The sequence below is a fragment of the Chenopodium quinoa genome, unplaced genomic scaffold (assembly GCF_001683475.1).
Source record: "Chenopodium quinoa cultivar QQ74 unplaced genomic scaffold, ASM168347v1, whole genome shotgun sequence".
NCBI classification, from domain to species: Eukaryota; Viridiplantae; Streptophyta; class Magnoliopsida; order Caryophyllales; family Amaranthaceae; genus Chenopodium; species Chenopodium quinoa.
In genome coordinates, this window is record NW_018744137.1 from 1197676 (window position 1) to 1466611 (window position 268936).

At 35.1% G+C, this 268936-nt stretch overlaps 32 protein-coding genes and 2 pseudogenes across 47 annotated transcripts; 18 read left to right on the top strand and 16 right to left on the bottom strand.

The window, feature by feature from the left end:
* Window positions 1-9821: 9821 nt before the first annotated feature.
* On the bottom strand, window positions 9822-16972 carry LOC110693017 (cellulose synthase-like protein D3). 5 transcript variants are annotated; one of them, XM_021870127.1, is made up of 5 exons: window positions 16401-16972; window positions 14939-15817; window positions 14029-14836; window positions 11407-13158; window positions 9822-10598 (listed from the first exon to the last, which is right to left on the bottom strand). In XM_021870127.1, the coding sequence occupies exons 2-4, from the start codon at window positions 15805-15807 to the stop codon at window positions 11410-11412; spliced, it is 3426 nt and encodes a 1141-aa protein (XP_021725819.1). In that variant the 5' UTR covers window positions 15808-15817; window positions 16401-16972; the 3' UTR covers window positions 9822-10598; window positions 11407-11409. The 5 variants fall into 5 exon arrangements, with proteins under 5 accessions (XP_021725819.1, XP_021725821.1, XP_021725818.1 ...); XM_021870129.1 differs by having other exon boundaries at window positions 9823-10448; XM_021870126.1 differs by having other exon boundaries at window positions 9823-10501.
* Window positions 16973-19999: 3027 nt separating this feature from the next.
* LOC110693018 (probable arabinosyltransferase ARAD1) lies at window positions 20000-26432 on the bottom strand. Of its 2 annotated transcripts, XM_021870131.1 has the most exons (9): window positions 25758-26430; window positions 24856-25029; window positions 23560-23717; window positions 23334-23481; window positions 22591-22706; window positions 22305-22443; window positions 20906-21016; window positions 20576-20644; window positions 20000-20406 (listed from the first exon to the last, which is right to left on the bottom strand). In XM_021870131.1, exons 1-9 carry the CDS (start codon window positions 26253-26255, stop codon window positions 20278-20280), a joined length of 1542 nt encoding a protein of 513 aa, XP_021725823.1. In that variant the 5' UTR covers window positions 26256-26430; the 3' UTR covers window positions 20000-20277. The 2 variants fall into 2 exon arrangements, 1 of the variants encoding a protein (XP_021725823.1); XR_002505547.1 differs by lacking the exon at window positions 20000-20406 and having other exon boundaries at window positions 22310-22443; window positions 25758-26432.
* A 927-nt stretch (window positions 26433-27359) lies between these two features.
* LOC110693019 (TOM1-like protein 1) lies at window positions 27360-32548 on the bottom strand. Its single transcript, XM_021870132.1, has 4 exons — window positions 32389-32548; window positions 31242-31866; window positions 30043-30279; window positions 27360-28120 (listed from the first exon to the last, which is right to left on the bottom strand). The coding sequence occupies exons 2-4, from the start codon at window positions 31761-31763 to the stop codon at window positions 27698-27700; spliced, it is 1182 nt and encodes a 393-aa protein (XP_021725824.1). The 5' UTR covers window positions 31764-31866; window positions 32389-32548; the 3' UTR covers window positions 27360-27697.
* Window positions 32549-35921: 3373 nt separating this feature from the next.
* LOC110693024 (peptidyl-tRNA hydrolase 2, mitochondrial-like) lies at window positions 35922-40528 on the top strand. Its single transcript, XM_021870136.1, has 8 exons — window positions 35922-36120; window positions 36908-37178; window positions 37301-37359; window positions 37880-37939; window positions 38027-38096; window positions 39241-39310; window positions 39878-39904; window positions 40010-40528. The coding sequence occupies exons 2-8, from the start codon at window positions 36966-36968 to the stop codon at window positions 40057-40059; spliced, it is 549 nt and encodes a 182-aa protein (XP_021725828.1). The 5' UTR covers window positions 35922-36120; window positions 36908-36965; the 3' UTR covers window positions 40060-40528.
* Window positions 40529-41269: 741 nt separating this feature from the next.
* On the top strand, window positions 41270-43656 carry LOC110693103 (bark storage protein A-like). Its single transcript, XM_021870228.1, has 6 exons — window positions 41270-41471; window positions 42254-42321; window positions 42412-42567; window positions 42659-42850; window positions 43042-43221; window positions 43489-43656. Exons 1-6 carry the CDS (start codon window positions 41270-41272, stop codon window positions 43654-43656), a joined length of 966 nt encoding a protein of 321 aa, XP_021725920.1.
* A 3795-nt stretch (window positions 43657-47451) lies between these two features.
* On the top strand, window positions 47452-49594 carry LOC110693021 (probable pectate lyase 5). The gene is made up of 4 exons (XM_021870134.1): window positions 47452-47685; window positions 47846-48586; window positions 48671-48809; window positions 49128-49594. The coding sequence occupies exons 1-4, from the start codon at window positions 47546-47548 to the stop codon at window positions 49347-49349; spliced, it is 1242 nt and encodes a 413-aa protein (XP_021725826.1). The 5' UTR covers window positions 47452-47545; the 3' UTR covers window positions 49350-49594.
* A 352-nt stretch (window positions 49595-49946) lies between these two features.
* On the bottom strand, window positions 49947-62967 carry LOC110693025 (probable calcium-binding protein CML18). 2 transcript variants are annotated; one of them, XM_021870138.1, is made up of 2 exons: window positions 62190-62967; window positions 49947-50565 (listed from the first exon to the last, which is right to left on the bottom strand). In XM_021870138.1, the coding sequence occupies exons 1-2, from the start codon at window positions 62324-62326 to the stop codon at window positions 50208-50210; spliced, it is 495 nt and encodes a 164-aa protein (XP_021725830.1). In that variant the 5' UTR covers window positions 62327-62967; the 3' UTR covers window positions 49947-50207. The 2 variants fall into 2 exon arrangements, with proteins under 2 accessions (XP_021725830.1, XP_021725829.1); XM_021870137.1 differs by lacking the exon at window positions 62190-62967 and having other exon boundaries at window positions 49947-51315.
* LOC110693020 (probable pectinesterase/pectinesterase inhibitor 61) lies at window positions 53220-56956 on the top strand. Its single transcript, XM_021870133.1, has 4 exons — window positions 53220-54253; window positions 55363-55799; window positions 55907-56046; window positions 56136-56956. The coding sequence occupies exons 1-4, from the start codon at window positions 53588-53590 to the stop codon at window positions 56831-56833; spliced, it is 1941 nt and encodes a 646-aa protein (XP_021725825.1). The 5' UTR covers window positions 53220-53587; the 3' UTR covers window positions 56834-56956.
* Window positions 57103-60567, bottom strand: LOC110693022 (binding partner of ACD11 1-like). Its single transcript, XM_021870135.1, has 5 exons — window positions 60420-60567; window positions 59052-59155; window positions 58805-58880; window positions 57943-58026; window positions 57103-57859 (listed from the first exon to the last, which is right to left on the bottom strand). Exons 1-5 carry the CDS (start codon window positions 60423-60425, stop codon window positions 57341-57343), a joined length of 789 nt encoding a protein of 262 aa, XP_021725827.1. The 5' UTR covers window positions 60426-60567; the 3' UTR covers window positions 57103-57340.
* Window positions 62968-64817: 1850 nt separating the features above from the next.
* Window positions 64818-68481, top strand: LOC110693127 (annotated as a pseudogene).
* Window positions 68482-68719: 238 nt separating this feature from the next.
* On the bottom strand, window positions 68720-71525 carry LOC110693104 (annotated as a pseudogene).
* A 4916-nt stretch (window positions 71526-76441) lies between these two features.
* Window positions 76442-80202, top strand: LOC110693026 (probable pectinesterase/pectinesterase inhibitor 61). The gene is made up of 4 exons (XM_021870139.1): window positions 76442-77501; window positions 78609-79045; window positions 79153-79292; window positions 79382-80202. Exons 1-4 carry the CDS (start codon window positions 76836-76838, stop codon window positions 80077-80079), a joined length of 1941 nt encoding a protein of 646 aa, XP_021725831.1. The 5' UTR covers window positions 76442-76835; the 3' UTR covers window positions 80080-80202.
* A 146-nt stretch (window positions 80203-80348) lies between these two features.
* On the bottom strand, window positions 80349-83841 carry LOC110693027 (binding partner of ACD11 1-like). The gene is made up of 5 exons (XM_021870141.1): window positions 83666-83841; window positions 82298-82401; window positions 82051-82126; window positions 81189-81272; window positions 80349-81105 (listed from the first exon to the last, which is right to left on the bottom strand). The coding sequence occupies exons 1-5, from the start codon at window positions 83669-83671 to the stop codon at window positions 80587-80589; spliced, it is 789 nt and encodes a 262-aa protein (XP_021725833.1). The 5' UTR covers window positions 83672-83841; the 3' UTR covers window positions 80349-80586.
* A 1417-nt stretch (window positions 83842-85258) lies between these two features.
* Window positions 85259-91198, top strand: LOC110693032 (syntaxin-22-like). The gene is made up of 7 exons (XM_021870150.1): window positions 85259-85667; window positions 86829-86922; window positions 87123-87262; window positions 89089-89163; window positions 89940-90097; window positions 90225-90325; window positions 90858-91198. The coding sequence occupies exons 1-7, from the start codon at window positions 85477-85479 to the stop codon at window positions 90921-90923; spliced, it is 825 nt and encodes a 274-aa protein (XP_021725842.1). The 5' UTR covers window positions 85259-85476; the 3' UTR covers window positions 90924-91198.
* Window positions 91199-91813: 615 nt separating this feature from the next.
* On the top strand, window positions 91814-96135 carry LOC110693028 (heat stress transcription factor A-1e-like). 2 transcript variants are annotated; one of them, XM_021870142.1, is made up of 3 exons: window positions 91817-92691; window positions 94412-95701; window positions 95963-96135. In XM_021870142.1, exons 1-2 carry the CDS (start codon window positions 92440-92442, stop codon window positions 95660-95662), a joined length of 1503 nt encoding a protein of 500 aa, XP_021725834.1. In that variant the 5' UTR covers window positions 91817-92439; the 3' UTR covers window positions 95663-95701; window positions 95963-96135. The 2 variants fall into 2 exon arrangements, with proteins under 2 accessions (XP_021725835.1, XP_021725834.1); XM_021870143.1 differs by having other exon boundaries at window positions 91814-92691; window positions 94412-96059.
* Window positions 96136-96237: 102 nt separating this feature from the next.
* Window positions 96238-99417, bottom strand: LOC110693030 (DAR GTPase 2, mitochondrial-like). 2 transcript variants are annotated; one of them, XM_021870149.1, is made up of 8 exons: window positions 99227-99417; window positions 98684-98794; window positions 98516-98593; window positions 98229-98379; window positions 98066-98136; window positions 97888-97984; window positions 97500-97672; window positions 96238-97385 (listed from the first exon to the last, which is right to left on the bottom strand). In XM_021870149.1, the coding sequence occupies exons 1-8, from the start codon at window positions 99395-99397 to the stop codon at window positions 97131-97133; spliced, it is 1107 nt and encodes a 368-aa protein (XP_021725841.1). In that variant the 5' UTR covers window positions 99398-99417; the 3' UTR covers window positions 96238-97130. The 2 variants fall into 2 exon arrangements, with proteins under 2 accessions (XP_021725841.1, XP_021725840.1); XM_021870148.1 differs by having other exon boundaries at window positions 97888-98136; window positions 99227-99375.
* On the top strand, window positions 99280-105322 carry LOC110693029. 4 transcript variants are annotated; one of them, XM_021870146.1, is made up of 14 exons: window positions 99280-99375; window positions 99540-99771; window positions 100356-100454; window positions 100595-100652; window positions 101277-101357; window positions 101458-101529; window positions 101607-101854; window positions 101970-102041; window positions 103224-103340; window positions 103466-103547; window positions 103656-103702; window positions 104321-104402; window positions 105003-105099; window positions 105243-105322. In XM_021870146.1, exons 2-13 carry the CDS (start codon window positions 99551-99553, stop codon window positions 105084-105086), a joined length of 1263 nt encoding a protein of 420 aa, XP_021725838.1. In that variant the 5' UTR covers window positions 99280-99375; window positions 99540-99550; the 3' UTR covers window positions 105087-105099; window positions 105243-105322. The 4 variants fall into 4 exon arrangements, with proteins under 4 accessions (XP_021725838.1, XP_021725836.1, XP_021725837.1 ...); XM_021870144.1 differs by having other exon boundaries at window positions 105003-105322; XM_021870145.1 differs by lacking the exon at window positions 99280-99375 and having other exon boundaries at window positions 99535-99771; window positions 105003-105322.
* Window positions 105323-119126: 13804 nt separating this feature from the next.
* LOC110693033 (histone acetyltransferase MCC1-like) lies at window positions 119127-123636 on the top strand. The gene is made up of 6 exons (XM_021870151.1): window positions 119127-119404; window positions 120352-120622; window positions 120767-120911; window positions 121797-121896; window positions 121978-122206; window positions 123141-123636. The coding sequence occupies exons 2-6, from the start codon at window positions 120516-120518 to the stop codon at window positions 123328-123330; spliced, it is 771 nt and encodes a 256-aa protein (XP_021725843.1). The 5' UTR covers window positions 119127-119404; window positions 120352-120515; the 3' UTR covers window positions 123331-123636.
* Window positions 123637-130400: 6764 nt separating this feature from the next.
* On the top strand, window positions 130401-132779 carry LOC110693034 (transcription factor MYB39-like). The gene is made up of 4 exons (XM_021870153.1): window positions 130401-130773; window positions 130889-131180; window positions 131298-132110; window positions 132252-132779. The coding sequence occupies exons 2-4, from the start codon at window positions 130915-130917 to the stop codon at window positions 132286-132288; spliced, it is 1116 nt and encodes a 371-aa protein (XP_021725845.1). The 5' UTR covers window positions 130401-130773; window positions 130889-130914; the 3' UTR covers window positions 132289-132779.
* Window positions 132780-134767: 1988 nt separating this feature from the next.
* LOC110693036 (inositol-tetrakisphosphate 1-kinase 1-like) lies at window positions 134768-136019 on the bottom strand. Its single transcript, XM_021870155.1, has one exon. It carries the CDS (start codon window positions 135873-135875, stop codon window positions 134886-134888), a length of 990 nt encoding a protein of 329 aa, XP_021725847.1. The 5' UTR covers window positions 135876-136019; the 3' UTR covers window positions 134768-134885.
* A 142-nt stretch (window positions 136020-136161) lies between these two features.
* Window positions 136162-140541, top strand: LOC110693035 (protein MAINTENANCE OF MERISTEMS-like). Its single transcript, XM_021870154.1, has 4 exons — window positions 136162-136437; window positions 138351-139658; window positions 139738-140158; window positions 140246-140541. Exons 2-3 carry the CDS (start codon window positions 138864-138866, stop codon window positions 140110-140112), a joined length of 1170 nt encoding a protein of 389 aa, XP_021725846.1. The 5' UTR covers window positions 136162-136437; window positions 138351-138863; the 3' UTR covers window positions 140113-140158; window positions 140246-140541.
* Window positions 140542-140718: 177 nt separating this feature from the next.
* LOC110693105 lies at window positions 140719-142929 on the bottom strand. Its single transcript, XM_021870229.1, has 3 exons — window positions 142253-142929; window positions 141465-142151; window positions 140719-141310 (listed from the first exon to the last, which is right to left on the bottom strand). The coding sequence occupies exons 1-3, from the start codon at window positions 142927-142929 to the stop codon at window positions 140719-140721; spliced, it is 1956 nt and encodes a 651-aa protein (XP_021725921.1).
* Window positions 142930-152304: 9375 nt separating this feature from the next.
* Window positions 152305-157200, top strand: LOC110693037. Of its 2 annotated transcripts, none has more exons than XM_021870157.1 (11): window positions 152305-152470; window positions 152570-152627; window positions 153458-153581; window positions 153678-153760; window positions 153928-154133; window positions 154380-154571; window positions 154651-154857; window positions 155336-155489; window positions 155604-155667; window positions 155747-155812; window positions 155912-157200. In XM_021870157.1, the coding sequence occupies exons 1-11, from the start codon at window positions 152430-152432 to the stop codon at window positions 155986-155988; spliced, it is 1272 nt and encodes a 423-aa protein (XP_021725849.1). In that variant the 5' UTR covers window positions 152305-152429; the 3' UTR covers window positions 155989-157200. The 2 variants fall into 2 exon arrangements, with proteins under 2 accessions (XP_021725849.1, XP_021725848.1); XM_021870156.1 differs by having other exon boundaries at window positions 152306-152470; window positions 153666-153760.
* An 809-nt stretch (window positions 157201-158009) lies between these two features.
* On the top strand, window positions 158010-161246 carry LOC110693039 (cinnamoyl-CoA reductase 2-like). Its single transcript, XM_021870159.1, has 5 exons — window positions 158010-158426; window positions 159808-159971; window positions 160063-160258; window positions 160391-160760; window positions 160932-161246. Exons 1-5 carry the CDS (start codon window positions 158219-158221, stop codon window positions 161023-161025), a joined length of 1032 nt encoding a protein of 343 aa, XP_021725851.1. The 5' UTR covers window positions 158010-158218; the 3' UTR covers window positions 161026-161246.
* A 648-nt stretch (window positions 161247-161894) lies between these two features.
* LOC110693038 lies at window positions 161895-166966 on the bottom strand. The gene is made up of 7 exons (XM_021870158.1): window positions 166660-166966; window positions 166397-166498; window positions 165963-166077; window positions 164990-165105; window positions 164325-164513; window positions 163298-163440; window positions 161895-162363 (listed from the first exon to the last, which is right to left on the bottom strand). The coding sequence occupies exons 1-7, from the start codon at window positions 166779-166781 to the stop codon at window positions 162182-162184; spliced, it is 969 nt and encodes a 322-aa protein (XP_021725850.1). The 5' UTR covers window positions 166782-166966; the 3' UTR covers window positions 161895-162181.
* Window positions 166967-167473: 507 nt separating this feature from the next.
* LOC110693040 lies at window positions 167474-170399 on the bottom strand. Its single transcript, XM_021870161.1, has 2 exons — window positions 170132-170399; window positions 167474-167817 (listed from the first exon to the last, which is right to left on the bottom strand). The coding sequence occupies exons 1-2, from the start codon at window positions 170281-170283 to the stop codon at window positions 167694-167696; spliced, it is 276 nt and encodes a 91-aa protein (XP_021725853.1). The 5' UTR covers window positions 170284-170399; the 3' UTR covers window positions 167474-167693.
* Window positions 170400-175804: 5405 nt separating this feature from the next.
* On the top strand, window positions 175805-180783 carry LOC110693041 (uncharacterized sugar kinase slr0537-like). Its single transcript, XM_021870162.1, has 5 exons — window positions 175805-176512; window positions 177038-177300; window positions 177830-177947; window positions 179144-179352; window positions 180046-180783. Exons 1-5 carry the CDS (start codon window positions 176084-176086, stop codon window positions 180461-180463), a joined length of 1437 nt encoding a protein of 478 aa, XP_021725854.1. The 5' UTR covers window positions 175805-176083; the 3' UTR covers window positions 180464-180783.
* Window positions 180784-181735: 952 nt separating this feature from the next.
* LOC110693042 (zinc finger CCCH domain-containing protein 56-like) lies at window positions 181736-186721 on the top strand. Its single transcript, XM_021870163.1, has 2 exons — window positions 181736-183332; window positions 186084-186721. The coding sequence occupies exons 1-2, from the start codon at window positions 182585-182587 to the stop codon at window positions 186347-186349; spliced, it is 1014 nt and encodes a 337-aa protein (XP_021725855.1). The 5' UTR covers window positions 181736-182584; the 3' UTR covers window positions 186350-186721.
* A 4499-nt stretch (window positions 186722-191220) lies between these two features.
* Window positions 191221-194346, bottom strand: LOC110693043. Its single transcript, XM_021870164.1, has 3 exons — window positions 193714-194346; window positions 193376-193591; window positions 191221-192030 (listed from the first exon to the last, which is right to left on the bottom strand). Exons 1-3 carry the CDS (start codon window positions 193939-193941, stop codon window positions 191734-191736), a joined length of 741 nt encoding a protein of 246 aa, XP_021725856.1. The 5' UTR covers window positions 193942-194346; the 3' UTR covers window positions 191221-191733.
* Window positions 194347-204470: 10124 nt separating this feature from the next.
* LOC110693044 (putative gamma-glutamylcyclotransferase At3g02910) lies at window positions 204471-205604 on the top strand. Its single transcript, XM_021870165.1, has one exon. The coding sequence runs from the start codon at window positions 204666-204668 to the stop codon at window positions 205224-205226; it is 561 nt and encodes a 186-aa protein (XP_021725857.1). The 5' UTR covers window positions 204471-204665; the 3' UTR covers window positions 205227-205604.
* A 4795-nt stretch (window positions 205605-210399) lies between these two features.
* LOC110693045 (chaperone protein DnaJ-like) lies at window positions 210400-215318 on the bottom strand. 3 transcript variants are annotated; one of them, XM_021870166.1, is made up of 6 exons: window positions 214694-215318; window positions 214142-214219; window positions 213908-213983; window positions 212118-212191; window positions 211912-211982; window positions 210400-210797 (listed from the first exon to the last, which is right to left on the bottom strand). In XM_021870166.1, exons 1-6 carry the CDS (start codon window positions 214736-214738, stop codon window positions 210743-210745), a joined length of 399 nt encoding a protein of 132 aa, XP_021725858.1. In that variant the 5' UTR covers window positions 214739-215318; the 3' UTR covers window positions 210400-210742. The 3 variants fall into 3 exon arrangements, with proteins under 3 accessions (XP_021725858.1, XP_021725860.1, XP_021725859.1); XM_021870168.1 differs by having other exon boundaries at window positions 214142-214274; window positions 214694-215317; XM_021870167.1 differs by having other exon boundaries at window positions 214142-214269; window positions 214694-215316.
* Window positions 215319-244584: 29266 nt separating this feature from the next.
* LOC110693106 lies at window positions 244585-245478 on the top strand. Its single transcript, XM_021870230.1, has one exon. It carries the CDS (start codon window positions 244585-244587, stop codon window positions 245476-245478), a length of 894 nt encoding a protein of 297 aa, XP_021725922.1.
* Window positions 245479-252752: 7274 nt separating this feature from the next.
* Window positions 252753-256447, bottom strand: LOC110693047. The gene is made up of 5 exons (XM_021870169.1): window positions 256294-256447; window positions 255118-255253; window positions 254387-254483; window positions 253329-253412; window positions 252753-253233 (listed from the first exon to the last, which is right to left on the bottom strand). The coding sequence occupies exons 1-5, from the start codon at window positions 256433-256435 to the stop codon at window positions 253093-253095; spliced, it is 600 nt and encodes a 199-aa protein (XP_021725861.1). The 5' UTR covers window positions 256436-256447; the 3' UTR covers window positions 252753-253092.
* A 1603-nt stretch (window positions 256448-258050) lies between these two features.
* Window positions 258051-267285, bottom strand: LOC110693048. 2 transcript variants are annotated; one of them, XM_021870170.1, is made up of 10 exons: window positions 266715-267278; window positions 264636-265273; window positions 263282-263367; window positions 262701-263191; window positions 262126-262590; window positions 261402-262047; window positions 261067-261297; window positions 260825-260949; window positions 259752-260182; window positions 258051-259581 (listed from the first exon to the last, which is right to left on the bottom strand). In XM_021870170.1, exons 2-10 carry the CDS (start codon window positions 265146-265148, stop codon window positions 258421-258423), a joined length of 4149 nt encoding a protein of 1382 aa, XP_021725862.1. In that variant the 5' UTR covers window positions 265149-265273; window positions 266715-267278; the 3' UTR covers window positions 258051-258420. The 2 variants fall into 2 exon arrangements, with proteins under 2 accessions (XP_021725862.1, XP_021725863.1); XM_021870171.1 differs by having other exon boundaries at window positions 259291-259577; window positions 266715-267285.
* Window positions 267286-268936: the final 1651 nt, after the last annotated feature.

Here is a 268936-nt window from a genome sequence, read left to right on the forward strand (position 1 = left end):
TTTTTAGATAAAATCTTCAATCCCAACTCAATTACTATACTTGATTATCATTTATAAGTAAGCACATTAATAAATACATTCGGGTGCATTTGGATTTTGCATATATCTAGAAGTGTCTAGCACTCTAGCATAGTAGCATACGCATTTATACGTGTTAGGAGCACTATTAGGCATAATGCTCCATAGCTCGTACAACATTTGGCTTGAATTTAACTCTGAATACACTACTACAAAATATGGATAAAGAACCATATCTTAGTCACCATATAAGTCACCTGTAAGGTTTCTTAGATTAAAAAAAACATATATCTGAGATATGTGGTTTCTTAGAAAATTAATAAGATACCACAACATAGAGATATATGGTTTCTTAGATAAAATAATGAATATGTAGATTCGTAATCAACCTAAGACACCACAAATTAAGGACGTTTTCAATTAAGTGAAAAGCAAAACCCCAAACCCTAACATTTTTATTTTCTGTTCATATCATCACTCCAGCCGTTTTTAGTCTCATTTCATTCTCATCTCTTTCTCCTCATCAATAGTATCAAAGTATGAGTAAGATCGAATTACATTGCAGGCCAAAACCAATCCAACTAATCTTTCGATATTTCACCGCCTCACCATTATTGTTGTAACTGTCAGTGTCTCGCCGGAGCATCAACATTTCCATTGCGCCACATCTCCAGCAGTCGTTAATGTTTGTCGTTTTCCTCCATTGAAGCAGCAATGAGTTTATCTCCATTGATCAACTACGGGTTCTAGATTGAGTGATTTTACCTCGATCCAATCCATTGATGCAAATTCTTTGTGCTTCTTCTCCATTAAATCATCTTTGATAGGAAGAACAAGAGGAGGAAAAATTAACTCCATAGTTATTTTAGTTAATTTGATTATTTTGTTATTTATTTTTTCAGTTTTAGATCTATTAGTTTTATTAATTACTCCTATCACCTCATAATTTGTTGTAATTTTTGTAAAAAAAATTTAATTTTTTTGTTTGATTAGATCTTTTTTATTATTATTATTATTAAAGAATTTAATAGTATAATGTTTTGTGGGATGATTGTAATATTGAACTTGCAAATTTATTTTTTGTGATATAAATTTTCGATTGATGTTCCTATATGGTGTTTGTAATATAATTTGTTCATGTATGGTAATTTTGTTTGGTGGGTGGTTGAAGGTGTTGAATGGGTCACTTTGGTGGAGGTGGAGGGGCAGCATGGGTGGGTGGTAGGAAGGGCAGCTAGCATGGTGGGTATGATGCGCGATGCCGCGATGGCCCTTTTTTTATAAAAAAAAATAAAAATAATAAAGTTCAAAGACACCAGACTTCTTACAAATGTGGTCTCTTATCTCCATACAAAGAAACCATTTTTTGTTGAAAAATGGTGTATTTGCCTTCTTGAATAGACAAATTAAAAGGTATCTAAGAAACCATACATCTTGTAACCACGGTCTTTTTGTTCAATCTAACAAACCATACTAAAAGTATGGTTTCTTATGCTAAGAGACCATTGAGATAGAAACCATACAATTGTTGGTTTTTTACGCCTATTTTGAATGGTTTCTTAGCCATTTTTTGTAGTAGTGATAGAACAGTTAGGGCCTCTTCATATTTACTGATTGAGCTGAGGTGAACTGAACTGAACTGAAATGAATATTTTATGAGAAAAGTAAATTAAGAGTTGACCTGAACTGAACTGATTGGAGCTTAATTGAACTGAAATTAAGTAAATGTGAACAGGAATTACCATGTATTTTTTTTTCCATTTCTTTATATTTTTTTCACATATTAATTTTTATGATTAATTTTGTTATATTTAGTACACAAATTTACTGTTATAAACATTAAACTCATGCGTGATCTTATTAGATTTAGGTTGAGATAAATTTTCAAAATATCAATTTGTAAGAATATTTATGAGATAAGTTGCTAATATAAAAAGATCATCAATTTATCTATGTCAAAAAGTAGACAACTAACTGCTTCATATTTTTCAAAAGACATGGTCAAGCTAGAGGCGGAGCCATCGACAGGGCAGCAGGAGAATCGTTATCGTGGAACATTGACAGTCATGCCTCTTATATAAGCAAATTGCAATAATATTTTCTATTTTTTCAATATTTTTTTTACAAATGATTCTAATATATTTATTCACTGTTATAAAAAAAACATAATTATATGAAATATCATATTATCCATTTCATTGTGTATTATAATACGTGTAATTATTAGAAAGTGGAAATATATACTCCGTAGAAAACTGTTGCGCTTAAAAATGTGCAAAAAATAACGGAATTACAAGTAATATGTTAGATTTTGCGGTTTATGGGTCAATATGGTCAAGAACATTATAGGCATGAGCATGACATTCAAAAAGTTCTACCCAACTAGAATATTTGACCTTTTCACGATCAAGAATAAGAGGAATGACAGTTTTAATAGTATTCACCCCAAAAGCAGGAGGAAATTCAGTAGATGATTCACCATCCTTGACCATGGTGACTGATGGCTAAAGAAAAAATAACAGAGAAGAAAAGAAGTCGGCAAGTGCTAAGGCTAGGAAGGAAAAAAAATAATGCGAAAGCTATGGTTAGATCGTTAACCTGTGCTCTGATACCATGTTAGATTTTGTGAAACTCCTCAGATTGGAGTCAATTCCATTGATCTCAATATATAGGGTTACACATATGAGTTCTAAGCTTGTTAGAAAATCTCAAAAGATAATTACAAAATATGTACAAAATATATCCAATAATAACAGAATATCTAGAATATTAATCCTATATTCTATCATAATATTTAGAGGCTTAGAGAGTTAACTTTTATTTAGATTTTTTGTTGGAACTTTACCTTAGGTAATGTCTTTTACAAAGAATACGTTTGATAAATTAAGTCATTATATTACAAGTAAAGGTTACCCTGCTAGTGTTTGTTTTTAATATGTTTTTGACCTACTAATAGTGTTAATTAATTGTATACATACAAAGAACTATGGAAAAGAGAGGACTTGACTTTGTTATTATTATTATTTTATTTATTTTTTGGAATAAGAGAGTACTTGACTTATTACTTCAAAATTGGCGGAATATGTATTTCTTCTCAGGCACTTTTGACTTGACTCATACTAGTATACTACTCCATTAAAGCATATGTAATTTGACGGCTTAGCTTATAATTAGTGCATCAGTAAATAAAATTCTGGCCAATAAGGACCATGGCATTTTTAAATTAAGAAATTAAGACTGAATTAATATTTTTATTTTAATTTAATTTTAGTTCATGTTGATTTAAACAAAATTTACCCATAGTTTGTTTTATAATAAGTCTGCTTATTCATACAAAGTACTTCGTAAATAATACTCAACTTACTCGTATTTAATAACAATATTATTATGCGTAGTAAGAGATGTATCAACATAGATATTTCTATTCGACATGTCACAAACGTTTTCCTAATAGTTTGTTATCAGCTCTAACGCTGATAAGCCTCGAACAGTTTGATTGAACTCCTTCCAACTTGTCATGATTGGTCGGTAGTGCAACAAAACTTGGCAAATATTTTTTTTTTTTTTGGTGGGTGTTTAGAGAGCCACACGGGCGGATGATGAGGATTGATCCCGGGATCACTTGAAACCGAAAAGGGAGCTATAACCACTTGAACTATCGCTCATTTTCGTATTTTGCATACATATTGGTAGTTATTGACAAATGAAAATAAGCGAAGTTATTGGAAAAAAAAAAGGCTATTAATTCAAAGGAATTGCTCACAATTTTGACAAAACACAAATTCAAAATAAATGTGTAGGGTTGCCTATGATAGATTACCAATTCTTTCTAAATGAGAATACTATTAATGATGTATAAATGATGGGGTTACATATTAACTGTAAAGGAGAAAAACAAATTATGATTAGTTGAGATTATTAATTATGGGCTTGTTTTGGTTTACTGAATTGAGTTGAACTGAACTGAATTTATTGGAGGTGAATTAATCTAAACTGCACTTAACTGAATATTTTGTTAGAGAAGGAAATTTAAAATTGAACTAAACTACATTGAACTGAATAGAATTGATCTTATTAAAGCTAACTGAACTGAACTGAAAATAAGTTGAAAAGAACAAGTCATAGAATTACCAACTAATTGCGTCACACAAAAAATCAGCTACAGATACTTATCAATTTTGGACCCCGCAATACTTAGTCTAATACAAGTACTTTTAATTTTGTAAAATCATGTACTCCGTAGTACACGGAGTATAATTTATTAGAGGCTTCCAATTTACGGAGTACTTTGTAGTTTGTAAGACTGAACATCAAGGGAGTACAAATGTACAATACGGAGTACTCCATTGATCCCTTAATTATATGTCTATTTATTTTATTTATTACTCACATAATGGAGAGAGTATATTCTTAGACCATCCTTTGGAAAGTGTACCCAAACAAAGCTTGATAGAGTATTAAAAGGACCATCTAAACCGAAAATGTAAGCTAATGTGGAAGCCCATGATTAATTTATTATATAATTGAACCATGACCTTTGTGTCATGTTGGCTCTTGATACTGTAGTAAAAGGATCATCTCAACTAAAAGTTTAATGTGACAGTTGAAGCCCAGGATTTTATATACACTATCTAGAATTGGTGGAAAACTCACCTTGTAACTTTGAGATTTTAAGGTCACAAGTTTGAGCTTGTAGGAGTTTTTTTTTTACCTTCCTCCTTTACTCTCTAATATGACCTTCGAAGCGCCAGAGCTGAGCTAGCTTAACTTGTGAGATGTGTCATCTTACCTGACAAAAAAAAAAAAAAAAAAAAAAAAAGAAAAAGAAAAGTGTGGCGAATAAATCATACTAGTACGAAATTACCAAGTAGCTAGTCTTAGCTCTTCATTCTAACTTATAAAAGAAGAAAAATAATTGTATTTTATTGACTTATAATCAATTAATAATATATTTATGATGTGCAATTCATGACCACTTTTATATGCGAACGTCATCATCAATCTATAGAAGAAAACAAATTTTTGCTCAATGATTAAGCTGTTACGGCGTGACATAATATTGAAATTAAGAAATTGGGGTAGGAGAAATTGTACTCCCACTGTATTTTTTTGAATTAAACTTGCTTGAATGAATAAGAAAATCTAACTAATTTCTGATCAAATGTATTCTAAGACAAAAAATCTTTGGTAGGCATCTTTAGAAATGGAAATAAATTGAAAAATGTGAGTTGATGAGCTTTACTTGCAATTTCTATACAAAATCGATAAAAATGTATACATAATATTTCTGTAAAAAAAAAAATACATGTATTATTAATTAATACTAATCAATCAAATATTTATCTTTAATTAATTAATACTAATCAATCAAAAAAAATACATGTATCATTAATAAAAATGTGAGTTGATGAATTAATATTTCTAGATAATCAATCGTAAGGATTCATCTGTAATTCTTTTTTTGTTTTTTGAATTTTTTTCTTATTCGTAATATTTATCTTTAATTTTTTTTTTAATGTAAAAAAAAAAAACTATGTAGTTCAAAATTTGTACACATTTCAATTGAACACATTCTATCCTTCATTTTTTTTTATTTAATTAACAATTAGACTAATTGAACAATATTTTTTATATTTAAAAAAATAATAATGTCAAAGTAAGTATATAAATAGTATAGAAATTAATTTATGTCGGTTTTTACCAGACTTGTAATTTATATGATTCATAGTCAATTTAGAGGGCTAAAAAGGAGAAGACAACGTAGTAGTCAAAGTAAATATATTATGATCCTCCTCTACAGTCCACACTCCAGTTCTCCACTCGTAAAATATAAACGACTGGACTTGTTCAGTTTTTCAAAAATTAACTGCTATTTATTAATTTATTGTTGACATTAGCTTCGATTACTTTCTTTTTTGCTACGTACGTCCGCCTACTTCGTATATATTATGTATCCATTGTATAAAGTAATATACACTATTGTAGAATTTTGTATTATTATATATTTATAAAAGTACTTTTATTTTTTCGTCAAAAATAAAAGTACTTTTTTGTTATTAGAAGACAACTCAACCAAAAGTTTAAGCTGATGGTTGAAATTCAGGATCGGTTTATATTATCAAAAACTTTTGCATGCCCCCGGTTTACAATAATTTTATTGTACATCGAGCATTTTTACGAAAAGTGACCCTTTTTTCTTACAAAAGTGACCTTTTTTTTCTTACAAAAGTGACCCTTTTTTGTACAAAAGTGACCTATATTTTTACAAAAGTAACCCTTTTTTTTCATAAAAGTGATCCTGTATTTTCACAAGAGTGACCCTTTTTTCACAAAAGTGGCCTTTTTTTTCTTCACAAAGTGACCTTTTTTCATAAAAGTAATTAAGCTACATATGCAAAACAGAGTATCAAAATCAACAAAAATAAACACAAAATTAACAATAGTCATGAAAAAAAGTACAATCACTAAAACAAATCAAACTAATAAAGATCGACATTACATAACAACAACAAAAATAAAATAATAAAAAAAATTAATCAAGAGTTCTGACATTGTCATTGATATAGTGAACTTAATTCATCTTGTAGGTCGTAACCCCAAATCAACCCAGAAAAGTAGTGAAGAAACAAAATCTAGTTATTGTAGTATCTATCATTTCTCACAATTGATATAGAATTAAAGGGAAAAACAATTGAATTGATTTTGAGTTATATAGATTGATGTATATTGGGAATCGATTGGGATGAGAGAGAAAGTGGAAAGAATTATGAAATTTTCAGTAAAATTTGAGAAAGAGAAGATTTTAGAGTAGTGCAAAGGAATGATTTTTTTTAGTAGAGGAAGATGGTCGATGTCGTCAAGTATCAGTTTTTCTGTTGGCTGCTATATAATTGAAGAGGAAGATGGATCTTAAAAGAGGAAGGAAAAAGAAGTACAAGTAGTAAGTTTCTGGCCATTCAATAATTTAATGTAAACCAGACTTTTTGTAAAGTTTGTGTTATATTATATATTGTCACTCCCCCTTACATGAGATTTGAACCGGTATTTGATGAGGTAGTGGTTTATATCAAAACCGTTACCAATAGTAGTTTTGCTTAAAACTACTACCTCGTGATAAACAAACTTTGTTTATCAAGGAGATAAACCGGGCTGCCTCAAAGTCTATGATACGAGGAATACAACAAACTGATTATGATCTGAAATGTTTTTATTTTTGACCAATGTACAACAATTCTACATATGATACGAGGAATACATTAAATTTATATTTCGTATAAGATATTGATCGATGGTTAATTAATTTATGACCACCAAATAATAGACGAGTAGCAAGAACTTGAAGGAACGTTGTTTAGGGGATTTGTGTTCTTGCGTAAAATAGCAAGAAATAATTATTAAATTAATTAATTGACGAGGAACACCACCTCCCAAAGTCTCCTGTTGTACATCAAATCATCAATAACATGAATGCATGCACCTATCAATTAAACAAATTCTGTTCTTTTTTCTTGACTATTTTTCTTTAATTTTCCAGTCATTTTCGGATTGGATTAAAATATTAAAATAAAAGTATCTCGTATAAGAAATGAACAAATTAATTCGTTGATTAATATTATAATAAATTAATTGCTCTATACAATTATTTTAAATTATGTCAATTTTTTTTTTTTTCTAATTTTTTTAAGACGTTAGGTCAATTTCTTTTCTTCCTATGAATTCTTATATAAAACAGACAAATTTAAAGAAAGTTAATTTATATAATACGCAGTTCTTTTCCTAATTGATTGAAATCTTATTATTAAGAGGAAAAACAAAATACACGAATAACTTAATTATGGAGTATATACGGAGTATATAATAACATAATGTCATAAACTCATAATACTATAATAGTACTCCATAGAACAATAAAATTGAGGATTTGTAAATTTTAAGACCCTAAAATTATCAACAAGAAGAGAAATGGCAGTTCTTTTTTTTTTTTTTTGGGGTAATATTTTCGAATTTTATTGTGATGGTTGCTTGGATTTTACTTCGTTGTATTGTGGAATCTGGATCTATGGATACTACTATCTAGGTCATTTTAGTATTTATTGATTAAAAGTGCGTGCATGAAGTTTACCATTTTAGGTCTTAATAATAAATATTGTAGGTCTTTATAATTATTAAAACTTTAGCATTTTGCTGTACATATATAGTCCAAAATAAGATGATTATTGTGATGGCTTTAAATCCTAATATTTATGTTTGGTGATTAGTTGATTGAAAGAGAGGTTCGAACTTGATCTTTTATTTTTATTTTGAATATAAATCACAAGTATGTAACCTTTTCAATTTCGATATTTAAAGACAAATATAACTTGGTCAAATACATGTGCATTCAATAATGAATTATGCCAATGTACCTATATGCTTACCTATATTATACTCCGTAATTTGAATCACATTAATTATAGAAATGGCTTAATAACCCACAACTCAACACAAAACGGATAGTACCACGAGCCTAATGGCTCAATGTATGTAACGTGGAGATATGCAATCGATGGATATCATATAATCATATTTGCTTATTTCGTACGTGTTACAAAAATAATAGTAGCAACTCCGAATTGCTATGGAAAATGTGTGAGGTTGTACGGAACATACGAGTGTAATGTGGATTGTGTTATGAAACATTTCAAAGGAGGAAGATGCCAACTTGTTGCTCCTGGTAGAACTAGTGTCTTCTGCTGCTGTCAAATTTAATGAGGCTTTAAGCTACTAGTTGATAGTTTGATACAGTACTTGATAAGATTGTTCAAGAGATCTCGCAATATCATACATGAATATTTCAAAATCTATTGTTACTATCATTGTTATTAATTTTTTTTGTCATTATTCCAATTATTAAGGTAAATGATATATGTGTCATTAGGATTTAGGATTACAAATAAGCATTTAATTAACTGAAGGATTCATCACACATTATGCAAGGCAAAATTATGCATAATCGGTTTAACAAAAAAAATTATTTTATTTTTTACTTTCAATTTTAGCTACTAATTTATGGCCCTTAGAGCTTTATACAAAGTATATCAGTGTTATTGTTATGTTTCATTTTCACAATCTAGTTGGTTTATAGACATATTAAATGAACCACTTGGTTGGGTTAGTCTCATGTCACTTTCAAGTTTTTCTTTCAATAACTACAATACTTCATGACGATTTTCAATCACTATAAATTTTAATGTCAGAGATTCAATTTTGATAAAAATGGTCTTTCATGGTCTTTTTTTGGTATAGAATATAGGTGAAGTTAATTCATTTAGGTACATAAATATACACAACAAACTGAACCACAAATGTATGGTGAGCTACCGTGGTAGCCACCCTAGCCGGTAGCTCGGTAGGGCGTATTTTTGCCATCGAATATCATTCTTGACAGCAAACGCTTAGGCAGAATAAATATTTCCAACATAAATTTTCATATAATTGCTTGCACTGATATATTTTGATAATTACCAATTGGTTACTGGTGCAGTGGAAATTGGAGCTGCACTTGGTAAGGAGGGCCACATATTTGATCTCCTACAACAACAATTGGGAGGGGACTAGTATCTAACCATTCAGAACTAAGCCCCAAATCCGGATTAGCTCAAAGGGTGAACCGGGCCAAAAAAGAAAATATATACTTCAGTATATTTCAATAATTTCATTGCTTAGTTTACTTTCAAACATGCAATTATTTTTTTGCACGTTTCATTACCCAAAATTGCAAGCCATCAAATTCAAGCATTATTGAACCTTGAATTATAAGATTGAATAGCATATGCAATGGTATGATTAGAAATGGGTAAATGACAAATGGTACACATCATATTGATTATATCTTGCTATAAATATAATGCAATTAATAAATCCCAAAAATATTGGGAAATTATAGAAAGATAATAGCTTCTCAACAGCAACATAATGTGGACAAGTGAATCATCATATGAAATAATCCTACAATAGCTAAACTTAAACCACCTAAATAGTTTATAAAAGATTCCACCATACTATTGACATCAGAACCCAGCTTGACAAATACCCGATTAGACGCGGGCCGGAGTCCAAACGAGAAGATCCGGATTTGTGTGGGATGGAATTTGAACCAGCGGGTTGCGGGGTGGCTGCAGGAGCCATATCAAAACCACTGAAACCTGTCGTCGGAGGTGAAAGGGACGGAGGGGGAGCCACCACTAGCGAGGGTGGAGAGGAAGAATTAGGCAGTGAAGGTGTTTTGTTGATATCCTGCAACACCCCATCTATACCATGACACCTGATTGAAGATCCAGCAACACAGAGGTCAGGGCTTATTATCTTAACATTGTTAAGGAAGAAGCTCTTACGCCCATTATTCGAGACTTTAAGCATAAACTCGAGCTCTGATGAAGGAAGCATCGACCCTGTTGGGAAGCGGATTAAGTAGTCAAACCTCAATGTGGCTGGTATCGAGTGCCTGAGCAAGAAGTTAAGCACATCATTTTCAGGTATCACAGCTTTTGCTAATAACCGGGTGTTGGGCATCAAGAAGGTTACGTTGCTTGGTATCTTGTCTGTCGAAACCATATTTAAAAGCATGACAAATGCAAAGTAGTTAGCTCTTTGCATTTCTTCAATAGCAGTGTTAAGGGTTTGATTTGTTAAAGGGGCATCTTTAGCAATGGCCGAAGGCATCAGCGCCATTACAAAGAGTGAAAGAGCAGTGTATATGGCCATAGTTAGCAGGGATCTGTGTTTGTTAAGAAAAGAAGAGGTTTCATATGCAGGAAGAAAGTGCTTAAAATAAGATACTAGATCTTAACAGAAAATGAAAATCAAATTATATAGCTTAAGACATGCAACAATGCTGGTTCAACAACTGAAAGTTCACAGTTTCTGCGTTTTCGATATTTAGCAATCATAAACTTATCATTCATGAGTTTTACATCTCAAATTCAGATGAGAACATTTTAGTTGTAGTTACTGGAGGGTTGGACAACATGTCACCTACTCATATTTCATTTCTTTATTTTTGTAACCTAGTTAAAAATTACCATGCTTTTGGGATTGTTGTTTAGACAAGATCCTACATCAATTCGCCTGATTACGCAATAAACTCATTGCAAACAATGGCACAATCTGAAAGACTGAAGACGTTACTTCACAATAATATCTTTCTGAAAAAAATGTTTTTACTGAATCATACAAAAATGAACGAATATTGGGGAGGGGGGGTAGCATATTCTCCCACTTTAGCTCCTGGAGTCATTGGTGAGCCTTAGTAACATTGCTGAATGATATGACTCGCATGAGCGATTAACTCATAGAGCAGTCAATAAAGAATATGCAAGAAAGTAATTTTATCTAACCAAATTTTTTTACCTTCTAAGGGAACTGAAATGAGCCTCCGATTTGGTCAGTATCTGATGGAGGTTTGATAGCAACCCAGAGGAGAGAAATCGTAATAGCAAGTAGTCCCGACCATACGAAAACAATAGTAGGTGTCCTCCCTCTTCTTCCCATCAGACCTTTAGCAAAAGGGTACAGATGTGCCAACACCCAGACACTGAAGAAAACCCCACCTATCAGCTTACTCCACTGGGGTATAGTACTGTAGATTGTACGGCTAAACCCAACTGCTATTGCTATCAAATTAAGCATCATGATCAGAATAGGTGGAATCATCAAAGATGTCCATTTCACGATGTAAAGATCAGCAAATTCATCATCGTTCTCATCACCGGAAGATTTAGAAGTCAAGGTAAAAGAGATTTCAATTCCCGCTACCACTTTCAGCAAGCCTTGGAGCACTGCTGCAAGATGAGCACTTGTCCCTCCAATCAACCAAAACTGTTCATTTCGCCACCATTCCTCCAACTGAATGCCTGACCATTTGATCTCAAGGATAGCAAGCAGACAGAGAGTTAAAGTAATGATTAGTAGATAGGTGAGGAAAGTGACATTCAGGGTTTGTACGATAAACTGGCCGGAGAAGAGAGAGAGTGCAGGTAGGAAGCAGTATACAATTAGGAAAATAGAGGTGAAAGGATAGATACCCACATTAAGGTATGCAATCCTTTGCAATATTTTCATCTTTGGGCTGGCAAGAAGGGCGTTATTGCGGGAGAAGAAGATTTCAACCGAGCCAGTAGCCCACCGAAGAACCTGATGGAGACGATCAGTTAGATTGATTGGAGCAGTCCCTCGGAAAGCATCTCGTTTGGTGACACAGTACACAGACTTCCAACCTCTGTTGTGCATCCTATAACCAGTGACCACATCCTCTGTAACAGAACCATAGATCCAACCCACACGCTGCCCCCATTCTGTCTTGTCCTCATACCAGCAAGAAATGGAATTGATTGCCTCGGCAACAGTGTTTGCATCAAGCAACTCACGGCCGATTGTGAGAGCGCCAGGTGGCCTTCCATTCTTGACTGCAGGGTGATCAGCCAGCGGACGGCCTTGGTACTCTGCCACAGGGATTGAATCAATAAGGAACCTAGAGTTGCCGAATTTCTTAGGAAATGTGGCAAGAGGCATTTCTTCATCGTCAGAGTCGTCACCCATTCTCAGAGCTCGGTTCTCTTCAGCTGCAGCGCGTTTTTTGCTACGTCGAAAGCAGCAATCCCAGACACTAGGAGCACGGTCTTTTGCACGAGGTGGATCAAAGCCATAAAGGGCCATTCTTCTGAATAGACAACCAGTTCCGACATAGACTGGGCCTTGAAGCCCATCAAGGGCTCGCATATTGACGTCAAAGAAAACTGTGTTATTGTTGGCATACCGATCAGAGGGGTCAATACCCTCAAACCTTTGAGGGAACTGTACATAACATATGCGATCCCCACCACGGTCCATCATGAAACACATGCCTTCTCTCATTGCTTGGGCATAGTAAATATAATGGTCACAATCCAGGTTGAGAATGAAGGGACCATTAGACATGATTGCAGATGCTCTCACCAATGCATTCATGGCTCCAGCCTTTTTGTTGTGATCATAACCAGGGCGCTTCTCACGTGACACATAAACCAGCAGGGGAAGGCGGATGTCAACTTCTGTAAGGTCAAGAAGCTTGGAATCATCAGGAACACCTAAAAGTGGTTCTTCACTCGGAGGCTTGAGCATAACCTGCATCACATACAAAAGGCCAAATCAGCACATCTGATCGTAAAAGCATTAATCTATTTAAGGATTTAACAATCACTAATTTACAATCAAATAGACGACCTACTCCACAAAATAAGTGCTCGGTTTGAACTATGTATACTTCGGCCTTTTAACACAGCACAACCATCACAATCCTTAGGCTATGTTTGGATAACAAAAGATGGAAGAAGGAAGGGAAGGGAAAGGGAGGGAGACAAAGTTCCTTGTTTGGATAATATGTTGGGGGAGGGGGAGGGAGGGATCCATTTTCCCTCCTCCTTTAATAAAGACCATCCCTTCAAAATTGGAGAGATTTGGAGGGAAAATGGAGCTCATCATTTCCTCAACTTTCCCTTCCTTCCCCTTCCTCCTATTTCCCTCCCTTCCATTTCCCTTTTAATTTCTTATCCAAACATAGCATTAGAGACCCAAACATAGTATGTCCCTAAGATGATATACCAAAGAATGGAGTCCCTCAATTTAGCAAGGGAAGATACTCGTGGTCAGCAATTACACTAATCAATGCATGATTTCCAAATCCATTTGACAAATTTTCCGAATGTACAAAATGCCACATGTATAGTTTGAAAACATTGTAGCTCACATTGTACCCCCTAATAACTCTTTTATAATCATCTCATCAAATAAATTATGTCCTCATGATCCTCCACCAAAATACATAGAAAATTATATGTAGAACCAGGGGTGGATCCAGAGACATGATAATTATAGTGACGATTCTAAAAGGTTTACTATAATTTATGTCACTAAATCTTTCAGTAGATGTATTGGTTTAGCGTTCAATGACATATATCATCATCGGTCATGAAATGAAGAGTTATCAAATGTTACCTGTATGATTCCTGCATGATCTCCCTTTGAGTGTTCAGGAGAAGGATGATTCCAAGTACCAGGCCAGTGAGTTCCATCAGCCATCCAAGTAGCTTTCGGAATTTTAACAACCTCAAAAGGTTCATCGGTTGGATTTTGTCTCTGAAGTTTAAGGGCTTTGATTTCTTCCCTGGCATGGTAAGCATCAGATCGCCGTCGAATAGACTCGGGCAAACCATTGATCCGAACCTTGAATTCATCATATTCTCTTTTTACACGCCTACGGTCTTTAACAAAGTCTTGGCGAACTTTATTCTTGTATGGATCCTTCTTCAGACTAAAGTAAGAATCAGGATTCCTTGGCTCAATATTATGCTTACGGCAAAAAGGGACCCACATATGGGCAAAGCTTGCAGCTTCAGCCATGGCCTCAAAGGTAAGAAGGGCACCACCATCATCAGAAACATAGCAAGACAGCTTTTCGACAGGATAATCAGCAGCTAGGATAGACAAAATAGTGTTGGCAGTGACAAGAGGAGGCTCTTTTTCTGGATCTGCAGTAGACACAAAAATATCTATTCCAGGGAGATCTGATCTTCCAGTTGGATTGTTAGAACTAGGTGTCTCAAACTTCTCTTTCAGAACATTAAGATCTGTAGCACGATTTATGGGGCAGAGTTTTGGCATCTGATCAAGAAGCCAAGAGAAGGCAAACCAAATCTCACAGACCACAGACATGCCCCACAGCCATAATGCATCTTCATTTTTATGTTTGACTCTCCATGCAAGGAAGAAACCGAGAACAACCATTCGCACAAAAATGAGCAACCTATAATAGTGAACAAGCAGAAAATTAATACTGCTTAATAAACAGTGTAAAAACGATTATAGAAGAAAAATCAATCAGACATAACCATAACAGAAACATTACCGATAAGGACTGAGAACAGCAGCAGGAATCTTCACTTTCCGAGTAAGTGGCCTCCAAGGTTTGTTCATCAATTCCTGAGGATCTTGCACTTCTCCATCCTCTCCATTACCATCACTAGGAGCTCCCTCTTTTGGCCAAATAGCATTTCCATAACCATATGTCCCCTTTGTTTCAAATAACCACCGACTGTGATCAAATTCTGCAGTCTGACTTCTCATCAACACCGACTTTGTCGATTTCATTAACGACAATCTCCGCTCCATCTTGTTCATTCCGCCTGCAGGTGGAAGTGGGAGCGGTCTTTCACCAGTTGCCGCATCCAATTCAGTATTCTTGTAAGGTTCCTTACAACCAGGACACAATGAGTTCCCAGACTTGACTGCATCAATGTAGCAGTCACGACATATCTTGAAATCACATTCACAAGGAAGAATATCCTCACCCCTCTCATCACTCATCACATTCCCATCGCATCCAGGGATCGCACAAGAGGATCCCTTGGCACCAGCCATCTGTGGGTGGCTAGCTTCAGAATCAAAAACCTTGTCCATGAGATGAGCTCTTGTAACACTATTAAACCCTCCAGTAAAAAGAGAGTTGGAAACATATTGCTCCTCAACCCTTTGTGAAATGGTGTGGTCCATTGGCTGGTTATCAGGCGTTTGAGGTATCTGCACAGTATACTGTGCATATTCTGAACTCGAAAGTTCACTATCAAGATCATCCCTCGAACGGTTAGTATAGCGACCAGAGGAGCGTCGACCAAAGCTTACAGTTGGAGGAAGGGGAGGTCTGAGTTGCTGCAACTCAGATGCATCAGTGCTCGCTGATAGATTCGAGCGACTTTGCTTAAAAGATTTAGATGCCATTTGTATATACCTGTCCAGAATCCCACATATTCGACAATCAGATACTTCAACATTTTACTTATTCATTGACATTCATAATTCATTTTCTGCTAAATTTCAGCAGAACCAATGGTAATAAAATAAACAGCATAATTTCACCTAGATTCAAACACAAATTATCAATACTGCTGACTAAGAATAAGCAAGAAATCTGAAATAACACAAGCTTCACTACTATTACTACTATAAATTAATCATATTCAATTATTCATACTAAACTCAGATCTTTAAATCAAATTAGCCAACCCAAAATACTAATAAGCTCTTTAATTACTAACTTGCATCATTACAGTAAAAGAAATCAAATCAAAACCAAACAAAATTCAGATCTTAAAACCCTAAATTCAACTGAAGAATCAATACAAAAATCAACCCAAAAAAAACCCTTTACTCATAATATAGTTTAATTCATCATTAACACAAAAAAAGGGAATAAAATAAAAGCTAAACTAGAGCAATAGCAGCAACACAAAAACAAAAAACAGGGGATTAAAAAATTATACAAAATAAAAACATGGATTTAAAAATCAATTAAAAAAAAAATTAAAGCTTACCACTTTGAGCATAAAGGAAGAGATCTTTAATGGGATCTTAGTAAAGAAGCTTCAAATTCAAATCAATGGCGAAAAATAGCAGTAACATGCTGTTCTTGCTCAACCAAAAAGAGAAGAGATAACAGATTGTAAGAAAAATGCAATAAGAGTTGTAATAATTATTGCAAATAGCAAAGCTAATATGGAAAATTTAGATTTATGCAAAAGTTTCTAAAAAACCCAGATTATATTAAACCAAAAAAAATAGAGAAAAAATGAAAATAATTTTCTCTTCCCAATAAATTAAATTAAAAAGGGAGTATAAAAAATGTGAATTAGCAAAGTTTGAAAAAAAAATAAAAAAAAAATTGGTATTTGTGAGAGTAAGGTTCACACGGAAGTGTGAACTGGGAAGTTGCTGCTTCCAGTGGGTTTTATTACATTGTTCATGTGAGAGATTAAGCAAGCTACTCTACTATTACACGACACCGTTTTACGCGTTTCTTTGGATTACATTTTTTTTGAATATAAAGTGCGGTTTTTCCGTTAAAGTGTACTTTTTTTTTACTAAGTCCAATAGGAGTACAAGCGTTTTATGCTTTTGTTTTGTTTATTTATACCTTGTCATGTAAAAAGTGTTTGGAAATGTGGGGTGTAACAAGATAGTAATGAGTAGATATGATAAACATATTTAATACTAAGATCTTGTTCTAATAGACTGAAATCAGTTGAACTCAATTGAATTGAACTGAACTGAATTGAATATTTTTTATAAGAGAAGGAAATTAGAAGTTCAGCTGAACTGAACTGAACTGAACTGAACTGAAAATAAACGTATGAGAACAGGCCCTAATAGGGTATGAATGGCATTTTTTTCATTAAGTGATGGGTATGTTGTATAATTACTAGGCATGATCGCATGCGTGGGAGTAATGTTATGTCTGACTACTTTATCGACAAACGTTAACGAAGTAGTATTTTGCTTCATCAAAGCTTGAGTGATACATCTCTATCTTGCATCCTCCACCGAAGCTTCCCCTCTTCCCTTCCTCGATTTCCACCATCTTCGAAAATCAAGGTAAATGGTAGCTTCAATAGTAGACATGGAGGGCTTAATTTCACCCTTTCTTCATAGGATATTAGTTTAATAGGCAACAAAGCTGCCAAAGATGGTGTTGTCGTCGGTGGAAGCTGGGTGGAGATCGGGGAAAGGAGGAAGCTTTTTTTTTTGGTGTTTAGAGAGCCACAAGGGCGGGGGTGAGAATCGATCCCAGGATCTCCTGAAATCGGGAGAGAAGCTCTAACCACTTGAGCTATCCCTCACTCTCTCGGAAAGGAGGAAGCTTTAATGATGGTGTCTGAGCCCTTTTGTGTTATATGCGTTGCTCCACGGTAACATAACATTAAGGGCATGTTCCCATAGACTGAGCTGAGCTGAGCTGAAATGAATATTTTATAAGAGAAGGAAATTAGAAGCTGAACTGAATTAAACTAAACTGAAAATAAATGTATGAGAACAAGCCCTAACAATGACTGGACATCATTCTCTACCTAGCATATGACATGCTAAAAAATAACAATAGAACCACTAGATAAACGTTACCCGTTTGTCTATAAGATTAATGGGGTCGCCTCCTACAATAACAACAAATAATGTTAATCTTAAAACTAAAACATTAAGTTCATCAAGCCACCCTTCATCTTATCTATCAATTTTTTTTAAAAAAAACATTAATAAAAAATAAACATTTAAAATGAAGTAAGTAAGTATCCACATCTCACTGCATAATTAAATGAATACATATAAGATCACATTAAACAGAATAGAAGCTCCCAGCTCCCTTAACTTGCCATTTCGCCAAGTAATTGGCTAATCCAAAAATTTTAAAAAGTAAAGTACTTGATAATAATGTTAATATGTTATAGATTAGAGTTTCATTTAAAAAAAAAAAAAAAATTGAATTTTTATTAAAGACAAAATAGAAAGGAAAAAAATGTCAAAGCACATCACAATATGCATGGGCCAGTCATTGTAACATGCACTTTTGATTTTGAGCTGACCTTATAAAAGAAATTTGCTCTAACATCTTTTTGTTGCAACAAGTATTTAATCAACTATTCCGTAACATATTTGTCAGTAATACTTTGTTGTAAGTTAATAATAACCATATATATGAAAATAAATCATCTAAATATGTCAACTAGTATGGAAAGAAGACATTTTAGGAGGCACAGGTGCAACCACTTTGCCACCTAAATTGAATCCTTCCTAATTTTTTTTTATAGTACATATAGGTTTCAATTCTTAAAAGCTTGATGCCCTGTTTGATTCACCTTAATTTTGCTGAACTTAAATTATTTTTACTGAACTGAATTTATTTTTACTGAACTGAACTTATTTTTACTGAACTTAAATTATTTTTACTGAACTTAAATTATTTTTACTGATTTTCTATTATAATTCTTCTTTAAGAAAACTAAATTTTACTAAACTGAACTTATTTTTACTGAACTGAAATTATTTTTACTTAATATTATTTTTTTTAAGGTGAAGAGAACAGGGCCTAACTTGTTTGACATTGGTAATCATGGGATCTAATCTGGTTATATGAGTATTCCTTACACGGTAAAAGTTACTCCGTACTTTCTTAATATTTCCTCGGCAAATTATGAAGTAGGATATGTATATTGTATAAGATGTACTAAAACTCTAAAAGTCAATTGTAGATTTAAGAAAATCATACCATATCTATCGTAAGAAAATTACATCTTATTGTATACACTCGAAAATTTCCGGAAATTCCCGTATCTCATTTCTCAACTTACTTTTAATAGATACAGAGTACTAAATGGCATAAACGAAGCACTAATAATGGTCTTACTTTTAATAGATACAGAGTACTAAATGGCATAAACGAAGCACTAATAATGGTCTGAGCTCGATCGAGATCAAGAGGAATATACATGCTGGCGTTCCATGAATTTGCAAATCAAAAGAAAATTAAAGTCGAAGGTACAATATTCATGTGCACCGCCTTTAGAGTCTATGCTACCTTAATCATTTCATATACTTCACTAATTTATAATTTATTATTAAGGGCCTAATAAGGTCATTGTCAAGTTACATATAGTCAAAATTCAATAATGAACTTGTGAAAAAAAAAAAATGATATACGATGGAAAAAGAATATAATATTCTTGCAAGATCTAAGCCGAGAAGTATGGGAATAATGGATGCTGTCTTTTTCATGCGAGGACCATTATTATCCTCATTGTCTTGATTGTCATTTTTATAGGACTGTACCCAGTATTGAAATAAGCTGCCCAACAAAATGTGATTACACAACACGTGATTTTGTCGTGCATTTTTAAGTTAATATCAATTCAAAATACTCCGTAGTTGGGACTGTTTTAGTAAATGTTCGAGTTAACCCAACGTTGGAAATTTTCAAGTATGAATGCTGGACTATCCATACTTTACTACGTAGTAATTCAACATCCTTGATGCACTGAAAGACCTGCGGTGGTTTGTGATCAATCATCATCCTTGGCCCTAGCCTTGAAGACTGCAAGACCTGAGGACTTGGCAAAACTCGCAAGTTCTCATCACAAACCAAAAGTAACCGCAGAAGATAAATTAAGGATTGATAAATTAGATGATAGGTTTAAATTACATTACCCATAAGGAAGAAATGTATTCTTTGCCAAAACAAACATAAGAATGACATATTACAATTTGAGATTTTTGAGCAATCTATTCCTTGATCCAGAAAGTGAACACAGTGAGACGTATAACTGAACTATTATGAACATGTGAGTCCAAAAAGGCAATGCTACACCAGCAATAAGGAATTACAAAAAAAAATTGAGGAAGGGGTTATCTATAGTTAAATTTCAGTCATAACAAGGGACCTGGGATACTGGAATTCGACTGCCTGCATTCACATATGCATGTGCTTCTGGATCCCTGAACCACACGTTGTGATCTCCTGATATGAAGTTTGATGTTAACCAGCTTACCAGCAATCTGCAGCATCTTTCTTAAGTTAGCAGAAATTCAATAGGGCAAAGGACATGAAGAGGAGGGGGGGGGGGGAGGTAGTTGTATGTACAAATTTAACAAGCAAGCCAAAGTTTGCAGGACAAAGGGAAGGTTTTGTAAGAAATAGACAAAGTTATGAATCGTAAAAGCAAACCATTCTCCATGTCAAGTCTTCAGGGCCCAAAGGCTGAGCTGGATTTGAATAAACAAAATGCCTCGAGTACTGAAAATAAAAACAATTTCAGTCATAAATTATCATAAGCAAAAGACAATTAAGATAATTATGCTAGTTCAAAATGGAAATCCAAAACAAACCCAAACACAGTTTAGATACCAGGGTGAAACACTCTTGTTTCTTTTACATTACATTAAAAAGGGAAGATGATAGGCAACAATCAAATGAGGAGATGGTTCAATCATATTTAAAGATGCTTTTAACATTTTTGGGCTATTAGGCGGCAAAAAAATACAAATTTAAAATTACCTTGGCCAAGAATTTTTGTTTCTCTTTGATCTCTGAAGGACTAAAACCTTTAAGGTGTGTTAATAGCCAGCCCGGTCTTAATGCATCATTTGATGAGACAAATACAGCCATCTGCATACATAATGACAAAAAGAATCTTGAGTATAAAATTCAGTTCAAAGTACTTATAACATGAACTGATTATTTGACAATTTAGTGAAAAAAGGCAGAAATTTGAAGCAAAAAAGCGAGCAGCATAGCTTAATAATATGCTAATTCACTTGAATATTTGTGGGTTTCTGTCCTTTCTGATAATAGTAACAAATCGTTATTAGAACCAATTGCATCCAAACTAAGATATCCAAATGTCTCCCTTTTGGAATAATGAAAGATACCCAGAAATTAGTTAAATATTTAGAAAACTTATGCAAATGGCAAGAAGCAGCATAGGCTGACAAAACGCAAGATGCTAATGTACGTCACAATATCATGGGCACTATATACAAGTAGCAAGATAATAGATGATACTATTCTATGCATGTGGGCAGGTTCAGATTTGGCTTGTCAAAGGACTGGGAATGCCCAACACTTAGGGCCCGGCTGGACAAACCACTTGACTCGGATAGGAGGCGCAAGCTGGGCAGGAAGCTAAATTGGGGGCCCCAGGGATACTAATTGCATCCAAACCAAGCTTTGCAAATTCCATCCCTCAGAGAGTATGGAGGAGCCAAGAAGGTTATGCAGCCAGACAGCATACAGTAACAGCAGCTCTTGAGCTATCAGTTTAAAAATTAAAAAGGCAAGAATGTACGACAACAATCAAGCTTGAAATTCACATCCACCTCCATTTAGTCTTCCAACAAAAAAGAAAAGAGACCTAAGTCTAATAATTACACTGCCATCAGAGAGACAAAAGAGAATCATAGTCGAAGAGCTTTGCAAAAATGAACATGTAATATCTTTACATTCACTGCAATCAGTTCAGTTGACTACTGATTGGTCTGTCAGTGTGCAATTAGTGGCTAGCAGCTCAGTGCTAACAGTCAGCAAAATGCTAAACTACAGTACAATATATAACACAATAGCAGTAATTGATAGATGACAATAACACCGAATATTGTGAACGGAAGGAAAAAAAGAAAGAAAAGGGGAAGTTACAAAAAAAAAAAGATATTATGTTTGATAGACTAATGTTAGTCCGTAGCAGTTTAACATGTCAAAACATATGATGACACAAATTATGCTAGATTCTATTCACTTGAGAGGTGTGCATAAAATTTTCTTTCTAGGGTCTTATATAGTGAAAACACTATGCGAAACCTAAAAATCACAATTTTCATTTGAAAGTTTCCTAATTTTAACATTGATATGTGAAACGCTAAAACAGTCCAATTGGCATTGCCATAGTCTATAGCCATACCTTACCATAGTCGATTATCCCTTCAAATGGAAGCTCCAGCTCGTCACTGACTATAACAGGGATGCAGCCACTAAATATAGCATCAAACAGTCTTGCAGATGATGGAGTGTCACCGGCTGGGCTCAGGCAAAAGATGGACCTGACAAGCATGAAAAACTACTCAGCTGCATCCACAATTTGTAGGTGTAATATACAATTCAGCTAAAATCTCAACACAATTGAATGTATTGATAGTTAAGAAAGAAAAATTAAGGTAGGTTGTCCAAGTAAAGTTCATAATTCTCACTTGCGCATTCCATTTTGGGCTGCAGCTTTGCCAGCCTCTCCAGATGTCCCTTCTTCAATGACTACACCATCAGCACCAGACAGCTCTATCACAAGTTTTGATCGGATCTTTCCTCCCTAAAAAGCAGAACAACAATATAAGTAAAGACATTTAACATCTTGTACATGGTACTTCCAACAGATGTCTTTCTTCTTTCACAAGCATTATCAGACAAAAACTTTATTTTCAGCAATCAAAAGCACCATTGCTTTTAAATAACTAGAAAGAAAATCATTAGAAGTGTACACAAAACATTTGCCTTAAGCTCAAATTTAACAAGGCAGAAAGAATGATAATGATTAGTAACAATATCCAAGTCTAACCTCTATCCAGTATCCACTACCTCCAACTCATAACATATTCCCACTTTCACACTCCACAGAGACTTAGAAAGTTCATTAGACGGCATTGCAAAGGTAATTTGCCCAAATATATTAAAGAACATTAAAGTTTATAAGGAACACTATGCAATATCATAAAGTTATAGCAGCAAAAGAATTAGAAAAATATGTCGATAGACTTAGTCTTTAATACAAACCCATTTTGGAAATCTCCAACTGCAGCATGCACGACTTACTATGCATAAAAAGAGTAGGAAGTATTTCAGTTCAAGTTACTCCCAATAGTCCTAAAACAACACAAATCATCTATGACAATTCCAAATAAAATACTAAATAGCTAGCAATCATGAGAAGGTTCCTTACAGCATTTCTTTTAAGTCTCCCACGAAAAAATAGCAGTGTACTTCTCTTGGATTCATATTCACGTAAACAATAAGAGTCGCAAAAGTCCACATTAGAAACATATGGCAGAATCAGGTCTTTCTCGAGGTAAACCTGGCCAGGCTTGTACCTAAATCCAACACATAGTATCCAAATCAGCCACATTAACTTCTTAGGTGGTAATTAAATTACAAAAACAATCACAAACCAGTTTCCTGTTGAGTCCATGTCAGGTAATAGCCAAATTGCGGTTTTCATAAGTCTACGAACTGATTTAAATGACCAGGGATGATGAACTGGAAGTATGTGGTCTCTTCCCCCAGAACGCTTCCATGCTGGCTGATCAGTCACCCATTTTAAAGCTTCCTACATCAAAGCATAACATACAATTACTTAGCAAGAACATTCAGCTACAGAAGAAATCATCATCTCACAAATAAAAAGATTGAAGGAGGAACTTGGCCACCTTCAGGGTATTGACCAAGGCCCCATAAAGACAAAATGTTGATTAAATATTAGGCAAACTACTACTGCTTCACATGACCAAAAGGTAAATTTAGTGTTTTCTTTCCAACATTTAGGAATTTTTATCAGTCATATGCTTTGTTCAAGACCATATATCAACAATAATATATTTGGTATCTAAACTTAATGTTTTGGTGCATAAGTTTACTAATATTTAATGTACAGATTTTTTTTTCCCCCACCCAAACTTCTCCATAGTGTTAATTAATAGTCAGACATTCTATCTACTAGTGCATTAACACAACAACATAAACATTATTTACATAACTATATTTAGTAATTTATAATACATTATATAATAGGATTAAAATCTTACAGCATAAGTCAATCTTCCCTAAGATTTGCTTATATAGATGTGGTGCTAGGTTTCTAGCTTTTACTCCCATAAACTTCAGGAAGCAAATTTGTCAAGCATTTTGTTAAATAGCAAAAAAACCTTGAGGTTGAAATTATGTGCACAGAAAACCTCATGCAAGTGAACTCCATGCATTTGTGAGTAAAGTTAAGCATGGAAAAGAGGAAAAAGAGTGTAAGACAAACAGACTAGATAAACAAACAGAATTTAAACTTCGGACCTGAAACTAAAGCCGCATTTTTACAGTAAAACAATAAATGATACATTTCAATCTCAAATTCAAAACTGTTTTGCCTGATGAGCTGAAATCATAAAAAGACTTGGAGGTGATTTAAAATTTTGGATACAATTCTGAAGAATCAAATTTCATCAGCAAAAACTTCATTGACATACACACAACAATTTTCTCACACCTCTAATCATAAAAAGACTTGGAGGTGATTTAGAATTTGGATACAATTCTGAAGACTCAAACATCACCAGCAAAAACTTCAATGACATACTCATTACAATCCAATGCAAAATTGCACATATCACAAACCAGACATCAATGCAAGGTTTAACTAAAGCAGGAAAAACAAAACAAAGAACAAAGAAAACCGAATATCAGAGAAGCACTCACACCCTGTAAAGTGCTTTGCACTGCTGTTTCTCCATCAAGAAGTAGCTGATAGTGGTGAAGAATGGGATATAGAACAAATCAGCTTCCTCTTGCTTGTGAACGCGTATGACGTTTTTTAACAGCCTTTTTGACTCCGGAGCAATCAGATCAGCCCAAAGCCAGTAGTCAACAGAATGCTGCAAAAGAGTAAACGAAAGTATTCAACGATCATTCTTATCCTTAAACAAATTATCACAGACAACAGCACTCTAAAGAAAACTAAACCGATAAGTAATCTACACCAATGCACTTACAAGTCATAAGTAATAACCTCGTCCCCATATATCATGAAACCATATAGAGTACCTAGCAACCAATTAAATTTACCAAGGGTCGAAACCTAAATCTTAATAGAACTTTCTTACTACCCCTCGCCACTTTCCCACTTAAAAACTAAGTAGCTCTTCATATCTAGTAAGTTAAATAACACATTCTCAAATTACACTAACTATTTCAGGAATTGATTCGTAGTTTCATGACACGATGCTTGTTATCGACAACTGTATGATTAAACAAGCGTAATTATGGTATTTTAAGCCAAATCGTTAACCATAGTTTCTAACCAATGCAGCAATGCTGCCTAATAACTTGAGGACGATGGAGTTCAACCAAAAAGGCAAGTAATTTAAGTTTTGTGAAGCTCTAAGTAGAGAGTTGCCTCAAATTTCTATCTGCCTTCTTCATTTTCGAGTTTAATTGTCTAAAAGCATACACTAAAATTCCAGTTTCAAAATTTCTCAGAAGATAAACAAATTGATGCTTCAACACACAGCAATAACTAATCAAATCAACACAACAATTTCATAAGCAAAATCAAAGTTAACAAAATATGCAAGAATCTCAATAGAATAGAGCAGAAATTCACCTGTTCGATAAGACGATGAACAGGACTACCATTAGAGGTCAAATTGGAGGTCTCTTTATAAGTATTCCGAAACAACCACAACAAATCATAAGTAAATTTCGAAGGCATTTCATACACATAAACCCTAATCGGCATCGAACCAGCAGGATAATACGATTCATCACCAATTCGCTCATTCTCTCTCTTCCAAATCAAATCATCCAGCTTCTTCACACTCTCATCGTCGGTGGAACTCGCTGTATCATCATTCAAATGCTTGGGGAGCTTGTTCGTGAGGAAATTCTCGAGCGATGCGACGAAAGAGTACTCGAAATTAGGGTTAGGGTTTGGGATTGAGAAAGAGGATTTAGAGGAGAGAGAAGGAGTAGCAGAGGAGAAGAAGAAGACGATGAAGAAGAAAGTGAGGAGAGAGAGAATGATGATGATGATTGGAGAAGTGTAGATTGGTCTTTCTCTTGAGGAAGATGAAGAAGAAGAGTGGAGGTGTTTTCCTGCCATTGTTGGAAGGTAGGAGAGAGAAAGTGAGCAGGAGAAGAGGGAATGCAGTGAAGTGGGAAAGTTTTGAGATCTCTGTTTTTGAGTGTTTGTGTTTCAGTTTTCACATCATGATCAATGGTAAATCGATGGAGTGACGGTAGAGGAAAGAACGACACTAGAGTAGCCCGTCGGTCGAGCCGTCCTTGCTCACGTTTTGAACCCGCTAATAAATAGTCATGTCGTGTTGGACTTTTGTTGAAATTAACTCAAGACAACAATAAAGTAAATGAAGCAAAATGAGAAAAATTAGATATCATGTTCAAACAAGTTTTTAAATAAGATCGCCTTACCATTAAGATTACCTTGACTCACAAAAGTGCTCTTATGGTAACAAACTTACAAAAGTAGTCTTACAATGTAGTCTTGTACAAATTCTTCTGATAAAGCTATAAGGGTTTAGATTAATTGGTACGACTTATAAACTTCTTAGTGTTTGGTGAACAATTGTGGTAGAGGAAATAATGACACTAGACCCGTCGGTTGAACCGTGCTAGTCCACATTTTGGACCCACTAATAAAAAGTCGTGTTGTGTTGGGCTTCTAGTGAACTTAAGACGAGATAACAAGTGAGTGAATGAAACTCAAGGAGCAAATTAGTTATCATATTTAAATAATTTTTTACGCGTAAATAAAATTGTCTTACCATTATAAGATCACCTTGACTCACAAAAATGTTCTTACGATCGTAATAAAAGCAGACTTACCATTGTAAGTCAGTAATGCATTTGTCTAATTAAGCTATAAGGGTTTGGATTAATTGGTACGAGTCGTACGACTTACGAAACTTCGTAGTGTTTGATAACAATTCGGGATGGGGGAGGTTGGTTAGGCTTCAAGCTTCAATCTTAGACTCCTAATCATTTGTTCGACCTTAACCATACTTGCGGTTTACCTCTAGAAAGAACTACTTTTTTGCCCCAATTTCGGGCTTCAACATTTATGACGGATTCATGGGAACTTATTATTAATAGCTAGTATATTATTAATGGTTCATATACTCTTACAGAAGTCATTGTGAAAGAAGATGATGGCTTTAATTCAAAGTAGATCAATGGAAGAAAATGGTAGGCTAAAGCAAAATACTCGTAATAGGTTTAACCTTTAGGATCAGAGGCCAAAATGACAACATGCTTTTAACTATTCTCCGTGTTTAAACAACGAACAGACCAATGGAACAATAATCAGGTAAACCACAAGCACAGCTCCTAGATAATTCAAGATTACTGGAACTAAAAATCCAAGAATCTGAGAAGAATCTACTTACAAAGGAGCGGCCAGACACAATGAAAATGTTAGCAATCCTTATAAAATTCACATGCATTTCCTTTAGCCTCAAACACATATCCAGGCATCAAACACATACATAGAACACCAGACAGCCACTCATATATGTATACGTAAAGTCAGAAGGAAATGAGATCATCTTTTGCTGAATCCGGTTTCTTTGGCTCAATTCCAGAATTTGTTGGTGTGTCAGATTTCGAGCCAAAGATCATCTCGTCAAGATCGTCCATCATGTCATCATGCTGCCCTCCATGAGAATTGCCTCGGGATCCTGATGGTTTCCTTACAAGTGACTCTTCTTTCCCAGACCGTGGAGACTCCTCAGGCTCAACAGCAACAGGAATCATGGCTGGTTCCGGTGCTGATGGGATCGTAGAGGGCTTTTTCATATCATCATATTTGGAGATGACTTTCTGGATCTCATCGTTTACATTTAGAGCCTCAAAAAGAAGAGCCTCATCATCACCAGCAGTCTCAATGATTCTCTGAATAGTGAATTGGGACTGGCGACACTGTTGTACCAACGTTGTAGTCAAGTCATCCTGCCAAAGGTAAGAAACGTCTTATTATTCAGTTAAGCATATCAGAGCAAGTGCATCATCGATTAAAAAATTAGAAAAATCCACCAGGGAATACCAAGTAACAGAAACAGTGAACATAAATTCAACTGCATAACATGAAGAAGTTACAAAATCGTTAAGTTGAAAAAATACTCGCTAGCACGTATCATAAGCAATACTGAGAGCAGTGAGAAGTGATAAAAATTAGTCTTTATACCAATAAATATAGCAGCTCATTTTTGCTCAACTTCCATACTACACAAAACTGAATAGAAACTCAATTTGAATTCCGAAGCCTGAAGGTCCATGCAATGGACATAGGTTCAATAATTTGTCTCAGCCTTAGAAGTCAAATGCAGACTCCCATGAATTTCACCTACTGAGCCATGCAGCAGACCAGGCATTCTGTTTCAGAAGGGCATGAGGAATTGCTAAATATTGAGTGTAGTCAAGAGATACAACAAACCTTTAGAGCAACTCAACCTAATTATAGAATGCAATAGCATTGTCAATTGTCATATGGCATCCGGAAAGGTAATTATAAGCCATACATATATTAGTGTTGCTGAGTGAAGAACAGTGGAGGAACATGTCAGGGCAGAGCGATTGTAATTTGGAAGAGGCGCTAGCTGGATCTAGTTCTACCGAAAACATCTCACCGCTTGCAGTTCTATCATTACGGAGCCAACAAAAGCAATCTTCAATTCTTCATACTCACAGCAAAGGAGTCTAAACTCTAAACTCTAAAACAGTCAATCTGAACGAATGGTACAGGGAACCCTTAAAAGCTAATTTTCGTCAAAAGCATCACTATGAACATAAATTGACCTTTGACACCTCCTGATCTGCACAGAGCATAATCTCAAACACTGGACAGAAAAATAAGGAAGAAGTGGGTGGCTGGTTCAAATGTAGGTCAGCTAGACTGATTGCTGGATTCCTCAACAAATTCTAATTATTCAATCACTTGGCATAGTCTTGCAACAATTCCATATTCAACTATATGGTCTAAGCAAGATCATATCACATGCAAAGGGCTTGATGCAAAAGTTCTACAAACCCTGTTCAATTGTGTAATAAGCCAGTCCTGAACCTCCTTAACCACTTTGTTCTCTTTACTCTTGCCTAGATTCTTCCTCTATGAACCTCCACAATGCCTCTATGACCAATGCCACCTTATCTCAGATCAACCACAAGGCCCACAATGCTAGACTGGAAGCCTAAAAACACTGGTTTGGAAACACAAGTGGATCGCAACTTCACTAAATATTTCACAAATTTAGGTCTTTCAATCAAACATCTATATTCTTCTGCCATAAAAATCTGAAGTGGCCAAAATGCAAAATGAATTTCAAAGAAGATTCTTCAATCCTAACATCTAGTCATCACAGCCATTAACTGCCCAAGCTATATAATATTGCATATCAAAATGTAATCATCTTCAAGAAGGGGAAAGAAAAAGAAACAGGCACAACGTAAATAGAGTATTAAAACAGCATATACTCAATCTCTAGCAACAGAGCAGTGTAGATGAATCATAGACTAGTAAAGAATCTTGGGTGGCTCAGCTGATAGCCTGTTAGAGCTATCTCACCTTTTCTGCTGACTACAGAATAAGCATGGCAGGATATCCAGCAACCAAATATCAGGAATTATAAATCCATCAAATCAATTGACTGGAATGAATAAAAAAAAAATTAAATATAAAAATCATGCAAAGTTGGTGAGGCAGTATATATTGAGTATGCGTAGGATCCCCAAGCATATTATGCTTCTAATGAAATCTAACACATATAATGCTTCTAAAGAAATCTAACACAAGCTCATCTCTAAAGGTACATCGAATGATCCTAAAAAAGTTGATATTCTATGATTTTAGAGGGAGCAACAGTAACAGAAATTACCTGCAGCACATCTTGTTGAGGAGAAGATGATAAAACAGTAGAAAGAAGTTCAATACAGTTCCGTGCTACATCAAAAGCTTCTTTTGTGTCTTCAGCAGAGAAGGTTTGTACAGGAACATCACGTTGTGCAAGAGTTGCATTCAATTCTGCTTCAGAGACGGAGCGTGGAGGGGTAAATACGGGTGCCAAACTCTCATCATCACGCCCTGGGAACCGGATTCCTCTCGACTTCAAGCTCTTTTAAGCAAAGGATACAACGTTAAAATGAAAGGGTAGGGTAATATATTACTCTATGCTCATTAAAATATTCCAATCTTAAGCAATACATGTTAAGTCTGCATTCCAAAGGTAGCATGCCAAATCTTATGTTTCTCCAATATAAACTTCCATAACAAGTAAGAAAAAGAGTCAAGCAAAAATTAGTACTTCGTATAAGAAAAAGGAGAAAACCTTAAATCATTCAATTCAGGAGCATTCCTAAAACAAATTGGATCATTTGAATGATATACTTTTGATGTGCATAAAGGAAAGTACAAAGTAAAGAGGCTATAAAAGTTATTGCATTCCAGGAAGTTTAAAAAGACTGTGATATATAGCCCTTTATAAAAGCTGAAAATTGCATATGACTTTCAATTAAAAAAAATAGTTACACATGAACTTCAAACCTAAATTATATACTGTCGACTTAGCATAAGTGAAACACATTATTAAACTACATGTTTTGATGCAGACATGCAGTCTTAAGAATTCACCATATGCTTCCCCCTTCCCCCACCCTACAGGAAATGCCTGATTATAAGGCTTATCAACTTATATAGTGAGTGTCAAAAAAAAAAAATAGTGAGTGTCTAATACGAGATGACCATGGCATGTGTAACACCAGAATTTTAATCTGAGTCTGAACAAATAAATACTCCATATTTGGATAAGATCACATAAAGGGGAGTGTCCAATCTTTCCCCCATCATCCTACATCTTGAATTTGTGAATCTACTAAGTTATCGAGTTGTATTTGCAAAAAAAGAAAAAAATAAAATAACAAATAATAAAATCCACATTCACTCCGAATACTCCGTAATAATTTGATAATTCTTTAATTTTTGACAAGCAGAAGATTGAAACATGATAAAATATATTTTCGTTCCAGTCAAAAGCAAAAACAAGAGAAGGCGGATATCCAAATAAAAATATGGACATACCTTGTATGTTTCTTCAAATACAGGCAAGTATCTCAGCTCATTTGTGGACTCCCCCCAGGATTCGATTAGCATAAGTGCCTTGTTCCTGTTCTTAACAACAGTTTGGGGGTCATCAATCAACTTTACCATCTCATCAAGAATTCTTTCTGACGCCACCTCAGAGAATGCCTTTTCACAGTTCTTAACAATAGTTTCGAGCAACACCATAGCCAAATACTGAATCCTAGGGGTCTTTAACATAATCCGCTTCTTTATCCCTCGAATCAAATCAACACTATTAACTCTCTCTTGATTAACCATGTCACATATCTCAAGATTCGTAGCCCAATCTGGCTCCTCAAGAGTCTCAGCAGTTGCTTCCTCGACGATTTTATCAGCCTGATTTGTTCCCCCTTGGAATAGTTCCTTCATCTTGAAGCTCATCGAGCTCACACCCTCACTCATCTTCTTACCAACCTCAGTCCCACCGATCCTTAGACGCTCACCCAATGAAGTCACTTTGTCCATCAAATTATCACTCATCTTTACAACCCCAAATTCAACAATCAACTTCAAGATACAACCTAACAACACCACTGGTTATCAGAACAGCAGCACTCGCGTCGACAACAACGACAAATTACCCCTAGATTATGCAAAACCAGCAAAAACAGCAATCAATAGAAAATTCCAAGTCAATTTAAAAGTCGTCAAGCACGTTATAATCTGGAAAAAATGCTACAAAAATAGGGTTTTTCCTAAAAAGTCAGAAATTAACCTAAATTATTAAAATTCCACCAAACATTATCAAAAATTCAACACGGAAACTATGTAACAAAGAAGATCCGAAGTTCAAAGACCTAGAAAAAGTCCAAACACAAAAAAAACAAGAATTGATCAAAATTTATTAAAAAGACAGTTACGAAAAAATCATCAAATTAGGTACAAAAATCCAACACAAAACTCAACTAAAACACAGCACTAATTCGAACAAATACAACAAATAATTAGCTAAAACACAGTCTAAAATTAGTAAAAAACAACGCAATTGAAGTAACAATACGGTCAAATTGAAGTTGACTAAGCAGATCGAACAAATTACAGAGAAAATGCATCTTTAAATTGCAGAAATATAGCAAGAAATTAAAGAAAAAATGGATAATCTTACCTTGGAAATGAAGGTAGATGATGAAGAACGAGAAATTCGGAGGAGAGAGAAAAAGGGGAGAAAATGTTGCGATAATTAGAAGAATACGACGATGATGGATGACTTGAGATAGAAGGTTCTTCCGATGATATTTTTAATTTTCAGTACTTGGGAAAGTACTTGCTTCTTTTCTATTCTAGTGTGTCGTCATTCGTTCGCTTTTTATGCGTTACCTAATTTACCCTTTCTCTAACAACCACTTTCACATACATTCTTGACTTTTTTTTGCAATTTTTATTGTACAATCGGTTGTACGAGTATGTGAATTATGTACTCGTATATGCTTCGGGCCTGTTCTCTATATATTATTTTTAGTTCGGTTCAGTTTATTTTTTAATTTTTTTCTCTCATAAAATGTTCAGTTTATTTCTTAATTTCTTTCTCTTATAAAATATTTAGTTCAGTTTAGTTCAGCTCCAATAAGTTTAGGGCATGTTCTCAATGACTGAACTCAGCTGAAGTGAACTGAATATTTTATAAGAGAAGGAAATTAGGAGCTGAACTGAACTGAAAAGGATATTTTATAAGAGAAGGAAATTAGGAGCTGAACTGAACTGAATTTCAACGTAAGAGAACAGACCCTTAGTTCAGTTCAGCTCAATTCAGTCAATCAGAACAGGTCTTTGCAGATTATAGAGTTTTTTAATTACTCTATAATATATATTTTTTTTCTTTTGCGGAATAAGTTGTATTTCGTTCATTTTATATAGTTATATCATAATTTATTATTGTGGTAAGTAAATACAAAATGCTTGTAAGTTTTGCAAATGCAAAAAGCATTCATGTAAAATGAGATGTAATTTTTTTTTGTTTTTTTGTTTTTTGTACTTGACTCTATTGTTGAATGTATATTACAATGATATATGTAGTGAAAATTAATTACTAATGTGTATATAAACCCATCATATTTTATTGCTCATTGATTTAGATATGTTAAAGGAGCATCTCAACCAAAAGCTTAAGCTGATTGTTGAGGCTCAAGAATATTATGTTTTTTTAATGTGATTATATTGCATTGTAGGATGTCAAATTATAAGTATGCTTTTAAATTGCTTCAAAAACAAAAATAGTATGCTTTTAAAAAGTTTTACACAGATATTATTAAATATAACAAACTAATAAGAAGGAAAGGCTAATCAAGTAATAAGTGAAAATAACAATGCGAATAACTCATGCATTAAATAATTTTAAAAAGGAAAATTATGCACTAAGAAACTAGTAACATACTTCGTATTAATTACTCTCTTTCATTCCTTTTGTTTTGGACGTTTGGAATTATGAACGACTAATAAAGAATTGTGTAAAGTACAAGTATATTTTCCTTAATTCAATTATTGAAAGTAAACTTTTATTTAGATTAAGAATAGTACATATGGGGTGACAAAAAGTATAAGAGATGGGATAGAAAAAGCTAATGAGTATTGAAACCCATTAAAGTGTTATAAATAAATAGTACAAATGCACATAGAAAATTGAAGACAATTGAATATTCAAATTGTAATGCAAGGATAATTTTGTCCAAAATACATGTCTTTGAAAAAATCCTAAATATTAAGAATTCTCGTAAAAGGGAACACCTTAATGATAACGTACATATAAAAAAAAATTTAAAAAAAGGAACGGGGAAGTAACATATACTTCCTTCGTTTTCTTTTACTTGCAACACTTCCTTGAAAAGAAAATGTTACAATACTTGCAATACACTATAAAAGGAAAGTTATTTTAGGGAAAAAACTATATTATTTCCCTTATTTAAAGCACATGACCTACTAAATTACACTCCTAACAACCACTCATCCCATTTTAAAGTGTATTATATCATGTAAACGCCACATTTCTTAAATACCGTGAAAAAAGTGTGTGTTGCATCTAAAAGAAAACGGAGGAAGTACATAATAGAAATTCTTAAAATAGCAATTCTTAAATACTTTAACTCTTTAAGATAAGACACATTAACACATGGTTAATCTTAGGATAATTATTGCTTATACTTTGTATTAATTAGAGGACAAAATGTCCATGAGTACCTAGGAGTAATATCACTTGAAGAATGATTTTCTTAAACTTTTTTCATCCTGTCTTAATATACGACTGACCAACCAAATTAGATCAGACCATATCATATGAATTGAATATGCGCTTAAGGAGAAAGTCTTTGCAACCGAAGTGAGCCAAGGAGCCAAGTGACATGCCGACGCTCATAATTTTTTGCCAGCACGTAGTTGTGCTGTCAGTAAGAAGGGAGTCGGCGCAGCCTATACTTAGGGCCTGTTCTCTTATGCTGAAATTCAGTTCAGTTCAGTTCAGTTCAGCTAAGCTAAGTTCAGCTCAATTCAGTTCATTTCAGTTTAGTTCAGTTCAGTTAAGCTCCTAATTTCCTTCTCTTATAAAATATTAATTTCTCTTCAGCTCAGTTCAGTTCAGTTCAGTTTAGTTCAGTCAATGAGAACACGCCCTTAGGTTATGTTCGACAAAACGCAGCATTATTTGTTAATAAGCTGTTAGGTGTTAAGATATATAATAAGAATATGATTGTTCGGTTAATAATTATTGACTAATTACTTTATCCGTTTTGAAATATTTACTCAATTCCTCCATGCACATAGTTTTAGAAGAAATAAAAAAAAAAGTAATAAAATATGGAGGTAGTGGGGTTGGTGGAAATCAATTAAATATTACAAATTTTTGTATGTGGCCGGCCACATGGTGCGGCAGGGGTTACTTGTAGGGTGTTACTGGTTTTGTCAGGGGTTACTTGTAGGGTGTTACTGGTTTTGTCAGGGGTTACTTGTAGGTGTTACTTGTATGGGTGTTACTGGTTTTATCAGGGGTTACTTGTAGGTGTTACTTGTATTCTGGAGTTACTTGTATGGGTGTTACTGGTTTTGATTAGGGGTTACTTGTAAAGTGTTACTGGTTTTGTCATGGGTTAGTTGTAGGTGTTACTTGTATTATGGGGTTACTTTTATGGGTGTTACTGGTTTTGGTCTTGTAGGGTGTTACTGGTTTGATAGGGGTTTTGTTCTAGAGTTACTTGTAGGAGTTACTCAGAATACAAGTAACCCCACGATACAGGTAACCCATACAAGTAACCTCATAATACAGGTAACACCTTACAAGTAACCCATACAAACCCCAAAATACAAGTAAGCCTAAGATATAAGTAACCCTTGCCGCACCATGTGGCCTGCCATACTGAAAAACCTCTGATTAAATATTGTAAAAGCTTTGCAAATAAGGAAATAAGGCAAATAAAACTAAAACGACCGAAAATAAAAAGTAGAGCAAGGTGTAACATTTTTTTTTTGGTGTTTAGAGAGCCACAAGGGCAGGGTGAGAATTGATCTCATAATTTCCTGAAACCGGGAGAGAATTTCTAACCATTTGATATATCCCTCACTCGCATTTGAAGAAAAAAAACCGAGTGAACCTGAATTAGGATCCAAGCCAATACGGATACGGGTAAACGGGCAACTCAAAAGTCCAGAAATGGTTTTCGAGTTTGCAGTCTCTTCAAAACCACCATTATTCTCTGCAGCAGTAAAACCCCTTTCTCTCTCCTTAAACCACCATTTTCTCTCTCCTCATCTTCAGCTGCCCCCAAACATTCAGGGCGGCATGCTGATCATCATTTGATCTTGCTATTCTTCTTCATTCTTTCGATTGAATTTGATGATGACGATTATTTTTTAGGTACTAATTCTTTTTCGAATCATATTTTACTGTTGCTAAATTTTAATTATTCGTATTCATGCGTAATTTTTCAATTGATTTTGCGATTTTTGCTATGTTAGTAGCTTTTTAGTTCTTATTTATCCCTGAAATTTATGAGATTCCAATGATTATAATTGATTTTTGCCAATATTTGGATTGCGATAGTTTAAATAAATTCAATAATTAGCTTTTGGGTGAATTGAATTGTTACATATTAATTGTTTGCTAATATTTTTGGGTGAATGATGGTCAAATGTGCTTTCTTTAGCTATATATGTGGTTTTTAGCATATTGAGTTCCTTATTCAGCAGTATATAAATGTGTCAAATTAAAGACGGCAGTAGAATATAAACGTATCAAATTAAACACGGGAGTCCCTTTTCGATGTCGGTTATTCGTGGGCAGAGTGATTGAATAACCAAATGTTGTTGATGTATTGTTAGTAGTGAAGTGTTTGGAGTATCTAGGTTAGCTGAACCATGTCATAAAAGAATTATTGTAGATATCACTATAGTTATATATCGAACTCTTAATTCTTGTCACGCAGCTGTATCTTGTCTCGTTTGTTTGATTGTATCGATTGTGAAGGCTGTAGGGAGCTAGTGACATTGTAGGTGTTTCTTGTTATTAAAATTTAAGTGGACCTCATCATCTGGTGATGAGATGTCTTTTATTGCATTCTATTTGATATCTTAATTCAAGCGTATTTGCTGATTATGAATGTTGGAATGATTGTTGTATATAATTAACTTATCTGATTTTCTAGGTTGCTATTGACTGGTTATACGATTTAAGGTGTTGCCTGGAGTAATTGTTTCGGCCTCATGATGATGGCTCTGACATGGCTAAGTGCAATTCTAGTTGGAGCAGGGTGTCTTGCATTGGGATACTACTTTGGTGCGCGTCATCCTGCTCGTTTCTTTGTTTCTGCTACTGCACCTAAAGATAGCGTGACCAAAAGTGGAGGCAAGAAAAATCGTTCTCAAGAGTCCCTTGAGATCGAGAAGCTTGCTGACGTTCTTGAAGATTTCAAAATGGTGCATTGCCTTTCCTACTCTTTCCTTTCTTAAGAGATAGTTGCAGCATAAGTTGTTTGAGTATGAAGTCGATATGAAGTCCATGAAGAATTGATGGTGTTTTTGTTTGTTTTTTCCAAAAGGTATTGGTTGTGAGGAATGACTTGAAGATGGGTAAAGGAAAGATTGCTGCCCAGTGCAGGTAGTGGACCACTGGCCCCAAATCTCTTCTTGTCATCTGTTTTTTTTTTTTTTTTTTTTTTTTATTTATTTATTTATTGCTTAATTATTCTTTATATGTTTGTGGGAACATTTCTTCATTAAGAACTGTAAAGGTGTGACCGTGTGATAGATTGTCGACTTGGTCCTGTCAGGCTCTGATTTGTGCCACAATCTTACTTTGTTAATTGTTGTGCCCCCTTAGATTTATTTTAATTCATCTTTTGTATTATACCATTCTTGTGTTTGTTTGAATTTTCTGCCATCACATGACTATCTGGTTCTTTTTATTAAAGCTGATGTCTGTTCATGCCTCTCTGTGCCTCTGCGGCATATTATCCTGTCCAGTCCCTTAGAACTGTCACATTGTGTCATTTTGATGTGTATGTTTTATTTTATTTTCCTTCTATATGTGTTAAGTTCATGCATTTGAGTTACAGGATTGCTCCTTTATTAGCTTAGTTTTCCAGTGGTTTAATATTGTGTTTTGATCTTCTGAGCAGTCATGCAACCTTGGGTCTCTACAAAAAGCTTCTTAATCGAGCCCCAAAAGCATTAAACAGGTGAGTTCAACTGTGAAGTTTCTTTGTTGATATAATTCCTATTTTACGTTCATGTACTATACTTAGCATTATCATATCTTTGTGCAGGTGGGAGATGTGTGGACAGGTTAAAGTAGTTGTCAAGATTGAAAGCGAGGAAGACTTGCTTGTCTTACAGGTGAGAATGCTTCAATAACTTTCGTAGGCTAAGAAGTTTTTGAATATTTTGGATCTGTTATTGCCATTTATCTTATTATCTGCTAGAAGTCTCAGGAACCTTTCCTTCCTCCCCCTTTTTATGTCCTATATACGTAGAAGCATCGAATCGCTTCTTTTACTAGGAAAGGAAAAGTCTCAATCTGAAGAGTAAAAGCTATATCTTTTGCGTTATTCCTTTTTCCGTATGAAATATGTATTACCCTTCTTTGGTAGTTTCCCCTTTGTTTTATTGCTCCTATTTCCTCCTCCCAGTAATAATATTAATAAAGCTAAGCCTTGCTTGATTTCTTAAAGTTACTGTTGTTTTTTCCTGCAGTTTTGTATTGGACTGGTAATCTGATTTGTATACTTTAATGATTAAGTGAAACTTTAAAGGAGAAAGCTTGGAAATTTGATTAAACAGATTAATGGTTTCTTACAAAAGGTAGTAGGTTTAGCCTACTAAGCTCATTTTAGTGACTTGAGGTCACAACTCAAAGGATTCACTCCAAAATTCTGCCTATCCCCCTGTTCCTTCCCTCTACCTATTTATTTACAATTTCTAAGATGATTCTAGATGGTTTGTCTTCTTTTGAGCCCATGTGGCATCTCTTGATTCCTTGCGTAATTTCCCTTATGTACTATATTTGATGACTACCAACATACTAAGCTACCAATAATAACCCTTAGCTAAGTCGGTTTCATTACAAGTTTTTAGTACTTGTCACTTTCTTTTGTCTTAAGACTATGTTCATTCCATGTTGCTTTCTCACTGTACTTCCCTGCTGATTAGAAGTCATCCTATCTTGTGTGGTAATAACGCTGAATTAGTACTGGAATCACTACCATTGACCATTATAGTATCCTTATATAAATGCCCATGTGTTGACATGATGTTTTCTGTGGTAGCACTGAACTTGTTGCATTTGTTCTGATAATTTATGTTATCATAGTTTCATTAGTGCTATGCTCTTAAGCTTTTTGTTATGAAACCTTTTTTTTTTTTTTTTTTTTTTTCCCGGGTGTTGGTGGGGGTGGTGGTGGCGGCTTAATGAATGATGTTTTTCTGAACTATTTCTAACCTTTTTGATTTTCTGATCACGGTATCTATCTTCCAATTGCAGGGAAGGGCAAAGTCAATTCACATACCTACACATATTGTAATAGATGCTGGAAGAACTCAAATAGCTCCAAGTAAGATGCTGAATCAATTTCTGTTAATATTTCTACTTTTCTAGCATGTTTATACTGTGCGTAAGTTCTTTTTTTTGATGAAATGTCCCAAGTTTCTTATTCCTCATGGGCTTGTTTTGTTTAATGAGCTTATTTTCTTCCAAGCCATCTCTTGGATTGATTTAGCTTGTAACCGTGGTCAAACAATGATTTACCTACAGTACCCACCTAGTGCAGCGTAGCAGTACTTGCATGTACTTGCATTAGAGAAGCTGCTAAGATGAATTTAAACCTGAAAGGCTGAAACTACAAGAATTTTTGGAAACCTCATTATTCTTAATTAGTGTGCATGTAGGCACATTTGTGTGTGTGTTAAGTTTGTGTCTTAACAATTACCACTTAGGGGAATATAAATGAATCTCCTGGAAGAATAATTATAAATACTTAAGTGGTTTTACTCTCCATCTTTGATGCTGCTCAGGCATACAATTTTCATATCTTATCAAATAAAACTGCAGATGCCTTTTTTTTTTTTCTTGGCCACTTCTCTAATGTTTTTCAATAATGTATTTCTTTCTTATCCTGCAGATTCGCGAACAGTCATGGCTGTTCTTGGTATGTATCCACTTTTGTATAGTCCTTGGATTTTACCTACTCCCTGTCTTAATATTATATTATCACCTCCAAGACCACATGTCTAAATAATATTTGCTATTGCAGGACCAGCCGACATGGTTGATGATGTAACTGGAGGATTGAAGCTTCTGTAATTGGTTGCTTTACTGAAGTTGGTTGCAATTTAGGCCCGGCGACAAGGACATGCCTTATATTATGATATCTGAAAACAGAGATCTCAAAACCTCAAATAGCAGGAGCGGCAATTGAACCATGCTGAAAGTACTGCCACTGAGTCGTTACTAATTGGGGGCCGATTTCTTTTCATTTCAATCAATTTAATGGATGAATACTACTAGGTTGATCCTTCTGTTGGCTACTTAATATGGTAATACTGATTTTATTTGGATAAAGTTGGTCCTTCTACCTTCGCATTTTTTTTAATACTAGTAATAGATTGCTGATGTTGTGGAGAACAATCATGTGAAGGGATTAGACAATGAATTTTATCATTCCATGTATTGCTTTGATTATTGTCGTCGTATCGTTTTACATGGGAAGGTTATCCTTTATAATGAGGATTGTGAATACTAATAAATAGGGGAAGAATGGCCATATTTGAGAGTTTTCCTTTGAACTTTTTCTTATTAAGGTTATCCCATCTTCTCTTCACCACCCTTGCCTAAATCTTATACTCCGTCGTGACTCAAATTGTGTCCCAAACGAGTATGGTTATTATTTTTATCTAATACTCGTTCATTTCAAAATTAACTTTTTAGGCTCAAACCTCTCTTTTAATCCTCTCTCAACCAAATACGCCCATTTAAATATTGACCGGCTAAATTTCCCTTCAAGCCGCGAACCCCTCTTCTAGGCTTTTAGCCAAAATCTCTGTATCTTTGTCCAATAAAATATTCTTTGTATTTCAAGCAAATGGTTGTGGACAAATGATTGAAAGGATAATCTATAAAATGATTGAAAAGATAGTTTATAAAATGAATGAAAAGATAGTTTATGAAATCAAATAAACATGCAATGATGCAAATTGCTTACTTACTACCTCCGTTCCATATTATTTGCAACGATTTGACATAAAGTAGAGAGAAAAAATGTCTAATCGTTGCAAATAATATGTAACGGAGGTAGTATATATTTTGTACTAGAAACCACGTTATTCATGAGGAGGACCCACAAAAACTGAATTAACCAATCACAAAATGTACAGTTGACTTTACCTATATTTATACATCATCAATTTTCATGGTTAAATCTTGTCCAATACAAAGACAAACCAACATTGTAGGAGCAATAACAACTGTAAGATCAGAGAGCAGCAAATCATGGCCGTTGGATATGAAAAAAATAATGGTGATGATGATCTTGATGTTGTTAGTGAAGCAAAGTGTACAACTGAGGTCCACTCATCCATTACATGAGGTTGTAGATAGGATAAACCACCACTCTTCTTACATTGGCTTAGTTTTAGCCTTTCCTGCTGAAGAAATTCCTCTTCAAAACTCTGGTCTTTTTGTGCCCAACTCTAGGAATCCATACATCCAACTCGCCGGTAATTTTCTAACTCTCGTCTTCTCTATATTTATCTTGATATAGTCGATGTCTGTTTAAATGGAATCATGTTTATATTACACTCGGATGTACCTGCATGATTAAGTATCCTATAAGTTGTACAATCAAAGCAAAGTTTTTATTGATGTCGTATTACTCGTGTACAACTTTTAGAATATTGTTATTGAAGTCGTTAGTCTACCTTCTTATGGGTACTTAAAGAGTTTAAGATTTTTTTTTTGAAGGGAAAGAGTTTAAGATTTTAGATCTGAGTTAACGTTATTCTTTACTAAATATGGCAACATGTTGAAGGGGCATTGAAACTATCAAATTATAAATTACAGTATAATTTGAAGTGACTTTTCATTTTTCTTAATATTTTTAATTGACATTTGAATATGTACTGGACCAATGAAAACATAAGAAAAATAATGACTCGGATAGCTTTGTTTTGGCTTTTACAGTACTAACTAAATTTAAATACAGTAAATTTTTTCAGCCAAAAATGCAAAAGTCAGGCCAATTTCACATAATCAGCAAACATAGTACAATTTATTTAACCAAATATTATACTGTATTATTTGTGTCAATAAAAATATTTAACCAAATATTATCATAAATAAGTTTTTAAATTTAACAAATTATTAAGTAAACCTGTCAATTATTGTCATTATTTTACTTGTCTATATTGCTTGTCATTAAATAATTACAAGTTGGTTAATATAATATACAAAGTATCTTAAAAATATTTGTCTTAATCTTGTACTTGTATATTTTTATCAGGCAGGAAATTCAACATTGGGAAAATTAAAGGTGTAGATGTAATCTATGTCTTAACAGGAGAGCAAACAGTTAAGTTCCTTCTATAACACATCCACAATTTCATACTAATTACAAGTTTAAAAAATCTAATTTACTGCTTAATGCTGTATTATACTCAGGTAAATGCTGCACTTACAGTACAGGCTCTGGTTCAGACTTTTAATATCAGGGGAATTGTTCATTATGGCATTGCTGGTTGTACTAATACTTCTATGTCTGTCGGAGATGTCGGCGTGCCACATTCTTTTGCCTTCACCAGCTCCTGGAAATGGCTGGTAAGATGAAAGTATATCCTGTACATTATGTAATTCAGAAGTATGTCCTGTAATTTAATTATGCTGTTTTCGTGTCGTTGGTGGTATGAAGGATTTTGGGTCTGATGAAACGAGTGAAAATGAGCTGAAATTCGGGGCGTACAATCTTCCAAATTCAGGAGAGAATTTACTGGAAAGAATTCAGTTTACTCCTGTACAACTTTTCTCTAATAAGAAGGCAATGCAAGAGCTTTTTTGGTTTCCAGTTGATGCTCATTGGTATAATCTTGCTACCCAACTTCAGGTATAAATAAATATTAGACCGTCTGCACGAATTTTTAATGTGTCATTGTGTCGAGAACTTATTTTAGTTGTGAATTGAACGTGTCATTAATTATTTGAACTTATATTTGTCGAAATATATATTTGTAAGGTGAAAAGAACAAAGTCGTGTAGTGACTAAGGATATATAACACGGGTTTTAAATGATGACAGGGATTGAAGTTGCAGCAGTGTTTAAATGAGACTGCTTGCTTACCTAGAGAGCCAAAACTAATATTTGGACTAAGAGGCTCAACCGCGAATGTGTTCATGTCTAATTTGGCATTTGCAAAGTTCCTCTACCAAGAATTCAGTATATCTACAGCAGATGAAGAGAGTGCTGCAATTGTACATGTTAGTATTTTACAAATCAAATCTAAATTCTCGCTTATTATTACTTAGGGCCTATTCTCGTTGACTGAACTCAGCTAAACTGAACTGAACTGAACTGAACTGAAATGAATATTTTATAAGAGAAGGAAATTAGGAGATGAACTGATCATGAACTGAACTGAATTTCAACGTATGATAACAGGCCCTTAGTCCTGTTTTCTATACGGACAACACTTAAAATTGCTAATGATCAAGATGAGATGTTGAATTGCTTTGTGTTTGGTGCAGGCATCACTTTCGAATGGAGTACCATGTGTTGTGTTTCGTGGTGTATCGGATGTGGCTGGTGGAGAGAAACTAGCATTAGCTGGTCTAAGTTCTCTGGCTGCTATCAACTCCTTTAAAGTTGCAGCAAAATTTGTAGAACTTATTGGCAAGAAGAAAGCTATATTTTAAATAAGCTTAGATAGTACTTGTACCTTAATCTGGCTTTGTTTCTCCACTCTTAGGCAAGTCAGAATTAAAGTTGTAGAGGCTATCATTGAATAAAATTGTTACTTCTTTCATCATCTGTTTCCATGTAATTGATTGTGTATGCTTGTTCATTCCTAGCTTCTATGTAAAGTATTAGGCAATATTTCTGACATTATTATACGAATTAAAGAACCTAAAGAATAAAAAGCGATAAAAAGACACACGAAATTTAATTTACGTGGTTCTGCCAATGTGGCCTAAAGAATAATTAATTGTGTATGTATGCTTGTTAATTCCTAGCTTCTATGTTGTATTAGGCGATCTTTACGACATTATGAGTTCCATAAACTAAAGAATAATAAAAAGCGAAATAAAGAGACACGAAATTTACGTGGTTCGGCCAATGTGGCCTACTCCACGGGCGGGGACGATCATCAAATCACTTCCACTATGGTGATGTGAACAAGAGTACAATCATATCATATCTCCAAACATACGTAAATCCATTCTACCATAATATACTCCACTACTACTGTACTACGTCTGAAGTTGTTAACCCCATTCAAGATTCTACCATCTTGGTCGTCAATGTATCATCTTCTCGGGTGGCAGTACGAAGGCAGCATGTTGTGGCCTCCTTTTAAGAGTATCGAAACCAGTACGACAGATCGGGTGTGGAGGTAGGGCGCGGATGTCGATCAAACAAGTCTTCTTTCTTGCTTGGTTGTACTTTTGATAACCGTCCTTCAATTTTCTCTTAGTGTTCTCCAATTTTGCTGTCAGACCATTATTGCTTTCTTCGACATTAACCTTTAGAGATGGCGGCGAAGATATCTTTGATGATTTGAGGAGTTCTCTACGAAGTACCTTCAACTCCTTCCCTTTGCCGTGACGCTGCAAAGTCGAAACCGAGGGCAAGGACAACGGTTTTTCTTGAAAATCGAACTTTTGTTGGACAACTTTTAACTCCTTGGCTTTTTTTTGACAACGTTGTTGTGTTGTTGGCTTCAATATTATTGGTAACTCTTTATTCTTGAGATTTTGAAGGAGACGCTTCAAATCTTTGCCTTTTCCTTGACGACGTTGTATTGGCAGCGGTGATGATATCGGCAACGACGATGGTTGCGAAAACTCTTGAAGAATTGTATCCATCATTTTGTCATCCGAATTAGTGGCTTGTTGTTGCTCCATTGAAACAGAAGTATTCACAACTTCCAAAGTTGTATCTAAATCATCTAACTCCCAAGAAACCTTCTCCCACATTGCGGCAACATCATCTATACTACTGTCTTCCATCTTAACTCACTTTCTCTCTCTCTCTCTCTTTTTTTTTGTTTTTTTGAAGGAATAATTGAATGTTGCAATAATGATTTCACTTCCTAAATATATATAAATCTGTAAGACTTACTTGGTGAAAAAGGAATTAGTTTAAATTTTTGGAAAGTGGCAAGCAATAGATAATTTATTTTTTTGAAAGGAACGAATATAGATAATCATTAAGACATTAATATCTAACTAATGAGATTATGTATTTATAACTTACTTTTTAACTGAAAAAATAAATAAGTGTGGTAAAAATAATAAAAACCTATAAGATCAAAGGTTAGAAACCTTTTTTTTTTTTTTTTTTTTTTTTAAAAAAAAACCTACCCGAAGCTACTTCCTTGTAATAAGATAAGGTCAAACTTATAAAATTTTAACCCTATGTTGTAATTACTATGTATGATAGTAAATTATCAGATCATGTAAATTATTGTTAGGTGCTCTTTAAATAAAATTATTGTTAGATTTATTGCAATTTGATTGTATCATATGTCACATTTTATAAATTTTATCAATACAAAACTAAAGATATTAATGGTAAAAAACAAACGGAGAAAATGTATGTTTGGGACCCAACTTTTGAATTTTATGTTGTGTATAACAATAATCAAGAAATGCAATTAGTTGAGAAAATGGAAAAATAGTCATGTTTATAATATTTTTTTGGAAATTTTGTCAAAAACTACCAATTAAAGTGCGTGTTTTGAAAACAACTACCTATTAAAAAAAAAATTTAAAAGAACTACCACAAAGTTGTAAAAAGTTTAAGTAGCACTACCACTTTAATAATTTCAACTAGAATATTCGGCATGTAGGTTCTACTTTTTACCTTTACCTCATAAAATCATAATCTAAATTAACTAAATTACCCTTCATAAAGTTAAAAAGTGAGACCCAAATACCGGAGATTTTAGCCAAAATTGTTAAAGTGGTAGTGCTAGCTAAACTTTTTATATCTTTGTGGTAGTTCTTTTTTAAAAAAATGTAATAGGTAGTTGTTTTCAAAACACGTGCTTTAATTGGTAGTTATTGACAAAATTTCCTATTTTTTTTTCATAAACTCCGTGCGTAGATTGTCCTATGAACATAGAAGTTGAAAAATAGAAATAAACATAGTAGTTATTCGATTATTTACTAATAATATACTTTTTTTTTGAAGGCTTACTAATAATATACTTCATTCATTCTAAATTAATTAAAAGATATATTTTGACTTGACACTATTGACAAACTTTACTCTAATTAACTTTTAATAATTTATAAATAAGAAATTCACGTTAGATGTGGGATCTTGTTAAATTCAAGTTAATTTTTTATGAAGTAAATTATACTTATTGATAATTAGAAATATTGACAAATTAATTCTTGCATCGACATAGTTGAAAAAAGAAACATGTCATAATTGTCGTCTAATTTTGTATGGATGAAGTACTCAAATTCCCGAATAATGCATACCATTTTTTACAAGATCATACACACAATTAATATTAGGGGTGTTAAAATCCTTCACGATCCAAAAATTGGCACACTAAAGAAACCTAAGCTTATACACACAATACTCGATTGAAATGTTGTGGCAGAATCAGTAATTTTAGTTAAAAAAAAATTAATCAAAGTAATATATGCTTTGGTTTTAAAGAAGTGAAGGTTTAATTTCAAAAGCAATGTATGCTTCAACTTTAACTGTTTGATAACTTTTAATTTGCCCAAGTTTAAATTTTATTTTAATATGTAATTTCTTACGTATTCATTATTATTATATACTATAAAGGCTAAATTGATTGATTATGTAAGTTTTTTGTAAGATAAAATTTATTATTAGAAAAATAATAACTTTTTTAATACAAAGAATAATTTAAACTACTTTTAAAATACAAAGAATAATTATTTTGAATTTAAGGGTGTTGATGCTAATTGGTAAACTTTCACTAATAAGAATAAAGTGATGATTGTTACAATTTATTATTTATAGCTAACTTAAACGGAAAAAAAGAGAGAACCTCATAACCTTAAATTGTTACAATTCTTAATAGGGCACTTTGAGTGAGCCAATCTCTTTATCCTATCGTGTTAAATTTTCTTTGTTTTTGTCCCATCTTCTCTCAACCACTCTATTTAAGTGTGACATATGTTTAAAAATTAAATAAACATGAATACATAATATCTATTGTTATTTTAAAAAATGCGACAAATTCTTCCAGACAATATTCTGTGTATGTGTATTATTATATAGCCATATAGAGTGAATACATAACTATAACTTGATAGAATGTCCCATAAGCCGAGAGCTTAGCCAAAAATTTTAGGTGATGTGCACAAACAAATGAAACAAGCAATTTATAAAGATATACGTCTAAAGTTAATGATCAAATGAACAGAAATTTTCTCTAAGTTACTAAATATGTCACATAATTTGTAATTAGATGATGAGGATGATTTATTTCCCAACCGAAATAATTTCAACTATCTTTTTAACACCTTTATAAACTCCTCTAAATTCGTTTAATTTCCCTCATAACAACTTTGCTTCTCCTAATTAATTCAATATATGAATATGCTACTCATAATCCTAGCAAAAAAGGCAATGTATTTCTTGTTTCTTTTCTTGTTGACTGTCTTTTCTTTTCCCATGTTTATTCACTCTTCCCCTGTTTCAGATCCTGAACTAATAGTTCAACAAGTACAAGGGTATGTTACATTAATCACGTTTCGTCTCCCTAATCAATGATACAAATTAGTACTAGTAGTTTTAAGTGATCAAAAATCACAAATTATTCTAACTAGACGCGTTTCTTGTAGTAACATCATGTATATGTAGCTTACAACATAGTTGTTTTCCTTATTGCAGGACGATTAATGCTTCTAGGAGTAGTTTAGCGGCCTCCTCATGTCGTCGGTCAGGAAATCCAATCGATGATTGCTGGCGGTGTAACAAGAGCTGGGATAAAAACCGGCAGCTATTGGCTGATTGTGCTATTGGCTTTGGTAAGAATGCTGAAGGAGGCAAAAAGGGCAAAGTTTATGTCGTTAAAGATGCTAGTGATGATGCTGTCAACCCAAAGAAAGGCACATTGAGATATGGGGTTATACAAGATGAACCATTATGGATAATTTTCGTTATGGATATGGTGATCAAGCTCAAACAGGAGTTGATGATCAATTCCTTCAAGACCATAGATGGAAGAGGTGCTAATGTGCATATAGCCGGGGGACCGTGCATCGTCTTACAAGAGGTTAACAACATCATCATACACGGCATTCATATACATGATTGCAAGCGAGGAGGGAATGCATATGTAAGGAGAACTCCAACACAATATGGTTGGAGAAGTAAGTCAGATGGTGATGGGATTTCCATCATCTCATCAAAGCATATTTGGGTGGATCATTGCTCTCTGTCTAGATGCACTGATGGCTTGATCGATGCCATTCATGGCTCCACCGCGATAACCATATCTAACAACTACATGACAGATCATAACAAGGTGATGCTCTTGGGGCATAACGATAATCATAAACAGGACAAGAACATGCAAGTAACAATAGCCTTCAACCATTTTGGAGAGGGCTTGGTTCAAAGAATGCCAAGGTATATACGATTTAATATAAAGTTGAAACAATCTTTATATGTCATTTTTATGCACTAAATTTGATATTTTGATCCATTTTTCAGGTGCAGACATGGCTATTTTCATGTCGTAAATAATGACTACACTCAATGGCAAATGTACGCCATTGGAGGCAGTGCAGGACCAACTATCAACAGCCAAGGCAACAGATTCCTAGCTCCTGATAATCGGTCTAATAAAGAGGTGATTTTCACAAAATCGCTAACTATTTACTGTTAACTTTTCCGGCCATATCTAAACCTGACAAAACTAAACCAAGGACCCAAGGTTTTAGTGTTGTACCGTTCCCCATTACCTAATTTAGCTTATGCCATACTTAAATCCGAATTGTACCTGAAATGACAAGACCAGTTGATGAAACAAAATCCAAAAATGACTCGAACCAAAAAACCTAAACGCTAATCAGCAATAGCCAATAGACAGTAGCCTTGGCCTAAGATGACTTGAACCGAAGCAAATGACTGATTTCCTTAATGACTTGATCCAAATGATTTGTAACAGGTCACTAAACGGGAGAATGCAGCAGAAAAGGAATGGAAGAAATGGAATTGGACATCAGAAGGGGATTTGTTTCTAAACGGAGCACGATTTGTAAAATCCGGAAGTGGATCATCCTCACCTTATGCCAAGGCCATGAGCTTAAGCGCTCAGCCAGCTTCACATGTGGCTTCAATGACAAAGGAAGCAGGTGTGCTCAAATGCCAGAAAAACAGAAGCTGCTGATCTATTTCTGAGCTCATATAGGCCAATTAACCCATAGTTTTATTGTTTCATTTGTTTTTTGTTCTTTATTTTTCAATATATATATTATAAATACAAGAAAATAGACTCAGCTTTCTTCAATGAAACCTTTCATAAAGGGATAAAAACAGGGATAAAAGTAATCACAGATTCACAAATGTGTTATTGCTTCATTACATATGTTCAAATGATTATTCTAAAGTGTTATTAAACATGAATTTAAGAAACATGTTTTATCCATAGAACTTTGACCCAAATTGTTGTTTTTTGTATGAGAATGCTTGAGGTAAATTCAGGCTGCTGGTGATTTTAAACCAAAAAAAGGAGTCAGGCACTTCATGTACTTTACAAAACTCCATTAGGAATGTTCAATGATATACCATCAACTTTAAAATTATTATTAACACGTTTCACTTCCTCTTAAGCAACCCAGTACTATATTCTTATACTGTTCTGATTTTAGATGCCTGACAATTAATCATTACAAGAGTACAACACAAATATCACTACTGAAGCATACTATCAGGTAAATTTGATCTGAATTATTGCTCAATATTGTGGAAAACAACCAAGGGAGCATAAAATGAACCAAGAACACTGAAACTTTATATAAAATGCCGATATATATACAAACAAATAGAGCAGGAACTACAAAACAAACAAACATTCAATGTCATCCGAAAAACATGAACAGCAAACCATAGAAACCTTAATCAAAGACTTGAACTGATAGTATATATGGTTATTAAAGGTCAACAACAAATTGCAGAACAAAACCATGTATCCTTTGAATGTAAAAGAAGGGACTAAATACTCACAGACCAGCATAACCACTTCAATTCAAGTCCATGAATTATCAAAGGCGGCCGAGGTGATCGCCTGAGAAAACTCCTGATAATTGATACAACCATCACCATCAGTATCAGCCTCCTTGATCATACCAGTGAGCTCCTCAGCAGTCAAAGCATGGCCGAGCTTCGCCATCGAATGGGCGAGCTCGGCTGCTGTGATCAATCCATTGCCATCTCTATCAAACATCGTGAATAACTGCTTAAGCTGTTCTTCACTGTAAGGGCATTTTGTTGGAATAAGATCAGGGGATACCAGAGAAATAAATTCTGAAAATTCAATCATTCCATTGTTATTCTTATCAGCTGCTTGAATTAGGGTTTCTAGCTGATCTTCGCTGGGTTTCAACCCTAATGATCGCAACAATGATCCTAACTCTAATTGAGTCAATTTTCCATCGTTGTTTCGATCAAATGTTCGAAAAATTTCCCTCAATTCTGCAATTTGTTCGTCGTCTAGCTTCACTCCTTCCTTATCACTGCTCATTTTCTCTCTCCTTCCCTAAGAAAATTACTCAAAATTGATCTATTTTTTTTCAAGAATTCTTGAAATTTCCAATGCGATTGATGAAACCCAGATAATAAAATTCAATACTTTGACCTGGAATTGAGTGAATTCCAAAAAAGCCGGTGATTTGGGGAATTTTCGGATCACAAAAACAGAGCCAGAGAGAGAAAATTAGGGAATTACGGATCTAGAGGCAAAATTTGGGGAAAAAAGAGAAGGTGGCGGATGTTTTTCAGAAATCAAAAATTGGAATTGATTGCAATTCGGTGGTAAGTCAACGACAATTGCTACACTATTAATTGAATTTGATTCTGATGAACCCTAATTTTTCAACTAACAAAATTCCGATTGAATAATGTTAATAATTCTTCTCAATCATTAAGTAGTGTAGTAGATAATGTAAATGGACAAATTTAATTGAATAATTTTGAATATTTGGTTTATTGTTGTGAAAGTATGACAGAGTCAAAAGAGGGATGAATTTTCAAATTAAAAATAAGAGGTTGGTGATTGGTTAATGGAGTGTTTATGTGTCCCGTTAATTACGTTTGAAAAGATCATTTAGATGGGGTTTATTTTTCCAAGCATTAATTGAAAAATAAAAAAAAAAAATGTGAATGCCAACCATTATTGACATTTTAATAGCTTCAACCATTAATAAGTAAGGCTCATTAAGGGTCCCCTAAAAAAAAAACAACTTTAATAAGGGTAGGCTTCACCGGCTCACCGCGTGAGCACTCGATTGGGTTGGATTGTGCTTGTTCGATGTTGGGTCAGATTGTGCTCTTTCCTATTGTAATTGATGACTTGAAGTACGACACAAAAATTAATGGTGTTGTACTGTTATTGTGTGTCGGTCGTAATCCAAAATTCGAAATCACAAACATGCTTCAATTTTAAATGCTACACTTTTCCATGCAATTTTATTATTTTCTTGTGCATTTTACGAGTTGTGTGCTTGTATCGTACTTACGCCTTAAAAAAAAACATGCTTGCCCCACGATAATCAAACTACATTTGGCTATGCTTTTCTTATGCGGTCGATCATCCTAATGCCAAGCCAAGCTTAATAAGGTTGAGATTTTCACTTTTTGTAGCTTTTACGGACAAGTTTGAAAATTGTGGATGTTGTCATTTGGTATTCGGATAATATTCCAAGTTATGTGGTTGGAATCTCTATTTTATTTTCCCCAAACATTAAATTACAAGCTTAAAGATGAAGCGAGTATCAACTTAAATTGTGAGATAACTCAGATAAGTTAAGATAAGAAGGTAAATAAGGCTATTGATTTATCCATTAATGCATATATATATATTTACGAAAAATAGATTAAAGTTAAGTGCACTGATACAAAAAAAAAATACACATCAAAACATGAAGCGAGTAGACCAAAATAAGAAGTTTAGAGTGCTACTTTAAACATATTTGTAGAACTTGAGTTTTAGGACATGAATTCCTATTGTCATTTAGATATGTATAATCTCACTCCTTTTCAAGAGAAATCATAAGCAATGATACGGAGTATAAACTTAATTTGTCTTATATATTGTGTTTGTGTACATTTCACCCTAAATATTTTAACCAATTAAGTAAGATGAAGGGCGGAAAGCCGGGTTCACATGAGTATGATAGATGTTTCATGAGCAATAAATACTATGTAAAAATCAATTAATCAATCACTTTTTTCTCAAAATGGATGTTCCAAAAATTGAGATTAAAACTGTTATTTCAAGCATGAACTATTCAATTGATATGTCCCTCTTTCTCAAAATGGTTGTTTCCAAACACGTTCTTCAAACTTTTTTAGAACCAAAGTCATTGTTTATGCTACCAACAATGTACGCACATTATGAACTTAAATTATTTTTAAAGCCATAATCAAAGTTTAGTGAGACTACCTATAACTCTATTCATATCCATTTACTATAATAGTTTTTTCCTTTGTTTTCATTTTTTCGTAAAAGTTAAAGATGTGTTTTGTTTACCTGATTTTTACTTATCTGAACTTAATTTAATTTATTTTGATTGTAATTTGAAATTAGATAACCCCTTAATTATCATAACTTATTTTTTCTAAACTGAACTTGTTAAATCTGAAATAAGTACAAATAAGGTGAACAAAACAGGCCTTAAGTATGAATCAAAACTCAATCCATGCCATATAATTTAGGAAAAAAATATTATCATCATGTGTCATATTTCCAATTTATGTCAAAATTACAATAACACCAAAAAAAACAGCTTCACACATCAAGTAATATCCTATCATCCTCGTCATAAACCATCCATCAATTGAGACATGATACTCTCCATTTAATTTTTATTTAGAAATTAGAAATTTTAGTAACGAAGTAATGTTTTGAAAATTACATAAAAAATTGTATCTGTAGCCTTTACCAGGAATGTTCATAATGAAAAGGTTGAAATTTTTGGGAATTACGGAATAATTTCATTGTTTTTATTTCTAGTTTGTGTGGTTGTATAACTCAAAAAAATGACTGAAAATAAAGTTTGTGCAATTAAGCAATAAAATTCACCATCATACACCATAAGTCCATAACATATCATATCCTATTATCCTACCATACATTTAAGGTAATAATAATAATTACATTTTACACATTATTCACGTCCACCTATATAACTATTGTACCCAGCTAATGTGATTACGTATTTTTAGCCTAATTATCTAAGATATTAGATATGTAGGTGATTTGAGTATATAATTATGCATATTATACACATATATAAATATATGTTCATGAACTTAATTTTTTGAAGTTCATCAAAAAAACAAAAAACAAAAAAAAATAACATTCATCTCTAATCTTAAACTATATTAGCCAAGAAAAGTATTTAATCAATGGAGTATGGTGAGCTCCAACCCACAAATTCAGCTAGATTATCAAAAAACATACCGCGAATACAAACCCAAACCCGAAAAGACATCCTGGTAAAGTATGCCCTTGTTACACTCCTTGTTTTATTTTTCCTAGTAGTGTTACTAGCATCATTAACAATTATTACAATTGTTGTGATGAAACACAAACACTACTACAAAACCACCCTTATTATTCCATCATTATCAAATAATGATTCTAGTTACTCCCCCGGGTTAAGCCTAGCACCATCGTCGTCCTCATCATCAATGTCGCTCATACGGATATGTGCCATGACACGGTATCCGGACATATGTGTTAACTCTCTAGGAGAGTACATGATAAACACACAATTGGTGGAGGAAAGTAACAACCAAGACGGTGTTGAGGCCGCGATTAGGCATGGTGAGGTGAAGGCTAATGTGGTGGTGCAAGTGTCATTAAATGTTACAATGGAGAGATTAAGAAAAGGATTAGATTACTTAATGATGGAAATTAAGGGTTTAGATGAAATTAAGGAGTCATTTCAATGGTCAGCTCATGATGATTGTGTAGGGTTCATACAAGATACGGTGGACTTGCTCACACGTACTCGTCCCCTCCTAATGAAGACGTTATCATCAACATCTAATTATCAAGATAATAATAAGGTAATTAAATTGAATTATTGTTATAATTAATTGAGTAAGTAATTACGTATTAATGTTTGTATAGTTTTGGTGAAACTGAATTCTCATTTGTGTTGTTTGATTATATAGTTTTAGACTTCTAGTATTACAATTTTTATGGTTAGTAGTTTGTCTTTGTATGATATTAGGGCAATGGTGTAGCTTGGTAAGGGTGCTAGCTAGCATGCTATTGAGATTGATAGTTAATGTCTTTTGTGTACTTGTGTGGAGTTCCGGAGTTAAGTGTTACATCCTGTTAAAGTCTAGAGTGTCAAAATCTTGGCGATAAGTATATATAGTCTAGCCTCTATTAATACTCATCATTATGACTATTATTAAGATTTTCTTTATAATTTCAATTAGAGTAATAGAGTATTATTTCTTCGTGAGGGAATAACAAGGTTTTTTTATTTTTATTTTATTTTTTTATAAATAAAAAAAAAATTAAATTGCTGGCATTGCTACTTTACAAGAATAAATTAAACTATTAACATAAAATCTTCTTCATTCCTTCCAAAAAAAATTATGGCACGTACTGATGAAAATTTTAAAAAAGCCGGTACGGTAAAAAGACTCTTTATGCATGTCCATGGTAACGTTTAAAAAAAAAGTGTACATTAGAGTACATTCATACGGACCACTATGAAGTAGTTTTAAAATTCCAAAAATAAATCTTTTAAATATTGTACTCGTTATATTTTTAAATGGGTGGCCTTCTTTTATTTTTACATTTGTATTTCTAATAGTTCCTTTTGTGACTCTTTTATTTTAGATTCTTAGGGAATATAATCATTCGTGGTTTTTATTAATGTTGAAAAAAAGTTGATCAACAAGTTTAAAGAATAACTATGAGTAACATGTTCATCCATTATTGATGATGAAAAAAACCATATGACAACTCTTAATTTTTGGAACAATGCACATATAACTATATAAGTAAGGAAATAATCGAATCCAATGCTAATTTTTTCTTCACTTTTTTTTTTCATAAATATGAAGTTTTTTCTAATTAGGTATGCCAATAATAGAGTATATTGAATAATTGAGTTATAATTAGCTTGTGATATTTTCTTTTTGGAAATATAAAATAGAGTCAAAGCCATATGGTTGACTTGATGACGTGGATGGCAACTGTATGCTCAAACCAAGACACGTGTACGGAGGGATTTGAGGAAGCAGGTGGAGCAACAAAACATCAGACGGCCCAGATCATTCAAGAGTTGTGGCAAATAATAAGCAACCACTTGGATCTTTCAAGCATGGTAGTAAATTGCGACGTCGTTTCAGGTAGAAAGTTAATGGGCCTTGAGCCCAATAATATGGATCACAAAAATCTTGGTGACCCAAAATGGATATCAAAGAAGCACAAAAAGTTGTTGGGCTCACCACTATCAATCATTCAGCCCAATGTAACAGTTTCTCATCATGGTATTGGGCCTAATGTTACTGTTAGGTCCATTAAAGAGGCCATTGAAATGGCTCCCAAGAACAGTAGTGTTCCATTCATCATACATATCAAGGCAGGAAGGTAATAGGGTACATTTATTTGATTTATTATAAGATGAAATTTGTCAATTTGGTCTGTTGGTCGAGGTAATCTTTTTATATTGTGTTATATTGTGTTTTTCGATGTAGGTATCAAGAGATGAACTTAACCGTGGGAAAATCTAAAACCAATCTATGGTTTATAGGGGCTGGTAAAGGCAAGACGATCATTACGGGTAATAAAAGCGTTAAAATGAGTAATATAACAACTATTAAGACCGCTACTTTTGGTAAATACACTTTATACCCTTATTTTCTTAACATGTAAAATATTTTGTATTGTTTATCTGGATTATAAACTTGAACTTACCCTATGTAGGAGTCACGGGTGCGGGTTTTGTGGCTCGTGGTATAACCTTTGAGAGCACGGCAGGACCACAAAATCACCAAGCTGTAGCACTCTTGGTAAAATCCGAGCACTCGGTGTTTTACGAGTGTGAGATGAAAGGTTATCAAGACACCTTGTACGTACATTCAAATCGCCAATTTTACCGAAACTGTGACATATATGGCACAATAGACTTCATATTTGGTAAGGCACAAGCAGTGTTTCAAAATTGCACCATATACACTCGTAAGCCTATGGAACAGCAAACGAACACGATCATTGCCCATAAACGACCGTGCTCTAACATATGTGCCGGTATATCCATCCACGAATGTCAAATTCGTGCTGCCCCGGACTTGGAACCTGTGAAATCAAACTTCACTACTTACTTGGGACGTCCTTGGAACCAAGGGGCTACTACGGTATATATGCTATCGTACATAGGTGATCATATTGATCCACGAGGGTGGATACCTTGGAATTCAACAACTACACTAGATGATGTATTTTATGGTGAGTTTCAGAACTATGGTCCAGGAGCTAATACTAGTCAGAGGGTGGTATCACCTGGAGTACATGTTAATATGTCAGTTGTTGAGGCAGCGCGATTTACTGTTGATCGATTTGTGGACGGATCATCATGGATTGGGCATACAAGAGTGCCATTTCAAGCAGGATTAGGGTATTAGGAAAGATGGAGCAATCACCAGATTAGTTTAGAATGTGTTTTGGATGTTTTAACTAAGGCAGAATTATTAGTCTATATAAGAAAATATTAATAGTACAATTAATTTTGTACCATCCAATTGTAAATTATTTGGATCCGGATAGCTTCTGAATCATAGCTGCAGAGTTTATGAATACCAATTTGATTCCATATTTACAAACTTTTTCCAAATCTCCTAGCAGAAAAGTGCAGCATTTCTGGAAATGCAAGAAAAAAAAAATAGGATGCAAATAACTGGTAAATATATGCAGACCTTAGTAGCTGAATTAACATATGACAGTACAAATGATACAAAACCTCGCTTTAAAACTGGAGTAGAATAAACATCACAAACTTCACTTGACAATCTATACATCTAAAACTGCCACTAAACCAACCAAAAACATCAAATTACAGTGGGGCATGATGAAACTTCACCAGCTACAAATTTCAGATGAAACGGCGCATTACAAGATCAAACCCTAGTCACTCACTGGTGACCACTGGCTCTTGGGGAACCAGACTCGGATACCTGAGAATAGCCAGCTGCAGTGTTTCTTCCTTTCTCCTCCTCGGCCATCTTCTCCCTTGTTTTCTGACCAACATCCTCGGCAGCCTTGGCAACCCTGCTAAAAGCACCAGTAACCCAAGAAGTCCCTGTCAAAATGTAGCGATTCTTCATAATGGCAGATCCAGCATTACTGACAGTCTGCTCTGCAGCTGTGAATGCAGATTTTGTTTTTTCTGAGACTTGGAATTTCTGGTCAACTTCCTTCATCTTGTCGTTTACCAAGGTTGTGCCCATGGTAAACTTCTCACTCAAGCCAATCTTTTGGTCCAGAGATGCAACTGTAGCGGAAGCAGTAGATGTAAAGCGATGCTTTTCATCGAACCCCCTTGCCTGGTTCAGTGCATCTTTCCCCAAGACAAAGCCCTTGGCAAGCATAGTAGTGACAACATCCTCAGCCTTCTGCACTGGGGACCCAACAGCGCCAGTGTTCTCAGTGGCCTAACAGATTAAAATATTGTCATATCCTCATATTCTACAGCATCGTATAGCACCTGGTTTAAAGCACAATAGATAAATCATACCGTTGGTGGTACTGATGCAGTAGCTGGCGACTTGTAATCTGGCGCAAGAGCTATTGTTACTGATTGGTCAACTATGGTTGCACCCTGAAAAATAAAGTAAAATTTAATCATGAAGACTCCACGAACTATAAGAAAATATACCTCCCCACCCCTCTCCTGTCAACCAAAACAGCAGAAGAAAAGAAGGCAGCAAGAAGGATGGCATAGTAGCACGTATATTCGTATAACCACTTCAATTGTAAGATATCTAGCATAACAGATCTATATTCTCCTCCTCTATCCCAACAGCCCACAAATCACCCCCTCCAAAAAAAAAAAAAAAAAAAAAAAAAAAAAAAAACACTATTAATAGACAGCTCGGGCTTCCCACATAAGTTGTAAGGGAATCAGGGTAGCATTTAGGGTTATAAAGAGCAATCAGTGAGGTTCAAGACCCTACATCTTGTACCAAGGTCAAGACAGGTTTAGAAAATCCCTTACACAATACAAAAACAGCTCAATAAAGAGATTCAAAAGTTAGCTTCTGTATCAGTGAGATCCCAGTGTAGTTCTATTGTATCTCAGTAATTTTTTTTGCTGATTATAAAAGGAAAATTCAGAAACAAAGATAATCCCTTTGTAAACATTAAATTAGGCCCCCACAAATTCAAGCCAAAACCAGGATTTCAACTATACCGACATAAAACTTCATTACCAACTTTCAGATCATAAATCAGCTATATTAAAAAAAATAAAAAATAAAAAATAAAAATAAAAATAAAAATAAAAAAAACCCCATACAGATTACATGGGAGAAGAAAGAACATACCAAATAAAAGATCACAATATAACAAAAGGTCTTTACTCTTAGAAGTGTACTTACAGAAAGAAGAACAGCAGTTTCTGCACCTTGAGCATCCTTAAAAGTGACATATGCAGTTTGAGATCGCTCATTCTCACTGGAGATAAGATAACAGCAAATTTGGAAAGATTAAAATCACATAACTAACAAGTAAAGATACAGTACTACAATACCATACCAAGTAAATGGTCTACTTAATTGATTATTACAGGAAACTTCTAAAATCCTCTTTCTACATTAACAAGATAAGCCACACATAATAACCAACCTTTGCAACTCAATATGTTCAATTTCACCAGAAAATGAGAAAAACTCTTTTATGTCTTGTTCGGATGCTCCGAGGGAGACATTGCACACTTTCACACTTTTTATCTGCAAAAATACAATTTGTTCAGCAGAATGTAATGTCAAATGGGTCACATGATCAGTGTCTCCTATGCCTCTTTGTGTAGAGGACTAGAGGCAAGGGTACAAAAGACTCAGAATATAGCATAATATTATACTCCGTAATAATTATTAAGCATGTAAATTAAGAATTAACTTATTAAATGTGTGAAGAAAAATAGAAGGAAATACACAGCTATCTACATAAGAGCACTATCTTCTGTTAACAAACTAGTCCACCTGGCTCATGCATGTGAGAATAGACAGCTTAGAGGAAATACACAGATATGTACATAGAATGCTCAGAAGTGGTCTGAAAATTAAATGACAAAAGGCAAAAAATAATAGACCCAAGGAAAATTGGCCACATAATTAGTTAAAATGATACAGAGAAGAAAAATGGTACCGAATTAAAGCAACATCATTTACATCCTTATTAGAACATCAAAGTGACACTTTTAATCCTTAACATTGATGAAATTACAAGATGCATGATTCAAGTTCATATGACAAGCAATGCCACACGGGCTTTTAATGACATGCTCGCTAAGCTTAATCTAAAGATGTCAATTTCCTTTTTCGAAATCATATAATCGAGCAACAGCATAACACTAAAGCGGCCAATTCTATACCTCTTAGACTCACCTAGAAACAGCTATTACACCATAACGACATTTAGATTCTTGACATAGAAAATACCAAAACTGAAAGAAATAGACATCAAGTTGCCTCATTTCTATGCCCTTGATGTGATCTGAACTTTACAAGCTAGGCCATCTATTCCCACAACAAGTTAATCTTTTTTTTTTTGGCTATTTTTTTTTTTTTTGGTTATTCTTTTTCCTTATTGCTAAAAAAATACAAAGTAAATCATCACTTAATTCTATACATATATTTTTAACATTACTGCATAATTTTTACAGATTGATGGATTAATTACGAAATGAAATATCTAACAAATCAATACTAGCACTAATTTCTCTAATTACCATTACAAACCCTAAACACCGGAATCAAATCCAACCAAAATAAAATTAATTAAACTCGAACACACAAATCGATATCAATAGGGGAAACACATAAAAATTAATTCAAACGCATAAATTAAGACAAAAATGATAATTAATTATCAGTGAAACAAGAAGAAAACAATGATATAATCAACTAATATCACAACTGAAATTAAATTGAAACGCATAAATTACATAGAAATGCGATCAATCAAAAAGAGAAATAGAGAGAGAAAACGCACCGACATGGAGAGATCGATCGAAGAGAGGAGAGAGAAAATGAAGAAGAAATTGATTGACTTTGATTGAATTAGGTTTTTGGTTGAATAAGAAGGGATGAGAAATATGAGACAAGATTATTTGGAGGGAGAGTTTTTTTTTGGCGACGGTGGTGACTGGTGAGGAGGTTAAGTTAACGTTGTTGTCACGTATATTTATCACTTTCACGCTTTTCGTCCCTTTTTAATTAAAAACTGCTTATATTAAGCATTTGTATTAGGGGAGTTGCTAATTGAGGCTCGTCTATATTATTGTCCTTTACGACTTTTTTACACAAACCCAAATTTGGTGTTTCTTCCCTAAAGAAAATAAAATAAAGGTATTTCTGTAATTCATTTATTTTGTTGCATACACTCAAAAAATATTTTAAACAATAAAAATCAAATAGGAATTCCTACAAAAAGGAGTAAAATTTTAAGCAAATATAGGATATGTTATCTAGAATATTCAATGCAATCGAAATAGGAAATACTATAGCTCCAATCAGTTCAGTTCAATTCGGCTCCAATCAGTTCAATTTAGTTTAATTCAGCTCAGTTTAGTAAATGTGAACAAACCCTATTTTCATAATTTTGTATTTATATTGCCCTTTTCTATAACTTGAAAGTGGTAGACTACGTGAAAGGTTGGAAAATGGAGAATGTATTTGTCACACCAAGCAACATTTTCAAATTGTTCAGTTGAGATAACAAACTACGCTAGACTAATTCAATTCTTTTGGTAAAAATAGATTAAGCAGTTCCTCTCTGTTTAAGTGATCAATCCATTTTCTTTTAAATTACCTATATACCAACCATATTGATTGGGAAAACTTAATGGAAAAAATAGATTAAAAATATCATAAAATCAATTTTAATCGGAAAATAGATCTCTAAGTGGATCCCTATTCAAGTGATAAACCACGGATAAGGCGTAACACAATCCACCATTTCGGTCATGTCTATTCATTTTCTGTTCATAGTTGACCCACAATTTTTTTTTGCACGTTCAAGCTGAGTTGCAGTCGTGTGTTTTTTTAATCACGAATCTATATCTATATCTATCTATACTTAGTATTTAAAAACACAAACCATTATCCTTATCAATATCCGACTGCCGACTCCGATCCCACCCTACTCCGATATTTATTTATTTATTTTTTGTTATTCAATATACTTTGAGAAATTGGACTATTTGGGCCTTTACAACCCACACCCAATGCCACCATGACCCACACCAAAATCCACGACCTGTCAGAGACGGAGTCGGATAATCTGTCAAAGTCGGACATTTGCCGGAGTCGGTTTTTTTTAGGATCCGACTCCGACCCTCCTTCGACTCGGAGTCGGATTCTTTTAGAAGAGTCAAACTCGGATTACTTTTTTTTTCGGACTCGGAGCGGAATTTTTTTTACCTCAGATCGGGGCGAAATAGGGTCGGATCTGAACTGGATTGCCATCCCTATCGATAAGTAGTTTAGATCCGTAATTTGGCGGGTGGATGGGGGTTTCGTTGACAAAATAACACAAGGCCACAAAGGGGTCAAGGGTGCAAGTGTAACATGGTCCCCGTCCCCTTGATACAAACCAGCCACAAATTTGAGTATTTGACAGAAAGAAAAACACAATCAAACCTGATTCATTTCTTGGTACGACCAACAGCGAAGTTGCGGCAACTTCCTAATTTGTCTCCACCCTATTCGCAAACAAACACACTTCTCCATCACTTCATCGTCAACCCCTAATCATTCCAACCCTAATGATCGCAACAATGATCCTAACTCTAATTGAGTCAATTTTCCATCGTTGTTTCGATCAAATGTTCGAAAAATTTCCCTCAATTCTGCAATTTGTTCGTCGTCTAGCTTCACTCCTTCCTTATCACTGCTCATTTTCTCTCTCCTTCCCTAAGAAAATTACTCAAAATTGATCTATTTTTTTTCAAGAATTCTTGAAATTTCCAATGCGATTGATGAAACCCAGATAATAAAATTCAATACTTTGACCTGGAATTGAGTGAATTCCAAAAAAGCCGGTGATTTGGGGAATTTTCGGATCACAAAAACAGAGCCAGAGAGAGAAAATTAGGGAATTACGGATCTAGAGGCAAAATTTGGGGAAAAAAGAGAAGGTGGCGGATGTTTTTCAGAAATCAAAAATTGGAATTGATTGCAATTCGGTGGTAAGTCAACGACAATTGCTACACTATTAATTGAATTTGATTCTGATGAACCCTAATTTTTCAACTAACAAAATTCCGATTGAATAATGTTAATAATTCTTCTCAATCATTAAGTAGTGTAGTAGATAATGTAAATGGACAAATTTAATTGAATAATTTTGAATATTTGGTTTATTGTTGTGAAAGTATGACAGAGTCAAAAGAGGGATGAATTTTCAAATTAAAAATAAGAGGTTGGTGATTGGTTAATGGAGTGTTTATGTGTCCCGTTAATTACGTTTGAAAAGATCATTTAGATGGGGTTTATTTTTCCAAGCATTAATTGAAAAATAAAAAAAAAATATGTGAATGCCAACCATTATTGACATTTTAATAGCTTCAACCATTAATAAGTAAGGCTCATTAAGGGTCCCTAAAAAAAAAACAACTTTAATAAGGGTAGGCTTCACCGGCTCACCGCGTGAGCACTCGATTGGGTTGGATTGTGCTTGTTCGATGTTGGGTCAGATTGTGCTCTTTCCTATTGTAATTGATGACTTGAAGTACGACACAAAAATTAATGGTGTTGTACTGTTATTGTGTGTCGGTCGTAATCCAAAATTCGAAATCACAAACATGCTTCAATTTTAAATGCTACACTTTTCCATGCAATTTTATTATTTTCTTGTGCATTTTACGAGTTGTGTGCTTGTATCGTACTTACGCCTTAAAAAAAAACATGCTTGCCCCACGATAATCAAACTACATTTGGCTATGCTTTTCTTATGCGGTCGATCATCCTAATGCCAAGCCAAGCTTAATAAGGTTGAGATTTTCACTTTTTGTAGCTTTTACGGACAAGTTTGAAAATTGTGGATGTTGTCATTTGGTATTCGGATAATATTCCAAGTTATGTGGTTGGAATCTCTATTTTATTTTCCCCAAACATTAAATTACAAGCTTAAAGATGAAGCGAGTATCAACTTAAATTGTGAGATAACTCAGATAAGTTAAGATAAGAAGGTAAATAAGGCTATTGATTTATCCATTAATGCATATATATATATTTACGAAAAATAGATTAAAGTTAAGTGCACTGATACAAAAAAAAAATACACATCAAAACATGAAGCGAGTAGACCAAAATAAGAAGTTTAGAGTGCTACTTTAAACATATTTGTAGAACTTGAGTTTTAGGACATGAATTCCTATTGTCATTTAGATATGTATAATCTCACTCCTTTTCAAGAGAAATCATAAGCAATGATACGGAGTATAAACTTAATTTGTCTTATATATTGTGTTTGTGTACATTTCACCCTAAATATTTTAACCAATTAAGTAAGATGAAGGGCGGAAAGCCGGGTTCACATGAGTATGATAGATGTTTCATGAGCAATAAATACTATGTAAAAATCAATTAATCAATCACTTTTTTCTCAAAATGGATGTTCCAAAAATTGAGATTAAAACTGTTATTTCAAGCATGAACTATTCAATTGATATGTCCCTCTTTCTCAAAATGGTTGTTTCCAAACACGTTCTTCAAACTTTTTTAGAACCAAAGTCATTGTTTATGCTACCAACAATGTACGCACATTATGAACTTAAATTATTTTTAAAGCCATAATCAAAGTTTAGTGAGACTACCTATAACTCTATTCATATCCATTTACTATAATAGTTTTTTCCTTTGTTTTCATTTTTTCGTAAAAGTTAAAGATGTGTTTTGTTTACCTGATTTTTACTTATCTGAACTTAATTTAATTTATTTTGATTGTAATTTGAAATTAGATAACCCCTTAATTATCATAACTTATTTTTTCTAAACTGAACTTGTTAAATCTGAAATAAGTACAAATAAGGTGAACAAAACAGGCCTTAAGTATGAATCAAAACTCAATCCATGCCATATAATTTAGGAAAAAAATATTATCATCATGTGTCATATTTCCAATTTATGTCAAAATTACAATAACACCAAAAAAACAGCTTCACACATCAAGTAATATCCTATCATCCTCGTCATAAACCATCCATCAATTGAGACATGATACTCTCCATTTAATTTTTATTTAGAAATTAGAAATTTTAGTAACGAAGTAATGTTTTGAAAATTACATAAAAAAATTGTATCTGTAGCCTTTACCAGGAATGTTCATAATGAAAAGGTTGAAATTTTTGGGAATTACGGAATAATTTCATTGTTTTTATTTCTAGTTTGTGTGGTTGTATAACTCAAAAAAATGACTGAAAATAAAGTTTGTGCAATTAAGCAATAAAATTCACCATCATACACCATAAGTCCATAACATATCATATCCTATTATCCTACCATACATTTAAGGTAATAATAATAATTACATTTTACACATTATTCACGTCCACCTATATAACTATTGTACCCAGCTAATGTGATTACGTATTTTTAGCCTAATTATCTAAGATATTAGATATGTAGGTGATTTGAGTATATAATTATGCATATTATACACATATATAAATATATGTTCATGAACTTAATTTTTTGAAGTTCATCAAAAAAACAAAAAACAAAAAAAAATAACATTCATCTCTAATCTTAAACTATATTAGCCAAGAAAAGTATTTAATCAATGGAGTATGGTGAGCTCCAACCCACAAATTCAGCTAGATTATCAAAAAACATACCGCGAATACAAACCCAAACCCGAAAAGACATCCTGGTAAAGTATGCCCTTGTTACACTCCTTGTTTTATTTTTCCTAGTAGTGTTACTAGCATCATTAACAATTATTACAATTGTTGTGATGAAACACAAACACTACTACAAAACCACCCTTATTATTCCATCATTATCAAATAATGATTCTAGTTACTCCCCCGGGTTAAGCCTAGCACCATCGTCGTCCTCATCATCAATGTCGCTCATACGGATATGTGCCATGACACGGTATCCGGACATATGTGTTAACTCTCTAGGAGAGTACATGATAAACACACAATTGGTGGAGGAAAGTAACAACCAAGACGGTGTTGAGGCCGCGATTAGGCATGGTGAGGTGAAGGCTAATGTGGTGGTGCAAGTGTCATTAAATGTTACAATGGAGAGATTAAGAAAAGGATTAGATTACTTAATGATGGAAATTAAGGGTTTAGATGAAATTAAGGAGTCATTTCAATGGTCAGCTCATGATGATTGTGTAGGGTTCATACAAGATACGGTGGACTTGCTCACACGTACTCGTCCCCTCCTAATGAAGACGTTATCATCAACATCTAATTATCAAGATAATAATAAGGTAATTAAATTGAATTATTGTTATAATTAATTGAGTAAGTAATTACGTATTAATGTTTGTATAGTTTTGGTGAAACTGAATTCTCATTTGTGTTGTTTGATTATATAGTTTTAGACTTCTAGTATTACAATTTTTATGGTTAGTAGTTTGTCTTTGTATGATATTAGGGCAATGGTGTAGCTTGGTAAGGGTGCTAGCTAGCATGCTATTGAGATTGATAGTTAATGTCTTTTGTGTACTTGTGTGGAGTTCCGGAGTTAAGTGTTACATCCTGTTAAAGTCTAGAGTGTCAAAATCTTGGCGATAAGTATATATAGTCTAGCCTCTATTAATACTCATCATTATGACTATTATTAAGATTTTCTTTATAATTTCAATTAGAGTAATAGAGTATTATTTCTTCGTGAGGGAATAACAAGGTTTTTTTATTTTTATTTTATTTTTTTATAAATAAAAAAAAAAATTAAATTGCTGGCATTGCTACTTTACAAGAATAAATTAAACTATTAACATAAAAATCTTCTTCATTCCTTCCAAAAAAAATTATGGCACGTACTGATGAAAATTTTAAAAAAGCCGGTACGGTAAAAAGACTCTTTATGCATGTCCATGGTAACGTTTAAAAAAAAAGTGTACATTAGAGTACATTCATACGGACCACTATGAAGTAGTTTTAAAATTCCAAAAATAAATCTTTTAAATATTGTACTCGTTATATTTTTAAATGGGTGGCCTTCTTTTATTTTTACATTTGTATTTCTAATAGTTCCTTTTGTGACTCTTTTATTTTAGATTCTTAGGGAATATAATCATTCGTGGTTTTATTAATGTTGAAAAAAAGTTGATCAACAAGTTTAAAGAATAACTATGAGTAACATGTTCATCCATTATTGATGATGAAAAAAACCATATGACAACTCTTAATTTTTGGAACAATGCACATATAACTATATAAGTAAGGAAATAATCGAATCCAATGCTAATTTTTTCTTCACTTTTTTTTTCATAAATATGAAGTTTTTCTAATTAGGTATGCCAATAATAGAGTATATTGAATAATTGAGTTATAATTAGCTTGTGATATTTTCTTTTTGGAAATATAAAATAGAGTCAAAGCCATATGGTTGACTTGATGACGTGGATGGCAACTGTATGCTCAAACCAAGACACGTGTACGGAGGGATTTGAGGAAGCAGGTGGAGCAACAAAACATCAGACGGCCCAGATCATTCAAGAGTTGTGGCAAATAATAAGCAACCACTTGGATCTTTCAAGCATGGTAGTAAATTGCGACGTCGTTTCAGGTAGAAAGTTAATGGGCCTTGAGCCCAATAATATGGATCACAAAAATCTTGGTGACCCAAAATGGATATCAAAGAAGCACAAAAAGTTGTTGGGCTCACCACTATCAATCATTCAGCCCAATGTAACAGTTTCTCATCATGGTATTGGGCCTAATGTTACTGTTAGGTCCATTAAAGAGGCCATTGAAATGGCTCCCAAGAACAGTAGTGTTCCATTCATCATACATATCAAGGCAGGAAGGTAATAGGGTACATTTATTTGATTTATTATAAGATGAAATTTGTCAATTTGGTCTGTTGGTCGAGGTAATCTTTTTATATTGTGTTATATTGTGTTTTTCGATGTAGGTATCAAGAGATGAACTTAACCGTGGGAAAATCTAAAACCAATCTATGGTTTATAGGGGCTGGTAAAGGCAAGACGATCATTACGGGTAATAAAAGCGTTAAAATGAGTAATATAACAACTATTAAGACCGCTACTTTTGGTAAATACACTTTATACCCTTATTTTCTTAACATGTAAAATATTTTGTATTGTTTATCTGGATTATAAACTTGAACTTACCCTATGTAGGAGTCACGGGTGCGGGTTTTGTGGCTCGTGGTATAACCTTTGAGAGCACGCAGGACCACAAAATCACCAAGCTGTAGCACTCTTGGTAAAATCCGAGCACTCGGTGTTTTACGAGTGTGAGATGAAAGGTTATCAAGACACCTTGTACGTACATTCAAATCGCCAATTTTACCGAAACTGTGACATATATGGCACAATAGACTTCATATTTGGTAAGGCACAAGCAGTGTTTCAAAATTGCACCATATACACTCGTAAGCCTATGGAACAGCAAACGAACACGATCATTGCCCATAAACGACCGTGCTCTAACATATGTGCCGGTATATCCATCCACGAATGTCAAATTCGTGCTGCCCCGGACTTGGAACCTGTGAAATCAAACTTCACTACTTACTTGGGACGTCCTTGGAACCAAGGGGCTACTACGGTATATATGCTATCGTACATAGGTGATCATATTGATCCACGAGGGTGGATACCTTGGAATTCAACAACTACACTAGATGATGTATTTTATGGTGAGTTTCAGAACTATGGTCCAGGAGCTAATACTAGTCAGAGGGTGGTATCACCTGGAGTACATGTTAATATGTCAGTTGTTGAGGCAGCGCGATTTACTGTTGATCGATTTGTGGACGGATCATCATGGATTGGGCATACAAGAGTGCCATTTCAAGCAGGATTAGGGTATTAGGAAAGATGGAGCAATCACCAGATTAGTTTAGAATGTGTTTTGGATGTTTTTAACTAAGGCAGAATTATTAGTCTATATAAGAAAATATTAATAGTACAATTAATTTTGTACCATCCAATTGTAAATTATTTGGATCCGGATAGCTTCTGAATCATAGCTGCAGAGTTTATGAATACCAATTTGATTCCATATTTACAAACTTTTTCCAAATCTCCTAGCAGAAAAGTGCAGCATTTCTGGAAATGCAAGAAAAAAAAAAATAGGATGCAAATAACTGGTAAATATATGCAGACCTTAGTAGCTGAATTAACATATGACAGTACAAATGATACAAAACCTCGCTTTAAAACTGGAGTAGAATAAACATCACAAACTTCACTTGACAATCTATACATCTAAAACTGCCACTAAACCAACCAAAAACATCAAATTACAGTGGGGCATGATGAAACTTCACCAGCTACAAATTTCAGATGAAACGGCGCATTACAAGATCAAACCCTAGTCACTCACTGGTGACCACTGGCTCTTGGGGAACCAGACTCGGATACCTGAGAATAGCCAGCTGCAGTGTTTCTTCCTTTCTCCTCCTCGGCCATCTTCTCCCTTGTTTTCTGACCAACATCCTCGGCAGCCTTGGCAACCCTGCTAAAAGCACCAGTAACCCAAGAAGTCCCTGTCAAAATGTAGCGATTCTTCATAATGGCAGATCCAGCATTACTGACAGTCTGCTCTGCAGCTGTGAATGCAGATTTTGTTTTTTTCTGAGACTTGGAATTTCTGGTCAACTTCCTTCATCTTGTCGTTTACCAAGGTTGTGCCCATGGTAAACTTCTCACTCAAGCCAATCTTTTGGTCCAGAGATGCAACTGTAGCGGAAGCAGTAGATGTAAAGCGATGCTTTTCATCGAACCCCCTTGCCTGGTTCAGTGCATCTTTCCCCAAGACAAAGCCCTTGGCAAGCATAGTAGTGACAACATCCTCAGCCTTCTGCACTGGGACCCAACAGCGCCAGTGTTCTCAGTGGCCTAACAGATTAAAATATTGTCATATCCTCATATTCTACAGCATCGTATAGCACCTGGTTTAAAGCACAATAGATAAATCATACCGTTGGTGGTACTGATGCAGTAGCTGGCGACTTGTAATCTGGCGCAAGAGCTATTGTTACTGATTGGTCAACTATGGTTGCACCCTGAAAAATAAAGTAAAATTTAATCATGAAGACTCCACGAACTATAAGAAAATATACCTCCCCACCCCTCTCCTGTCAACCAAAACAGCAGAAGAAAAGAAGGCAGCAAGAAGGATGGCATAGTAGCACGTATATTCGTATAACCACTTCAATTGTAAGATATCTAGCATAACAGATCTATATTCTCCTCCTCTATCCCAACAGCCCACAAATCACCCCCTCCAAAAAAAAAAAAAAAAAAAAAAAAAAAAAAACACTATTAATAGACAGCTCGGGCTTCCCACATAAGTTGTAAGGGAATCAGGGTAGCATTTAGGGTTATAAAGAGCAATCAGTGAGGTTCAAGACCCTACATCTTGTACCAAGGTCAAGACAGGTTTAGAAAATCCCTTACACAATACAAAAACAGCTCAATAAAGAGATTCAAAAGTTAGCTTCTGTATCAGTGAGATCCCAGTGTAGTTCTATTGTATCTCAGTAATTTTTTTTGCTGATTATAAAAGGAAAATTCAGAAACAAAGATAATCCCTTTGTAAACATTAAATTAGGCCCCCACAAATTCAAGCCAAAAACCAGGATTTCAACTATACCGACATAAAACTTCATTACCAACTTTCAGATCATAAATCAGCTATATTAAAAAAAATAAAAAATAAAAAAATAAAAATAAAAATAAAAATAAAAAAAACCCCATACAGATTACATGGGAGAAGAAAGAACATACCAAATAAAAGATCACAATATAACAAAAGGTCTTTACTCTTAGAAGTGTACTTACAGAAAGAAGAACAGCAGTTTCTGCACCTTGAGCATCCTTAAAAGTGACATATGCAGTTTGAGATCGCTCATTCTCACTGGAGATAAGATAACAGCAAATTTGGAAAGATTAAAATCACATAACTAACAAGTAAAGATACAGTACTACAATACCATACCAAGTAAATGGTCTACTTAATTGATTATTACAGGAAACTTCTAAAATCCTCTTTCTACATTAACAAGATAAGCCACACATAATAACCAACCTTTGCAACTCAATATGTTCAATTTCACCAGAAAATGAGAAAAAACTCTTTTATGTCTTGTTCGGATGCTCCGAGGGAGACATTGCACACTTTCACACTTTTTATCTGCAAAAATACAATTTGTTCAGCAGAATGTAATGTCAAATGGGTCACATGATCAGTGTCTCCTATGCCTCTTTGTGTAGAGGACTAGAGGCAAGGGTACAAAAGACTCAGAATATAGCATAATATTATACTCCGTAATAATTATTAAGCATGTAAATTAAGAATTAACTTATTAAATGTGTGAAGAAAAATAGAAGGAAATACACAGCTATCTACATAAGAGCACTATCTTCTGTTAACAAACTAGTCCACCTGGCTCATGCATGTGAGAATAGACAGCTTAGAGGAAATACACAGATATGTACATAGAATGCTCAGAAGTGGTCTGAAAATTAAATGACAAAAGGCAAAAAATAATAGACCCAAGGAAAATTGGCCACATAATTAGTTAAAATGATACAGAGAAGAAAAATGGTACCGAATTAAAGCAACATCATTTACATCCTTATTAGAACATCAAAGTGACACTTTTAATCCTTAACATTGATGAAATTACAAGATGCATGATTCAAGTTCATATGACAAGCAATGCCACACGGGCTTTTAATGACATGCTCGCTAAGCTTAATCTAAAGATGTCAATTTCCTTTTTCGAAATCATATAATCGAGCAACAGCATAACACTAAAGCGGCCAATTCTATACCTCTTAGACTCACCTAGAAACAGCTATTACACCATAACGACATTTAGATTCTTGACATAGAAAATACCAAAACTGAAAGAAATAGACATCAAGTTGCCTCATTTCTATGCCCTTGATGTGATCTGAACTTTACAAGCTAGGCCATCTATTCCCACAACAAGTTAATCTTTTTTTTTTTGGCTATTTTTTTTTTTTTGGTTATTCTTTTTCCTTATTGCTAAAAAAATACAAAGTAAATCATCACTTAATTCTATACATATATTTTTAACATTACTGCATAATTTTTACAGATTGATGGATTAATTACGAAATGAAATATCTAACAAATCAATACTAGCACTAATTTCTCTAATTACCATTACAAACCCTAAACACCGGAATCAAATCCAACCAAAATAAAATTAATTAAACTCGAACACACAAATCGATATCAATAGGGGAAACACATAAAAATTAATTCAAACGCATAAATTAAGACAAAAATGATAATTAATTATCAGTGAAACAAGAAGAAAACAATGATATAATCAACTAATATCACAACTGAAATTAAATTGAAACGCATAAATTACATAGAAATGCGATCAATCAAAAAGAGAAATAGAGAGAGAAAACGCACCGACATGGAGAGATCGATCGAAGAGAGGAGAGAGAAAATGAAGAAGAAATTGATTGACTTTGATTGAATTAGGTTTTTGGTTGAATAAGAAGGGATGAGAAATATGAGACAAGATTATTTGGAGGGAGAGTTTTTTTTGGCGACGGTGGTGACTGGTGAGGAGGTTAAGTTAACGTTGTTGTCACGTATATTTATCACTTTCACGCTTTTCGTCCCTTTTTAATTAAAAACTGCTTATATTAAGCATTTGTATTAGGGGAGTTGCTAATTGAGGCTCGTCTATATTATTGTCCTTTACGACTTTTTTACACAAACCCAAATTTGGTGTTTCTTCCCTAAAGAAAATAAAATAAAGGTATTTCTGTAATTCATTTATTTTGTTGCATACACTCAAAAAATATTTTAAACAATAAAAATCAAATAGGAATTCCTACAAAAAGGAGTAAAATTTTAAGCAAATATAGGATATGTTATCTAGAATATTCAATGCAATCGAAATAGGAAATACTATAGCTCCAATCAGTTCAGTTCAATTCGGCTCCAATCAGTTCAATTTAGTTTAATTCAGCTCAGTTTAGTAAATGTGAACAAACCCTATTTTCATAATTTTGTATTTATATTGCCCTTTTCTATAACTTGAAAGTGGTAGACTACGTGAAAGGTTGGAAAATGGAGAATGTATTTGTCACACCAAGCAACATTTTCAAATTGTTCAGTTGAGATAACAAACTACGCTAGACTAATTCAATTCTTTTGGTAAAAATAGATTAAGCAGTTCCTCTCTGTTTAAGTGATCAATCCATTTTCTTTTAAATTACCTATATACCAACCATATTGATTGGGAAAACTTAATGGAAAAAATAGATTAAAAATATCATAAAATCAATTTTAATCGGAAAATAGATCTCTAAGTGGATCCCTATTCAAGTGATAAACCACGGATAAGGCGTAACACAATCCACCATTTCGGTCATGTCTATTCATTTTCTGTTCATAGTTGACCCACAATTTTTTTTTGCACGTTCAAGCTGAGTTGCAGTCGTGTGTTTTTTTAATCACGAATCTATATCTATATCTATCTATACTTAGTATTTAAAAACACAAACCATTATCCTTATCAATATCCGACTGCCGACTCCGATCCCACCCTACTCCGATATTTATTTATTTATTTTTTGTTATTCAATATACTTTGAGAAATTGGACTATTTGGGCCTTTACAACCCACACCCAATGCCACCATGACCCACACCAAAATCCACGACCTGTCAGAGACGGAGTCGGATAATCTGTCAAAGTCGGACATTTGCCGGAGTCGGTTTTTTTTTAGGATCCGACTCCGACCCTCCTTCGACTCGGAGTCGGATTCTTTTAGAAGAGTCAAACTCGGATTACTTTTTTTTTCGGACTCGGAGCGGAATTTTTTTTACCTCAGATCGGGGCGAAATAGGGTCGGATCTGAACTGGATTGCCATCCCTATCGATAAGTAGTTTAGATCCGTAATTTGGCGGGTGGATGGGGGTTTCGTTGACAAAATAACACAAGGCCACAAAGGGGTCAAGGGTGCAAGTGTAACATGGTCCCCGTCCCCTTGATACAAACCAGCCACAAATTTGAGTATTTGACAGAAAGAAAAACACAATCAAACCTGATTCATTTCTTGGTACGACCAACAGCGAAGTTGCGGCAACTTCCTAATTTGTCTCCACCCTATTCGCAAACAAACACACTTCTCCATCACTTCATCGTCAACCCCTAATCATTCCAACCCTAATGATCGCAACAATGATCCTAACTCTAATTGAGTCAATTTTCCATCGTTGTTTCGATCAAATGTTCGAAAAATTTCCCTCAATTCTGCAATTTGTTCGTCGTCTAGCTTCACTCCTTCCTTATCACTGCTCATTTTCTCTCTCCTTCCCTAAGAAAATTACTCAAAATTGATCTATTTTTTTTCAAGAATTCTTGAAATTTCCAATGCGATTGATGAAACCCAGATAATAAAATTCAATACTTTGACCTGGAATTGAGTGAATTCCAAAAAAGCCGGTGATTTGGGGAATTTTCGGATCACAAAAACAGAGCCAGAGAGAGAAAATTAGGGAATTACGGATCTAGAGGCAAAATTTGGGGAAAAAAGAGAAGGTGGCGGATGTTTTTCAGAAATCAAAAATTGGAATTGATTGCAATTCGGTGGTAAGTCAACGACAATTGCTACACTATTAATTGAATTTGATTCTGATGAACCCTAATTTTTCAACTAACAAAATTCCGATTGAATAATGTTAATAATTCTTCTCAATCATTAAGTAGTGTAGTAGATAATGTAAATGGACAAATTTAATTGAATAATTTTGAATATTTGGTTTATTGTTGTGAAAGTATGACAGAGTCAAAAGAGGGATGAATTTTCAAATTAAAAATAAGAGGTTGGTGATTGGTTAATGGAGTGTTTATGTGTCCCGTTAATTACGTTTGAAAAGATCATTTAGATGGGGTTTATTTTTCCAAGCATTAATTGAAAAATAAAAAAAAAAAATGTGAATGCCAACCATTATTGACATTTTAATAGCTTCAACCATTAATAAGTAAGGCTCATTAAGGGTCCCCTAAAAAAAAAACAACTTTAATAAGGGTAGGCTTCACCGGCTCACCGCGTGAGCACTCGATTGGGTTGGATTGTGCTTGTTCGATGTTGGGTCAGATTGTGCTCTTTCCTATTGTAATTGATGACTTGAAGTACGACACAAAAATTAATGGTGTTGTACTGTTATTGTGTGTCGGTCGTAATCCAAAATTCGAAATCACAAACATGCTTCAATTTTAAATGCTACACTTTTCCATGCAATTTTATTATTTTCTTGTGCATTTTACGAGTTGTGTGCTTGTATCGTACTTACGCCTTAAAAAAAAACATGCTTGCCCCACGATAATCAAACTACATTTGGCTATGCTTTTCTTATGCGGTCGATCATCCTAATGCCAAGCCAAGCTTAATAAGGTTGAGATTTTCACTTTTTGTAGCTTTTACGGACAAGTTTGAAAATTGTGGATGTTGTCATTTGGTATTCGGATAATATTCCAAGTTATGTGGTTGGAATCTCTATTTTATTTTCCCCAAACATTAAATTACAAGCTTAAAGATGAAGCGAGTATCAACTTAAATTGTGAGATAACTCAGATAAGTTAAGATAAGAAGGTAAATAAGGCTATTGATTTATCCATTAATGCATATATATATATTTACGAAAAATAGATTAAAGTTAAGTGCACTGATACAAAAAAAAAATACACATCAAAACATGAAGCGAGTAGACCAAAATAAGAAGTTTAGAGTGCTACTTTAAACATATTTGTAGAACTTGAGTTTTAGGACATGAATTCCTATTGTCATTTAGATATGTATAATCTCACTCCTTTTCAAGAGAAATCATAAGCAATGATACGGAGTATAAACTTAATTTGTCTTATATATTGTGTTTGTGTACATTTCACCCTAAATATTTTAACCAATTAAGTAAGATGAAGGGCGGAAAGCCGGGTTCACATGAGTATGATAGATGTTTCATGAGCAATAAATACTATGTAAAAAATCAATTAATCAATCACTTTTTTCTCAAAATGGATGTTCCAAAAATTGAGATTAAAACTGTTATTTCAAGCATGAACTATTCAATTGATATGTCCCTCTTTCTCAAAATGGTTGTTTCCAAACACGTTCTTCAAACTTTTTTAGAACCAAAGTCATTGTTTATGCTACCAACAATGTACGCACATTATGAACTTAAATTATTTTTAAAGCCATAATCAAAGTTTAGTGAGACTACCTATAACTCTATTCATATCCATTTACTATAATAGTTTTTTCCTTTGTTTTCATTTTTTCGTAAAAGTTAAAGATGTGTTTTGTTTACCTGATTTTTACTTATCTGAACTTAATTTAATTTATTTTGATTGTAATTTGAAATTAGATAACCCCTTAATTATCATAACTTATTTTTTCTAAACTGAACTTGTTAAATCTGAAATAAGTACAAATAAGGTGAACAAAACAGGCCTTAAGTATGAATCAAAACTCAATCCATGCCATATAATTTAGGAAAAAAATATTATCATCATGTGTCATATTTCCAATTTATGTCAAAATTACAATAACACCAAAAAAACAGCTTCACACATCAAGTAATATCCTATCATCCTCGTCATAAACCATCCATCAATTGAGACATGATACTCTCCATTTAATTTTTATTTAGAAATTAGAAATTTTAGTAACGAAGTAATGTTTTGAAAATTACATAAAAAATTGTATCTGTAGCCTTTACCAGGAATGTTCATAATGAAAAGGTTGAAATTTTTGGGAATTACGGAATAATTTCATTGTTTTTATTTCTAGTTTGTGTGGTTGTATAACTCAAAAAAATGACTGAAAATAAAGTTTGTGCAATTAAGCAATAAAATTCACCATCATACACCATAAGTCCATAACATATCATATCCTATTATCCTACCATACATTTAAGGTAATAATAATAATTACATTTTACACATTATTCACGTCCACCTATATAACTATTGTACCCAGCTAATGTGATTACGTATTTTTAGCCTAATTATCTAAGATATTAGATATGTAGGTGATTTGAGTATATAATTATGCATATTATACACATATATAAATATATGTTCATGAACTTAATTTTTTGAAGTTCATCAAAAAAACAAAAAACAAAAAAAAAATAACATTCATCTCTAATCTTAAACTATATTAGCCAAGAAAAGTATTTAATCAATGGAGTATGGTGAGCTCCAACCCACAAATTCAGCTAGATTATCAAAAAACATACCGCGAATACAAACCCAAACCCGAAAAGACATCCTGGTAAAGTATGCCCTTGTTACACTCCTTGTTTTATTTTTCCTAGTAGTGTTACTAGCATCATTAACAATTATTACAATTGTTGTGATGAAACACAAACACTACTACAAAACCACCCTTATTATTCCATCATTATCAAATAATGATTCTAGTTACTCCCCCGGGTTAAGCCTAGCACCATCGTCGTCCTCATCATCAATGTCGCTCATACGGATATGTGCCATGACACGGTATCCGGACATATGTGTTAACTCTCTAGGAGAGTACATGATAAACACACAATTGGTGGAGGAAAGTAACAACCAAGACGGTGTTGAGGCCGCGATTAGGCATGGTGAGGTGAAGGCTAATGTGGTGGTGCAAGTGTCATTAAATGTTACAATGGAGAGATTAAGAAAAGGATTAGATTACTTAATGATGGAAATTAAGGGTTTAGATGAAATTAAGGAGTCATTTCAATGGTCAGCTCATGATGATTGTGTAGGGTTCATACAAGATACGGTGGACTTGCTCACACGTACTCGTCCCCTCCTAATGAAGACGTTATCATCAACATCTAATTATCAAGATAATAATAAGGTAATTAAATTGAATTATTGTTATAATTAATTGAGTAAGTAATTACGTATTAATGTTTGTATAGTTTTGGTGAAACTGAATTCTCATTTGTGTTGTTTGATTATATAGTTTTAGACTTCTAGTATTACAATTTTTATGGTTAGTAGTTTGTCTTTGTATGATATTAGGGCAATGGTGTAGCTTGGTAAGGGTGCTAGCTAGCATGCTATTGAGATTGATAGTTAATGTCTTTTGTGTACTTGTGTGGAGTTCCGGAGTTAAGTGTTACATCCTGTTAAAGTCTAGAGTGTCAAAATCTTGGCGATAAGTATATATAGTCTAGCCTCTATTAATACTCATCATTATGACTATTATTAAGATTTTCTTTATAATTTCAATTAGAGTAATAGAGTATTATTTCTTCGTGAGGGAATAACAAGGTTTTTTTATTTTTATTTTATTTTTTTATAAATAAAAAAAAAATTAAATTGCTGGCATTGCTACTTTACAAGAATAAATTAAACTATTAACATAAAATCTTCTTCATTCCTTCCAAAAAAAATTATGGCACGTACTGATGAAAATTTTAAAAAAGCCGGTACGGTAAAAAGACTCTTTATGCATGTCCATGGTAACGTTTAAAAAAAAAGTGTACATTAGAGTACATTCATACGGACCACTATGAAGTAGTTTTAAAATTCCAAAAATAAATCTTTTAAATATTGTACTCGTTATATTTTTAAATGGGTGGCCTTCTTTTATTTTTACATTTGTATTTCTAATAGTTCCTTTTGTGACTCTTTTATTTTAGATTCTTAGGGAATATAATCATTCGTGGTTTTTATTAATGTTGAAAAAAAGTTGATCAACAAGTTTAAAGAATAACTATGAGTAACATGTTCATCCATTATTGATGATGAAAAAAACCATATGACAACTCTTAATTTTTGGAACAATGCACATATAACTATATAAGTAAGGAAATAATCGAATCCAATGCTAATTTTTTCTTCACTTTTTTTTTCATAAATATGAAGTTTTTCTAATTAGGTATGCCAATAATAGAGTATATTGAATAATTGAGTTATAATTAGCTTGTGATATTTTCTTTTTGGAAATATAAAATAGAGTCAAAGCCATATGGTTGACTTGATGACGTGGATGGCAACTGTATGCTCAAACCAAGACACGTGTACGGAGGGATTTGAGGAAGCAGGTGGAGCAACAAAACATCAGACGGCCCAGATCATTCAAGAGTTGTGGCAAATAATAAGCAACCACTTGGATCTTTCAAGCATGGTAGTAAATTGCGACGTCGTTTCAGGTAGAAAGTTAATGGGCCTTGAGCCCAATAATATGGATCACAAAAATCTTGGTGACCCAAAATGGATATCAAAGAAGCACAAAAAGTTGTTGGGCTCACCACTATCAATCATTCAGCCCAATGTAACAGTTTCTCATCATGGTATTGGGCCTAATGTTACTGTTAGGTCCATTAAAGAGGCCATTGAAATGGCTCCCAAGAACAGTAGTGTTCCATTCATCATACATATCAAGGCAGGAAGGTAATAGGGTACATTTATTTGATTTATTATAAGATGAAATTTGTCAATTTGGTCTGTTGGTCGAGGTAATCTTTTTATATTGTGTTATATTGTGTTTTTCGATGTAGGTATCAAGAGATGAACTTAACCGTGGGAAAATCTAAAACCAATCTATGGTTTATAGGGGCTGGTAAAGGCAAGACGATCATTACGGGTAATAAAAGCGTTAAAATGAGTAATATAACAACTATTAAGACCGCTACTTTTGGTAAATATACTTTATACCCTTATTTTCTTAACATGTAAAATATTTTGTATTGTTTATCTGGATTATAAACTTGAACTTACCCTATGTAGGAGTCACGGGTGCGGGTTTTGTGGCTCGTGGTATAACCTTTGAGAGCACGGCAGGACCACAAAATCACCAAGCTGTAGCACTCTTGGTAAAATCCGAGCACTCGGTGTTTTACGAGTGTGAGATGAAAGGTTATCAAGACACCTTGTACGTACATTCAAATCGCCAATTTTACCGAAACTGTGACATATATGGCACAATAGACTTCATATTTGGTAAGGCACAAGCAGTGTTTCAAAATTGCACCATATACACTCGTAAGCCTATGGAACAGCAAACGAACACGATCATTGCCCATAAACGACCGTGCTCTAACATATGTGCCGGTATATCCATCCACGAATGTCAAATTCGTGCTGCCCCGGACTTGGAACCTGTGAAATCAAACTTCACTACTTACTTGGGACGTCCTTGGAACCAAGGGGCTACTACGGTATATATGCTATCGTACATAGGTGATCATATTGATCCACGAGGGTGGATACCTTGGAATTCAACAACTACACTAGATGATGTATTTTATGGTGAGTTTCAGAACTATGGTCCAGGAGCTAATACTAGTCAGAGGGTGGTATCACCTGGAGTACATGTTAATATGTCAGTTGTTGAGGCAGCGCGATTTACTGTTGATCGATTTGTGGACGGATCATCATGGATTGGGCATACAAGAGTGCCATTTCAAGCAGGATTAGGGTATTAGGAAAGATGGAGCAATCACCAGATTAGTTTAGAATGTGTTTTGGATGTTTTAACTAAGGCAGAATTATTAGTCTATATAAGAAAATATTAATAGTACAATTAATTTTGTACCATCCAATTGTAAATTATTTGGATCCGGATAGCTTCTGAATCATAGCTGCAGAGTTTATGAATACCAATTTGATTCCATATTTACAAACTTTTTCCAAATCTCCTAGCAGAAAAGTGCAGCATTTCTGGAAATGCAAGAAAAAAAAAATAGGATGCAAATAACTGGTAAATATATGCAGACCTTAGTAGCTGAATTAACATATGACAGTACAAATGATACAAAACCTCGCTTTAAAACTGGAGTAGAATAAACATCACAAACTTCACTTGACAATCTATACATCTAAAACTGCCACTAAACCAACCAAAAACATCAAATTACAGTGGGGCATGATGAAACTTCACCAGCTACAAATTTCAGATGAAACGGCGCATTACAAGATCAAACCCTAGTCACTCACTGGTGACCACTGGCTCTTGGGGAACCAGACTCGGATACCTGAGAATAGCCAGCTGCAGTGTTTCTTCCTTTCTCCTCCTCGGCCATCTTCTCCCTTGTTTTCTGACCAACATCCTCGGCAGCCTTGGCAACCCTGCTAAAAGCACCAGTAACCCAAGAAGTCCCTGTCAAAATGTAGCGATTCTTCATAATGGCAGATCCAGCATTACTGACAGTCTGCTCTGCAGCTGTGAATGCAGATTTTGTTTTTTCTGAGACTTGGAATTTCTGGTCAACTTCCTTCATCTTGTCGTTTACCAAGGTTGTGCCCATGGTAAACTTCTCACTCAAGCCAATCTTTTGGTCCAGAGATGCAACTGTAGCGGAAGCAGTAGATGTAAAGCGATGCTTTTCATCGAACCCCCTTGCCTGGTTCAGTGCATCTTTCCCCAAGACAAAGCCCTTGGCAAGCATAGTAGTGACAACATCCTCAGCCTTCTGCACTGGGGACCCAACAGCGCCAGTGTTCTCAGTGGCCTAACAGATTAAAATATTGTCATATCCTCATATTCTACAGCATCGTATAGCACCTGGTTTAAAGCACAATAGATAAATCATACCGTTGGTGGTACTGATGCAGTAGCTGGCGACTTGTAATCTGGCGCAAGAGCTATTGTTACTGATTGGTCAACTATGGTTGCACCCTGAAAAATAAAGTAAAATTTAATCATGAAGACTCCACGAACTATAAGAAAATATACCTCCCCACCCCTCTCCTGTCAACCAAAACAGCAGAAGAAAAGAAGGCAGCAAGAAGGATGGCATAGTAGCACGTATATTCGTATAACCACTTCAATTGTAAGATATCTAGCATAACAGATCTATATTCTCCTCCTCTATCCCAACAGCCCACAAATCACCCCCTCCAAAAAAAAAAAAAAAAAAAAAAAAAAAAAAAAACACTATTAATAGACAGCTCGGGCTTCCCACATAAGTTGTAAGGGAATCAGGGTAGCATTTAGGGTTATAAAGAGCAATCAGTGAGGTTCAAGACCCTACATCTTGTACCAAGGTCAAGACAGGTTTAGAAAATCCCTTACACAATACAAAAACAGCTCAATAAAGAGATTCAAAAGTTAGCTTCTGTATCAGTGAGATCCCAGTGTAGTTCTATTGTATCTCAGTAATTTTTTTTGCTGATTATAAAAGGAAAATTCAGAAACAAAGATAATCCCTTTGTAAACATTAAATTAGGCCCCCACAAATTCAAGCCAAAACCAGGATTTCAACTATACCGACATAAAACTTCATTACCAACTTTCAGATCATAAATCAGCTATATTAAAAAAAATAAAAAATAAAAAATAAAAATAAAAATAAAAATAAAAAAAACCCCATACAGATTACATGGGAGAAGAAAGAACATACCAAATAAAAGATCACAATATAACAAAAGGTCTTTACTCTTAGAAGTGTACTTACAGAAAGAAGAACAGCAGTTTCTGCACCTTGAGCATCCTTAAAAGTGACATATGCAGTTTGAGATCGCTCATTCTCACTGGAGATAAGATAACAGCAAATTTGGAAAGATTAAAATCACATAACTAACAAGTAAAGATACAGTACTACAATACCATACCAAGTAAATGGTCTACTTAATTGATTATTACAGGAAACTTCTAAAATCCTCTTTCTACATTAACAAGATAAGCCACACATAATAACCAACCTTTGCAACTCAATATGTTCAATTTCACCAGAAAATGAGAAAAACTCTTTTATGTCTTGTTCGGATGCTCCGAGGGAGACATTGCACACTTTCACACTTTTTATCTGCAAAAATACAATTTGTTCAGCAGAATGTAATGTCAAATGGGTCACATGATCAGTGTCTCCTATGCCTCTTTGTGTAGAGGACTAGAGGCAAGGGTACAAAAGACTCAGAATATAGCATAATATTATACTCCGTAATAATTATTAAGCATGTAAATTAAGAATTAACTTATTAAATGTGTGAAGAAAAATAGAAGGAAATACACAGCTATCTACATAAGAGCACTATCTTCTGTTAACAAACTAGTCCACCTGGCTCATGCATGTGAGAATAGACAGCTTAGAGGAAATACACAGATATGTACATAGAATGCTCAGAAGTGGTCTGAAAATTAAATGACAAAAGGCAAAAAATAATAGACCCAAGGAAAATTGGCCACATAATTAGTTAAAATGATACAGAGAAGAAAAATGGTACCGAATTAAAGCAACATCATTTACATCCTTATTAGAACATCAAAGTGACACTTTTAATCCTTAACATTGATGAAATTACAAGATGCATGATTCAAGTTCATATGACAAGCAATGCCACACGGGCTTTTAATGACATGCTCGCTAAGCTTAATCTAAAGATGTCAATTTCCTTTTTCGAAATCATATAATCGAGCAACAGCATAACACTAAAGCGGCCAATTCTATACCTCTTAGACTCACCTAGAAACAGCTATTACACCATAACGACATTTAGATTCTTGACATAGAAAATACCAAAACTGAAAGAAATAGACATCAAGTTGCCTCATTTCTATGCCCTTGATGTGATCTGAACTTTACAAGCTAGGCCATCTATTCCCACAACAAGTTAATCTTTTTTTTTTTGGCTATTTTTTTTTTTTTTGGTTATTCTTTTTCCTTATTGCTAAAAAAATACAAAGTAAATCATCACTTAATTCTATACATATATTTTTAACATTACTGCATAATTTTTACAGATTGATGGATTAATTACGAAATGAAATATCTAACAAATCAATACTAGCACTAATTTCTCTAATTACCATTACAAACCCTAAACACCGGAATCAAATCCAACCAAAATAAAATTAATTAAACTCGAACACACAAATCGATATCAATAGGGGAAACACATAAAAATTAATTCAAACGCATAAATTAAGACAAAAATGATAATTAATTATCAGTGAAACAAGAAGAAAACAATGATATAATCAACTAATATCACAACTGAAATTAAATTGAAACGCATAAATTACATAGAAATGCGATCAATCAAAAAGAGAAATAGAGAGAGAAAACGCACCGACATGGAGAGATCGATCGAAGAGAGGAGAGAGAAAATGAAGAAGAAATTGATTGACTTTGATTGAATTAGGTTTTTGGTTGAATAAGAAGGGATGAGAAATATGAGACAAGATTATTTGGAGGGAGAGTTTTTTTTGGCGACGGTGGTGACTGGTGAGGAGGTTAAGTTAACGTTGTTGTCACGTATATTTATCACTTTCACGCTTTTCGTCCCTTTTTAATTAAAAACTGCTTATATTAAGCATTTGTATTAGGGGAGTTGCTAATTGAGGCTCGTCTATATTATTGTCCTTTACGACTTTTTTACACAAACCCAAATTTGGTGTTTCTTCCCTAAAGAAAATAAAATAAAGGTATTTCTGTAATTCATTTATTTTGTTGCATACACTCAAAAAATATTTTAAACAATAAAAATCAAATAGGAATTCCTACAAAAAGGAGTAAAATTTTAAGCAAATATAGGATATGTTATCTAGAATATTCAATGCAATCGAAATAGGAAATACTATAGCTCCAATCAGTTCAGTTCAATTCGGCTCCAATCAGTTCAATTTAGTTTAATTCAGCTCAGTTTAGTAAATGTGAACAAACCCTATTTTCATAATTTTGTATTTATATTGCCCTTTTCTATAACTTGAAAGTGGTAGACTACGTGAAAGGTTGGAAAATGGAGAATGTATTTGTCACACCAAGCAACATTTTCAAATTGTTCAGTTGAGATAACAAACTACGCTAGACTAATTCAATTCTTTTGGTAAAAATAGATTAAGCAGTTCCTCTCTGTTTAAGTGATCAATCCATTTTCTTTTAAATTACCTATATACCAACCATATTGATTGGGAAAACTTAATGGAAAAAATAGATTAAAAATATCATAAAATCAATTTTAATCGGAAAATAGATCTCTAAGTGGATCCCTATTCAAGTGATAAACCACGGATAAGGCGTAACACAATCCACCATTTCGGTCATGTCTATTCATTTTCTGTTCATAGTTGACCCACAATTTTTTTTTGCACGTTCAAGCTGAGTTGCAGTCGTGTGTTTTTTTAATCACGAATCTATATCTATATCTATCTATACTTAGTATTTAAAAACACAAACCATTATCCTTATCAATATCCGACTGCCGACTCCGATCCCACCCTACTCCGATATTTATTTATTTATTTTTTGTTATTCAATATACTTTGAGAAATTGGACTATTTGGGCCTTTACAACCCACACCCAATGCCACCATGACCCACACCAAAATCCACGACCTGTCAGAGGCGGAGTCGGATAATCTGTCAAAGTCGGACATTTGCCGGAGTCGGTTTTTTTTAGGATCCGACTCCGACCCTCCTTCGACTCGGAGTCGGATTCTTTTAGAAGAGTCAAACTCGGATTACTTTTTTTTTCGGACTCGGAGCGGAATTTTTTTTACCTCAGATCGGGGCGAAATAGGGTCGGATCTGAACTGGATTGCCATCCCTATCGATAAGTAGTTTAGATCCGTAATTTGGCGGGTGGATGGGGGTTTCGTTGACAAAATAACACAAGGCCACAAAGGGGTCAAGGGTGCAAGTGTAACATGGTCCCCGTCCCCTTGATACAAACCAGCCACAAATTTGAGTATTTGACAGAAAGAAAAACACAATCAAACCTGATTCATTTCTTGGTACGACCAACAGCGAAGTTGCGGCAACTTCCTAATTTGTCTCCACCCTATTCGCAAACAAACACACTTCTCCATCACTTCATCGTCAACCCCTAATCATTCCAACCCTTTAATTTCTTCAATCAATTTTGCAGAATTCGACAACAAGATGAGTTTTGCCGATTTAGAGGCAGGTAGACCGTTGCCTTCTATACGAAGGCAGCAGCAGCAGCAGCAACAAGACCCTTCTCAGGCTGTTGCGGCTGGGATTTTTAAGATTAACACGGCCGTGTCTTCGTTTCAACGTCTTGTTAATACACTTGGTACTCCTAAAGATACCCTTGATCTTCGCGATCGATTGTGAGTTTTCCCAATTGTTTGATTATTTGATTGTATTGTGATTAGGGTTTTTTGTTTGATTTTGTGGGGTTAGGGTTTTTGGGTGATTGGGGATGTTATTTGAATTGCTTTTATTGGTTTAGGGTTTGAATTATTTTGATTTATCTATTTGGGTTGTTTGATGGGATGAATTAAGTTGAATTATCACAATTTGTAGTTGTTGATTGAATATAATTGAAATTGTTGAAGTGGGTTATAATTGGGATACATTGTGGCATTGAATTATGATTTTGAATTTCTATGAAAGGAACTGTTTTTGATGGTTTATGAAAATAATAACAATAACAAATTGTGGAGGATAGGGGGATTTGGCAGTAACACTGCTCCCCATCCCCATTTCCTACCTAAAAAGAGAATAGGAATTGCTAGGTATTGTATTCGATTGGGTTTGACACATTTCTAGTTTGTCGAGCTAGACCGAACGGGTAATTCCCTGAACTTGATTCATTCATAGCATATGAATACTGGATCCTAATTCTAAATCTGGGCAGCTTGTTGTAAATGACGTTTATGAGCTGATTTGTAGTCTATTAGAGTACTATTTTATGGATCAGCTTATTGCAATTTGGGTATTATAATAATTATTGTCACAACCAAAGATTAATGAAGTATACATTTGGGAGTATAGGGACTCTCAGAGTCGAAGGATTTTCATTATCTGGTGGATTGTGTTGTTAATGAAGCGAATCACCAAGTGTTACGAAGTATAATGTTTCAGTTTACTATCATAGTGCTAAATTGTAGTGGTTTCATACAGTTGATTAGTCTCCAGATAACACATAACTGAAATGTTAGTTGCTTGGATAAAATTGTTTACTTGATGCTTTTCATGCCACTCTAACCTAAATCAGTTGAAATTCGTTTACTTACAAAAATTTGCAACCAGTTTGAGATGGAAAGAAGTGTTGCTAATGAGTAAAGTGAATTGCATATATGCTGTTAATTCATTTTATTTATTCTGTTATTATATTTATTTGTCTAGGCTTCTTTTACCTTATTTTTTCTCCATTGATCCCAATATAATTCCATTTTCATTAATTTTGACATGGCAATACAATATTCCTATACACAGTAGTTTATTTATCTCTTGTGACCTCTCATTAAGAGTTACATTATATGCAGGCATAAGACGAGGTTACATATTGGGCAGTTGGTAAAAGAAACCTCAGCAAAGCTTAAGGAAGCCAGTGAAACTGATCAGCGTTTTGAAGTCGGTGTAAGTGCACATTTATGTTTTCATATAGCAATATTTACTTCCCTGAAATCCGTTGCCTGTTTGCACCATCCTGTATATATGTTTTTTCCCCCTCTATTCTCTACTGTTGTTTTCAACATCTTTAGCTTTCAATGAATTTAGTCCTTCGTATGCTAGCTTCTGCCTCTCTTATACTTGGAATTTTCTTCACTTAACTGCAGGCTAGCAAAAAAATTGCTGATGCTAAACTTGCTAGAGATTTCCAAGCAGTTCTCAAGGAATTCCAGAAGGCACAACGACTTGCAGCACAGAGGGAAACTGCATATTCTCCCTTTGTTCCAAAAGAAGTTTCAGCTTCTGGGTAATTCATATCTGCTCACTTATATCTCTGTTGTTGTTTTATCTGCTTAAGATTCAAGTATTAGTTGTGGAAGCTAATCATGGAAATTGAGAGGAAGCCATTATTCCTTTAATATGTCTTTGATCGCAGATATGGATGACTGGACATTGAGTGATTTGAGTCTACTTTTTTTGTCGTGTTTGATTTTGTTTCAAGTTTTTTAGTGATATGATAATGCATGTTGAAGGAAATAGTCATGAGATGTGTACTTAATATGTTGATCCACTATTTTCGAAATTGGGGTTAGAGAATTAGTGGGTAACTTTATTACTGGAAGTAGCCTGTGTGTTCCCTTGACACGTCAGATAGTTTAATTGTACAAGAAAAGGTTTATGGGCCTTTTAGGAATAACTAACACAGATTAAACATTGATTCCCTCTCCCATTCTGTCTCTCTCTTATGACCTTGGAAGATTTTAAATCCCTCAAGCTCTATCAATATCCCCAAGTCCTCAACTTTTTTACTTTGGTTTTTCACTCTCCTTGTAAAATTAAAGTTTGCAGGGTAATGATACAAAACTTTTCAAGTTGAATTAATCCACATATACCATATTTGGGATGGTGCAATGGATTGGAAAATCATGCAGGGGTGGCTGGATTGGGAATAGAGTTTGGGTCTTTGAATTTGAGCAACAGGACATCTATGTCTAGTGGTTCTGGTTGGTGTCACAGAGATTTCCTTAGAATGGAGTGAGGTGAATGCAGGTCTTATATGAGGAATAAAGGAATGTCAAGGCATATTTGTCATTCAATCTCAGGAGGAGGTGTTCACTTGTGTCTTAAACTCAATTAATCAAATCAATAAAGCGTATCAAGGTTGGTCCCCTGTATATGGTTCCTCCGAATTCTCTTTGGACTTTTTGGCTGAATAAGGGTTCTTGAGATCCAATCTTGATTCTGTCCTTTATATTCTACTTGTATTATTTGAAAAGTGAAGCTTGGGGACTTGATTTGAGATGGAGTGGAATATTTTTCTTATGTATGATGGGAACGAATTGAAACTAAATGTTTGTGCGTAACTTGAACAAGGTTTGGAGTTCTACTCAACTAACTTGATAGCCCATGATAAATTCTCATGATTTCTTCTTAATTATGGATAACTAGTTTGGCCCTCTTGTTGAAATGTTATGTAGTTATGTACAAGTTCTTACCATTATGCTGGCTCTAGGAATGAGTAATTGAGTATGGAAGTCTTGGTCCATGTACAAAGTTCTCAGTAGTCACTTGATGTAACATTCAAAGTTATGAGACAATTTAACCTAGAACTTCAAAACTTAGTATTGTGTTTACATTTTTAGGTTTGGGCCAATATTAGTATTGTGTTTTTGATCCGGGATAATGAGTAAGGCATTTATCTGCAACCAGGCCTGGCTTGAAAGTGTCAGGGTGTTTTGTGGTGGGGGTGCGAGCCAGTGAAGAGGTAGAGAAATAATGGAGTACTTGTATTAGACACAAGGAATGGAATGAAATAGCCTTTCTCCTCTCTAAAGTCTAACGAAACAAAATGGGAATGGAGGATGTTAAATTAATAATTTTCTTTCCTTTGCCTTTCTTGAAACAAAAGATTACTTTAACAGTGCAATATTACTTATAATTTTTTATTACAATTTCAAGAGTCAAGTGGTATATTTTTATTATAGTAATTTTTACTCTTTCAAATTAGGTTGATATCATCGTAATAAGTTCTCTAAGCTAATGTTTTGTAGTTAAAATGATACATCTGTTGTGTAAGTTGGTGCAGTGCTATGTCTTTTGAATGTGTATTTGATTATCTTGTATTGGGTGCAGGTCTAGTAGAAATGATGAAGAGATAAGCTCATTTGAAAGGCAAGAGCAGCAATCCCTTTTATTGGAGTCTAGAAGGTGAGTGATGGTTCTCTAGAATGACTGTGGGTTTAACCTCTATTAGGTTTTCTATTTCTATATTTGAAGAATATCAAAGAAAAGTTAATACCTAATTATGACCTGATGGAAGTTGGTGTCAGATTTAGGGTCTTAAGATTTTAACAAACACATCCCTCCCTCGTCCATGAAGAATAATGGGGAAAAGAGACTGTACACCTTATTTTTGTCCTGCCTGGAGGCCCAGGACTAGTGCTGCAAACACATACAGCGTAAGGAGTGAGGTGGAGGAGATTATTGTCAATGGTAGCTTAGTTAACATAGTTGACCCTTGTGCAAGGTTCACTCCCAGTCTTCCCTAGATGTGACCAGAAAATAAAGACATCTCATATATATTGTAACTATTTTCTTTGATTTTTCCCTTTTTTTGAAACAATTTTTTCCTTTTGAAACTGTACTTAAATGGTTTTTATTTGAAAGGTTGTGGATCTTCAGAAAATAGTGTTTAATCTGTAGAGGAATATTGCTCTCATGACTGGAGCCATCTTAAAGAATTTATATTTTGAAGTATGATGCTTTATCCAATTGTTATATCATTACTGTTTTTTTTTTTTTTTTTTTTTTTTTTTTTTTTTTTTTAAGTTTGCATAGATATTCTTTACCCATTACGGAGTATGTTTTAAGTTTCATAAGACAGATGCTTTAAGTTATAGCTGGTTTGAATGCTGTGTGGTTAGAAATGTGTTCTCGTATCTATCCATCACCAATACTTTTGACTTCCTTGATTTTTTTTACAGACAGGAGGTAGTGCATCTGGATAATGAGCTGGTTTTTAACGAGGCTATTATAGAAGAGAGAGAGCATGGGATTCAGGAAATCCAGCAGCAGATCGGTGAAGTGAATGAAATTTTTAAAGATTTGGCAGTGCTAGTTCATGATCAGGGTGTTATGATTGGTGAGAATTTAAATTTAAAAAAAAGTAGTTACATTTTCTTTTTAATATTATTACTTTTTCAAGTGAAATATCTCCTGCATCACTTATTCACTTGTGAACCATTATTAACAATTTTTTAATCTTTCAGATGATATTAGTTCAAACATCGAAGGTTCGCATGCTGCAACTACGCAAGGAACTACCCAACTTCTCAAAGCTTCAAAGTACCAAAAATCTAGTTCTTCTTTGGTAAGCTGCAACTTGAGCTAACTAATTTTTATTTAAAATGTAATCCATTCTTAGGCTACCATTTGTTTTTCATTATGTGTGAGTGGCAAGGATTAGCATTATGATCAATAGGGAGATTGGAACAAGTCGATTGGTAGATTGATGCTCTTGTGTTTGTATTATGTTATTCACTAAATAAAAATGTAGGAAATTAGGATGTTGATCTCTTAACTCTTTAGGTTACGTCAATATTGTCACATGGAATCCATAGGGGTCTGCTATTGAAATGATTGTCCCTTGATTGTGTTATCATCTACTTTGGTAAACTGGGTTTTAAAAATTAACCTTCTTGATGTGTATCATGCATTCTCATAACTTTGCTATATTCTTGGCTCCAAATAGACTTTTGTTGCTGAGTCCTTGATTGCTGTCTTTTGTGGAATGAACATCATTCTTGATAAAATTTTGGACGCTTAGCACTATATTCTTTTTAATTCTCGACTGTTCTTATCTTTCTAGCTAATTTGACGACGAAGTTCTTCTGAATCTGCAGGTTTGTTTGCTCTTGGTGATATTTGGAATCATCCTTCTCATTGTGGTCATAATAGTTGTGTTTTGAAGAAGAAAATGCCTTCAAATCTAGTGTTGAATTTCGAGCAACCAAATTTATGCCCGCACCATGTCTTTCAAACAACGGTGCTGTAAGAGTGTTCAGGAGTGTTAAGGTTGCTCTGTGCTGGTAAATAAAAGATTGATCTAATACTTGTACAGTCTCCTAAAATATTATCTAGTCCGTTTCTGACCTGTGTCAATGGATGCTGTGACTTAATAATATGTACAAATGAAAAGTATATTCTTATATGTATGCGCATCTTTTTCTTCTTGGTTTGAAAAGTATGCTGAAAATGGGTTTTGAACTTTTGGTATCATGGCTCTCTATGCTGCTACATGTCGAACGGCTTATTCTCGGTTCTAAAGATGACTACAGAGGGAAACGAAGAGATTAAAATTATGTGTCTTGTTTCTTTTCTATACATGTCCGAGTAATTTTTAGCTCATAATATTGTGTACATGTCCGAGTTGTAGAAAAAAAAAGGAAGGACATCGATCAAGTTTTAGCCCTCACGATTTATTTGGTCTAGTTTGCACGCGAGACACTTTGGAGTAGATGGTAGTTGTAGTTACAAAACAGATATTTTGGGCGAGATATTTTGGTAAATTCTACAATTTCCATAAAAATAGTTTTTCGTTAATTGGATTTTGTGAGGGGCTTTCACGGTTCCACATCAGTCTTGTCCAATAGGAATATTGGTCGGACTCTTGCTAAAAATACACATGTGGTATATTACGTATCAAATCTTTTAGCCCTCTAAACCAGATTTTTGTCTAATTTACTCAATTATCCATAAAATCAAAGGCATGTTGTCCTTTGTTAGTCACTTTGAACTTGTTTAGTACACTTCTCGTTGCACGAACTCATTCTTATTTACTCCATGCATAAGATCAATCAGAATTAGATAATATTAAATCGTTAAATCACTAAAAAAAATTGAGTTCAAATTAAATCAAATAAAAAATTATGCTAAAATTTGAAAAGTCATATCATATGATAAGACACATATAAGACTATAAACTCAAGACGTCGGTATTAGATCCCGTACTTAGCATAAATCTTAATTAAGGATAAGAAATTAAAAAGCAAACAGTGTCGTTAAAGGATAGACATTACATTAGAGAGGTAATGATTATGAAATTAAAAAAAGCATTGAAAAAAAAAAATATATATATATCCAAAAAAAAAAAAAAAAATTAAAAAAAAAGAAAAAAAAAGGGAAAAAAAAGAAGAAAAAAGAAGAAAATGAAAACCCAAAAAGCAGTGTAATTGCATTCCAATTCCCCCATTGGTGACTCTTTCGATACCGCCTGCTGCCAGTCTCTTCAAATACTCACTTTCTCTCTCATCTTTATCACAACTATTTCAATTCAATCTTCAACCCCCTTCAATTTCCCAATTTCAATTACTAGGTATTTTTTTCGAACCTTAAACCCTAATTATCCCCTACAAAAATCTCATCCATTTTGATTTGTTTAGAATTTTGGGAATTGTGTATAGAAATCAGTGAATTGTTCATCTAATGGGAGAATCGTCGTTGACGGTGGCTATGGCGGCGAGTAACGGAAATAGTAACGGCGGTAGTACGCCGGCGCCGTTTCTGAGCAAGACGTATGATATGGTCGATGATCCTTCAACTGATTCTGTGGTTTCATGGAGTTGTAATGGTAACAGTTTTGTTGTTTGGAATGTTCCTGAGTTTGCTAAAGATCTTTTGCCTAAGTTTTTCAAGCATAACAATTTCTCCAGCTTCGTTCGTCAGCTTAATACTTATGTTAGTTCTCTTTTTCTCTTGTTTAATTCTTACTTTTTCATTATTGTTGGTATTGATTATGATTGAAATTGCTCAATTTCAATTTGAATTTGATTATGTTTTTGGGATTGAATTTTGAATCTGTGACTAGGTTTTTGAATTTGTGTAGAGTTCTTCGATCATGTTTGGTTCTGTTTATGAAGTGATTTTTATAAGTTGTGATATGGTTTAATAAGTTCGGATAAGGGTTACCCGATGTTAAATTTACCGGGTGAAATACGATTTAGTAAGTTCGGATAAGTTTAGGTAAGTGAATTACAGGTGAAAAGAACATACATGGAATAACTTTATGTGAATTGGGAGGTTTCTGGGTTTAAGGTTAAGGAATAAAGTTATGATCAAGGATATTTTGGGATTTCTGGGTTAAGGACTGTCTCTTCAATGGTGGGTTACTACCGGCTTTATTGTGTGTAATAAGCCCCCGAGGTAGGGATGAGGACCGTCCGTGGCTTTTGGATGGGTACTGTGGGTCTGTGGCATTGCTTACCAGTCTTAATCGAGTGTCTCCGATGATGCACACTTACTGTGTGGTTAATTTCTTGATTCGTTTGCATACTTTTTTGTTCATTTTATATCGGGTCTAAATTTAATTTGAACCCATTGTCCTCTATAGTTTTACAAGCATCTACCTAATTAATATTTAATGAAACAAGTTTCTTGTATGATTATATTGTCTACTGTAATAAACACTACCTTCTAACTGTTATCACGAGTTCAACATTTTAAACATTACGTACGTGTATACGACGGTATGACCTATAATTCAGCCATACTAGTGTAGAATTAAGTGAGGAAAGTGGGAGCTGCTTTGTGGATGTATTGGATCATTCATTCGCTGCTTCTTAATGTCTCAATATTGTGTGTTTTAAGTGTTGCAACAGTTGTTAGAATTTGGATATTTTTCGGCTTTAAGTAATAGTGGCTGCATGCTTCCATGGCTAATGAGGGACTGGTGCTCGTCTTTTCAAACATTCTATACTGGGTGATTTATGATAACTCCTTGTAGAAGCTAGACACCTAGTAGAATTTATGAATTCTAGGTCTTTTCTCGTGGAAAAAGATAAGTGAGTTGGTCTGGGGTTAATTTAGCTGTATAAAAAAAACTATGAGTAATATGGGGACATCTTTTTTTTTTCAAAAAGAATAATGCAGTTGGAACAGGGGACTATTATGCATTAGACTTGAGACAGTATAGAGTTGTTTATTTGCATACAGAACTGTCTATGTGCTCAGGGTACGTACTTGTCAATTCCAGTATTCCTGGCAGGATAAGACAAAGGTTATTGAATTACTGGAGGAAAAGCTTATTATTGCATTTGATATTAGGAGCTTAGAATTTCTTTCAAGCCCTTCTATTTTGCTTGTTATGTCAGAGGGCTATTTTTGCTGAAGTCTTACAGACCATATAGCAATTAAATGGAGAAACTGCTGTAACTACATGGAGTATGTATGCGTGCATTGTGTATTTTTGTGTCTTTTTTGGTTTGCAATTCATAAGAATTTGCAAAGGTCTTATACGAGTATATGCTTTTTTGAAGCACTGAATGACGTAGTCAATCTCTTTCCTAACATATGTGCCATTAACCTTGTATATTACTTAAATATTGAATGCATAGTGCGTCAAATTATCATCTGTCCGTATTGAATGCATCCTTTCATTTTTTTTTCCTGCTCTAACCAGGGTTTTCGGAAAGTTGATCCAGACCGCTGGAAATTTGCTAATGAGGGGTTTTTAAGAGGTCAGAAACACTTGTTGAAGAGTATCACCAGGCGCAAACCGGTTAATGCTCATCCTCATCCACAGCAGTCTTCAATTCAAAACACTTCTGCTAAATCATGTGTTGAGGTAGGTAAGTTTGGCCTTGAAGAAGAAGTTGAAAGGCTTAAAAGGGACAAGAATGTTCTTATGCAAGAACTTGTTAGGTTGAGGCAACAACAGCAAACAACAGATAACCAGTTACAGAGTGTTGGGCAGCGCGTTCAGGGCATGGAGGAGAGGCAGCAGCAGATGATGTCATTTCTCGCCAAAGCTATGCAGAGGCCAGGCTTCTTGGCCCAAATAGTGCAGCAGCAAAATGAAAGCAACAGACATGTCACAGGAGGCAATAAAAAGAGGAGACTTCCTAATCATGATGAAGAAGGTGCTGGAACAGAAAGTATGCATACTGACTACTCTGATGGTCAGGTTGTTAAATATCAGCCTTTGATAAACGAAGCTGCTAAGTCAATGCTTAGAGAGATCTTGAAATTAAATGGACCCCTGCTTGACCAGTCGCCCAAGGACCCTAATAATTTTTTGCTTGATCATGTGCCTGCTGCATCCAGTGTAGTAGACTGTGGCAGCTCCTCTACTCGAACTTCAGGAGTGATTCTTTCTGAAGTAGCACAGTGTTCTAAGCAGTCATTCATTCCTGAAGAAACAGGGTTTTCCAGCAATAATGCTTTAAATTCAGAAATTCATTCTTCTTGCCCTGTGGGAAGTGACCCAGCTAAAGAAATTCAAATCCCAGAAATCGATTTGTCAAGTTCTCAAGAAGATGCATTGATGTCAGAGTTAAACCAAGTGCTTCATCCCGAGAGCAGTCTTAAACTTCCTGATATGACTTTCTCTGTGACCCAGAATCCTGATGTTGGTTTTACAGATTCATTGTCAACGGTTCAAAATGGGACATTACCAAAAGGTTCAGAGGAATACTCTCCCAGTCCTGATCTGGATGTTTGTCTTCCTGGAAGTAATGATGTATTCTGGGAGCAATTTTTCCCCATGAGCCCATTGGGTGAAAATACAGAAGAGGTTGATTCTAGTACACCAGAGACCGGCATTACTAGAGAGCTTGAAATAGGCGAAGATAAGGGATGGGAGAAACTGCACCATATGAATCATCTAACTGATCAAATGGGTCTTCTTACAGCAGAGATGGGAAGGATTTGACCTCAGCAACCAACTTTGTATATCTCAAGTCATTTTGAGGTAAATGTACAGCTCACAAATTTTGCTTGTCATTTTGTTTCTTCTAGACTTGTAGATTTAGTCAGGCAATGTTCTAAAGCTTCTGCCCCAGTGTCAATAGTATGAGTATTACAAAGATGTGAATCATATTTTAGCTTTGTAAAACCTTAGCTGTATGATGTGACTTCTGCAGTATGTAGTCTATTTCCTGGTAGGAGGCTAGGCTAAGTTTTTGTTACTGAATATCAAAGAATCTATTTGCTTACAACAAGTCCTTTTCAGGTTTGTGGTTCATGCTGTTGGCTGAGAAAGATATCATATACCCAAAGCTCTGGTGATGGGAAGCATGAAAGGGTTTTTAGTTATTTTTGAAGTTGTATTAATAAGTTTCTTTTTTTTGTTGTCAAATTACCCTTTCAAATCCACATGCATCCTTTCATCTTTTTATGAGATAATCCAATGAATATATCCTGATGTATGTTGAATGAGGATATTTGGTTGTAAAATATGATGCAGCAAGGTTGTACATTAATCATTCTCATAGCTTTCTGAAATTATTAGGCGTTCTATCCATTTCACCTCCTAAATTTGGCAAAGGATCTATACTTCTATGGTCGCCTTAGAAGAGCTGTTGATTTGATGCTATTTTTGAGGTATGGCTCAGCTTTCGTAGTCTGCCAAAAATAGAAGACTGGCCTAGCCTGTTGAATTAACCCTGGCAGTTCAGGCTGTGGTTTTGTCCTAACCCCACTAAAGGTTTGAAGATGGATGGGTAGTATAGGTTGTTAGAGCAGGGTGGGGTTTGTGGCGGTCTGTCAAGCACTTGGAATTGGTGCCAATTTGAAGCGGGTGTTATGATAGTAGGAAGTTATGTGGTTTATGAGTGCCTTTTTTCAGTATATTCTGAGAAATGGTTGTTCTTTGTTGGGATACCTTGGATCAATTTCATAAGATGGCAGAAATAATGCTGCAAAGGGATTTATTCATGTTCTGCAGTCTGCACTCACTCAAATAATGAAGTACTCTCCTTGGTGTGAGTTTTAAGTCCTTGCTGGGAATTTCTGAAATTGTGACCCAGTCGGAGTTGGATGGATTATTATTGTGAGTTATATAAAAGATATTGGAGTAGTTTTGTTACTGCTTGTTCTATCTGTACAATGATTCAGTTTGGTTGGGTTTCTTTAGCAGTTTATACAGGAATGCATTGTAAAAGTGCAGACAGGAGGTAATTGGTAATGCTTTCAGGCTCGTTTGAGTAGAAGAGAGATACATGAAATATGATTGCCTGTTAGGCTTTTATCAAGTTACCCAATGTCTATACAATATACTCCGTACAAAGTCTACAAACAGTCAAGGTACCTGAAAACCAAACCCCTGCCATGACTGCTCATACTGGATTAAGTAGATGTGTAGATCTTCAACATAAAACTATGGTTTACCAAACTTAAGGTTAGACATCTTCGATATTTACAGGTATGGAGTCTAATATATAATGACCAAGTCTCCCGGTTCGAAAAAGATTCAGTAATTTAACTGCAACTTTGTGCTCAATGTCCTCTGACCCTGCTGGCAATTTTAAAGCCTTTTTCAAAACGTCAAACTCTGCTTTTATTAGCCTTAACAATTCCTCTTCTTCTTGTAAATTACCTCTGAAGGATGAATTAACTTCAAACAGGCTTCTACGAACAGAGAGTACTACAGAATCCTGTACACAATAAACATGTAACATACTCCATAATAGCTTAGACAATAACTAAATCTTGCTACCAGTCTAAAGACCTAATACATGCCCAACTTTATTGGTCAGTGATGAATTTACCTGAGTATGGTCCGTGATGACTTCTGGTGTTGTGGTTTTGTCATTGTTTCCTGAAACGGGAAGCTCATGGATACATAGCTTCTCCCATTTCTGGTACTCATGGTTCAAGTTTAGGACAGAAAGAAAATATTGTGCAAGTGCTTTCTCGCCTGCTAAATTGTCTCTGAGAGCTCCTGCAACACATCAAGGGAGAGAAGGATGCAAAATTTACCTCCTAACAACAATATAAGTCTCAATTTAAGAGGTTTGGTTCATCATTAATTAACTGAAAGCGTCTAATGCATCCAATGTGAAACAATTTTCCCTCCACATTTTCTTTGTTCGGGTAGTTAGATCAAATTCTGTGTAATCAACACCATACTGTGTAATCAAATTCCTTCAACCTTACCTGTTAAAGCTAACTTGGCGCAGGCTTCCACATCATTTAACTGTGGTGGTAGAATGCCGGGGGTATCCAAGATATAAATGCTAGGATGGCTAGCAACCTGGAAACACAAGATCAGTTCATCAGGACACAAACTGGTTACAGAAGTACTATAATGTTGGTCATATGAGTGTTCAACAACCTTCAAGCTGCATATACTCTTCGTCTCACCGGGAATAGGGCTGACAACTGCATGCTTCAGCTTCCCTTTCTCTGTTGCAAGGAAAAAATGTCAATAATCAGAACAATTGACAAAGTAGACAAGAAGACAACGCTGCACATAACCGAAGTAGATAGATTTAAACCTGCAGCACTAATCCGCCCGATGTGATGCAAGGAATTTGCAAGAGCCGATTTCCCAACATTGGGGATTCCAACCAACATCATTGTTATGGTATGCCTTTCAGGCTCCGATTTCTTCAAAGCTCTCACTTGGCTTTGCAAAAAGCCTAGGAACTGATTAACACAAATCAATATACAAAGTGATAGTCACTAGTTTCTTGCATCATCTTTGCAAAACTTCCCTTTGTGAGTACATGCAACATGCTTCTTTTAATTCAATGATTTTTGCACTTTGTATGATTAATTTTACCTCTTGAATGTTGTCTTTATTATGTGCATTCACACCAAATGTTGGAAAGCTTTCTCGTTCGAAATACCTTGTCCATTCCTGAAGTTGGAAAATAATATGAGTATATAAGCAAACACATATCACATTTTACTACAAATCTACAATAATGTCCGAGGAAGATCAAATCACCTTAACTTTTGAACGACCGGCAAGATCCACCTTGTTTAAAACTACAAGGCGACGTGACGACGAAGAAGTAGATAGTCTCCTAAGTAGCTCACATTCTGATGACAATGGTATCTACATGAACGTGATATTAATTATAAATGGTAGAAACGGAGAATAATCTTATAATCGTTACTTGGACTCTCTATATCACCTTAACCGGGCATGTCACATTATATATAGAATATGGACACGTAACTCTTCATTTTGGATCAAATTTGGTTACTTTCACATCATATTATTTACACATATTCGAGGGTAATATAAGTACCCGAGTCCAAGTAACATTAGCTACGTGTTTTATTAGTTAACATTTCACCAAACAAGTTATAGTCATGACTCATAACTCATAATAAACCTAGGAGAGATTAAAAATTTGAAGAATTAACCGAGTCCGAGTAACATAGATTACGAGAAAAACAAATTGGCATTTCATCAAACAAGTTATACTCATGAAGAACTAGAAAGAGTGAAAACAATAATGAAGCAAAAGTGTAATGGAATTACCCGAGCATCTCGAAGATCAAGGACAAAATCAACACTAGCAATACGCTGAGAAACAGCAGTAGAAGCGGCCGCCATGAAAGGAGTATACAAGCTTTTCCCATCTCCCGCCATTTTTATAACTGTATTACCTACTCGTTTCGCCATCAACAGTAAGCTTTCCTTCTTTGTCATTTTCTTCTTTTTTATTTTCCGTAACTTTTTTTCGCAATATAAATACAGCTGTCCAAACAAACGTTATCCAGTTTTAGAGAGAGAAAATTGAATTAATGGTGGAAAATTTTCAATAAAAAAGCTAATAATTTGTTGTTTTTAGGTTGAAGAAGAATGTTAATGGCGGCGGAACCACTGAATTCGATTTCAAAGGGATTAGGGTTAGGGTTAGGGTTAGGGTTGGGGAAATTGAATTTGAGAGGTAGAAATGGAGTGTCGATTAAATTGGGGAGAGGAGAATGTAAATGGAAAGCGAGTATGAATTTGATTACAAATCCTGATGCTTTTCAAGTTGGTCCTTTTCTTGGTAGCTATGGCTTCTTCAATGTTACCAGGTTTTTTAAGCTTTTTCTCTCTCCTCTAATTTTCCGCCATTTTTATGCTGTATGATTTTTAGGAAAGCTTCGAGTTTATATTAATAACTCCGTAAAATGTCTAATCATTACAAATAATATTAAACGGGGGTAGTAGTTGAAATTGTTTTGCCTTTTCTATTCTGTTATGGTGGTGGTGCTATGGTTGCTGGCCGAGAGATAAATTGTTACTCTAATTGTTTTTGTTACGGAGTATGTTTTTACTAGTACTCCTTCCGTCTCAAATTGAGAGGGACACTTGATTTTACATGGTTTACGAGGTTGGTTATAACCCTTACTAATATCTCTGATTACATATTAATTAATACGGAGTAATATTTTTTAAACACTAAGTGAGCAAGGCCTTTTGATTAAATTTACTCCGTAATATGTATTGGAAATGAGTATAATGATTTTTAAGGTTGAGTGAGCAAGATCTTGGTTGATTGAACAAAGCCTGAGATTAATAAAAAAAATTTGATTTAGCAAGATCCATTAGATGACGATTTTTTTTTTTCAGCTTAAAAACCACCAAAATATTAAAAATCAACTTTGTGGCATTTCAGCTATTCAGGGTTTAAAAGTGGTGTAGATTATGACTATCTGTCAGAGGATATGGGGAAATTGAGAACTCAAGATGTTGGTGAAGGTGGCATCAATATCAGGTGTGTTCTGTTATCATCATTACTCATATGGTATCGTTTTTAATTAATCGCTGCATTACATGCTGCTTCCTTTGTGCTACTTATTACTTGATTACTTTGAAGTTTGGGGGAGTGATGTTATCCTTGGCAGTTCTTTGCAGGCTATATGAAGGAAGAATTACTCAAGGTTCTTTGAGAGGTACTTCTGTTCTTTTTAAGGTACTGTGACAAAAAGGAAGAGAGCTAGTAAATTGCGTTAATGATAGTGCATTTGTGTCCAAATTTTTATTGTGGTCTCTTTTAGAAGCTCATTTCTCATTTATTACTATTTTAAATGCGAGTATTGAAAAATAGAAATATAAAACTTAAATTGCTTGATCTAATTTAGACAATCATCTCATGTCAATGTCCCCGACTCCCCGGTATTACCATGGACAGTTGGTAATTGGCTTGAGGATTTCCTTTCATTAAAAAAAAAAAAAAAAAAGACACAAGCGGGCCATTTATATTTCTCTTTAGAAATACTTCAACTCCTTCTCAGACCTCAGTACCTCACCTTGTTTTCAAGGATTTTCTTGTCCAATTTGTTGATTGTTAGGTTAAAGGTAAAATATGTTCACCATTAATAATTTTTCTTTCAATTTCTTATTTTCTTTCATCACTGTGGAATCAAGTAAATGGCTTACACTCACCAAGGATTTTGATCTGTGTCAAAGACTTTGGGTTTAAATCACAGGACCATCTACTTCAAAGTAAACCTTGTCATACTAGAGTAACTGATTCTTGGACCTGGTTCTAGGTGAAGTTCTCAAGTATTGATTATCTGCTTGAAAATTGGTTTAGGTATATCCTGGACAAAGGACCGGTGGTGCTGAGGCCGACATGATGGCTGCCAATGAGCTAAGTACTCATGTTTTCCTTCAGGTAAGATGAAGTAGTTTTACGGACTTGAAGATCTTTTGAGTTCACATCAGAGCACTTTGTTTTCAAACTCTATGAATTGAGATATCTATATTTCTCTCAGAGCTGCTCAAATGAAATATGCCAGAATATCTTGATGTTATTAGGTGGATTCGAGACAAATACTGGTGAGCAGGTATGTTGTGTTGAGCTTCCCTGTTTCTACTTTAATTTAGTTTGCCATAAACTAAATAAGTTGTCTGGCCTTTGTAGTGGCTTGCTTTCCGCTATAATGGAAAATACACTGCAGCAGACTATGCAAAGATTTCCAGTGAAAAATTGACAAAGAATAAGTCTCTTGATCCGCAATCATTTTGGAATCCTTTTGAACAAGGGCAAACATTTAAACGCAGAAGATATTTTGTCATTAAGATGCTCCAGGGAATATTCAATGGCCTGGTCTATATGCATGCCCATGATAGATTACACCAGAGTCTTGGACCAGCTTCTGTTGTTCTCAAGTATGCTATCTGACATTATTTAAGTATGACGAGTGCTAGCACATATTATGTGATTATGCCACTTTGGTAATTTTTCCTGTGCATAATTGCTATGAAACTTGTCCTGTAATGGCAGTACAATATCTGAGAGGGAAGCACCTTACCTGGTTGCGACACTCCGAGATTTTGCGTTTTCAGTTGATATAAGGTTTGCTACCTGTTTCTTCTTTACTTAAATCAGTTTCAATTAAACCCTACTCATTCTCTAGATAGAGAAAGTTATAGCATGTTTGTCAATAACATTACAGATTTACAGCATCCATTCTTGTTTGTCTGTATACTTAGAGCTTGGAATCTGTTTATCTGATATTTGCCTGATAGGACTTCAGAAGGAGCTAAATCTAGGTTGAACATTCTTTATTATCATAAACTTGAGCACATAGAACCTTCAACTTTATCATTATAATTTTGAGTACATAGTACTTCAATTTTATAATCATAAACTTGACCACATAGAACCCTTTGATTTATTAATTAGAGAACAAGATGAAAAGAGTGTTAAAAGGCTAATTATTTTGTTCAAATGTGTTATGTAAATCCATGATTTAGTTAGATCCATTGTTTTCTTTTTTAATGCATTTTTTTTTAAAAATATATGTGTAATGCGTAAGTTGCTCCTTTTGAAGTAACTAATGGTTTCTTTTTCTCAAGATTTAAGTTTGTATTCTTCCACTCTTAACAATAACTGACAAACAAACAAACAAATCCTTAGTCTCAAAATGGTTTGGGGATGGCCAACTTAAACCGTCATAAGGAACCGTCCAGGAGAGTGAAAAAAGAAAAGTAAAGAGATTCTTTTATGCTTAATGTAAGAATATACTCCTTTCATTCTCAAATAGATTTCCTATATGGTTTAGAGTTTAGACATGCATGTTAGGAAATTAGTAGGGCTAGTAGATGTTGAGGTAGATAGTAAGGAAATAAGAAATAAATAATAATTTAAAGATATTTTGTGGGGGAAGAGGGCCTGCCCCTGCATGGCATGGAATTTGAAAAGAGAGGGAAAAATAGAGTTAGTGGAGGGGTATGCATCACATAGGTTGAGTGTGAAACTCCATGAACAGCTCTAATGTAAACCCATGATAAGGTTACATCTTTAGTTTTGTATTTAAATGTAACCATTTTAAAATCTATGCTATGAAATCTGATTGAATTATAAACAGATGTTAATCGAATAATAATGGGGAAGAGGAATGGAATATTCCTTATTTAAATGGATATAATGGATGGGATCAAGGGTTTGACACATGGCATAAAAAGTATGTTTTGAATCATTAGTATAGATATAGATAATGATTGTAATGGGTACAAGCTTAATGCCTCTTTCCAGTTATTTGTCATTAGAGAAAGGTCCTGGATCTTTGTCAGAAGGACTTTGGAGGAGAGCTATTGCAGCTGGTGCATATAATCCTATGGAGAAAAGAAACTTTGGGATTGCAGATGACATGTAAGTATGTGAGGAGAGTCATGCATGATTTGTTTGAATGTAGCTAAAAAATGATTTTCTGACTGGCATTATGAATAATTGCCTGCATAATTACTTGGATTTTGTCTTTGAAATTCTATATGCAGATATGAAGCAGGTCTTCTTTTTGCATACTTGGCTTTCGCTCCATTTTGTGAAACTGGCATCATGGATAGTCTTTCTTTACAAGTGAGTCGTGCTACTTTAATTGTAGCATTTACATAAGCTGCTAGTCTGTGGTATCCACCTTTTTAAATTGAATGAGTACTGAATAAAGTAAATTACATCGAATTGCAGAGACTAGTGGAGAACACTTTTCAGCTTGATCTCCAAGCATTCAGAGAGTATGTCTTTAAACTTACTATCTAAGATTAATATCATAAGCACACTGAACATAATTAGGTTTTTATTTGTAATTATTATTTGCATAATATTCTGTATATATTATGGTTGTTCTAGCACAAATCATGATTAGAGATAATCTGTAACTGTCTGACCACCAACTGGTATCCTTTGAGGATGTAGACAATATAAGTTTTAGGGCACTCCTATATTAACTTATTGAGCACATGTAGCCTAGTCACATTTTGATTCTTGAAAAGGACATAAAGATTTCACATTCTAGAACCGACTGTATGTGATTGGTTAACGTTTTGTTTGTCGCTTGAATTTCCATGGGTTTTTGTCAACTTATATGCTGTAACATACTAGCATTGCAGTTTGGTACTGATCCAAATGTGGCTTTGGGTGAGTTCATGGTAGGGTGGGGTTGTCTGTAATCTCCTATTATGCAGATACTGAGCTCCTGTGCGATTAATTGACTGCACTACATTTTTTTGTTTTACGAAATTATATGTGGGGATATAAAATCTTACTTAGGCATCTAATTAGCAGTGCAACCAATAGTAAGGACCCTTTTTCAATGTTCTGTATTAATTTCTATGCATTTAACATGCTTTCAGATACTGTTCAGCTGATGATCGCTTGCTACAAGCTGTCAAATTCCTAGATCTTGGTGATGGTGCTGGCTGGGAGCTACTTCAGGTAAGTGGATTACTTTCTTTTACCTGTAATTGTAACTGTCATACACTGTTCTGTTAAAAGCCTGTCTGGTGCTGGTCTAATTGCTAATCACTCAACTTACAAATTATCTGCTCTAAACTCGGTCTATTTTTATATGGATTAAACTTTCATCTATACTGTTATGTGTTATAGAATCTCTGACAGTTAATATGATCATGCTAGACGAAATAACTTCAATTTTCTATTGTGCCAACTTATAGTTGACTAATGACAACTATCCATTTCCAAGTATTAATCTATCTAATCTGTATATTTGCATTGCTATCAGTGTTTAAGAAGGTGATTTATGCATCACTTATTTTTGATTTGTTATCTTCTGAATGCATGCTAGGTTTGATGTCTTAATTCATCATGGTCATGCTGTTATAGTGTTATTTTATGCTCATATCATTGTTTAAATGAAGGTGATGTGCTGTTGAGTTGATCAACTTTTGTAATGCTCACCTCCATACCATGTAGTTGAGAGAATAACACTTGATTGCCACAAATTTGGAGCAGTACTTTTATGTTTTTGCTACAAGAGATGTGTCAAGAATTTAATTTTTATCTTCCAAATTACAGGCGATGTTAAATCCTGATTACAGGAAGCGCCCAGTTGCTGCAGCTGTGCGGAACCATCGTTTTGTCACTGGAGCTCTTTTGTAGCAGATGGAGTTTGGTACGTTATTGATCTGTGATCAAGCTAAAAGGCCTTGTGAACTACTAGATACAACCCTGTTACAGTACTTTGCAAGTGCTTCCTCTTCTTTCATGCACCTTCCTCATAATGAAACTGAGACTTCTGTAACTGTTTTGAAACAGAGACAGACAAATTGAACTTCGACTCTGCCTCACCGGCTATGCTTTTAATCTCTTATACAAGTTTGTAATCATTTACCTAACAGGTGTCTTACATCGCGAAGAAATGTGTAGATTTAGACTTTGCATTTCCTTTACTTTGAATACTATATTGTGTCTGTGTTGGAAAATTTTAGGGTGGAACATGTGGTTGGATTTCCAATTTTAACAAGACCCCAATCTGACATCTTCATGATACAACTTTTGTGTCTTCAGTACTTTTTCTTGATTCATAAGGATTAGGAGCTGCATAAGTAAGATTGTAAGCAGTCTTAGCACATAAAAGGATAAAACAATACCACAGTGGAAGGGCGAAAGGGAATTTTAGACCTAACGCCTCACAAGTCACAACTCACAAACCCTAATAAACCGTGCTTCACAAACGGTCCAAAAAGGGTCTACTGGTAGCCAATTTTGAAGACTAATAGTACATTATATTAGTACATTATAATCCTCTGCAGTCCTCTGCAATTTTTGCTCTGTTTCTTAATTTACATTCTATTGTCGCTGCTCTTCGAACGCGATGGATGAACAATTGGTGAGTTCGTGGGAGTAACTGAAGTTAAGTAATGATGAGAATGTTGTTCTTGATGGGTCAAATTCGATGGTGAATGAGAATGCTCCTGATCAAAGGTTAGCCCTATCTCTCGTGGGTAAATTACTCGCAAAAAAACCTTTCAACATTGAAGCTATGAAACGTGTGCTCAAGAACCTTTGGCGTATTGATGATAATGTTGCAATTCGCTCGATTGATACCAACCTATTTGTGTTCCAATTTTTCACCAAGAAGGATAAGGAGAAGGTATTGGATGGCAGGCCTTGGGCCTTTGACAATCAACTCCTACTGCTAAAGGAGGTGTGTGCCGATGAACAACCGTCCGATGTAGTTTTTGACTCCTGCCCTTTTTGGATTCGTCTCCTCGATGTACCCTTCGGCAGACGTTCCCCTCAATTTGCTAGGGAGGTGGGGGACTGTATTGGTGTATGCTTAGATGTAGATGAATCTGACCCTCTATGCTGGGATGAGTATATGCGTGTGAAGGTGATGGTGAATATTCACAAACCTCTCCGTCGAGGGATCAAAATTGTTGTTGAGTCTGGACATACTAAGTGGGTTGGCTTTAAGTATGAAAGACTAGGTGACTTTTGTTATTTTTGTGGCAAGATTGGACATAGTGACAAGGATTGTAAAGAGAAGGATAATTGTGCTGTTGATTCCCCGATGGTCTTTCAATATGGCCCTTTTCTATCGGCTTCTCCTCATCGATCCAAAGTGCCTTCAATTGAGCGAGAAAAGGAAAGAAAATGGATGGAGAAGATGGTAGCCAGGGGAAGGGTGCAACGTTCGGAGTACAATGACCCTACGGCTATTCGCCTTGGGCCTCCAGGGGCTGCAAGGAAACTCCTTTTCGCTTCTCCAAAAATTGTCAATGATATGACACCGAAACCCCGTGCTATATCCTTGGTTGCAGTGGCTGATGAGAGTGGCACCATGGTCTTGCGACCTTCTGCTCAGAACGTGAAGAATACTCCTAATGCTCCTATTTTTAGCGTTGATGAGGAGTGTGTGGGAAAGCGGAATGAAGCTTCGAATGGTGTAGAGAAAATGGTATGTATGAAGCAGACTTGTAGTGTGGATCCTTCTACAACTTGCAAAAATAAGTCCAAGAGAAAGCTTCGTGGAGATGGGGCCGTGGATATGGATGTGACTGAAGGTAGTGGGGTGAGCTCTTTATCAAAAAAGAGAGCTGCCGAAACTGTGTTGGATGGAGAGCGATCTCATGCTGACAATGGTGCCGAGAAAAAATTAAAGTTAAGTGTGAGTAACTTTTCTTCTGATCTTGTTGTAGCTAAAGTAGAGGGACTTGGGGATGCCCAAGCCCTCGAAAGAAAATGAAAATCTTAAGCTGGAATTGCCACGGGATTGGCAACTCGTGGACAGGTAGAGCTCTCCAAGATTTATGTTGGAGAGATAGGCCAAATATTGTGTTTGTTATGGAGTCTATGATTGATGACAAAAGACTTAATAAAATTAAAAATATATGTGGCTATGTGAACGGTGTTTGTGTTAGCAGTAATGGGAATTCGGGGGGCCTTGGGATGTGGTGGAAGGATATTAATGTGAATGTTGTATCTTACTCTATGCACCATTTTGCTATTGATATTCTTGATAATAATAATGTTACAATTTGGAGAGCGATTGGGATTTATGGGTGGCCGGAACTAGCTAATAAACACTTGACTTGGACTTTAATGTCTACGCTCAGAGATGAATGTGATGTGCTGATGGGTGACATTTATGTTACCCTTAGGGGTAGTGTATTGGTCTCTTTTCTCCTGTTTTTCTTAGGTTTTCTACCTCTTTTCTCCTCTTATGGCTTCCTTTTCTTTTATGGATGAAAAGTATGCTTATTTGCGCTTGTTTTGATAATCTTTATGCATAATTTTATCATCCCCATGCTCTCGTGATCTTTGCTATCTATTGCAGGTTCCATGACGGTCCTAAGCACGGTAGGAGGCCCCTTGGCCAAGTATGGAGGCATGGACAAAGACAAGAGGAGCAAAAGGGAAGAAGAGGAAGCAAGAAGAGGAAGTTCAAGAGGAGGTGTGGCCGAACCTCTAAGAGGTTCGGTCGAACCAAGGTGTGGTCAAACTTTTGAAAAGTTCGACCGAACCTCCAAGGCAGTTTCAACCAAGTTTTCAGCATGTTTACAGGAGGGGTCGAACCAGGAAAGTTCGACCAAACAAGGATCAGGGAGGTTCGACCGAACCTACCCTGAGTTCGGCCGAACCTACCCTGAGTCCGACCGAACCTACACAGAGTTCGGTCGGACATTTTCCCGTTTCAGCTGACTTTTTGCGGAGCTTCCTAAGCAATTTTGTAAGGGGTATAAATAGATTTTTTTTGCTCATTAAAGAAAAAAAAAGATTTTCCAGTTTAGGAGTTTTTAGGTTAGTTTTAGGTTTTTAGAGAGAGAAACTCTCAAATTTTGGAGAGAGAAAGTGAGGAGCACAATGGTTTTCATGGATTTTGGATAATCAAAGGAGGAATTTGATGATTTGAAGATCTCCATTTTATATCAATGAGCATTTCTTACTCTCTTCTCTCTTTATGCTTTATTAATTGCTTTGTTAATCATGTTTGAGTAGATTTCCTTCTACTAGGTGTTGAGTGAAGCCTTGTTATGGTTAATTGAGTTATTTGAGATAAATTTGATGATAATTGTGTGATTAAATTGATTGAATTGATGATGACATGTTGTTTGTTTTAGATTGGATTGATCTCCCAAGATAGCAAACTTAATTGCATGTTAGTTCTAGTTTGACAAGGGATTGTGAATTAGAATTTATATATTTGATTGCATTTTGGGTAAATTTCTTCTATGCACCTAGTCAATGAGGGATCTAGGCTAGGAATTTTAGAGATTGCTCTTGATGGTAATTAATTCCCATTTTAATTCTTTCTTTGCATGATTGATTATCAAATCGATTCCCATTAACTTGTTAATTGTTCAAAGTGGATCTTTGCCCCTAGTAGACTTTGTAATATCTTGATCTTTATATGTGTGTTAGTGTAGTTGTAGTGTCCACTATCCATAAACCGACTTCGGCGTAGCTTAAGCATTAGATCGAGAACAATCCAACATTACCGTTCCTTGTGGTTCGACTCCGAACTTACCACTAGACTTGTTTAGGGGTTAGTTTTAGGATTTATAAATTAATTTGATTGAGTGTGGAATGTGCGACCGTTCTAACGCCCATCAAAATGGCGCCGTTGCCGGGGAACGGTGTCAATGCTTGATTGTTTTTGATTGCTTGAGTCTAGGTCTTTGTGTATACTTTTCTTTTTATTTTATTTTTTTTAATTTTTGCTTGTTTTTGTAAAAAAAAAATGGCAAGTAACTCGTTTCCTCAATATGACAATGAGCCTTTTTGTGAATATTTCAATAGACTTGTGGGATATTTGGATTTTGATTGTTGTAGTCTTTGGGAGGCTTGTGAGATTTGTTATTTTGGTTTGAATGAGCAAACTAGGGATGAAGTTGAATGCATGCATAATGGTGAATTTAGAGCATTATCAATTGATGATGCTTGGGATTTTTATGTTTGGTTTGCTTGGGATGTCTACAATAAAGGTAATCATGATTCTATTATTGATATGCAATGTGTTGATACTTCTAATATTAGCATGAATTCCCATGATTTGTTACATGATCCATTAAGTGAACCTAAAACACATGATTTCAACTCTATTTCCTCTTTTGTTCATGATGATGAGGTACATGCTCAAGTTGATGCTAATGGTGTGTTTCAATATTCTTCATTATTTACCATGCCTTCTTGTGATGTGCTTCGTTCCCTTAATGATGAATCTCATGTGTTTGATTGTGCCCCCACTCCCCAATGTGATGTATATGCTCATGATCTTAATGTTGATTTTTCCAATCTTGGTTGTACTTCTTCTTCTCTTGTTGAGCCTCAACCTTCAACACCTTTTGAATCCCTTATTGCTACTTTTGAATCTCAAATTAGGTGCATTGAGCTTGATAATGAGCTTGGGCCTAGTAAGGAAATGATTCTTAATTCTATGAGAGGTCAATTAGAGATAATGAAAAAGAATGAGGAGCGTCTTGAGGAGGGAAGGAGAAGAAAAGAAGAGTTAGAAAGCCAATTGTCACCCTTGATGCTTGTTTGTGAAAAATCCCAATTTAATGTGTGTGTTGAGGATGATGATGATGATTTTGACCAACCAAGAGAGTGTGAGGATCCCATTGGTGAGCATATGAGTGATGGTGAAGGAGTTGAGAATGAAGAGAGTGTTGATTTTGAAAATACTAACCCTTTTTCCCATCTTGACGAGTCTCAAGTGCATGATTGTGATCCTTTTATCCATGAGTATTTGGATTCATTTAAGGTTATGTCTAATGTGTTTATTGAGTGTCAAATGAAAACCCATAGCCTTTTGAGTGAGTTCATTAAGAATGCTTCATGGGAGAGAGACCATTTTGAAATGAATTTGCATCCATTCATGCATGGCTTTGAGATTTTAGGCTTTAAGGAAGTTAAGGGAGTTGTTGTTCATGATTGTAGTGAAGGGGATTATGTAGTTCCTCTTGAAAGTTGGATGTTTGAGGGAGATCATGATCATGAGTGTTCTTCTTTTGAGGATTCTATGATTGATTTTCATGCTCAAATTGGTGATTTGAGGAATGGTGGTGAAGAAGAGACCATTTGTAAGACCATTGCTCCTATCCCCTTCTCTCATGTCCCTTTTTCAAGGAATTTCAACCATATCCCCTACACTCCTATATCCCTTCCTTCCTTTGTTAATGAGCCTATTGGGGACCCCCTTGCCTATGAAGATTTTTATGTCCCTCATTCGTCTTCAATTGAGGAAAAGGGTGATTTTTCCACCCAAAAAGATTTTTGTGAAGAGAGTTTGCCTTTCTATTCTTCTTCTTATTTTCTTGAATTTTCTTTTGATTCTTCTTCTTCTTGGAAACTCCCTCTTCACCTTCTTTTGCGTGCACTAATCTTGGTGCATGCCCTTCTTATATCATTTGCTTACTTGTTATCTTATGAGATGTGTAGTAGTGCATTTGACAAGCTCTTGCGATCGTTGCAATATTATTTACTAGAGCGGTCAAGCTTGGACCTTAAGCAAGCCTTTCTCGGGAAGTAACCCGTGTTTTATTGCTTTCATTTTCTTTTCTTTTTAGAATAGATTTTCTCTCATGGAAATGTTTGTGTGCCTTTTTCTAGGTACATAACTTGATATACTTTGGTGCATTGATTTGGATCAAGAATCAAGGAAGTTTGACTCCACTTTTGCTAGCACATGGAAAACAAGATTCAATTTTAGAGGTAGTCGGCTTCAAGAAGGTTTAATTGGGTCATTTGCGGGTACTATACCCACCTAATATCCGGTAATATCCTTCCTTGCTCTTCCTCTAATGATTTGTGACTTGTTGGACATATGTTGGTTGGTTGGATGACTTTCTTTCTTTTCTCCTCCCATGGATTCTTTGGTTTAAAGTTTGAGCATGTTGCCTCATTCAAGCTTGGGGGAGGGTATTCTATCATGTTTGGTGGAATTTTGATTCATATATGCCATGCACATTTGTATATGCATTTCCATTTTCTTTATTTTGAAAATTCCAAAAAGATTTTGTTTCTATCAAGGCAAATTTGCAATGTGTTTTGTTTTGTTCTTACTTTTGACATAATACGCTTGGACTTGTATTCTTGAATGTCTTTATTCCTAAATTATAAAGGTATGCACGGTTTGAGAATGTGTTAGGTTGACTCTAGGATATGATATGCTAAGGTAGTTGTTAAGAACTTTGAGACCATGAAGCCCTAGTTCACTTGCTTGTGGTAAGATGGAGTTGCTCTCTATGGTGGATATGAAATCAAGAGTTAGTTATTGCTATCCCTAGTGAGGTAAATTGTTCAAGCCTTCATCATACTTTGTTGAGCGGCATATTTGGATCCTTGGCTATTGCATTCTCGTATCTAGAACTTGACTTTTAGCTCCCAAGATTGCGACCGTGCCACTTTAGGGGATGACAAAGGAATTTCTCTTTTTATAGGATAGATTTTCTATTTTTGAGTTTAGTTTATATTTGCCCCTCTTGCTAGCCCTTTTGAGCCATATACCTTCTTTTCTCTAGCCACAATACAAGCCTTGAAGCCTTGGTTTCACTTTCTACCTTTAGTTTTGTGAAGCAATTTAGTTTTCGAGCTTGTTTTATTGTTTATGGTGCAAGTTTAGAATTATAAGTTCATTTGTAAAGCAAGTATGTGTTGTATATAATTTTTTGGCATAAAACCAAATACATTTTGAGAAAAAGCCGTCCAAAGTTAAAAGAGGCAAGGACATATATAAAAAAAAAAAAAAAAAGCTTGGGAAAAGGAATTATTGAAAAAAAAAAGTAAAGAAGAATGTAAAGCACAAAAAAAAAAAAGGGGGTTTTGTTATTGTTGTTCTCCCTGTTTTTGTTATTTTGTGTTAAATAAGCTTGGGGGAAAGTTATTTAATAAGCATACTTGACACTTTTGTTTTGGAATCGTTTGGATCTTGTGGAAGAAGTTCCACCCGTGCTTCACATAGGTTTACCACCAATTTCAAGAGTTCTCCACACCTTTACTCTCCTAGCTTATATGTTAATACCTTGAAAGTCCTTTTGATCCTAGAGGGTTAAGTCATTCAATGATGGCGGGAAATAGGAATCAAGCCTATAGAGCGAGTTTGCATAGCCAAGATGTCGGGTAACCTTCTCAATGTTTTTATTTCTTATTTATTTTCCGGTTTCTTCGTGGAATCATGAGAAGCTAACTTGAAAGTGGATTTGAAACTAGTAGAGAGAACGTGGTTTGATTGGTTGAAACAAAAGGTGGAATGTGTTTCCTTTAGTTCTCTATGCTTAGCATATGTTATGTTTCAATCAACCTTGGACATCTTAGAACGTGCATACCTTTATTATTTTAGAAAGATTGACATTCATTAGTGTTTGTTCCATCATAAAAGTCCACTCTAGAACGCTTGTAACTTTTCTCTTACTTCGATTTATTTTATTTTATTTATTTATTGCCTTGCCTTGATTTTTGTCAAGAGTTATGGGTTAAACTCTTAGGACACCCTTACGAGAGCTTACTCGTCCTCTAGAGCGATCTATGGGGTTTAAAGTGCTTGATGCATGCGCTAAATGCATTCGTGATTCCTACGAAAGTGAGTTAGTGTATATTCTTTCTCTTCTAGTTTTATTTTATTTTATTGTTTTTTTTTAAAAAAAAAAAAATATACATCGTTTTCCGTTGTGTTTGTTTTGTTTTGCTCGAGGATGAGCAAAAGTTAAGCTTGGGGGTGTTTAATGAGTGACATTTATGTTACCCTTAGGGGTAGTGTATTGGTCTCTTTTCTCCTGTTTTTCTTAGGTTTTCTACCTCTTTTCTCCTCTTATGGCTTCCTTTTCTTTTATGGATGAAAAGTATGCTTATTTGCGCTTGTTTTGATAATCTTTATGCATAATTTTATCATCCCCATGCTCTCGTGATCTTTGCTATCTATTGCAGGTTCCATGACGGTCCTAAGCACGGTAGGAGGCCCCTTGGCCAAGTATGGAGGCATGGACAAAGACAAGAGGAGCAAAAGGGAAGAAGAGGAAGCAAGAAGAGGAAGTTCAAGAGGAGGTGTGGCCGAACCTCTAAGAGGTTCGGTCGAACCAAGGTGTGGTCAAACTTTTGAAAAGTTCGACCGAACCTCCAAGGCAGTTTCAACCAAGTTTTCAGCATGTTTACAGGAGGGGTCGAACCAGGAAAGTTCGACCAAACAAGGATCAGGGAGGTTCGACCGAACCTACCCTGAGTTCGGCCGAACCTACCCTGAGTCCGACCGAACCTACACAGAGTTCGGTCGGACCTTTTCCCGTTTCAGCTGACTTTTTGCGGAGCTTCCTAAGCAATTTTGTAAGGGGTATAAATAGATTTTTTTTGCTCATTAAAGAAAAAAAAGATTTTTCAGTTTAGGAGTTTTTAGGTTAGTTTTAGGTTTTTAGAGAGAGAAACTCTCAAATTTTGGAGAGAGAAAGTGAGGAGCACAATGGTTTTCATGGATTTTGGATAATCAAAGGAGGAATTTGATGATTTGAAGATCTCCATTTTATATCAATGAGCATTTCTTACTCTCTTCTCTCTTTATGCTTTATTAATTGCTTTGTTAATCATATTTGAGTAGATTTCCTTCTACTAGGTGTTGAGTGAAGCCTTGTTATGGTTAATTGAGTTATTTGAGATAAATTTGATGATAATTGTGTGATTAAATTGATTGAATTGATGATGGCATGTTGTTTGTTTTAGATTGGATTGATCTCCCAAGATAGCAAACTTAATTGCATGTTAGTTCTAGTTTGACAAGGGATTGTGAATTAGAATTTATATATTTGATTGCATTTTGGGTAAATTTCTTCTATGCACCTAGTCAATGAGGGATCTAGGCTAGGAATTTGAGAGATTGCTCTTGATGGTAATTAATTCCCATTTTAATTCTTTCTTTGCATGATTGATTATCAAATCGATTCCCATTAACTTGTTAATTGTTCAAAGTGGATCTTTGCCCCTAGTAGACTTTGTAATATCTTGATCTTTATATGTGTGTTAGTGTAGTTGTAGTGTCCACTATCCATAAACCAACTTCGGCGTAGCTTAAGCATTAGATCGAGAACAATCCAACATTACCGTTCCTTGTGGTTCGACTCCGAACTTACCACTAGACTTGTTTAGGGGTTAGTTTTAGGATTTATAAATTTATTTGATTGAGTGTGGAATGTGCGACCGTTCTAACGCCCATCATGTGCCTTTCATTATGTTTGGTGATTTTATTGAAATTGTTAGCTTGTCAGAAAAGGAGGGTGGATCGGTAAGGAGTGAAAGGTGTATGGATGCATTTCGTAGTGCGATGGATACATGCTCTCTTCGTGATCTGGGTTTTAAGGGAAATATATTCACTTGGGAAAGGGGCAACTCTATGGAGACTTTTGTTAGGGAGAGGTTGGATAGATTTTTGGCCGATGAGGAATGGTGCTTATTATTTCCGAATTATGAAGTAACTAATTTTCTGATCTTAAAGATTAATTCGGATCATGCTCCCATAATTATGTCTACTGAGAAAAAATGCCCGGACTCGTATAGTGGAAATGCCATCAAGTTCGAATCACTGTGGCTCTCTAATGAAAATTGTGGGTCGGTGGTGGCAAAGGGGTGGAGTGAGGGTGCGAGTCTGAGTATTAGGCAGAGGTTGGATGTTTGTAGTGGAAAGTTGGCTTCATGGGCAGCCCTTACCTTCGGTGTTGTGAAGAAGAGAATAAAAGCCGTAGAGAAGGAGATCCGTGAGCTGAAGAAAGGCCTTATGGATGGGGGGGAAGTTGGAAAGATGTAACGTGTTGGTGGTGGAGCTTGAATCTTTACATAAGCTGGAGGAATCCTATTGGCATGCCAGAGCTCGAGCAAATGAGCTTAGAGATGGGGACAAAAATACAAAATACTTTCATCATAAGGCTAGCGAAAGGAAATCCCAAAATAGAATTTCTGGGTTATGGAGTGATGATGGGGTTTGGTTTGAGCAGAGAGCTGATTTAGAGCGCCTTATATCTGCTTATTTCGAGAATCTTTTTGCTACAAGCTCTCCGACGGGGTTTCAGGATGCTTTGGAAGGGATAGACAATGTTGTTACAGAGGATATGAATGAGAGGCTGGATTGTGAGCCGATAGATGAGGAGATCAAATCTGCACTTTTTCAAATGCACCCGAACAAGGCTCCAGGTCCCGGTGGTATGCATGCTTTATTTTTTCAAAAATTTTGGCATATTGTTGGCCCTGATATTATTGCTTTTGTGAAGAGTTGGTGGAGAGGTGATATAGACTTGAGGGATGTGAATAAAACTTGTGTTGTTCTCATCCCTAAATGTGCGTCCCCGTCACGGATTACAAAATTTAGGCCGATTAGCTGTTGTAATGTGATTTATAAAATTGTTTCGAAAACAATGGCTAATAAGTTGAAGGGGTTTCTAGACAATGTGATCTCTCCTAATCAGAGTGCGTTTATACCTGGACGCCTCATATCTGATAACGCTCTTGTAGCTTTTGAGATCTTTCACGCTATGAAGCGCAGTGGGGAAGGTAAGGAGGGTAACATTGCTATGAAGTTGGATATGAGCAAGGCCTATGATCGGGTTGAATGGGTGTTTCTGGAGAAGGTTATGGATAGAATGGGGTTCTCGAGAGCTTGGATTGGACGAATCATGAGTTGTTTGCAGAGTGTAAATTTTGCTTTCAAGATCAATGGGAAAATCTCGGGCTCTGTGAATCCAACTAGGGGGCTCCGTCAGGGGGATCCTATCTCCCCGTATCTATTCTTATTGTGTGCAGATGCTTTCTCTACTATGCTTGGGAAGGCGGCTAGAGATAATCGTATCCATGGTGTTAGAATTTGTAAGGGTGCGCCTCGGGTGTCACATTTATTTTTTGCTGATGACAGTATACTTTTTGCTAGGGAAAATATCCAAGAATGCTCGGTGATAGCTAATATTATTAGCCAATATGAAAGAGCTTCGGGCCAAAAAGTCAATCTCGATAAAACGGAAGTTGCTTTTAGTAAAAATGTGTGCACCAATCGGCGGATTGAAATTATTGATACTCTTGGGGTTCGTGAGGTTGCTAGACATGAGAAGTACCTTGGATTACCGACTATCATTGGGAGATCGAAGAGGGCAATTTTTGCGGGTATTAAAAAGAGAATATGGAATAAGTTGCAAGGATGGAAGGAGAAAATGTTATCACAACCGGGGAAGGAAGTGTTGATCAAAGCGATTGTACAGGCTATCCCGACCTACATGATGAGTATTTTTAAAATTCCGGATGGTATCATTGATGTCATCCATAGATTACTAGCCCGATTTTGGTGGGGTTCTACCGAGGAGGCAAGGAAATTACATTGGCAAAAATGGGAAGAATTATGTAAGCCAAAAAATCAAGGTGGTATGGGGTTTCGTGATTTGCGTGTTTTTAATCAAGCATTGTTGGCTAAACAATGTTGGAGACTCCACCACAACCATGGTTCGCTTCTATACTCTATTTTGAAAGCAAAATATTTTTAAAATTGTGATGTGCTTGAAGCAAACCGTGGGTATGATCCGAGCTACACTTGGAGAAGTATGTGGGGCGCCAAATCGCTCTTGTTAGAGGGGTTGAAATGGCGTGTAGGGAATGGTTGCGATATTTCTGTTTGGGATAACGCATGGTTGCCGGGGAATTCTGCCATATGTGTGCCTACTCCACTTCCTCATAGTAATCTGAATTTGAGAATATCAGATTTAATTGATCATGGTAGTCGTACTTGGCGTGTGGATGTGCTTCAGGAAAACTTTTCTGCTGCGGATCAGGCTGTAATTTTACTGCTGCCGCTGTCTTATCGTTCTCCAAGGGATGTGATGTACTGGTGGCCTTCAAAAAATGGTGAGTTTAATGTCCGATCAGCTTATTGGCTGGGAAAACATGGTCTTGCAACCCCAAATGTGGCTGATGAGATATGGAAAATAATATGGAGTATGAAAGGACCTCCCAAGCTAGCTCATTTTTTGTGGTGAGCTTGCAAAGGTTTCTTGGCTGTACGTGAAAGGCTGCACTATAGACACTTAATTGATGATAAAACTTGTGTGATTTGTGGGAGTGGAGAGGAGTCAATTATTCATGCTACTTTTGAATGTAGGGCATCAAAGTGTATTTGGGCAGCTAGTAGCTTTACTGCTGTGATTTCGCAGGCTCCTTCTTCTGACTTTGGGACGAGACTGACATGGCTTGCTTCGAATGTTTCGAGTGGTGAGTTGAGATCAATGGCCACTCTCATGTGGGCTGCTTGGTGGTGTCGCAACAAGGCCATTTTCGAGAATGAAAACGTGTGTGCTATTAGTGTGGCTGCTAATCTGTCAAGATCAGTTGGTGAATATGGTGACTATGCTACTAGAGTTTTTATGGGGCTAGGCATTCAGAATGTTCCCTTGGTTAATTCATGGCAGCGTCCAGGTATTGGTGTCACTAAAATCAATTGTGATGCATACGTTGGTGGGATGACTGGGTTGGGGGTGGTGTTGCGTGACCACGAGGGACGTGTGCTTGTGGCTGCTGTTTGTAGGGAGCAGGGAGGCTGGTCACCTGAACTAGCAGAAGCCGCTGCTTGCAGATTTGGACTCCAGGTTGCTCGTAGGCTTGGGTACTCTTATGTGCAGCTAGAAACCGATTCATCAATTGTTGCCAATGGAATCAAGAAGAAGGCAGGAGGTTTTAATGTCCTAGGCATGTTATTAGATGATATTTGCTCTCTCTCTCGATGTTTTAACAGTTGCTTTGTTTCTCATGTTAAACGCGCGGGTAATACTCTAGCCCATAACATTGCTCGTTGGGATTCTAGAAGTTGTACTGAATTTGTAAGTTTTGGGCCATTTCCGCAAAGTCTTTTAACTTTAGCGGAAATTGACCTCCTTTAATGAATCTTTCCCGCAGGCGTTTCCCTCAAAAAAAAAAAAATATATTGTCACTTCAAAAAAAATAAAATATTAGACCAGTTTTGGCTTTTTGGATATTTCGGGATCCGGTGTCGGGAACTGAGTTGATGCTAAGGGGATGGATCATGGGGTCATGTAATATTGTTTGGAACCACATAAGACTAGTAGTCGGTCATATAAAGGCCTATGGTGACTTTGAGTTAATAAAGGGATCGTAACTAGTAAAATTGACACTTTAAAAGCACGGTGGATAATTTTAACCACCCAAATAGTCTCTTGGGTTTTGTGGGATCTATAGAAAGTATTTTGATTTTTTCCTTTCTAGACCTGTTGAAAATTGTCAAAAAGTAAAGGCTGTAATCGACACTTTTGAACCAATTTTGAAATTTTTTTCTATAATTGAACTGAATATTGAGAATGTTTCATGAGATCATACGAGTAGGTTTGCAATTATCAAGTGTCTATCAATAAGTCTATAACCTTGGGAGTGAGTTTGGTTCAAGTCGGGTTTGTGGTTATTTCAAAATTTTGTTGCATTAGTATTCAAGAGTTGCAAAAGATGAATGTAATTAATTAACTTATCATTTCGAAGTCCTATTAAAATATAAAAAATCTATCATGATATTAAGCGAATCCTATCAATACCACATACAAATTACATAATCAAGAAGTCACTAATTCTCGAACTCACTATTTCTTAAATTTAAAAATATTCTTTTCAAGCAACTTAAGTTACTTAAACTTGAGTTAAAAGATAAACTGTAAATGAGCCAAACTTAAACACGTTAATTACAAGGGTATAGACGTACTAAATTTGAAAAGTCAACAAAACAAAGCAAAACGCAGGAGACAAACTACTCAAGATCAAAAGAAAAGTATCAAACTCAAAACACAAATCTGGGAATTCTCAAAGTTAAACCCTCTTCAATCTTCATCATTTCTCTATATCTTCTGAAAAATTCTCTTTAAAAATCAAAAATTTTCAGCAATCTCAAATACTTCTTCTACAGTTAAACTAATCTAATAACCTTAAATTCCTGTCCCACTCAATCCCACTTCCTGTCGCAGGTATTTTTCTGTCGAATTTTCAATTCTCTAAGAAGACTTTACTGTTTGTTATTAGATTATTTTTTTTCCATTGATTTTAAAGTGTTCGGTACTTATTAATATTTTCAATTGCTCGTTTTTTGTGAATTTTTTGCTTAAAAATGTTCTTTTTTTTTATTTAATTTGGGATAAAATTGATGTTGCTGCCTTGTGATTGGATTCGTAATTATAATCAAAACGATTAACTTTGTATAAGATAAGGGCTGCTGAATTAATAATAATTTTTTTTTATAAATCTATTAGTTATTGGTGGGGAGATAGTGCGAGGATAATGATGTAGACGGGATTTGATCCTAGGCCATCACGGCCGCCCCTTAGACATTTGTACTCGTTTATTTGATTGTCTGCTCTATATTAGGTTTCAAAATGTGAAAAATGGCTGTAATTTGAAATGTCAAATACCCAAATTGCTAGATTTTCGAGTATCAATATGGGGGGTTGAAGCTGAAAACTTTTATTTCTAGATTAACTTTATTTATCACTTCTGTTGATTTGAAGAGATTTGATGTATAAAGATTGCAAAACTAAGACTTGATGCGGTTGTTGGCTTGGGTTTGGTTATTAAAACCTTCCCTTACTAGGGTTTTAAAAGGTAGCATTAATGCGAAGTAGGAAAATTCTTTGATAGGTAAATCGAAGTAGTTAAATAATCCGCATTGGTAAGATACCATCTATGGTACCGTCGAAGTTTGTGGATTGTATGAACATAGGGGAATTCATAGATGACATCATTTATGTGTTGTTTCCATTTTGACAGATGGATTGTGTCTATAACTTGTAATTTTATGAGTTTTTGAGAATTGTCTTTGTTTGATGTGCAAATGTGCAATAGTATTTGGCTATTTAAAGTAATTTCCATGGATTTGAACTAAATTAGCTTTCGTATTTCTTCTTCTTGCCAAATCCAGATATTTTAACTATGGAGATATTTGAAAGCCGAGTGAAATTGTCAAGTTGTGGAATTTATTGTATCAGAATTTTCAGCTGAAGGCTCTTAGATGGAAGAAGAAACTGTTATTCGTTGTCTCAACATATATCAATATATTACAGGAGATTAATGTTTTAGAGTTCCATGATAGGCCGAAAGATATCCCACCGTCCATTTATAGCATACCGACCAATTGGACCCTCTGATTTAGGTATTCTCCAACAACTTCATGCAGATCTCTTTCCCATCAGGTGGATTATCCTCTCTTTACTTAGTTTTCTTTTTATGCAATTATCTTTTTTTTTTTTTTTTTTTTTTTAATTTTTTTTTTATTATGCAGATCTCTAACTTTAGTATGCTTTCTGTAATATATCACCTGTTTTTGATTCTTTAAGGTATGAGCCTGAGTTCTTCCACAATGTTGTAAATCGCCGTGAAATAATTTCATGGGGAGCTGTTGATCGTAGTAGACCAGGTGCTCAAAGTGATGATCTTATTGGATTTGTCACCATAAAGATCGTTCTAGCAAGAGAAAGTGAGGTATGCCTCTTGGTTTGTGTTGCTACTGCTCTCTATTTTGGAACTTTCTATTTGATTTAATAAGCTTGGCTCAAGGTTGTGGATTGCTTGATATTGTTGGAAATTGAAATCATATAGTTGATGAGTTTGTGTGGACAATTATTTTTATTTCACTTTGATTTGTTAATTCCTACTGATAGCATGATAAGAAGATGATGTATGGCTGATTGGGTGATCAGGCTAGCCTATAGTGGTATAGTCCACAGGGAATTTTGGATGAGATTTCGTTTCTGATAATTTTATCAACAGCAATGGGCAAGCTACATGGATTTGGGGAAACCTTCTGTTATGTTTTGACATTTGAGCTACCCTACCTATCTATTCGCTTGTAGTTTGTGATGTAATCAATTAATTTATCTGATGCAATTTGTAAATAATGTTTGTATTACTGTTAAATGATATTTCACAATTCATATCAAGATAGAACATTGAAAAAGTACAATAAAATCAAAACATTTTTGCTCACCTCCTGTTTGTAATTATATGGGGTATATGCTAGCTAATGATGCAGCCTGTTATTTGTTATATAAAATTGGTAAATTGAAGAGAAAGAGTGATATTTGGTAGCCATGGCCTAAACCTTGATTGCTATGCCTTAGTCACATTTGGACATGATTCTAGGTTTATGTGTAACTCATTGATATAAAGGGGCACCCCCACCCACACCCCGGTGGAGGATCCTTACGGGCTGATAGTGTAGCTCTCTTAAATGAGTTTTGTGAGAATAGGGGCTTTATACGAGTTTGTTGCAAATTTTGGTTCCCAAAATTTCATGAGCCGTGATATACATGTCGTGCAGTGGTATATTCATGTAGTATTCTTAAATTGTGCTCCTATGATTTGCAGATCACTGATTTGGTTAAATGTGACTCCACCCAACCTGATCAAACTCTAGTGTATATTCTCACCCTGGGAGTCGTTGAATCATACAGGAAATTTGGCATTGGTATGTGCCAACTCCTCAAGTCCTCACTGCATTTGCTTACTGATTTATTGGCAGATGTAACCACATTTTTTTTTTCTTCAGCTTCGGCACTGATCAGAGAGGTCACAAGATATGCCAAAACTATCCCAACATGCCGAGCTGCATATTTGCATGTTATATCTTACAATACTCCAGCCATCTATCTGTACAAGAAAATGTCATTCACATGTGTAAGAAGGCTTTATGGGTTCTACCTCATTGAGGGTCAGCACTATGATGCTTATTTATTTGTGTACTATGTAAATGGTGGTCGATCTCCTTGCTCACCGCTGTAAGTAAAAATCTACCAAGTATATCTTCCCTGTTAGTTGATAACTTTTTTCCTTGACTTGTTGATTTGAGCCGCCCCCCTCCCCCGACTCCCAAAAATAAACCTCCAAATTTTGGGCACCTCTGCTGCGGAGTATTTAATCTCCCTTCCTAAAGTGATAATTGAACCTGGGGCTTTGGCTATGGAGGAGGGAGAGGCAATGCTCTGTTTGGATTCTCAGAGATTCGCCTTTTTTTTTTTTTTTTTTGTGTCTAGGTTGACATGTCTTTGTTGGTTCAGTGTTTTACTAAAGATGAAAAAAAACGTGAAGATGACATTTTGAGGTCTTTATTTTCTATAGCATTCATTCCCTTTGGCTCGTATGCTAGGATGACATTTTGAGGCCTACTGTATGTTTGAAGGGTAAAAGCCTAAAAGGTGTTTATAGTCATAGCCAGCTTCTGAAGGCGTGTCTATTGAGGATTCAGAACCGCAACAAAACCTTATCATGTTGACCTTTGTATGTTGGCATGCATGATAAAAATTTACTTTTGAAACTCATCAGACATTCTAGGACTCTCCATATCATTTTTTATTTTGGTCTATAGGGACCCACAAAAGGCAGTGATACGAAGATGGTTCAATCCCAGGTCTTGGTTACCACTTCCCAACCCCAAGACCTTACCAACTAAGCTAATTGGCGTCCGTGGATACTTTTGATGTTGCACATATGGGGTTACCTTCTTCCTCCACCCCTTTGCTTGGATGGTTTAGGTGATCTAGCCTAATTATGTTATTTTTGTTATAAAATCTTCCTAATAATGAGACTTTGTTTGAAAAAGACTCCTCTTTTTAATTTGAGAGATCAAGGATACCACGCACTTTGTATGAAATTGGAAAACAAGGCTTTTTTTTTTAAGATTTTGATGTCGAATCTTGTTACCTAATTGTGCAGGGAGCTTGTCATCGGGGCAGTCAAATATGTAAGGACTAGCTTGAATTCAGTCGCTAGCAGGCTTTGGAGATATGATGAAAAAAAGCCTTGGAGATGGACAAAGTATAGAGAAAGCTGTGGTTTTATGACACCTTCTCAGAGCAAGAGGAATCTCGTTGATGAAGGCTCAAGCGAGTTTCAATGTGTGTGAGTTGTAATTATAAACGTTATGTATCACCATACAACTCAAGTTCGATAGAGTGGTGTGGATCTGCCAATTTGTAATCATCGCAGATCATCTGTTTCATATGAGAGCAGTCAAATAATCTCTTGTTTGCTGTACATTTCAACGTGCCAAAGAGCTTACCGCCTTTTCATTGCAGGCAGGTGCTCAATATTTATGTAAATCTTATTGAAATTTTCAGTTTCGACATACAAACAGGAGGTTATTGTGTAGCTATGTTCATCTGGTGCATCTTGTTGAATGTAAAGCACTGAAGCTTTCTTCCTTTTTTCATCATAATAGATTTTCAGTTGACACCAAACCAAAAAAAAAAATAAAAAAAATATAGGGCTTGTATGTTTGATAGGCTACAAAATCAGGTTTATAGAGTATTGAACTATTGACTGTACTTTTATTAGTCCACAACCATGCTTGGATTTAGGGTCTGTTCTCATTGACAAATTTCAACTAAACTGAATTGAAATGAATATTTTATAAGATAAGGAAATTAGAAACTGAACTGAACTTATTAGAGCTGAGCTGAACTAAACTGAACTAAAAATAATCATATGCAAACAATCCCTTAGTTATCATGTTACTAGTTGAAGAGTAATGCATTACAAGACGGATCTTCATCATAAATTAATACGAAGTACATATGTTCACATAATACGAGTATATATGATGTAGCTAAGACGAATACACATGACTTTTGGGCGGTGCATGCATTACAAGTGTCACCTCGGTGCACATCCAAGTCTAACACCCTATACTTAGCCATAATCATCAGCAAATATCCAAAATTAACCATAGCTTTACAAATTAAGCAAATGTTATTATGACTAAATGAAAAGGGAGGAAGAGATGAGATGTAAGGATAAGATTAACACCCATATTTATATTATTCTAAGCATATTCTGTCAAAATTCACATTTTTTTCAACCGACTTTTTTAAAATTTCAAGGACAAAATTGAGACCTAGACCAATAATAAAATTTTTTGAAAAAGATTGAATTTGACCATCCTAAAAGTGGTTCATTTGCCCATTTTATAGCTTTCTTTTCTTCATCAATTTTTGTTATGAAAAGTAATTTCATTTCTTACAAGATTTGCCTCATTATTTCTAGTAATTGAAATATAACTTTATTGACTATTTCCCTTTTTGGTTGAAAGGTAATAAAAATGTCCTACACATTTTTCAGCATTTTACAGATGATGAACAAATTTACAAGGGTGATCAATATGGCAATTGGCAATAGCATCTTCTTTTGTCTCTTTATTTAGTATAATCTTGCTACATCATCATGCTTATCGAATAACAACCATACTTAAGACGGGATTTATAAATGGTTATGCTTAATTATTACATGGTAAATTTTTTTTTTTTTTAATTGTGTTTTTAGTGTAACTAATAGTACGTAGTACTAAATATTACTTGAAAGTTGAAAAAAATGAGTTATCTCTCAGTATGTTAGAGAACCAACTCAACCAAAAGCTTAAGTTGATGGTTGAGACCCAAGAATATGTTTTTATACTCTATTACTCCCCCTCACACGAGAGCCCGTTTGGGCTAGAAGTGTGGATGCAACATGGGCCCTCCTCATACCCAGCGCTTAATATTCCACTTGAAAGTAGGGGTGAATGAGATTCGAACCCATGACCTTTATGTCACGCTGGCTCTGATACCATGTTAGAGAACCAACTCAACCAAAAATTTAAGTTAAATTATAATTATAAGCTACTTTACCTATCGGTTACGTACAATAACATGATTAGCAATGCTTAATTATAAATTATAATTATAAGCTTATTGTATGGAAATTTTTTTAAATGGTGGTCACTTTGGACTTTCAGAGTTAAAACTTTATATTTAACCATAAGCATCTAATTAGAAACTACTTTACATATTACAATTTCCCCCATATTAGAAGTAAATTACTAATTAAAAGAGTACAACAAAACAAGCTTACATCATTATAAGGGATATAATCATATAAATTATATATGGAAGAGTAAGTTCATAAGGTAGGTAGCTATAAATCTGATCTTTAGGCATGAGAAAAAAAATTGAAATAAAAGTCAAGATACTAGCTTGGTACGGTTACCTTGTGGTGCAATTCTTGGGAAAGTTTCATATTTCTTATCCTAGTTAAAAGAAAACACTACATTGTATTAATCAATTATAAATGAATCATATTAATCAGGTCTCCTGTATTTTAATTTATCTCGTTATATTTCTCTTGTCTAAAGATATTAGTCAAATCGAAAAAGGTACTACCTCCGGTCCAAATTACTCGCAACTTTGGGGTATTATTTGTGAGATATAAAGTATTCCAAAGTTGCGAGTAATTTGGATCGGAAGTAGTATAATATTTCATAAGATAGTCCGTCATACTTAAGATTGAGTGATGAAGAGAGAGTATACAACTATACATGATTGTATACATGGTGTCGGACTATTATTTTACTAAGTATTTTTCTTTAGTAAAAACGGGTCATATACTTAATTATGATGTTTGAGAATACGCATGCATGTGACTATATTTTTGGACAGATAGAGTGTTAAAACTCATTTCTTTCTTGTTTTGTAATCAATATTTTTATTTAAGTCATAGATTTTTAATACTCTACTCCAAAACGCATTAATATCAGTAATTAAAGGTTTTATAAATCGTACATATTAATTAACCGATACACACCAATAATACATTTGTACATAATGTTGGAAACTTTTGTAAGAACTAGGATAAATCTAATGAAACATAATTTAATCTCTCGTTGAAAAAATAGTAGCTAGGAAGCAAGAATTCCAAACTAATTCTACCAAAAATTGTTAATATTGTTAACTATATTCCAAAATTAAAATAAGCAAAAGTATCAAAGAAGTGCCAAGCTAAGTATCCGCGTGTTTGCTGTCCTTAGTTTATTTAAATGTTCAAGTTATTAACTAAAAAAATTGTAATTTACGCCATTGTTTTGAATTCGACTAGTCCTCAGAATTCCAAACAAGGAAATCTAGTTGAGCAAGAAATCTATTACTAGTAAAATTCTTGTTCTTTGACACTCTCTTATTATTAGCATGTAATTATATGCTAAACATAGAAATTAAGTTAAGGATGATTTGTTATATATAGGAAAAACTTGAGGATGAAGTTTAAGAATGAGGCTAGGTAAAATGGGAAGATTTGAGACACATTACCACCTTCTTAGGCAAACTCTCCATTCTTTTCAACTCCTATATTGACTTATCAAAGATCAATGATGTTAATCATGTCATACAATCGTTTATGTATAATAACACCCCGTGTTCTAATTAATAACAATACTGTCAGACGAGATATGATCTTAGATCATGTATATGTACCACGTGTGTGTGTATATATATATATATATATAACCAATCTTAGCTAGATGACATCCTATATAAAGCAGAAAAAGAAATACCTTATGGCAATATAGATGGACTAGTTATAAATGTAAACGGATGTTTATGTAATAATTCACATCAATAAACAATTCATTGAGTGGTATTAGTACAAACGAATTTTCACTTTATAAACATTTTTGCATGGATATGAACTATTTTAGTTGTTTAAAATCTTGAACTTTGCATTCAGAACCTGAATTTAAATTTTATCTATGTCATTATTCATTGCCCTTACGACTTTAAATAAATTTGCTGGAAAAAAGAAATGTCGTATAAATTTTGCATCATGGTTTGTTTAGTCTCGCATATTCATAGAAAGGCCATGTACTAGAAGTGTTCCTGTATGTATGTAATTTTCATTTCAGTATTAATCGTAGGATGATAATAGGGATATATTATACCTAGTTATATATTTTAATTATGCTAAATTAGAGTTGTCCAACTATATATTGCATTAAGTCAAAGATTTTCTTGGTGCATACGTCAACATTTTTTATAATAAATTTATACTCATGTAATGATGTACTCCCAAAAAAATAATGAGATATACTAAAATATGCATTATAATTAAGTAATGGTCTTTTTCATCACAAATTTCTTAGTATTTATTTTTCCTCCCTTTTTGGTGAGTGAAGATTATGTTTGAGAAAATTACGTTCATATCTTAGTGAAAATCGAGAATTATACTTCTTTTGTTTTAAAATAATACTCAATTACTCATAGCATTATTGTTATACTTCGTATTTGTTAACGCTAAACTTTTACCATTAATATCTATAACTATTTATTAATAATATAATGTAATGATTTATAACACACATAACATACACAACTCTAAATGAAATATAGAACCAATCTTGTTTTGGGGGAACCACTCCACATTGCCTTTCAACTGACATTAACTCAAGGCTACCATGGGATATATGACTCACTAGTAATTATACATGATTTCAAACAATATTAGTTATATGACCCCGATATACATCTTCGACAATTTTACTCGTAAGATTTTTTAACACTGAATTCAAAAACCTCAAAAATTGGTCCAATATCGTGTATATTATAGCTTTATAGCCTTCTTTTTCTAACAATTTTGGATATTTTTGCATTTTAAAAAATTGGTGGTCGGGATTCTTCCCATGGACCCCAAAACACCATTGGACCATTTGGGTGGTTGTAACTTTCCATTTTTCCTTTAAATCGTCGATTTAAATTAGCCGTTTTTGTACATGCCTCCCATAAAAACTCAGGGTCACCACGGGTCTTTCTACGACCGACTTGTGGTCATATATGGTTTCCAACAAAATTATACGACCCTACAATGCATCCCCTACAATCTCGGGATTTTTATACACCGAGCCTCAAAACCTCCAAAATTAGTCCAAAAGCGTGAATTATAACCTTCAATTTTAGACAATTTTAAAATTTTTCAGACTCGAAAATGGAAGAGGTCAAGGTTTCCACAAATCCCACAACACCCAGAAAGATCATTTGAGTGGTTGAAATCATCTACTTTGTTTTTAAACGGTCAATATAAATGTCTTTGTACAAGCCTCTTTTCAATGGCTAATTTTAAAAAATAACACATTGAACTATAAAACATATATATAGCTTAGTATAAATTCTACCATATACCACGAATTCTAAGTCTATTTTGCCATATTCGACCCGTTATCATCTCTAGGGTGATAGTAAGTACATAGATACATCCGCCCAGGCACGCGCACACACACATACGCACAAGTGACACAACACATAGCGTGCATGGGCGCAAACTATGGTGCTACCCGGCCGGGTGCACATCTAACTTGTCTAGTAGACAGCCACACCGTACCATAAAGTGAATAATGAACATTATTATTATAAGACTCTTAATAAGTAGTTGTACACGCAAGGCACAATATAGAAAGAATAAAATAAAATGGAGTAACATGTGCGTCATAGATTGAAAAATTAAACAGAAAAGATGGAAGTAAGGTAAATCCATTGGTGCACATACATAAAATTATAATTAATAAACAAACAAAAATGATAAGTGAATGTTTGGTAAGAAGAAGATCAACTGTGTAATAACGACACTAAAGGAGCAGTTAGAGACTATTTATTTTATCTTATTTGTGTCGTAAATTGAAATTTTATAGTAGTTCAACTGGAGATCAAAAAGAACACCAAATTACAAGCTAAATTTTGTATAACTTATTTATATTATTAATTAATAGAATGTAAGTATATCTTTTGATGTGATTTAATTTGTAGGATTACCTACTGCTTTATTGTTTTCTGTTGGATTTTAGATGCTGCTTTTAGGCTCAAGCAAGCTCTTGTGCATGATCTATTGTCATCAATATATTTTTTCCTTTTTTTTTTCAATTTTACTAGTGAATTTTTATTACTTTTGATCGGATTACCATGGTGTATATATTGACAATATACAAAATCAAATACATTAGTGTTTTGGATAAAATTAAAGCAAAAAAATTCGAATATATGCTGGTGTAACACCAAAACAGAAAAACATTATTATTAAACTATTTTCTATATTAAAACATTACGAAGTACGGAATATAATTTATGTTTTAAAAAAAGGGCCTCTTAGATAAAACAATCTCATGCTAAATCTACTTACGTAAATTTATTTTTTTCTTTTATAAAATACAATCTTTATCACTAGATTAAATATTATTTGATATTGTGTACTGTATATTATTCATATGGACTATAGAGTACGTAAGTAAGTAAGAAAGCAATCAGTCTTGTATTTGACTCTATCAAATGTCGGCCACGTATCTAACTAAACACCTCCCTCGGACAAAAGTCTACGGTGACAGCGTAAAGCTTCACCTTAATCATGTTTTTATGCATGCATATTTCCACATTCTACTATTTTCGCTGCTTCATAATCTTCGTGTGGTTGTAGTACGTACTACGTATTTAGTCATGCATTTTAATCATACGTATCTTATCCAAGTCAAATATTGATCGTATAGACGGTCTAAAACAAGTTTATACCTAATAAAAATGGAGGATTAACGGATAGGATAAGATATCACTAGAATAATCATAGAGGATTAACGAGTCTAATGTAAAACGTGTTTCAAAATTTTCCATGTAGAAATTTGATTCTTGTTTTCTTTGATAGTATATTAGTCATTACGCAAATATTTACTCCTATCTGATAAATTTACGTAAATTAATTTTTAAGGCCAATGCAAATAAAACATCTTTAACCTTTTAGTGTTTTAGCTATTTGTTTTAGCTTGACCACTAAAAAGGAGTTGAAAAGAAGATTATTTTGGGACACAAAAATTTTTAATTTGTAAGAAATTCATGAACATTATCACTTAATAAGTGGTGGAGTAAATAATACTGTAATTAGTCTTAGTTTGAAGATCATTATCTATAATTTATTATCATAATTTGTAAGAATGACTGCTAGCAAATCCGAATAGGGGAGAAAACATGATATCATGTTCAAAGGGAGAAAACATGTGATTAGGTAACATAACACACTAAATTTATGCACAAAATTATAATTAGTAGCATTACCCTACCACATAGTAGTAGTTAAGAGTTTGAATTAGGATTAATTTTAGAGACATTAAACTCTACAATTGGGTGATTAGGTAACTAATTTGATTTTATCCTAAGTAACTAGTCTACTTCAATTCATATACTACCAAAAAAAATAATTTCTATACAAGGACAAAATTGGAATTTAATTGTGACAAATACATCTAAGCCTAAAGTATATCTAGGAAAGCTTCTTAATTACACTAAACTAAAGGCAATTAAATTAAAGTCAATTTTCCATAAAATATGCCAACACATATCCTATAAAAACCCTTCTTACACTATAGCAAAGAGATTAAGATTCCTAAATTCAATTGCTATAATTTAACTCCATATACTTCTATGTCCTCCATTTCCACATTCAAATCTTAGCTTCCTTCCTCAACACCGCCTTCAGATACATTTGAGCTCGAATTACTGTATCGAAACTGCTGGTACAAACATAAAATCAGACTATATTTACAAACTTGTGGATGTATATAACATATGATAATGATTTTAATTGCTTAAATTTTCCTCTAGATAATAGTTCTATATGTGATGACACAGGAAAAGGAACTGATAGACAAGGATAAATGATGGTGAGATCACCTTGCTGCGATGAAAGTGGTCTAAAGAAGGGTCCTTGGACACCAGAGGAAGATAAGAAGCTAGTGGATTACATTGACAGACACGGTCATGGAAGTTGGCGAGCTCTCCCTAAACTGGCAGGCTTGAACCGCTGTGGTAAGAGCTGCAGGCTTCGCTGGACTAACTACCTTCGCCCTGATATCAAACGCGGAAAATTCACTGATGAAGAGGAGCAAACCATCATCAACCTTCACTCTGTGCTTGGCAACAAGTATGACCATTATTACACATGTTTTTTACTGTCAGCAGCAAATTTACTGCATTGTGTTTGTGTGTTACCTTTTAAAGTTCTAATGCATGTATGTGTATTGTTATCTGATGATTGCAGATGGTCAGCAATAGCAAGCCACCTTCCAGGGAGGACAGACAACGAAATAAAAAACTTCTGGAACACCCATCTGAAAAAGAAGCTTCTGCAGATGGGTATCGATCCTGTAACTCACAGGCCGAGGACAGACCTGAACCTGCTAGCTAACCTCCCTCAGTTGCTCATGGCTGCCAATCTCAGCAACAGTCTCATGATGAACAACAGTACAGGCAATGGAGTTCCTAATTTGGAAGATACTCTTAGGTTGATAGACTCTGATGCCACCCAACTCGCAAAATTCCACATACTAAACAATATGCTGCAGGTGTTAAGTTCAAGCAGCAGCAACCCACCTGCTATAGCTTCTCAGATTACAAGTCTGCTTTGTAATTCAACCATGCCCTTCCAAAACCCATTGAACGATAACCTACTTAGATTGGCTAATTCTCAGATGGAAAACGGACTCACAGGTGCTATCAGCAGTCAGTTCCCACCTTCAAATCCTTTAGCTTCCAGCAGCCTTGAAAGTCCAGCAACTCCTCAATTTCAACCAAATTTCAAGCATGGCCGCCACAGGAGTTATACTAGTAATGAATATCATGAAAGTAAACAAACTGGTGTTGAAATTCTTACACCCGACAGTTTAATGCCTAGTCTAGCGCCCGCCTCACCAGACCACTGCAGCAAGCTAATTAGCCAAAAGGGTAATGCAATAATGTCATCAAACCCTTCCTCAGCCACAACTACTGCAAATCCCTTTGAAGCAGCTGCTGCTGACTGGACCAATGATCTTATTGATGATGCTTCACACTCGTACTGGAGAGACATTATTGAGTAAGCCTCTATCTTTACCTTAGCTTTTGCAGATAACTTTTTCTTTCTTTTCTCCCTTGATTACGGCATGATTAGCTCCGTTCGTTGTTTATATATTATGTGATCATGCTGATATCTGTTCCCTATTTTCATCATTGGCAGCCAAGCATCCTCCCCTTCCTGGCCTATCTCATCATAGAGAATGTAAATTTTGGTCAAATATATCCAGAGATGAATAATTTTTACAAAAGAAGATTTTTAAATTAGTGTAATCTGTAGTGTTACATCCGGACAAAATATAATTGCTATCATATAAATGGAAGAAGACGCTTGTATAAAAGCTATGCCACTTCATTCCGACCTGTATGTTGTACTATCTGATTGCAGATTATAATATTGTTGAGATTAGCATTTTTTTGTTCTATAGTAAATCAAGCATTCACAGTGCATCATTACTAATGCAGCAGTGCCCATCAGATAACATGGAAACAGGTCCAAAACATATACTGAGTACTGACAATACTGTGGCCGGCTCGTGCATACACAAGGGCATGGATGGGCAAATATTGGCATATGCTAGATTGGGTGCATCATTTCTAGGTACTACCAAGCCGAGTGCATAAAATTGTTTGCAATAGGTCCATTTCAATCATCAAATAAGATTCATTAAAACAGAACATATTTTTGTTATAATAACCATAACCAATCTCCAATTGCTTGAAAATTAAATTTTTCCTCCCCAATTAAAATTTAAACAGAGAGGGCAATATTCCATATGAAAGTTACATTACCAAATGAGCATAAAGCGAGCCTCGAAAAATACTAGTTATATTCTGGACTAACTGACTGATAACTCCATATACCTTCTGAGTTCTTATTAAAGAGAAAAGTCAAAACAATTTGTTAACCATTAGGTAAGACTATTTTTCTTATGGTGTTACAGCAGCCAGCAAGAAAATGACTTTCCTAGGCATCCTTCTCTGTCCACTTCCAATTTATTTCTAGAATATGAAAAATAGTAATAAAGCTACATTTATATCATTAATGAAAAAGATACTACAAGCTAACTTTCAAGGTCCAATATCTTGACAAAGAAAGGCAAGTAATTACTCATATGCAAGCTATTTGATCATATTATAGCAGTAGGTACACTATTTCAGCGTTGACCCTGCTTAAGCAACCAACTTCTTACCTACTATTTCCAAGTAATCAGTCTGCATGATGATGCTCCAAATGTTAAGGACTTTACCAATGTACGTTACCAAGGTCGCATGAAGTTGGTACACATCAAATGTCGTAGATGCCTAGCACAATCCGAGTCCTGAAAATGCTGTCAAAAGAAAAGATGGGCTGATAAATTCAATTTACAATCAAAGCGTACGGATTATATATATTTATTTTATGGACTCCATCATTCACTAAAAAAGAGTGAAACATTTCATAAAAAAAAAATATTGATCTCTTATCAACAGATGATATGTTCACAGTATTCACAGCAAGAATTGAGAGAGGCAGTGTCACAAGAAGAAAGGATTAAGAAGAATGGCTAACAAATTTATTGCTGCTGATAGCAAGATAGCATTTTTCCAATGCTTATATATAAGCAAAAACATTGCTCGGTTACTGATAATAGGTAAGGGAAGTTATCAGCGGACAAAGCCTACACCCGCTTAAGACCCTTGCCTGTTATTACTTACAGGGCATCTGTTAGATGTTTGCTTCTCACATAACTAACAACAGGATCATAGTCTTTCACATGTGTTTCATGACGAAGAAAAAAATTAAGGTTCCATCCATTTTCAACAATAAACTATAACAAAAATCAGGCCATCAAGTTTGCTATCTGAGGTTAATCTGACTATAACTTTAATAGATGACTCTGACGACAATGAAATACAGAAGTTATCAATAAGTCTCTACAATTTAACAATAAAACAGAATAACAGGAAGTAACAGGATTCAGGAAACACATCAAAGCCAACCAATTGGTCTAATCACCATGGAAGTCATTAATGATCGTAGCTAGTATGTAATCAAAATCTCAAACAGAACACTTATCTTCAATGCTGCTGCATTGTCTAGGTTAGCAGCTAATAAGCTACATTCCATTTGACCTCCTCCAAAACCTATCTTATATTCACGGTAGGTAACAATCCCGAGTGAAATCATGATGTAAAAGAATTTAGGTGCTTCAGCAAGAAGGTTATGTTGCATCTCAGCTTCTTCAATGAAGTATATCAGTATTGTCAGAAGGAATGCTTGCAATTTGGGATATGACATGTGCCAATGCAATTTATCAAACTTCAAAACTAAGTATTACTCAGTACTCGAAACCACCCAATACTGAATTGAAAGTGCAATGGAAGAAACTGCCAACAGTCTGATGGCCATGTTTAGCAGAATTCTTGTTTAAACATTGCACCAAATCCTTCCAGCTAAAGTATTACACAAGAGGAATGACAAGAAAGTTTGTGCTAGTGTCCGATATTGATCAGTCTCACACACAAGAAGAGTAAGACTGCTAATTGTATGGAATTATAACATTCAACATAGACTTCCTAGAGGACAGTAAATCACGATATTGATCAATCTCACACACATAGATATTAGAACCGCGTCATGTATTGTATACTCGTACTAACATCAAACAAAAACTTGTTAAGAAAAGGGACAAAATGAGGACAAAAACACAATGCATTTCATTTATGTGATTAAGCAAAATTGAACAAGTAACATGCTAGACATTGGAATGCAGAACAATGTTACAGCATCATTTCATCATACAGCAGTACCATCTCAAGCCTTTTCGACACCAGACCGACTACTGCTAACAACATCCAAAAAGAAATCAGTCAACATAGCTTCAAACTCCGGCAACTTAGCATAACCCGGGAAATAATTAATATCAATGATCAAGTACTTAACACCACTCGATTCAGACCCGTCTCGAATCAGATCAAAATTAAACAGATTAAGCTGTGCACCCTCCCTCAACGCACTAGCCAATCCATTGACAAACTCCATTGGAGGCATAGCAACATTATCAACCAACTGCTGCTTTTCAGAAGTTGGCAAATTCGAAATCTGCGAAAACGGCATTACATCCTCAAAATGATCAACTGTTACATCAAAATCTGGAAGTGATTTCCTTTGAACACACCTAACATTCTTCCCAGCAACATAAACCTTAAACAAAACTCCCCCGTGATTAACAAACTCCTGAAGAACAATTGGGGTTTGATTCTTCAACTTCTTCAATCCATTCGAATTAAAAACCAGCGACATTTGATGAGATTTAATGCTTCCATTCGCAACCAATGGTTTCGCAATCACCGGAAATTTCAAACCCAGATTCTCAATCTCATCTTCATCCCTCAACAAAACCTGCTTCGGAATCCCCACACTCGGCACCATCGCCGCCGTCTCCTCCGTAGACGACGGAATAACAAGATTTTCGACGGCTTCAAGCATCGAAATCCGATCATGAAGACGCTGAATTGCGGTAGGAGAATCAATAATCGGAATACTAGGGTTCTTCGAAGCGAAATCAAGCAATTGATTACTCCAATCATCATCGTAAATCTTGTGAAGAACACAATCAAATGGACCTTGATGAATCAATGGTTGATTAACATCAATAGGGATGAAATCAACAGCATGGGATTTAGCGTAAGTTAGCAAAGATGGGTTTAAGATGCTGTCAACTTTCTTGGGTGGTAATGCGTATCCTACTGATATTCTTGTTGTATCTCCATTTTTATTCTCATTTTCTCTCTCTTCCGCCATTAGAGAGTTCTTTGATACTTTGTTGAGTTAATTAATGTTTAGAAGAATGGGTTTGTTTTGAAATTGTAATTTGAGAATGAATTTATCGAAGGAGTTGAGTGGAAGAAGGGGTAGGTGTGATTCGGGGTTTGAGGAGAATAGTGACAAGTGATGTTGGTGTGCTACTGACTTTTGGGGTCTGCGGTCCATTCCTTCCACGGCGAATGGTTACATGTCGGTCAAAATTTTCCCGCCGTCAGATTGCCTTTTCTCTTGGGGTACTAAATTACGTCCGGCATTTACCGGTAACGTCCGTATTTTTAAAAATACATACTAATATACCCTTCCTTAAATAACCCATCAAAACCTTTTGTTTTAACTTTTACCTTTCTCTCTCTTCACCCTTTTCACCCACCCTTTCTCTTTCACCCAAAATTCAACCCAATATCAACCACCACCACCGGTTACCACCATAATCAGCCACCAAGTTTTTTTTTTTTGTAAGAAACTTCAGCGTTGACGGTTCAAGGGTACGCAGATGGACAGAAATCAGAAAGGAAAAGGGATTGTCTCCGGCGAACAGGTTAGTGGTTTCGTTTTTTTTTTTTTTTTAATTTTCCGTCGACTCCAAGGAACGCCTGGAGATCTGGATTCTCTAGGCTAGAAACGCCCGGAAATTCTGGATCTCCGGCCGTAAGTTCGAAAATCCCAGACGAAACACGAACGCCTGGAATTTTCGAACATACGGCCGGAGATCCTAAAATTCCAGGCGTTCGTAGCCTAGAGATTCTAAATCTCTGGGCGTTTTATTTTTTTTAAAACTATTTTTCATATGTGGTTGTTTTTGTTATTGTTGTTGCTGTTATTATATTGCTGTTATTATTATATTGCTGTTGCTGTTATTATATTGTTGTTAAACTATTTTTCATATGTGGTTGTTTTTTTATATTATGTTGATTATTTTTAATTGCTTGTTATAAATTGTAGTTGTTATTATTTAATTGTAGTTGTTCTTGTAATAAGTTTTTAGACTTTTGGATGAGCAATATATGTGGTGCATTGTTGTTGCCTTAGTATCATTAGTAGCTAGACAAATTGAAGCTCAATTTAAGCTCTTATGATTAAAGTAAGCGATGGTATATCCCTTGGTACAAGATGTTTAGTTTACTAGTTGTTGATGATCAATCATAAATTGCCAAGGTCTTACATTTTTCCAATGGTAATTGTGAATTTCAACTTGGTAGGTTACTGCTCATGTAAGTGCTTTATTGTATCATAATCGAAAGCGTAAGCCCTAAGGTGAGTGTATTTGATTGTTATACTGAGTATTGGCCACTGGAAAGGAAGATTACTGCTCTCTTCAGCAAGTGGTTTTTCATCGTGCTTTTGAAAAAATCCAAAGCTTGCATACTCCTATTTCCGAGTGGTCCAATAATCCCAATTCCTTATAACTCATGTAGCTGGCTTGGGATCTCTTTACAGCGAGGCATAGAATTATCTCTAAGAAACAAAATGCCTATAAGATTTAGAGGGTATAAACTGATTTATCTCATTGGTGTACAAGTGTATAATCAATAGCTCAATATAGTTTAGAGAGAGTATATACTCATTGTAATAAGATGCCTTAATTGATACAAGTATTATGTTTGTGAATGTATTAGAGAATGTACACTCCCAACTCCCTCCATTCAAAATTATCTGATTACTTAACTTTCCTCGATCTATATGATCTGTCAAAAAAAAAAGAGCAATTATAGTTTTACTGATGGTCAAAATGAGCTATTAGAATTTAGAACAACTTCAGTTTATACAAAAAAATGTATAATTAGAAATATGCATTGTTAAATGTGACATGCCTCGATAGCTGAGGGTCAAGTTATAGTCCTGATTCTTTACTGAAAGTAGTTGATACCAATATAGCAAAGCTCTGTTTTTAGAGGCACATTACCTGATTCATGATACTTTTGCCTTAGTCCCATATTGTTTTGTGAACTTGCATTTTTTTGGAGTCCCAAAATAATTGCACACTCGACTTTTCAAGTAATAGTCTCTTGCTTCTCTACTAATATTCCAACCCCAATTCATCATCTTGTGCCAAAGACAAAGGTGCAAAATAATGTGGGATGCGGGAAGTAATTATTTTAGTCAACAGCAGTGTAAAAATGTCGAGTAGAAATAGAATAGATGGAATTTCAGATAGGGCGGAGGGGTTTGTGAATGTATTAGTGCGATGGTTCATGATATAGCATTGTAAAATTAAATCAGGCAGTTGATTCAATTTTGAAAGAGGGAGGAATGGATGCAATAAAATTGGAATGGATGCAATAAAATGTTGCCACAAGTGTTATTGTTGTTATTATTATTGTTGTTTTGATGTTATATATTATTATTATTTTTATTATTATTATTATTATTCTAATTATTATTATTAGTATAATTATTATTATTATGAACTAAAATTAGACTTATTTTAATTTCCTTTTGCAAAAAATTAAGATTGAGGGTTCGGGAACACGACACGCTGTATCACGGCGCTTGAACGCGTCAATTAGGAGGGAGAGAGACCGATATCGTTTTCAGCCTCGTACCGAGACGGGACTAGTCCCTAATGCTAATATGGCGAGTTCGACCTCCGCAGCACAGAGTCATCATTCAAGGTCTCAGAGGGATGGGTCGGGTTTCGAGTCTGACCAGGAGGAGGGTGAGTCACTAGGTCCCGAGTACTCGTACATAGGAGAACAGGGTTTATCGGGCGATGACGATGACGATGACGATGAGGAGGAGGCTGATGACATTATTCATACGAATAGGGGTGCTGATGGAAGATTTGTAAGTACTCAGGAGACTAGTCGTAGTCGGACTCTGATACAGGACAGCTGGTTAGTGAGTACGCCGATGGCCGGTGGTCCAGAGGATGGTAGCGTTATTCCTAGATATGGTGGTCATGTTGCAGCTGCAATTTGGGGTGGTATGGAGCGAGGTGTTTTGAGATGATTGAGTAGGAGAAAGATGTGCACTGCACTAGATCAGCTGCGACAGTCGTTATTACCAGAGACATTAGCCCCGATAGATCAGAGCGGGCTATTACATCTTCCTGGTATTATGTATCAGCACCTCGACTGGCCCTTGATTTCAGCATTCGTGGAGAGATGGCAGCCAGACACTAACAACTTTCATTTGTCGTTCGGTGAGATAACTATCATGTTACATGACGTGTATCATATCCTTGGGATCTCTGTAGATGGTACTATGGTTTCTACTGTTATGGACCCCCTACAGTTACGACAGTATTGTTCGTTCATGATGGATTTGCCTGTCGAGGAGCTACGTAAACCCACTTACGCGCCTAGTGGCGCGCTTTCTTCGAGGGTCCTCGAGACGACCTTCAATGTTGAGAGGCCCCTTGAGATCTACGTGGTGTCCTTTTTGTGGATTTTACTAGGTTCATCACTCTTTGTGGACAAGAGTGGTAATAGACTTCATCCCTCCATCATCCATGAGCTTCAGCCTGTCGAGGGTACATTTGTCACTAGTTCCTACTCATGGGGCTCTGCTACTTTAGCGTATTTGTACCGTCAGTTAGGGCAGGCCTCACGGGCAGATTGTGATTCCATCTCTGGTTGTCTCACGCTTCTTCAAGCGTGGATTTATGAGTATTTTCCATGCTTTCGCCCTCAGCAGGGCACTCTGACTAGGGAGCTTGGACGTCCACGTGCATTGTTATGGGATGTTGGTTCGCCACCGAAGAGCCCAGATCGACTTTATGCTTTTCGTGCTCGACTTGACGTGTTGATTGACATTGAGGTAAATATGAAATTTATTATTTAGTTGTGATTTGTATCGCGTTACTCTTATGTGACTAATTTATTGTTTGATTATGCAGGTAAACTGGCTGCCTTACGGACCTGACCCTGCCAGTGTTGTTCCTACGACGTTGTTCTCGGGATTTTTACGGTATCGCAACATCATTGAGCCATATATGCCTGATCGAGTTGTCAGACAGCTTGGGTTAGTACAAGGTATACATAGGTACCCTATTAGGCCCGAGAAGGCCAAGAGACCGAAGAAGGTTAAGATGTATAATATTGAGTTCCCGGCTGAGACGTCCATACACATGTGGGAGAGCTTTATTCCATTTGCTGCGTATTGTCTACCAGTGGCTCGCTACACTAGACTCAGTCGCGGCAGTCCTACATGCACGGACGATTACATTCCATGGTTGGTCCAGATACTCTCACCCTCGTGTGTCACCCCCTGACGTACCTCAGGGTCGCGGTCTTCCCGAGAGGACCAATACTGATTATGTAAGTACATTTTCCTTTAGCCGTGTATTTATTATCTAGTATTTCATTATTTGTATTGATTTTTTTAACATCTTATATTTTTTACAGTGGGTTGGACGCTTCGTTGATTTCACACAGCGTGCACTAGCTGAGTCGCATGGGCCCATGTCCCGTGAGACTAAGGCCATGGCTACACAGGCCCTTCGTGATTGGGATGTTATGCGTGGGTTATGATTTGAGTTACGCTAGACAATTTTATTCTTGGTTGAACAGTTTAATTGTTAGTTGAACACTTTTATTATTTTGTTTTTATGATTGTAATCGGACACTTTTAATATTTGTACGGACATTAGCACTTTACTTGTTAGTGTTTTTTTTATAATTATTTTTGGCATGCTAACTTATAATAATAATAATAATAATAATAATAATAATAATAATAATAATAATAATAATAATAATAATAATAATAATAATAATAATAATAATAATAAATAAATAACTAAAACAAAAAAAAAAATCAAAGTGCAAAAAAAAAAAAAATCATAAGTGCAGACAAAAAAATCAACGTATTACATCTATCAAGTTGCGACTAATCTTTCCCACAAACTAATTCTATGTTGGTATCGTTTCTCCCATCCAATAACGCTAGGTTCACGAGCCCGGTACCAAACATTTGCAATCGGGGGAATCGGGTGGTTTTGGTCAAGCTGCAAAAGTATAAAATGAGACCCACCAACAGTTGCTATAACAAACTCTCGAGTTGGTGCAGTACCATTGTCGGGGGCCCGCAACGGTAACACAGTGATGCACGGATAGTAGCTCGTTGGTGTCTGTCCAATGCCATAACAAATCACGGTTGCATTGTATAAGGTAGCAATTACGTACAAATCCTGAAAGGCTACCATCCAATGTCTTTCCCCACATGGGCCACCGCTCCAACGAATACGTTGTATCTCAAAATCCAAACCACCTGCCTCGTAATAAATCCTCCTGTATAAGTGCGGATAACCAGTAATCTCATTATCCATGAATTGTCGAGCTAACCTCCATTGCTCTTGATCACCCATGAAGAAGGCGGCAACACAACGAAAGCCGCAATTACCATCACCAATGACATCATTCCACCCGGTTATGTAAGGCAATATAGGTCCGGGAAGCAAGTGAGCGTACCTACATTGTTCGATGTTGAATCCATTTCCAAGTGAAAAAAATACACATTCGTAATGGGTAGAAAATAAATTAATATAAAATTCGTAATTGGTAGAAAAATATATATCAAAAAAATATATATATATATATACCGGATTCAGTTTGACGGTTTAGCCTTGAACTATGTTGGCTCGGCCTTCTCCCTCTACTACCGCTACTGTTACGCTCAACATTCTCAAAATGGCTACGGTTACGCCTAGTTGAATGATCCCGTGGACGACCCCGTGTTGAGTGATTCACTTCTGGCTCTTCAAGATCTGAATGATTCGGATGCATTTCATCTTCAATGATGCGAGAAACATTTCGAACTGTAACAGGGTCACTAGCCAAAACCTCGTCGACAAGTGAACGAAAATGTGCTGCTTCTTCTGCCGACTCGTCGACGAATTCCGGAATATCAACACCATCACCAATGACAAGGCTCTGCCAAAATGGATGAATTTGGCTGCAATACAACCCCTTCTTATCACGCATTGAATCATGAATCTGGCAAGCACATGGTATCCCATGGGTGATCCGTAGAGCACAACCGCAACGCTCATGCACCTCATAACTTAACCCTCTCATTCTTTGTATCTCATCGTAAAGAACAAACAAACAATGATGAGAAACCTTTTTATTCAGCCTCTGCAACGGCATGTGCCTGTACTTCTCACCTACTTTAGATCTACTAGCCTCTAAAGCGTTACGTATTCCAACAATCTGATTTCCAATCTGGCAATGTACTCGAGCCCATACCTTATCCAAAGAACCAGTTGATGATTCCATCCAACTCTTGACTGTCGAGTGCAGACTCTCAACCCTACATGTACAAACATTACCAAAGTGCAGAACTCTGTTCGTCCAACACGTCACAAATTTCTCTTTATGAGGGAGCCAGGTAGTCTCAACGTATTCCACAACTTTCGGATACCGAGCCAACTTGTTTTCAATCTCTGCAAGGCTAACTCATATTCCGGCTCAGATGTAACATTCATGACTCGATTCCATCTACCATTTTTGAACTTTGCACCCACCGTCTTGTCCTTGAACAATCCAGTCACATAAGCTTCGACGTCCTTATTAATGTGCCACCTACAGAGTAAATGCATAGTGTGGGGAAACTCAGCTTTCAATGCTGCACAAAGTCCAAGCTCACGGTCAGTTAAGAACACTGATGGCTCCCGTTGGTATCCGATCAAATCCCTCAATCTCTGAAGCACCCATCGATAACTAGCCTGTGTCTCGTTTCTCATGAAGACATATCCAATAAGAAAATTTTGATTTTTCGGTGTAACCCCAACTATCTCAAAGAATGGCATGCCGTATCTGTTTGTCTTGTATGTAGAGTCCATACCAATCACGTACGAATATGTGCGTAACAAGTTGCACATGATCGGATGCACCATGAATGTATGCTGTAAAACGCCGATGTCATCAACCATAACCCAGTAAATGTAGCGACTCTCTCTAGCCAAATGCAGAAATTGTTGAACCACTCCTCTTCCTTCAGACTCCTCCATTCTAATTTCACTTCTACAATTGTAGATATGCCTGATGTTTGGATGATCTTCAGGAAATTGCTCAATTATGGTTGCCATGATATTACGAGGCGCAACCTTTGACCTCGTTAAGTTACGCACAACCTGTTTTGCACCTGCACTAAGACCGCTGATTTGTCGATGACCTTCAAGATACACAATGAATGGATGATTATGGGTGCCGGTTACATCATTTTTAGCACGGATCCTCCAACCATCGGTGCTTCTCTCATAATAAATCTTGATGTAGAAGGACACCCAACGGACTTAGTTTTAGTGTCCTCGCGAATCACATTCTCCAAATCTCTTGGCCTTTTCTTTCGACTGCGATCGCAAGCCAAATATCAATACAGCCGACCATCAGTGGTTTTTTTTTGTACGACAATGAGACGAATTAAAATCCGGTTGTTCGCGAAATATCTTTCGCCCATTCAACAGCAGCATCAAAAGTACGAAACACAGTGTCGGTTTGAAAATGGCCACTGTAATTCACACCATCACTGCCATTTTCTAATTCTGAATCCTATAACCACAAAACAAACTACTTAAGAACCCATGAAATCATATAATAATAATGATATAATAATATTTAAATAACATAATAATAATAAAATCAAAACAGATAGGAAACGCCTGAAAAATTTGAATGTACCACGGAAGAAACGCCTAATATTTTAGAATCTTCCGTGGTACATTCTAAAATTTCAGGCGTTGCTACCATTGTTCGTCTAATAATTTAGTATGTCCCATGGATGAGACTATATTTCTAAGCGTTTCTTATATGAAGCCAGAGGAACGCCTGAAATTTAGAATCTACCGTGGAACATTCTAAAATACCAGGCGAACACAGGTAGGAATGCCTGAAATTTTAGAATGTTCCTAGGTAGATTCTAAAATATCAGGCGTTCCTCTGGCAATTACGAAAATATAAAAAAAAAAGTCTAAAAATTCACCGATTCCGTACGCACAGGTGACCTCTCCGACGGCGACTGTAATTCCGTAAACTCGTCCATTCACCCCTTGTGCAAATTGTTGTTGACAAAAGTTTTTTCTTTAAAAAAAAAAATTTCAAGTCCTGGATGGTGGATGGTGGATGGCGGCTGGTGGTGGTGGCTGTTTGGTGGCCGGTGGGGTGAAAATAAAATAGGGTAAATTTATAAGGGGTAGAAGTAAATTAGGGTAATAGTAAATTAGGGAAATTAAAAGGGGGCATGTTTGTAAGATCGTGTTAAAATACGGACGTTACCTGGTAAATACCGGACGCGATTTAGCAATTCACTTTCTTTTTTGAAATCGGAATTTTGTATTGGCAAAAGCTAACAAGCGCACTTGGGAAGCTGAATTAGTGATCGAATATCACTTGGAAACCTTAATTATCAATGTATGAAGTAACAAAATTCTGAAATAGCCATATAATTAAACCAAACTCATTATGTAGGCTTTATGGATTTATTGATAGGTACTCGTATGTTATGGTTCGGATTTTAGGATCAACTTTTATAACTTTAGGGGGCACCCCTAACATTTACTTCAATATAGAAAATATTCTCGAAATTGGCCTAGAAGCGTGGATTATAACTAGAGCTGTCAATTCGGGTAAACGGATCAGGTTTGGTCGGGTATGGATCGGGTAAGAGTGGGTTAGGTCAACTCGGGTCGGGTCAATTCGGATTAATTTCATAACCTATGCGGGTCGGGTTTGGGTTGGGTCATGCTTGAGTCGGGTCACGTCGGGTCATACTTCTTATCGGGTTTGGGTCGGGTTTAGGTCGGGTTAATAACAGGTCGGGTTACATTTGGGTCGGGTGAACAATAGGTCGGGTTTAATTCGGGTTTTCACGGGTTAAGGTAATTCTCGGGTTCGAGTCGGGTTCGGTTTAAGTCAATAATTTGCGGGTTAGAATCAGTTCGGGTCATTCTCGGATTTGAGTCGAGTTCGGTTCAAGTCAATAATTTGCGGGTTATAATCAGTTCGGGTCATTCTCGTGTTCAAGTCAGGTACTGTTCAAGTCAATAATTTGCGGGTTATAATCAGGTTGGGTCGTTTCCAAGTTGGGTCATTCTCGAATTCAAGTCGCGTTATGTTCAAGTCAATAATTTGCAAGTTACAATCAGGTCGGGTCATTTCCAAGTCAGGTCATGTTCGGGTTCAACTAACTATAAATAGATAATTATCATTTTTATCAAGCTAATTATTTCCTTTGACTATAATACATATGGCAAATGCTAGGGAACTATAGTCTAAAATTTAGGAAGGTAATTATCTCCTTTGACCATACAACAAATACTACCTCCGCTAACATTCTTGCAACTTTGGGGTATTATTTGAGTGAAAAAAATATTCCAAAGTTGCAAGTAAATGTTAACGGAGGTAGTATATACTATATTTAACTCTTAAATTTGAGGATGATGCTCCTTTCTTTTGCTAGCTTGGACCGACTAGGTCTCCTTAGACAAAATGCTTTGATCAACAATAATAAAGTGGTCTAAATTTCATTTAAGCTGATTTGAAATCGGGTCAGGAACAATTTGGGTTGAATTTAGGTCGGGTCAATAACAAGTCATGTTGATTTCGAGTCGGGTTAGTAAAAGATCGGGTTGAATTTTTAGGTCGATTAAGTAATAGGTCTGGTAAAATTCGGGTTGGGTCAGTAACAAGTCGGGTTGAATTTGGGACTGTTCAATAACAAGTCGGCGGGTTGATTTCGGGTCGGGTTTGTAACAGGTTGGGTTAAATTCGGGTCGGGTTAGGAAAGGGTCGGGATGAATTCAGGTCAGGTTAGTAAAAAGTCGATTTGAATTAAGGCCAGGTTAGTAACGAGTCGGGTTAAATTTGGGTTTTGACGGGTTAAAATGGGTTTAGGTCAATTTCGGCTCAAGTCGGGTTCGGTGCAAGTTAATTAAATTGGCCGTTGTAAACCAGTAAATCGGTGCAAGTTGTAAACCAATAAATAGGCCGTTTAAAAGCAAATCAGATGGTTCCATACACCCAATTGGAATTCCGGAGGGTATTAGGGACCATGGTAAACATTTCGGCACTTTTTATTTTCGGGCAAAAAAAAAGTCAAAAAATTCCAAAATTGAAGGCTAATATCCACGTTTTTTGAGAAATTTTGGAGGTTTCAGGGCCCGTTGTCGAAAAGTCTTGAAATTCTAAAGGATACATCTCGGTGTCATATAATGTCGTTTGGAACCATATATGATCATTATTTTGTTGTCATAAATGTTCGTGGTAGGCTTGAATTAAAGAAAGCGGTTCAAGTTGGAAACCGGTAAATTGGTCGTTTAAAGGTAAATTGGATATTTCCATCCACCCAATTGGACTCCCGGAGAGTATTAGGGACCATAGTAAACATTTCAGCACTTTTTATTTCCGGGCAAAAAAAAGTCAAAACATTTAAAAATTGAAGGCTAATATCCACGCTTTTTGAGAAATTTTGGAGGTTTCGGGGCCCAGTATAGAAAAATCTTGATACTTTAGGGGATACATCTCAGGGTCATATAATGCCGTTTGGAACCATGTATGATCGTTATATGTTGTCATAAATGTTTGTAGTAGGCTTAAATTCATGAAATCCGTGCAAGTTGTAAACCGATAAATTGGTCGTTTAAAGGCAAATTGGATGGTTCACCAACCCAGTTAGACTCCCGGAGGGTATTAGGGACCAGGGTTTACATTTCGGAAATTATTATTTGCAGGCGAAAAAAAGTAAAAAAATTCCAAAATTGAAGGCTATATCCACGTTTTTGTGAAATTTTAGAGGACTCGGGGTCCAATGTCAAAAAGTCTTGAAATTCTAGGGGATACATCTCGGGGTCATATAATGCCGTTTTGAACCCTATATGATCATTGTTTGTTGTCATAAATGTTCGTGGTAGGCTTGAGTTAATGAAATCGGTGCAAGTTACAAACCGGTAAATAGGTCGTTTAAAGGTAAATTGAATGGTTCCACCACCCAATTGGACTCTCGAAGGGTATTAGGGATCATGGTAAACATTTCGTCAATTATTATTTCTGAACGGAAAAAGTTTAAAAATTCCAAAATAAAAGGATAATATCCACGCTTTTGGAAAAATTTTAGAGGTTTCGGAGCCAGGTATCGAAAATCCTTGAGATTCTAGGGAATACATATCAAGGTCATATAATGTCAATTGGAAACATATAAGATCATTATTTGTTGTCATAAATGTTAGTGGTAGGCTCGTTAATGAAATCGGTGCAAGTTGTAAACCGGTAAATTGGCAATTAAAGGCAAATTAGATGGTTCCACCCACCCAATTGGACTACCGGGGGGTATTAGGGACCATGGTAAACATCTCAACAATTTTGATTTTCGGGCGAAAAAAGTCAAAAATTTACAAAATTGAAAGCTAATATCCACGCTTTTGAGAAATTTTGTAGGTTTCGGAGCCCAGTGTCGCAAAGTCTTGAGATTTTAGGGACTACATCTGGGGGTCATATAATGCTGTTTGCAACCATATATGATCATTATATGTTTTCATAAATGTTCGTGGTAAACTTGAGTTAATGAAATCGTCGCAAGTTGTAAACCGGTAAATAGACTGTTTAAAGGCAAATTGGTTGGTTCCACCCACACAATTAGACTCCTAAAGGTATTAGGGATCATGGTAAATATTTCGGCAATTTTTATTTCCAGGCGAAAAATAGTCAAAAAATTCAAAAATTGAAGGCTAATATCAACGTTTTTTTTAATAAATTTGAAGTATTTGGGGACCGATGTCTAAAAGTCTTGAAATTCTAGGGATTACATCTCGGGATCATATAATGTCGTTTGGAACCATATATGATCATTATTTATTTTCATAAATGTTAGTGATATGCTTGAATTAATGAAACCGGTGCAAGTTGTAAACCAGTAAATTCGTCGTTTAAAGGCAAATTGGATGGTTCCACCTACCTAATTGGATTCCCGGAGGATATTAGGGACCATGGTAAACATTTCGGCAATTTTTATTTATGGGCGTAAAAAAGCCAAAAAAATTCCAAAATTGAAGGTTAATCCACGCCATTTGAAAATTTTTGAAGTTTTCGCGGCTCAATTTCAATAAAAAAAAAAAGAGATTTTAGGGGATACTTCTAAGGGTCATATTATACCGTTTGGAACCATAAATGATCATTATATTCGTGGTAGACATGGGTTAATGAAATCGGTGCAAGTTATAAATTAGTAAATTAATATTGGTCGTTTAAAGGCAAATTGGATGGTTCCACCCAACCAATTGGACACCCGAAGGTTATTAGGGATCATGGTAAACATTTCGGCATTTTTTATTTTCGGGAGAAAAAAAGTCAAAAAATTCCAAAATTGAAGATTAATATCCACGCTTTTTCAAAAAAATTTGTAGGTTTCAGGGTCCGGTGTCTAAAAGACTTGAGATTTTAGGGGATAGATCTCGGGGTCATATAATTCCGTTTGGAACCATATATGATCATTATATGTTGTCATAAGTGTGTCGTGGTAGGCTTGATTTAATGAAATCGGTGCAAGTATTAACCCGTTAAATTGGCCGTTTAAAAGTAAATTGGTTGGTTACACCCACCCAATTGGACACTCGGAGGGTATTAGATACCATGGTAAATATTTCGGCAATTTTTAATTTTCGGGCGAAAAAAAGTAAAAAAATTCCAAAATTGAAGGCTAAGATCCACGTTTTTTCAGAAATTTTAGAGGTTTCGAGGCCCACTATCGAAAAGCCTTGAAATTTTAGGGGATACATCTCGGGGTCATATAATGTCGTTTGGAACCATTTATGATCATTATATATATGTTGTAATAAATGTTCGTGGTAAAATTCCAAAATTGGTGCAAGTTGTAAACCGGTAAATTAGTCATTTAAAGGAAAATTGGATGGTTCCACCCAGCCACTTGGACGTCCGGAGGGTATTAGGGGATTTAGGGACCATGGTAAACATTTCAGCTGTTTTTATTTCCGGATGAAAAAAGTCAAAAAATTCCAAAATTGAACGCTTTTTGAGAAATTTTGGAGATTTCGAGGCCCGATTTCGAAAAGCCTTGAAATTTAAGGAATACATCTCAGGGTCATATAATGTCGTTTGGAATCATATACAATCATTATATGTTGTCATAAATGTTCGTGGTAGGCTTGAGTTAATGAAATCGGCGCAAGTTGTAAAACGGTAAATTGGCTGTTTAAAGGAAAATTAGATGGTTCCACCCACCCAATCGGACGCCCGAAGTATATTAGAGAGCATGGTAAACATTTCGACAGTTTTTATTTTCGGGCGAAAAAGCTCAAAAAATTCCAAAATTGAAGGTTAAGATCCACGCTTTTTCAGAAATTTTAGAGGTTTCGAGGCCCAGTGTCGAAAAGCCTTGAAATTTTAGGGGATACATCTTGGGGTCATATAATGCCGCTTGGAACCATTAATGATCATTATATGTTGTAATAAATGTTCGTGGTAGGCTTAATTTAATAAAATCGGTGCAAGTTGTAAACCGGTAAATTGGTTGTTTTAAGGAAAATTGAATGGTTCCACCCATCCACTTGGATGTCCGTGGTAAACATTTCAGCTGTTTTTATTTCCGGGTGAAAAAAAGTCAAAAAAATTCCAAAATTGAACGCTTTTTGAGAAATTTTGGAGATTTCGAGGCCCGATGTCGAAAAGCCTTGAAAATTTAAGGAATACATCTCGGGGTCATATAATGTCGTTTGGAATCATATATAATCATTATATGTTGTCATAAATGTTCGTGGTAGGCTTGAGTTAACGAAATCGGCGCAAGTTATAAACTGGTAAATTGGCGTTTAAAGGAAAATTAGATGGTTCCACCCACCCAATTGGACTCCCGAAGAATATTAGAGACCATGGTAAATATTTCGGAAATTTTTATTTCCGGGCGAAAAAAAAAGTCAAAAAATTCCAAAATTGAAGGCTAAGATCTACGCTTTTTGAGAATTTTAGGAGTCTTCGGGACCCAATGTCGAAAAGTCTTGAAATTCTAGGGAATAAATTTCGGGGTCATATTATGTCGTTTGGAACCATATATGGTCATTATTTGTAGTCATAAATGTTCGTGGTAGGCTTGAATTATTTAAATCGGTGGAAAGTTGTAAACCGGTAAATTGGTCGTTTAAAGGCAAATTGGATGGTTCCACCCACCCAAATGGACTCCCGGAGGTTATTAGGGACCATGGTAAACATTTAGGCAATTTTAATATCGAGGCGTAAAAAAGTAAAAAAAATCCAAAATTGAAGGCTAATATTCACGATTTTTGAAAAATTTCGAATGTTTCGAGGCCCGGTATCGAAAAGCATTGAGATTTTAGGGGATATATCTCGGGGTCATATAATGCCGTTTGGAACTATATAAGATCATTATATGTTGTCATAAAGGTTCGTAGTATGCTTAAGTTAATTAAATCGTGCAAGTTGTAAATCGGTAAATTGGCCTTTTAAAGGCAAATAGGATTGTTCCACCCACCCAATTGGACTCCCGGAGAGTATTAGGGACCAAGGTAAACATATCGGAAATTTTTATTTCCGGGTGAAGAAAAGGAAAAAAAAAAAAATTCAAAAATTAAAGGCTGATATCCTTGCTTTTTGAGAAATTTTAGAGGTTTGGGGGCCCGGTGTCGAAAAGCCTTTAGATTTTAGGGATACATCTCGGGGTCATATAATGCCGTTGGAACTATATATAATCATTATATGTTGTTATAAATGTGTTGTGGTAGTCTTGAGTGAATAAAATCGGCGCAAGTTGTTAAGCGGTAAATTGGTCGTGTAAAGGCAAATTGGATGGTTCCACCCAGCCAATTGGACTCTCGGAGGGTATTAGAGACCATGGTAAACATTTCTACAATTTTTTTTTCCCGGGTAAAAATAAGTCAAAAATTCCAAAATTGAAGGCTAATATCCACGCTTTTTGAGAAATTTTGGAGGTTTCGGGTAGAGCTGTCAATTCGAGTAAACGGGTCGGGTTTAGGTCGGGTCAATTCGGATTAATTCCATAACCTATGCTGGCCGGTTTTGTTGGGCCATGCTTGAGTCGGGTCACGTCGGGTCATACTACTTATCGGGGTTTGGGTCGGGTTTAGGTCGGGTTACATTCGGGTCGGGTGAACAATAGGTCGGGTTTAATTCGGGTTTTCACAGATTAAAACGGGTTAGGGTAACTCTCGGGTTTGAGTTGGGTTTGGTTTAAGTCAATAATTTGTGGGTTAGAATCAGTTCGGGTCATTCTTGGGTTTGAGTCGGGTTCGGTTCAAGTCAATAATTTGCGGGTTATAATCTGGTCGGGTCATTTTCAAGTCGGGTCAATCTCGGGTTCAAGTCAGGTTCGGTTCAAGTCAATAATTTGCGGGTTATAATCAGGTTAGGTTGGGCCGTTTCCAATTTGTGGGTTAGAATCAGTTCGGGTCATTCTTGGGTTTGAGTCGGGTTCGGTTCAAGTCAATAATTTGCGGGTTATAATCTGGTCGGGTCATTTTCAAGTCGGGTCAATCTCGGGTTCAAGTCAGGTTCGGTTCAAGTCAATAATTTGCGGGTTATAATCAGGTTGGGCCGTTTCCAAGTTGGTTCATTCTCGGATTCAAGTCAGGTTATGTTCAAGTCAATAATTTGCATATTACAATCAGGTCGGGTCATTTCCAAATCAAGTCATATTCGGGTTCAACTAACTATAAATAGATATTTATCATTTTTATCAAGCTAATTATTTCCTTTGACTATAATACATATGGAAAAATACTAGTAAACTATAGTCTATAATTTAGGAAGATAATAATCTCCTTTGACCATACAACAAATATATACTATATTTAACTCTTAAATTTGAGGATGATGCTCCTTTCTTTTGCTGGCTTGGACCGACTTGGTCTCCCTAGACAAGATGATTTGATCAACAATAATAAGGTGGTCTAAATTGCATTTACGGTGATTTAAAATCGGGTCAGGAACAATTTGGGTTGAATTTAGGTCGGGTCAATAACAAGTCGTGTTGATTTCGAGTCGGGTTAGTAACAGATCGGGTTAAAATTTTGGGTCGGGTAAGTAATAGGTCTGGTAAAATTTGGGTCGGGTCAATAATAAGTCGGGTTGAATTTGGGTCTGGTTAATAACAAGCCGGGTTGATTTCAGGTCGGGTTTGTAACAGGTTGGGTTAAATTTGGATCAGGTTAGGAACATGCCGGTTGAATTCAGGTCAGGTTAGTAACAAATCAGGTCAAATTGGAGCTGAACTGAATAGAGCTGAAATGAATATTTTATAAGAGAAAAAAATTAAGAGCTGAACTAAATTGAACTGAACTAATTGAAGTTGAATTAAAGTAAAATTAAGCTGAAGTTAACATATCCTTGGTGATATTTACTACAGAGTACAAACTAGAGTTGATCAAATTGGGCCAGGCCAATGCTGAATATAATTTTTTTGGACGGGCCGTGGACAAGGATTTTTGATCTGAATCTTGGCCCGGCTTAAGTAACGAGTTGATTTTTTAACCTCTCCCAATGATCAGCTCTAGTACACCGGCGATTAACTATTGGCGTCGCCGGAAAACGGAAGTTAAACCAGAAAATAATGAAGAAGAAGACGATATTATCACTGAACCGCAACTTCCGGCAAGTTTTTCTCTTACTCTATCAATCTTCTTCTGTTTTTCTTTCATCTTTTCAAATTTTTTTCTGGGGTTTTCTCTGTTTCTACTAACATTTGACCAGGTACTTGTTTTCTCCGGAAGCTCCACCACCAATTGGCTTGCATCACAGGATTTACCATGTAAATTTCCCCTTTTTTTAGTATTACTCTATTGACTTTTTGATTTGCCATTTTGTTATTACAAATTGGGATGAAAAGGGAAGTTATACCCGAAATTTTGATACTTCTTGTATGTATGTTAGATTAATTTGTGAAAATTTTATGTGTTTTTGGCCAATATGAAGTGTCGTAGTGTCCACATCTATGTTATAGTGTCGAGGATTTGACATGAGTACTTGAGACGAAATGAAGTATATATGGAGTATGGATTTTGGGACAATGGGTGGAAGTTGGCACCACCCTCTAAGCTCTATGGGTGGATTATGTTAGGCTTTTGGGAACTGGTCTTTCTTCTGTTACAAATATCTAAAATTTTACTCAAAATACCTCATAATCAACCAAATGATCACTAATTTTTCAAGGTTGTAAAAAAGTTTTGGTAGGTTTGTAGGTCAGCTTTACTCCCTTGGCTCTTTATGCCACTGTAATTGGAGGAATTAGTAGAATTGCAATCAAAGTCTGTGACTTGGGATAAACTGCTAACAAAGAATGGAGCTCCCACAAAACAATCAAGGTCATGAATGTATATTTGTTCAGGTAGTGAATGATTAATACATCGGATTACAATTACCAGTAGGATACTTGGTTTTATTTATCGAAGTTTATCTATCTTAAGAGGAGGCAATCACACGACTTTAATTTGCACATATTGACTATGTTTGTCATAATTGTAAGAAGCGTTGGGGTTGTGTTACTTTAGATACATATCCTTTATTTCTGACCATGTTGTTTGCTCTTGTGCACCCTGCAATGTTTGGTTTACCCCATTTTTTTTCATTCATTCGCTGAAGGGAGACCCTGGAGCTTCATATGGCCTGCAGTCAGCTTTGGCTGCTAGAGGTGTAATTGTGGAAGACAAGTTTTTTCTGAACTTGAATACATCTGAACTAACGCAGAAAGGTGCAACCGTTACAGGTATCAAATTGTTGCCCTTATTTTCCTTCCCCAGTTCTTTAGCATAATAGCTCAGAAGCTTCTGCTTTCATTTAATCTTTGCAGAGTCTCTATCAGGGCTCCCGATTCATGTCAGGGGAACTGTGACTGGAGAATGTTCAGAAATTTCAAAGGCACAGTTCAGTAAATTGCTGAAACAGGCATGTGTGAATCTTTTACGGCTAACTGGATTTTCTCTCACTTTTATTGCGATTATGAATTATATTATCATCACATTGTTTAAATGAAATATCCAACTTAGAATGTTAAGTGGATGGCAATTGTCAGGTTTTGATTTTAGTCTTTTGTTTGTTGAAATGAGATTTAGGTCACTAGTCATTTGTCATCAATCTCAAACATTTTTATTCATGATGGAGCTGTTGGATCATCATCAAGGTGTTCTGCAAAAGTCCGTGTGATAAGTGATAGTCCATCAGCTATACTCTCCCTTTCGAATATTCTTTGGAATGCCACAACTCGTGCAGTTTCACATGATACCTGTCCTGTAACAACTTATGTTGCTTCCTCTATAAGGTGTGTTGATATAGACTTAGTCAGAGCATTCCACGTGGAATTTATGAATTGGTCTACTGATGTTGTGATGTATAACTGTGGAATATATGTGAATGAATGCCTGTAGTTTGAGGGATTATTTTCTGTTAATAAAAAAAAACTGAATTTGACAATAAGGGCAGTTCTACGCTTCTACCTAGTTTCCCTCCATTAGTTTTGATGTAATGAGTTTCCTAAACTGTTCAATTCTTACTCTTGTCTCTGCAGTACTGAAGCAATAGAGAGCGCAACTGGGCTTCATTCTAAAGGAAGTGTGGGGTTTCTAGCTGCTGATACTGAGCGTTCTTCTCTTATTTTATGTGGTAAAGCATTTGCTGATGCAAATGGAGTCAAACAAAGTTTGGCAGCTTTATCAGAACCTATATTAGCAGCTCGAGGAGGCATCCCACTGGCAGCTCGGTAAACTGTTCTGCTTCCATTGGCTTTCAAAGTGTTTGAAATGTATGTTTTGTGATTGCTGAAGTTTATACTAATACAGGATTCTGGAGCTGGGAGAATTAGTAGTACTCTTGTTTGCACCAGAAGACATTATTCAGAGCTCTTCAAATCTGTTAGTGTCTGCAGATCCAGGTGTTATTCTTGCTCCTCAAGGTGTTGCACCCTTTTTTCGAGCCAAAAATTCCAACACTGACTCACCAAGCTTGTACAAATTGCCTGCTGCTATTATCCTTGCATGTTCTGATAGGTAAAGAAATCGTTTTAGTGCTGCTGTGTTTCTGTTACGTTTCATGGCTACATGTTCCTTCCATATTCTTATCGTTTAACTAAAAAAATTCTAGCTGATACAACAAACTAGTTCATAGAAAATAGTCGAGTGTCTTTGCCCCAACAGAGTGTGTAATTGACATATTGACCGTTTAGATTCCTCCAATGCCCCAAGTGCGCTATTCTCATTGGTAAAGAGTGTTCATGTCCCTGATATTGCTTATGGCCTTGTGTAGTTGTGTGATGTCAAAGTCAGTCTCTGTACAACAGCTGAGTTTGTTCTGTTAACTCATAGGCTACAGCCTACAGGCTTTGTTGTAGTAGAGGAATTAAATCCATAGACTTTCTTCTGTGGTACTTATCACAGATATTGCCTTCTCCATATCGTCGTTGAAAACAACATCCAAAATCTTCTTATGAATAGACTTTTTTTGGATGCCTTTTCCTTTTGTAATCAGCTCCAGAGTCCTTCCTGCTATTTCAAAGCTTTCTCCAGGTCAAGCTGCTTTTCACTTCCTAGCTGGATATCAGAATGGCAAGTACATTCCTGCATTTAATTCAGGCCCGTCATGTATTGATCCCTTGGAGCTATCAAAGGCTCTTTTTGCCAAGGTTTAAGAATTTCCTTTGTATAAATTCAATATTTTTAGAAGCTTGATGCAACTCATATTGCTATTGTTGCCATATACTATCTTCTGATATTATTGCGGGGTTATGCCTTCGCAGATGAAGGAAATTACGATAACTCCTTTATTGATAAATACCAATGATGGAGAAAAGTGTATAGCTGGTAAGGAAAGCAGGCGGCTTTAAGCAGATGATTTTACAGTTTCTAAATGTTCTCTGAGCTTATTCCAAAATGTTGTCAGGGGAAGATCTTGTGGAACTTGTTCGGTCAAATCTTTCGAAGGACATATCATTCTTCCAACCTAAAGGTAACATGAACAAGCTTCTGTCTTATGTATGAAGATATTAGAATAGATAAAGACTCGTGACTTACTCAATTTCTTTGATCATATTACCTCTGTGAGCAGGTAAAAACCTGAAACAAGGCTTCAAGAAGTATCTGTTGGGAAAATATCAAGAACTACCCGAGGAATTCTCATTTTGACATCCTTGTGAATTCCGGAATCTCCTATATGTACATAAGAGGGTAGTGACACGATCACAATCTCATTCAGAGCAAAGATCAATGCTGAGGTAGCGAAAAACAAGAAATCAGGCTTATAATTTGAGCTACTGGATACACAACTGGATGCTTTGCTAGGCGTCACTTGTTTCTCAAATGAGTGAGGCCAGCACATCAAATTATGTGGAATCACTCAATCACAGTCCACATACAATGGCATTGTTTTGAAGTCTGTGGCATATATAGCAGTAAAGGTTTTAACTGACCAGATAGGAGTATCTCGAGTCCACACATACCGTGCTGGATTTATTCATCTGGCTCTCATGAGATCAAAGTTAGCTTCTGAGCTTGCTTAAGTTGGTATGATCCTATTACAACGACAGGTTTGAGTTTTGCGATCCAACACCCCTATTGATGCTTGTAAAATAAGGTGAACTACACATTGGCCATGTTTGGTAATTGGCTTTTTAATGACTTTTTGGTTAGCTTTTGGCTTTTGGCTTTTTTAGGTGGTCAAACAACCAACAAATGTGTTTGGTAATTGACTTTTTAGTCAACGAAAAAGCTGGCTTTTAAGCCAAAATGAAAAAGCTGCTTTGAGTAGCTTTTTTGTTGGCTTTTGGCTTGTTGGCCCACAAATTATCTAATAAACAGCCAAAAACCAACAATTAATTTACCAAACACTTTTATAAACAGCCAGCTTAAACAGCCAATTTCAAAAGCCACTATAAACAGCCAAACATTTGGTCAAACAAGCCAAGTGAACCATCCAACAGCCAACCGTCAACAGCCATTTGCCAAACAAGCCAAGTGAACCATCCAACATCCAACCGCCAACAGCCATTTGTCAAACAAGGCCATTACCTTAAAGTGTTAAACGAATTATGTACTACTTACACATAACAATTTCGAGTATTTTTTTTTTTCTAATACTCCGTATTATTCGATTTAGGTGAGCCTGATAAATTTATGCAGAAATTCAGGTTAATTATTGATGAAAGGTCATAAATAATCTTGTACACTTTACCTCAAAAACATCAGAACTTTTGCTGTATTCCTGTCCTCGCTATTTCAATTAATTCAATGTACTGTAGTTTAGTTGTCAATTTTACTAGAAGTGGTATAAATTTGGACATAAAATTAGGTCTATTTTCTTGCAATAATAAATTATATGGACTACTTATTTTATGATTACTTATTACTCTTCTCTTTTATTTTCGTATACAATTTGAGCACTTGTACTATGTTCAATTGTTGAGTGTTCTTCATTTCCTCTAGTTTTTGTTCCATTTTCACACGTAATTTTGACATCCTATTCTTTTTCTCCCATTTTTAATTCTATTTTTGTTGTTTACCTGTTCCCTAATTATGGAGTTTCATATTGATAACTTGGGTTTATAAATATACAAGACTATATCACATTGATATAAATGTATATTGACTATTTCAAGTCATCAATTACACCTACTTCCTCTTTTTTTTTTTTTTTTTTTTCCTCGTATTTTTATGATATGTATTTTACAGAATTAATAATAAAAAAAAGGTAAATATTCATAGATACATGTATTGAAATAACTTGAACACCTTTCTGTTCAATCTTTTACTCTTCACCTCGTTGAAATATACTTTTTAAGAAAACATCTTGCGATAATTAAAAAATAATAATAAATGAAGTAATGTATACTAAATTTCTAAGATACGGAGTAGTTTTAAGAAATGCAAATTTAATAACTTTTATATTAGGAAAATCAAGTGTGACCGACTATATAGAAACGGAGATAGTAAGCCATCAAATAATTAGCCGAAATGCTAAAGTTTTTTCTTGTCCACAAAACTTGAAAATAATTCTGGATTAATGCTCTAATTCGTGGCAGAAAATTAGCAAAGAACTATTTGATTCCACGAGTCATGAAATTGTTGGTTTAATTTTATTTCGTAATAAATATTAATGAGAGATTTATTTAAATAAATAAAGAGTAATCAATTAAATGGGTCAAGAGTATGTGTTTCTCGTCATTTCCCGCTTCCTACTAACTACCATTCCCCCAACTAATCTGAAATTTCAAACTAGTGAAATACCAAAACTACCCCTGAAGTATATATATTTAGGCAGACATCAGCCTGTTTGAAATGTTGGTGTTAGGCTGTTAGCTAATCTATCAACCAAATTCTCCTACTCTTTTCTCTCCCTACCTATTAGTAATTCCCTAAAATGCCCCCACAAGAAGCGGGCGGAGGCGGTGGTGGTGGCGGCGACAACGGAATGAAGCATCAGCACCCAAATTCAGCATCAGTAATTTCAAGGGAACAAAAGACAGTTTGTGTAATGGATGCTTCAGGGTCACTTGGGTCTGAACTTGTTAAAACTCTCTTGCAAAGAGGTTACTTTGTTCATGCTGCTCTTCAATCTCATTCCAAAGGTTTCATTCATTCTCATCATTTTTAATTTTCTCTATATTTTTGTTCTTGGTTTGATTTCCTCGCATCAATCTGCTAAACTGATAAAGTCTCGAAGATGGTACTCAAAAGTCCGAGATAGTCCTATTAATTAAAAGAATAATTGTTGTTAACGTGACAACACTTGTAGCTCTCTCTATACACTAACACAAGATTTGTAACTAAAATCTTTATAATAATGTATTTAATAATTTTATTTTAACTTGATAATCAAGATGCTGTTTTTCATAAGTGAAATTCGAGGAATATAATATAATATGCCAAAATATCTGTGAAACGTGATCAACAGTCATATTATGTCTTTTCATGTTGGAATTTGATTCTTTCCTCTCTTTAATTTTGGAGTAATCAATATTGTTTTTATTGTTCAGTGTCTTAATCCCAATTTCCAATTTCTCATCCCCCACCAAAGAAAGTGAATTATAATAATTAATGGCATATTTTAATTTATTTATATATTACATCTAATCAAATAATAATGAGAATTGAGAAATATCTGGAATTTTAAAAAACTAGAGTACAGGTTTTTGTCTAACACCTTCATGGTAGTCCGTATGTCCAGTTGTAATTTTACATTATCTCACGTTTTTGTACAAATTTGGAAACTAATCACGTTTGATAAATTATTATTGTTGAACACTCCACTTCGTATCATTGAAATCTATTTTCAAATACGTATATGTATAATGGAAATAGTCTTATTACTCTTATGCTCCCTCTGTCCTTTAATTAGATTCCAACTTCTCGTTATTACGTGAGGAATAAATGCTAAATATAGGAATCTAATTAAGGGACGGATGAAGTATTTTGCAAAAGTATTTTTTTTTTTTTGGCTCAACTTACTCGTACTAAACTCGGTTTATTTTTGTTGAACTAGTCTAGTCTTTCATGTTGAAACTTAATTTATTTATGCTATATTCAACATTTCAACTTACTCAACTCTTGTGTACTCCGTACTATACTCGTACTACTTTTTGTTTATTATTATAAGTATTTTGGTAGGTAATAAAAAAGACATGTACTCCGTATTAAGGACTTAGTATCTTGGCATAGGGTGGTCTCAAATTCTCAATAGCCTCTCATCTTAGGAAGAGCCTTGACCCCTTCAAGGGTATGATATTTTATATAAAAAAATGGTATACCCAAAGTGCCCTTCGCGGGAGTTGAATTTGTTGCCAAGCCACAACTTCTTGGCAACAAATTCGGCTTTTCAGTTCTCACCACTGGACCAAGACTAATTAAGTACACTAAAATACTGTTATTAAGCCTCTTAAATTTGTTAATTTTAATTTCTCAAAAAAAAAAGAAAAAAAAATTGTTAATTATAAAAGCTATATTTTACAGGGAAGTTGCAAAGTATGAAAGTGCAATGTACTGGGGATGAAAAACAAAACCTGAAGATCTTTCATGCTGATCTATTGGATTATCACAGTATCCTTGACACTCTTAGTGGCTGCTCTGCATTGTTCTACATATTCGAGCCTCGGATTGAGCATCCTATTTATGATGTACGCCGCTTGCTGATGCCTACTACACAGTAATTACTTGCTTTCAGGAAGTAAGATTGTGTTTGACAGCATTTGGATTGGCAAATTGCAGGAATATATGGCAGACATAGAAGTGAGAGCAGCACATAATGTTCTGGAAGCATGTGCCCAGACACCCACCATAGATAAGGTCATCTTTACTTCTTCTGCCACAGCTGTTGTGTGGACAGATACCCGTGATGGTGCATCATTGTCTTGTGATGTCGATGAAAAGAGTTGGAGCGATATCAACTTCTGTAAGAAATTCAAAGGTACTCACACAGGCTAGCAGTGTTTCTGCTTCTCATCAAGGCTAATTTCTAATCTGTTCTTAAAGTTCAAGAACGTTGCAGCAAGAAATATGATCAACTGATTCCAATTTAACATGAATAAACTGTAACAGCTTTGGCATGCATTGTCAAAAACACTAGCAGAGAAGACAGCGTGGGCACTTGCAATGGACAGAGGAGTGAGCATGGTGTCGGCTAATGGAGGGCTGTTGTTGGATAATAACTTGCGTAAAACTTCTGCTACTCATCCTGCTGCACATAATAGCAAACAGAGTTTTCCGTCATATCTAAAAGGTGCAGCTGAGATGTACGAAAATGGAGTTCTTGTGGCTGTAGATCTCTGGTTTTTGGTAGATGCCCATATTTGCATCTTTGAAGAAATCTCATCATACGGACGTTATTTGTGCTTCAATCATGTCATCAACTGCCACAAAGATGCTGTGAAGCTTGCCTCCATGTTTATGTCCTCTCCCCCTCAAAGGTAATTACACTAGCATTAGAAACAAGTGTACTCTAAATCATACCATAATAATACGACTTTCCTCTCTGCCAACCTATGACTGCCTTTCTTTAGTATTCCTATTTTCTGATGACATAGAAGAGTAAAAGAGCTATTACCTCATATATTAATCTTAAGCTTAATTATGTGCAGCTCAGAGGATACAAGAGTATACCCGCAACGGATAAGCAACAAGAAACTCAACGAGTTGATGGTGAATTTTGATGGTCAATTCCAGCAGCACTAGTAAGACGACACTGTCCAAACTGAATGGAGTTCATGTACATATGGCCTCATTCTTTGTTCAGCAACAGAATATGATTGAAAGCTTGTAACTAAATGAAAATTCATTATTTTTCATCTACTTGATGTAATTTTGAAGATTAAATGCACAAATAACTTCAGCAATGAAAATCAATATCAAAATCCTCTCCCAACTATTCTCTTCTATGGTTGGTTTATTTGGTATACACCATTTTCTTGATATCTTGTAATTAAAATAGAATAAAGTATGTGAAGAGACTCGTGCACTGGCCGAAACTACCTAAACCTATAACTAGAGCAGATCATTCATGGAGGGAAGAATCCATCGATCAGCAAGTCAGAAACAACTATCCAGCATGAACCTTAACTCACATTTATCTAAACTTAAGGAGAGCCATTTACCATATGACGATTTATTTATCTATTTGCAGCTCGAGTTCAAATCAAGATTTGTACTGCACCCATACAGTAGTTTTTGCAAACTATCACTAGTTTTAACCTATTAAGAAGAACCTAAGGCTCAAATGCTCAATGGTTCAAGGAGAACAGAGAGACCTCTAGCAAACAATGAACAGCTTTTCTAGTATAAAGTGTACACAGAAGATTGATAAGAAGGTAAGTGCTAAAGAGTAAAGATTGTTCTTTCTTGAGCCTTTAAGGGTGATAGTCACTACAAATTCGCCTGTATTCTTGCCCGCAATAAATATTGACCCATAAGAACAATCTTGTAATGGTTAACATTCCAAACCCATACCAAATCAAAATCGGTTGGTTACTGCTCTACCACCAACAGCAAGGGGATATTCAAATAATATTAACATTTTTTAAATAATTGCAAACAAAGAGACCAGCTTCAGAGAATTAAGCAGAAAATCGACTAAAATAAGTACAGAGTAGCATAAAGGAAATACAGAATTATTACGTTGATTTCTCGACCTTTTTCTGTGATTAAGTACATTGGACAACTCATCAGGTTATAACCTAACTGGAAAGATCTATAGTATACCAATTGAAATTCAACATTGAATATTCATATTATACAATGATAACAGTCATTGGCATAGGATAATACAGTTAAGACAAACCTAAATACCTCTCAAGTTACCAAGTTACCTCTAATTGAGAGCAATGTACTGTCCTTAGGCACTAAGTGTCAGAGAAGTGATAGCGGATAACTTGAACTTCTTGACTTTCTTGGCATTCTGAGGCTGGAATACAACTTCAGTACTTGACCTGACAGTCACCTCCTTCCACTCAGAAGATGAAGAGGCTTCAGTTCGATAATCGCGAAAACAGTACAAAACTTGAAGCCTTGTTGGAGCTGCAATAAAAAAAATGAAACCTATGAAATGGAAGCAGCCAAGATGAACCCAAAGAAAATTCTAGTGGTATAACTCAGAAGAAGCAATCAAGAATCATCGCAACAGGACAGCTCAAAAATTTACACACAAGAATATCGTTCATAAATATCACACATACCAACTTAACTTTAATGCTTTTTCTCCTAGCTTTTTAGTAACGTGTATAATCACAATGTGAAGGACTGAAGGGGAACCTCAGTAAGTCCAGTGATGTAAACTTTGCACACTATATACATGAACAAGTAGCAGTACATAACATAGAGAAGAGCCGACAAATTTTGTCTTTCATATTCAAGCCACTCATTTTTTTTTTTTTCTGCACAGGACCTCCTTTACACTGCAGCTAACCAGTATACATTAGCATTTTAGCACACCCCTACCCACAAAATGAGCCTGGGTAGCCAAGCTTCAGGCACCATGACAAAGCTTTCACTTTGTTTCTTTTCCTGTTTTTTTTTTTTTTTTTTTTTTTTTTTTTTTTGGAATGTGCCATAGTTGCCCCTATAACTAATGCTTAAGCAATCAGGCTCAACCAAACCCAATTCTATATATGGTAGAACTGAAATTAATCTAAGACCATACTCAGCTTGGCAGCCTGGAAGCTCACACTCAGGCACTCAGCTAGTCAAATTAGCCTTATGCAGTTATGCCTCTAGCATAAAGCCAAAAGAATTGTAATACACCAACTTTCAGATTATAAATTCACTGGCAAACCCTCTTTTAAAACATTTTCTCCTTAATTTATCTTTTTATCTTTGCTTTAAAGTGGGCAACTTCATATGAATAACCTTGCATGCAATCCTTGGCGCCTTGTGTTTTATACAAAAGATGATATACAAGTGAAGAAACATTTTTGGATGAATGACTGAGCCATGGTAAAAGCAGAAAACTTACCAAAGCCAAACATTGACGTTTTCTGTACAATCATCTGGCCAACTTTTGACCTCTTGATATATTGCAATTCTTGAATATCTTCATTCTTGCCTTTGAACTCCAGAAATTCTCCTAACACATATTTGCTGGCTTTGAGCTCCAGCCTATGCAGCAAAAATAAAAATAAACAAAACAATTAATTTTACATGATTTGTGCAGCTGGAACATTTTATGTTCAAGTACTTGGCCAATTGCGGGCCAATGGAAGCCCCTGTGACAACATTCTCAATTGTCAGTTTTTTTTTTAAAAAAAAAGTGCTAATAATATGCAAAGGATCAAACTCCGTGTTTGGATACATTTCTACAACTTAGTATAAAAACTGGAGGTACAAATGTACACAGCTCTATACCTAACTAGTAAAATTCTGCACTACAGGAAAAATGCATACCCCAACAAACACACATAAACACCCAACCACAAGTCCACAACGTCAAAGTAAAACCTACACAAGCGAACTCATTGAGAGCTGATGCACATTTTCACCAAGTTGCAAAAACAATGGTTGGAAGAAATTCAGAAAACCAATTGAGACACCATTACACCAAAACATTTTGATTTTTAAACAAACAGACAGACAACATAAACTTTTTGGAGTACCATTGGCATTCTTTGTGTGTAACAATGGGCTCAAGGAGTCAATGAGAATTACTGAATTAGAGAAGTCAAACCTTAAACAAGTGAGATATGAACACCTTAAATAAACGCCAAAGCCCTAGAATTTCACTCACACGCATCCCGCTCATCATGAGAGCCAAAATATAATTGCAGAAAATTTTAATCACAGACAAATATATTTCTACCTCCTGTGAATCTGTGATGGTAAAATCAAGAAAACATATAGCATACACCATACTTGTGCTTCACATTTTACATGTTTTAGGGTATCACTTGTATTGAGTCATAATTTCTCAGGTAATATGGAAGAAAGATGTTGCAGATTAGGTCCACAAATACATAATAGGCAACAATAGAGATTCGGAAACATACCTATCCCACATTGGAGCAGTGCTAAGAATAGATTGAAGTTGCTGATGTGTAGATTCCTGTATATCTTTCTTTCCAGCGCGAAATGCCCCTTTAAACCATCCAGAAAGCACACCTTTTGATTCTGGCTTCAAGTTTACCCAATTTTCATACTGTACAACTTCTTGTGGGAAGTGGTCTGGATTTAATGTTCTGTAATATTTATATTAATATCATTAAGGGAAAAGTTAGATGTCTTAAATAGTTAAATGCTATAATGAGAAAAGGACCGCATGTCTATCGGAAAAGATTACGTAGTGTGAAATTCACAAACCAATAATATTCTTCAAAACCAAGAAAGCATGCATCTCTTGATAGCAGATATATACAAGTACATAAAATTCTTCTTTCCTTCATTTCAGATTTATTGAAGTGAAAATTAAACTACAAAAATAAACCCAATGTTGGACCGTGATGCAACCATCTAAAGATGTGTAACAGCAATTTAGAATATTGCTTTAAAAACAATTACAAAAATCTAGGATATATTCCAAGAGAAAATAGGTAGTTTATAGTATATTGGCTTAAAAAGGGAAAAAATTTATAACAACAAATGACTGGATTTGTTTTTAAGTTTGGTACAGTGTAACAACAAAAACAATATAATACAGCAATGAAAAATAGATTACCGGAACTTTGGGTTGGAAATGATGACTTTGGAGGAAAGATATCCTTCAGGAAGAGAAACTCCTCTTTGTTCAAGATATGCTTCTAGAACTGAGGCCTGCCGTTTAGCTTCTGCTACCTACCAGGGGGAGAAAAAAACATAAACCCATATCCAGTAACACAAAGCATAACTTCTGAACCAAAGCAGCCAACCAACAAGCAAAAACGATTTTAATTCCTACAATTAAAAAACAATGCCATAAGTTCACATGGTAAAATGTTTACACAGTACCCCATCACAAATGATCAGACATCCTATATACTGACATAATATTAACAGGCCACTATGTTACACGAAAATCCAATGCATGACATAATATTAACAGGCCACTGTGTTACACTTCATTGAAGTTCATGAAATACATTATATATTCCTTTTTAAGCAGCTACCAACTCAAACAATATTATTAAACACTTGCAACAAAGTCACATTCACATCAAAGTGAAATTGCACCTATTATACAGCATAGACATCAATTGTCTTCATGAATTCTAAGATTTATAACATCCAACATTTTGATACCGATTTGGAAGCCAACCTCACAAGACAACAAATGCAATGATCAAACAACTGCACTCTAAAGCAAAGTATCGCATTCCTTTTGAAATCAATATAGTCTACAAGAAGTCAATGAATGTACAAAGTAAAGTGTCAGCTTAATCTTTCACTTCATATATAACTTCACCAAATTTTAAATTTGGTTGTCTTCAACTGTAAATAACATTTTTTAAAATCAGACTTACTAGATATGAAAAGTAGGCCATGCTGGGATATTCCGAAATAGAATTGTGGCCTACTACAGAGAGATTGAGGGGAGGGGGGGTAATTCGTGTTCAACAAAAACGCAACAATAACTCTTGGCATTTGCAATAGAAACTATAAACAAAACAAAACCCTTTTAGCAAATAAAGTGCACATTGAATCCCGCGACTTACAGGATTGGGATGATGTTCTTCCTTTTGTTTGTGCTCACTTATACAAAGCCAACTCCCATCGGCGTTAACTGAAACAAACCCTGCCAAATTCTTGACACAAATCACCACTGCCTCCCTACAAAACAACCCCAAAATAAGACACTATATAAACCCTAACCAACTAAGCGATGTATTAACAAGATTATTACAACAACAAACAAAATGCATCCATAAATTTTCCCTTAAACCACACCACTCCTAATAGACAGTACATGATTTGATGATCACGAAAATTAGTACACCCTCCATCCGAAATCAATCAATAGTAACAACGATAGTGTAATTTGAACTAATAACGTGACAACTAAACTCGGACCGAGGTGCAAATATTTAACACAGTGATTAAATAAACAAAACAAAATGAACAAAATTTATAAAAAAAAATGAAAAATTACCGTTTAGTGACAAGAACCAGATCAATACTTTGACGAGAACCGGAATCGGCGTCAGGAATCCGAAGACCAACATACGCCTTTCCTCCATACAATTTCTCTAGTCTGAAAAACGAAATTCATTAATCACATTTTTCAAAATAAAATCAAATTTGTTAAATTCTTCAATTCAAAATAAGTACAATCAAATTCATCAACAATAATAATCATCATACAATAATCAAACTTAAATACGATGATAATGATAAAGGAAAGAGTAAACAAACCTAGTTGCGACGGAGAAAATGGCGTTGAAATCGGAAGTTTCGATGTCCAAAACGTCGTCGTTTCCGAAGAACATACGGAGTACTTTGTAGAGTATTAAACCACAAATAACCTCAATCCACATTTTTGAAGATTGAAATTGAGATTGTGAGATGAAATGGTTGAAGATTGAAGAAGACGAAGGAGGAGAGAGAAAGAGGGGAGTGAGAAGGAGAATTTGTGTGAATCTTAAGGTCCAAGTAAAAAACAGCTGAAACGTCGACGGACTTTTCAGGGAATTGCTGAGACTTTGGATTTTCTACATTTGTAGTTGGATTTGCCCATATTTAGGCTACGCGTCTACGCGGCTCTTGTTTAGTATAAACTCATTCCGTCACTCGTGTAAGAAGAGTTCGATTCTCACTCCAAACAAATGAAATCCCTAATTCTCCGCCTCCGCTTACTTACAAGGGAATTCTCCTTAACTATGTATATTGGACATTTGTTTCCTTAACTACGTATATCGTTCATTTGTTCTTAGAACTCGTAGCCTCGTAGGGAATACTTCATATGAAATATATCAACCGATTTAAAAATCTCAATAAAGTGAGAAAGGAGAACAGGAAAATTTTAAGAGGGGAGGGAATATTGATGGTCGTTGGGAACAATTTGTTGATAGTCAAAATACGGAGTGTATGAAAAGTAATAATACTCCGTAACAAGTTAGCTCTAAAATGTACTCCGTATCTATTATGATTTATGACATCATTTACAGGTAAAATTTACCATGAAAAACACCTGTGTATTTCAGAAAAACAAAAATAATGGTTGGAGAGATGGACAAATTTTCTTATTCTAGACTATGAAGTATGGAGTATGAACTAACACCACTGGTAACAAACTCTGATCTTGCAACTGCTATATACATTGAAGGACTGTAAATTACAGAGAGATTTAGGTTACAAATTAGAGAAAATCTATTAGTTATCCCATATACATTCATGTGAGGCATACAACAAACCATATGCATTTAGAGCTGACTAGCATACAATGTACATCATTCATCATCACAAGTGATATGAGAACCCACAGTACAGCCGGGAGCCTCAGGGTTTTCAGCGCCACAACAGTCATAGAACTTGGCAGCATATGGCGGATCATCAGGGCCCAATTCATAGTACCTATACAAAAGACAAAACAAGGACTGTTTGATTCCGTTCATAAGAGTTAAGGGCAGAGGCATCAACAACATCAACAATAAGAAGGTAAGGGCAAAGGTTTCACGCTGGTGTTGAGGTGAATAAACTAACCATATAGCATGCACATCAAGACCTAAGAAAACTAATTTCTGCAAAATGTAATAGCTGTTTATATCACCAGTTATGCTTCCAGTCTACAAGATCTACCAGCTAAACTCAGCCAAAATCAAACAGCCTTCACACCATGACTGTGAAACATGTAGCTTGCATTGACTGGTCTCAAGGGCAATCGGTAATTCAGTATAGCTGATTTAACATTGCATTCTCACCAGGCATTATAAAGCAGTCATTGGTGCAGTACTGCTCAGCCAATTTTATCTACGTGTATAATTCAGTTGAAAAAAGTGAAGCACAGAAAAGGGGACAAAGACGAAGAATTTGGTGAAGGGAATTGTGAGAACTTACATTCTGAATTCAACATTAACCAAGATAACATGATAGATTGTAATTAGGTAATATAACATGATTAATAGACCAAAGCATTGCTAATAGCTTAGGTTTGATACATCATGCTAGCTTGCTTTTGCATCGTTTATTCAGTTTTGGTGAAATAACTGGTACCACCAAAACCTAAAATCAAACATAACCAATGCTTCAAGATTTACAATTATATTAAATTTGGTGTAGGTTTGTAATTCATATGCATACAATGAAATTTTTTATTAAGGGAAAAAAAAAAAGAAAAAAAAAAAAAAGAAAGAAAAAGATGTGCTTCTGATTGCAGTGCTGAAAGGTTTGCTTCTAGGAAGGCAAACAGTTGATAATACATGTAGCAATATATCTACATGCACAATAAATCACAAAGCAGGGCAAGTGTTCCAGTGAAGTTTTATTTAGATATTGAGATACAAGGGCTCCAAGATTGATATCCCAAAACAGCCACAAGAGACAAGACTATCGTGCAACAGATCAACTAAATCTGAATACTCTATTGACTTAATTCTTTAATACAAATAGATTCTTCCTTCTCAGAACTAATTTGATAAAGATAAGAGTTCATAGATTTACACACCACCCCAGTCTGACTCATAACTTAACAAGGGACCCAAATCTAGAAGAACAATACAAGAATAACCAACTTCTTTATACTTAAAGAGAGACTCGTAAAAAGAAGAGAACTCCCACTCAATAGCATCATATTCCCTACTAATAACTCCAATCTCAATTTATCTCTTATCTTTGAAGGGTCTCATCTTAGGAATAAAGTAAATTTGAAAGCAAAAACCTTTATAATGTCACGACTTACAAGAATACTTCCGACCAAAATTTGAAACAGCATGTTTATCGAAAGAAAGTGAGAGCACAGAAAAGAGGACAAAGATGAGGTAAAAATGTGAAGACACCTATGTGAGCTTTTCTTCAACAACTTAAAATCAACGAATACAACATGGTAGATATTTGTAAATAGTGGATATGGCATGATACATAGACCCAAGCATTGCTCATGACTTAGGTTTAATACCACATGCTAGCTTGCTTTTGCATTGTTTATCTATTTTGGTGATATAATTGTACCACCAAAACCTATCAAATCAAGCTTAACCAATGCTTCATGATATACAAATACACTAAGGGTCTGTTCTAATAGACTGAAATCAGCTGAACTGAATTGAAATGAATATTTTATAAGAGAAGGAAATTAGGAACTGACTGAGCTGAAAATAAATGTATGAGAACAGGCCCTAAATATGTTGTGGATTGTGGGCACCATATACATTCAACGATCAATGAAGCAATATTTTTCCCTTTCGAATCCATTTACGATCCCGAGTTTCTAGACATGAACGGTGCTAAAGGTTGTGGGCACCATATCAAATCAAGCTCAACCAATGCTTCATAAATCATGATATACAAATATGTTAAATATGTTGTAGGCACCAAATTCAATATATTTCCCAACTTAATGAACAAGTACTAGAGCTTGACTTCCCTTTTATCGATCTTCCTTATTTCAGTGCTTTACAATTATATGACATTATTCACCTATAAACTTCTTAGACCCATCACCAATTTCATCGCAAATAAGATGGTTCTAGTCAAACTACAACGAAGACAACATTAGCTAATCCTACAAATTAAAAATCCCTTCTTCATTGTCACAAAACCCTATCACAAACACCCAATTTATATCATTTCCACTAAAAATAAACGCAGAAAATCAATTCACATGCAATAAAATTATACCCATTTCATAATTACATGCTCATAGATTGAAAAAGAGAAGGTTGGCGAATACCTTTTCTGATCATCGTGACGACGACAAACGAAGAAAGAAGGATGAAATCGGCAGGAAGAAGGGGTATTTGAACAAGGGTTAAAGCTTGATTTGCATCTCTTGCAAACCTTTTCTCTCTCTTGTTCTTCCTTGTTTCCTGTAGTCTCCTTCATTTTGCTTTCCACTTGACCTAATTTCTTCTGTGTGTTCGTCTCTCTCCTTTTTTATGTTGGCAGTTTCCAGAACTGGAAAATGGAAAACCCCTGAGGGTTGATGGACTGATTTCAACGCAGGGGTGGGTGAGTTATATAACCTGGGCATTTAGTGTCGGACCCGAAATCGATTTTGTCGGGTCCGATTTTAGGTTTAGAAAACCACGTCTTATGTGCACACTCAAACCCTGTGACCATTGATTGATGAATTTTTATAGAGCTGACCTAGTAATCTCTCTAATATTGACTGAGTAGATGCCCTATGCCCCTATATAATATGTCACATAAAAATTCGAGTCAGATACTTGAACACATAGTCATGTCAAACCCGAGTAACCAAGTCCATAAATCGTACAAAGGACATATTAGAAACAATACTTTCAGAAAGTCCCTGTTTTTGTAAAAAAAATAAAAAAATCCAATTAGGTGGGTGGAACCATCCAATTTGAATTTAAACGGCTAATTTACCGGTTTATAACTTGCACTTATTTCAATAACTAAAGCCTACCACGAACATTTATGACAACATATAATGGTCATTTATGGTTTCAAACTTCATTATATGACCCAGAGATGTATCTAATAAAATCTCATTCCTTTTCGACACCTGGCCCTAAAACCTTCGAAATTTCTCAAAAAGCATGGATATTAGCCTTCAATTTAGGAATTTTTTGACTTTTTGTCGCTAGGAAATAAAAATTGCCGAAATTTTTACCATGGTCCCTAATACCCTCTGGGGGTCCAATTGGGTGGGTGGAACGTTCCAATTTGCCTTTAAACGACCAATTTACCGGTTTACAACTTGCACCGATTTCATTAACTCAAGCCTACAACAAACATTTATGACAACAAATAATGATCACATATGGTTCCAAACGACATTGTATTACCCCGAGATGTATTAACTAGAATTTTGAGACTTTTAGACACCGGGCCCCGAATACTCCAAAATTTCTTAAAAAACGTGGATATTAGCCTTTAATTTTTGAATTTTTTGACTTTTTTTCGCCTGTAAATGAAAATTGTCGAAATTTTTACCATGGTCCTAATACCCTCTGGGAGTCTAATTAATTGTGTGGGTGGAACCATCCAATTTGCCTTTAAACAACCGATTTACCGGTTTACAACTTGCACCGATTTCATTAAATCAAGTCTTCCACGTACATTTATTACAACAAATAATGATCATATAGGGTTTCCAAAAAAAAATTATGACTCTAAAATGAGTTCTCTAAAATTTCAAAACTTTTCAACAACGGTCCCCGAAACCTCCAAAATTTCTAAAAAAAACGTGGATATTGGACTTCAATTTTGGAATTTTTAACTTTTTTCGCCCCGAAATAAAAATGTCGAAATGTTTATAATGGTTAATAATACGCTTAGGAAGTCCAATTGGGTGGGTGGAACCATCCAATTTGCCTTTAAACGGTCAATTTACCGATTTACAACTTGCACCGATTTCATTAACTCAAGCCTACCACGAACATGTATGACAACCTATAATGATCATATATGGTTCCAAACGGCATTATATGACCCCGAAGTGTATTCGCTAAAACCTCAAGGTTTTTCGACACCGTACCCAACCTCAAAAATTTCTGAAAAAGCGTGGATATAAGCCTTCAATTTTGGAATTTTTTGACTTTTTTTCGCCCGGAAATAAATATTGCCGACATTTTTACCATGGTCCCTTATACCCTCCGGGAGTCCAATTGCGTGGGTGTATCCATCCAATTTGCCTTTAAATGGTGAATTTACCGGTTTATAACTTGCACTGATTTCATTAAATCAAGCTTACCACGAACATTTATGACACCATATAATGATCATAAATGGTTCCAAACGGCATTATATGACCCCTAGAAGTATCCCCCAAAATCTCAAGGATTTTCGATACCGGGCCTCGAAACCTCTAAAATTTCTCAAAAAGCGTGGATATAAGTCTTAATTTTGGAATTTTTTGACTTTTTTTTTTTGCTCGAAAATAAATATTGCAAAATGTTTACCATGGTCCCCAATAACCTCCGGGAGTCCAATTGGGTGGGTGGAACCATCTAATTTGCTTTTAAACGGCCAATTTACCGGTTTACAACTTGCACCTATTTCATTAACTCAAGCCTACCACTAACATCTATGATAACAAATAATGATTATATATGGTTCCAAACAGCATTATATGACCCCTAGATGTATTCCCTAAATTCTCAAGACTTTGCGAAATCGGGCTCCGAAACCTCCAAAGTTTCTCATAAAATGTAGACAATAGTCTTCAATTTTGGAAATTTTTTACTTTTTTCGCCAGAAAATAAAATTGCTGAAATGTTTACCATGGCCCCTAATACCCTCCGGCAGTCCAATTTGGTGGGTGGAACCATCCAATTTGGCTTCAAACGACCAATTTATCGGTTTACAACTTGCACCGATTTCATTAATGACAACAAATACTGATCATATATGGTTCTAAACGACATTATATGACGATGAGATGTATTCCCTAGAATCTCAAGACTTTTCGATATCGGGCACCAAAACCTCCAAAATTTCCCAAAAAGCGTGGATATTAGCCTTTAATTTTGGAATTTTTAGACTTTTTTCGCCCGGAAATAAAAGTTTTCAAAATTTTTACCATGGTCCCTAATTTCCTTCGGGAGTCCAATTGGGTGGGTGAAACCATCCAATTTGCCTTTAATCGGCCTATTTACCGATTTATAACTTGCACCGATTTCATTAACTCAAGCCTACCACGAACATTTATGACAACAAATAAGGATCATATATGGTTCCAAACGGCATTATATGACCCATGTATCCCCTAAAATCACAACACTTTTCGACGCCGGGCCCCGAAACCTCAAAAAAATTTCAAAAAGCGTGGATATTAGTCTTCAATTTTGGAAATTTTTGACTTTTTTCGGCCAAAAATAAAAATTTCTGAATGTTTACCATGGTCCCTAATACCCTCCGAGAGTCCAATTGGGTTGGTGGAAGTGTAGAACCATCCAATTTGCCTTTAAACGACCAATTTAATTACCGGTTTACATCTTGCACGGATTTCATTATATCAAGCCTACTACAAACATTTATTACAACATATAATGATCATATATGGTTCCAAACGACATTATATGACCCCGTGATGCATCACCTAAAATATTAATATTTTTCTACCGGACCTCGAAACCTCCAAAATTTCTCAAAAGCGTGGATATTAGCCTTCAATTTTGAAAATTTTTTATTTTTTTTTCGCCCGGAAATAAAAATTGCCGAAATGTTTATCATGGTACCTAATATCCTCCGAGAGTCCAATTGGATGGGTGGAACCATCCAATTTGCCTTTAAACGACCAATTTCCTGGTTTACAACTTGCACCGATTCCATTAATAATTCAAACCTACCACAAACATTTATGACAACAAATAATGATCATATATGGTTCCAAACGACATTATATGACCCCGAGATGTATCCCATAGAATTTCAAGACTTTTCGACACCGGGCCCTGAAACCTCCAAAATTTCTCAAAAACCGTGGATATTAGCCTTCAATGTTGGAATTTTTTGACTTTTTTTCGCTCGGAAATAAAAAAATTCAAAATTTTTACCATGGTCCCTAATACCCTCTGGGAGTCCAATTGGGTATGTGAAACCATTCAATTTGCTTTTAAACGGCCAATTTACCGATTTACAACTTGCACCGATTTACCGATTTATAACGGCCAATTTAATTAACTTACACCGAACCCGACTTGAACCGAAATTGACCCAAACCCGTTTTAACCTGTCAAAACCTGAATTTAACCCGACTTGCTACTAACCTGACCTGAATTCAACCCGACCCGTTCCTAACCCGACCCGAATTAACCAAACCTGTTACAAACCCGACCCGAAATCAACCCGACTTGTTATTGACCTGACCCAAATTCAACCCGACTTGTTAATGACCTGACCCGAATTTTACCATACTTATTACTTACCCAACCCAAAAATTCAACCCAATCTGTTACTAACCCGACTCGAAATTAACACGACTTATTATTGATCCGACCTAAATTCAACCTAAATTGTTCCTAAACCGATTTCAAATCACATTAAATGCAATTTAGACCACCTTATTATTGTTGTTCAAAGCATGCATTTTGTCTTGGGAGACCAAGTCGGTCCAGGCCAGCAAAAGAAAGGAGGATCATCCTCAAATTTAAGAGTTAAATATAGTATATATTTGTTGTATGGTCAAAGGAGATAATTATCTTCCTAAATTATAGACTATAGTTCCCTAGTATATTGCCATATATATTATAGTCAAAGGAAATAATTAGCTTAATAAAAATGATAATTATCTATTTATAGTTAGTTGAATTCAAATATGACCTGACTTGGAAATGACCCAACCTGATTGTAGCTTACAATTTATTGACTTGAACATAACCCGACTTGAATCCGAGAATGACCCGACTTGAAAATGACCCAACCTGATTATAACCCTCAAATTATTGATTTGAACCGAACGCGACTTGAACTAGAGAATGACCCGACTTGAAAATGACCCAGCTTGATTATAACCCGCAAATTATTGACTTGAACCGAACCTGACTTGAACCCGAGAATGACCCGACTTGGAAATGACCCGACCTGATTATAATCCGCAAATTATTGACTCGAACCGAACCCGACTCAAACCCGAGAATGACTCGACCTGATTCTAACTCGCAAATTATTGACGTGAACCGAACCCGACTCGAACTAGAGAATTACCCTAACCCGTTTTAACCCGTGAAACCCCGAATTGAACCCGACCTATTGTTCATCCGAATTGAATATAACCCAACTTGTTATTAACCTGACCTAAACCCGATCCAAACCCGATAAGATGTATGACCCGACGTGACCCGACTCAAGCATGATCTAACCCAAACCCGACCCGCATAGGTTATGGAATTAATCTGAATTGACCCAACCCGTAAATCCTAATTGACAGCTCTAAATGAACCCTGACAATATCTCGACCCTTATAGATTTTTTTGGCCTAGTGTTTACATGCAGACACTTTGAGAGTGAGTGGTTGAGGCCTTGAGGGTAAGGGATCCCCACCCTTAAAGTGGCTCTATTGGAGATTGAACCCCAATTTTAAAGTTGAAACGTTTAATCTTTCTCACCACACCAAGCTTGATTACCGAGATGCATGTATACTTTATGCATCATGACAATCGACAATAATGCATCCAAAGATAGCAAAACAAAATCTTGGATGAATACTTGAACAACTTATGAAGCATGCTGTTTAGCTAAATAACCCACTTTCATGGGTCATGGGTCATGGGTCCGACGTCAGCAGGCAAGAAAAAGGCCCATTTCCTTTTCCTGGGTTCAATGAAGCCAACTACAAAGGGTAAATCAGTAATTCCAACAAAGAATTGCGGAGTCCTTCATAATTGGATTACTTGGGTAGGTAGATTTGGATAGTCCGTATAAATATAACAACGTTTCACATCCACAAATCCAAAAAAAAAGGAAGGGAAAATTTCAAAGGATAAGCAACCTTCCAGATTACACCATTACTAAGGGAGTTGAGCGAGGAAATCCCTATCTCCTCCGCCCTTTAACTTTAGTAAGCTACAACGATTCGATAATTCTGAGTCTATTAGATTCCGACTAATCCTAACTCGACCTGAGTTACTTCAACCTTACAAACTACAAAGTGTAGCACCACATTCTAGATAGATTAAATAATAATTTCAATCTTGATTTCATTTCATTATTGACAATGTCAATTTCTCTACAATTCTTAACCACTTCTTCCCCAACAACCGCCGCCGCCGCCGTTGTCGCCGCCTCTTCTTCTCTAATTCCGCAGTCAGGAGCACTCTTTCGATTTCTCCGGAATCATCATAGACAGATAGTTTGTTATTCTAATGGAGTTGGACCCTTGTTAAATGGAGGAAGTAAACTAAATTTGATTAGACCCAAACCCGTTTTATTCACTTCTTCGGGTCATTATTCGGGTCGATTATCAAAGGGTTTTGAAGATTCTCGACGTACTATCGCCGCCGCTTCTGACGGTTCTGATTCTATCGAAGATGATGAACCCTTTAAAGATGCTGCTGAAATTGTGAGTGATGCTGAAGAAGAGGAGTTTGGGTTTGATCTTCCTGATGTTGACCGTTGGGATGTTTTGGGTCTTGGCCAAGCTATGGTATTATCCTTTATCCTCATCTTCCTCTGATTTTATTACTAATCAAGTGTTTTTATTTAATCATTTTTTGGTTCGGAATTAGTTGTCACGTTGATAATGTTATTTGAACTAGTGATGTAACAACTAAATTAAGACGGATGAAGTATTTAAGTGAATGTTGTTGTCTATCATGCTAATGGGTTTTGGCACATTGTATGATTTAGTAGTTGTTTATAGCAATATTAACCCCTTTACTGGCCGGCACCGTCAGTAATGCTAAGTTGGTAAATTCATATGCCAGCATTTGAATGACATGATCATGTAAAGGAGGTTCTGCTAAAGTTAAATTTGGCTACTGACTTGCTGTAAAAAAAAAAAATGGAGTCTTGATTGTGTATTGTTGTTCTGATGCAAAAGATGTTGTATTGTCTTAGGCAAAAAGAGAATTTGAAGTTGTTTCTAGCTTTGAACTTCCTTATTATGCCATTATTTTTTCATTGGTACATTTTAATTTCACTCACACTCTTATGTGTTTCATATATTTAGGTTGACTTTTCGGGAGTTGTCGATGAGGAATTTCTTGAGAGGTTGGATTTAGAAAAGGGGACAAGGAGGCTTGTGCACCATGAGGAAAGAGGTAAAGTTTTGCGTGCAATGGATGGTTGTAGCTACAAGGCTGCTGCTGGTGGATCATTGTCCAATAGTTTGGTTGCTCTTTCGAGGCTTGGGAGTCTTCCTGTCGGAGGGCCTGTTCTGAATGTTGCCATGGCGGGTAGTGTTGGTAGTGATCCATTGGGTGGATTCTACAGGTGAGGATTTTTCTTTTTCGTATTTCCCTTGAATTGCTTTGAAAAAGTATACAGAAAGTATGAGATGCTAAGTAAGTCCTTTGTGGATGAGGTATTAGCACTTTGTTAGATTTTGGATGCTTATTTATCTGGATGATCCTCTAATTTTGCTTCTGTTGAAAATTTTATTGTGAAAATACATTAACATTATCCAACTATTTATATCAAAAGCAGGTCAGAATATACAAACTGAGCGTTCATCTATTGCAAGTTTAAGTCATTTGTAGGTTTTTGTCTAGTTATTACTTGTTGCTGTTGACTTAGTCTAGTACTCTATACAAATTTGCTTCATGTTGCAGTCTATGTATTTTAGTAAAATTTCTATTTCTAAGATGAATAGTTTGTGGGTGTATACAATACGGAAGACTGCTCTTGCTGAAGCTTAGGACTTTGCTTAGTACGACTTTATACTATCTATTTTCTTAGTTTTATACATTTTTATTCTGCTATTCTCTACTAGTTATATTGACGTTTCCTGCCATTTTTGTAGGGCCAAATTGCGTAGAGCAGGTGTTGATTTTCTGTCTACACCACTCAAGGATGGGACAACTGGGACAGTTATAGTTCTCACGACTCCTGATGCCCAGCGCACTATGCTTGCATATCAGGTATTCAATCCTTTCTCTATATCTTACGGTAATCGGTCAATGTTTGTCAAAAACCCTAAATCAAGGTAGCTCCGAGGGTTTCTAGGAAAGCCACTACTTTCATGATTATGAGGCAGGTCTTTGTCTTGGGTTTACCTGTGTTAGATTTACAGAGTTGCAATTGTTTTGAATTTTATTTTATCATCTGCTTTAGAGGGTAGTATACTGAATTTACTGATTTTTTAAAGCTGCTTTAATGTGTAATCCTTGCCTTCTAGCTTGTGCCTTATGCAGTTTGTCACACATTGGATGTTTCTTTAGTTACCATTTGCTGTGTATGAAACCCCCTCAAAGTCACTTTTGAAAAGTAACTAATAAAAGTGCTATTATAATTTATCCATATATTAGTAGAAAAGGTCCCGAGAAATAATGTTGTTGATAGATTAATAACTACAATGACATTTTGTTTTTTGGGGTACAATATTGCTACTTTAAAATTTAATCAAAGTCGAAGTAATAGCTTGTATAAGAGATTTTACGTCTAGTAGCAATTTCTCCTTTCAAACCCTGTCATCACCTAAATCATTATTAGGCTTTGCCATAGAGTAAAAACAGCAACAGTGACAAAGAAGATGATAGTGCTGTTGCATTCTCCCAGGATGTAGAAATTCTTTGATTATGTAATATTTTCTGAAGAAAGCTGAGTTACAGTTTGATCCTAAAAAGAACTAGGAATACACCAAATATTAAGTATTTTTACCCTTAAAAGGATTAGGAACACACCAAATATCAAGTATTTTGACCCTAAAAAGGATTAGGATTTAGGAATACAGTCAATGGAGATATATTTTTTAGTTGTATCTCTGACAGCTCAACTGATAGGGTATGATTGCAGGAGATCATTTAGGATTTGATTGATATCTTTGTGATTTCTTGCTTATATCTTAATAAATTATTGATACCTTTCTGTGATCTTCTGTCATTAGTTTTATATTTAGAAAAGAGTATTTTGAAACAATGCACTAACATACTGACGTGCGCACATGCTTGTCTGAGTAATTTTGCCTCTCCTAAGTGTTCCTCGATCTCCAATATTTTATTGATTAATTGTCTCATACTCTGTTTTTTGCACTTTCTTAAGATTTGTTTGAAGCACATCTAATCTATTCAAATTTCCAATTTGAAAGACTTATATACCTCTATCAATCTGACTGCAGGGAAAATCCTCCAAAATTAACTATGATTCTGGACTGTCCGACATAGTTTCCAAGACAAGCATTCTTGTTGTTGAAGGCTATTTATTTGAACTCCCAGATACTATTAAATCAATAACAAAAGCATGCAAAGATGCACACAGCAATGGAGCCCTTGTTGCAGTTACAGCATCAGATGTGTCCTGCATTGAGCGGCACTATGATGATTACTGGTTAGACATTTGCTATCCTTTATTTACTAATTGCATGGTTTTTTTTAGTACAGAGTAAGGTATTATTGTGAAGGAATCATGATGAGTTTTGTGTATTTAGGCATTTGCTATGATTCATCCCCTTATTCCTTGTGGTATTGGGTGGTTAATTGGTGATGAAAATTGATTAAAATCACATGGTTGCTAGTGTGTACACAATATCTTGATATCAAATACTCCGTAGAATATTCCATGTTTAGTTACATTCAAACATGATTGAGATTTCCTTCGTTATCTCATCATTCTCAACCTTTCAAAGTCATATGTAGTGTACCATATAACCAAGCTTAATGAATTTGCTTACAATTGCCTGATATATTAGTGATTAAGTTAAGTCATAATTTTGCATGGGAAGAAAAGGGTAGCCTTCCATGCTGCTGACTACATTTTGCTGTATTTTGGGTACATAAGGTTTGAAGTCTAGAGAAAACTGGATCTATCAGTGTAGTAAGCAGTATACTGTGTACGAAGTATGTGCTTGCTTTATTAAGTGACTTTTTCTGAAGTAATTTTGCTCCAACATTTACGTTAAGCAGGTCATTAGGCTATTATATAACGTTGTATTTCAACCTAAATCATACCCTTTGAATTTCCCTTTTTTTTTTAATTAAATAATTTCCATGACTGATATATGTCATCTCTTCATATGTCCAGGGAAATAATAGGGAACTATGCTGATGTAATTTTTGCAAATAGTGATGAAGCTAGAGCTCTGTGTAATTTTTCATTGAAGGAAAGCACAGCTTCTGCAACAAGGTATCTAAGCCATTTTGTCCCACTTGTGTCTGTGACTGATGGGCCCCAAGGATCCTATATTGGGATCCGAGGAGAATCTGTATACATTCCTCCATCACCTTGTGTACCAGTAGACACATGTGGAGCAGGAGATGCCTATGCTTCGGGGATTTTGTACGGTATATTACGAGGAGTATCAGATGTAAAAGACATGGGTACATTAGCAGCTAGGATTGCAGCTGTAGTTGTTGGCCAACAGGGGACTCGGCTTAGAGTTCAAGACGCTGTTGAATTGGCAGAGTCATTTGCTTTCCATCTTGAGGATTCCTCTATTTGACTGGAATATATCTGTTCCTCTGTGCCTTCTTGTATGTTGAATACACCATCATTCCATATTAGTTCACTTGTTCATAGTAATGTTTATTCTTCATTGTACATCATATTCCAAAATAGGAAATCACTTTACTTTCTTCCCTTTTCCTCCATTGATGTCCTCTACTCCTCTTGGCTAAATATGTTGATGCCCTTAGGATTTAGCACTGCCTTAGGTAACGAAATCAGTTGTATCATCTGGACATAATGTATGATTAAATGAAGGTAACGTGAATGGTACGAGTAGACGAACTATTGGGTTCTTGCTTGGTGCCCTCTTGTACATCTGTTCCTTGGCTCTGTCTTTATCTCTATTTCTTTAAATTTGTTTATTCTACTTGATTGTCTGATAATTGTAATAAGCAAAGCTCCAAAATACATATATAAAATTTCAGTAAAACTTACCTGTAATTGTAGGAAAATGAGCAAGAGCAAGAGCAATAATAATAACACATTTATTCAAGAGAAAATAAATCAGGGAAGGTGGGTAAGTAAGATTAGTAACACAATTTTGTATGTAAATCTTTTGAAAGTGAGCTGGGGGGGGGGGGGGTTTGGGTACAAATCTTGTATTGTTGTGTACAATGTCATAAGTCAAAAGCTAATCAGCGTCTCCGGGGCGTTAGATAAGAGAATTAAAGTGCAAATATTAGAGTAAAATTAACATTAATTACACCGAACGACGCGTGATTTTGTCATAAATTCCTAACTTAATACCATTTCAACCAATATAATTTATCCTTATCTAACGCCCCGGGGCGCTCGTTAGCAACATCGATGTCATAACTATGCATAATACAAATTTTTTGGGGGGGTAATTAGTGTGACATGATTCATCATGAGATTTTACACATATTCATCTTTGACATTGAATTCTTATACTACGTATGTATTACACAATGACAAAGTAAAGGATACAAGGCCCGTGTCTGGATGATTAAAGCTACTTAGTATATCATTGCACGCCTTTATTCTTAATATTGAAATCTTAAATCGGTGCATAAAACAAAAGAAAACTTTTCATAACTAGACGATTAATTAGGTATAGTTCTTGAAACTACATGATTTTATATGCCTTCATCTCTATCATTGGATTTTTACACAAATGTTAAAAAATGTCATAAGTTTGACCGATAAGGTCGGACTTAACCCATCAAGCCCATCAAGAGATTTTTCACTTCATTTATAATGTTCTTATATACTTTTTGTTCAAATTTAGCAACGCTACTCAAATTCAAATTATCTTCTTTTAATTACAATTCAAACAATTTAGGTCCGGTCAGTTTCATCAAGTCCAACCTTTACTAAGACAAAAGATATTTTCTATAGATTTGCCTTATCCAACCACAATCCAAAAATAGCAAAAACAAATCAAAAAATTTCATGTAACTAATCTAACCATGTTATGTAATAATAATAAAATTATGGTTAACTCATAATTCGTACAGAATTATAAGAATATTTACTGCTATATTATCTGCCATCTTCTCTACTTCCTCGCGCTCTCTTCATCATCACTGCACCAAACAACACATCCCTGAAAATGGTACAATTTTAATGTCAATCTCTCTCTTCATCTTCATTTTCTCCCACTTTTCTTTGTAAGTTTTCAGCTTTCTCTTTCATCCCACCATCATTTTTCTGCAACTCTAAGATTTCTCTACTATATCCTCGATTTTCGCAAACTCCCAATTTTGGGTGGAATCTGCTCATCTTATCTTTAGATTGTGGTAAATTTTCCATCTTTTACTATCTGGGTACTTGTAAATGTGAAGTTTTCTTGAATTTCATGTACATTTTGCAGTTTAAGTTGAGAATTTTTCAACTGTAATTTCTGGGTTCTTCACATTATGCTGCTGGTGACTGATGTGTGGGTTTTTCTGCATTTGAATGTTTATTGCTTTGATTTGATTTTAGTTTAGTTCATAGTGTGGTGCAAAATTCCCCCAAAAACTTAGCTATGATTTTGCCCTATTGCTTGATTTTTATGTTCATGGAAAATTAGGGCTTTTGGGTTACTTCACCGCAATTGGGGTTTAGATAATTAGGCTTTGTTTTGGGGGGATTTTTTATTGTGATTTTGAGGATGGATTTTGGAACTGAACCTGGGTTTTCGGAAATGGGTGGATCATTTGAGAATTGGGGTGGGATTAATCCAAATGATCAGGCAATTTGGGCTACTGAAGATGAATATAGAAGTTGGAATGGCAGTGAAACACCAAGTTCTAATTACCACCTACCTCCGCCTCTGCGGTCGGGTGCCGGAGCTGAGCCACCCAATAAAAAGACTAGGAGCTCCCAGAGTGGTGACTCTGCGGCGAGCAGCCGCTCGAAAGCCATTGGGAAGATGTTTTATAAGACTAAGCTTTGCTGTAAGTTTCGTGCCGGGGTTTGCCCTTATGTCACTAACTGTAATTTTGCTCATGGCTTGGAAGAGCTCCGGAAGCCGCCTCCGAACTGGCAAGAGATTGTGGCTGCTCATGAGGAGGAGAGGGGTGTTACTGTTGAGCAGAGGGAGGAGCACCAGATACCTACTATAAGCACCACTGAATTGCGAAATGAATCTCCGAGGACCTATAAAGGAAGGCATTGTAAGAAGTTTTATACTGAAGAGGGTTGCCCTTATGGAGAGAACTGCACCTTTCTTCATGATGAGCAATCAAGAGCTAGAGAGAGTGTGGCAATAAGTGTGAGTCCCACTGTTGGCGGCGCTTTTGGTGCTAATGGCCCGACTCAGAAGCCTTCGAATTGGAAGACCAGGATTTGTAACAAGTGGGAGACTACCGGTAGTTGCCCATTTGGGAGTAAGTGCCATTTTGCCCATGGATTAGCAGGTATCATTCGTCCGCATTTAAACATATCTGTTAAGTGTACTTTGCTTTGATTTCTTATAATGATACCATCATGTGTATAGAACTTGCAATGAGTATATTTGAAAAGCTGGTCAGATTTTGTTAAGTTTCTTATTGGATGCTATCATCTTATCTGAGTTTGCTCAACTTTAACAGACAAAAAGTAGGAAATGCAATCCGTGTTCCCAAATCAGGGTGAAATAGCTTTCTTTCTGTTTCCAATGGGGGCTTAAAGATACAAGTAAACATACTTTCTCACTATAAGCAACATAATATTGGAACTGTGTATAGCCGAATGAGGGAGCTGATTCATCCTTGCAGTTACTATTCCATATGTGTAGCCTTTTTTCTCTTACATGTTGCTGTTCTGGCAGTCCCTTCCATTTACACTAAATAGTTGCTATTCTGGCACTCGCTTCATTGTAGTTTGAAATCAATCCCATTTTAGCCATGGCTAAAGCGCCATGCTTTACTTGATAACTATCTTCCTATAGATTCGTAGTCTCTTCTACCACATCAACGCTAGACTCTTCTACCACAGCAACACTGTCCCATTTAAGACTCCAGTAATATACCATCATTTTAATAAAATGTTTTTGACTTGATTATTATTTGATAATTTACTTTTATGATTTTATATTTTTTGTGTGAAAAAGTTCGGGAAAGATTGGGAAGAAGATTTTAAGTCTTGATGAAAGACTGAGTCCATAATTTGGCTTCCGTAACTTCAATTGTCCATAAATTTGCAGCAGTTGGTGGACTTGAGTTCCTTCTATAGATAGTGGTGAAAATTAAACGTTGTAAAACCTGATCTATGCTCTTTATGAATAGTATGTAGTACTAATGGAGTCATTTCTTCGATTTGTAAATTGTAAAAGCCTAGAATTTCATAGAACATATAATATTCTTATGCATAGCATGTGATTACTCTCAACATGTACTGTTTGATTTTATTTGACATCGAAGTTTCATCTTCCTGTTAGCACCTTTCTTGTTATTTGTAAGTCGTTTGAGCGTTTTCTCTTATCTCTTATGAAAGATTTTAATTCCTTCTTTGAAGTCTTATGACTTGGTTTGTTTATATGAGTCTACGAAATGTTTGTTCATGTCGGTTGCATCTCTTCTTATTGTTTGAAGCGGAAACTAGTAATTATTTGTTTCTCTTGAAATCTTTTTCCTTTTTGTATTTCTTTGATCAATTGCTTGGGATTTTTTTCAAGCTTATATCAGAGGCATGTGCTTTTAAAATTCCTTCATTAAAACTTTTCACACTTAGAGATCCATTGAAGCCCCCCTGCCCCCATTTCATAGAAGCACATGATAATAATTGGATGGTTCTGTGCATATATATACTGAAGGAGTTGTGTGCTCTATGCTATGAAGACTTGAGCTATGATTTTCGTGATTCCTCTTGTTATTTCCCAAAGATTTTCTAGCTTGGGTTGTGTTTGTGCTGAGAGAGGGGGCATTGAAAAAAAAGGTAATGAAGAATCAGTCAGCACGTATGTTTCGTAGGTTTACAGCTGACTCAATTTCAAAGCTTATATTTCTAGTTAGATTTTAGCTAACTTGTTTTACAAGGGTCCAAGCATTTTCTAAGTAACTGTAGAACAACTAGATTTGCATTTGTTGACCAAATCAACAAAATATCTTTATGACATATGGCTGGAAGCTTTGGAATCAAATGATGTTGAATTTTTTTTTTTTTGCCATATTGTGCAACCAGCGACACTGTTTTGGGTTTGTACACAGACATGTACTGTGCAATCTGTCTTTTCTGAAGCTGAGTGCTAGAGATCTTTATGCTTCTATCTGCACTTCCTAATTGGTGTAAAAGAGTTTTATTTTGGAAGCTTTCTTCTAGCTCTATTGGACTCTTGTAAAAATAAAATCTTCGCATGTCTTGGACCTCGATACCCTACTTGAGACAGAATATATACTGGTGCCTTTTGTAATTGTGTGAATGACATTTATGCTATGTTTGGATAAGAAATTAGAAGGGAAATGGAAGGGAGGGAAATAGGAGGAAGGGGAAGGAAAGGAAAGTGGAGGAAATGATGAGCTCCATTTTCCCTCCAAATCTCTCCAATTTTGAAGGGATGGTCTTTATTAAAGGAGGAGGGAAAATGGATCCCTCCCTCCCCCTCCCCTTCCCTCCCCCAACATATTATCCAAACAAGGAACTTTGTCTCCCTCCCTTTCCCTTCCCTTCCTTTCCTTCCATTTTTTGTTATCCAAACATAGCCTTAAGGATGTAACAGGATTACCAAATTAGTGCCAAATAAAAATTCTTTGACATTGTAGAGAATTCCTTCCCTGGATATGGAATTTGCAATTTCTATTCTTGGACCGTATACCCCCGCCCCCCTCTTCCCTTCCCTAAGTAACTCACATCTCTATTTTGGCCTGTCCAAATTCAGGAATTATTTTTGTAATTCAAGCTACGGACTTTCTCATTCCTTAATATTACCTTGGACTTAGAATTCCAGGGGAACCTATCTTGTACATGTTTGAGATTATAAGTTTTAGAGAGTAAAAGACAGTTATGGAGTTCTGGGAGTGGGGAATTGGGGAGTGTTTTATTTACAGTGGCTTCTTGATTTGTCTCCTCTTGATCCCCAATTTAAGATATAGAATAAAAAGAGTGGAAAGAAAGAAGAATTAGGGCTGTATTTCATGGTTTATCTTTATCCAGGGGATGCATATGGCTAACATCTTGTTGCTGTGTGGCAGAATTGCACAAATTCACTGGTACTGAGGGGGAAGGCAGAGACTCCTCTGTGCTGACAGAAACAAGGCCAAGTGGTATGACCACAAAAACAGATGCATCTCCGAGTTTATCAACCCCTCGTCAGGAATATCACCATGTTGGACTAGGAATTCCATCACAGCGGACTTCAAGTATACCTCAGGCAGTTGGGCAAAGGCCTGCCCAGAAATGGAAAGGACCTGACAAGATAAGCAGGATATATGGTGACTGGATTGATGACATTGAATAACTCTGTGATAATATCTTCTGGTTCATCGAGGCTTTCCGTTCTATGTCTATGATTGCAGAGGAGGGGCTATAGATTTCTGTAGGTTGGCCCAGGAGGTCATTGTGAATCTGTCATCTAGTTTGTATTTTGTGTAATGAGCTGTTGAGTTTTATATACATATGTGACTCTTGTGTTCAAAGCCAAGGCCAAAACTTTTTGTATCATGCGTTTTCTCTGATAAATCAATTTTATCTTGTATTTACCTATGTGCTTAACTTAGTGCATTCTGCAGTGCTCAAGGAATTCCAGAGATTTATCTTGAATTACCTCCTTTTATACTGTTGTTAATCAGCTTGATCAGAAGGAATAAAGCTGTCTTTAAAGTTTGGGGCACAACCTCTTTGCTCAACTGTAAATATATATTTTGGCTAAGATTTTTGATTTTGCCTTTTAGATTTGATTATTTATGGCTATTGCAGAAGGATATCTAGCTTCAGACACAAACGATGGTGCTGATCAGAGCAGTCATAAAAGCGTCAGAGTTCGAGTGGCCTAAGACCAAGGAATTCTCCGTTCTGTTCTTGTAGCCAACCACGGAACCACCAGCTTAGCAAGGTATCAGCAGGACAGCAGGGGACCAAAGATGCTGATGGGAGATTGAAATCTCTCTTTCCTTTACACCAGTGCAGCAGCAGGGCATCAAGGAACATTCGTTGCCAATCCGGTTAGTTTGGGTTATATATTATGGGGGTATTTGCACTGATTAATACACTAGGGTCCTTGAATTGCAACCTTCTTTCAGAAAAAGCACGGAGTACACGAGCTTTGCACCAGCCATCTCTCTGAAGTATACTCCTGTGAAAATCGACCGAGTGAAACATGGAAGCTCTTACTTGTGTTACCATTTCAACTTCTAATACTAGTTAGTTACCCTATTAGTCACTAGTTAGCCACCTTCAATCTAATTATATCTTTCCCAAAAAAAAAAAAAAAGTTTCTAATAATGAAAATTAACAATTTAGAATTTTTTTAAGGTTATATGAAATGTAACTCCAAATTAAGCCATATTTGGTATTGAGAAGGAAATCACTATCTCAGGTTAAAAGGAGTACCTTATGAAATAAACTTTTGTAATCTGCCTATATTTTTTTGTCACTGTTTTTATCATGTGTAAAATAGATGAGGGCATATTTAAAAATGTGGTGTACGTGGATTAATTCTACTTTCTGAAAAGAATAGCATCAGAAAGCATTTACTCCAAGTCACATGCCATTATTATTCATTTTATCTTGATTTCTAAATAGTGCTGGATAAATCATTTTACCACTCAAATGTTAGCATTGTCTAATTACTATATTCACGATGCATATATAAATCGAGATGAATATAACAACTCCTCATATGACTTTATTTTACTTAACGTATAAATCACAAAAAGATACGAAATATTAATTAAATGATATCTAGTGATAGAATGAAACTAAAATTGGATCAATTATTTGATGATGGAAAAAGGATAAAGCACAATAAATATGAACCATAAACTATTATAAATATTTAGGGCATTTAAAAGTGGGTATTGTACCATTGTGGTTGATCGCCTAACCAACGAAAGGCCCTGAAAGTACAATTGATGTTTAAGGGGGCCATCCAAATTGAAGAATAATTTGGTATTTTGGCGTTGCTTTTCAGCATAAGTTGCAACTAACTCTTTATTCCAACGATATAGGCCCTCCTATATCTAATAATAATACGAGTAATAATAATTAAAAATAAAAAACGTTCATCTCCAATTATTGGACCGTCAATCAGTGGCGGACCCAGGAATTTCCGATTGGTGGGTCACAATCGATAATCAAGTATGTAAAAAAAAAAAAATTACCGAACAACCAAATAATAGTACTAAAAAATACATCCAAATATTCAAACAGTACAAAATACAACCAAATGTTCATATAATACAAGCAATTTCACATAATGACATAATCACATAAACATATTACACAAAACACAATTACACAAAACAGATTTCACATAAGTAATAAGTTCAAGAGATTTCAATTACACAAAACACAATTACACAAAACAGATTTCACAAAAAGAATCAATTGATGATTAGTTGATTACCTACCTTGCTAGGCGGAGGCGAGCAGCGGAGCAGGCGGAGCAGCACTGCAATAGGGCCACGGGCAGTCGGCCAGCACCGCAGCACGGCAGTCGGCAGCACTCAAGTCTCAGGCACCGAGGCACGCACTCAGCAAGACAGCAATTCGCCAATTCAGCAGCACAGCCAACTACAAATTAACAAATCAACCAAAGTTTAAACCAAAGTTTAATAAAATTAACTAATTAGACTGAATTAATTTGAAGATTAGAAATTAAAAATAAAAATTAGAAATCAACTTACTAGCGAGTAGCGATTTCGAAATGCGATTATGCGACTATGCGAGAAGCCACGAAGAGGACGGAGTCCACGACCACCGACGTCCGACCACCAGGCGAAGAGAACGGTGGCTGCCTGGCTGGGACGAAGCGAAGAGGCGAACTGAAGAATGGAGATGAGGCGAAGACGCGAAGAGAAGAAGGCTAGGGCTTGAAGTCTTGAACTGAATTCATGTTTGGTTTTTTTGGGGAAAACTGATTTTAATTTTTTTTTTTTTTAAATAACTTAAAATTTTTTTTTGGGCCTGGTGAGTCACTTGACCCACCAGGTCTAAGCCCAAGTCCGCCACTACCGTCAATATACGAGACATCAATTTAAAAGTACTTGTACAAAAAAGTTACCTAATATGGAGTAGATGATTAATTTACGTGAAACTTATTTGAAACTCAAAAAATGCTTGGGTGACGATGTACATTAACTTGGTGTTATAAACGTTTTGTGTCCTTGAAAAGGCATGGGGCAAGCTGGCTCAGGAAGTACTGAAAGGTTTAGGAATGATGAATTTCTATTTGCATACTTTCTACTCTTTCCTAAGCTAGCCTTCTTAAACTATAAAGATATGATGAATTTGTGGTGAACATTAAATTGAATTATACTATTCTAACATGGAGACATTTTAATAAGAATAAAGTAATTATATATGTGATGTTACTAATTACTATTTTAGTATTAATTAAATTTTGTGTTAGTAGTTATGGTTACTGCAGCATGGAAGCATGCATGGAAGTAGACACACAAACGAGTGATATGACGCATACTTAAGGCTACTTGTTTTGATTAATTTTATTCACTTGTTTTACTGTTCGTCATTGACTTGTACCACCCACAAGAGGGAAAAAAAAATAAAAGGATTGTGTCAATATTAATGATTATTCCGTGATTCGATATATGTCGATAATGTGGATGCTAACTAGCCTATTAAGTTAAGTCTCGTAGTTGATTTAGCCCATTTAGGATCGAACACCGTATCATTCGGTAAGAAGGGCAAAGAAATATATTTGCAATTAAAGAAAAAGAAACCTAATAATGTGGCCGAACATCTAGAGATATAGAGCTGAGTACAAACTTATAATATGTCTTACAATAGCTAATTTACAAATCACATTCCATTCGAATCTCATTAATTGTAAAATATTAGTCAAAATAAGAGGTTAGTTCTCATTAAACTCATTTATATTGTAAATTAGTTCAAAACGCATCAGTATAACTGTATAAGTAAAAAAAAAAAAAAAAAAAATTCCTTCATTAATGTAATGTATGTAACACATTACACATTTGATTAATACGTAGATGTTATCTATAAAATGATTGAATCTTTTAAATCTATCAATATTTTTGCAATCAATTATTAATATTATATTAATATTTGTTATGAATAAATAATTGCATAGGCAAGAAGGCATTTGTTGGAATTAGAAAAGTGGCGACGATTAATGGCAACGAATATAGGAGCATGGTCAGCTGTAGGGTGGATTAGCTAACCACATTACATTACATCTTCCTCTCAACTGGGCCCCACCTTCTCACTCTATCTTTCTACTGTACATTCTCTAGAAGGGCAGCTCTTCCAGTTATAGAAGGCTACTTTTACCGGTATTACCGGTAATCTTTCTTTAAACCTTTATTGCTTTATTATTAATTTATTAGTGTGTATCTATATCAAGTACACTGTACTACCCTTCTTGTCTTTTTCCTCGTCCTAAATTTCCCACATTACAAAAGAGTAAGGTATTGATGTAGACAGAATTTAATCTCAGGTCTCGAGTATTATCTCTGATCCCGTGATTGTATCAAGAAGTCCCGAGTGGTTGGTAATCACCCCACCCCAACTTTCGGATCTTGCACTTTCCTTGTCACCCAATTGATTAAGACAAATCCCATAATTTATGTGTATAGTTAATAACTTTTTGGACATAATTATGTGTAATTAGCTAGGGGTAGATGCTCTACTTCCCTAGTTTTCTAGTGTAAAAGCGGTTGAACTTGTTCAAAACGAACCTAGACACAAACCGATAATTATATGATTACTCTAAATCATTGATTAAACTCTCGTACCTTTGTGTATGGATCAACACTTGTACACGACGAATCAACCCGTCTCATATACTACCTCCGTTACAGGTTATGTGCAACGATTAGACATTTTCCCTCTCTGTTTTATGTCAAATCGTTGCACATAACCTGTAACGGAGGTAGTACAATAATTCCGAAACAATCAAGGTAGGCATAACTAAACAACCTAATTCTCACGGGAGACGATCATCACCTACTCCTACAATCTTGCTTTGCCAAAAAACATCAAAACAACAAATAAACTGAAACAAACAAATCCACCAGATTTAGTTTATGGATTACTTCTACTTCCTACTTTCTAAGTTGCGTGCTTCTGTTTTCGCGCACTTACTACCAATAACATGCTTTTCAATCACAAATCCAAATTCATAAATTATTGCTATCAAATATGACAAGTTACTTTCATCATTCAATTATATACAAACATACATTACATAATTGTTTTCACATTACCTAAAGTATTATGATCGATCGATTTATTCCAATTTTCTTTCTTTAAGAAAATAACAGAACCTCCCCTGTATCCGAACAAGCGCCATATACCTACACCATTACATTACATATACGTAGTATATCGGTATTTACATCAAAGTCGATTTCCTCCCCACATACATATACCTTTGTGTGTATACCAAAAAAAGAAAAAAGAAAAAAAAGCTCTTAAACTTACTTGTATTGCTTCTATTCATATCTTCTATAAGTCTTTCCTAACTGTCTATATTTATGTACATATACAATACTTGAGAAGAGAGTACCTGCAGCTATTAGTCTTGTGTAATATACAGAGTGCACTCCTGCACGGACTAGTATAGATCGCGTTAACTAGCAAAGATGTAGCGAGCTGTGGTAGCTGTAGTAGTAATATTGTAGTGGCAGGCTGGCAGCAGTTTTAGTACTGTATGAGAAGTGCCCCGAGAGGGGCTCTATGAGGTATACCCTTCCTGCGCTTTGCAGACCTGTAACCTGCACCGCCTGAGCCAGATGAAGTCGTTCTTGGCGGTGTTGATGGTGAAAAACTCTGCAGCTTCTTCCTGTAATTGTAACTGTAATTGTAATTGTTATAAGCAGCACTCCCCTTTTCATTGTAATAGTTATTCAAGGATTCTTCCGAGTCTGAATTCGAATTTCCTGTCTCTCCGATCCTTGTCTTATTATCAGTCCAGAAATTTTTTGATGTCCCATTTATCTGAAAAGATGAAACATAAGGAAAATGGTTACATTTGAGAAAAATCTTACTAATGTAACAATTTTGCTCTGTAAAATTTATCAATCTCGATCCATTCTTATCAGTTTTGATCAGTAAAAAAATGGAAATCACATACTACCTCAGTTGGTTATCTACAACTTTGGGGTATTATTTGTGAGATAAAAAATATTCAAAAGTTGTGAGATAACCTTTAACAGAGGTAGCAATTCGTTTTGCAGTCGATTTTAATCACATTTATGCAATTGATCTACATTTATTAGTTACAATAAATAATGTTACAATGCTAAAGTTTACAAATGAAAAAAGAATCTATATGCCATTGATCTGAATTTATTAGTCAATTTCATATTTAGCTCAACAATGTTGATCTGTTATTGCAATTAGAATACAATAAAATTGTAGTCATTGTAAGAAAACCCGTCATACAAGTAACAAAAATCCATTGATGACGGGGTAACATTGATTAAAAGAGTATTAGTATAGTTGGGAAAGGTCGTGATCAAGAAGATGGGAGTTGTCGCCACAAGAATGGTTGAAGCGAAAAGTCAAAAGCTTAATAGTATAAGCAACCATACTATAGTTAGCAAAAAAGTAAGGTGATCGTAATTGAATAGGACGCTTGTGGTTGTGGAAGATTAGAATGCCTAGATTGTGCAACTGCCGCCGCCCTAATCACCTAATTAACTAAACTAATAAACTTGTTGCGCGATCCAACTTAGATTAGCTTATCTAATTGTACACGCACATTCTATCTCGAATCATCTACCATTTGATCATGAATCGATAACCACGAACTATATTCTTTTTTCCCCAAAATTTGGAATCAAGCATATACCTAGCATAAAGTTAATTCAATTTCTTTAGCATTTTTTATGATGTTTTACCTAAAATTACTATACCATCCGATCCCTTTTTATTTTAGTGTTGCACAGAGTACGCAATTGGCAATAATGTGGACCAGATTTAATCTCATTCATACATTCAATCTCATTCATACATTTCAAGGGTATAGACGGTCACAAAGAGCAAATGATGCAAGTAAATTCAATACCCGAATACCCGAATACCACCCAATACTTTAACCAATTGGGGTACATACATGAACTCACATTGATTAAGGGTAACATATTTTACACTTACATCTCCTATGATTAAATTTACATTATTGAATGGTTGTTAACATGTTATCCCATCATTTTTACCAGATTTAGAACACATTTAACAAATTAATTTCTTAATTTAATTTTGTGTTGGACCAAATTCATCCCAATACAACAAACATTAAATTGACCAATTAAAATTAGAAAGAAAAAAAGAAACTAACCTTGCAGGAAAGTGAGCAAAAGGAGAAGGAATCAAGTAAACTACGGTGGCAAACAAGGCAAGTATTAGTAACGCCTTTACCGGGCCGAGGCTGCGGTCGCTGGTTCAAGAATACGATGCGGGCGCTATTGATAATGTAAGTCTGTATCCCTGTTATGTCCACATATTTTTGTATCTCCGTTACCCTTATCACATCATGGTAAGAAGACCGCCTTATCTGAAAAAAAAAAAAAAAAAAAAAAAAAAAAAAAAAAAAAAAACATTCGACCGCCTCCAAAATATCAGAAACGGCTGTGCTCAAACGAGCAATTAATCAATCAAACAGAATAACTATATTACCTGGATTGCGTGGTGATCCTTGTGAGACGATAAGCAAACAGAGCAAAGCGCGCCATTCATACAATCCAAACAAAACATGTTACATTCGCTTTTATGAGCATCAGGGTGAGTCTTACATTGGCCAAAGAAGCTAGTTTTCAAAAGGGGTTTCAACCAAATAGGCCATTTTATCTTCTCTTCATCTTCTACTACTTCTGTTGTTCTCATCATTTGTTCCATTATTCCCATTTTTTTTTTCTTCGAATCAGATAAAAATTCTTGACCTTAGTTTCTATTTTATAGTGGGAATTATTTTTTTTTTTTTTTTTTTTTTTGGGTGTTAATAATATAGCCCACTATTTACTGGGTAAGTAAGAGAAGATAATGATCTAACGATCAAAAAAGAAAGGAAGAAAGTATGGGAGGTGTTGTGTAGAAAAAAATAATAAAAACTTAAAAAGAGGGTGTGAGAAAAGAAAAGACTAGTGAAGTGATGACTGATGAGGTAGTTATCAATTATCAAGCATGACAAAGAAGAAAGTGGGAAGATTAAAAAGACGATACTTTTTCTTTCTTATTTTATATTTTCATTCATGTTTATGTGTATGTGGGTCTTGGTCTATCGTCTGTGTATGGGACTTGGGTGGGTGGAATTTTTACTTGTGCATTTGTGCTTATCTTCTCCTTCTCCAACCTTTTTTTTTTTCGTTTTTCAATACCCTCTATTTCTTTCACATATTATTATTTTATTAATTAAATGCGAGTATCGAATAAATCCAAAGATTTTTATTGATCATATATTAAGTTTTACGGAGCTTTTTCATTGCGACAGGCCACATGGTGCGGCAGGTTACTTGTATTATCGGTTACTTATTTCTGGAGTTACTTGTAGGTGTTACTTGTATTCTGGAATTACTTGTATACTTGTATATACAAGTAACCCCAAACCAAAACCTCGTACCAAACCAATAACACCCTATATAAGTAACCCCCGATCAAAACCAGTAACACCCATACAAGCAACCCCATAATACAAGTAACACCTACAAGTAACCCCTGACCAAAATCAGTAACACCCATACAAGTAACCCCAAAATACAGGTAAAACCTACAAGTAACCCTGACAAAACCAGTAACACCCATACAAGTAACCCCAAAATACAAGTAACACCATACAAGTAACCCCAGCCGCACCATGTGACCAGCCGCATACAAAAATTTGTGAAAAAGTTTTAATACTGCCTCCGTTAATTGTTATTTGCAACTTTAGAAATTATTATATCTCATAAATAATACTCTAAAGTTGTAGATAACAATCAACAAAGATAGTATATATTTTTATTGGTGTATAAATGCAATTATTATTGTGAAAGTAAATGTTACTCCGTCTTAGGACATACATTCATTATATCAAGTTTTAGTACAATACTAGCTGTGTAAAAGATATAAGTGGTTGAGTTTGTATGTTAATACATAAGTAATAATAGTTAGAATGGTGTTTCTAGTCCATTATATGTATGAACAATAAAGTTTGTTGCATGAGTGAATGCCAATGGTGCACTGAAACTTTATACTGATCATGTTTGGAGAATAATCTGATTATTTTTTTACGATGCGATATCTTTGTATGAACTTATCTCAACTTATTAAACTATATAACTTTTTAACAGGGCTAAAAAAACACAACAAATAAACCCAGGCAAACATAACTTTTTTTTGCTAAAAGTGAGTGGTACATACCTTACAGCCTAGCTACTCTCGTCACTTCTTGAATTAACTTGATTATTGTCAATAAAGCAAAGAAGAGGCAATTGGAATTTCATAGGAGTAATTTTATTTTTAAAATGCAAAGTCAAACATACATTTAAGTCAATAAATTAAAATATGTAAGTACAACAGTATTCTAGAGACAAATAAGTGAGGTCAAATATTATGTACTCATATAATTAGTATTTAGTCATAGTCATAGACTGGGCAAGAAGCCAAGAAGCTGGCACTCTTACTTCATAAGTACTCTCAAATATACTCTCAAATGCATGAAATAATTTACGGAATAATACCGGGTATGGATTCTCGAGCCAAAAGTGAGTAAACCAATTATAGGCCACGGGGGGAAGGGTTGCGTTCTCTTAAAGGAACTTCATCTTCTCACGTGCTACATCCTCCTCTCAGCTTTTCCTTATTTTGTCGCACATTTCTTTATTCTTATTTATTTATTTATTACATTATTTATAATTTTAAAATAAATTCATAATTTAATTATAAAAAAAAAAAAAATTGTCATTAGCAATGGAGGCTAAGATTCTTTTTATTTATTTATTTTTTCAATATTTATTTATTTATTAAAGAAATTAGTTAATTGAAGGCCGCATTATTTAAGTTAGGTTGGAGGGCTAATGGCCACAACACATATCCACTTGCAGAAACTGACAAGTGTCCCATTCAGTTTTGCCACTTGATCTCAATATTTGACACGTACTCATCCAATACTGCTCCTTTTTTTCTTTTTCTTTTTTTTTTTTTTTAAATTTTATGCCTCTTCAAAATATAATATTCCAAAGCTTTTTTAATGACTTATTTAAATAACAAGATATGCTCCATTAAAAGTTAATAAAACAAAATTAATACTATTAAAGTATTAATATAATAGATAATCTTTAGATATGGTGCTCAAGATATCCTCGCATCCAACTACGTACTATCCGTATAAACTTTGTTTGCAACAATGAATTTATGAAAATAAATCATTAGTGATATTAATGCTTTTTGTAAAGATTGAATGCATTTGTAAGATATGTTTACGTTTGATCTTCTTTTCTCAAATGCAATTTTGTTCATGTGAATGCATGACATACAAATATACAATTACCACGAAACTTACGTTACCTTACATCTAACATTTGGTTTCCCTTGAAATGTCTCAAGTCACCTAGTTGGAGGAATTATTTAGATTATTTACTATTACAACACTTAAATTATTATCAACTACTATAACGACTACTTCTGTTCCATTCACCTTAATTTCAGTTCATCTTCATTCAGTTCAATTCAGCTCTTAATTTCTTTATCTCATAAACAATTCAATTCAACTCCAATCAATCCAATTCAGTTCAACTCAATTCAATAAACCAGAACAGATCCTTATTCCGAAAAGATGTGATAAAGAAGACAAACAAACAAGTATTTAGAAGAGGCAAAACTTAGGGTCAAGGTCTTAAAGTACCCTAAGCTCCTTAAGAAACAGGGTATATGCAGTTTTGGATTCCATGATGATTATGATATATAGCTGAGTTTGCTATCTACTTTTTTTCACATCATTTTGTAATTCAAAAGCAATATAATACTTGTAAAAAAGTAAAGGAGGACATGCAATTGAAAGTGCCAATTTCTTTTTACCCTTTGAAGAAGTTTGATGAGGTGATTTTGGGTCTTAAAGTTGAAATACTAACTCAAGAAAAGTTCGTGTTTGATTCAGGTGATCAAAGTTAGAGAGTCTAACTTTTACACGTTTCTTAGCAAATCCCTTAAACATTTTCTAAAAAGAAATGTCCCACACCAAACTACAAGGTTAGAAGCCAAGTAGATGTCAAGTCGATCCGACTTAGTAAATTAGATACTTTAAAAGTAAAAGGGAGGATAAAAATTAGAGATTCTCATCATTAAAGTGCTTTTTAATGGGGATTAAATTTTTTATTACAGTAAAATCTTAGGTTTGTTGTGGGGAAAGTTAAGTAGCAATAAGCCAAATCAAAGTAAAAGGCTATTGTTTAAAAAAAAAAAAAAATTAATAATAAGGCTAGTATCATATTATCATCACTATGCAAACACAGGTGTTCCAAGCTAATTGGAACCCTTGTAGTTCAGATAGATAAGGCCTCAATTTTCTTTTTCTTTTTTTCCCCATTTTTAATGTTTTTGAAATTTTAGTGATTTTTTCTATTAATAGTAATTAAGTGTAACTTTATCTAATACGAAGTATAGAAGAGCTACTTAAGTCTCGGATAGCCCAAGGAACAATAAAAAAACAAAAACTTTTGTATATATCCGGTTTACACTAATACTAGTGTACATCGAGCAGTATAGAGGTAACTTTAAGTCAATTTAGGATAACTTTCTGCCTTTTTTTGGGCAACTTTGAACATAATATGATTTTTTTTACAAATCGAAAAAGAAAAGTTTTATAAGGGTGATAAAATTACTTTCAATCACTAATAATTAAATTTTAGCCATTTAAAATGTTATTCGTTACCAATAAAACGTAGATTATTTTTATTTGTATTGGGTTACTTTTATACATATTAGGGTAACTTTTATTCATTTTAGGGGTAACTTTTATTCATTTTAGAGGTAACTTTTGATCACTTTAAGAGAGATTTAAAATGGATGTACAATAATTATTGTACACCCGATTTTTTTAAAAGTTTGTGTAAAAAAAATACTGTAATTGTTATGAGACAAAGTGTCGCTACAATCATAAGCATATTAGATTTTGTGAAATATAAGTAGTTTATGAATAGATTTCAAACATAGTCTCACTATGATAATAGTGAGAAAATTAAGGAAAGAATATAATCTAATTTTGTTAAAAGAATTCGAAGAAATGTGTACAACATCACAAATGTATTGTGGGGAATAAAGACAAGAACAATTTGACTCATTAAACGATAATCATCGATTTCATATTAACAAGTAAAGATCGATCAATAACCCAACTAAACCTAATCGTTCAATTAGTCACAACCCTTAATGGAAAATGAAAAAAAAAAAAAAATCTCATTATCATAGAGATCAATTTTCTGGAAATAACTTCTACACATAATCTTATTTTTATCCGATAATCTTGTCTAGTATAGTCTGAATAAAACAATACCTAGGTCTACAGCCCTACATGTGCCAATTCACATAACTAGATTAGATTCGGTTGAATTTAGTCGAGTTTGGTTCGATTAAATCTAGTCGGATTTAGTGCGAGTCATGCTAAAACACTGCGCCTATAGGTTGAATTTTACGGAGTTTCTTTCGAATCAAGCAAAATAGTAAAATTGGGTTGATTTTTGACGCCTCTACTAATATCTTCAAGCATATCCTAGAGGATTAGACTAAGGGTCTATTCTTTTCCGCTTAATTTCAGTTCAGTTCAATACAGCTCCAATCAATTCAGTTCAATTCAACCCTTAATTTCCTTCTCTTATATAATGTTCAGTTCAATAAATCAAAACAGGTCCTAAAAAAGCATAGTATGTCACCATCAATTTAATCAAGAATGTTCAATATATATCTATATATCGTGTACTACCAAAATAGATATAAAAATAAATTAAATTATGTAGAATTTAATGGGAGTGCCTTGTGAAGAGTAGCAGTACTAATAAATAACTAGGTATTATAATGGTCAGAGTCAGCATCTCTGCATTCATTCTGCAAGTTGAAGACAAACAATTCAAGCACTCCATCTTTTATTTCACGTCATGATTCATGCTTTCTTTTTTCATTTGTCAAATTTTTGTCACCCCTTTGAAAATGAAATGAAGAAAATTAATAAATAATAATCCAATTGATATCAACTTTTTAAAGAGTTGACCCAACTATAATTCTGGCTTTTTCCATGACATTTTATCATGGGCTTATACTCTTGCTTTTGATGGACCTATTTGGGCCAATTGTTTTGTTATTGGGCTGAAATTCCAATTTGAACTACCTTCTTTATTTGATACTAAAATGGACCCTCTTTCTCATCATACGCAAGTTCATCCATTGTAAAAAGTCTCGTATTATATTTTCGAGGTGAAATAGAAAACTATAAAAGCAATAATATGGACGAGATTTGATCTTCTCCTAACTAAGTTACTAACATCTACAAATTAAAATCTAGTTTAGATAATCGTGTTAATTTTAGATTGCAAGTGTGCTCTTGCTTCTTTTATACGGATCTTAAAAGCTTTTAGAACTGGTTTAGCAAACAAACCGTCCTACATTTTTAAGATTTTTAGTTATTTTCTTAATTATTTACTACTCCGTATTTAAGTTTTATAATAACATTATGTAATATGACATTTGAGTGTCATGCTTGCAAAATTGTTTTAGAAGAATCATAATTATCTTACCTTATAATCAACAATAATTATTAACAACAATAATTGTACAATGATCTAAAATGACAGCCAGGCAATGATTGGTGGATATTGTAGTTAGTTGTACAAATCATAAAATATCTATTGTTCCTAGTGAAAAAAGGCAATATATGAGGAGGGTGTATTTTGTGGAATTTTAATTTTGTAAGGAAGAATAATTGTTGCTTCAAGTCATTCTCAATTATTTAATTAGTGAAGCAAATTGATTCCTTAATTTGAATAAGATTGCTTACGAAGAGAAAGATTCAATAATGAATATTTCAACAATTCTTTAAAATATGTGGGTAGTAGCTAGAGGTCTATTATTGGTCTTTTCAGCATGATGCATGACAAATATATAGTGAATTTGATGCACACTGGTTGGAATTGCAACTAGGATGTTTTAATTCAGGATAATTCGGTTGTGGTTATAAGCTAATGGTGTATTAGTCGATTTAGACCGTGTATGGATTTGAGTTGACTAATCGAGTCGAGTTTACTAGATTTTAAAGGCAATGAAGTTTATAAGAAATATAACACACATAAATTTAAGGTATACATTAACCTATCTAGTTATTTCTGCGTGCATGTTTGTTGCTGAATAATATGGTGCATAGCAATATTTGACACACTTAGATATTCTTCGAATTCCGTACAAATAGAAGAAAAATGATACTCGTAAAAATAAATCAAAAATAAAAGATGAAGACGAAAAGGTGAAAATCTGGAGATGAAACGCATGTACTAATTACGGAATATTTGTTATCCTTTTGCCAAAAGCTACAACTTAAAGAAGGATTGGTGGAAGAGGGGAGGTGTTCCAAACGGAGGGTTGTGAGACAAAGAAATTATGTCTCACAAGGGCAATATAGGCATTTCAAACGTCATTTTAGAGATGTCTCATTGAGCAGTTAAATCATACCACTGGAACTTCAGTGGTACAAAATACACTCTCAGTGGTATAAAATATAGTTTCAGTGGTACTCAAAAAAATTCAACTAGAGTTTCAGTTGAACAAAATATAGACTCAGTGGTAGTGGTCCTCTTAAATTTTTGTCCGTTTTGTACGTGAAGTGGAGCCCACACTACCTTTTTCACTCTTCCTATCTCTCTCCACATTTCTCTCTCTTCATTTAACCTTTTCAATTTTTTAATAGTTTTTAGACACTTTACTTTGTCTCACAACACTCCCTTTTTACTTCCTCGGAAGAGGGGCCTGCCTTTGGTTGTTGGTAAATGAAGGATTGAATAGATAAACACAAACTACACAACAACTTACACAAAATAGGTAATCACAAATTGAAGTACACTCTACTAATAGTATGATTTAGAGTGTGGACCAAAAATGTATATCCACCGTCCAAGCAACTAATAAACGTACCACTTGTACTTTTAATTTCCATTAAATGGCGATCATGTACATTGTGCACATGGTATATCTATTAGACTATTACTAGATATATTAGGTAGTACTCTTTTGTACGGAGCTTTTTATGATACTCGTAGATGTGTTTGATGTATATTTTGTTTAGCGAATGTAGTTAATATGTCAAACTCTCTCTTTATATAATGTTTCGGTAAGTGATATATACTTTTTCCCTAAAAAAAAAAAAAAGTGATATATACTTTTAATTCTATCTATAAGATTCAGGGTTCGTTATATTCATCTGATTTTTACTTATCTAAACTTATTAAAATTTATTTTAGTTATAAATTAAACTTGGTAGCTCTGATTAACCCTTATCATAATTTATTTGAATTTATTTTTCTAAAACACTTATTAACTCTTATCTGAACTTATTAGCCATGAAATAAGTAGAAATAAAGCGAACAGAGCCTTATATAAATGTTTTACACTTTTAAAAATGACTGCCTTAAATAAGTTTTTCACAATTTGATATGTGAACCACTTATTTCTGACGCCTTTTCTTTTAACATGATTTGATGTTTGGTGTGTTGAATTATTTTGAGAATTGGAGACAAAATTCATGTAATTAATTAATTTACTTAGGATATGATGTTGTAAATTAAGTAAACAAGATTATTAAAGCAAATAACAAGATTAATTAACCTTGGTAAAAAGGTTGAAAGAAGGCAGAACACTTCGCGGTTTAGAGAAGTAATAGCAGCTGGCCCGGTTCACCGCCCGATCTGGGTGGTGCTCGCCCGATCGGGCGCGAGGATCAGTTCTAGAAATCGTCTCTGCCGCCCGGTCGGGCGGTGGCCGGCCCGATCGGGCACGTGTCAGAGGAGTTTAGAAACTGACGGTTTTCTCGTTAGTTTTGCTTGGTTGTTTAACAGTTACTTTGTGACTGTTGGTTTCTTTTGCTTTGTATATAAATATGTTCAGTGAACATATGTTGAGATACTTCAAGGAAAAGATCCGAAACTTAGTTTTCTCTTGAAGGTCTTTTGCAAACTCTATTTTTATCATCATCACAAATCACATACACTTATCTACATTATATTGTAATCATCCTACTTGTGATTGCAATTGTTCTTCGTTGTATCTCCTAAGTAAATTTTTGTGAAACCCGGTTGTAATATAGGGTCGGAATTATACTTTTGGGAAAGTGATTCCGTTCACGCCTCGAAGATTTTACCAGTTTATTTTGTTTGCTTTCTTTGTGACCCTTGTTAAACACAAAATCCCCAACATGGTGCGTTAATATATTCAACCCAATACCAAGCAACTAACTTCCCTAGTAAATATAATTTCCTTAAGCTTGGCATCTAATATTCATATGCTACATTTTCATCATTTCATATAAATGTAATGTAATACAATACTTCCTAGTAGAGCTGAGCAAAACTATTTGAAAAATCGATCTGTAATCGTTCTGAAAATTTGGGTACCCGATCTGATAACCATAATGGTTCGGGTATTTGTTCCGATAATTTGTTATTGGGCATGGTTATTGTGTATCATTTTAAAATTAATGGTTATCTGATCTGATCCGATAAGCATTTTTTAGCTTTTTTCTACTTAAATCTATTTTTTTAAAAATCTAATCTAATCTACCTCCGGTCCAAATTACTCGCAACTTCGGGGTATAATTTGTGAGATATAAAATATTCCAAAGTTGCGAGTATTTTGGACCGGAGGTAGTAATATCAATGATCAATAATATTATTAATAATTTGATCAAGATCATATAGTATTATTGTTAGTTAATGGTAAATGATATCATAATAACTACATAATTAAGTTTAATTATCATTATTGGATCTTTTTTAGTACTTATAACCAATTCTAAAATTTGAATACCCGAACTTATCGGTTTGGGTTATAAATATCACTTTTAGAATTTTTGTTTATTAGGTATCCAAACCAAACCGTTAATACGATACAACGATGGGTAACTCACCCATACTCACCCCTACTTCCTAGCAAAGTGACTAGAACTACACAGTGCACATTAATAAAACAATCACTAAAATTTTCACATCTCAATATCCATCCAAAAAAGCAAGGACAGATTCATTGTACAAAGAAGAAAGCTAAAATTTCATCTTTCTTCTTCGATACTTGAAAAAGTAAAAACCTTTAGAATAACTCCATTTGTGTAATGACATTGTTAGAGTATTTCAAAGTTTCTTTCGCCAATTGGCCGCACTTTACACCTGCCTACCCGTACTCCAACTTCACTGCTACGAGTTAAAAAAAAAACACTAAACCCGTACGTATCAATTTTAAATTAATTTTAAACAATATTATAACAGCCGTCCACCTGTTGAACCCTAATTGGTTCATTTCTGCCAACCGTCCAAATTGCGAAACCCAAGACCCGACTAACCCGTTATCTATCATATCATATCTACCATATCACATATCACATGGGATTTTTTTTACCTTTTCTTTTTTAATTTTTTCACCTACTTTGTAACCAAATGATGTTTTGTTTCACAATTTCCATTTGGGGTTAATCACATCATGTGACAATTCATCATAAAACTTAACTTGTTAGTGTTAGGATAGTTATTCGAGAGTTATTTTGTGTTATAAAGGTTATTCGTCAATGTTATAGAAGATATTCGGTCAGTATTATAGGGATTACTCAATTAATATTATATAGATTTTTCAATGAGTGTTATTAGAATTACTTTGTTTTTTTTTTTTATTGCATTAATTTTTAAACTTTGAAAATCCATGTCAAGTATAGAGAAACTAATTTTGGTATATCAATAATTGGGCACCCTAGTTATGAAAAAAAGTAATGAGTATACTAAAATCAATATTTGATACTCCATCCGTCCCTGAAAAAACGACCCATTTGGTCTAATTTTAGTCTCAAAAAGAATGACCCATTTGTTTTTCCCAACATCTATTAAAATCACAAAATTACAAATATATCCTCAAATATTTTTATCATGTAGCTCCTTCTCCCTATTTTACCCTTATATTTTTTTTCAGATATTTGTGTCATCTCCTCTCTAACTTTCTAAACTTTTTTTCACTCTTCTGTCACCATTAATTTTTCTTTTGTTTTCCCATATATTTGTATTTGCAAATTTTTGTTGACTTGTGTTGTCCTATACATTTGTACTTGTAAATTAAGTATTTTAATATCCGCAAAATCAACTCAAAATGGATCGTTTTTTGGGATGGAGGGAGTACGTCAAAATCTTTTTTCTATGTATAGTTATATTAATGGTAGTATTTTTTAAGTTTTATAAAATAATTATTTTAGTTTTTATTAAAGCACCTCCCATATAAATAACCTAATTCATCAAACTATAGTCTTTTCTTCACCACACAAACAAAAATACTCTTCCTTTCCACAATTATCTCCAACAACCAAAAAAAATCCCAAATCATTCATTCACCTTAATCAAATCCTCTCCCTTAGTATCAATCAATCAATGGGGGCAGACAATAACAACAACAATGGAGTAAAATCAGGAAAAAGAAGACTGATCTTCACCTACGGAACATTAAAAAAGGGATTCTCAAACCACCGATTAATGGTGGAATTAATGGCGGCCGGAGACTCAACCTACATCGGACCCTTCCGAACCGCAGAAAAGTACCCTTTAGTATGTGGACCATACAGGGTGCCATTCCTTCTGAACCTCCCCGGAAAAGGTGACATGGTATGGGGTGAGGTGTATTCTGTATCGGAGACGGGCCTCGCCCGCCTCGATGAGCTTGAAGGTGTCTCCCGCGGTCATTACCAGCGATTGCCGGTTGAGATAGCGGGTTTACCAGATATAGATTTGGGTACGGCAGAGGCGTATTACGCGGATGAATCGTATGCACAAGAGATGTGGAAGAGGAATGGTGAGGCTGGGTTTGTGAGTTATTCTCATAAGGAAGCTAAGGGTTATGTTAAGCGTCAAGATCGTCCTCAGAATGTGTCGTTTCTTCAACATATTTCTCGTTTTCTTTCTTCTTCTCCGACTAATAATAATAATTCTTGTTAATTTACTGATTTCTCCTTGCTACTAGTCATATTTCCTTCGTTTTAATAAAAAAAAGGGAAAAAAATTAAAATGTTTGCCAGTTGTTGGTTTTCGATTGGTGTTTTTATTTGGATTTTATGGTCTTTAGAGAGCCCCATCGCCCGCATGGGCGGGGTGGAGATCGATCCTGTGAAATCGGAAGGAAATCTCTAACCACTTAAAATATCCTTCACTCTCTTTAGATTTTGATTTTATATGGTTTATTTTACACTTAAGTGAAAGGAAGAATGTGTCTTGTTAGAAAAAAAAAAAGTGAGAAGTGTAAGATGAAAATTGTAGACATTTAGTAGTGCATATTTAAAGTATTCACTTCGTTTCTTTATTATATGCATTACTACTCATATAATAAAGAGAAATGAAAATCTAATTAAAGAAGGAGAGAGTAGTGAATATTGATTAATCTTTAATGTACTTTCGTTAAAAAAAAAAATTAATGTACTTAATACTTCGTATATGCATAGCACATTATGGTATTATTTGATTATCAATTATGTTTGTAAATATAACATATTAAATCCGTGCTCTAAAATTATTAATTCTTCACTTGCAAGTTGCAATTCACAGTGTTAAGTGCATAATTCAAGAGAAAAATTACAAATATTGTTTGCACCATTTACATTTACAAAGGAGTTAAGAAGTCAACTTCCCACCCCCAAAAGGTGGAAAAGACTCATTAACTATCCTACGCTTAGGGGTGAAACAAATTCGATTTAAAACCAAACCGAACAGAAAACCAAACCGAATAACAAATATGGTTTGGTTTTTTTTTTTAAGGTGGTTTGGTTTCGGTTTTGAAAAAAAAAAAATCGGTTTTTGGTTCGGTTTCGGTTTGAGAAAGTGAAAAACCGAAAAAATCGAGCCAAACCGAAATATAGGCCCAAACCCAAAAAATAACCCTAGCCCAACAGATTTACCCTAAGTATATAAATGAAAAAAAAAACCCTAATTCTCTCATTTCCTCTTCTCTCTTCTCCGCGGCTCCACGCTTCACCCTTCTCTCCTCTTCTGATCTTCTCAGTCTTCTCACTCACTCTCCTTTCCTCTTCTCAAGTTCTCAGTTCTTAGTTCTCACTTCTCCCCCTTCACTCTCTCTCTTTTTCTCTTCTCACTTCTCCACCTTCCATTCGCATCACCATCGACTAACCTTTCGAGGATTTTCGAACTCCATCAAGGGCATCAACTAAAGGGCTTTCATGTCAAATTCGACCATGAAAACACTAGATCTAGTGTTTTCATGGTCTAATTAGACTTTGAAACCCAAATTTGAGGAAAGGGTCGTTGTGTAGGGGTTTGGTATGACTGCTCTTTTGCAATTCTGATGCTGTTCTTGTTAAAAACTTGTTCAATTATGTTGTTAAAACTTGTTTGTATGAATTGGTTGGTTTGATTTTGTTACTTTGTTGTTAAAAATTGTGTAATTATGTGTATGGATTGGTTTTGATTTGATTTTGTTAAAAGTTGAAACTTGTTGAATTAGAAGTTTTAGAACTTGTTAATGATATTATGCTACTACAATACTGCTTTGTTGATGAATGAGGCCAAAAAAATTGCAGATTATTGGCCCAAATAAATTAGGCCCAAAAAATTCGGTTTGGTTCGGTTTCTTATTATGAAACCGAAATGAATATGGTTTGGTTTGGTTCGGATTCTAAAGTAAAGTGATGCGGTGTGGTTTTAAAAAATACAGAAACCGAATTAAAGTGGTTCGGTTTCGGTTTGGGCAAAAAACCAAACCGAAAACCGAACTTTTACCCCTACCTACGCTACTTATTCTTAGAATTTGGCCTCTCTATTTGCCTTGCTTAAAGCATTTACATAATTAATAAATTTACATTAAACTCTTTTACTAAATCACCAACTTTCAATGAAATTCACTATACACTGATTGTACCGAGGTGCGTATGATTTTACAAGGATATACCTATTACAAGATCTACAACATATCATAATACTAAGGATAATTTGTAAATAACCACCCAAAAAATAGACCAATTTTGATATAACCACCTAAATAATATTTTATTTTAAATTACCACCCATTAAATTAAAAAAAAACGCGCAGATTACCACCCATTTAGAATTTCCGGTGAAAATTCCGTCAGTGGGCCCCACCTTTATTAATTTTTTTCCTTTATTTTCCTTCTATTCTCTAGCTTTCTCACTCTCTCCCCGATTTTTTCACTTTCCTTCTTCCTACCTTCTTCCTTTCTTCTTCCCAACCACCACCACCACCACCATTGCTCCACCTTTCACACCACCTCTGGCAACCCTTAACCCCAGCACCACCACCGAAAATTGCTGCCCAAAACAGCCCCCTGCTTCATCTCGCAACATCCATCCTCACGCAAACAACACCAACCCACCCATCTCCTCCACCTCGCACAGCCGCACCAGCCATCGCAAGAAGCGCAAAAACAGAAGCAATTCCCTCCATATATCAGCTGTATAAAATTAACAACTTTTGTAATAATTGGTTTTGCTCAAAATTTCAGAAAACCCCCAATTCAATTAAAATAAGAACCCTAATTTAAGAAACCCCCAATCAATTGAAGCATGAACCCTAATTTCAGAAAACCCCCAATCCCCTCGATTTATTGCGGATGGGAATGTCGATGGGGTGGGAAATTTGGTTGGGGTGGAAGATGTTGCAAATGGGAATGTTGGTGGGGTTCATAATTGCAGATGATGATGTTGGTAATGGTTCATAATTGCAGCCAAGCCATCTCAATTAAATTGCTGCCAAGCCAAATGAGTAAATTACCCAACTCAAAAACTATTATCCTACACAATACCAAATTGAAATTGACAACAATGGAAAGAACAAAATCATCACAGCCTCAATATGATTAGTACTTCGTATAAAATAAGGGGGCGTTTGGTAAACGCAGAAAAAAAAAAAAAAAAGAAGGGAGTAGTAGTACTGTAGTATGGTTATTGTTGTTGTTGTTGTTGTTGATGATGATGATGATGATGGAATGGTGGTGGTGGTGGTTGGGAAGAAGAAAGAAAAAAGGTAGGAAGAAGAAGAGTGAAAAAATCGAGAAGAGAGAGTGAGAAAGCTAGAAAATAGAAGAAAAAAAAGGGAAAAAAAAGTGGGGCCCACTAACGGAAATTCCACCGGAAATTCTAAATGGGTGGTAATATGCGCGTTTTTTTAATTTAATGGGTGGTAATTTAAAATAAAATATTTTTTGGGTGGTTATATCAAAATTGGTCTATTTTTTGGATGGTAATTTACAAATTATCCTAATACTAACTAGGATGTTAGCTATGGCAGTAGCTATTAGCTCCGCAAGTAATTGTTAGCTGTTACATACGAAGTATATAAATTAATCTTCAAAAAGCTAATATTTTTAACTTTTAATAAAAGCTACCTCTACCACTAAACATTACTTGTACTATATAGTGGTAATACTCAATCTTTGAAAAGCTAGAATCTTTGAAAAGCTATAATTGAGTATAATGTTCAATCTTTGATCAAGTCAAATAAGTTTGGCCACTAGAATCTTTGAAAAGCTAAATTCTCTAAGAATGAAGAATTAAGTCCTTATAGTCCCTACCCTCCAGTCCACCATATTAAAATGTTAACTTAACAAATTAATTTATTAATTAACCAAGGAATAGATTCATTCAAAGTTCTACCTCTGACTTTCATTATACTTGTATTTCTTTTTCTAATTTACAATTGTAAAATAAAGTTCCCGCACATACTTCAACAAGTTAACAACACCCTTCATTTTAAAAAATTTATTAGTAATAGGTACAAAAATGATTAGCATACAAAAAACTAATTTCATATGTTTCGTAATACTTTATGTAATAAATGAGGGTCTGTTGTTCACTTCAGCTTATTTTCAATTCAGTTCCTAATTTTCTTCTTTCACAAAATATTTATTTTAACTCTATTCAGTTTAGTTCTATTCAGTACAGTCCAATCAATTTAGTTTAGTTCAGTAAATGTGAATAGGACAATATTATAGAATTAATTAAACAAAGAAAATAAAATAAACAGGAAAAAGAATGATGACGTAAAGTAATGCAAATTAAAATAAAATAAAATAAAATAAAAAATTGAAAGCCATTTTCAATTACGTAAAGTTGTAAAATTATATGCATAGATTATAGAAATGTCATCTCTCTTTATTATTAGAATATCATTATGTTTTAAAAAAAAAGAATATCATCATTGGGTGAAGGTAGAATCATTCTAGTAATCTGGATTATACTAAAATATTTTCTTAATTATTGTACTCTGCACTTCATACTTTGTAGTAGTTAACTCCACCGTATTAACTAGCCAGTTTCTTTCCAAATCAAAATGCTCATTCTGGACTTCCAGAGGCATGACCCATGGACGTCCCAAAAGACTCCACTCTTCCTACTCGGTTGCGCAACCGGTCATTGTGGACTCCTCTCTTTTAAATTAATTGAAAATTATACGACATTTTATACAACAGTTGCATATGACTTTTTAAGGTGGGATCGAATGATAAGAGGTATTCTAGTAACTCGTCCACAATTTGAAAACATTGATAGCAATTAGCAATTAATACCAAGTAGAATTGTTGCACCTAGAGCAAGAGTTAGGTCTCTCAAAACAAATTCCTGCACCACAATTTTATAGGGAAGATATTTGATTTTTGAGACTTGCATCCAATTTATACCCCTCTTGTTTGAAGATAGTTTGTCACATTTTACTTTTGCTACATAAACTTCCAACTTTGTGCGGTAGATATTTTCCAAGGCATATTTTGTGATAACCAATCTTGTATTTGATACTTATGGTCCTACTAACCATTACCAAAACTTTTGATACAACTTTCTTTATTCGCTTAGATTTTGTTCACCCCTACAAAACTCTAAAAGATGTCACTCATGACCTTCCATAGATATTTCACAAATTAGAGTTGAGTCTGGTGTCATCTATGGTTCATATGGCGTGTATAGATCTTATCGACCCAAATCGAGGAGACGATGCTCCTTTGATTTTCTATCAAGACTTTTACAATCAGTGAAGTTGTATTTCAAAACAGATCTTGCATCATTGCCACGACGGTTAACAGCATCACCTAAGCTAAACCGTTAGTTCTGAAGTATGTTCTTTTCTCATTCAACACAGAATAAAACAGAAAAGTTTGTGTGCTATTTTCAGGGCATCTTTATTTCATAAGTACAAGAGAATGAGCTCAACTGAGAGCAATAGATTGTTAAGACACCAGTGAAGAATGAATTTCTCGCAAAGCATTTACTGCACCTTAGCATTACTACCCTAAAAGCCATTTGCAATCCCTAACATGCTGGGCAAACCATAATAGCCCTGAGATACAAAATACTAACAACTCTCTTTTACTATTGTACAAGTACAACAACAACTTGGTCCTTCATCTCGACCCCTCCCTCTCCTAAGTTTATAGACTAATCATAGGACTCCACTCTTTGTAATTGTAGTTTGGTAAACAAAAAAAATGGCAGGACACTCAAACTTTACCGTCTTCACATTCATTTGCTTCCTTGAGGTGATGATTATGAGACCTACAACAAATAAAAATGGGATGAGAACTGGAAAGAATGGGAACTAGGAAACCTTGGAGAAATAGGGTGCACAAAGATCTGGAGCACATCATTCATCAAAAGATCTTCTAGTCTTATCTGTATTGCTAATGAGTGAATTTTTAATCTCCTTTTAAGAATCTTCGGTGAGTAAAAGTCATGGAAAACATGCATATGCACCAAAAAAGACTATCCCCGAATCTATTGAAATTAATTCTATATGTTGAGACCACCTCTACTAAATTACTTGTTTGTAGATATATGACACAACCTTAGCGGCTTTCCTCACGTGGATATATGACACAATCATAGCACTAGAAAGGGTAACCACCAAATTATCATAGTAAAGATACTCGTCCCCAATCCACACCACAAGAGCTAATGCTAGAAATCATAAGAGTTTCAACATAAGTTTGATAAATTTTCTAGCCAGTTGACTTCTAAACAGAAAAAACACAAGCAGTTCCTTCACATCATCTAGAACATTTACAACAAACAGCCACAGGTAAACCAACATGAATGATTGCCTTTGCTACCATGCACTGTGGTGTCTCACGATGAACATATTTCATTATACTTTCTACTTGGATTTCAAGTTCTTTTTAAGATTACACTTTGTCAAAAGCAGAGTGCATAAACCTGGCAGCAATGAAGGATCAGAGATGGTCTTGACTCTAGAACTAAAGCCCTACGTAAGATATTGGTCATGAGAAAATACCTACACCTCTTCTTCTTAGATAAAACTAGGATACATACAAAATGATAGATTTAGTTGAGCTGGTTTCTTCCCTTGATTCCATTTTCTTTCAGTAAATAAAACGACGTTTAACAGCCATATACTACTAAATTTCAGTCATTGAACAGTCCAATACTCATTCAACCACCATGCCCAATCACAAAAATTAAACTCATCTTTCGTCGAACTACCAAGCTAGGTGATTGATTACCTACTTGCTAACTGCTAAGCTAATAGGATATTTGAAAATTTCCAAATCTACAGGAGAGGAAGCAAAAAAGAACTCTGAATTTTTTTTACTCTGAATTATTTTTTGGAATCAAAGAAAGTCATTCCAGAGTAAATTTAGCATTGTCATACCAAAGTGAAGAGTGATTGATGCCAAGACCATTGCAGGTGAGTATCATTCCTTTGAACCTGGCAAGGTATTCCTGGATTCAGGATCAACATCAATGAATTAGTCATACCAATTAACAAACATAACTCACACAATAACCATTAACACAGAAAGCATATAAATTTTTTTAAGTCTCAAATAGAAAATTTAAGTGTACAGATAACCTTACCGGCAGAGAGTACTTATCAATCTCATAATCCCCACTTAGATCGTATTCGAGTCGTTTTGTAGGATCACTCAAAACTGACAAATCAAAACAGATGAACAAAAGAAAGAGTGAGAAATGAGAATTTAGCAGAAAGCCAACATACTCAAATACATAGAGAAAACAGGGTGACAATTAGTCAAGAAAAAATTCCTGGAATTCAAGAGATGATTCAATCATGACCACTAGTCCAGGAACATTGGAAAAGAAGTAGCAGTTAACATTGTTTCAAAAAAGCACGAGCACAGAATGACCAAAATACAGCGAACAAGAGCAGCCATTGGTTTTGAAAGGAGTAGTAGTGAATGATCAAATTAACAATGGACATACATCTGTGTTGATTGGGCGGAAATTTTCCTCTAAGAACGAAAATTAACAAAATAACAGTCAATGACATCAATAAAATGGCATTACCAGTGACAATGAAATCATATACTAATAACAGAATGCAGCTTCTCTCAGCCAACTTAATCACAAATTAATTATATACTACCTCCGTTAACGGTTATTTGCAACATTTACCAAAAACAGGTGCTATATATTATGTGCAACAAACTGATTTTTTTCCTCTTTTGGTAAGTTTTTTTGTTTGAAATGACCAAACTGCCCTCACTTAACCAACTTACTCCTTTAATTATTTCACTAACTATACTCTATTATAACCCTAACTTAACTCATCTAATCTTCTAAAGAAAAAAAATCAAATCTGTAAAAAAACCAAACCTCTCAACATTCATCTAGTTCATCACATTTCTCACTCCTCATTCATCATCATATTCATCAAAATCTCACTCACCCTTCGTGGTTCATCAACAAAATCTCTCTTTCCTCCTTCATCATCAAAATCTCTCTCCTCCACCATCAAAATCTCACTCCTCCTTCATCATCCCCATCTTCCATGGAGATCTAAAATTGGAGGTGGTTTTGTGCGGCACGAGTATCGTGGATATGGTGGTCAAGGTTTTGTGGTTTCGTGGGTGGATCTAAGTGTCGGGGGTCTAGGTGGTGTTCAAGCTTTCGTAGGTGTTGTGGGTGGTCTAGGTGGTGTTGGGTTTTATGGAGGTAGTTGGGATTAATTCAATTCGTGGTGGTGGTGGTTGGGATTAATTCAACTCGTGGGGGGAAGGGGGTGGTTTGATTGGGGATTTCGTGGTTTTGGTGGTTGTTTTCAGTGGGTTTGGTGGTTGTTTTCGATAGGTTATAGTGGTGGTTTTCAGTGGTGGTATTTAGTGGATTTTGGTGGTTTTCAATGGGTTTTGATGGTATTCGGTGGTGGTGGGTTCAGTAGGTTTGTTGGTGGTGGTTTTCGGTGGGTTCTGGGTGTCGGTGGTGGTGGTTTTCGGCGGGTTTTGGGTTTCGGTGGTGGTGGTTTTTGGTGGGTTCTGGGTTTCAGTGGTGGTGGTGTATCTGGGTTCTGAGTTTGGTGGTTTATTGATTTTGGTTAATTGTGGTTTTTAAAAAATTAGATTAATACTTAAATACTACCCTTGTATTTCAATAATCATGTTTTAAAACTTTCGCCTAGGAGTCCGCGCATGTCCCTTTCGTTGCAAATAACTGTTAACGGAGGTAGTATTTAAAAAAACATAAGAAAGTTGCACTATAAGAAAATCAAATGATCAATGAATAAGAAATACATCTCCCCATAAACTATACAATTGGGATAATGTCACGGTCAAATGCATAAATGGATTGGTGGTTTCAAATCAATTCCAAGTACCTTGTTAGTATAATGTAATTAGCATAGAGAATACCTCTGTAAGCTTCGTTAATATCTTGAAATTTGGCAGTAACAGCACTATCGTCCTTGTGCTTGTCCGGATGCCATTTCTGTGAAATCAATGTTGAATAATGTGAGCATAACAACACACCTAAATTTCGAAGCAAAAACTTCATGAACTCAGCAATGCCAATAAACTATCAAAATGAACTACTTAATCGATAGTTCAAATATAGGATTATAGGTTCAAATATAGGATTGAACTCACCAAAGCCAGCTTTCGATAGCTTAATCGTATATCCTCGTCCGATGCATCATAATCAACTTCCAAAATCTTGTAATAATCCTTTGTCATAATTAATCCCAGTTAGGTAACATCTCACAGCAATGACAACCCTAAACTTAAACGGAAGTTAAATTTCAGATTTATAACAACAAATATGCCAAATTTACACAAACCCAATTACACATTAAATCAAATCATATGAAATATACAGAAGAAAACTGAAATTAAGTCAAATATGAGGAAGATTAATGCCCCAACATAAAAACCCAGTTCAAGAAAGATTCACGATATGTGCTTATCATTCAAAATTCCTTCCTTTCTTCACCCTAATTACACAAATTTATACATTCTTGACCTAATTTACATCAAATTTTGCAAGAAAAAAAAAAAATTCAGATAAACCCCAGAATAAATTGAACAGCTTACAATACAATTCCATTAAAAATCTAACTAGAAATATATAATTTCATCAAACCAAGAACATTAATTTAATTTTTAGAAATGTAATTAAATTAAAATGCATAGAATGAATACCTTGTAAGTGGTGGTGTTAGAAGAAGTGTAATCATTGTGTTCCATCTGAAGAAGAGATTATGTTATATTCTAAATCTAATAAAGTTGTAATCTTTACACACTTCATTTGAGAATTTTTACTGCGATTAAATTAAATTATTGTTCTTCCCGGAAAAAATAATTTAAAGAGGTAATTAAATTAGATTTGTAAAGGGAAGGAAAGACGGAAAAACGCAGGATTTCTCAGAGATTGTAGGCTTGTAGCTTTGCCTGTAAAGGGAAGGAAAGAGGTACTGAAGAGAGAAGAATTTATTTAGTTTTTTTTTTTTTTTCTTTTTAAAATTTCACTCACTATTTATTTTTTTTTAAAAAATTCCATTATCTACTATACACGTGCGGCGCATGTTGCTCCATATTTTTTTATTATTATTATTTTTTAACATGTTGTTCCAATCTGAAATATTAGGGAAAAAAAAATAAAAAAAAAAATCTCCTTCATATTTAATTGTATTTTGTGTAATTAATTCATTATCCTCTATGCATGTTTGGAGGATCTGGCTTCCATTCTCAATTTTCTTTCGTTTCCGTGAGATTAAAATATAATTTTCTAAAAAATATTGCAAATAATATAAAACGAAGATATTTTAATACATAACTAGCCTTCCGGCCCGTGCAATGCACAGCTTGTTCATAGAAAATTGCATTGAGAGATGAGTGAAGAAATACCAATAAATAATTATGAGTGTAATATGTAACTGAAAACATAATTAAAGAAATAAAATTTTGGGACTTTAATTTAAAATAAGACTTAATAGAAAGAAGATGGAGGGATTAAAATCAAAGAGAGAAAATAAAAAGGTTGAATTAAAGAGGGGAGATGAAGATAAAGTGTTTAATGAAAGAGTTAAGAAGAATTGTATAATTAAAAATAAAAAATATAAAATGACATATGGCACATTGAGTTGAAGAAGATAATAGGGAAGTGTAATACAATGATGACATATGTTTTTTTTTTGTTTGGTTTTTAAAATACTAACTAGCATTTTGGCCTGTTCAATGCACGGGTTATAACTTATGTTATTTTTATATAAATCTATGCTTTTCAATAGTTGAAACTACGAAATTATTGTTACATGACTTTTGAGGTGAATGCTGTGAAAACTTATAAAAAAAAATGAGGGTGGAATTGTGGAAGTTATGAAGGAATTTAGTTAAGTATATATACATGAATATTGTACAATATGAAATGACATACTTCGTATTAGTTTAAGCTATATTTTAAGTTTAAGAGATAAAAAAGACTATTTTTTATTATACTTCATATGTTTATGTAATAATTAATTCAACTTTATTCTATCATGATAGAAATGAAACACTTCATTTTCTTACTTAAATGTGCAAGTTACGCATAAAGACTTTAACATTATGTAATATTTTTAATTTAATTTTTTAATATTAAAAAAGTAAGGGAAGTAACATGTGGCATATGAGTGAGTTGTGAGGACATGTGGCATATGAATAAGTTGTGAGGACATGTGGCATATGAGTAAGTATTACCCACTACCAGGTATGGGTAATACTACCCAATACCATTATATAATTTTTTATTTTTTTTTTCTTTCCCCCCCTTTTTTTTTCCTTTCTTCTTCCTCCTTTAAACCCTTTATCCACCTCCATGGATAGCTCCTATTGTCTACCAAACATCCGCCCACCACACCTTCACCTCCTACAACAAGAAATCCACCCTACCAGCTACTACCTTGCAACTACCTCCGTTAAAAATCATCGGAAACCACCCAAAAAACATAACCCAAAAATGAGAGACACAAACTTATGGCTCTAGCCATTAAAATCGGTGAGTTTTATGTTGAAAATCGTTGAGTTCGATCGAAATTGACAACATTAGCCATTAAAATCGACGAGTTCTCTGCTGGAATCGTTGAGTTCGGTCGAAATTGACAACGGTACCTGTTTGTCGGTGCTCAGTTATTACTAATTTCTATACTGTTATTGTTGGTTTGTGTATTGTTATTCTTGGGTTGTATACTGTTATTCTTTACTTGTATACTGTTATTGAGAGGAGAGACACTACATTTTTACAACATGGGTAAATTTTTTGTGAAAATACATTTTTGCCCCTGGTATGGGCCCAACGAGTCCATACCTGGTAGTGGTCTATCACTACTCTGTGGCATATGAATGATGGTGGTTTTAGTTTTTAAATACTAATAAAATAAAGTATAGAAGTATAGATTAGTCGTATGTTTATCCATATTATCTTTAAAATTAGCGTATTACATACCCGTTTCATATCCATAATCAACTTTGTACCCATATTTGGGCGTTCATATTATATTAGAGCTGTCAATTCGAGTAAACGGGTCGAGTTTGGGTCGGGTCAATTCAGATTAATTCCATAACCTATGCGAGTCGGGTTTGGGTTGGGTCATGCTTGAGTCGGATCACATCGGGTCATGCTTCTTATCGGGTTTGGGTCGAATTTAGGTCGGGTTAAGAACAGGTCGGGTTACATTCGAGTCGGGTGAACAATAGGTCAGGTTTAATTCGGGTTAAAACGGGTTAGGGTAATTCTCAGGTGCGAGTCGGGTTCAGTTCAAGTCAATAATTTACGAGTTAGAATCAGGTCGAGTCATTCTCGGGTTTGAGTCGGGTTCGGTTCAAGTCAATAATTTGCGGATTATAATCAGATCGGGTCATTTTCAAGTCCGGTCAAGTCGTGTTCGATTCAAGTCAATAATTTGCGAGTTATAATCAGGTTGGGTCATTTCCAAGTCGGGTCATTTTCTTATTCAAGTCGGGTTATGTTCAAGTCAATATTTTGCAGGTTACAATCAGGTCGAGTCATTTCCAAGTCAGGTCATATTCAGATTCAACTAACTACTAATAGATAATTAGCATATATACTAGGGAATTATAGTCTATAATTTAGGAAGATAATTATTTCCTTTGACCATACAACAAGTATATACTATATTTAACTCTTAAATTTGTGGATGATGCTCATTTCTTTTGTTGGCCCGGACCGACTTGGTCGCCCAAGACAAAATGATTTGATCAACAATAATAAGGTGGTCTAAATTACATTTAAGGTGATTTGAAATCAGGTCAGGATCAATTTGGGTTGAATTTAGGTCGGGTCAATAACAAGTCGTGTTAATTTCAAGTTGGGTTAGTAATAGGTATGGTAAACTCGGGTAGAATTTTTGGGTTGGGTAAGTAATAGGTATGGTAAATTCGGGTCGGGTCAATAACAAGTCGGGTTGAATTTGGATCAGTCAAGATCTAACGAGTCAAGTTGATTTCTTGTCGGGGTTGTAACAGTTTGGATTAAATTTGGGTCGGGTTTGTAACAGGTTGGATTAAATTCGGGTTGGTTAGGAACGAGTTGGGTTGAATTCGGGTTTTGATGGGTTAAAACGGGTTTGGGTCAATTTCAATTCAAGTCGGGTTCGGTGCAAGTTAATTAAATTGGCCGTTGTAAACAGGTAAATCGGTGCAAGTTGTAAACCAGTAAATTGGCCATTTAAAAGAAAATTGAATGGTACCACACACCCAATTGGACTCCCGAAGGGTATTAGGGACCTTGTTAAACATTTCGGCAATTTTTATTTCCGGGCGAAAAAAAGTCAAAATAATTCCAAAATTGAGGGCTAATATACACGCTTTTTGATAAATTTTACAGGTTTCGGGGCCCATTGTTGAAAAGTCTTGAAATTTTAGGGGATACTGTAGGAGTTTATAGGTATGAATGCGGAAAACATGAATCATATTCATACAACACCTAATCCCAAGTAATGTATGGTTGGTGCACCCGGGTGCGCACCATGCGCATGGTGCACCCGAAAAGAACATAAGGTATATTTTAAAAAAAACATGGGCAAAAAAAAAACATTATATATATTTATAAAGAACATGAGCATAATATGTTCTTTAAGTTTGATGATTATGTTCTTTGAGTTTGAACTATATGTTCTTTATATTATACAATATGTTCTTTATATTATACAATATATTCTTTAATGTATGTACATTAAAAAAAAAAAAAAAAAATCAATCACTCGATTAACCAGAAAAAAGAACATGTTCTTTAATGTATTATCATGTTCTTTTTGTAAAGACTTTATATTTTTTGGCTAGAGGTGATCAAAGTTAGAACGGCCCGACCCGATTTTGGACGGGTTTTGGGCAGAATTTTTTCGCCCCGCGGACCCGGCCCTTAAATTTAATTTATTGGGCGGGTTTGGGAATGCGTTTTATGCATTTTAGTTGATTTTTTTACTCGACCCGAAAAGCCCGCACGGCCGGACAATTTTGGGCACAAAAACTTCGGCCTAAAATTTGGCCCGACCCGAGAAGTAAGCTGATTTTTTAACCTTGGCCCGGCCCATCCAATGATCACCTACATCTTTGTCAAACACGAACATGTTCTTTTTTGTCAAATATAATGTTCTTTTTCAAACACATTCAACACCTAAATAACCATGAAAAATAACATGTACGTTTTGTAAAGACTTTATGTTCTTTGTAATGTCATGTTCTTGTCAAACACAAACAAGTTCTTTTGTCAAACATAGGTATGTTCTTTTTCTAACACTAGCATGTTCTTTTTTTGCCCATGTTCTTTAAAATATGTCTAATGTTCTTTCCAGGTGCACCATATGCATGGTGCATGATGTGTCTATTTTATATAGTATTTTACCCCCATCCCTTGGTCATAATTAGTAGTGTTTTTGGCTCTTTAGATCCACTTTTATTACTAATTGGTGTTTTCTAGTGTTTTCGTTGATTTGGTTGACTTTTGCAGGAATTTATACTTTTGGAGTATTTTCCCGAGATATTTTGGAGCAATCACGAGCATTGGAGAAGCACGACCAGATTCTATAGCCCAGGGCCGGTTAGAGCCATCGAACCGGTGATTAAGGGCTCGGTATAGGTGATACCGGGGCATTTGGACCGAGTATTCAAGACCGGAAGAGGAAACCCAGATTGGCCCGAAGAGTTGGAGCCCAATCGTAGTCCAAATAGTGGCCCAAATGAACCGCCCGGCCAAATAGGCTGGCGCCCAGAGGCGCGCCCGGCCGGGCGAGAGAAGTTAAGGATGGCGCCCGGTGATGCGCCCGGCCGGGCGCGAGATTAGTAGTAATGAGCAAAAAGGCGCGCCCGATCGGGCGGTGCCTCGCCTGATCGGGCGCGTGTATTTCTTAGGAGACGTTTAACGTCGTTTTAATTTGTTTTAGTTTAGGATTTTTGTACGGAGTATAAATACTCCTCCGTAATACGATTTTAGCATCACTTCTTCTCTCTTTACTCTTTCCTTACTCTCTTAATTGTTCTCTTAGATTTCTTTCTCTAAAAACCTTTGTTCTTAATTCTACTCTTAATTCCAGATTTATTTTGGTAACGATTTCTCTTCCCTTAATCTTAGTTGTTTATTTTATTCCTTTCATCATGACTTATTTTATTACTTTGATTAGTTTAGTTTTTAATATGTGTGAGTAGTTTTATTTCTAGGGTTTATGGGGATCCATAAATAATATGAAGGGGTAAATTGTTGTTGTTAATTATCAATGCTAGATTAATTTCCTATTGATTGATTTAATGCTCTGTGACTAGATTAGGCCTATCTTTTATGCATGTGTTAAACAATATTGATTCAAGATTCGAGAGATGAGAATTGATGTTTAGGTCTAGTTTCAATAGGCAGGTTAATTTATAAATGGTTAAGTCGAGATTCGAGAGATGAGATTTAATACCGGTAGATTATTTCTGTGATTGTAATACGTAGCGAAAGCCCTTTACAATTTGGTTAATTGATGCATTGATGATTGACTATTATTGATTATTGGTATTGCATGATAATTTCTTATTGAATTGTTTTAACGTTTTACAATTGCGGCTTGTAAAAGTATGGCAATATTAAATTGATGAATCGAGCAGATGTTGGTTTGATATTAAAGGTTAAATTTAATAAGAACTTAGATTTAGTAAATTGCGAGAGCCTGTTAGATCTATGTTGATTAATAAATTGCGAGAGCCTGTTAATTATGTTATTTATGCAATGTCAATGATTGATTACTATGTTTTACCCTGGAGTATTATTTATTGGTGAACCTATGCCCTAGAGCCTTTTATATATTGTTTTCTTCCTATTCTCAATCTTAGTAGTTTAGTTTCTTATTCAAATATAAATAGTGGTTACTTCATAATCTAGATTATTTTAGTTAATTAGAAATAGAAAGACTTGTTTCCCTGTGGAGATCGACCCTACTTCCCTATCTGCTTTAGTTAGAGGACTTAGGAATTATTTTTAATTAGGGGATACGACTTTACCCTGTCAGTGCACCCGGGTGCACTATACTATTATTCAATCCCAAGATCATGCATAACGTATAATTAATTAGAATTAATACCTTAGAAGCGTGATTCCACGTGCGATCGAACAAGAACAAGGGAGATAAAGAACCTCAAGCGTGATTCCTTTACTTGGTCCACAGGCACAGATTAAGACCTCCCTTAATACTAGTTAGTCGCAATCGAACACTTCAATTGACCTTCTATGGAGAAGAACGAGCAACGAACAAATCACGAACCACCACGATCAAGGGGGGAGGAGATAGGTGTGTGTGTGTGTGTGTGAGAGAGAGAGAGAGAGAGAGGTTTTGAGATTACTGGTTGCTTGATGCACAATTAACTATTAATTGTGTTGTATCATACAACCCTAGGCATGGACCTTATTTATAGATCTCATCTCTAAACAAGAGTCCATGACAAAGCCCAAAACCTAACTCTAATCTAACTATGCTAGCCCAATCTAATTCATGATTAGTTACTTGTTCATGAGTCCCATAAATGGGCCTCTAACTTGCTTAACTCAATACCTTTGTTGTGTGACCTCATAAGATCCATTCTAGTGAGCTTTGGACTATTTGACTAGCCCAAAGATCAATGATCATAGTCTAGCAACAGATAATGACGACCCAAAAGAACGACCTTATTATCTCCATAATAGTGATCCTTGGTATATCTAGTAATTGCACTTATTAAAGACAGAACTCCTTCAGATAAATATCGGGGTCACATAATGCTGTTTGGAACCATATATGATAATTATTTGCCGTCATAAATGTTCGTGTTATGCTTGAGTTAATGAAATCGGTGCAAGTTATAAACCGGTAAATAGACCGTTTAAAGGAAAATTGGATGGTTCCACCCACCCAATTGGGCTACCTGAGGGTATTAGGGACCATGGTAAACAATTCGGAAATTATTATTTCCGGGCGAAAAAAAGTCTAAAAATTCCAAAATTAAAGGCTAATGTACACGCTTTTGAGAAATTTTGGAGGTTTCAGGGCCCGATGTCGCAAATTCTTGAGAATTTAGGGAAATATAATGCCGTTTAGAACCATATACAATCATTATATGCTATCATAGATGTTAGGGGTAGGCTTGACTGAATGAAATCGGTGCAAGTTATAAAGCGGTAAATTGGCCGTTTAAAGGCAAATTGAATGGTTCATCCCACTCAATTGGACTCCCGGAGGGTATTAGGGACCATGGTATACATTTCGGCAATATTTATTTTCGAGTGAAAAAAAGTAAAAAAAAAAAATCCAAAATTAAAGGCTAAGATCCATGCTTTTGAGAAATTTTGGAGGTTTCAGGGCCCGGTGTCAAAAAGACTTGAAATTTTAGGGGATACATCTCATGGTCATATAATGCCGTATGGAACCATTTATGATCATTACATGTTGTCATAAATGTTCGTGATATGCTTGATTTAATGAAATCGATGCAAGTTGTAAACCGGTAAATTGGCCATTTAAAGGCAAATTGGATGGATACACCCACCCAATTGGACTCCCGGAGGGTATTTAGGGACCATGGTAAAAAATTTGAAAACTTTTATTTAATTTTCGGGCGAAAAAAGTAAAAAAATTCAAAAATTGAAGACTTACATCCAAGCTTTTTGAAAAAATTTTGAGGTTGGGTACGATGTCGAAAAACCTTGAGATTTTAGGGAGTACATCTCGGGGTCATATAATGCCGTTTTGAACCATATGTGATCATTATATGTTGTCATTAATGTTTGTGGTAGGTTTGAGTTAATGAAATCGTTGAAAGTTGTAAATCGGTAAATTGGCCGTTTAAAGGCAAATTGGATGGTTCCACCCACCCAATTGGACTCCTGGAGCGTATTAGTGACCATGGTAAACATTTCTGCAATTTTTATTTACAGGCAGAAAAAAAAGTCAAAAAATTCCAAAATTAAAGGCTAATATCCACGCTTTTTGAGAAATTTTGGAGGTTTCAAGGCCCGGTGTCGAAAATCCTTGAGATATTAGGGGATACATCTCGGGATCATATAAGATCGTTTGGAACCATATATGATCATTATATGTTTTCATAAATGTTCGTGGTAGGCTTGAGTTAGTGAAATCAGTGCAAGTTGTAAACCAGTAAATTGGTCGTTTAAAAACAAATTGGATGATTCAACCCATCCAATTGGAATTCCGGAGGATATTAGGGATGATGGTAAACATTTCGGCAGTTTTTATTTACGGGCGAAAAAATTCAAAAAATTCCAAAACTAAAGGCTAATATTCACGTTTTTTTGAGAAATTTTGGAGGTTTCGGGACCCGGTGTTGAAAAAGATTTGAGATTTTAGGGAATATATCTTAGGGTCATATAATAATGTCTTTTGGAACCATTTATGATCGTTATTTGTTGTCATAAATGTCCGTGGTAGGCTTGAGATAACGAAATCCGTGCAAGATTTAAACCAGTAATTAAATTGGCCGTTTAAAGGCCACCAACCCAATTGGACTCCTGGAGGATGTTAGGGACCATGGTAAACATTTCGGCAATTTCTATTTCCAGGCAAAAAAAAAAGTGAAAAAATCTAAAAATTGAAGACTATTCATGCTTTTTGAGAAATTTGGGAGATTTTGGGGCCTGGAGTCGAAAAGTCTTGAAATTTTAGGGGATACATCTCGGGGTCATATAATATTGTTTGGAACCATATATGATCATTATATGTTGTCATAAATAATCGAGGTAGGCTTGAATTAATGAAATCGGTGTAAGTTGTAAACCGGTAAATTGGTCGTTTAAAGGAAAATTGGATGGTTCTACCCACCCAATTCAACTCCCGGAGGGTATTTGGGACCATGGTAAACATTTCGGCAATTTTTATATCCGGGGCGAAAAAAAGTCAAAAAATTCCAAATTGAAGGCTATATTCAAGTTTTTTGAGAAATTTCGAATGTTTTGGAGCTCGATTTCAAAAAGCATTGAGATTTTAGGGGATGCATCTCGGGGTCATATAATGTTGTTCGGGTCCATATATGATCATTATATGTTGTCATAAATGTTCGTGGTAAGCTTGAGTTAATGAAATTGGTGCAAGTTGTAAACCGGTAAACTGGTCGTTTAAAGGCAAATTGGATGGTTCCACCCAGCCAATTGGACTCCCGGAGGATATTAGGGATCATGGTAAACATTTCGGCAATTTTTATTTCCGGGTTAAAAAATGTCAAAAAATTCCAAAATTGAACGCTTAATATCCACGCTTTTTGAGAAATTTTAGAGGTTTCGGGTAGAGTTGTCAATTCGGGTAAACGGGTCGGATTTGGGTCGCTAAGAGTGGGTCGGGTTGGGTCAATTCGGATTAATTCCATAACCTATGCAGGTCGGGTTTGGGTTGGGTTATGCTTGACTCGGGTTCAAGTCGGGTTCGACTCTAGTTAATAATTTGCAGGTTATAATCAGGTTGGACCATTTCTAAGCTGGCTCATTCTTGGAGTCAAGTCGGGTTATGTTCAAGTCAATAATTTGTAGGTTACAATCAAGTCGGGTCATTTCCAAGTCAGGTCATATTCGGGTTCAATTAACTATAAATAGATAATTATCATTTTTATCCAGCTAATTATTTCCTTTGACTATAATATATATGGTGATATACTATTCCCTCTGTCACTTAATACAATGCCTCTTTTGAGCATTTATTCCTCACATATTAAAGGGAAAGAGGCATTGTATTAAGGGACGGAGGGAGTAGGGAACTATAGTTTATAATTTAGGAAGATAATTATCCCCTTTGACCATACAACAAATATATACTCCCTCCGTTTTGTTTTTATTTGCATCACTTGCAAGTGCGCGGAGTTTTAGGAGAATGAATTAATAATGTGAGTGGATGAATAATTTAATATGGTAAAAGTAATGTGGGGACCATGAAAGTGAAAGTATGTGAGAGAGTAGTGGGGACCATGAGATAGAAAAATGATAAATTAATTTGGGTGGGGTTTAAAGTAAGAGAGAGAAAAATTAATTTGGCTGAAATCCGTGACTCGACTAGGCATGGTGTACGAGTTTGGCTTGGTACGTTTAACACGATTGAGGAAGCTGCTAGGGCGTATGATTGATAGGCCGTCGTCGAGCCTACCAAAGATAAAAACCTAACTTGGTCTCTCTAATGAGTAGAAAGGGCAAGTAAGGGTCGATCCCACAAGGACTAAGGAGAGCACTAACAAGTATCGATTTGTGATAAGCTAAGTCAAGTCTTTTTGGGTTTTGAGTTATAAAGAAAAACTACAAACAATAATAAAAAGGATCTTGTGAAGGTATCCACCAATTAAGTCATTCACAAACTACAATTTAACATACAAAACATAGCAATTTGGGGATAAATTAGGGGAAGTCATCTAAGACACCCAACTACTCTCTCAAGCTAGAGTGATTACTTGAGTCATGAATACAACCTACTCTCGTGGTTACAAAGCATAAAACAAGTGTTAAAGCATAATCACGATGACATAAACATTCCCTTGACTGGAAATTCCTATTCTCATGGCATTTCAAGTCAATTAAGCATAAGGGAGCTAACTCAAGTTCGTCTCTCGATCCTTCGTTGAGGAAGCTTAGATAAATAGTTCTAGCAATGGCCACTTACAAGAACTAACTATTAAACCACTTAAGCTCAACTAATTAACATCCCACATTAGCTAAATCAACACATGCAAACAAGTATTTGTGAATTCATCAATGGTTTCAACCATCCCAAGTAAAAAAACTACTCACAAATCATAATAAATTGCAAAACTAAATGAATAATTAACAACAAAGAACATGAAATCAAACACTAATTTAACATAAACAAGTAATAAAACAAGAAAAGATAAAAAAATAAGCAATTAAAGCAATAAAATAAGAGAGAGAGTAAGAAATTCTCATTGATAATGCAAGAAATAATCAAATCTTCAAGTCTCCTTCCTTCAATTCTTCATATTCTAAGCTTTCAACAAGTTTTTCCCACTTTCTCTCTCTAGAAATTGAGAGTTTCTCTCTCTAAAAACCTAACCTAAGCTAAAACTACACTAAAAAGATCCCCCTAAGAAGATCCACCCCTTACAAATGAAGCCAAAGGGATATTATATAACCCCCAAGTAAAAGGACGGAGAACACGAGGAAACGACCCGTCTACAGGTCGGCACGGACGTGCCAAAGGTTGCACGGACGTGCAGACCTGTTAAAATACAACAAGTAGCTACTTCCTGACCTTTCACGGACGTGCTTCATTTGGAACGGATGTGCAGTGACTTGCACGGACGTGCCACTGTTGGCACGGACGTGCAACCCTTTTCTTGCGAAATATCTTACTTTCGGAAGGTCATAAATTCTTTGTTACTCACCTGAACAAGGAATGTGACCAGTCGTTAGAAAGGTCTTGAGATGAACTTTAATATCCAATTTGAATCACTTCAAAATGTTTAGTGGAACAAAAGTTATGGTCAGTTGAAGTTGACCCTTGTGCAAAAAACCCTTCAAGGCTTTCTAAAAGCTTTTCATTTCTCTTTAAGGCACTCATCCTTCTTCCTCCATTTCTCTATCAACCAAGCTTTCCCTTCTCCTTGTTCACTCATTCTTGATCACGTCCATATATAGTGCTAAAAATAGCTACATTACATCAAAAACACAAACAACCCGTGAAGCATGGATGGTACAAAATTTTATAAAAAATAGGATAATTAATGAACTTTGATGTCGAATAATCATGAAAACAAGGTTTAAAAGTACGCTAAAATCATACCAAATAACAAGTTATCAATGATTGAGCTGCTTATAACGTGAGAGGTCATTTGGCTATACTTAATTTTCCTAGTGAGTATAACCTGCCTCGCGGTGGTTCTACCTCTAGGGGTGGTTCTTCATCTTCATCTTCTTCGACGAGGAATAATGCTGGCCAAGATAGGGGTAAGGAAGTTTTTGAATTTGAGCATTATGATGATAAGCTGCTCGATTATGATAATAATAAGGGTGGAAGGCAATAAAGCTACATGTATAGCTAATGATTTGATTTTAAGCTTTATAAATAATTCGAATGAGCCTGTTCGAGTTTGGAAAATGCGTCCTTGCATTAATAACTAATTTCATAATGTAACATCCTTTCTTCTTTTTCCCTACATCGGTTTTTCTTGAGAACTTTAATTTGTGTTCGTTTGATGATCAATGGATCATTCTAATAACTTTTACGGCTACTTTTGAGTATGACATGATTTTCTCGATATGCATTTCATGTTGGGGAAAATGATTACCGGGCCACAAAAACAGCAACGAACTTGAACAAATTTCATTTCGAGGCCTGAACAAAATCAGATTCCCAAAGTAATATTTTGACCTTGATTAAACACAACGGGTATCACGAAATTACCAGGAGATACAACGAAAACAACCACAATAGTGTGTAGTATATTTGTGGTCAAATGTAAACAAAATTAATGAAATTATGATGATGATAACTTTTAATCTTGCAATTCGGTTTTTCAAGAAAGAAAAATAAGGAGACAAGTTTTTCTTTTATTGAAAAGGTACTGACGGATGATTCTACTGTGTCATTTTTTAAAAAGGACACCATAAGATGCTGATGTGGCATGTTGTGATTGGTCAATTTTTCATTAATTTTTAAAAATCAAATTATACCATGTATGTATTATTGTAAATACATGTATTTTTTTAAAGAATACAAAATTATAATATTTAATTTTTTTATAATTATTTTCGAATATGTTTGGTTGCTTCCATGAACGAACCTTCGTGGTCTTCAATTGGAGCACAAATTGAAATTGTTGTTGTGATTGGGTAGCGAATCGTTATAATTGATAGTGGATTAGAAGTTCTAGTTTTCACATTTTGGTGTTATGGATGAAACGAGGATTGAAGGCGGTGGATATTGTTGCTATTGGAGGCTGGGATTGTTGTCATTGGGTAGAGAATTGATGTAATTGATGGTGGGAGGCTGAAGGTGGACAGGTGGCGGTGGTTGCGGGCTGGTGACAGAAAATTCTGCTGCTGTGGGTTTGCGAGCAGGGCGGTGGTGAATTGGTGATAGATTGCGGGGCTGAACTGGACGTTGGTGGTGATTGATTGCGGGGCGGTGGGTTGGTGATTGATTGTGAGGCAGCGGGCTGGTGATTGATTGTCGGGTGTGGGATGCGGCAAGTTGGTGGTTGTTGTAGACTTGTAGCGGTGCGATGGTTGGAGCAGTGAGAGGGCAACTAGTGGCTGATGTGATTTTCGATGGTTGGAGGTGGTTGTTCTACTGGTAGGTGGTGTAGCGGTGAGTTGCTGGATTGGTTGCGCCGTTGTGGTTGGCTGGAAGTCTGGTTTGGGAGTTGATGTTGGTGGCTTGGTGAGGTGAAAAGGCATGGGCATAAAGGGATTTTCATATTTTATGATTATGTATTTATATGTATTAAAAATAATACGTAATATAAATACAATTTTAATACATTTTGGATACTAAAAATAATTCGTAATTAAAATCAAAATACAAAATATGGGTGTAGACACCTAAAAATGTCTCCCCAAAACCAAACCCGATGATGAACAACCTTTCACCGCCATTATTGGTCGGGTTGAGTATTTAATCTTGGAGTGCTTAAATCCATATTTCCATTTCATAAACCAACCCAAATTCTAGCCCATTTCCCAAAACCATAACTTATTTTCCTCTTTTCGTGCCTTTAAACCCAAAATAATTCATTTCGTGTCCTTTAAAATCATTCATTTCGTGTCCTTTATATAAAAACGTTTATTCCAGTTTATTTTGATCCATTATCTGGGTCCAATGATTAAATAATTGGATGGGGCTTGAAAATAGCTTTCCAACGATATATTATAAGCCCAAATCCGAGTTATAACGAATAAGTTATGACCAAAATATTAAACTGAGCCCAAACCGAACCTAAGCCCACCTTACCTACGACCCAATGATCACGTGGAGGGTCCAAATTATTGAATCCCATTCCTAAACCAATTAGGATTAATTAGAAGTTTCTATAAGTTTCTTAAAGATTTTTAATATCCTTTTTGAAAAGATAAGATTAAAGAGTTTGAAATTGAATAAAACTCCTTTTCTTGAAAGTCCTAATTTTATTCGAATTGAAAGACATTAAAAGATAGACATATAATATTTTCGTAAATCATATTTTTTATCCAAATTTTATATGGTTAGATACCCTTGAAATTATCTTTCCAATGATATATTATAATATCAATTCCGAGCTATAACGGAAAAGATATGAATAAAATGTCAAACTCTATCCAAAACTGACATCGTCTCACTATTTCGAACATATATTTTATTCTATAAAATATTTTAATATGATTCTAATTGGGTTAGAAAGTAGAATTCAATATCTTTCCATAGATATCTTATTCATCTTATTCCGATTTCTGGATCAAAAGATATGATAAAAACAAAAACCGCCAAAAGTGCAGTATATCGAGTTTTATTCCGAATTAATTCGGATCTTATCTTAATTCTTCGACCCTTCTTTTTTTTCTCTACAAATAGAGTTCATATCACCCCTTTTCCAATAATCAACAAGCTTGATCATAAAATAATTCTCTTCTCCCTTTTTAGCCAAATACTAGACACCCTATTCTCTCAAAATACTTCCCCTAATTAAACACTCCAAGGAATCTATACTAAACCCGAGGTTCCGTCCTTAAACCAAGGCGTGAAAGGTTTAAATAACTGAGGGTTTGGACCAAATCAAATCTATATTTATTTAATTTAATTTTCATTTGATTTATATTTTTATTGAAGTTACTAACAATTTATTCATGATGTAGCAATTCAAGGAAATGCGGAAAGTGAGTAGTTAATCATTTAATTACTCTTATTTTTATTCTTGTTGCTAGCATCATGATTAGGGTTATTTTATATTTGATTTGACTAACGTTATTATGGTTAAATTGCTTCCAATATTATTGTTTATTCTATTTTTTATTCATCACCACATTGCATGTTTAAAGGGAATATGTAATTGAAAATTACGCCTAATAAGATAATTTGGACAACCGGTTTAGGTTCCTTTTTAATCTTGTTGTTTAATCAAGTGATCACGATGTTTTAGAATTATGTGTTGCATTAATATTAAACCAATTTAGCTTAATAATAGGTTGGAGCAAATTGAATCTTTGTTTGTATGCCTTTGAGATCGCAGGAATCACTTTTCACTATAAGAATCGAGTAGAGGCCAATACGGGCGAATGTGACTTCATGACTCACTTCGTACCATCATCCCCGATCCTCCTTTCGTGGTTCCGAACCATATGGAGTTAGTAATCTCATGGATTATGAATGGGGTGTAACCTTCACGGGTCAATCGTTGTCCCTTATTCGTGGTTGCCTTTTATGATCCGTGAACGGTTTACAAGTTCCTTAAAAACTTGTTGGTGGCTCCCTACTTTATTTGTCCCTAATCATTGTCCCTAATCGTAATGTCAATTTCCACTTCCTACGAGTGCCAAGCATATTCACCACATGCTTTTACGTAGGCACACTTCGAATGACGCCTACAATGGGCCAATTAGATTTTGCCACATCATTATATTGTGGTGTCCTTTTTAAAGAATGACGTTGTAGAATTTTATCCCCAAGAACTTATTTATACCAAAGCAAAATGAACTTCAACGGATAAAAGAAACTGCCATTGAAAATCGAAGGAAACCGTCACAATTCAACCACCCCTGATACGCGCGCCCGATCGGGCTGCCACCGCCCGATCGGGCTGTTCTGAAGTGACGATTTCTGCCCCTCTCACGCCCGATCGGGCGGTGGTGGCTCGATCGGGCGGCTGAGATGAATTCCAGAACCACCTTCTCGCGCTCGGTCGCGCGAGCACCACCCAGACCAGGCAAACGAAGGTTGCAATCATGCTTCATTACCGAGCTTTGTTTTCCTTTTCACCAAGAAAACTCTTATTCCTTTCAACCAAGGTTATATTTTCTTTAATAATCTTATTTAATTAATTCACAACACCATATCCTAAGTAGATTAATTAGTTAACTTGTCATTTTGTCTAAATTCTCAAAATTATTCAACATTTCAATGTATATTACCTGGTGTTATATTTACGATTATGTACATATGTTGACACATTATGTATTTTTGAGTGGAAAATGAACTATTTGTAAAATGACTTGTAACAAATTATGATTAATATTGTTCTATATCAAATTATAAATGGTTGATAGCAACTAGTTTACTAATTTTTAAAAGTTAGATGATTTTATTACAACCGAGTCATATTGGACTAAAATTGCAATGTATTGCATTTATTTTCTTTGCTAAAATTTAGTGGTTGAACTTGGTGGTAGATGTAGACACCCATTTGTGTCTCCCCAAAACCAAACCCAGTGATGAGTACCTTTCACGACGAATCATAATCGAATGAAGCGAAAGTGTGGAAAGTTTAGTGTTACGGATAGTTTTAATTTCTTTTCTTTTCTCTCTATTTTTTTGAAAACTTATTTTAAGAAAACAGCCAATCCAGTTTGGTTGGTCCATGATATGGGTCCGATAGTAGTGTAGTTGGATGGGGCTTGACAAGAGCTTTCCAACGATATATTATAAGCCCAATTCCGATGAATATTGAGGAAGTTATGACCAATTTACTGAACTGGGCCCGGTTTGAGCCTTATATGCGGCCCAGTTCTCTAGAGGAGGGCCTAATATGGATTTATCATTCCTAATGCAATTAGGAATGGTTTTAGTCTTCTAGATTCTTCTAGAAGGTTTTTTTCATTCCTAATTCAATTAGCATTGATAAATTGACTTTTGTTGACTTTTCAGAGTTTTAGTTAAAATCAAAGAGCATTTTTAAGGAAAAATACGATTTTATCCTCCTGTACGGCAATTTTTATCTGATTTTAAGAAAACGCGTGAATTTCCAGATCAGCGCCAAACGGCAGCTGTAGCGCTTGGTGCTACGCTTGGCGCCTGACGCTAATGTTGGCGTCTGGCGCCAATAGCCAGCGTTGGCGCTAATTTAATTTTATCTGCGCTAGAACTCTGTTTTGATATTCTATCTTTTTGGATGATTTTCTTTATAAATAACGTTGTAAAAACCCCGTTTTCATTCACCAGTTTTCATCAACAATCACCAATTCTCACCAACTCTCATTAAGATTCTCTTGATTATTCTCTCTCTTTATTTTCTAAACTAGCTTTTCTCAAATACAAAAATTCCGCATTCATTAGATCTAGATACACCTAGCCATATTCGAAGTTGCCTTCGCCCTAGACGTGAAAGGTTTAATTTCTGAGGGTTTGGTCCCAAATATCTACTTTAATTATTTAAATTTAATTATTATTTTGTTTATTATTTTCCTTGATGTTACTAACGCGTGTATTTTGTTATTAGAAAGAAGTACGAGGCATCCAAGTAAGTACTTTAGTGATTTTTATTGATATTATGATATAGAGTTCATGCTTAGGTTGTTATTATGATTCCTAGTATCACGTCTAGGGTAACTTTAATATTAAGTATGATGCTTTTTATGTTCTTCCTAATAATATTTATGATTGTTAGTATCATGCTAGGGTTAAAGCTTTGATTTTTATTGTTTAGTAACATGATAGGGTTTGTTATTAATCTTATTAGTATCATGCCTAGGATCTTGCTATTATTATGCTTTAACATGATGATTGTTATTATTATTATCATGATTATAATTTTATGATTATTATAATTATTGTTATTATTTTTATTATTATGTTGCTTGATACATTATTTATTGTTATTGCTTGACCACACTTTTATGCATGTTTAAAGGAAATTTGTACTTGCAATCACGCTTAATAAGATAATTAATAATCTTTTTTAGGGTTAATATGATTATAATTCAAGTGATCGTCAATAATAGATTTGTTTGTGCATTGATATTCAACCAACATAGATTAAACAGGTTTAGGGTTAATCCTAATGATTGCATGTTAATCAGAAAGCGCACATGAATATGATCAGAATAAAGTAGAGGCCTATTATTAGGGCAGGTTCAATCTCTTTTAGGTTGGATTTGTACCTTCATCTCCAAACCCTATTTGGTTCAAGACCTTATAGAGTTGACGATCTCTTGGATCGTTAAGGGGTGTAACCTTCACCCTGTGAACGGTTTACAAGTTCCTAAAACTTGTTGGCGACTCTTTTGCTCTATCTTCTTTCCCTTTGAACGCCACCGTACTTTAGTGTATGATCACAGTGAGGTTCAAGCTAGGGGATTAACGCTTGAAATATTCTCTATAGTAGACAAGTAGAAGAAAATTCAAACTAATTTTCTATCGTCTAAAATATACAAACTGATTTGCATGGCACGGGGTTTAAGTTAGTGTAATAAATAATAAAAACAACCAATATACTTCGTATCATATACTCCGACGGATGACTCTAGATCTTGCAAGAGAACTTGAACATATTTCATACGAGTATAAACTAGTCTTTAATGGTAAGGATATCAAGTTATTTCACCGGTTTCTAAATTAAATTTGAGGTCATATGTAATTAGGTATCGTCATTTACATTAACTTTTCAGGGAGGTTCATGAGTATAATCTATAATACTCAATTACTCATATCAAAATGTGGCCAAGTAATAAACTGAAATTTGTTTTTAAAAAAAAAAACTAATAAACATAATTAATCTTAGATGACATTGGATAAAATAACAAGAAAAGCACTAACAACTGTTATGATATAGATGTATAAGTGGATGACTATTATCCATGTACTATCTAGAATACTCTAGAGACGGGTATTTGATCTTATCCGATGAATCCTTAGATAATCTATATATATATATATATATATATATATATATATATATATATATATATATATATATATATATATCCCGTAACAGATGGAAAGTATACGCTGAATAAAATTCTCTCATATATTTCTCTATATTTAACACGTCATCAGCACCATAGCCATAAAAAAAAAAAAGTACGAAGCAGAATAGACGTGATACAAAGGGAGTAGACGTACGAAGTAAATAGCAACCTTACGATTTTCTGCTGGAAAAGGTACGTTTGTACTCTATTCTATACACAATTAATCAATTATTAATTAATTTTCTGCTGAAAAAAAGGGTACGTATATATGTAATTGCAATAATGCATGAGAACCAAAGCGACACTTGTATGAATGTTTTTGATGCAATATGATATAATCTTCCTAACTTGTATTGATTATTTATGAGTGAATATATTGATACAGTTTGCCTAACTTCGTATGAATATTTAGGTGATCTGTTTAATCCATGTCGATTATTCTCTCTAATCTTCTACTTGTATAGTACTTGATCGTCACAATTTGACTTGGTGATACAATTAAAGAGGGTAATACTGCAACTAAAGCTAAGTCTATTAAATTCCTTCGTCATCACCTCCACAAAGTACTTAAAAATGAATATTTGACTGTTAAAGACCCACAAGTCCTTTGGAGTAATCTAAAGGAGAGGTATGACCACCAGAAAACTATGATATTACCAAAAGCTCGTTATGATTGACTACATTTAAGATTACAAGACTTTAAGTCTGTGAGTGAATATAACTCAACTATGTTTGTGAAATTATGTGGGGAGAAAGTCACGGATGCAGAAATGTTGGAGAAAACATACTCTACTTTTCATGCAAACAATGTTGTCCTGCAGACACACTACGTGAAAACGTTTTCAAGAAATATTCTAAATTGATATCTTGTCTCCTCGTGGCTGAGCAAAATAATGAGCTATTAATGAAAAATCATGAATCACGTCCTACTGACTCTACTCCATTCTCTGAAGCGAATGCGACATCCCATAATGGGAAAGAGTCTAAAAACAAACACCATTCTAGCAGTAATGGTCGAGGTCGAGGTCGAGGTCACGGTCGTAGTTAATTGCGTGGCCGAGGTCGTGGATGTGGATCTGGTGGATATGGTAGAGGTCGTGGAGGTAATTCAAATTGCCACCAGAAGTGGAAACGTAAAGATAATATTGATGAAAAGGGAAAAAGTGAGACCAATATGTGTTATCGTTGTGGAGCAAAAGGTCATTGGTCTCGAGTGTGTCGTACACCAAAGCATCTTGTAGACCTTTATCAACAATCAATTAATAAGAAAGGAAAGAAAGTGGAAACTAATTTGGTGTACGAGGATGGCGAAGGTGATTTCGATTATGGTGATGCAACCCATTTAGAAGCTGTTGATTTCGTTACCTCTCATGAAAAAAAAAATTTGAATAAATTATGATGCTTAAGCGAATAAACTTGATTAGTTTGCATTTATTTTTATGTTCCCTTATTTAAGATAATAGTAGTATTATGATTTTATGCCTTATAAGTTTTTCGTTTTGGGACATTTTATATTTTTGATGTAGCACTAATTTCTTGACTTACATTATACGGTAATTTTCTAGTTTTCATGTTAAGCATAGAACTTGTAAATATGTGGGTGATGAATAGGTCGGATTATTGTGCATATGTCATATAAGTTTTATGGATGACCTTGAAATTTCTTATGAGTTTCTAAAGTATGTCATTACTTAAATAATTCTCATTCGCAATAATGATGTGATTCTATAAATATAATGTCATGAGAGAATAATACATATATACTCTCTCCGTCCCTAAATACAGTTCCCATTTAGAAAATTACTAACATAAGACATTGTGAGAAACTTGATATATATATATATATATATATATATATATATATATATATATATATATATATATATATATATATATATATATATATATATATATATATATATATTGTGCTTATATATATACGAGATTCAATTCTAAAGATTAATTTAATTGAGCAAGAGGAATAAGTTGGAGCTTTATAAGAATAAGTTTACTTTGCTTGATACATGCATTGCTAAAAGAATTAATGGCTTAAAATGTGCAAGAAATTTAAAAGTCGTTGGATTAATTTTATACCCCGTATGCAAGGATTAGGGGGAGATGACATTTATTCTATTGTTTCATTTAATCCTTGCACATTATGAATATAAAAATATATTGATGTATGGTCAGTTGCGTACATGTATTAGCTTAAACATAAAGGTGGTCACATGATAATAAAATATTTAGCATGATACCATCCTGAAGATGGATATGAATAAATTTCATGGCTATATACTAGTTATAAATGCTCCAATTAAATTTGATGTCCTAGAAGGACAATACCGATTGTTAATGAATCTAAAGCACGCCTAAAGCGTGGTATACTAACAAGTTACAATGATAAAAATCCTCTGAAGACGAACGGAGAAATAATTGACAATGAAATGTTCGGAAACGTTATGCATTTCTAATCGATCTCCAAAAGGGAAATATGTCCAATAAAATTAATTCATGATACGATTGTATAAAGTGCTCCAGAAGAGTGTAAAATGTCCAACATGATTAGCATGTATCAAGGTTATACTTAAAACTCCAGTAGAATATGAGTTGTTATTTGATAACATATTGGTTGATTGTCTTTCCAAGTATAAAAAGACACACATGTTAGTGTTCTTATATATATCACATCATATTCATGGCCATGTATATAGTCGTCTAGTAAAGTGATCACTAGTATTGGAAAACTGACCATAATTTAAATTTAGACAAAATGATTCGATGCGATAATTAAGGGCTTGTTTGGCATCATTTTTGGTTTTCAGTTTTCAGTTTTTTTAAAAACTAAAAACCAAAAACAGGAAACAAGAAAAAGGTGTTTTCACTTTTTTGTTGTCAGTTTTTAAAATTATCATGATTTTAATAAGTCTAAATAATTTTTGATTCATTATGTGACATATATAATATACTTTTAAAAAACAAAAAACCAAAAAACAGAAAACCACAGCGATGCCAAACGAACCCTAAATTAGGTCATCCGGGTTTGATAATTACCCGTTTTGGAAACCAGAAGTTTCATTTGAAATGAAAGGAAAAATGTGCTGACGCTCTCTCATGTTAAATATATAAAATGAATTGAAGGCAATACATAACATTGAGATTGAGCTATATTTGATTGTAATTATTAATAGTTTGTGTTGAAGGAAAAGTCCAGAGATGTTATATTAGTTTGAATAGTTTTTTTTTTAATGTAAGAGTAATTGGTGACCAGAAGTTTACTAGAATAACCTTGTCAACTATTAGGTGACCAGAAGCTCACCAAATACGAGTTGTATGTTGAAATTTTGAGTAATTAGTATAGTGATCCAGAAGATCACCACCTACTGAAATTACAAGCAAGTTTATGTTTGTATAACAATTCTCTTGATTGGGGCTATCGTATGTTAGCACATAATAAATAAGAAAGTTAGATAGACAACTGCACAATACATGACTCCCCACTGATATTGATCTCCAGAAGAGAACAAATTATGAAAGATTTATTAACATGTGCAATGTGCATTATAAATTAATTAAGAAAGTATATTTTCCTATAAAATGTTCTCTAGAAGAGATAAAAAAGTTTGGTGAATATAACTTTTCTATGAGAGGAATTTTGTGAAAAATAAATAATTAAATTCCTCCTATATATAGAATGAAATCTTTTTGCACATGAAATAATGTACTAAGTTGGTGAATAATTCGACGCCCCAATATTTGAGATATTTTACCAACTTAAGGGGGAGAAGAAATGGAGTAAGTTGGCAAAATTGTAAGATTATAATTAGTTGATCCCTATAAAGATAATTTATAGTGTTATGTGCCAATTTTTGTAAAATTATACATTGAGAAATGTCTTGCTAATTTTCTTTGAATCACTACACCTGAAGTGTAGGTTGTGTAATCGGTTCCAATATAAATATGTGATATATGGCAAGATAGTGCAGTTAATACTTGTAAAGTGTAATTATAATATATTAATATCATTGTATAAATTACCCCAAAAATAGGCGGTATAGATATCTGAACTATAATAGATGGCCTATGATATGAGAAAAAGTTATGTAATGGTACCAATTGAATATATATTCAGATATCATTATTGTAAGATAGCACGCTAATGAAAATTGAATTTCAAAGAATATAATGATACCGGTATATAATGGAACCGATGAATAAAACGCATATGCGTAAAATAATGGACTAGTAAATAAGGGATCTCAAATATATGTCCATTTTGATGTCGACATAGTTATAATGATCAAAATTTATCGTGGACCAGAAGTCCAATAGAATACGGATATTAAATCCACACTGTACAGTGTCTTGCATTATTTTGAGTCTTATTATGTTCGTCTGCATTAGTAAGTCATAGGTTAATGGTTTTCACATTACTTGTGTAGGAAATTATTTAATGCATTACTCATCGTATATTTTGTTTAATATCCTGTCATAGTTTTATATTTCATATTGCATGTACAAGTTTCCATACAATAATTATGGTATATGACATATGTGAGTATATGTTAAAAGTATAGTAAGGTGCATATACAACTTTGATGGAAGATTAGAATGAGATATTTATATTCAAATGAGCTTATAATTGTGGTGAAATTATATATGGTGTCGATTTAATAGAATGCTATGAATGAATAATCATGTAAGAAGAGTTCCCGAAGAACTTATATACGACATATCTAAATACCTAGCCCTACGAATTATGTATTTTGAATGTGTACTTATTATCAAACTCCTAAAAGTCTATATGACTAAATCATTGACATCTCAACCTGAAGTTTGAGCATGTAAGAGTTAGTGCGATCTATTATTGATATTTATAAGGGAACTCTCGTATCAACTATATATGAGATGTACAAATAATATAACAACAGGATACTTATGCGTGAGAACGTTTTCTTATGGTCCAGCAGAACCATAAACAGAGTATGCAATTATATATGTTGCACTACTAATTCATATAAGATTTATTAGACACCAACATGCATCTATCGATACCAACATCTATCGATGATATTACATTGCATGTTATCGGATTATTATTAATGAATATTTAATCAAATGTTGATCATTAATTTTCAAATGCAAAATATGACCTCCGGAAGAAGGCATAAATTTGATGTTTTAGGCAACTTTAAACAACGAGCTTCAAATATTATAAATGTGAGCACATGAATTATTATTATCGCAAGTATTGTAAATTAAAGACACAACACAGCATTAAAGACTTGAAGATGCAACGCCAATTTAGGAGGATTCAAGATCAAGGAATGATATCTCTCTACATGAGAGAAGACATTCAACTATATTGAATTCATTGCATAAGAAGAACAACTCAAGTTATGTATTCATCAGGGGGAGAAAATACGCGCTGCACTCTTTTTCCCTTGACCACGGTTGTGTCCCACATTGGGTTTTCCTGGCAAGGTTTTTAATGAGGCAGCATCTCGAGCGTATTACAAAGATTGTTGTACTCTTTTTCCTTCATTAGGTTTTTATCCCACAGGGTTTTTCCTAATAAGATTTTAACGAGACACGATCTTCGATAAGTCATCCAAGGGGGAGTGTTATGATACAGATGTATAAGTGGATGACTATTATCCATGTACTATCTAGAATACTCTAGAGACGGGTATTTGATCTTATCCGATGAATCCTTAGAATATATATATATATATATATATATATATATATATATATATATATATATATATATATATATATATATATATATATATATATATATATATATATATCCCGTAACAGATGGAAAGTATACACTGAATAAAATTCTCTCATATATTTCTCTATATTTAACAACATAAATTTTAACAATTCACATTGATAGAAACCAAGATTAAACGCTCTAGTTACATAATAATATTCTTCATAATCATCAGAAAATCAGTAATCTCAAAAATAGACCAATACTAATGAACAAAAGTGCACCAAATACAAATTCCGACTACCCTCCAAAAAAAATATTTCCAAATCATCCGATCACTAATAGGTACTCTATCATAACAAACAAAAAGTAAACTAAATTTCTCCTTCATCGATCTCCTCCATCTCCTCCTCCTCCATTTCCTCCTTCATCTCCATCTTCTCCTCCGCCATCTCCTCCTTCATCTCCTTCTCTAACCACCGGGGGCTACTTGGGAGCAACCAAAGCGAGCCCCGGTGAATAAACGACCCTAAGGGGGAGGGAAATCTAAACCTACTATTTGGTATGGAAACACGTTCCGACAGTCTCCTCTCATTCTTCTTCACGACCCGGCGAGTCAAAAATGTGTATGGGAACATCGGTAGTGGCGGTGGAAGAGGGGGAGCGGCTATGGATGTGGTCGGTGGCCTCCTCGGAGGAAACCCCAAGCCATCCTTCGAGGTGGCCGGTGATGAAGGAAAAAATGGAAGGTTAAATGCAGACATTTTGAAGAGCAAACGGTGGTTGTAGAAAATATTTCAAGCATTATTCCAAACATACAACTTAAAAGAGATTGAACCTGCCCTAATAATAGACCTCTACTTTATTCTGATCGTATTCATATACGCTTTCTGACTAACATGCAATCAATAGGTTTACCATAAACCTGTTTATCTATGTTGGTTGAATATTAAGGCACAAATAAAACTATTATTTGCGATCACTTGAATTATAATCATATTAACCCTAAACAAGATTATTACGTAAAATAATTCGTAAATTAACAAATTGCGTGAAACAATTCGCTAATTAACAAATTACTTGAAATTATATTATACGACACAACAATAATAATAATCATACACTACGTGAAAAAATGAAATTGGCACCGGTTCAAACCCGACCTAAGGCACCGGTTTGTTTTTAAACCATTTTTTGGCACTCCCTACATTGGCACCGGTTTGAACCGTTGCCAAAACACGTTAATTCATTGCTTTTGGCACCGGTTAACCAGTGCCAAAAGTGCCAAAAAATATATACATTTTTTTTACTTATAAATTAAATAAACAAAAATAAAATGAGAATAAAAAAAAATCGAACATCACAATCAATATAATATACTCTGTTCAATGTATATATAATCAACAAAAATTTACAGTATAGGTCAATAAAAAAAATAGCAACATATAAATCAAAATTAAAAAATTACAACATATAAATAAAAAAAAATATTACAACTTCACAATAAAAAAAAAAAAAAAAAAAACATACAACATCTAAATCAATATAATTGCATCTTGATTCTTTGATTTAAGATCTAAATCCATGTACCTGCACCAATTAAAACAACAAAAATAAATCAATTAAAATGATTAAATAAAGCTACGAATTTTTTTTTAAAAAAAAACTAGAAAATCGAAAAATAAAAAACAAAATCAGTTGAAAAGAAAAAAAAAACCAAAAGATCAGTTAAAAACCAAAATTGAACCCAGAATTGAACCCAAAAAATAAAAACCAAAATCGAAAATCAGGAAAAAAAAAACCCAGAAAATTAAAGAATTTCGAATTTAAATCGAATAAAATAAAAAAAAATCAAAAAATAAAAAAGAAAATCAGTTGAAAAGAAAAAAAAAACCAAAACATCTGTTAAAAATCAAAATTGAACCCAGAATTGAACCCAGAAATTAAAAACCAAAATCGAAAATCAGGAAAAAAACTCAGAAAATAAAAAAAAAATCGAATTTAAATCGAAAAATAAAAAAGAAAATCAGTTGAAAAGAAATAAAAACCCAGAACATCAGTTAAAAACCAAAATTGAACCCAGAAAATAAAAACCAAAATTGAACCCAGAATTGAACATCAGTTAAAAAATGACTTGCCAGTTGCCATTCAAATAAAATCCAAAATTTCTACACAGATTGAGGGTAATAATAGAAGATAATTAACGGATCTAAATCAAGAAAAAAAAATCAACAAACCCAGAACAAATCTTGCAACTTTGACACATTTCTAGGTACTAGAAACCCACTAAAACAAACAAAAATCCCAAAATTAACAGATCACAAAAATTCGACCGAAAAAAAACCCAAATCAACTTGTATTAACCCAAAATAATCAACTTCGAACAAACCCATAAAAAAAAACACCCAAAAACGCATGCATTAACCCAAAATCAATTATTGTAACCGAAAATTGACCTAGAAATCGAAAAACAAAATCAAAATCGAAAAAAAAAAACAATCGAAATCGAAAAAAAAACCCAGAAATAGAAAAAAAAAATCGAAATCAAAAAAATTAACCCAGAAAAATCCACAAATCGAAAACACCCAGAAATCAAAATAGTTGAAATCGAAAAAAAAATTGAAATTGAAAGAAAAATCAAAAACCCAGAAAAAAAAAATTGAAATCGTAAAAAAAAAAAAACCGAGAAATCGATAAAAAAAATCAAAATTGATTGAAAAAAGGGTTTGAAAGAGAACGAGAAAGGGATTGAAAGAAGGGATTGAAAGAGAACGAGAAAGGGATTGAAAGAGGATATGAGATTAAGAGCAGATGAAAGAGAAAGGGATGAGAGAGAGAATGAGTGCGGCGAAAATATAAGTGAGAATGTGAGTGAAATAGCTTAGGGTTTGAGTGCTATAACAATATAAATGGAATAAAAATAAATAAATAAAAAGGCCGGTTTTTTTTTTTTGAAGGATTGGCACCGATTCAAACCAGTGCCTTTTGTATTTTTGGCACCGGTTTGAGCTGAACCGGTGCCATTTCTCTTTGTCTAAAAACCCGCCCATTTTTAGGCCGGTTTTTGGTACCGGTTTGGCCTGAACCGGTGCCATTTGGGGGTTGCCTTTTTGTATTTTTCTACTAGTGATTATCATAATCATAATTATCATAACCATGTTAAAGCATAATATTAATAGCAAGATTCTAGGCATGATATTAATAAGATTAATAACAAATCCTAGCATGTCACTAAACAATAAAGATCAAATACATAGCCCTAATATGATACTAATATGAATATTAGGAAAAAAAATAGGAAACATCACAGAAATCATAACTAATATAAGCAAATCACCCTAAACATGATACTAAGAAGCAATAAAATATCCTAACATGATACTAGGAATCAAAATAACAATCTAAACATGATTTCTATATCATAATATCAATAAATCAATTAAAGCACTTACTTGGATGCCTCGTACCTCATTCTAATAACAATATACACGCGTTAGTAACTTCAAGGAAAATAATAAACAAACTATTAAATTAAATAATTGAAATAGAGATTTTGGACCAAACCCTCAGAAATTAAAACCTTTCACGTCTAGAGCGAAGGCAATTTCAAACTTGGCTAGGTGTTTCTTGATCTTGTGAATGCGGAATTTTGTATGCAAAAGGCTAGTTTAGAAAAGAGAGAGAGAGAGGATATCAAGAATTTCTTGATGAGAGTTGGTGATTATTAATGAAAATTAGTAATTGATGATTGAAAACGGAGGTTTTAGGAGGCTATTTATAGAGAAAATCATCCGGATATAATAAAAAACGAATCAGAGTTTCGAAAAGAATAAAAACGACGTTGTCGTCAAACACGCGCCTGTCGCTAGGCGCCAAACCTGTCGTCCGGCGCTGTAAGACAATTTTCGCAGATTTTGTTTTTATCATATCTTTTGATCCAGAATTCCTAATAAGTCATATAATATATCGTTGGAAAGATCTTGAAGTATAATTTTTTTAATACAATTAGAATAAAATTAAAATATTTTGTAGATAAAAAGATATAGCCGAAATAGTGGAAGGGTGTCGGTTTTGGATAGAGTTTCATATCGCATTCATATCTTTTTTGTTATAGCTCAGATTTAATATTATAATATATCATTGGAAAGATAATTTCAAGATCTATCCAACCATATAAAATTTGGATAAAGATTATGAGGCATGAAAATAAAATCTGAATATATTCCACTTCGTACAAAACAAGGATTCTAAAAAGGAGTAGTTCTATTCAATTTCAAACTCTTTGAAACATAATTATCAATCCTAACTCCATTAGGATTTAAGAGAACATTCTAGAATATTCTAGAAGACTATAATAAATCCTAATAGCTTTAGGAATGATAGTTAATAATAGGCCCTCCTCTAGATCATTGGGTCGCATATAAAAACCAAACCGGGCCCAGTTTAGTATTCTGGCCATAACTTCCTCATTATTCATCGGAATTGGGCTTATAATATATCATTGGAAAAGTTTTTTCAAACCCTATCTAACTACACTATTATTGGACCCTTATCACAGACCAAACTAAACTGGATTGTACGTTTTTCATAAATAAAGTAAGAAAAGAAATATTTTCAAAAAAAAAAGAAGAGATATTTTAATAAAAACATCCTCATCACTAGACTTTTCACACTTTCGCTTTATTCGATTATGATTCAACGTAAAAGATAATCATCACTGGGTTTGGTTTTGGGGAGACACATTTGGGTGGAGACGGTGGTGGAGGGAATGGATTGACAGAAATGGAGTTAGTATGAGAGCACTGAGACAGAGGGAGTGGAGTTGCGTCTTGCGTGTGATAGCGATTGAGTGTGATTGAGTGGGTGCACTGTACATAGGTATACATAAACAAAATTATTTGTTGTATAACTGGAGTCGAAACTCCCTCGAAAGATAGGGTTCTCTCCTTCGAAAGAAAAGTCATATCTCCGTCTTTGACGTTTTCCTCGACCATGGCCGATGAACTCGCAACCAAGTGCTCATCCCTCAGCCTTGAGGATAAGGAGAATGATCTTGTGGATTTAGGAGGTGAAGAAAAATCAGAAACTCCGAACAATCTTGCTGTATTTCTGGTTGGAAAGCTTCTCACACATAGACCCTATAATGTGGAGGCTTTTAAACGAACGATGACAAAGGTATGGGAGCCATTGCATAACCTTGTGATTAGAGTAATTGGACATAATCTATATGCGTTTCAATTTTTTCACTGGAAAGATAGAGAGAATGTGTTGAAAGGTAGACCTTGGTGTTGGGAGAACAATTTACTAATGCTGCAAGAGGGATCTGGAGATGAACAGCCTAAGGGTGTTACCCTCACGCACTTACCGTTCTGGATTAGGGTGTGCAATCTACCTTTTAATTGTCGAACGAATGATGACCTAAAAATCCTAACTGCTAATTTGGGAGAGATGTTGGAATTGGAGGATGATTTTTTGGGACTTAATCGCTATAGGAGAGTTTGTATAATAATCGATGTGCAAAAACCCCTTAGACGCTATCAATGGATGAAAGACAAGAGTGGTAACAAGGTCAAAATAGAGTTTAAGTATGAACGACTCCCCTATTTCTGTTTTGCGTGTGGAATCATGGGTCACTCTGAGAAATATTGTGTGGCCATCCCCAAGGAAGGAAAGAGCAATAAATTGGGCTGGGGCATGTTCTTGAAGGTCTCTCCACGGAGAGGTTTTGCCAAAGAAACAGAGGAAGTCGCTCCGATTGCTGCTGCCCGCAAGCTGTTGTTTGTGACGAAAGGGGAGGAGGAGGTTTCTAATGGTGTCACTCCAAAGCCGATCAGTCTGAAGGAGGGGCAAATGGGGGTGTTTTGGACGAAGAGAGGGTGTAGGTAGTTAATGCAGAAGTTTGAGCACTCAGGTGCAATCTATGGGCACTCTTGATAAGGTGGTGAATTTTGAATAATAGGGGCAAAGTTGATGTAGAGAGCAATGTGACAGTACCTTATGTTGTGAATACTGTAAAACAGAAGGGGTCATGGAAAAGAAGGGAGAAGGAGCTGGCTGGGGAGGTATGGACGTTGATGATGGGAGAGGGGTTCTACTTGAGGTTCGTAAAAAGAGGGGTACAGGGGAAGTGATTTCGGATTCAAATTTGGTGGACCTTGGAGGAGGGAAGAGGAGGTTAATCAGTTCTCAAGTTGTTCAACCTGAAATTTCGACGGAGGTTGGCTCTGACCAACCCCGTCAAGCATTATGAGTCTTTTATGCTGGAACAGTCGAGGGATGGGAAACCCTGAGACAGTTCGAAAACTCCGAAAGTGGAGTATGCGTATTGCCCCTGATCTAGTTTTTATCTCGGAAACTATGATTAGCAAGGAAGCGGTGGAGATGAAAAAAGAGAGAATTGGTTTCTCTAATGCTTTTGGGGTGGCTAGTCGAGGTAAATCGGGGGGACTTTGTTTGTTCTGGAATGAAGATGTGACTGATTTTACTCTTTTGTCTTTTTCGCAAAATCATATTTTTGGTGATGTGAAAAAAGGAGGGGTGATTTGGAGATTTGTAGGGATTTATGGATGGCCGGATAGTGGGAACAAGTTTCGTATGTGGGCTCTTATTGAACATTTGTGTAAGGATATCAATGTGCCAATTATTTTTGGTGGGGACTTCAATGAGTTATTGTCATATGAAGAGAAGGAAGGGGGATCGAATCGAGACCGTAGTGAAATTGCAAAATTTAGAGAAACAGTGGACATTTGTGAATTGAGGAACCTTGGGTTCGAAGGGCTATGGTGAACTTAGGAATGAGGGAACTCAGTAGGGATGGAAATGGCTCGGACTCGGGTCGGACTGTGTAGGGTCCGAATCCGATCCGTTTACTAAACGGACCTAAAGTTCGAATCCGACTCCGGATCCGACTCCGCTTATATAAAACCCGAAACCGAATCCGATGGACTCGACCTCCTCCGACTCCGAATCCATGTCCGTTTTCCAAACATTATTTTCTTCCGTTTCTTAAATCAGAATTACAAATTTCTTCCGTTTCTTAGATCAAAATTAGAAAAAATACAAATAGAGGGGTTGCAGAAGTTTAGAATTTAATTTTTACACATAAAAATAAGGATTTTTTTTAAATAACCACCCCTAAAAGCACCGTGTATTGAAATAACCACCCGTTTTTTTCGATATTAAAAAATACCACCCCTTAAAGTCAAAATCAGTAGATATTACCACCCTTCTCTTATTCCGACTAATTTTCCGATTTAGGATACACGTGTCACCACGTGATTGCTAAATTAAATCATTAAAATTAAATGAAATTTTTTTGTATAAAAAAATCCCCCAAATCCCAGCCCCTTGCAGCCGCCCCCTCTCGTATCTCCTGCCAACCCACCCAAATCAGCCACCTGCTGGACCACCCCCACCCCAATCACCCACTCCTTCTGCTAGCGAACCCCACCAAGCCCCAACCGCAAAACCCCACCAAGAGGTGGCCGTCAGATCTGGTCGAATCGAAGTTATTATTGAAGAGGGGGGAAAGGGAAATTGGATGGAAATCCTAGGAGAGAGAAATGTGAAGAGTTGAGAATAAATCTGAGAAAAGGGGGGTGAGTGAAGGAGTTAAGAAGAGGAGAAAGCCATGGAAGAGGAGGAGGAAAGAGAAAAGATGGGGTGCGGAGTATGAAGGTATAAATACAAAGAGATTGAAGGAAGGAAGAGGAATGGATCCACGAATATGTCTGAGATGAAATTGAGGAATGAGACGCCGGAGGTGGTAGAGTTGCCGGTTATCGGAGGTGGCAGGGGTGGGTGGGGTAATTTTTACTTCGTATAATGTAATTTCGATTTAACATTTTGTGGACCTTATAATCGAAAATCTGATTGGCCTAAATCGGAAAACTAGCTAAAATAGGAGAAGAGTGGTGATATCTACTAATTTTGACTTTAAGGGGTGGTATTTTTTAATTTCGAAAAAAAACGGGTACTTATTTCAATATTAAGTACTTTTAGGGGTGGTGATATACAAAAAATCCTAAAAATAATAATGATTATCACTTGAACAATTATAAAAAAATTAAATAAATTTCAGATCTACATAAAAATAAATACTCGTACTCCAAGAACTTTCAATTCTACCCAAATTACTTAGGGAAACAGAGAACTTTCAAGGTTTTTCTTGGCTTCGGTCTTCACATCTTCAAGTGAAACAAGTGGTGTGAAATCAAACCACCATACAAAAAACAAAAATTACTTCATAATAGATGATGAGAGACTGTTCACAAGTTCTTATTACTTTGGCTTAGATTTCTCTTATTGATTGATAATTGGAGTAGTTGACAAAAAACTCTCAAACAAATGGAGTAGTTCTGAGAAAATTGAGGAGAGAGAAAGGGGGTTAGGAGAGAGGAAGGAGAGGAATTAGGAAAGATGAGAGGAAAAATTGAGGCCTTGAGGTTGAATGGTTGAGGAAAAGTGGCGGAAGGGTACAAAAAGTAGGGTAAAATAAATTTATACTCCATGTAAAACTCGCGGGTCGGACTCGGGTCGGACTTGGTCGGATGCTATATAAGGTCCGACTCCGATCCGAATCCTATTCGGATTCGGAGTTTTTTTATCGGATTCGAACTCGAATTTCATTATTTCGGACTTGGGTCGGACTTTATTCCTTGGATCAGATTGGACTCGGATCGAACTCGAATTAAATTGCCATCCCTAGAACTCAGTCGACACTTGTGTTCGAGAGAGGCTAGATCGATTTTTGGCTTCCCCTTCTTGGCCGGACTTATTCCCTGATGTTTATGTCGAGCATTTACTAAGGCATAGATCGGACCATACTCCCATAGTGGTTCGAACTAAGCCTAGAGAAAGGCAGCAAAAGATACCGAAAAAGAGCTTCAAATTTGAGACCGTGTGGCTCTTAGACAACTCTGGTGAAGCTGTGATTAAGGAAGCTTGGAGCTCAAATGTGTGCAGCGATATCATGATGAAAATGAGCATTATGGGGGGTGAGTTGATGAAATGGAGTAAAAAGAATTTTGATGATATTGGGGGTAAGATTGAGAAGGCAGAGAGTGCTCTTAAAGAGCTCCAACAGTAGCCCATCTCACGTGCAAATTGTGAGAAACGTGTGTCCCTCGAAGCTACTTTAGACGACCTTCACTCGAAACATGAAGCTTATTGGTTTTTGAGGTCTAGGGTGTTAGAGGTATGGGATGGAGATCGAAATACGAGTTACTTTCATCATAAAGCCTCTCAAAGAAAAAAGAAAAATCGGATTGAAGGACTCTTAGATGCTGATGGGGTTTTGCAGAAAGATGAGAAGAGCATTGAAAAAATTGTTTGTGACTACTATTCGAATTTGTTCACTACCACCGACCCTTCAGAGGATAATGTGGATGTTGTGCTTAACCATGTTAAATCAGTCATTTCTGAGACTGATAATGCAGCGTTGCTTAGACCATACACGAAGGAGGAGATCTTCTTGGCTCTGAGACAAATGCACCCATATAAGGCTCGGGGACCTGACGGTCTTCATGCAATCTTTTACTAGAAATTTTGGCACATAGTTGGGAGCGAAGTTGCAAATTTTGTGAGTAGCGTATTACATGGTAATTTTTCCGTTAATAGAACTAATGTTGTTTTGATTCCGAAAGTTGATAAGCCCACGTGTATGACTGAATTCCAGCCCATTAGTCTTTGCAATGTATTATATAAGCTTGTGTCAAAGGCTATTGTACTTCGTTTAAAGTCCATTCTTCCTGGTATAGTTACAGAAAATCAAAGTGCTTTTGTTCCGGGTCGGTTGATTTTGGATAATGCGCTTATTGCTCCTGAAATTTTTCACACTATGGAGAAAGGAGTCGGAGTAGAAAGGGTACGATGGCCCTTAAACTTGATATGAGCAAGGCTTATTATCGGGTTGAGTGGAGTTTTCTGAGGAAGTTGTTACTCACTATGGGATTTGACGGTAGGTGGGTAAACTTGATTATGGACTGTGTTATGTCTGTTTCATACTCTTTTATTATTAATGGAAGAGTATGTGGTTCGGTGACCCCAACCCGGGGGCTCCGTCAGGGTGATCCCTTTTCTCCTTATCTGTTTATTCTAGTTGCCGATGCTTTTTCTCATATGTTGAATAACAGAGTCAAGGAAAAGGTGTTACATGGTGCTAAGGTGAGTAGGAGTGGCCCTGTTATTTCCCATCTTTTGTTTGCCGATGAAAGTTTATTGTTTGCTACAGGGAACTGACGAGAATGCGAAGTTATAGTTGATATACTCAACCAGTATGAAGTAGCATCCGGGAAAAAAATTAATTATGAGAAGTCGGAGGTTTCCTTTAGTAGTGGAGTTAGTGACGAGCAAAAATGGGATTTGATGGGGGTTCTGAGCGTGAGACAGGTGGAGAGGCATGGTAAATACTTAGGAATTCCCACGGTGATAGGGAGGTCGAAAAAAGCCATTTTTGAGGCGCTCACTGATAGAATTTGGAAGAAGTTAAAGGGTTGGAAGGAAAAACTTCTTTCAAGAGCCGAAAAAGAAATTTTTCTTAAATCAGTCATACAAGCCATTCAAACGTATTTAATGGGATTCTATAAATTTCCTAGTTCGGTTAGTCATAGTATTCAATCGGTTATGGCTAGATTCTTTTGGGGTCAACGGAATGCTCAAAGAAAGATACATTGGAAAGCTTGGGATTTTATGTGTGCTCCGAAATGTTTGGGAGGTATGGGATTTAAAGATTTGGAGGTGTTTAACGATGCATTACTCGGGAAGCAAGCTTGGAGGCTCGTCCACAAAGATAATTGGGAGCTTAGCAGAGTCTCAAAAGCAAAGTATTATCCGAATACTTCGTTCCTCGATGCCTTCTTGGGGTTATGGGGGTAGCTATTCATGGAGGAGTATTTAGAGTAGTAAAGCTCTCGTGAAGGAAGGCACCATTTGGCGAATTGGGAGTGGGAAGGAGGTGAATATATGGCGGGATCCCTGGCTAGCTGATGCAGAGGGCAGGTTTGCTACAAGTTCAGAGGTAGCGGGCCTTTTTACTGTGAGTGACTTGATTGATGAGCAATTAAGAGAATGGAAGACTGATGTCATAGCTGGTAATTTTAATGAGCGTGATCAAAAGTGTATTCTTGCAATTCCGATTAACTCTATGGTTACTAAGGATATGCTAACATGGGCGTTTTCTAAGGACGGTTTATACTCAGCAAAAATAGCTTATATGTTGGGGAAAGGTTGTAATCTTGATGATTTTCACCAAGCTTGGGTGAAAATATGGGGCATGAATGTTTCACCAAAGGTTAGACACTTTCTGTGGAGATTGTGTATGAATACGCTTCCCACAAAAGCTTTGCTGAACCATCGTCATTTACTTGATAGTGTGTGGTGTCCTTGGTGTGGTGTAAAGGAAGAAACGAGTGCTCAAGCACTGCTTGATTGTGCCCGAGTTCAGGAATTATGGGAGGACAGCAATTGTGGGACTCTGCTGGTGGATAGGAGTGGGAATTGGTGTGATTTGATTGCTAGGTGGAAGAACATGGATGGTAAATTGAAATAGAAATCATCCTTCTTGATGTGGATGATTTGGGGAGAACGTAATAACAAGGTATCTGAGGGAACTATAACCCCAAATAATGTGCTTCTGGAGACTGGTCAGATTGGCTGAGGAGTATGATTGCTATACAAAGAAGATATATGGTAATTGTCAGGTGAGATCAAGAAGAGTCCTACTAGGTGGCTTCCTTCGCCTTTGGGAGTTATTAAAATTAACTCTAATGCTTGCTTGGCAGAGGAGGGTTGGGTAGGAATGGGTGCAGTGGCGCGAGACAGCAGAGGGGAGGTGTTATTTTTAGCTTGCAGATGAGTGAGGGCATGGTGGCCTGCTGAAATAGCGGAAGGTAAGGCTCTCGTGATGGCAATTAAACTAGCTAGAAGGTAGGGGTTCAAGGAAGTTGTCCTTGAATCTAATTGTGAAGTCCTCATCAATAGGCTTACTAAGGCAGCTGTGTTCTTCTCTGACTTTGATGGTGTTCTTGAAGACATTATCCACTCAACTATTTTTCTTCTTTTTGCTGGACACATGTGAAGAGGGAGGGGAATTATGTTGCTCACCACTTAGCTAGAATTATCCCTATTGGGACTGAGCAAATGTGGATTAGTCATTGGCCCACGTCTATTGCTCCGTATGTACTCTCAGACACTTTGTCTCTTGATTAATAAATTTTGGGTCGTCGCCTTCTCTCAAAAAAAAAAGTAAGAGAGAGAAACAATAAAATATAGTGTAAAGTTACTATATATAGAAGTGATGCAAATAAAAAAAAAACACCCATAAAAGAAAAGTGATGCAAATAAAAAAACGGAGGGAGTACTATATTTAACTCTTAAATTTAAGGATGATGCTCCTTTCTTTTGCTAGCCTGGACCGACTTTTGATCAACAATTATAAGGTGGTCTAAATTGCATTTAAGGTGATTTTGAAATCGGGTCAGGAACAATTTGGGTTGAATTTAGGTCGGGTCAATAACAAGTCGTGTTGATTTCGAGTCGGGTTAGTAACAGATCGGGTTGAATTTTTAGGTCGGGTTAGTAATAGGTCTGGTAAAATTTAGGTCGAGTCAATAACAAGTCGAGTTGAATTTGGGTCAGGTCAATAACAAGTCAGGTTGATTTCGGGTCGGGTTTGTAACAGGTTGGGTTAAATTCGGGTCGGGTTAGGAATGGGTCAGGTTGAATTCGAGTCAGGTTAGTAACAAGTGGGTTAAATTCGGGTTTTGACGGGTTAAAACGGGTTTGGTTCAATTTCGGTTCAAGTCGGGTTCGGTTCAGGTCAATAATTTACGAGTTACATTCGGGTCGGGTCATCTCCAGGTCAGTTCGGGTTCGGGTCTCACTTACTCTGGTTAACTCGGGTCTAGGGTTGGTTTCAGGTCGGGTCAAGTCGGATTTGGGTCACCATTTTTTCGGGTTCAGATGAGTCACTTAATAATCGGATTTGAGTTGATATTTCGGGTTAGATCAACTTTTGACAGCTCTAGTTCTTATCCATAATCAACTTTGTACCCATATTTGGGATAAGGTACGGTTAAGTACCCACATCCCAACCATGAAGTTTGAGGCTTAATTTTTATTTTATCCAGAGGATAATCAACAGTTTCAACTAGTCAACATGGTTCAAGAAAAACCAATTACGTAGTGCAACTAGAAGTCTTTAAGTAATCATTAAATGTCTTACTAGATAATTGTTCTCAAAAAAAAAAAAAAAAAAGATAATCAAGATGCCACAAATATCACATTCAATGGCTTTGCGTTACAAGTTTAACCAATAGACCATATATTATAGACTATTGTCGACGTTCAAGAGTAATGTATTCACAAAGACCATGTGAAGAAAAAGGAGTATAAGGTTGGTATCAATATGGCTCAGCAAGGCGATAACAGCAGATCATGGTTGCAGCCTCATAAAAGCTTGCTTAAACCAGCAACAGCATCATACGTTAAAATGACCACAGTTCACATTGTAGCTTCTACTTCTGAATCAGACTCTGCAGGCACTGAAGCAGTATTATTGTTTCCACCTCGTAGACGAGTTGATACATTGTCAATTGCAGCATTCAGTTGGCTCAATTTGGTATTGAGGGTTTGTCTAGTCTTCTGATTTTGTCCAAACAAAAAAGGAGTTTCAGTATTTGTGTATGTAATTAAGAAGCCTCAAGTGGTATGTCTAGCCTACATAGTAAAACACATACCTCCAGGCCCTCATCATCATAATACATTGGTCGCCTTGCTTTCCGGAAACCATATTCATCTTCATTCAGCAGAGATCTTCTTATCTGATTGCACAAAGAAGCCAAACACCATGATTCCTTTCACTTTTTTTCCCTTAAACAAGACAATATGAGAACAAACCTATCATTTTGTAAAAGCAATTGCTAAGCAGCATACACTAAGTAGCAATGAAGGTCCCAAGAATCTGCACTTTGAAACTAGTCTCCCAATAGAATAATCAAAACCACCATAAAACAATTATAATTGATCTGTTATTAATTCTCAAAAGTTCTTTGACTCTTCAAGTTCTAATCCACAACATTGAACAGTAAAGCAATTGCATACTCTGCATTCCAAAAGACAAAAAGTATGTCTTTGCTCCATGGAAACTTCCTTCAAGATGTGGCACTTCATCTGAAGCAACAGTATGGACACCTGACACTACATTTTGGACCAGGCATTTTTCATTATATAACTGGGTCTAACAACAGGCATACCCATGTCCGCGACAGACAGTATTAATCAAGTCTAACACTGTGCTAAAACAGGTTTGAGGGACTCTTAATTTGATAAAAAATATGGATCACTCTAACATAAGGTTATTTCCCAAATTATCCTCATCCTATCACTTTTCACCATTTAATGAGTATTTAATTATTGAAGCAGTAAAAGACATCTCGGTCAAATTATAATATGAAGTATTTACTTACTTCTTTGTTTTAGGAATATTAGGATTCTTGAACAGGTGACTAAAGCTGTTTAAACCTTAAAAGATATTTATATAGAAATTTAAGTACAAAAACAAGTACATAAAACAGTTATAAGAAGTAAAGTAACAGCTAATTCCTCACATAATATAAGTACATAGAACATAGCTGTGCTAAGTTCCTAGTCTTCCTACATGTTTTAGTTCATCAATCACTTGCTGTACTAAAATATGTAGGTAAGGTCAACTGCAATTTACAATTACATGCAAAGAGCTCTTATGTGAGAATTAAAGAGTTAAGCAGTTAAACCTTAAGTGCAAAAGCCAAATCACCTGAGGAGCAAAAATATATGCCAGAGTTCCACAAACTGCACCACCAAGAAGAAATCCAGCAATAAAATCACCACCTCCTCCACTTCTTTCAGAATCGCTGTGCATAATTAAGCGAACAGCGTAAGGACACAAAAAGAAAGCTCTTCTTCAATCTAATGAAATGGGGGGAAGGGAAACCACCCAATCATTTTTTTTTTTTTTTAGTTCCATCCACAGTAAAACCAACATATGGTGAGTTATTTGACACATCCCTGAGCAATGCACCAGATCAAAACACCTACAGAGAACCATACTCCTGTTTTATGAATGTAACAACTTTTTTTTTATGAAAAAACCTCGTCAAACTACGAAAAAACAGTCTTCTGAAAAAAATGAGAGTGGAGTTATTCTAAAAACGAGAATTTTACATTATAATCCAACAGCAACTTTAAGAAGTTAATGGTCAAAGTCATCAAGCAGTGATAGCCTATTATTCAGAAATAAAGGAACTATAGGGTATAGACTACATTGATCAATATAAGCAAGGTTTACAATCCGTATCCATTTTACAACCAATTTCTCCATGACTAAAATCATTATTACACAAGGAATTGGGACCATAATTACAAGTTACAACCATGATGAAAGCAAAGTTACTTATATATTCTCTTCTCAGCTTTTCATTTCATTTTTGGGTGAGGGATAAAGAAGACACATATAATGGGCAAAGTTGTAAAGTTCAAGAGTAAAACCTGTACTGAGCACGAACAGCAAGCTTATGTTGCACTTTTGATCGCTTTGACTTTGTTGGCAAAGCAACTATTGACATATTCCCTAAGGAGATGCATTTTGAGAATGGAAGCTCACAAGTTTTGATATTAGATCCACCTTTGTAATAAAGAAAAGTAGATGGCACAACATGAGCTTTTATTAGTTGTGACAATATAATTGATAGGAATGAAACCAGTGGCATATCATATTCAACACCAATAACAAATGCCAAGAGTAAAAGATATATCAAGGACATTGTTAGTGAGATGACAGACATCATATATCATACTTGTATTATATCAACCTTGGCATAATTGCATCACTTATCTCCAGGAAAGATCGAAATCCGAGCCATCCAGCAAACATATTAAATCAACCTTCCACCATTTAATTCTAGAACAAATCAACAATCAAGGCATCCAGAAAACATATTAAATCAACCCAGCATCATTTATTTCCGAGACAAATCGAAATCCAAGACACCTAGCAAACGAATTAAATCAGGCCTTGCACATCATTCTCCCAACACTTCATAATTATGCATACCACATAGTGACACAATTCCCTTCACTCAATCTCAGCAAGGGTAGTATAGAAGAAAATCAATCACAAATTTTTTTCCCGGACATTTTAAAATAGTATACGAGACTAACATCTCCAAACACGAGGCTAATAAGCGAAAAGACGTATTCACAAAGCAGATCCACAAAGACAAAGACCAAAAACTTTCACATACGAATACATTTCAACAATAAATACTCCACAGATTACAATACTGCAAGTCCACAATCCATTGTAAGATAATCAGATCTGAATTAACTCCATTCACAATACAAATACCCTAATTTCAAGAAAACTACAAAAATTCATGTAAAAACCACTCATTTCTAGTACAAATCAAAAATTGAAGCCATGTTCACAATTAATCCACTTATGTACATAATTAAATCATGATTAAGCAAGAAAATAAACTAAGAATGCTTAATCTGTCATCATTTCACCATTTTTAGTTCGATGTTTCGGATTATCGAAAAACCTCAAAATTTCCGCCAGTGAGTTGCAGTAGATTAATTAATTTTTGCAGCAAAAAGTACAACTGAAAGGATGATTGAGAAGCTTAGAAAGAGAGTAATGGAGGAGAGAGAAAGAGAGATTACCAGAAATAGCAGAGGAAGAAAGAGAAATCGCCATTATTAGTGAGAAAAAAAAACACAGTATAACTTCGGGAAGAACAGATGAGTTCAGGTGTTGCCGTGTAGTGTATTGTTGATTTGTATAGCCGTGTGGCATGTAGGCCATTTGATAGAAACTCATAAAAATTAAAAATAAAAAAATAATAAAAAAAAAAAAAAAAAAAAACTAGAAAATTTTAAATTAATTTTGACAGGAAATATTGGATATTATTTAAAAAAAAAGCCCAATTCAAAATTTCAAATACTTCATCGTTTATTTTTATTTGCAACTTATGTTTATAATTTATTATATACACCTAGGTAATTTGCTCATTAATTTTTGCCCATTGAATAAATGAGCATAACCGTACACGGTACAAAATAGGCTCTCGCATATGCTATATATAGGTTATGGAAGCTACATATTAGTGTCTTACTAATACATAAAGTGGTGGTACAATTATAAGTCTAGGTGATCAATGACATTGTCATTGCTGGTCAAGTGGCAAAATTATTAGAGTTTTTATTATTATACGAATTGATATAAATGGCAGAGTAGTAGTTTAAGAGGTCTATTTCCATGGGTGGTCATTTGGGCAATGGGTGGCTACTCACGGTCTATTATTTTACATATGTGAAATGATGCTTAGAACAATTTTCATAGTGTTCAAAAACTATTGTGTGATTTGTTTCCTGTGATTGAAAGAAAAAATTTGAATATTGATAAGCTTATAAGAGTGTAGCAACAAGAGCCTCGTAGCCTACAACATGGATGAAGATCGATTCACTCCACCTTCAGGACGTTACTAGGTTAACGCGGAGATAATGGTTGCGAAAGACAGCGCAGGCTTGATTTTGTTACAAGGGGAGAAAGATTGTGCCTGAACTTTGTATACTATGAAGCTGTTTTGCTGCATGCTCTTGTTCAGCTAATCTATACTTGTATACAAATTGTGCACTTTTGCTCTTAACAAACGATCAATAAAATAAATTTATCATGCTAGTATCCAAATTTCAATGATCAAGTATAGTCATTATTAGATGCTCAATTAAATATAGTTGACCAACTGGATAAAAAAGAACGCACATCTCAGGATTTTGGAGACAACCAGAGAATTCAATGATATTCTCCGTCCATTTTTCCTCACCAATGAGTTAACAACAAATTGAAGCCAGATAGATTACAGATTCAAACTCAGAAAATTTCAGGCGAAGATCAGTAATCGTCTCTACAGATGACAACATGCTTCCCAAAACATGCATTTCCCATTGAACAAGCCTACAACAGGCTGCATTTCAAGCCCGGTTCAACCCTTTCTATACAAGCTGCTACTTTTCCACTAGTTCTTTGTCTTTGCATTATTTTTGGGTGGGTGAGGGGAGATATGGGGGAAAGGATCTCGGAACAACTATACAAGTATCATATACACTATTCATTTAGTTATCCCAAACAATGGTCATCTGAGCCGAGGTCCAAGCAAAACCAAGATCAGAAACAGTTCAGTTTGCACTCCTAGCCACTGGCAAGATGAGAGACTCAGTCGAATCAGAATACAGCATGAATATTCTTTGGTGCGCGGCTTACCAAAAATGGTTTGTAATGATAATCTGTAACAATTGTTACAGCTTAGTCCTACAATCTGGCCTTGCCCACAAGCGCCAGTCATTACTAACACTATTCTCCACCAGTACAAACTATGAATAAATTCCATCATCCTCTACTTTTACTCAGAACAAGAAAATATTTCAGAGACTTATTTTGCTATCTTGTAAAGAAAATGTTAATTGAAGTACATTAGACAAAACTAGACAACAATTTTCGGAACATAGAACATCAGTTTGGATCATTATGCATTTGTGGACTGTGACGGCTACTATTCTCTTTATATACAAAGAGCCGTGCCTATGCACCATCCAAGAGAAGATTAAAAAAAAAAAAAGACAGAAGGGATGGGGATTTTTGAGTAAGGGCAGGGTAAAATATCAACAAATCCTGTGGGGTTATGAACATGAGGCATTGGTCCTCTCAAAAACCCATGAGAAGGATCAAGTATATGACCAATTGATTTGCCATATGTGAAATAAATAATATACATATGAGAACTGACCTGTCTACTTGCCTGGTGTACCCCTGAAAAGAAGCAGAGAAGTATTTGCCTCATGCCTTGCAGGAAGCGCCTGTTCCAGATTTGTCAGGGGCCTCTCAGGCCTCACTGGGCTTTCCTTACCCGAGAATGGAAATGCAAGGGAAAGAGAGAGAGAAGCACTGGCATCTTCATCATCTTCCTTTGAAGATGGTATGTCAGGAGGCCTGTCAGGACCTTTTTTATCAACTTTCCCAGCAAAGAAAGGCAAGACTCCTCCTTTTCTTGACTGTTTCTTTTCAACTCCTAAAGCAAGTTCCAAGTTCGGAGATCCATCAGGTAGCCGATTCTCATTTCCTAACAAAGACGACACTTTCCAAGGCAATGAGTGATCTTCTGATGAGGTACTTTGAGCAGCATGTGGGTCCACAAGAAAGAAACATCTCTCAGCTGATTCTGAATTCACCATATTTGACTTCCCATCAACAGCATCATTAGATGTATTTTCAATACATGAGCTAGTGCTCACATCACGCATTTGAGCTGCAAACCTATCATTAAAAGCACTTGGAACACTACGTAGATCACAACCATATAGATCATCATCCTCTTTTAATCTTTTGCTGACGCATGCTTGTTCACTACCTTCTGAGCCGTCTTTCATTTCCGCCCACGGCCTCTTTTGGCATGGGATCACAGAAGTAGCTTCTATTGTATGTTTTGATTCTTCATCTGAATGTCTTTTGGGTGAGCATTGCAAGACAGGGAGGGCTTCCATACTACCATCAACAGAAACATTTATATCCACAAACCCTTCTTGTTTTAATCCCTCCTTCCAATTCAAATCGACTTCATCATTCTTCCACACAGAATGATTCTTGTCTACTTGCCCCACACTATTCTCAAGTTTCGCCTGGCATCCATTTTCCTGTATGTTATTCACACACTGATCTTCTTGCTTCAAGTGATTCTCAGACTTTTCATAAATTCTGTTGCATACTGTATGCAGCACTTCCTGTTTTTCTATAGCGGAAGCAGAGCAATACTCTTGCTTACTCTCCATAAGCACTTTGGAAGAATCAGATGAATTATCTCGTTTCACCGCCTTCTTGGGTTCATGATTATCAACTACCTGTGTTGACTGCTGATGCTTTAATATTACATAAGGGTCTTGCCGATTCTGATCTTCCTACATACATTGGGGAAAACTAGTCAGGATTACGTACAGAGAATCAGTACAGCAAATTAAGTAAAGGAGATGTATGACTGGAATGCAACAAGTGAAGATACATTATCTAAGTAAATCCAGCCAAAAGAGCCGAAAATAATGAAGAAAAGATCAAGGAAACCAAACATTACCAGAGCAACAGTCCGTGAAACAGAGCATGCTTCTGTACCTAAAACTGAAGAACATTTTTCGGTTATTTTATCAAGGTCCCTTTGGCTGGTTGGTGAGCTCAAATTGGTCCTACCTACATTATATCCCTGGTCAGAACAATCTCCATTAGACAAACTGCCAGACTTTTGAAGAGATGACCCATCTAAAACTGGAGCCTCACATCTCGGTATAACAGTATCATTGCCTGATACAGATAAGTCTTCTACTGCGGGCCTCTGCAAACATGTGTCCTCAGAGAGACAAGCAGCTGAAACATCATCTTTGTCTCTAGGGACCATATTTGAAACAGAAACAGAAATCTCAGGCCTCTCCAGAGAAGCATTTCTGTCATCTGCGCAAAGTGCCCTCCGTCCACGGAAAACCCCCCACATAAAATATAAAGAATTCCAACCTGCAGAAAAATAGCAAATTACAATAGCACAACTCTTTACTACCTATCAAATTCAATTCTATGTAAAATATAAAACCACCCATAGAAACAAGACAGCTCATGAAAAATTGTTAAGAAGCGAAGAAACATAACAGATCAGGTCACAAATGAATGTAAAACGTGTTGCGTATTTTCTTCATAGGACATCAAAAATATAATTTTGTATTCTAGCATTTCACAACGGCAGCATCAACCCATCCTAAGGAGAGAGAACAAGTCACGAAATAACAGTAAAGTAATATACAATCAAGAAAGTGATTGTGGAAGAGGAACCTCATTCTGTCAAGAAGTAAAGGACAGTCATAGGACATTACCATACAAATGTTTTCCACACAGGGCAGAGAAGATGTAAGCAAAAGTTTGGAATCAGCAAGGATCAAAGAAACGGTAAGTCTTTAAATCCAACACCAAACCCTGCTAGGTAACGAGCCTTTTGTTCGGCAAGGCCCTGGGCTAACAACATATTGTGTTGTTGCATAAAGATTAGACAGGTCAATCTAGGTCAATTTTAGGAACTATTGACTCCCAGCAGCTAAGATTATACACATCAAAAACAATTACAAGATCACAAAAGATCAAAATATGAAGACTTTGGGAACTTACGCTGTGATCTATGAGAAAGTTGGTTTGATGGAAATATAAGGAGTTCGACCCCATTCACATTTCCTTTAAGAGCTAAGTCATGCTTCATCATATACTCCAACGTATTCTTGTAACTCCTCACATAACTGGGACACAAGCAACAAAGGCATCACAATGAAGACCAGAGCAAATGAGCAATTACATGTATAACCACAAAAGTACTTCAACTATGAATATAGAAGAAAATATGTGCTAGCACAAACCTCTCAAGATCTTTGGCAAAAAAGTACAACGCAATGTTATCCTCGCGAGGGCCTGCTTCCTTGAACTGAATAGGCCACGCACATGGTCGAGATACTTCGTTAAAAACAATTTTATGCGGAAGCTTACTCACCACTTCAAGCACTTTTCCAGATGCACAACTTGACAAATGAGCTTGAAACCCACCCCAGACTTCTAAAAGTTTTCCATTTCTATGTATCTCAAAACCACCTCTGCAAAAACAAGCAAGCATCTCATCAGCAAAATATAAGATAAAAGAAAACAAACCTAATATCAGACAAACATCACGAAAGAAGCCTGAGAAAAGAGCTCATACTGCCAGACAGCCTCTTGTTCAGGGATGACTGATGATGTAAAAACCGAGTCTTCTTCAGAAGAAAGAACAGCATCAGCAGGGTAAACTTTAAACTCCTTTGCAGTACTAACAGATGTATGTTTGAATGAGTTTGATGTATTGCTGAAAAGTCCTGCATCTCTTGCATGAACTGCTTCCTCAGCGATTAAATCCATCGGTTGATTTAGAACTGCACCTCCTTCCTGATTTCCTTGACTAATTGCCACTGACAACTCATTAAGTTTCTCAGGTATCTTATTCTTTTTAAAAATGTGCTGCTTTTTTTGCATTGCTGCCTCAATAGCAGCCTTTAACTTATTTTCTTCATGCATCCCATCTTTTACTCTCGGCAGGAAAACATCTGAGGAAGCCCCTCGGCGATTTCCACTAATCAAAGCACCATTAACACCTTGTTTAGAGCGACCTAAATTATTTTCTAGTGCTTTTTCAGTCTGATTGTCATGCCAATCTGCCTTGGCCCCGTTGGTACCAACAAGTGATGCGTCAGCAGTCCGCACAGAATTTAAAGCTGGCCCGTCCTTTAAGCTACCATGGCTGGGCTTTGCTTCGGCAGAGCTACTAGTTCCAGATCCCCTGATACTTGTCCCTGATAACCTCTTAGATTCACCTGATAAAAAAAACCTAACTATCAAAAACTTAAAGAGGAAAACATCAAAACTAGGACCATCACTGGATTTCAAAGTACCTGAACTACCCATAGACTCTGGTGACTTGTAAGCCAAATTGCAGGCCTGCTTCGACAAACTAGTCAATTTTCCATCAGATTGAGCATTCTTGTAATCTCGACTATTGCTTACAGAGATGTTTTCAACACGAGGAAAGCGCTTGGAAGAATTAGCTGCTGATTGAACAGGAAAAGAATGGTCTGATTTGATGGAGTTTTTTCTTTCAAATGAGCCACGATCTCTTACTTGCTTCTGACCTTTCAATTCCTGAACGGGAGCACACTTTGGAGACAGCATTTTGACTTTCGGTTCAGTCAAACTAGAGCGTCCTAATCCTTTAAAAGATGTAGATTTGCCAATCAATTTCCCTAACCCATCTTTTGCATCAACACCACCTTGCCTTTGCTTTTGAACAACTTCTTCTACCACCTTTACAGTTGCCTTCAAATTAGAGGAGCCAAAGGAATTTGACTTAGCAAAATTACCTGGAACAAAAACAGGTATTCAATACTATATAACCTAAAAAATATAAAATGATGATTATAATAATAATAATAAATAAATAAGCCAAATCCACAAGCACATGAGAAGTTACCTTTCAGGATGTGAGAATTTTTGGTAGGAGAACGTGTACTTTCCGATGAATCCCCAGCAGATTCAGTGCCTGTTGAATACTGATTTCTAAGCTTTCCCCTTGTCTTATCCATATTCTTCAATGAACTATCCCTAGAAAGCACAGGCACTCGACTAGGACTTAACGCAGTTGGCGAACCTGCACTTGACTCAAAAACCTGCTTTTTTGCTGTTGGACCACCTTCAATGCTGTCTCCAGACCTCTTTGCCGATAGTTGTTTATTAAGACTAACAGTTTTCAATTTACTACGTTCACTTAAGGAGTCCTTATTATCCATCTTAGTAGAAGGGTCTGAATTTACAGAACTTGTCCTTCCAAGAGATTTGCTTCTTTCAGTACCACCTAACTTTACGGGCTCCTGCTTCCGTGCTTCCACTTCTTCATTATATTTGCATTCTTCACAAAACCAGTCACCTTCTGGAACTTTCTCAAGCATCACACGCATGCAATACCTAGTTCGAGAAATTGATACAAGTTAAGATTTAGTCAATACAGCAGTTATCACCAGATCAAAATTAAAAGAAGAAAAGCTTTAAACATACGTGTGTTCTGCACCATCACTGCACTTACTGCATACAGCTAGCAAATCTTCACGGCCAGCATCACCACAAATATCACACACCTTCACCTGTCAAGTTCCCATTTAAATAAACTCTTAGTATGGCAAAAAATCAAGAACAGAAACTAACAAGATGTGAAAACAAGTATTTTCATGTTGTAAAGAAAGCAAGACAACCTCATATAGCCAATTGCATACAATGAAAACAAATGGTTAACAATACAGATATAATAAAGCAACCTATGAACATATGCAATGGCCATATAAACTAATAAATGCTAGCTTCCTAGCACTGTGCTTGAAATTGTGCATTCGATCAATTCAGTGGACAAATAAACAAGACACCACCAAGAACATGTTCAGGCATTCCTTTTTGCTTTAAAGAGAAATAAAAAAAAGGCATGTACAACCATATGCCTATCTATAATCTGTTAAACCAACAAATATAACAGGCCTCCAGGTCAATCAGGATATGGCAGTGGGAACATTGTAGGTCACAACAACCAGCATTCAGAAGACTTAGCCATTGATAAGACCAGCATACAAGCTTCCATACTCCACGGGAAATTAGTTATAAGAGAAACAAGCAGGTGTAATATGGTTTAATGCTCTCAACAAGAATGACTGAACTAGATTTATCCAAATATTGTCATTTCTGAGGATGATTAGCATAAAATTCTTGGACAGATTACAGTTGGAAAAAAAACACCAATGTTGTAAAATTTTAAAGTAGATGTTCCCCAGTCAAGTAGTTTTACCAAAAACACCCCTTTCTGACAGTTTTCAAGGAGTAGCATTGGTGGAACTAAGCTACCCTCCCGGTTTCAAGGGATCTTCTCCTTCACCAAACTAAGCTTCAAAAGGAAGGAAGATACCTATAATGCAAATTTTCAAGTAGCAGCATTGGTGGAACTCAGCTGTGCCGAACCCCATTCTATACTAGGGTGACTAAGAGAGGCAAATTCAAAAGAGACGTGAATCAACTCAAAACACTCATCGATTAAGTTCTAGTGAGTCATATCATACCAAATTAATTAAATTAAAAAAACTGTTTTATAATGTTCCTAATGTATTCCATTTCTGATTTATAATGTTCTATATATATTCTGTTTCTGTCTGATTCATAATGTTCTTAACATATCTACTTTATTCCAACAGGTTGATAATTTCTAAACAGGAAAAGCAGAGTTTCATACGATAATATGCCCTGAATTTTCTTTCCAGCATAACATATGAAATGACAGCTAATAAATAAAATGGCAAAGAGAATAGTGTAGTAGATCACGAAAAAGTCAGTATATTTTAACAGGATAAAAATCTCAAAAAACTTTACTTACATCTTCTTCCTCAACATCAGATTCATCAACATCATCTCCATGAGATGTTTGCAAAGAAGATTCAAACTTTTCATCAGATTCCATTACATCATTTGACTGCATGAACTTCTCATTCTGGCCATGAAAACTGTCACTAGGTGATGCGGATAATCTCTGAATAGTAGCATCTGAAGATTGACTATTCTTTCTAGATTCAAGGTGCCCGTCTTCCATATCATAATCCAAACCTGAACTCCCAGGGTTATTCCTCAAATCAACTGCCTCAACTCCTTGACCCAGATTGTTAACTAGACCATTCTCACATGACCCACTTCTATCATTTTTATCTGTACCTGAGCAAAGAACCTCATTCGCAATATTGGTTTTTTTATTAATAAAAGTGCCATCGTTGCCCTGTCCTAAACCTCTCTGGTCCCTCCTCCACTCAGAAGCCACCAAAGTGGAACTAGGATCCTCACTGTCATCAGCTGCCTGGCAAAGGTCAGCAGTTTGATCATTCTTCTTCAGCACCATAATAACCAGTTATGATGCTCAAAAGGTTAACAAAATGCTAGAACAAATGTGTCTTCGATATTTGCCTTTTATAAACCCCCTTGCCTCAGTACACACCCCTCGTGTCCTCGAATACAAAATATTTCCTGAAATAGGAAATGAGAAATCAATTGAAAATTAGATTAAAGTTAACAATCATGAATGTTCAAATAATTTATTTTTTTTTTAAAAAAAAAAAAAAAAAAAAAAAAAAACATATGCAAGCATATCAACAAAAAAAAATACAGAAGAAAGGAAAGAGGTAGAAGTCATGTGTATGGAAACTGAGGAGTTATAATCTTGAAAGATTAAGTCAGAACTCAGAAACTGAGGAGCCATTTCACAGTTCCATTTGATTCCTAAAGATACACCATTTTCCCTTGTATAGTTGTATCTACACTTATTTAATTAAAATTTAAAACTCCGATGCTATATTTCATGAGTACAGCCAGCCAAATATAATAGTGAATAATAATAATAAATAAATAAATATTTTTTTTAAAAAAAAGGACCCATCACGCTAGTGATTGACCACCAATGTCATGCTAAGAGCAGCATCATGATCCAGCCCTTCCCCAAAAAATATATAATGTAATGACCAACACAAAATTTACAAAGTGAAACCCTGTCATAACCAGATGCAACCATGTAACAAGACTGTTAATCGTCACTTAAAGAAAAAGATTTCAACAGCAATGAAGAAATGCTTCACGTTTCCAAAGAAGCATGGCAACTTAACAGTAAAAAAAGCCGTTACTCGCATATTAGAGTTTGTTCAATGTAGAAGAAATGCAGAGCAATCTTAATCAAACCAATCCAACAAGTCACCATATTGAGCACAATAATATCACCAATATAAGCTAGTAGATGATAGTAACAACAACAGTGAAGGATGATAATAACAAACTGTCCAACTGAAATTCCAGAAGTGAAGGATAAAACACTCTGAAAAATGAACAAAATTGAAACGGTCAGATTACAAACACCAGCAATCCTTTCATCTTCTCCTGTCTCCCTAACCATCTTCCCTCACTGAGATTTCAGTGTGACTGAAGCGCGAGTTCAATCGATAACTCATAAGCGCTGCAATCCGTGATGATGCATGTCATAAAACCCACAACAGATATACATCAAATTCTACAATCCCAAATATGAAATATAAAATACAACGCATGAAAATAATCAACAAATTCAAAAAAAAAAAAAACTAATCATTTCTTCAACATTATGACAATATCATGTTGCACACCTAAAAATCAATCATCCATTAACTAATCCATCACCAATCTAGAAGGCCCATAACCAACAAACCCTAATTAACAATTACATCAACACTCACAAATTTGAAACCCTAACCATCAAAAATCAATCGATTTTACCCAAATTACTCACAAATTAACCCAGTAATCACAAAAATCAATCAATCAGCCCAAAATCACAACACCCTTAAACAAAAAAAAAATCATCAAAAATCCAAAAAAAAATTAACACAAAATTACAAGTGAAAAATCAAACAAAAAGATCAAATTAAACCCAAAAAAAACTAACCTCAAAAAAATCCAAAGATCGCCCATGAAAAAAGGAGACAATTAAAGCGGCAATGTCACCGGCCGCCGAGCAGAGGAGAGAGAAATTAGGGCGTTATTGGTGTTGCAACTGAAAATTCGTCACCGACTATATTTTAAATTTATAAATTTTATTCATCAATTTTTATTAAAAAGTATTGATACAAAATTAATAATTTTAAATTAAATTTAAATTTTATTCAGAGAGTTCTAAACTTTCTCTCTCTAAAACTTTCTCTCTCTTTCTTCCAAGTTATGGAGTTGGGGATTGAATTTCTCGGTTCAACAAAAAAAATGGGGAGGGACTAATCAGCGAAATGAAGCAAAATTGAGGGACTAAAAGTGAAATTATTGGAAAGTTAGAATGGTTTAGATTTGCAAATTCTGGAGATTAATATAGGGACCAGTTTTTTCGCGAGTGTGGTTTACACGTGTGGCGGGTAAGGGTTAGGGTTTAGATGGATTCAGTCGTCAATTGCCCAGTCAAGGGTCTTTCAAATTTTATAACACCGTAAAAAAAAATATTATGAATATTTTAAAAATAAAATAAGAAAAAGAAAAAAAATGTTACTTTTTTTTTTTGGAAATAAAAGAAAAGAATGATTGAAATTTTTTTTTTTTTTTATGGAAAAGAGCCCCTATTAAAACATTGTCTATCATAGGTTTTTCCGACCTGAGATACAAGCTAGGCTCTTTGGGAGTGAAAGGGGGAACGGTAAGAGAATCCCCACCCTAACATATCTCTAGTGGGATTTGCTCCTACAACCTCAAGGTTGATTGAATGTAATATTGTAGGAGTAAGATTCTTTTTTATGTAGTATAAAATGTCGATTTTATATAATTTTACATGTATGTGACTTTTAAATCTGTGAATTCTATGTTTCATAGTACTTCGTAATACCACAAGGTTGAGTTTTGCGTTTTTCGTATAATACGTATACGATATGAATTGTGACGCAATTTTTATTGATATTTTAAAAAATAGATTTTATGGACTTATGGTAAAAGGTTTTTTGATATTTTTCAAATATCAATTTTTTTTTGGATGAATTGATTTAAGTTTTGCATCAACAAATGTAAGAGGCAAAGGGGAGATGATGTATATGGCACTTAAAAGTAATTTAACAATATAAACTTTAGTTGATGCGCAATTTTTCTGTGAATTTCCGAACCAGTGTTGTCAAAGTAGGAAAAATATTTACTACATCTTATTAAGTCTTAAGGGACGCATGTATGCATACATGCATCAAAACGTGTATCATCCGTCACAGAAGGGTTATACTTTCGTGCAAAATTACCTCAAGGTTTCATGTTTTGATTTTTCATTCAACAAAAATGTAAATAGATCGAAATAGGAGTTTAGTGCTGAAATAACTAGATAAAGCCACTAGAACAATGGTGTAGACAAATTCAATCTCACCATTTTTTAAAATTTGACCAATTATAACGCCTATAAGTTAAATGATATCCATAAATTAAAAGATATGTTCTAGTTGTTTTATTTTACAAGAGTTTTTGTGATGGTTGTTATAACTAAACAATTGACATTTTTGTATTTCATTTGCAATAAATAACACCTTTAATACTATTGTTAACAAATGGAACCACCTATTTGGACTAAATGTGATAGATAAGCAAAGCATTTGATGCCCACTATTTTAGTCCATTTGAACTCCATTCAATTTACTCTACGTCATTTTTCTACATTATTGTACCTTTAAATCATCTTTCCTTTTTTTCATATGACTTGTTGAGTTGTGGATACATCCATCAAGGTGATTATCTCACCTTTGCCAATACCTAAATATGGGAGCTTCATCCAATTGATCTCAACTATGTACGAAGTGTATTATATAGAATAAAGTCTTAGATGTTAAATATATGGTTGTGATATAAATATGCTCTCCAAATTTGCCTCGGAGATATTAATCACATATTCTTGCTTTGTATATATGCTAACCCGGGGATCAACCAGAATTACCTTGGAGACATTAATCACGTATTCAAGCCAACAAATTGTTTTTGAATCTATTTGTTATTTTGTACTTTAGAGTAATGTAAACAATCTTACGGAGTATTATAATTAGGTACTGGTAAAACTACAGAGTACGGAGTAATATTTATGCAGTATTTGATAGTACAAAAGATGCAATCCAGGAGGAAAAAATAAAAATAACATAACAAATGAGGACACTCTAACCCCAA

Coding starts and splice junctions, on each gene's coding strand:
- LOC110693017 (XM_021870127.1), bottom strand. CDS start 15,807: ATGGCATCTAAATCTTTTAAGCAAAGTCGCTCGAATCTATCAGCGAGC. Junction 14,837..14,938: donor GCTGTTCTCAGTCCTTATCG/GTAATGTTTCTG, acceptor TCACTATTATAG/GTTGCTCATTTTTGTGCGAA. Junction 13,159..14,028: donor ATCATGCAGGAATCATACAG/GTAACATTTGAT, acceptor TATGTGATGCAG/GTTATGCTCAAGCCTCCGAG.
- LOC110693018 (XM_021870131.1), bottom strand. CDS start 26,255: ATGGCAGGAAAACACCTCCACTCTTCTTCTTCATCTTCCTCAAGAGAA. Junction 20,645..20,905: donor AACAAAAATTCTTGGCCAAG/GTAATTTTAAAT, acceptor TTTTATTTTCAG/TACTCGAGGCATTTTGTTTA. Junction 20,407..20,575: donor AAGACTTGACATGGAGAATG/GTTTGCTTTTAC, acceptor AAGATGCTGCAG/ATTGCTGGTAAGCTGGTTAA.
- LOC110693019 (XM_021870132.1), bottom strand. CDS start 31,763: ATGAGTGATAATTTGATGGACAAAGTGACTTCATTGGGTGAGCGTCTA. Junction 30,280..31,241: donor TATTTGAAGAAACATACAAG/GTATGTCCATAT, acceptor TTTGCTTAAAAG/AGCTTGAAGTCGAGAGGAAT. Junction 28,121..30,042: donor CTCAACAAGATGTGCTGCAG/GTAATTTCTGTT, acceptor TACCTTTGGCAG/GATGACTTGACTACAACGTT.
- LOC110693024 (XM_021870136.1), top strand. CDS start 36,966: ATGATGATGGCTCTGACATGGCTAAGTGCAATTCTAGTTGGAGCAGGG. Junction 37,940..38,026: donor GCCCCAAAAGCATTAAACAG/GTGAGTTCAACT, acceptor ATCTTTGTGCAG/GTGGGAGATGTGTGGACAGG. Junction 38,097..39,240: donor AAGACTTGCTTGTCTTACAG/GTGAGAATGCTT, acceptor TTCCAATTGCAG/GGAAGGGCAAAGTCAATTCA.
- LOC110693103 (XM_021870228.1), top strand. CDS start 41,270: ATGGTGATGATGATCTTGATGTTGTTAGTGAAGCAAAGTGTACAACTG. Junction 41,472..42,253: donor TCCATACATCCAACTCGCCG/GTAATTTTCTAA, acceptor TATTTTTATCAG/GCAGGAAATTCAACATTGGG. Junction 42,322..42,411: donor TCTTAACAGGAGAGCAAACA/GTTAAGTTCCTT, acceptor TATTATACTCAG/GTAAATGCTGCACTTACAGT.
- LOC110693021 (XM_021870134.1), top strand. CDS start 47,546: ATGAATATGCTACTCATAATCCTAGCAAAAAAGGCAATGTATTTCTTG. Junction 47,686..47,845: donor ATAGTTCAACAAGTACAAGG/GTATGTTACATT, acceptor TCCTTATTGCAG/GACGATTAATGCTTCTAGGA. Junction 48,587..48,670: donor TTGGTTCAAAGAATGCCAAG/GTATATACGATT, acceptor TCCATTTTTCAG/GTGCAGACATGGCTATTTTC.
- LOC110693020 (XM_021870133.1), top strand. CDS start 53,588: ATGGAGTATGGTGAGCTCCAACCCACAAATTCAGCTAGATTATCAAAA. Junction 55,800..55,906: donor ATACATATCAAGGCAGGAAG/GTAATAGGGTAC, acceptor TTTTCGATGTAG/GTATCAAGAGATGAACTTAA. Junction 56,047..56,135: donor TATTAAGACCGCTACTTTTG/GTAAATACACTT, acceptor TACCCTATGTAG/GAGTCACGGGTGCGGGTTTT.
- LOC110693022 (XM_021870135.1), bottom strand. Junction 58,881..59,051: donor GAACATATTGAGTTGCAAAG/GTTGGTTATTAT, acceptor TCTTATCTCCAG/TGAGAATGAGCGATCTCAAA. Junction 58,027..58,804: donor AAACTGCTGTTCTTCTTTCT/GTAAGTACACTT, acceptor TTTATTTTTCAG/GGTGCAACCATAGTTGACCA.
- LOC110693025 (XM_021870138.1), bottom strand. CDS start 62,326: ATGAGCAGTGATAAGGAAGGAGTGAAGCTAGACGACGAACAAATTGCA. Junction 50,566..62,189: donor TCATTGTTGCGATCATTAGG/GTTGGAATGATT, acceptor GCGATCATTAGG/GTTGAAACCCAGCGAAGATC.
- LOC110693026 (XM_021870139.1), top strand. CDS start 76,836: ATGGAGTATGGTGAGCTCCAACCCACAAATTCAGCTAGATTATCAAAA. Junction 77,502..78,608: donor ATTATCAAGATAATAATAAG/GTAATTAAATTG, acceptor AATATAAAATAG/AGTCAAAGCCATATGGTTGA. Junction 79,046..79,152: donor ATACATATCAAGGCAGGAAG/GTAATAGGGTAC, acceptor TTTTCGATGTAG/GTATCAAGAGATGAACTTAA.
- LOC110693027 (XM_021870141.1), bottom strand. Junction 82,127..82,297: donor GAACATATTGAGTTGCAAAG/GTTGGTTATTAT, acceptor TCTTATCTCCAG/TGAGAATGAGCGATCTCAAA. Junction 81,106..81,188: donor CTGCATCAGTACCACCAACG/GTATGATTTATC, acceptor TTAATCTGTTAG/GCCACTGAGAACACTGGCGC.
- LOC110693032 (XM_021870150.1), top strand. CDS start 85,477: ATGAGTTTTGCCGATTTAGAGGCAGGTAGACCGTTGCCTTCTATACGA. Junction 90,098..90,224: donor TGATCAGGGTGTTATGATTG/GTGAGAATTTAA, acceptor TTAATCTTTCAG/ATGATATTAGTTCAAACATC. Junction 90,326..90,857: donor AAAAATCTAGTTCTTCTTTG/GTAAGCTGCAAC, acceptor CTGAATCTGCAG/GTTTGTTTGCTCTTGGTGAT.
- LOC110693028 (XM_021870143.1), top strand. CDS start 92,440: ATGGGAGAATCGTCGTTGACGGTGGCTATGGCGGCGAGTAACGGAAAT. Junction 92,692..94,411: donor TTCGTCAGCTTAATACTTAT/GTTAGTTCTCTT, acceptor TGCTCTAACCAG/GGTTTTCGGAAAGTTGATCC.
- LOC110693030 (XM_021870148.1), bottom strand. CDS start 99,370: ATGGCGAAACGAGTAGGTAATACAGTTATAAAAATGGCGGGAGATGGG. Junction 98,795..99,226: donor TTGATCTTCGAGATGCTCGG/GTAATTCCATTA, acceptor ACGTTCATGTAG/ATACCATTGTCATCAGAATG. Junction 97,673..97,887: donor CGCCAAGTTAGCTTTAACAG/GTAAGGTTGAAG, acceptor GATGTGTTGCAG/GAGCTCTCAGAGACAATTTA.
- LOC110693029 (XM_021870144.1), top strand. CDS start 99,551: ATGTTAATGGCGGCGGAACCACTGAATTCGATTTCAAAGGGATTAGGG. Junction 99,772..100,355: donor GGCTTCTTCAATGTTACCAG/GTTTTTTAAGCT, acceptor GTGGCATTTCAG/CTATTCAGGGTTTAAAAGTG. Junction 100,455..100,594: donor GAAGGTGGCATCAATATCAG/GTGTGTTCTGTT, acceptor AGTTCTTTGCAG/GCTATATGAAGGAAGAATTA.
- LOC110693033 (XM_021870151.1), top strand. CDS start 120,516: ATGATAGGCCGAAAGATATCCCACCGTCCATTTATAGCATACCGACCA. Junction 120,623..120,766: donor GCAGATCTCTTTCCCATCAG/GTGGATTATCCT, acceptor TGATTCTTTAAG/GTATGAGCCTGAGTTCTTCC. Junction 122,207..123,140: donor CGATCTCCTTGCTCACCGCT/GTAAGTAAAAAT, acceptor CTAATTGTGCAG/GGAGCTTGTCATCGGGGCAG.
- LOC110693034 (XM_021870153.1), top strand. CDS start 130,915: ATGATGGTGAGATCACCTTGCTGCGATGAAAGTGGTCTAAAGAAGGGT. Junction 131,181..131,297: donor CACTCTGTGCTTGGCAACAA/GTATGACCATTA, acceptor TGATGATTGCAG/ATGGTCAGCAATAGCAAGCC. Junction 132,111..132,251: donor TACTGGAGAGACATTATTGA/GTAAGCCTCTAT, acceptor CATCATTGGCAG/CCAAGCATCCTCCCCTTCCT.
- LOC110693036 (XM_021870155.1), bottom strand. CDS start 135,875: ATGGCGGAAGAGAGAGAAAATGAGAATAAAAATGGAGATACAACAAGA.
- LOC110693035 (XM_021870154.1), top strand. CDS start 138,864: ATGTGCACTGCACTAGATCAGCTGCGACAGTCGTTATTACCAGAGACA. Junction 139,659..139,737: donor ACGTGTTGATTGACATTGAG/GTAAATATGAAA, acceptor TTGATTATGCAG/GTAAACTGGCTGCCTTACGG.
- LOC110693105 (XM_021870229.1), bottom strand. CDS start 142,929: ATGGCAACCATAATTGAGCAATTTCCTGAAGATCATCCAAACATCAGG. Junction 142,152..142,252: donor AGTTGGCTCGGTATCCGAAA/GTTGTGGAATAC, acceptor TTGTACATGTAG/GGTTGAGAGTCTGCACTCGA. Junction 141,311..141,464: donor CCGAGCCAACATAGTTCAAG/GCTAAACCGTCA, acceptor CGAACAATGTAG/GTACGCTCACTTGCTTCCCG.
- LOC110693037 (XM_021870156.1), top strand. CDS start 152,430: ATGAAGAAGAAGACGATATTATCACTGAACCGCAACTTCCG. Junction 153,582..153,665: donor GAAAGGTGCAACCGTTACAG/GTATCAAATTGT, acceptor TAATCTTTGCAG/AGTCTCTATCAGGGCTCCCG. Junction 154,134..154,379: donor TATGTTGCTTCCTCTATAAG/GTGTGTTGATAT, acceptor TTGTCTCTGCAG/TACTGAAGCAATAGAGAGCG.
- LOC110693039 (XM_021870159.1), top strand. CDS start 158,219: ATGCCCCCACAAGAAGCGGGCGGAGGCGGTGGTGGTGGCGGCGACAAC. Junction 160,259..160,390: donor CAACTTCTGTAAGAAATTCA/AAGGTACTCACA, acceptor ATAAACTGTAAC/AGCTTTGGCATGCATTGTCA. Junction 160,761..160,931: donor ATGTCCTCTCCCCCTCAAAG/GTAATTACACTA, acceptor AATTATGTGCAG/CTCAGAGGATACAAGAGTAT.
- LOC110693038 (XM_021870158.1), bottom strand. CDS start 166,781: ATGTGGATTGAGGTTATTTGTGGTTTAATACTCTACAAAGTACTCCGT. Junction 166,078..166,396: donor CTGGTTCTTGTCACTAAACG/GTAATTTTTCAT, acceptor GTTGTTTTGTAG/GGAGGCAGTGGTGATTTGTG. Junction 163,441..164,324: donor ACTGCTCCAATGTGGGATAG/GTATGTTTCCGA, acceptor TTTGCTGCATAG/GCTGGAGCTCAAAGCCAGCA.
- LOC110693040 (XM_021870161.1), bottom strand. CDS start 170,283: ATGAAGGAGACTACAGGAAACAAGGAAGAACAAGAGAGAGAAAAGGTT. Junction 167,818..170,131: donor CGTCACGATGATCAGAAAAG/GTATTCGCCAAC, acceptor TCTTTTGTATAG/GTACTATGAATTGGGCCCTG.
- LOC110693041 (XM_021870162.1), top strand. CDS start 176,084: ATGTCAATTTCTCTACAATTCTTAACCACTTCTTCCCCAACAACCGCC. Junction 177,301..177,829: donor CCATTGGGTGGATTCTACAG/GTGAGGATTTTT, acceptor CCATTTTTGTAG/GGCCAAATTGCGTAGAGCAG. Junction 179,353..180,045: donor CGGCACTATGATGATTACTG/GTTAGACATTTG, acceptor TCATATGTCCAG/GGAAATAATAGGGAACTATG.
- LOC110693042 (XM_021870163.1), top strand. CDS start 182,585: ATGGATTTTGGAACTGAACCTGGGTTTTCGGAAATGGGTGGATCATTT. Junction 183,333..186,083: donor TTTTGCCCATGGATTAGCAG/GTATCATTCGTC, acceptor GCTGTGTGGCAG/AATTGCACAAATTCACTGGT.
- LOC110693043 (XM_021870164.1), bottom strand. CDS start 193,941: ATGGGAATAATGGAACAAATGATGAGAACAACAGAAGTAGTAGAAGAT. Junction 193,592..193,713: donor AGGATCACCACGCAATCCAG/GTAATATAGTTA, acceptor TTTTTTTTTCAG/ATAAGGCGGTCTTCTTACCA. Junction 192,031..193,375: donor TTTGCTCACTTTCCTGCAAG/GTTAGTTTCTTT, acceptor TCATCTTTTCAG/ATAAATGGGACATCAAAAAA.
- LOC110693044 (XM_021870165.1), top strand. CDS start 204,666: ATGGGGGCAGACAATAACAACAACAATGGAGTAAAATCAGGAAAAAGA.
- LOC110693045 (XM_021870166.1), bottom strand. CDS start 214,738: ATGGAACACAATGATTACACTTCTTCTAACACCACCACTTACAAG. Junction 212,192..213,907: donor TATTAACGAAGCTTACAGAG/GTATTCTCTATG, acceptor TTGATTTGTCAG/TTTTGAGTGATCCTACAAAA. Junction 211,983..212,117: donor TTGATAAGTACTCTCTGCCG/GTAAGGTTATCT, acceptor TCCTGAATCCAG/GAATACCTTGCCAGGTTCAA.
- LOC110693106 (XM_021870230.1), top strand. CDS start 244,585: ATGGCCGATGAACTCGCAACCAAGTGCTCATCCCTCAGCCTTGAGGAT.
- LOC110693047 (XM_021870169.1), bottom strand. CDS start 256,435: ATGGCCTACATGCCACACGGCTATACAAATCAACAATACACTACACGG. Junction 254,484..255,117: donor GCTGTTCGTGCTCAGTACAG/GTTTTACTCTTG, acceptor AATTATGCACAG/CGATTCTGAAAGAAGTGGAG. Junction 253,234..253,328: donor ATGATGATGAGGGCCTGGAG/GTATGTGTTTTA, acceptor GGACAAAATCAG/AAGACTAGACAAACCCTCAA.
- LOC110693048 (XM_021870170.1), bottom strand. CDS start 265,148: ATGGTGCTGAAGAAGAATGATCAAACTGCTGACCTTTGCCAGGCAGCT. Junction 261,298..261,401: donor GAACAAGAGGCTGTCTGGCA/GTATGAGCTCTT, acceptor TTGTTTTTGCAG/AGGTGGTTTTGAGATACATA. Junction 259,582..259,751: donor TTTCACGGACTGTTGCTCTG/GTAATGTTTGGT, acceptor CAATGTATGTAG/GAAGATCAGAATCGGCAAGA.